This window comes from Erythrolamprus reginae, chromosome 3, assembly GCF_031021105.1.
Source record: "Erythrolamprus reginae isolate rEryReg1 chromosome 3, rEryReg1.hap1, whole genome shotgun sequence".
NCBI lineage: Eukaryota > Metazoa > Chordata > Lepidosauria > Squamata > Dipsadidae > Erythrolamprus > Erythrolamprus reginae.
This window is the reverse complement of record NC_091952.1, coordinates 62,701,601-62,960,085: the sequence shown is the minus strand read 5'-3', so window position 1 is coordinate 62,960,085 and position 258,485 is coordinate 62,701,601. Positions and strand designations below refer to the sequence as shown.

The 258,485-nt window shown below is 40.8% G+C and overlaps 2 protein-coding genes across 3 annotated transcripts; one reads left to right on the top strand and one right to left on the bottom strand.

Annotated features, from left to right (window-relative positions):
* Positions 1-32,110: 32,110 nt before the first annotated feature.
* LAMB3 (laminin subunit beta 3) lies at positions 32,111-107,722 on the top strand. The gene is made up of 23 exons (XM_070745597.1): positions 32,111-32,244; positions 34,947-34,999; positions 37,717-37,871; positions 57,863-57,977; positions 58,558-58,631; positions 58,839-59,030; positions 61,847-61,910; positions 64,644-64,831; positions 68,103-68,223; positions 69,342-69,530; positions 73,265-73,420; positions 76,390-76,586; positions 78,371-78,482; positions 82,097-82,469; positions 84,652-84,812; positions 88,980-89,185; positions 90,562-90,765; positions 93,750-93,894; positions 99,899-100,106; positions 101,422-101,563; positions 102,552-102,728; positions 103,853-104,006; positions 105,841-107,722. Exons 2-23 carry the CDS (start codon positions 34,978-34,980, stop codon positions 105,978-105,980), a joined length of 3,495 nt encoding a protein of 1,164 aa, XP_070601698.1. The 5' UTR covers positions 32,111-32,244; positions 34,947-34,977; the 3' UTR covers positions 105,981-107,722.
* Positions 106,887-163,115, bottom strand: CAMK1G (calcium/calmodulin dependent protein kinase IG). 2 transcript variants are annotated; one of them, XM_070745598.1, is made up of 13 exons: positions 163,029-163,115; positions 149,454-149,571; positions 128,585-128,713; positions 126,901-126,975; positions 123,751-123,889; positions 122,768-122,891; positions 120,969-121,044; positions 118,038-118,150; positions 116,980-117,058; positions 114,256-114,343; positions 111,120-111,532; positions 110,227-110,358; positions 106,887-107,506 (listed from the first exon to the last, which is right to left on the bottom strand). In XM_070745598.1, exons 2-12 carry the CDS (start codon positions 149,543-149,545, stop codon positions 110,268-110,270), a joined length of 1,419 nt encoding a protein of 472 aa, XP_070601699.1. In that variant the 5' UTR covers positions 149,546-149,571; positions 163,029-163,115; the 3' UTR covers positions 106,887-107,506; positions 110,227-110,267. The 2 variants fall into 2 exon arrangements, with proteins under 2 accessions (XP_070601699.1, XP_070601700.1); XM_070745599.1 differs by lacking the exons at positions 126,901-126,975; positions 128,585-128,713 and having other exon boundaries at positions 107,419-107,506.
* Between the last annotated feature and the right edge of the window lie 95,370 nt (positions 163,116-258,485).

The following is a 258,485-nucleotide window of genomic DNA, read 5'->3' as shown; positions in this document are numbered from 1 at the left end:
CCTATCACACTTGGCCAATAAAGAATTCTATTCTATTCTATTCTATTCTATTCTATTCCATTCCATTCCATTCCATTCCAATCCATTCCATTCCAATCCAGTCGTCAAATGTAAGCAGGGCAACAAACCATAAGTCATTTTATCTATTTATATGCGTGATAATTTATCAGTCAACCAATGTATATATTGCAGCAAACATAATTTAGTGTTTTATGTGTACAATATTAACAAGCCACTAGATAAGTGTCCTATTGGATCATCATTTCATAAATATTTCCTTTACCTAAAGAGAAACAGAGTGACCAAAGGCAGGCAAGAAGGCAATGGAAGCAGGAGTGATTTTCAATTTCTTGCCAGTTTTCCCATCGAGTTTCCTTGAGCATTGCATGTTTCCCTTCCCTTACCAGCATGAAGGTAAGTGACTTCTGATGGGTGGCAGAGGAAGCAAGGGATTGCAAAACTGACTGAGAAACTATATGTGTTGTAAAAATATGTTGACAGCAGTAGTGGATCTTTATGGTCATTGTATAATAGTAAAATGTGATGTTATTTCTGTTTTTAAAATGTGCATGCCATTTCCTACATGTTTTTTCAAGGAATGCTGCAATATATTTTCCATCATTCCACCATACACATTATTTAGGCCAGTTCTAAAAATTAAAAACAAGCATAATATTTGGCTAGAGATGCAAAACAACTCTAAAATTAGAACCACGTGCATACAAATAATGTCTTTAAGAAATAATATCCCTGACAAATTAATCCAGTTGGTGAAATCCTATGCCAGATGTCCATTATTATTCTTAACCAAAATATATGTATTCTGAACCAAAATATATTCTTTCAAACAAGCTTCTTACAGATCTCCAATCCATACATAATAATTTAAAGTTAGAGGTCTAACTTTTGCAGGCACATTTGGAATATTGAGAAAACACAATATAATTTTGGTGCCATGTATTGTGTCATAGCAATGGCAGTCAGTCATAAAAGTCCATTATTACACAAACATGAATGTAGAAATGGTAAACTGAAAGAAGTAACTTTCCTGAAAATTTAAAGGTCTGAATTTAATAATAATAATAATAATAATAATAATAATAATAATTATTATTATTATTATTATTATTATTATTATTATTATTATTATTATTATTATTCCTTTGAACCATCAATCTTTTGCTCCAACAGAAATCTAGCACAGAAAAGGAATGCTCTGTACTGAAAGAAGTATTACATACCAAGAGCTGTATAGACATCAAAAAAACAAACCTCTAGTTTTGTATCTTCAATTCTTTCTTATTCATATCAATCCTAAACAAACTGAATCTCATTTCCCATCTCCAGCAAAACCTATTGTTAACCTATTGACATGGGCATGCACTCATTTCCCCAATTTACCTCTTGCAAACTTCCCTGTTCCTCTTTCTGCTATCAGGCTTGCCTGCAGGCCGTCTTAATCCATCTCCTTGTATTACCTTTTTTCTTCTACAGACCTTACCAGTCTTATCTCTGCTCCCTATATTTCATTACATTGTATTGCTATCTCCTTGTACTGTATCAAGGCTGTTACCACTAATTATTTTCAAGATCATCCCTGCCCCCACAGCTACTTCCCAGTTATCCCTTGTTCAAAGCAGGTGATTTGTATCTGTCCTCTTTTTTATGTTAAATTTAGGAATAGTTATAAGTGAAGTGATTCACTCATTCTTCTTAAAAACATATGTTGCCCTCAAACCATCAGATACATTCTTTATATTTGGCCAGATCTTTATTTTGAATGGTTACTGGGTACCTGGGGAAAAAAAGGGAAGATACAGAGTCTTGGTGGATAACCAGCTAAATATGGGCCAGCAATGTTCAGCAGCGGCTAAAAAAGCCAACACAATCCTAAGCTGCATGAACAGGGGGATACACTCCAAGACCAGAGAGGTAATAATACCACTCTATAAGGCCCTGGTCAGACCGTGCCTGGAGTATTGCATCCAGTTCTGGTCACCACACTTCAAAAGAGATATAGAGACTCAGGAAAGGGTGCAGAAAAGAGCAACTAAAATGATTAAGGGACTAGAGACCAGGCCATACAAGGAAAGGTTGCTGGAACTGTGCAAGGCTAGAGGGGACATGATAGCTGTATCCAGGTACTTAAGGGGTTGCCATGGAAGGGAGGGCGTCACACTATTTTCCAGGGCACCAGAGGGCTGGACGAGGAACAATGGTTGGAAGCTGACCAAGGAAAGATTCAACCTGGAGATAAGGAAGAACTTCCTGACGGTGAGAGCGATCAACCAGTGGAACGGCCTGCCAGCAGAGGTTGTCAACTCCCAAACTTTGGACATTTTGAAGAGGAGATTGGACTGCCATTTGGCTGGGGTGCTGTAGGATTTCCTGCTTAAGCAGGGGGTTGGACTCGATGACCTGTAAGGTCCCTTTCAACTTTAATAATAAATAAATAAAAGATGTTTGAAATTTATGTACCTTATTTATATATTTTTTCAGATAAATTGTAGGCAAGCTCTCTTTAAGAAAGTTCTGTTTTTACTAAAACACACTGGAAAACTCAAAACATTTGCTAAGCAGATTACTGGAAGTGATTCCCTTATACTTTGTAATGCTGAGTAATGCTCAGTTCTAGAATTTGTTCATTACAGAGAAAGCACATGCTTTTGTGGAAGTGAGAGCTTTTGCTATGTGTTCTTTTTATTAGCTTGGGGTTTGGTGACTCATTCAGAATTTAGCAAGAACGGCAAGAACTGCTTGAAATGGTTTTCAGTGGAAGAATGGTCTTATCAAATTCCCAGTGTATAACCATAATACTAATTTGTGAAGAGAAACACTATTCTTTCTTCCCTATTTAAAGAAATGTTTGTGTAATCCATAGAGAGATGTACAACTGCATGTGAGCGCTAATATAACTCCTTGCCATCTTCTGACAAAGGACATTCCATTTTGATAATATATTATGATTCAGAATTCAATATCAGTATCCGATCTTCACAGTTAATTTAGTTTGTTACCCTTCCTCATTTATTCTTTTAATGTATTTATTACTGAGAAATAATTATATGCGAAGAATGAAAAGCCATGGAAAGAGATTCGAAGAAAGAAAAATTATTGAAAAGATAAACAAAAAAGTTACAAAGTCAAGGAAAAAGAATTTTTAAAAAATCTAAAAAAAATGATTTTTGATCTTTGTTACATCAGCTACAAACATGATCATTACTGTTTCCACACTCCCAAATTAGATATTATGGTTCCTTTATTCCCATAATCAGTAAATCCCCAAAGCATCTATTCATTCTTGTATGTTTTCAGTAAGAAGTCCACAAAATGTTTTGTCTTTTATAAAATTAATTATTTTCCTTCCCTAAGGAGGTAGATGCTGTTTAATTAAAGCAAAGGAACTCAGAACAAAATCCCCTCTTTGCTTCACTTATCTGTTTAAAAACATTTATACATAAGCTTCTAATATGATTTAAAACTTACACATTTTTTAATCTTATAATTATTTCTTTTCCTTACCTGTTAATCATGCCACAGGCCATGTGAACATTTTCTCGGTGGTCCAGTTTAAGTGTTGCTCTGAATACCTATTTTGGATTTTAAATAATTACAATCTAAAGTGTATATATGTATATACATTAAAAAAGACACACAAACAAAACACTAGGCAAAACACAACAAAACAATTGCACATATGCACTTATACCTCTAGGGTTGTTTTGTGGTATTCGTATAAACGAATAATTCTTACTTCTTTACTAATTTAATATGATTCTGTATTCTTTTCACCATTAAATGTATTATTATATTAGATTCTACATTATATATGTATGCCGCCCCTCTCCGCCCCTCTCCGCAGACATCATATAACATAATGTACAAATACTTATCTTTATTGTGATATTAGTATTTCCTTAAATTTATACAAAATTAATCATTAATATGTTTATTTTGTTTTCTTTTTCAAGCCAATCCTACAGTAGATTCCTGGTTTCATAATATTCTGAATCTTCCTTTTCTTTCCATTCTAATGGCATCTTGTCTTAATTCTGCACATTCAAAAATCATTTTAATTAATATACTTTTGGTTGATACACCTCTGTTTCCAATATTGTGCTCACCTAATCCTTACTGCTGTGAGAATGTGTAATATGGCATAGTGATATTGCTTTTCCAGGTCTCAATCTAGTATCCTCAGTAGAAATGCTTCTGGTTTCTTTTTTATTTTTTGCTTGGTAATTTTCTCCAGCCATGTTTGTACTTTGTATTTTGTATTTCTGGACAGGTCCACCACATGTGATAATAGGTTCCAAATCTTCCTTCCTTCCTTGGTTGCCAGTGCTCTACTCATGTAGTGTCTGTCAAGTCCACCCAGGTCCCAGACGCTTCACTAGAAGCTACCAGGAGGCAACAGGAGACCGCTTGGTTGGCCACATGTAACTCATTTATTATGTGTTTTACAGGTATGTATTGCAGCTACTTTTGCAGCGGAAGCGGAGTAACAACGCGGACACAGAGCTGGATTTAAACTGGGTCATTTTTATTAATTAAATAAACTTATTTTAATTCAAATTAAAATGGGACCCGCAGAGGTCAACTAATAAACATTTGGGGCGGAAATGATGTAACAAAAACTTCCTGGGCAACTCGGGGCGTAGCTCCATGCTGTTTTCTTTTTCAAGCCAATCCTACAGTAGATTCCTGGTTTCATAATATTCTGAATCTTCCTTTTCTTTCCATTCTAATGGCATCTTGTCTTAATTCTGCACATTCAAAAATCATTTTAATTAATATACTTTTGGTTGATACACCTCTGTTTCCAATATTGTGCTCACCTAATCCTTACTGCTGTGAGAATGTGTAATATGGCATAGTGATATTGCTTTTCCAGGTCTCAATCTAGTATCCTCAGTAGAAATGCTTCTGGTTTCTTTTTTATTTTTTGCTTGGTAATTTTCTCCAGCCATGTTTGTACTTTGTATTTTGTATTTCTGGACAGGTCCACCACATGTGATAATAGGTTCCAAATCTTCCTTCCTTCCTTGGTTGCCAGTGCTCTACTCATGTAGTGTCTGTCAAGTCCACCCAGGTCCCAGACGCTTCACTAGAAGCTACCAGGAGGCAACAGGAGACCGCTTGGTTGGCCACATGTAACTCATTTATTATGTGTTTTACAGGTATGTATTGCAGCTACTTTTGCAGTGGAAGCGGAGTAACAACGCGGACACAGAGCTGGATTTAAACTGGGTCATTTTTATTAATTAAATAAACTTATTTTAATTCAAATTAAAATGGGACCCGCAGAGGTCAACTAATAAACATTTGGGGCGGAAATGATGTAACAAAAACTTCCTGGGCAACTCGGGGCGTAGCTCCATGCTGATCCAGGTGAAGGGGACCACGTCCTCACCTAGATCCCAGCCATGCAACGCATGTGGGAGGTCTCGCCGTCCAATCCCTGAAAGGCAATTGAAATGGGTGAGACCCAGAGGCAACTTCTCCCCAATTTCTCAGGCTGGTTTAAAAGCCACCATGAGCCCTTGGAGGGAGTCTGCCAATCATCCCCAAAGATGCCCAATGGAGAACAAACAGTTGCTAGCACCTCCCAATTTCCGCCCCCAACCTGCCAAGGAGGGGGGCCAGATCTCTATATTGGCCCCGTGACTCCCCCCTACCTGCGCCAGCTTACGCAGGGACCTCTGCAGGTCCTGTAAGAAGATGGCGTTCCCCTGTTCTGACAGGTGAATGCAGTCAGCACGATAAAGCCATGGCTGATCAATGGTAATATTGGGGTGGAAAACAACTACCCCACCCAACTCTCTAACCAACTTGCCCATGGCCTTATTGACCTTTCGCCTGACCTTGTGAATGGCCCTAGGGGAGATGGTGTGGCTGGCCAAGCTAGATGAAGAGCCCGCAGGTCCTCGTGGGCCTGACAAATCAATGCCAGGCCGCCTAACACACATAGGTCATTGCCCCCAAGGTGCAAGACCAACCACCTGGGTGCAACCATGTTGTCGCGCCCACCCAGGAGCAACGGGAGGAGCTCATCCCACCGCAGGCCTCTTCATCCAAGCCAAGCGATGTTGACCCAACGGCCCAAAGACAGCTGGGTCCACACGGTGGATCTTGCTGTGGTGTGGCCAGCCCAAAACATCATACTGTGGCCACACAGCAATGCCGTCAGTTTCTCCCCTAAAAGAGGGCAGAGAAAGGTTAAACGTGCGTGGAGTCCTGCATATCAGAACAAGCAGGCCAAACATAAGACAAATAGGCCGCGGACCTCCAGCGACTGATCTCCTGGATCCGAGAACCCGGGAAGCCAGAAGCTGCTACGCTAGTGGCAGCCCCTATACAGAATGAGTGCGTCTCATACCAGGCAGGGTCAAGGCCAATCGTAACCAATGCCCTGGTCATAATCGCCCAAAATTGCAATTAGTATTCACATCACATTTATGAAGTAAGAGCAGTTTCAGACAAGCTGGACTTCAGTCTGTAGAAACAAAAGACAGCAAATTGGGAAAGTTTCATAAAGATTATGATGACCCACTTTCAAAACATTTCATGGACTGTATTTGCACTTACCGTTGCAAATATACCAAATATACCAACATACCAAGCAAAGCTAAACTTTTTATAGTTTGGGATACTCACGTATAATGTAATATACAGAACTTGTTCATACATCCTCCAAGCTTCTATTCAGCAGAAGGCCCTGCCTGGTTATTTATTATGACCGTCTGAAATCTCTGTCAGCCATTGCTGAAAGCAAATTTCCAAAGAGCATTTACTTTTCCCCTACTCATGGATAAGGATAAATCGCACATGTTTTTTAATCAACCACCTTTGTAAAGAAAGACAGATTGTGGTGAAGAAAGTGTCCCCTATTTAATGTTTATAGCTGCAACAGGGCCTGCAGCAGGCATATCAGCTGGGAGCAACTACAATAGGAGGCTGCAGATTTGCTGTTTCATTAAGGATTTGATGCTATAAAGTTTTATGAGCCAGCGGAGTTTCTTATTGATCTTTACTGTTTGTAAATATTCTGTAGAACTGAAGCATAGTACTCGTGACTAATCCCGATTAACTTTCAGCAATCATAAAAAGACATCAGCAAGACAACAAGGCATAACCTTTTTGTATCTGCACCTGTCGTTGTCACATGTCATCCACAACATAGATTTCTTACAGTGAAATATTTATTTATTTACTTAGTCAAGTACATATTGGTAATATACATAGATACAGCATTGTTTATATCTATAAAATGAATACTGATAAGAGGGAACCTTAGGACAGGGATGGTAGGCACGTTGGAACACTTATGCATGTCCCTAACTGACCTCTTAGGAATTGAGTGGACAGTCTAAGGGTAAAGTTTTGGGGGTTTGGTGATGAAAACACAAAGTCAGGTAGTGAGTTCCAGCCAGTAAAGGGCTACCAAAATTTTTACTACCACAGTGTGGTCGTGGCTTATGCATTTTCTTTCAACACCTTTCAGTGCAAAGTGGGTGTTCTGGGGTGGAGCTCCATTTTTGCTACCCCACTGCGTCCCCCCCCCCAATCTGGGTAGTAGCCCACCCCTGGTTCCAGGCATTAACCATTCTGTTGCTTAAGTTGTATTTTCTACAGTCAAGTTTGGAGCGGTTCATTTTGTGTTTGTATCTGTTGTGTGCTTGTGTATTGTTATGGTTGAAGCTGAAGTAGTCATTGACAGGAAGGCTGTTGTAGCAGATAATTTTATGAGTTATGTTTGGGTCGTGCTGAATGCGACGTAGTTCTAAACTCAGACCAGGATTTCAAGTCTGGTTGCGTAAGGTATACTGTTGCAAGTAGAGGAGTTGAGGACTCTTCTCGTAAAGTATCTCTGGACACTTTCTAATGTATTTATGTCCGATATGTGGTGTGGGTTCCAGACAGATGAGCTATGTTCAAGGATTGGTCTGGCGAATGTTTTGTATGCTCTGCTTAGTAGAGAAGAAGCTACGTAAGATTAGGTTAACCACTCTTGAAGACTTTTTGGCAATGATGTTGCAATGGGCTTTGGCAGTTAGGTCATTTGACATGAGTATTCCAAGGTCTTTAACAGAGTGAGGGTCGGCTGCAAGGTCTCATTGCATGTGCATGGCAGCACACAGAAAGCACTTGTTTTCAAATGATTGAAACAGCAATATTTGCAAGCTTTGAGTGTCTGTTTATCAAATGCTTCTGGAATTTCTGGGGTGGCAGTGCCTGTGCAATTTACCTAGGACCAATTTCTGAAGCAACAACAAAGACCTGGGAAAAAGCAGTCACTATTTTATTGATTTAGAAAGATAAATTTTGCATAGCCACCACATACTGCAAAGCAACTCTTTGCAAGGACTTTCATAGTTCTACCTTATATTTTCATGATTGCTAAGATTTAAGGTGTGCAGAGAGGACACAGTGAAAGGTGTATGTGTGAAAACATTTGGTGATATGGCTAGGCAAACCTTAACTGACCTGGAATGTTAAACTAGGTTGCTTTGTTTAAATTGGAGACCATATGAAGAAAGCCAGGCCAGAAGGTTAGGCTGGGAATTCAAGAACACCCTGAGAGAAAGTAGTGGCAAACCAGTTTCACATCATACCAACATCCCCCCGCCCCCCAAAAAAACCCAACTCCAACCCCTGCATGGCTATACCAATGTCACTAGGAGTCAGGTGATTTAACAATTATCTGAGCAAGACCAAAATTAGTATGTTGGGGGTTGGACTTTCTTTGGGCCCTGAAGGCTAATAGCTTTACACTGATCCCAAGGTGATTTGTAAGAGAATGATGTTTCAATTATAATGATTCTATATGGTGAAAATCCAGTTCCTTGCTCTGTCCTCAGACTGTCGGTCTGTCAATCTCTTATCTTTTCTTAAGGCATCTCCTTGGTTAAATCATTCCTGTCTGAGATGTGTGGGAAGAGGAAAGTCTTTGTTTATTTCATATTTCTTTGGGCATTGTTAAGGACAACCATTTTTATAACAAAGACATAATTTATGTACTTAATTGATAGATGTAAAATGTCACCAATATCAAGAGGTGTCATTCCTAAGAAGTCTTTAAGGGGTGTGATTCCTAATATCATTCCTAAGAGGTCCTTAAAGGCCTTGCATAAGTGCACCAGTGTGCCTACCATTTCTGTCCTAATATTCTCGTTTTATTTGTATCCATTTAATGTATTCAACATAATGTTTATACGTATATTGGTTATGTAATACATGCTTGATGAAATAAAATAAATAAAAATTAAAAACAATAAAAATACTGTTATACTACTTATGGTACTTGCTGTTTTGAAGTTCAAAGCTCTGGTCAAGTACAGTTCAAACAATGTAAACGAACAGAAAATTGATTAAAGGAAATTTAAGGTATCATGAAAACTCTTCTCCTAATTCATCATCATTATCACCACCATGTTGGCTTTGCATCTTCCTATTTTTTCATTATTCATTTCATGGATTGCATGTTAATTAGACTACTTAAACAAGTCATTACTATAAAATCTCCCTTTTGGAAATTGGACTCCCTTACAAGTCTGAATTTATGTATAGGCTCAAGCGAAGAATGGTATCATCTCCTATATCGGATTCACATATATGTAGTTGTGCAGCTATTTTCTCTGAAACCAAATGAATAAAATCGCTTCTGTTTTAATTTAAATGGAAGTTGGCATACATTAAAGATTTTGGAAAAAAACCCCAACTGCAACATTTCCTGCTGCTAGGCTTCGAAACACTTCTATAATGGAGTTTCAAAAGTAATTGATACTATTCTTCCCAATATGACCAGAATTTGCATTATCTATGCAGAACAGTCTTGCTTTCTGCCAGACAGACTGCAATGCTTCCCAAATATTGCACAGTGTTATTTTTACCCTTGTACTGACAAGGCAGAAGAGACCATTGCCACATCGTCTGGTTCCACATGGTTTCAGTACGGGCAAAGGCCATCAGCATGCGGACTTTGGTTTTTAGAGGTAAATGGTCTGATGATTGTTGGCATAGATTTGAGATTACATAATAAAGGCGGCAGAATCCTGATCCAGGAAATGCTAGCTCTTAGTACAACAACAAATTATTATTATTATTATTATTATTATTATTATTATTATTATTATTATTATTATTATTATGTCAATACAACACAGCAAATGAGATCACTATGCTGGATTTCGTATTTCATCACCAGTCGGACGCTTCCCAAGCACCTAAGACTGAGTGATGTAGCGGCAAATTATGTTTGCCGATCCCAGGAAAGCGGCCTTTCGCAATTGACAGATGGAGATTTTGTCAATTCTGATGGTTTTCAAATGTCCGCTGAGGTCCTTTGGCACTGCACCCAGCGTGCCAAGTACCACTGGGACCACTTTCACTGGCTTATGCCAGAGTCGTTGCAGCTCGATTTTTAGATCTTCATATTTCACTAATTTCTCTAGCTGCTTCTCCTCAATTCTGCTGTCCCCTGAGATTGTGATGTCGATGATCCATACTTTCTTTTTCTCCACAATCAAGATGTCTGGTGTGTTATGCTTCAGAATTCGGTCAATCTGAAGTCGGAAGTCCCACAGTAGTTTTACTTGCTCATTTTCGATCACTTTTTCGGGCTTATGATCCCACCAGTTATTATATAATAATAATAATAATAATAATAATAATAATAATAATAATAATAATAATAATAATTGGGTCATTTGGATGATTGATGGATATTTACTTATCCTTACTCATTTTTTAAATTAGTTTAAGCAGCAAGTGTTGAATTTCTCTGAATCTGGTGGTGACAAGAAAAGTTTTAACGAGTGTAGTTGAGAAATTTAATGAAAGGTTTGACTGAGAGGGAAATTAAGCCATCCTCTTGACGTTACCACTGGATATGACCTTTTGAAGTTGGCTTGGATAGAAAAACAAAAGACTGGAAAAATACTGGGAAACATTGTCAAAGGAAAGATATTAATTCATTTTTTTAATTTATTAGATTTGTATGAGCCCCTCTCCGTAGACTAATTTCTTGTCCCCCATCTCCTCTGACCCAATTGCCACATTCATTCTTCAAAAACTCTTGGAAATCTGACACCTTTAAAAAGAACCTAAGGAATGGAGAGTGGGGAGAAATGTGGTTTCCCTTAATTTCCCCCCTTTTCTTCTAGGCTTCATATCTTTAGGTAAGAGGCAATGTGGATAAGAATGATAGGGACCACTTCCAAATGATATCAATAAATGGAGGTTGGTGCACATGAGTTATCAATTACCTGTACCCATTGACAATGAATCTAGAAGTAGCTACAGAGAAAGTATAAGAGAGTGGAATCAAAACATACTGTATTTGGGTAGTTTTAAACACACATAACCTTAACATAGGATAAAACTGTAAATTTCAAAGTATGTACTTTGATATAAATCAATATTTAAGTATTTGTTCCCCAAATTAGAAAAATCCCTTGATTCATTTCATGTCAGTGAGTTTCCCCATCACCACCACCACCACCCATCCTCTTACAGGTAACATTTTAGCAGAGAATCAGGCAAGACAGTGCTAGATAAAACTTCCTCAAGCTGATGCCATGCAGGTATCTTTGGATTACAGTTTCATCCCATCAACCATCTCTAAATATGAGTGATAGCAATTGTAGTCATCATATCTGGAAGGCACCAGATTCAAGAAGGTCCCATTAGATGTTGGCTGCTTTGGCATTTCCATTGTTCCCTTTATAATTCATAGCAGAAGTATAAGCAGGGGTTAATAAAGTTTAACTGTACAATCTATCTGCTGAAGTACAGCAGAGTTCAGTTCTCAAAATATGTGAAACAAGAAAGAAGAAATGAAGGAAACCATTGTGCTCCTCTCAGCAGATTTAGGAGAGGAGCTTCAAGGATTAGGAAGAACAGTTCCTTTATTGGCTTAAGCCCAGTACTGCTTTCTTGTCTTTCATTTTTGGAAGAGGGCATCAACATCTCATGCAATGCAGCAAAAAAGTGTGTAGTCAAAAGAGATACCAAAAAAAGGAGATATCAGACTTTTTCCAACTCACACAATGCTCCTTTTATATCAGTATTCCCTGCTTTTAGGAGTTGTAGGACTCATAAGAAGCCCTCTGCTGTTCTTTCTGGCAAGAAAGAAGTGATAAAACAAGGTAATGATGTCAGTCTCTGAACTGATATGCCAGATGTGGAATTCATGGATGTGGAACTTTTCCCACAGCCGACTTACCGGCCGGTGGGGTTTGCGGCGATCGGCGGGGATGGAGGCCGCCATGTTGGGGGGCGGAGTCACGGCACCCACGTTGGGGTGCCGTGACCACGTGGTGCGGTGCGCGGGCACCGATTGGCCGGGCGAGCGAGGCAGCCCTATAAGAGGGGGCTGCCTTGTGGCGCAGCAGTCTCGCCCGGAGCATCGTGAGGCGAGGCTGCTGCTGTCTTTCCTCCCAGCGAGCTGCGTCACAGGCCTGAAGGCCTGTTGCGCAGCCGATCGTCGCCGGAGCGTCAGGCCTTCGAGGCCAGAAGAGCCGCGAGCGGCGGCTGGAGCCTTAGTTCGCTTCGGCGACACCCCCCACAGGGTTTGGAGGCGCATTTGAGCACGGAGGCATGGCGGGGGGTGGACGTAGTCGCTCGGGGGCATGGCGGCGGGCCTCGGGGGGGCAGGCCGGAGGGCCGGGGGCCCCCCCCATTGAGCCACGCCGCACCGGGAGGAAGCGGGCCCCCAAGCGGAATTGGGGGGAAGCCCCGGGGGCTCGGCAGTCCGGGAGGCCGGTAGGGGAAGGCAGCCCCAGCGGGGAGGTGAGCCCCCGGGGGCGCTCAGCGGGCCATAGGGGGGCCTCTTCAGCGGTGAGGGGTCGACGCCAGGGCCGGGACCGGCCGGTGGCTGCGCCAGGGGGTGCGGGCAAGGCCACTGGGGCAGAGGAGGTCACTCCCAGTGGGTCTGAAACGGGTCCATCTGGGGCTGAGGCCCCCGCTGCAGGGCCTGCCAGGAGGGGGCAGAGGGATGGGGATTCCCTTTCGGTTTCCTCACATTTACTGTCTTCCTTACTTGAGAAACTTGATGAAAGGCCAAGTAAGCGGGGCAGGTCCCGACGAGGCCGTGCCACGGGCGTGGACACTGCAGAGGGGTCTCGGAGCTCGTCGGGGTCTGCGGACAGCCCGCGGAGGGCGCGCGGGACTCAGCGCGCGAAGCAGCGCAGCAGGCGGCGGAAGGCCAGGAGAACAGTGTCCGGCTCCGAGGATGCAGACGACGACTCTTCTCACTGGGGTGAGTGCCCTGTGCCTAGGCACCGGTGGTCCCTCCCAAGAGGGCCTCGTGGCAGGCTACGGGCTACGAAACGCACGACACAGGGGGGTCAGAGGACCTGGCGCTCCCGCACAGCTGCTCAAGTTTGGAGGAGGGGGCGTAGAAGGGCAGTGGCTAGGAGGCACAAACGGAAGAGGGATACCTCGAGGGACAGCTCAGGGTCAACCACCTCGGGTTCCACCAGTACCTCTTTTGATAGCGATAATCCTTTCGCGCCGGGCCTACCAGACACTCCGCTTAGTATGCACATGTCCCAGTCCCTCAAGCGTAAGATTTGGCGGGGCGCTTATGTGGACATGTTTCAGATTTTGCTACCTGCAAAGTCTAAGAAGGAGAAGGATAAAGAGGGCAAGAAGGGGTCGGATGACCCAAAAGGCACCAAAATGGACAAGGGGATTCTGTCGTGGGCGTATGCATTTTTGGCCTACCACTCTGTGGTGGTAGAAGATGATGTCCATAAGACACATGAGCTCATCTTGTACATGAACATGATTCTGAGAGCGTATCAGGAGTTTGGGGGGGAGGCTTGGAAGCGCTATGACGAGGACTTTCGTAGGTTCGCCGCCCACAATAGACACTGGCCGTGGGATATGCGGCATAACGATTTGTGGCTTCAGGCCACGCAGCAAGCGTCAACTCCGGCCAGCGGGCGAACACCCACAGGTCATCTGCTCTTAACAACGGGCAAGGAGGCTACTCTTCCCCGCCCGGCGGTGGGGACGGGGACCCCGGCCTCCGGCCAGCGCAGCACGGCTGGGTCGTCCTTTCGAGGCCAGCCGTACTGTTACGAGTACGGCGCCAGGGGGGCCTGTTCCAGGGCATATTGTCGTTTTCGCCACGCCACGCCTGCGCCTTGTGTAGTGGTAGACACCCGACCTCCGCTTGTTACAGGGGACGGGGAGGGGCCGGCTCCAAGGACGCCGGGACCCCCGCCAAACCCCAACCTGGGGGAGCTCAAGGTAAGGGGCCCAACCCCCGTTAGATTGGACAGGTTGCAGCATTGGCTCACCGGCTACCGCCCCAAGAAGGGTGCTGATTTCCTGCTCGCGGGGTTCACCGCGGGCTTCAGGATCCCGTACGGGGGGCCGCGCAGGGCCTGCATGGCGGACAATTTGAGGTCGGTGGCAGGTATGGGCCACGTAGTGCGGGACAAAATTATGAAGGAGGTGCGCGAGGGCCGGGTTTTGGGCCCCTTTGCGGAGCCCCCCTGCCCTTCCTGCAGGTGTCCCCACTCGGGGTGGTGCCCAAGAGGGCCGCGGGAGAGTTCAGGCTCATACATCACCTGTCTTTTCCTCCGGGTGAATCGGTGAACGATCACATTCCCGAGGAGCTCTGCTCGGTGCGCTACACACCATTCGAGACGGCTGTCGCGATGGTCCGGGCGTGCGGAGTGGGGGCACTGATGGGGAAGTGTGATATCAAATCGGCCTTTCGGCTTTTGCCCATTCACCCGGGGGATTTCGACTTGTTGGGTTTTCAGTTCGAGGGCGGGTTCTTTGTTGATAGGGCCTTGCCAATGGGTTGTTCTATATCCTGCTCGCTGTTTGAGAAGTTCAGTTCATTTTTGGAGTGGGCACATGTTAAAGGTACGGGCTTTGCGTCTGTCGTACATTATTTGGATGATTTTCTCTTCACGGGGCCGGCGGGCGCCGTCGATTGTCAGCAGGGAATGATGGGTTTCCAGGCTTTATGCGCGGATTTAGGCGTACCTTTGGCTCACGAAAAGACCGAGGGGCCTTCGACCAGACTGACATTTTTAGGCATCGAGGTGGACTCCGTTGCACAAACGTGTAGGCTACCCGATGACAAACTGACTAGACTCAAGGAAGCGGTGAGGGTTGCCCGAGCCGCAAAGAAGGTGACTCTGAGACAGGTTCAGGAGCTGGCTGGCCTGTTGAATTTTGCTTGTCGTGTGATTGCGCCAGGAAGGGCCTTTATGTTTAGACTGTACAGGGCAACGGTTGGTGTGACAAAACCGCACCACAGGATCAGGTTATCGAAGAGTGTTAGGGAGGACCTCGTGGTGTGGCAAGGGTTTCTGGACGGGTACAACGGTGTGTCATTGTGGAGACAGGATATGCTGCTGAAAGCGGACTTTCAAGTGAAGTCCGATGCGGCGGGCACGACCGGTTTTGGTGTGGTGTGGCAGAACAAATGGTTTCGGGCTGACTGGCCGCAGGAGTGGCACGGAGAGGCCATCTGTAGGGATTTGACATTTTTGGAGCTATTCCCAATTGTCGTGGCCATTGAGCTGTGGGCATCCAGTTTTGCCGGTAGGACGGTCCACTTTTGGTGTGACAATATGGCGGTAGTACACGTAGTGAATACACTCTCCTCTAGGAACGAACGGGTTATGGGTTTGGTCCGGCATATGGTAACGAGATGCCTTGCCAATAATATGCTTTTCCGGGCACATCATGTTCCAGGGGTAAGAAACGGGGTGGCTGACGCTCTGTCAAGGGGGCAGTTGGCTAGGTTCCGGCTGCTTGCCCCACAGGCCGAGGAGTACCCGGAAGCAGCCCCACAGCATCTGTGGCTGATTGGAGGGCCGACGTAAGCAAGGCCATGGATTTGTCCATAGCTCCCAGCACCAGGAGAGCATACCAGCGGGCAGGTAGGGAATTTTGGGCTTTTCGTCATGATAGGAGATACGATCAGCTTTGGCCGGCCCCGGTCGAACACCTGCTCGAATTTTGCGCGCTTAACCGCCGCCGTGGGTTGTCTGCCCGGACGATTAGGGGCAAGTTGGCAGGCCTGGCCTTCGTAGCCAAGTCTCGGGGTTTTTCGGACACCACAGGGGATTTCAGGATTAGGAAGACATTGGAGGGGTGGATCAGGGAGAAAGGTCCGGCCCAGGGTGACAGCAGGCGTCCCCTAAAGCTCACCCACTTGATGGGGCTTTACGAGCTGTGGGGTCGGCTCTGCCGCTCTGAGTATGAGGCATCACTGTACCACGCGGTGGCGGTGACCTTGTTTTTCGGGGCTTTTCGGGTTAGCGAGGTTCTAGCAGCTTCCCGAGCCGATAGCTCCGGCCAGGCGTTCACCACAAGGGATATCAAGTTAGGTCGTAGCTCGGTGTCCTTGAGGCTTCGACGGTCCAAGACCGACCAGAGGGGTAGAGGTGTGACGGTCCAACTTTCCCGGGCTAACAACCGGCGGGTGTGCCCGGTGGCAGCTCTGGTGGCGTTTTGGGCCCACAGGGGTGAAGAGCCGGGTTTTTTTGTTTTGTCATGTGTCCGGTGAACCCCTGACCAGGTACCAGTTCTGGGCTGTCACGTCCAAGGCGCTGGCGAGACTGGGCTTGGACCCCAGACGTTACGGGACTCACTCATTCAGAATAGGTGCAGCGTCGTTGGCAGCAGTCGAAGGTTTCAGCAGGCTGGATATAAAGACAGTGGGCCGCTGGAGATCTGGGGCCTTCCGGACGTACATCCGCCCCTAGGTGAGTGGGGCGGGGCGGGGGGGTTGTGCTGGGCCGCCAGTCTGATGCTGCTCTGCTTCCTCCCTTTCTCTAGCCCGACGACTTGACTGGCGCCGCAGAATCTTGATATGTGGCCACAGCATGGTGTACTGGGCCGAGCGGAGGGCCCGTGAGACGACGCCCGGCATGAATTTGGAGATTGATCGAGCGGTGGTTCAGTGGCTGGGCCGTCGAGGCCTACGTTGGCGTGAAGTTCTTCCCCTGTTGTTCAACAGCGGGAAGGTGCGAGGGGTGCCGGGCTGTTTGGTCTTGCACGTTGGTGGGAACGATCTGGGAGCGATGACAGGTGTAGAGCTGCTGTGGCACATTTGGGAGAGTTTGCAAGTGATCTGGGAGCGGTGGCCAGATACGTGTGTGTGGTGGTCCAACATCCTGCCCAGGAGGAGTTGGCGGCAGGCTAGAAGCCCTAGCGCAGTGGATAAGGCTAGGAAAAGGGTAAACAGAGCGGTTAAGAAGTGGGTGATTCAGGCGGGGGGTGGAGTGATAGACCATCCAGACATCAGGGCATCCCTCATAGACTTGTACAGACAGGACGGTGTACACTTGACCGACAGTGGGAACGATAAATTTATAGCCGACCTGCAGAGGTGCCTGCACATATATGTGCAGGGGGGGGAGCAGGGGGAATAAATTAAAATTTCACCCCCTGCTGTGGCCGATAGGGGGCGGAAAATAAAATAAATAGCAACTGGTGAGCTCCTTTTGGGGCACTTCTACTGAGGTGAGGGGCGAGCTCCTTCTCGGATTACAGGGCTCGACCGGCCTGGGTTCGGGGAGTGAGTCGCTCCTGTGGCTCGCTTGCTGGAGTTTAACATAGACCAGTAGCGAGCCATCCCACACGCCAGGTGTGGCGTAGTAAGGGTGCAGGGGGTAGGTGTAGTTTACCATGACCCGCACCCAGTTTCAAGGCGTTTTCGCCCCAGGGTTGCTCTGTCTGAATTGGCTACGTTATTCCGCCCCCATTTGATTTTGCACCCTGCAGGTCATGTGGGGTTATTGGTTTAAATAAGTTAATAAGTTAAGAAGTTAAGTTGTTTGAATAAAAAGTGACCCCGTTATACCCACACCTTGTGTCCGACTATTACTCCGCCTGCGCCGCAATTCCCACAGCCGACTTACCGGCCGGTGGGGTTTGCGGCGATCGGCGGGGATGGAGGCCGCCATGTTGGGGGGCGGAGTCACGGCACCCACGTTGGGGTGCCGTGACCACGTGGTGCGGTGCGCGGGCACCGATTGGCCGGGCGAGCGAGGCAGCCCTATAAGAGGGGGCTGCCTTGTGGCGCAGCAGTCTCGCCCGGAGCATCGTGAGGCACCCACCCACCCTCCCTCTGTTACAGGGTGCATATGATGGGTCGCCCTCCAGGGGGCCGAGTAGGAATTTTTTGCAGTCGCAGCAGAATTGGACGAGCTGCGATTGTTTTTTCGCCTACTCCACTCTGTGCGTGGGAGTGTGGTTAGGGGGTGGCCCCACCATCTAGTGCCCCCCCCCTTAGGGTCATTGGGGGGGGAGGGGTGGCCGATAGGGGGCGGAAAATAAAATAAATAGCAACTGGTGAGCTCCTTTTGGGGCACTTCTACTGAGGTGAGGGGCGTGCTCCTTCTCGGATTACAGGGCTCGACCGGCCTGGGTTCGGGGAGTGAGTCGCTCCTGTGGCTCGCTTGCTGGAGTTTAACATAGACCAGTAGCGAGCCATCCCACACGCCAGGTGTGGCGTAGTAAGGGTGCAGGGGGTAGGTGTAGTTTACCATGACCCGCACCCAGTTTCAAGGAGTTTTCGCCCCAGGGTTGCTCTGTCTGAATTGGCTACGTTATTCCGCCCCCATTTGATTTTGCACCCTGCAGGTCATGTGGGGTTATTGGTTTAAATAAGTTAATAAGTTAAGAAGTTAAGTTGTTTGAATAAAAAGTGACCCCGTTATACCCACACCTTGTGTCCGACTATTACTCCGCCTGCGCCGCAATACCAATGTCTGCTCTCATTACCAGCACCAAAAAACTAGAAGATAGGAGAATGAAGAAAATGTAGCTTGCCATCACTATGTAAGACAGTGCTTAATCCTGCTTCTTGTCTGAGCAGAGAACATATAAGCTTTGACTGTGTTTTGATCACTGGGTATTATCCAGAGGTGGGTTCCTGCTGGTTCTATAGAACCGGTAGTGGGAATTTCCTCCCACTCGCCAAATTGGCAGCAATGGCTGACTGAACATGCCCCTGACCCGGCTTTAAATCCCTCCACCGGAGCCAAATTTATGTGAAAATAACACTCAACACATGACAAAGTCTGCACATGCATCAACCAGTTTGACCTGGGTGTGATGGGGGCACGCATAATGAGCATGTACAAAACGCACACTTGCAGCGCAACCCCAAACCAGTAGGGAAAGTAAGTTGAGCCTACCTCTGGTGCTATCTACTGTATATCAATCAGTTATTTTAACTTTACCTGGATGTCAGTGTTTATCTTTTCTGAGCCCCACAGGGCAAATTGTATGGGAAAAGGAATTATCTAGAACAGTTACTTAAATTTTCTAAAGTTAAACAAATCCAAGTATACCTGAAATTTTTGGGGTGAGATGAGGGAGAGATGTCTTTATCTCCCCATTTATCTTTCCTGAGAAATCTAGGATCATACAGTATGTTACAATTGTAAATGAAGGAAGATATCTGCTAGTACAGGCAGAGCTAGTCAATGCTCACCCCTTGAAATTCAGTGAACCTAAATACATCACCTATCATGTAGACATTGTACTGTTTAAAGCCATTGTCTACATTTAAAAAAAAACCTTATAGAATGAAACGGAGTCAGCTTTAGTGACTAAGGTAAGACTGGGAATTTTAGTTCCACTTTAGCACAAACCCAGCTGGGTGATTTTGGGACAGTAACTTTCTCTCTCTCGCAACCGTAGGAAGTTGGCAGTGACAAACCATTTCTGTAAACCTTGCAAAGAAAATTGCAGGCAACTGTGCAGGGAATCTCCAGGAATCAGCACTTGCAGCGCAGGCGGAGTAATAGTCGGACACAAGGTGTGGGTATAATGGGGTCACTTTTATTCAAACAACTCAACTTAACTTCTTTAACCGATTAACTTATTTAAACACTTAACCCCACGTGACCTGCAGGGTGCATAAATCAAATGGGGGCGGAATTAACTTTTAAGCCAATTCAACAGAGCAACACTCGGGCGAAAGCTCCTTAAAACTGGGTGCGGGTCCTGGTAAACTACACCTGCCCCCTGCACCGTAACCACGCCCCCCATGGCGTGTGGGATGGCTCGCTACTGGTCTATGTTAATCACCAGCAAGCGAGCCACAGGAGCGACCCCCTCCCCGAACCCAAGCCGGTCGAGCCCTGTAATCCGAGAAGGAGCTCGCCCCTCACCTCAGTAGAGGTGCCCCTAAAGGAGATCACCAGTTGCTATTTACTTCATTTTCCGCCCCCTATCGGCCACAGAAGGGGGTGAAATTTTAATTTATTCCCCCTGCTCCCCCCCCTGCACATATATGTGCAGGCACCTCTGCAGGTCCGCTATAAACTTATCGTTCCCTTTGTCAGACAAGTGTACCCCGTCCTGTCTATACAAGTCTATTAGGGATGCCCTTATCTCAGGATGGTCTATCACTCCACCCCCGGCCTGAACTACCCACTTCTTAACCGCTCTGTTTACTCCTTAGGGATTCTAGCATGCCGCCAACACCTCCTTGGCAGGATGTTGGACCACCACACGCACGTGTCTGGCCACCGCTCCCAGATCACTTGCAAGCCCTCCCAGATGTGCCACAGCAGATCGACACCTGTCATCGATCCCAGATCGTTACCACCAACGTGCAATACCAAACAGCCCGGCACCCCTTGCACCTTCCCGCTGTTGAATAACAGGGGAAGAACCTCACGCCACCGTAGGCCTCGACGGCCCAGCCACTGAACAACCACTCGATGATCCATCTCCAACTGCGTGCCGGGCGTCGTCTCGCGGGCCCTCCTCTCGGCCCAGCACACCATGCTGTGGCCACATATCAGGATTCTGCGGCGCCTGCCCTGTATTCGGTCTAGAGGAAGGGAGGAAACAAAGCAGCATCAAAAGTGGCGGCACCGACAGGACCCCTCCCCGCCCCACTCACCTAAGGGCGGATGTACGTCCGGAAGGCCCCAGATCTCCAGCGGCCCACTGTCTTTATATCCAGCCTGCTGAAACCTTCGACTGCTGCCAACGACGCTGCACCTATCCTAAAGGAGTGAGTCCCGTAACGTCTGGGATCCAAGCCCAGCCTGGCCAGCGCCTTGGACGTGACAGCCCAAAATTGGTACCTGGTAAGAGGTTCGCCAGACACATGACAAAAAAGAAAGCCCGGCTCTTTGCCCCTATGGGCCCAATACGCCACCAGAGCCGCCACCGGGCACACCCTCCGGTTGTTAGCCCGGGAAAGTCTGACCGTCACACCTCGACCCCTTTGGTCGGTCTTGGACCGTCTAAGCCTCAGGGACACCGAGCCCCTCCGTAATTTGATATCCCTGGTGGTAAAAGCCTGGCCGGAGCTATCGGCTCGGGAAGCTGCAAGAACCTCACTGACCCGAAAAGCCCCGAAAAACAAAGTCACCGCAGCCGCGTGGTACAGTGTTGCCTCATACTCAGATCGGCAGAGCCGGCCCCACAGCTCATAAAGCCCCATCAGGTGGGCGAGCTTTATGGGACGCCTACTGTCACCCTGGACCTGGCCTTTCTCCCTGATCCAACCCTCCAGTGTCTTCCTAATCCTGAAATCCCCTGTGGTGTCAGAAAAGCCCCGCGACTTGGCTGCGAAGGCCAAGCCAGCAAGCTTGCCCCTAATCGTCCGGGCCGACAACCCACGGCGCCTGCTAAGTGCGCAGAATTCGAGCAGGTGTTCCACCGGGGCAGGCCAAAGCTGCTCGTATCTCCTATCATGACGAAAAGCCCAAAATTCCCTACCTGCCCGCTGGTATGATCTCCTGGTGCTGGGGCTATGGACAAATCCATGGCCTTGCTTACGTCGGCCCTCCAATCAGCCACAGATGCTGTGGGGCTGCTTCCGGGTGTTCCTCGGCCTGTGGGGCAAGCAGCCGGAACCTAGCCAACTGCCCCCTTGACAGTGCATCCGCCACCCCGTTTCTAACCCCGGGAACGTGGTGGGCCCGGAAAAGCATGTTATTGGCTAGGCATCTCGTTACCATATGCCGGACCAAACCCATCACCCGTTCATTCCTAGAGGAGAGTGTGTTCACTACGTGTACCACCGCCATGTTGTCACACCAAAAGTGGACCGTTCTCCCGGCAAAACTGGTGGACCACAGCTCGATGGCCACGACAATTGGGAATAGCTCCAAAAACGTCAAATCCCTACAGACAGCTTTGCCGCGCCACTCCTGCGGCCAGTCAGCCCGAAACCATTTGTCCTGCCATACCACACCAAAACCGGTTGTGCCCGCCGCGTCGGACTTCACCTGAAAGTCCGCTTTCAGCAGCATATCCTGTCTCCACAATGACACACCGTTGTACACGTCCAGAAACCTTTGCCACACCCCGAGGTCCTCCCTAACGCTCCTCGACAACCTTATCCTGTGGTGCGGTTTCGTCAAGCCAACCGTCGCCCGATACAATCTAAACATAAAAGCCCTACCTGGCGCTATCACTCGACAAGCAAAATTTAACAGGCCAGCCAGCTCCTGAACCTGCTTAAGAGTCACTTTCTTGGCGGCTCGGGCACCCCTCACCGCATCCTTGAGTCTCGTCAGTTTATCATCGGGTAGCCTACACGTTTGCGCAACGGAGTCCACCTCGATGCCTAAAAATGTCAGTCTGGTCGAAGGCCCCTCGGTTTTTTCGTGAGCCAACGGTACGCCTAAATCCAAGCATAAATCCTGAAAACCTGTCATTCCCCGCTGACAGTCGTCGGAACCCGCCGGTCCGGCGAAAAGAAAGTCATCCAAATAGTGCACCACAGACTCAATCCCCGTACCTTTAACATGTGCCCACTCCAAAAATGAACTAAACTTCTCGAACAGGGAGCAGGACACTGAACAACCCATCGGCAGGGCCCTATCAACAAAGAACCCGCCCTCAAACTGAAAACCTAACAGGTCAAAATCCCCCGGGTGAATAGGCAAAAGCCGAAAGGCCGATTTGATATCACATTTTCCCATCAACGCTCCTACTCCGCACGCCCGGACCATCGCGACGGCCGTCTCGAATGGTGTGTAGCGTACCGAGCACAGCTCCTCGGGAATGTGATCGTTTACCGATTCACCCGGAGGAAAAGACAGGTGATGTATGAGCCGGAACTCCCCCGCAGCTCTCTTGGGCACCACCCCGAGTGGGGACACCTGCAGTAAGGGAAGGGGGGGCTCCGAAAAGGGGCCCAACACCCGACCCTCGCGCACCTCCCTCATAATTTTGTCCCGCACTACGTGACCCATACCTGCCACAGACCTCAAATTATCCGCCAGGCAGGCCCTACGAGGCCCCCTGTATGGGATCCTGAAGCCCTCGGAAAAACCTGCGAGCAGAAAATCAGCGCTCTTCTTGGGGCGGTAGCCGGTGAGCCAGTCCTTCAATCTGTCCAACCTAACGGGGGTTGGGCCCCTTACTTTGAGCTCCTCCCGGCTGGGGTTTGGCTGGGGCCCCGGCGTCTTTGGAGCCGGCCCCTCCCCTTCCCTTGTAACAAGCGGAGGTCGGGTGCCGGCCATTGCACAAGGCGCAGGCGTGGCGAAAACGGCAATATGACCTTGAACAGGCCCCCCTGGCGCCGTACTCGTAACAGTACGGCGGGCCCCGAAAGGACGAACCCGCTGCGCTACACTGGCCGGAGGCCGGGGTCCCCGTACCCACCACCGGGCGGGGAAGAGTAGCCTCCTTGCCAGGCGTCAAAAGTAAATGACCAGTGGGAGTCCGCCCACTGGCCGGGGTCGATGCTTGTTGCGTGGCCTGAAGCCACAAATCATTATGCCTCATATCCCAAGGCCAATGTCTATTGTGGGCGGCGAACCTACGAAAGGTCTCGTCATATTGCTTCCAAGCCTCGCCCCCAAACTCCTGATAAGCCTTCAGAATCATGTTCATGTACAAGATGAGCTCATGGGTCTTATGGACGTCATCTTCCACAACCACAGAGTGGTAGGCCAAAAATGCATACGCCCACGCCAGTATGCCTTTGTCCATCTTGGTGTCCTTTGGGTCATCTGACCCCTTCTTGCCCTCCTTATCCCTATCCTTTTTAGACTTTTCCGGTAGTAAAATCTGAAAAATGTCAACATAAGCGCTACGCCAAATCTTACGCTTGAGGGCCTGGGACATGTGCATACTGAGCGGAGTGTCCGGGAGGCCAGGTGCGAAAGGGTTATCGCTGTCAAAAGAGGTGCTGGTGGACCCAGAGGTGGTCGACCCCGAGCTATCCTTTGAGGTATCCCTCTTCCGCTTGTGCCTCCTGGCCAACTCCCTTCTACGCCCCCTCCTCCAAACCTGAGCAGCCGTGCGCGAGCGCCAGGTCCTGTGAGCCACCCGTGTCGTGCGCTTGGTAGCCCGTAGCCTGCCACGTGGCCCCCTCGGGAGGGACCACCGGTGCCTAGGCACAGGGCACTCACCCCAGTGAGAAGAGTCATCGTCTGCGTCCTCGGAGCCGGACACCGTCCGTCTGGCCTTCCTCCGCTTGCTTTTCTTTTTTGCGCGCCGATCCCCACGCGCTCTCTGCGGGCCCTCTGCCGACTCCGATGAGCTCCGAGACCCCTCTGCGCTGGCAACGCGCGAGGCTCGGCCCCGCCGGGACCTGCCTCGCTTCCTTGGCCTCTCATCAAGTTTCTCAAGCAAGGAAGACAGAAGATGTGAGGAAACCGAAAGTGAATCCCCCACCTCCTGCTCCCTCCTGGCAGGCCTAGCAGCGGGGGCCTCTGCCTCAGACAGACCTGTTTCAGATCCGCTGAGGGCCCCCTCCTCCGCCCCAGTAGCCTCACCTGACCCCCCCAGTGCCTCCACAGGTAGGGCCCGGCCCTGGCGGCGGCCCCTCGCCCCTAATGAGGCTCCCCTTCGGCCCAATGCGCGCCCCCGGGGGCTCACCTCCCCCCTGGGGCTGCCCTCATCAACTGGCCTCCTGGCCAGCCTTGCCCCCGGAGCCTCACTCCACGCTCGCTTGGGGGCCCGCGTTCTACCGGTGCGGCGGGGCTCGATGGGGGGGTGCCTGGCCCTCCGGTCTGCCCCCCCGTAGCCCGCCGCCGGGCCCCCGAACGGCTTCTCCCTCCCCCCGCCATGTACCGCAGCTCAAATGCGCCTCCAAACCCTGGGCGGGGGTGTCGCCGAAGCGAACTGAGCCTCCAGCCGCCGCTCGCGGCTCTTCTGGCCTCAAAAGGCCGAGTGTCCCTCGTCGATCGGCTGCTTCGCCGGCCTCCGGGCCTATGACGCAGCAGCCCGAGCCGGCAGCAGCAGCAGCCTTGCCTCACGCTGATCCGGGCGAGACTGCTGCGCCACAAGGCAGCCCCCTTATATAGGGCTGCCTGGCTCGCCCGGCCAATCGGTGCACACGCACCTCACCACGTCATCACGGCACCCCTTACAGCGTGGGTGCCGTGGCTCCGCCCCCAACATGGCGGCCTCCTCTCCTGCCGATCGCCGCAAACCCCATCGGCCGGTAAGTCGGCCGTGAGAATAACGTGAAGGCACAACACAATTATAATGGAGTAGAACATATAACTCTGAAACATATAGTTGCTTTGCAGCCCCTTGAGTCTATTTACATTATGAAAGAAACTGAAAATATATTTTCACACATTCTTCTCAGAGCTATATTTCCTTTCTGTTCTCCAGCCTTGGATAAATTTTACATTTGAGCATTTTTTTTTTCATGAAAAGAAATGCTGTCTAGGCAGAGGATGCTTGAATTCAAATAGCTACATCTAGCTGTCAAATTGAATATTAGTCAATAATTCCAAACAGGTAATCTTTCTGTTGCTAAGTTAAAAAAAAGATAAGCCAGTATAGTGATGAGCTCAGAATGCTCCTCCCTTCTGGTCTGACTTAAGCAATGCAGTAATAACCCTCATGAGTAGACTCATATTTCTACACCTATCTGCAGTAGGCTAGACTGAGGTCAGCTGTCTGGGAAAGAGAATTATATTTTTCAACACAGATAAGATACAACAGCAAGAATGATATTAGGAAGCTAATAATGCACAGCAATATCAGATGCCTGAAGTCTAAGGGTCCTACAATTTATTTATTTATTGGATTTGTATGCCGCCCCTCTCCAGAGACATTACAATGGGTAATGTGACAATGCAAAATGAGTAGACCAGAATTTATTGTGTAATTTTTGTTCTGGAATTTGCAAGATTAGAGCTAGCTTAAGAGCAAAAATACTTTTAGATCATAATCACCCAATACAAATCTTTGGAGAGGGGCGGCATACAAATCTAAATAATAAATAAATAAAAATAAATAATTCACCAGTGATTAAATAGGCACTGTAAGGTGGCAATGGCTTTTTGTTTGTATTCTGACATCAGATGCAAGCACATTTATAAAGGGAATTTACCATAAAAAATAACTGATTACCATTACAGTTTTTTTCCAGTATGTTTCAAATCAACACCTTTCACATGTCAGGGAGGTTGTAGTTCAGGGATGGGTTCTAACTTACCTTGCTGCGAGTTGGCTTCTTCTCGTGCCACGTGGCTTTCCTGCATGAGAGTGTGTGCATTGTGTACCATGTGGCCACACCGCACAAGTGTGTGCATGTGCAGTGCCAAAAAGCAAGCTTCTGCCTGTGTGCAGAAGCTAAAAACAAAATGGCGGCACCTTTGGCACCACCATTAGAGCCATCTGGGGAAGTAGCCAAGTGGCGATTGGGGAATTCTATAGAACTCGTCCAAACTGGGAGCAACCCACCTCTGTTGTAGTTGTTCTATGATTAAATTCCAATTAAATCCTCTAGACTGGTACATGTACTTTTTTTCAACTTTGAAACTTTCATTCAGTTTCTAAATATCATTAAAGCTCTTCTGGTATTATGATAAAAGTACTTAAAAGAGAGAAAGAGTGAGAAAACCCCAAAACACATACTTTGGTTTAGATTTTAGCTGGAAGGTGGCAGGAGCCAGAAAACCTTCTTTAGTCTGTCTTGAATTTCAAATGTTGTAGGTATTTGAAGGCCAAAGGATACTGCCATTGGGCCCTCTCAGCTTTTCTTTAGTGTACCATTAAACTTCGCAAAAACAAACAAAACCCTTCTGTCTATCTGCCCAGTTCCCAATCAATTCAAGAACAGCAGAGTATGGAGATGGCTTGTGTATTCTTTTCAGGACAATCTTCATTAGTAACTTCCATTTTTGAAACATTTGGTGCAAACTCTTTCAAGCCCATGATTCCCATTCCAGGAGACTATAGAGTCTTAGTGTGGTTGGTCACAAGTTAGCCAGAGGTTTAGGGTTTGGCATTTTAATCTACTCATCCAATCCTTGTCTATACAAATTCCCTACATTTTTCCTGTTATCTTTCTTGTGTTTTTGGTGCCAAGGATTACTTGGTTCTTCTCTTACAATGACAAGTAAGGACTTTGCTTCCTTTCCCCCTTATTCATATAGAGCAAGGATATATTTTGGAATTGTTAGCAGATTAGGCCTTAAAATAGTCTGTAAGATTATCAGCAATAAACAACAACAACTTGATTGGAGCCAGAACAAATATTAAACTATATTTAATTTAAATCAAATTTAATTTATTAATTTGATATAATTTAAATTTAAACAAGGACCAGATGGATTACATCCCTGAGTTCTAAAGGTACTGACAGTTGTGATCTTGGAATCATTAAATTATATCTTTCAAAGATCCTGAAGTACTAGAGAACTACCAGAGGCCTGGAAAAGAGCTGATCTTCAAAAAAAGCAGGGGAAAGCATCATGGGAATTACAGACCAATCAGCCTGACATTAATTTCTGGGAAGATCCTGGAAAATATAAGCAAGCAACAGATCTGCAAATACCTAGAAGCAAGCAAAGTTATAACCAGCAGCAAACATGGGTTTGTCAAAAACAGATCATGCCAAACAAATATTATTTAATTCCTTGGCAAAATAACTAAATTAGTGGACTGGAAAAGTGCTGTGGACATAGTATACTTGGATTTCAATAAAGCATTTGACAGTAGATCATGATCTACTTTTTAGTAAATTGGAAAAACGTATGATAGACAGCATCACTATTGGCTGTATTCATAGTTGGATGAAAAACCACAATATGTAATCCTTAATGGAACTACATCTACATTTATTTATTTATTAATTAGATGCCGCTCCTCTCCTTAGACTCGGAGGGAAGTAATCTACATGGAGGGAAGTAAGCAATGGGGTACCCCAAGGGTCTGTTTAAAACCCAGTGCTATTCAATATTTTCATAAAAAATGTAGATGAGGATATAGAAGGGGAAATCATCACATTTACAGATGATGCCAAGATGGCAGAAATAACTAATACTCAGAAGATAGGCTCAAGATCTAGATGGATTTCAAAGGACTTGAACACTGGACCCTAGCAAAATGAAACAATAACAAAACAAAATTACACTTAGGCAAGAAAAATCAAATTCACAGATATAAAATTGGTGGAACCTGTCTCAATAGCAAGTAATTGCAAGATAGCTGCTGGAAGTCCTAAATTAATGTATAATCATTTAAATATGAACCAGCACTGTGCAGCCATCACACTGTGCAGCCATCACAAAAAAAATCTTAGGCTTCATTAACAGAGGAATAGAATCAAGATCATATGAACTATTAATAAGGCTTGTCAAAAACAGATCATGCCAAACAAATATTATTTAATTCTTTGGCAAAATAACTAAATTAGTGGACTGGAAAAGTGCTGTGGACATAGTATACTTGGATTTCAATAAAGCATTATAATGCCTTGGTAAGAACCCGCTAGGAAGGTTGCATCCAGTTTTTGCTGTCACAATTTTTTTTTTAAAAAAAGTTGAGACTTTGCAAAAAGTCCAAAAAAGAGCAACAAAGATGATTAAGGAGCTGAAGGCTAAAACATATGAAGAATGGTTGCAGGAATTGGGTATGTCTAGTCTAGTGAAAAGAAGGGTGTGTGTGCCAACCTATTTTCCTAAGCACCAAAAGGCAAGACAAGCAATGAATGGAAACTAAAGAAGGAAAGAAGCCACCTAAAACTAAGAAATTTATTGACGTCAGAACAATTAACTAGTGGAACAGCTTACCTTCAGAAGTTTTGGTATTAAACACTGGATGTTTTTAAGAAGAAATTGAACATCCATTTATCTGAAGCAGAGTTGGATTCCTAAAACCTCCAACGTCCCTTACAATGGTGTTATTGTGTTATATTCTGTTATAAATAAAAATAAGTAACTATGTACAGTTAATACTATAGGTATTCACACAATTACATACTTCCTCTTCTAGTACATTAAAAATAATCATTTGATGGCAACTTAAGAACCATCTTTCAGCTGTGGCAAGGGGGGCGTTTGCCCAGGTTCGCCTGGTGCATCAGTTGCGGCCCTATCTGGACCGGGACTCATTGCTCACAGTCACTCATGCCCTCATCACCTCGAGGTTCAACTACTGTAACGCTCTCTACATGGGGCTACCTTTGAAAAGTGTTCGGAAACTTCAGATCGTGCAGAATGCAGCTGCGAGAGCAGTCATGGGCTTACCTAGGTATGCCCATGTTTCGCCATCATTCCACAGTCTGCATTGGTTGCCGATCAATTTCCGGTCACAATTCAAAGTGTTGGTTATGACCTTTAAAGCCCTTCATGGCATTGGACCAGAATACCTCCGAGACCGCCTCCTGCCGCACGAATCCCAGCGACCGATTAGGTCCCACAGAGTGGGCCTTCTCCGGGTCCCGTCAACTAAACAATGTTGGTTGGCGGGCCCCAGGGAAAGAGCCTTCTCTGTGGCGGCCCCGACTCTCTGGAACCAACTCCCCCCGGAGATTAGAACTGCCCCTACTCTCCCTGCCTTCCGTAAAGTTCTTAAAACCCACCTCTGTCGTCAGGCATGGGGGAACTGAAACATCTCCCCCGGGCATATACAATTTATGTATGGTATGTTTGTGTGTGTGCTTGTTAGTATATTGGGGTTCTTTTTAAACTTTTTTAAATATTTTAATTTATTTGGATTTGTTACGATTTGTTTATGCCTTGTTGTGAGCCGCCCCGAGTCCGCGGAGAGGGGCGGCATACAAATCTAAATAATAAATAAATAAATAAATAAATAATTTTTGTCTTCTGCATGTAGCCCTGAACCTCAATGCTTTTCAGGTGGATTGTAATTACAACTCTCACCATTTCTTATTTGTTAGCTGGACATTATAGTACTTTAGCTCAAGTGGCTCAAAGTAGTGATAGACTGTATTTTAGCTGATTCATATAAATGCATGAGATGGTAGACTGCATGAGAGATTTTCAGTGATCAATCACAGATACACTATATTTAAATTGTCTGTCTAGTTGCTCTTTCCTTCCTATAGTTCTGTATCTTATACGGCAATTTAGAAAGAGGAAAAGAAAATGTCTTTGTTATTGATATTTGACTATACTATTTGCATTTATTCCTTCGTGGAATCATTTCTTAATGTAATGCTTTTTTTGGGGGGGGGGATGTTGTCCTCATTATTTTGTCTTTTGCTAGTTCTGCTAATCTTCTTTCGGCATGCTGAGAGCTGTTGTCTGTAAGGTGATTTGTTGAGTCAAAATTCCGCAGAGAAAAAGTTGGCATCAAAGCATGAGTAATTTGAGTAAGAAGTACAAAAGCAGGCACACCCAGGATCTCTACCCATTTATTAAGCATTCTTGACACACCCAAGAAAGGAGAAAATCCCCAGATAATCCTTCAGATTTTATACGCCTAAGGACACAAACTGATTTTGTGACACCACCTCCAAATAACGAAGGTTTATATCCTGTTTTTCATTTTAAGAATTAAAATCTTTATAAATGTGTAGCTGGTTCACCTGTAATAAACTAAGGGGTGGGCAGGAGGGCTCTTTTTCAAGCATCAGCAGAGGAAAAAACGTCCAAATGGTAAAAAATTTGGAAAAATTCCAAAAAAAAGAAAGAAGATGGTGCCCATGGACTGGCACTGACAAAATTGGATCCGTGATGCTATTGTGATGCCACTAGCAGGTCGCTATCAGTTCCTCTGATCTGAACCCAGAGGAACCCACCCTCCAAAAAGCTGAACAGTGCTTTACAGCCCTTTCTAAGAATTTTAGAGTCAGTAATTTCCCATAACAATCTGGGTCCCCATTATAGTTATAGTTCTATATCAGCAGCATAATGGGAGGCTCAAGGCAAGCAAACAGATGCTCATGGCATTGCCATCTATGCCTCACTCCTGAGAATCCAAACTACATTCCCATCCCTTTGGACTCAACATTTGGAAGCTAGCGCCCATTGCTGATGCTGTTCGTAGTAGACATTAGCTAATCAGTCTAGTTCTGCAATTTGATGTTCTTAAAACATATTGGACTTCTACTTTGATTACTGTTTGGACCAGTTCCCATAAAAGTCCATGGTGGTTAATGAATGTGGAAGTTAGTTCAAGTTCGACTGGAAGACATCAATTTGATTAAGGCTTGTTATTTTTATTTTCTGGACGTAGTGTGTTCATCTCTTCAGTAATTTCTCTTAGTAGTAGTAATATCTGTGAAAGCCATAGATGTGTAAACTTTAGTGTGGAAGGTATTGTTTATATCTATACTTATATCTATCAACGTATCTATAGCTATATCTAGTTCCTATCCTAAAGGATATATGTGATTAAGCTATATAATATGCATGAAATAGCAGTGTAATGGCTGAATTTTATTTTATTTGATAATATCTGTAATTCTTTTGTTTGAAAACTTGTCATATGAATTGGAATTCTACTAATATATAAATTTATTGTGTATATATGTTTTTATTCCTGGGTGAAAGGTGCCCAGGTTGTGATTTGCTTTCCTTGAGTAGATCCCTCTATTGAAAGATCACATCCTGTTTTTCCATTTCTTTCTGTTCCCTTTGTGTACCCGTTTCACTCAGAGAAAAGATTTATTTTGGCTAATGGCTTTCTCTGCTATATGCAATAAAACAATAAAAGTCAAATAAATAAATTAAATTAAATATCAAAACTGTTCTCATAGATTTTTCAAAGTGATTGAAATGTGTTTTCTTGAATGTATAATCACAAAGATCTCTCCTTCCACACTGCAGTGAGCTAACTCAAGCTCATTGTCTAGGCTCTATAATGAATTTTACAGTACAAGGGTGTGTCTGTCTGAAAAGGTCCTTGAATCACTCCTTATATCATTATTACTACACCCACAGGAATTTACATCCCCAGGTAAGATGTGTTTAAAACGGAGAGTGAGAGACTGCAGTTAAAGAAGTCAGGCAACGGATAACAGTTGACCCCTGCACAAAACAGAAGGAAAAAGACAAAATAGTGCAGGTATGTTTTATGTAGCATAATGTTGGTAACTGTAAATAGTCCCCTCTATCAAGCATTGAGGGTAAACTGGTAAAGCATTTCTGAATCTTAGCTGGGAGTTTATTGATAAATATCAAGAAGGCTACTGATTCATGGTTATAAGGATTTAGTAACAAATTTTCATTGGTTTCATTGGTTTGGAATCATTTATGTTAAAAGATTTGCGGCTTTTGGGAAAGATAAAGGAGAGGTTGTTACCCAGAGTGAAACAGATATTTTAAAAGAGAACCTAAAAGTAGGGATTAAACCACATGTTCCAGGTAAAGTTTTAAAAAGCTTCCTGCTTGCTTTAGAAAGTTACATTTTACTGTAATTTGTTTGATCTCGTTGTTCTTATACCAGGTGCTTCAAAGGTAAAAAAAAATCTCTGATTTTTTAGACGTTTAGTACTGTTTAGTACTTGGAAATAACAGATTGAATCTTGGTTAATGTTTGGTGCTTTGCAGTTGATTAATGCTTTGAAAATGGTGGATACTTCGAAGAAAGTGCTATGTTTGTAAGAATTCCACATACCCCAGATTGGAAATAAATGGGCAAAAGTTTAATGGAGAAAAAATGGTAAGAGATAGAGGACACATATGAGAATAATGTTCTAGAATTGTCCTCCCCCCCCCCCCCCTTGGCAAGAAAGACTGAAAGGCTATTATTATTTTTTATGCCTTTGTGTCAGCGCTGATTCTTGGCAACTGCCTGGACTAGACTGTGTGTATTTCTGGCCTGGGTTTGCATGGGTTAGACATAAAAATAACACCTGGTATAGCATGTGCTTTTTTTCTGGACCATGGATCAGTCAACCATCAGTTTATATCAATGGATTATAAGACATCTTGACGTCTGTGCTGTTAGTAAAAAACCATTCCAGAACTGATCAGAGTTTTCAGTGTCATCATTAAGCCAATGATGTTTAGATCTATTAGTCTTGATGAAAATTCATGGCCTATCATGACAGAATGCCTCAGTATAGCAGCGTTTCATCTTCTATATGAACAAGACAGAACATATTAATTATAATACTGTTTATTTATAATGCCCTTTTACCAAAGGTCATAACAACAGGCCATATACAATATATGAGACAGACAATAGTACTTATTAGGTTAACAAATATCCCCTCCCTCCCCCACACCCCGCAATTCCCCACATCCCGCATTATACAATTGATAGAGACAATTGATGAAGACAGAGAAAATTGATTGATTGATTTTATTTTATTTATTTATTAGATTTGTATGCCGCCCCTCTCCGTAGACTCGGGGCGGCTCACAACAATAACAAAGACAATGTAAGAACAAATCTAATAATTTAAAAAACACTAAAAAGCCCATTATTAAAAGCAAACATACACACATACATACCATGTATAAACTGTGTAGGCCTGGGGGAGATGTCTCAGTTCCCCCATGCCTGACGGCAGAGATGGGTCTTAAGAACTTTATGAAAGGCAAGGAGGGTGGGGGCAGTTCTAATCTCCGGGGGGAGCTGGTTCCAGAGGGTTGGGGCCACCACAGAGAAGTCTCTTGTCCTGGGTCCCGCCATATGACATTGTTTAGTCGACGGGACCCGGAGAAAGCCAATTCTGTGGGACCTAACCGGTCGCTGGGATTCGTGCGGCAGAAGGCAGTCCCGGAGATATTCTGGTCTGATACCATGAAGGGCTTTATAGGTCATAACCAACACTTTGAATTGTGACCGGAAATTGATCGGCAACCAATGCAGATTGCGGAGTGTTGGTGTAACATGGGCATACCTTGGGAAGCCCATGATTGCTCTCGCAGCTGCATTCTGCACGATCTGAAGTTTCTGAACACTTTTCAAAGGTAGCCCCATGATAAAGACAGACAGACTGTTTTAAATATTAAAACAGTTAACAATCACAAGCCCAGGATATAGAATGTTGACACCAGGGGTGGGCTACTGCCTGGACGGGGGGAATGCAGTGGGGTAGCAAAAATGGAGCTCCAACCCAGAGTACCCAATTTTCACTGAAAGATGTTAAAAGAAAATGCATAAGCCACGCCCACAGCGTGGTAGTAAAAATTTTGGTAGCTCTTCACTGGTTGACACAGACACCCGCCTCACGGCTAGGGAACAACCTCACTCCTATAGATAAATATCTAAGGAGGACAATGATGGTGCAAAATATCTCTTTGTTATAAATAGTCCCCCTTTATTTCTAGGAGGCTCCCGGATTGTTGTTCTGCTTGTACTTTTGGGGTCGTCATGTCACCAATGATCAGCTGCTTTTGTACCTGCTTATTGATCTTACAATAAATCATATCCCTGTTCATAGGATCTGGGGAGCAGGGTTGAAAGTGGTGACCCTGGCTTTATTGTGTATGCTTGGCTTCTTTCATGTTTAGATTTGGTACTATACAGTTCATCTCTGTTGCTCTGGTTGCCAAGTACTGAACATGCAAGTCACCTGATCCCAGAGTATGGTAGTGGGGAAACGCGACTGCTAGAATTTTGAATCCAGGGTCTGTTGTAACTTCAGCCAGTCATAAATTAAGAATTAAGGTCTATCTGTAATCCCTTTCGCCAATACTTTCTCTTCTTAGGACTGTTTATTATTTACAACAAGAATAATAAAATTACAAAACAATGCTAATTGCCATATCCATGTTATCACTTTTGTCATTGAATATGTTTTATATCCATTTAAGGTAACTCTTGAATGTTGTGAACCTCATCATTATGTGGATATTTCTTCTTCTGGGTAAGTGTTTTCTATGTATGCAAGCAAAAAATATTAGATGGACTTTATAAGGTAGATCCAGGCAATAGTTAATATCTTCTATTAATGCTGGTTGATCTCAAGAGACCAGCCTTGGATCTGTTTATATTGAATAATTATCCTATATTCAACTTTCCTTTGTTGAGACTTGAGAGCATAGCGGGATAATACAGAGAACACTGGGAGAAGCAGATTATTTCAAGATGTGATGGAATGTACATCTGGAGAAAGAGGGAGGGAGAGAGAGGTGGGGGCGTGACCATGAGCACCAGGGAAGAAATAGTGTATTCCAAAGAGGAGTTCAAATGGAGAGACTTTACAGTCCTAAGATGCATGGAGGGAAGGGAAGAAGAGATTCATGATAGCCACACCCAAGAATCTCTCAGGGTATATATAGTAGGTTAGAAGCATTAGTGGGTTCTAAAACCCTTTACTACCGGTTCACAAACACAGGCAATGCTCCTGTGCATGTGCAGAGGCATCCCGGGTGGGTGGGCGGAGCTTCCTGCTGCCAGAGCTGCCAGTTCTTAAAACTAGGCTGAACCAGGAGAACCCACCGCTGGTTAGAAAGTTATGGTTTAGTTTAGCAAGATCTATCCATTAGGAACAAGCAATTAAAAAAAAAAAATCAGTTGGATTTCATTGTGTTGTCTTTGGGCATGGGCCTGACACAAGCTTTGTAGATGTGCCCATAGTAAAAAGAATAACTGGCTAACAAAAATTGAACAAATATAATAATAATAATAATAATAATAATAATAATAATAATAATAATAATAATAATACTGAATTATTTAAACTGAATCTTCAAGACACTGAATAAGACTCAACAGACTGCCCAAATTTGAGTCTTCGGAGAAGCGCAGCATACAAATCTAATTTATTATTATTCGACATCGCAATCCCAGGAGACAGAAGAATTGAAGAGAAGCAGCTAGAGAAATTAGTGAAATATGAAAATCGAGCTGCAACGACGCTGGCATTAGCCAGTGAAAGTGGTCCCAGTGGTACTTGGCACGCTGGGCGCAGTGCCAAAGGATCTCAGCAGACATTTGAAAACCATCGGAATTGACAAAATCTCCATCTGTCAATTGCAAAAGGCCGCTTTGCTGGGATCTGCAAACATAATTCGCCGCTATATCATGCAGTCCTAGGTGCTTGGGAAGCGCCTGACTGGTGATGAAATACGAAATCCAGCATAGTGATCTCGTTTGCTGTGTTGTATTGACATAATAATAATAATAATAATAATAATAATAATAATAATAATAATTTTAAAAAAACCCCAACCTTTCACACCACCCAGAACAATCCTATCACAGGGCCGCCCTTTCCTCCTGGTGCAGCACCTGAGAGAAAAGCCAGGTCTTCAGGGCCTTGCAGATTGTAAGGAGTGTAGGGGTCCTCCCCATACCAGGAAGAACTATTTAAGATAGTTGATCCAGCTACAGAAATGATTGACATCCTAGGTCTCACTAGATGACAACATTTAAGAGTGGGGACCTAGAGTGAACCCACCTTATCCAATATAGTGGAACCAGTTTATTTCTTAAGGGAGCTGTAGTCACACAGGTAACCTGGCTGCATGCCATTTGTTTTTAGCAAATATATATATTGTCACAATAAAGACATTTTGTTAAGGAATAGTTCTAGTTCCAGATTCAAATGATTTTTTTAATGTTTTCTAGGTTTGTGTCTTTTGCACCACAGTGGTACCTCTACCTAAGAACGCCTCTACTTACAAACTTTTCTAGATAAGGACAGGGTGTTCAAGATTTTTTTTGCCTCTTCTCAAGAACCATTTTCCATACATACCCGAGTCTCCAAAACCTAACTAGAAAAGGCAGGGTGAAGCCTCTGTGGGACCTCTCTAGGAATCTCCTGGGAGGAAACAGGGCCGGAAAAGTCAGGGAGAAGCCTCTGTGGGGCCTCTCTAGGAATCTCCTCGGAGGAAGCAGGGCTGGAAAAGGTGGGGAGAAGCTTCCATGGGGACTCTCTAGTAATCCTCTGGGAGGAAGCAGGGCCTCCACCCTCCCTGTGGTTTCCCCAAACGCACACATTATTTGCTTTTGCATTGATTCCTATGAGAAAAATTGCTTTTTCTTACAAATGTTTCTACTTAAGAACCTGGTCACGGAACGAATTAAGTTCGTAAATAGAGGTACCACTATATTTTTTTTAAAGGGAATTTAGGATTAATGAAATAACATTGCATGTTGTTGATGTCTGTAATAGGAGAAAATTAAGTCACTTGTTGGATGAGTGAATAATATTTAGCAGGTCTTTACTGCTTTGACAACTATTGTGCTGTTTAGCATATATGGTTTATCTAATCTTTATGACAGTGCTGTAAGGTAAAGCCATAGAATTAGCCACACATTGCAACTTAGCAAGTTGGGGCTAACAATAGGAAGCTCCACAGGGTTCTTACTTCTAATCAGATACACACAGAGGATTAAGGTCTCAATGACTTTTGTATGGCCATTTAATAGCTGGTTTATTGTAGAAGTGAAATTCAAAGCAGAAGTTTCTTAATTCTGTATACAGTCACTTAACTTGAAAGCTATTTTTATTTTGTTTTACTTTTTTTGAAGCTGCTCAATATAGATGCTTCACTTACCACAAAAAGGGGGAGTGTTTCAATTCTCTTTTGTCTTAATGAATGCTATTGTTAAAGTCAATTCTGAATTTCTTTCTAGCTTTTCCACATCTCCTGGTTGCACAAAGAAGCTGTCTGCATGGGGCCTGCTACCCACCTGTGCAGGATCTTCTTATAGGAAGAATCCATTATTTGAAGGCCTCCTCCACCTGTGGACTTACCCAACCTGAAACTTCCTGTGTTCCATATGGAGAAGTATGTATGACCCAAGTATTATTCATTCAGGAAGGACATGACTTTTGTAAATTAATGGCATTGGTTTTGTGGTTGACGATTAACAGAAAAGGGATTAGACTTGCCTATGTTTGATTCCAAATAGTCACCTATTTGAATTTAAAGCCAGAATTTTAAAGTAGAGTTATTATATTCACTAAAGAAATAAATTTGAGAGACCACCTAACTTTAGTGAAATTTATTTCTATATTTTGGGTGTCCCAACAGACGTTATTTTCTCGACCTTCAACACAACCTGTATAAGAGTGACTTCTTTGAATAAACAGTGATGTTTTACATGTTTTCTTTCAAATCAGCTTTTGCAAGCCACAGTAACTAGAGAACAAATGGATTTAATGTCAACTCTTTTCATAACTTTTTCCTGTTGACCTTGTTTGTTGAATATCTAATTTCTTATTCATTAATTCTTATTTTCAAAATTTCCAAAAATCAAGATGTTTCTGGTAGCATGGCTAAGAAATAAGTTAAAGCTTATGTTTTAAATAAATTTTGCTATTCTGAAAATATGCTTCCAGACTTCTTGATTTTTGACCATCGTAAGCTAACATGGCCCTTACACAAGGACAATTTCCTTTTCTTACACATGTTTTAAGAAGCAGAAGGAGGTCAAGCTATTCTTCCTCCCCCACTATCCCATTTTATAATTCCAGGTTAAGGCATTTCCTGCCTTTAGCAAATTTCAGATTATGATGACTCTTGTAAAATATATCTTTTCTTTTATGTATACTGAGAGCATATGCATCAATGACAAATTCCTTGTGTGTCCAATCACACTTCTCCAATAAAGGATTCTATTCTATTCTATTCTACTCTATTCTATTCTATTCTTGGCAGTCAGGATTCAGACCCGGCTACAGCACGGAAACTGCTTTGGTCGCGCTGATGGATGATCTCTGGCGGGCCCGGGACAGGGGTCTATCCTCTGTCCTGGTGCTTCTTGACCTCTCAGCGGCTTTCAATACCATCAATCATGGTCTTCTTCTGTGCCGGCTGGAGGGGTTGGAAGTGGGAGGCAGCGTTTTACGGTGGTTCTCCTCCTACCTCTCTGGTCAGTCACAGTCAGTGTTAGTGGGGGGGCAGAGGTCGTCTCCAAGGTCCCTACCTTGCGGGGTTCCTCAGGGGTCGGTTCTCTCCCCTCTGCTGTTTAATATCAACATGAAACCGCTGGGTGAGATCATCCAAGGGCATGGGGTGAGTTACCATCAGTACGCTGGCAACCCCAACAGCCTCCAGACACCAGCACATCACATCCACTGCTTCGTTGACTGGACATGGGGTGGAGATGTACAACTGGGTATCATCCGCGTACTGATAATACCTCACCCCATGCCCTTGGATGATCTCACCCAGCGGTTTCATGTAGATATTAAATAGCAGGGGGGAGAGGACTGACCCCTGAGGCACTCCACAAGGGAGAAGCCTAGAGGTCAACTTCTGACCCCCCCACTAACACCGACTGCAACTGACCGAAGAGGTAGGAGGAGAACCACTGAAGAACAGTGCCTCCCACTCCCAACCCCTCCAGCCGGTGCAGAAGGATACCATGGTCAATAGTATCGAAAGCCACTGACAGATCGAGAAGCACCAGGACAGAGGATAAGCCCCTGTCCTGGGCCCACATGAGATCATCCATCAACGCGACCAAGGCAGTTTCCATGCTGTAGCTGGGCCTGAATCCTGACTGCTGAGGGCCTAGATAATCAGCTTCTTCCAAGGACCGCTGGAGCTGAAGTGCCACCACCTTCTCAACAACCTCGAGGAGGGGGCGTACAAGTGCCTCCTTGTAGGGATCTGGAAAGGACCTCCTCCCCAAAGAAGCATTGACAATCTCCTGGACCCAGCTCCGTGTCACCTCCCTGCTGGCCGAAACCAGCCAGGAGGGACACGGATCCAGTAAACAGGTGGCGGAAATCACAGCTCTAATGGTCTTGTCCACTTCATCAGGTGTCACCAGATTAAACTCTTCCCAGACAGATTGACAAATACGGGCCCCAGTCATCTCGACTGATTCATTGTCAGTAGACTCTGTTATCCAATCGGAGTCGAGGTCTGCTCGAATCCGAGCAATTTTATCAGCAAAAAACATGTAAAAGTCCTCGGCACTACTCTTCAAGGGCTCCCCAATTCCCCCCTGGTTAAGAAGGGAGCGGGTCACCCAAAACAGAGTGGCTGGGTGGGATTCTGCTGATGCAATCAAGGTGGCATGACACATGCATCTTGCCGCCTTGAGCGCCACTTTGTAAGTTTTAATATGAGCTCTTACGAGTGTTCAATCGGATTTGGACTTACCCTCCATTGCTTGTCTAGATGTCTCTTCTGGCGTTTTAACTTCCGGAGCTCCTCATTGAACCCTGGAGCTCTATGGGGTCTACTGCTGCGGAGAGGTCGCAATGGCGCAATCCGGTCTAGAGCCTCCGCTGCAGCCTTGTTCCAGGCCTCAGCAAGAGACTCTGCCGAACTGTGGACGAGTGTATATGGAATAACCCCAAGCGTCTTCTGAAAGCCCTCTGGGTCCATCAGGCATCTGGGGCGGAACCACCTAGTCAGTTTCACCTCCCTGTGGGGAAGGATTGGAGCCAGGAAATCAAGCCACAATAGAAAATGGTCCGACCAGGACAAAGGCAACACTTCCAAGCCTCTTAATCTCAGATCATTACTGTATACCATGTCGGGTATGTGCCCCTCCTCATGAGTCAGATCCTGTACTACTTGAGTCAGGTCCATGGCTCTCATGGTGGCCATGAACTCCTGTGCTAGTTCAGAGGTTTCGCCGAGTGACGGCAGGTTAAAGTCCCCCAAGACAATAAGTCTGGGGAACCCCACCGCCAGCCCCGCTACCTCCTCAAGCAGCACAGGCAGGGCTGTTGACACATATCTGGGAGGCAGGTATATGAGAAACAAGCCCACCTGAACCCCTAAGTCCAACTTCACCAAGAGGGACTCACAACCTGCAATCTCTGGAGCAATGAGTCCTTGCAGGCAAAGGCTCTCCCTGGTTATAATAGCCACTGCTCCCCTCTTCCCTGGGGTTGAGGCTGATACCATATCTGAAACCCAGCTGGGCAGATTTCAGAGAGAGGAAATCCTCCCTCCGGGCCCAGCCAGGTTTCAGTCACACATGCCAGGTCGGCTTCCTCATCCAGAATCAAATCCCGGATGAGGAGAGCTTTATTTACCACCGACCTGGCATTGAGTAGCAGCAGCCTGAGCCCAGGGCCAGAATTACACTAATCACCAATGACCTGGGTTGCAGCAATCTCTCATTCCCCTAGAATGGCTAGCTCCGTGGCTCCCACCATACCTGCCTCTCCCCAGCAACACCGGGATATTCCAATCCTCTGCCACCCCAGAGATTGGTTCCTCCTCCCCTCCTGCCTCTCCAGGTAAGCCAATTAAATCATTCATACCATTTCCATTCATTTCATCCATACCAAAATCCCCCCCACCCATAGCAATCACTCATTTCTTACATATTACCACATCCGCCCCAAATATCCATCACATTTTTAAAAACCCAATTTACTCTAAAAATTGATATTAATTAATAATCAATATTAAAATATTTAAATTAATTATTAAAAATTAAAATTAGAAATATTTAAAAATGTTAAGAATACAGGAGATAGTCCAGTTCATTAGACAATCAGTCAAGTAGCACCTAAGTTCTAAAAAAGGCCAGTTCTGGAGTTTTATGAAGGAAAAAAAAGTTTTATGAAGCAAAACCCAGTGAAAGTGACTTTCAAGAAACACTATTAAAGGAAATGGTTGATATGGTACTTAAAATTGTCCTTGAGAAAAGATTTTGAGAATAGCATATACAGTGGTACCTCTACCTAAGAACGCCTCTACTTATGAACTCTTCTAGATAAGAACCGGGTGTTCAAGATTTTTTTGCCTCTTCTCAAGAACAATTTTCTACTTACAAACATGAGCCTCCGGAACTGTAACCGGAAAAGGCAGGGAGAAGCCTCCGTGGGGCCTCTCTAGGAATCTCCTGGGAGGAAACAGGGCCTCCACCCTCCATGTGGTTTCCCTAATCGCACACATTATTTGTTTTTACGTTGATTCCCATGGGAATAATTGCTTCTTGTTACAAACTTTTCTATTTAAGAACCTGGTCACGGAACAAATTAAGTTTGTAAGTAGGGGTACCACTGTATGTCAATGCTCCATGTTAATTGTATCAACATACAACTCATTTACAAATATGACAAACTGGATTCTCTGATTGTCCATAAATGTAGTTCCAAAAGTTGGACAAGTAGCCCTTCCCTTCTTTAATTGTCTTAACCAAAATAAGTAGGTTAAAGGGGACTTAATTTCTGCTAAGGTTTCTGTAGTTCATCATTATCCTGGTATTTACTGCTAAGACTGACTCATATTTCATGGTATGAGTATTACTGATTAAAGGGTTTTTGATGGACATTGTAAAGTTTTTCCTGTCCTCCTTGAACCATATAAATTTTAAATGGATTAGAACCTATTATTTAATATACTGATATGCACTTCAGAGAATGTTATTTAAAAGGTGTTAATGCAGCTCCATTTTAAGATTGTTCATATGCTAAGGTTTCATGAAAATCTGTACTCATAAAACAATAGATTGCCATAATACTATAAAAGGAGATTAAGATAATTAGTTTAAATCAAATTATAGGAAATTATGGACAAACGCAAATATATTTTTTGCTCTTTGGCCTTGATTATCCTGTTACGATTGTCAAGTTGAAACATCACAGTGGGCCAGAAGCTACAGTCCTTGTGGCCCTCTTTTATGGAATCCAGATGCCCGAAAGTACAAATAAAAAGTTGATTCTAAAAAAGAAACTCATATGCATTACATTTCCAGTGGCGTTTGATTCAATGCAATCCCTTTGGGTTTGTGCATGCATGTTCAGCCACTATTTTAATTTTAAAAACAAAAGCAAACAGTGTCACCACTCAAGAGGAAGAACGCTGACCATGCATACTCTGCTTCCTGTGATCAATTGACTCTTAGAAAAAAGTGGATCCTAGTCAGCATTTTCATAGTTGATCTCTCCAGATGTTTTTACCCCTCTCTTTTCCTTCACAGTATAGATGGTCTTTTGGCTGTCATCTCTGCAAAGTTTCTAAATTATCCTTCCTTTCTGGTTTGTGAATTGGAATTTGGCTTCTTTTCTCTTCCATTCATTGCTTATCCTTATTTTAAACTCTATGTATTTTGTTCCAATTTATCTCTTTGTTTGGTTTGCCTTCAATCTCCTATGTTACAGGGCTTTAGGGTAAAATTGGGTATACAGTGTTCCCTCGATTTTCGTGGGGTATGCGTTCCGAGACCACCCGCGAAAGTTGAATTTCCGCGAAGTAGAGATGCGGAAGTAAATACACCATTTTTGGCTATGGACAGTATCACAAGCTATCCCTTAACACTTTAAACCCGTAAATTATCATTTCCCATTCCCTTAACAACCATTTACTCACCATTATTACTGGTGCTCACCATTGAATAAGACACTTAGTGATCCTGATATTTATAAACATAATTTATTTGCAAAAATTATTATTTTTATTTATTTGCAAAAATTATTATTTTTATTTATTTGCAAAAATTATTATTTTTATTTATTTGCAAAAATTATTATTTTTATTTATTTGCAAAAATTATTATTTTTATTTATTTGCAAAAATTATTATTTTTATTTATTTGCAAAAATTATTATTTTTATTTATTTGCAAAAATTATTATTTTTATTTATTTGCAAAAATTATTATTTTTATTTATTTGCAAAAATTATTATTTTTATTTATTTGCAAAAATTATTATTTTTATTTATTTGCAAAAATTATTATTTTTATTTATTTGCAAAAATTATTATTTTTATTTATTTGCAAAAATTATTATTTTTATTTATTTGCAAAAATTATTAGTTTGGCAATGACGTATGACATCATCAGCCGGGAAGAACTGTGGTATAGAAAAAAACCCATGAAGTATTTTTTAATTAATATTTTTTGAAAAACCGTGGTATAGGCTATCCGCAAAGTTCGAACCCGCAAAAATTGAGGGAACACTGTATTCCATTTTACAGTGCTTGACAGCCCTCTCTAAGCAGTTTACAGAGTCAGCATATGCCCCCAGTAATCTGGATCCTCATTTTACCCACCTCGGAAGGATGGAAGGCTGAATCAACCTTGGGCCTGGTGAGATTTGAACTGCCAAAATACAGGCAGCCATCAGGCAGCCGAAGTAGCATGTACTGCATTTTAACCACTGTACCACCATGGCTAACATCTGTGATTAAATGTCCAGGTTCTATATTTTGAAAAAAAGAAGAAAGTGAAGAGGGAACTCTGAAACCAAAATGCTGTTGGGTGACACTTTCCAGTATACCTTATATTAGATACACAAAATTTTATAGACCATCTAACCAAAATTTTATAGACCACCTAAAGAATTTCCTGGCTGTTAAAGAGTACTTTCTGATTTCACATTTTAAAATCTTAATATTGCTTTAGGATTTGTATTAAAAAAAGAAATATACAGTGGTCCCCCGATTATCGCGAGGGTTCCGTTCCAGGACCCCTCGCGACAATCGATTCTTCGCGAAGTAGCAGTGCGGAAGTAAAAACACCATCTGCGCATGCACAGATGGTGTTTTTACTTCCGCCGCAGCAGCGAGGAGCCGAAGATTGGGGTTTCCCCGCCGCCCACGCAAACTCCTCGCTGCTGCTGCGCCCGCCGCTTGTCTTGTCCGCCCGCCGCTTGTCCGCCGCCTGCCTGCCCGCGCGTCCGCCGCTCGCCCGCCCTTCGCCCGCCCACGCCGTTCGCTCGCGCCGCTTCCCAGCTGAGTCCTGAAGCCAGAAGGCAAAGGCGAACTTCCGCGTTTGGCTTCGGGACTCAGCTGGGAAGCGGCGCTGGGGTTTCCCCACCGCCCACGCAAACTCCTCGCTGCCGCTCGCCCGCCCTTCACCCGCCCACGCCGTTCGCTCGCGCCGCTTCCCAGCTGAGTCCTGAAGCCAGACGGCAAAGGCGAACTTCCGCGTTTGGCTTCGGGACTCAGCTGGGAAGCGGTGCTGGGGTCTTACTGGCCGCCCACGCAAAGGGGAAACCCCGGCTCCTCGCTGATGCCCGCCGCTCGCCCTCCCGCCAGCAAGAGGGGGAAGACCCAGGGAAGCCGCCCAGCAGCTGATCTGCCCGGGGAACGCAAACTCCACCATCTACGCATGCGTGGCCATAGAAAAAAGGGGCGCGCATGCACAGATGGTGTTTTTACTTCCGGGTGGAAAAATCGCGATATAGCGATTAGCAATGATCGAGAGCGCGAAACTGGGGGGATCACTGTAGTAGATGTAAAGCTGGGTATCATCGTCATACTGATGATACCTCACCCCATGCCCTTGGATGATCTCACCCAGCGGTTTCATGTAGATATTAAATAGCAGGGGGGAGAGGACCGACCCCTGAGGTACCCCACAAGGGAGTAACCTAGAAGTCGACCTCTGACCCCCCACTAACACCGAATGGGGGTAAGGTCGACTGTAGATAGTCTAAGGTTAAAGTTTTTGTGGTTTTAGGAAGAAACCAGAGTCAGGCAGTGCATTCTATGCACTGATCACTCTGTTACTGAAGTTGTATTTTCTACAGTTGAATTTTGGGCAGTTTACATTGAGTTTGAATATATCTTGTGCACGTGCGTTGTTGTGGTTGAAACTGAAGTATTCATTGACCAGTAGGTCATTGTGGTATATGATTTTATAAACTACATTTAGATCATATTGAATGTGATGTAGTTCTAGGTTTTCTAAGCCCAAAATTTCAAATCTGGTTGAATAAGGTGTTCTGTTGTGAGCAGGGAAATGGAAGACTCTTCTTGTGAAATATTTCTGGACTCTCTCAATTGTATTAATGTCTGATATGCAGTGCGTGTTCCAGACGCTTGAAGATCTTGACTCCTTGGAGATGTTTAAGTTAGATACTTTACTCCTTAAAATGGAAATTAAATCCCCAATTGGATCATGATCTTGCTATCAAAATACCTTGCAAAGCAAGGTGGTGATACATGCACTGATAGAATCTTAGAAAGTAAGAGAAACCTCAGTCCCCAATTCTTTTATTACGATATTTTCTCTCTCCCATCCTCCCTCCCTCCCTTCCCCTCCCTCCCTTCCCACCCTCTCTCTGTGTCACTCTGTATGTATGTTTGTGTAGGTGCATCTGTACCCATGCATTCTTACTGCCTAGAGAAGTCCCTACAGTTTTATTACTACCATTTTTGGGAGTGACTTCTTTTCCTGAAAGTGAGTGATCTAAAGTCATCCCAACTGTCTCATGCCTGAGAACTCACAGTCTCCTAGTTCCTAGCTTGGTACTCTTAAGCACTATATCAAACTGCCTCTCTTACCCTAAATATAACGAGTTATTGTCTTCATAATGAATTTCAAAGGAATTATTTCTGTAAAAGTTCAGTGAAGGAATGAATTTAACGACGGTCATTATTTTCTAAGTGGAGCGTGTACTCCTTATTTATTTTCTATGTATATGGATAATATTTCAATATTTAAGATGTAACCTGCACACTGCTTCTCTCTAAAATGTACATATACTTTAGGGAAAGTGTGGGAATCTCTGGCATGCCAGATGCTGATAAAATACAGGTGTCTAAAGCCATAATCTATGCAATATAAATGCTGGTAGCTGTAAGGCGCAAAAGACCACCGGTTACAAGCTTTTGTTTTACAGTATGAGTAGAAAGGCAGTCTAAAAACTGTGGGCAGTATGAGCCCAGTAATCTGGACAGTAAAAATTTATGAGCTGCATAATTAAGGTATCTTTCCATTGCTCCTCACTGACTTTTGTAATGGAAAACCAGAGCTAATACAGAGTGATTGCAAATAAATTGCATAATATTTTTGAGTATAATTCTGTTCTCAGCCCCTGGTGTTCATTTCCACTCTTTATCCTACTTTGCCTTTTCTCGTTTACTTCTGAGTAGCTGTTGAGCCAATACTATAATTTTAATATTTTTAAATTATTAAAATAATTTAAAAATATATATAATATAAGTTTTACATTCTTTCATCTCTCTGCTGCAAGGTAATATTGTATAGAAATTCCAATTTCTGCTATCAAAAGTAAACAAACAAACCAACCAACAAACAAACAAACAAACATATTTTGGGTTGCTGGCTGGGTTTTTTTTTGGCAACCTCTGCACAGGATTTGAGAGGAGGGGCCATGCTTGCTTGCTTTCCTTCTATTTTGCCCTGTTAGCCACATGTGCTGTCTAAGTCTAGTGCCAATCCAAGAAGTGTCCCAAAGTGTATGTTTGCACCCCAGAGTATTTGGCAATCCTGGTAAATTTCCTGCTGATGGAAATATTCCAAAATTCTGCCTTGTATTTGGCTGAAGTTCCTTTTAAACTTTATACTTTGTACCCCCACAGTGGAAGTTTGTTGGACTGGTCTGGTGCATCTTATCTATCCTATATAACGCAATATATTGAAACTGGACATTAGTTTGATGATTTATTGGGAAATACTTTATTAAATCCTTGTTTACTGGAAGATAAAGCCTGGTTTCGCTAAAGGATTATTACACGTACCTGTTTATATGTTCACATAAAATGGAGAATGTGGGTTTTTAGTAGATTTTTTAAGGGCAGAATACCTAAATTTAGATGCCTTAATATAGGCAGGAATTCAACAGAAGTCTTTAAAAGAAGACAACAATCTTTAAGCAACCAGAAACTGCACTCTTTTACTGAATAGGTTTATTAATATTTTCAGCTTTACACCTTTCTCTAAACTGCTAAGAGTGGTGATTAAATAACTCAATTACTCTATTGAAACAGAGACCTGGAGATTATGCAGAATGTAGTAAAAGAAAAAAAACAAATTAACTGTGTCCATAAGGAGAAAATCATTTGCATTTAGGCAAATATTCACAAAGAGAACACTACATGGTTCTGTACAGTTTCTGAGCAAGCAGAAGGGTCATCAAGTCCAACTTTCTGTTTCCTTGGTAGACAGTCAGTTGCCCATGAGACGCTCACAAGCCATGCTGAGTATAATTATACCTTCTCACTTATGTTTCTAGCAACTAGTATTTAGATCTTGTATATTCTACCCCCAGAATTGATAGTAATGTAGAGCTATCAAACTGTGTAGTTATTGGTAATAGTATCTTCTGTAAGTTTGTGTGTACCCTTTTTCAATTTTGTAAATTTGGTTTTATAAAATATTTAACTGGATTTATAGTTTACTGAAAATTCTAGGTTCTGAATTGGGGAAGTGAGTGGGACAGAAACATATTTACTTTCTCTATGTTTTGTATAATTTTATGTACCCTTATTTAATACTTCTTAAACTAAAAGGTCCCATTTTTTTATGGTTGAGTTCTAGCACTCGCGGACGATCTTTTTATCTGCTTTCTGTTTTATATGATTTATAATATAATATGATCTTGTGACCAAAAGTATATAGCACATAGAACTTTCTTGTACCATCATTAGTGTGAATCTTCTCACTTCCAATTTACAGTAATCTGCCTTTTCATGGGTGATGTATTGTGCTATTGTTTTCTGTCAGCCAAAATGAAAAAATAAGAATATAAATCTTTTCTGATTGATCAATACAAATTGAGATATCATCCATCAATAACCTGTCCAATTCTCTAGTTTATGTTCAACTATTGAACATAATTAGAAATAATTTGTTTTCATCTTGGTATGAAGTGTTTTTCAGCATTCTACTGATGAAGTAGATAATTTTGGAGACTGACTAATAAACATAGTACCGTAACTTTCTCAGTGCTTATGGAATGAAAGGCCTTGAATATTAAGACATTGTTTGCCTTAGGTCAAGGCTATTGGCTCTCCTGATTATCTTGCCTAAAGACTTGTTCACACATGATAATCATAAAAGGTGAGAAGCCGCTTTTATAATCTGAGATAAGATACATGGGCACACTAATGAAAAAGTTTCAGATGGTATCTTGATACACCTCAGCTATTACTCAAATGACCTTTCCCCCAACTGAGTTAAACTTCTGACTTCCCGTCCTCAGCTGGCAGAAAATTGTTTGCACAAAATTTGTTGTCCCCCTATCATGCTTCTCTTGCATCTGTCCTGAATGATCTTGTTCTGTGTCTTCCCTATAAGCAATGTGATTGGTTTATTCCTTTACTCCCCCAACATTGCTGCTGACTCCAGCCAGCCAGGGAAATAAGGCATTATAGTAGGAATGAGCTTATCCTCTTTCCATAACTGCTCAATTTAAAGTAATGGGATATGAAGAAGCCTACAGGAGGATCCTCAAGGAGACTAGCCCCCCAAAAAGGAGAAGGGGGGAGAGGAACAGGACCTGCCTTGATTGGGCAACTATCTAGATCCTGCAAAGTGATATAACTCAAACTGAGTAGCTGCTAGGCAATCTCTTGCTTACTTCGCAATGGGTGGAAAGTGACTGAAAGTAAGTGGTAAATACGAGCAAGGTGAAAAATAAGCACAATCAGTAGCGGGTTGCTACCGGTACGATTGAGGATGGCGTACCGGTAGTGAAGGTAGCTTCTCTTCTCCTGCATGCACGGATGTACATCTCAGCATGTTTTTTGCTTTTGCACAGGCGCAGGAAGCAAAATCTCATGATAGTACGTGCACATGCATAAGATTTCAGTTATTTTTTTTGCTTCTGCGCATGTGCAGAAGCAAAAAGTCACCAAATTCTCTCGTGTCTGCACATCCCCTTGCAGGATTTTGCTTCCTCTGCATGTGCAGAAGCAAAAACATGCTGGGATGCACACACACACACACACATACAGGAGAAGTAAAGTTGTGCGTGCAGTGCACTGGTAGTGGCGGTAATGGGAATCCGTCCCTGAGTACATCTGTAATTGAAAGTCAATTGAGGTTACCTGATCAGTATGAAAAAAACTCAGGAAATAAAGTGCTAATAGAGTGGACAAATGTTAGAAGATAAATGGTTCAAGTGGAGTCTAGCTAGTTAACAGAGAGGAAGAGCCTGTCCCTCTGTCTCCCTCTTAAGCCTGTGTCACTCATGGTTGTGGGACAAGGCAGACATTTGTGCAGTCAGGACATGATTTTGCTGTAGAATGTAGATGAGCATATATATTTAGAGGTATAAAACTGAGAAAGGTCATAATCAATCATTGAATATGGAAAATTTCAAGGCAGGTGGTACTATGTTTTAATTATGAAGCAATTTACATATATTTATACTTTCTTTGGCTTATTTTCTTAAAAAAGCAGTGAGATGCACTGGTAAATTATCAGTTGAGATCTAAAAAGATGAAATTTTCACTTGTAGTAATTTCATGAGTTGAACCACACATTTTTCTTGGCAATAATTCAAAAATGGCTTTCCATTGCCTTGAGCTGGGATTTTTACTTCCCATTTCAGTGTAAATTTTTGTAATTCCCTGCTGATTCCCTATCGTAATACTGACTAGTTCCAACCCTGCTTAATGCTTTTCAAGCCTAAATAAGGTCATTTTGGTGTAGCTTTTGAAATAGACCAGTGATGGCGAACCTTTTTTCCCTTGGGTGCCAAAAGAACTTACGTGTGTGCTATTGCACCTGTGTGAGTGCCCACACCCATAATTCAATCCCTGGGGAGGGTGAAAACAACTCCCCCCACCCTCCCAAAGGTCCTCTGGAGGCCAAAAGCGGCCTGTTTCCCAATTTCTGATGGGCCCAATAGGCTCATGTTTCGCCCTCCCCAGGCTCCAAAGGCTTCCCTGGAGCCAGGGGAGGGTAAAAATGCCCTCTCCCATCCTCCCAGAGCTCTCTGGAAGCCAAAAACACTCTCCCAGAGCCTCTGTGCAAACCAAAAATCAGCTGGCCGGCACACACATGCATGTTGTAGCTGAGCTACAATGTCGTTTGGCGGGTCCCAGGGGAAGAGCCTTCTCTGTGGCAGCCCCGGCCCTCTGGAATCAACTCCCCCCAGAGATTAGAACTGCCCCCACACTCCTTGTCTTTCGTAAATTACTCAAGACCCATCTATACCGCCAGGCATGGGGGAGTTGAGACACCTTTCCCCCAGGCTTTTTTATATTTATGTTTGGGTATGTATATGTTGTTTGCTTTTTAAAATATGATAGGGTTTTATGTGCTTTTTAATATTAGATTTGTTTACGCTGGAATATTGTTTTTATTATTGTTGTGAGCCGCCCCGAGTCTTCGGAGAGGGGCGGTATACAAATCTAATAAATTGAATTGAATTGAATTGAGCAAGGGCAACGGCTCGCGTGCCAGCAAATGTGGCTCCGAGTGCCACCTGTGCCACCCGTGACATAGGTTTGCTATCACTGAAATAGACTATAGCATGGCCTTCAATACCATTCTGCCAAGCACCCTTATCAAAAAGCTGACTGACTTGGATTTTCCCTCTTCCACCTGTGACTGAATCAAAGACTCAGAGGGACAGGCAACAAACAGTGAGGATTGGGTCTGTTATACTTATGCTTAGCACTGGCTCCCACAGGGCTGTGTGCTCAGTCCCTACCTACATTCACTGTACACACATGATTGTGTATTGTCTGACCCGTCCATTGTGATCATTAAGTTCCCAGATGATACCACCATACTGGTTGTAATACAGGTGGAGACAAAACCGCATACGGGGGGAGGTTCAAAGAGTATCCACATGGTGCTTAAAACACAATCTACACCTGAACATCAGCAAGGAGATGGTGTTGGACTTCTGGAGGAAGAGAGAGGAACCTGCTCCACTTTACATTGAGGGAGGCTGGGTAGAGAGAGTCTCCTCCTTTTAATTTCTGGGAGTCCATCTCAGCAAAGACCTCACCTGGAAAAACAACAGGATCCAGGTGGCTAGGAAGACCCAACATTTCATTAGGGTCTTGCATAAAAACAAGGTGGAGCAACTGATGACCTCATTTTACCAGTCCACAATAGAAAGTGTCCTCACTTATTGCATCATAGTATGGCATGTCATTTTGACAGCCGTGGATAGAAAACATTAGAGAAGGTGGTGAGCACAGCACAAAAGTTCATGGGCTGTCCCCTGATACCTCTAGATGAGATCTCTAGGGCTCACTGCCTTAGAAGAGTAAGAAAAATCCTCAGGGATGACTCACATCCTTGTCAGCACTTCTTTACCTTTCTAACATCATAAAGGAGATATAAAGGCATAGCCAGAAATATGTTCACAATCGTGCAATGGGACTGAGTGTTTGTTAAAATGTGTTATTGGGTTTCTGCCTTCACTGTGAGTTGTACTGTGTTGATGGGGAGTGGGGTGGGTGGGTTTGCACTGAGGGAACGAAACCAATCTCATTTTAGATTTGAATTCAAATGAAAAACTCATGTAACAGCACAGCTCCACTTTCTGGTTTCTTCATGTGTTGTGATTATTACCTCTACAGAAGTATATAATATTCAAGTATATGTCATTGGGTTGGAAAACGTTCATACTACCCCGTATTATGTTATGATATATAATTATTGTGTATTGTGGTTCCTATATCCTCTTGATAAACAGTTTTTTGGTCATACATTTTTTGAGGCAGCAAAAATGTTTAATGAATGGACCTTAAAGGCTAGCACTGACATGTTTATAAAGGATAGGTATCAAAAATGTTGCTTTACCAAATTCAAGTGGCATCATTGATATATTTGTGCATTGTACATTTTTAGTTCTTCAAATATTTGTTCTTAATGTAAAAGCAAACAGATAGACTTCCTTGAAGAACCAATGAGTAATAAGCACTATTATTATTATTATTATTAGTAGTAGTAGTAGTATTAGTATTAGTATTAGTATTAGTATCCGTATTAGTATTATTTAGATTTGTATGCCGCCCCTCTCCGCAGACTATGTTATTAATTATGTTGTAGAAAGAGGAATGAAACAAATCTTAAACAATCAGTATAACTGTACAAGGGAAATGATGGAGATGGAGATTTCCATTTGGAGGTGGGTTCCACTTGCCACCGGTTCGCATCATGATGTTTTGCATGCGCAAGCATGCTCCAATTGCGTGTGCACATGTCCCCTTGTGCAATTTGGCTTCTGCACATGCTTAATAGCCGGAATCAGCCCGAAACGCAGCTGAAGAGCTGATCAGCTGTGCTTTGGGTGAAGGAATAAAGGTCAGTTTAAACACTGGGGTGGGCATGAGGGCATTTTACAAGCCACAAAACAGGAAAAACATTGAAAACAGCAAAACATTCACCAAAAAACCCATAATAATGGTGGACCCATGGATTGGCACAAGCCGATCCAGTTCAGTGACATCATCAGTGGATCGTTACTGGTTCAGAAGAGCCAGTTAGAAATGGAAGAAACCCATCCCTGATTTGCATTCACACAGTACATACAATACTATGCAGACTGATAACAACTTGCTGTTGGGGTTTTTTTTGTGTGTGTGCAAATTAGGATGGTATATTTATTTGCAATTAAAAAGCATGCACCTAAAGGATAGTGCTAAAGCATTATTTTATTTCTATCTGCATATTTCTAGTCTTTCTTTTTTCTTTCAACTAGACATAGATTATTATTTCTGTTTGAGGTGGAACTATGGATGTAGGAAGAAAAAATAATTCACAGGGAGTCCAGGGTGACAGGAAATGTTACTCAATTAACGACACTGTGATATTTTAGAGCGTGTCATGAAAATGCTTACAAAACGGTTGCTATGAGGATAAGGCACAACATACAGTACATGTTAGGTTAACTAATTCCCGCCCACGTAGGGGGAAATTAGTGTGGCTCAAAGGAATTTTGGTTACTTTTTGTGAAATATAAATTGGTCATTTGTTTTGTGATTTGACAGCTTCCTAAAGAGACTCATGTTGCTTACTCTTGTTATAGTTCTGCCCTGGATGAAAATGTACAAATAATTTGAGGGGAAATTATTTTCTATTTCTTTCAATAGAAAGAAAATTTAACTACATATGTTGATATACTCCATGGGACCATTCTAGTTTTCTTGATTTCATTCTCAGTAGTGAGGATTAAATCTCTGATCACAAGAGAACCAAGTAACATATATATATTTCTCCCAATTAGGGATCTCTTTTGGCACCCATTTATTCTGGGTTAATTCAACTGCTACAAAGAGACCCCTGATGTCTAATTCCATATTTTGAATGTTGTTCCTGTGTTGTTGGCTGAATAACCTCCTTTCTTTAATGTAACATATAGTGTAGATTCTGTTTCAGCTATCTATAGTATCAGTGGGGATACATAACTCCATGTACCTGCCTTCTTGAAGTTGCGCTGTATCTTATTCCTAGAAAATAGAAAAAGATACAGAGAAGGATCCGCACATTTCTCCCTAAAGCCAATGTCTGGCTGGGAATGTATCTAGCATTCTTGCCAGGAAGAACATTGGAAAGAGCTCTTCCAAAGCAGCATGATCTTGTGGAGAGCCAAAATAAAAGCTGGACAGAAATTTTGTCTGACCCAGGGAACTTTGAGACACACATCTACTCTGGCAAACTTTAGTTTGGAGCAAGGGCATTTTTCTTCTTCTTAAGCAATAAAATGTTACACAATTTATTCAGTACAGCAGTCAACCCTTATATTTGCATCCAGTGTTAATTTTAGGTTTAGCAACTATTGAAAGAACAGCAGGATTTCAACACTGGAGTGCACTGTCTTGTGAAACATTTATTTCAGACTTCAAATGTCCATGTATATTGTATGTCAGGTCCAAAATGTCAGAAATCCAAGCCCAGCAGACAGATCATTTATCAAGGCATGTCTATATGAGCTGATGGTCCTTCTGGAAATACAGAAGATCTTTTACACAATGTGTTGTGCTAAAATAGATGGAAAAACTTCTTCCTTCTTTTCCTAAGCCATTTTTAAATTACCATGTGCTACTGTAATGTGTCTGAAGTTATAATCATTTTACTATCCAGTAAAATCTTTTAGGATCCAGTACATAGAAGAGATAAAGACAACCTTTTCAGAATTGAACCTTATGGACTTTCATCTGAATTTAACAATGTAATACATGAATGACATGTTTTTGCAAAATCTCTTTATCCCCCAATATTTCAGTTTCTTCCAAACTACCACCTCCCGATTTTGTCCAATCATATTCAGACTGGAAACATAACCCCCCCCAAGCTATTCTTAATCATGTGATTGCTAATAATAGTATGATTATGTTTGTCAATGTATATTAATGTTCTAAGTAGATTCTTGTTCTTAATAATAACAACAGAGTTGTAAGGGACCTTGGAGGTCTTTTAGTCCAACTCCTTGCTTGGGCAGGAGACCCTACACTATATCAGACAAATGCTTATCCAACATCTTCTTAAAAACTTCCAGTGTTGGAGCATTCACAACTTCTGGAGGCAAGTTGTTCCACTGATCAATTGTTCTAACTATCAGGAATTTTTTTCCTTAGTTCTAAGTTGTTCTCTCCTTGATTCTGGTGGCATTTGGTCTGTTTTACACCATTTGTTTCAACATGCCTTTGTCAGAATCAGTGGAATTAGTGTAAAAGCCAAGATTTAGCATAATCTGTCATCTTTTAGTATTTGTTTGTCAAGTTTGGGCTGAAGTCTCTTTAAGCCTTTTGTGCACAAACCTTTTGAGATAGCCCAGTCTGACTCGCTCCTTGAATTACTCATTCAGACTGAAGAGGATTGACTTTTCCCCCACTAACCTTTCACTCACTAAAGCCACTTGCCTTCTGATACTTTCTGAATTTAGGAAGTTGAGATGGATTTAGGCTCAATCTATTTTGAGATTGAAATACAGTGTTCTCTCGATTTTCGCAGGTTCGAACTTCGCGAAAAGTCTATACCACGGTTTTTCAAAAATATTAATTAAAAAATACTTGGCGGGTTTTTTCCCTATACCATGGTTTTTCCCGCCCGATGACATCATATGTCATCGCCAAACTTTCATCTGACTTTAATAAATATTTTTTTTATAAACTTTAATAAATAAACATGGTGAGTAATGATCTAAATTGTTGCTAAGGGAATGGGAAATTGAACTTTAGGGGTTTAAAGTGTTAAGGGAAGGCTTGTGATACTGTCCATAGCCAAAAATAGTGTATTTACTTCCGCATCTCTACTTCGCGGAAATTCAACTTTCGCGGGCAGTCTCGGAACGCATCCCCGCGAAAATCGAGGGAACACTGTAAATGCAATTTTGTTCGGCTAAAATCTCCTCTGGTGACATGGCAAAACTCTGCAAATATTGTTACCCTCAACATTTGGGTTTACTTGCATGTAATAAGTTGAAGATACAGAATTATTTAATGTTATAATAAACTAGAGGATACAACATGGCAAGCCTGCCAGAACATATTCATTCCCCCTGAATGTTTTAGTCAAATGTTAGCTGATGTGAATTTGAATAAATAAAAAATGTTCTTCAGTGAAATGGAAGACAGAATAATTTCCAGGCTTCTTGTTTTAGGCTTTGAAAAAGGAACTGCACCAACTCTATTCATTTTTGCTCTGTCATGAACTCATCACAAAGAAGAAGAAAAAACCACAGCATGTAACGCCAAAATGTAATATTTGCCCCTTTGAAGGGAAGATATAAAACCAAATTTGGAGAGCTTGGGTTCCAGGAAAAACTGACAACGTAATTTGTCACCAAAATTAATTTAACTTTCCAAGCTTTTAAATCATGTAATATTTTTGAAATGTCACTATCACCTTTGGGAGATAAGATTTAGAATAGCCTTAGCTTCGCTAATTTTAAGGTAGTGAGCAGTCCTTAGAAAGGAAACATTTGCCAAAGAAGAATTCAAAGAAGCTGCTTGGAAATATCAGGGGTGAGGCTCTTAAAGCATTAGCCTGGCCTTGTGTTCAGTGTTCCCTCTAATTTTTTTTTTGGGGGGGGGGGGGCGGAAAAGTATAGTGTCTGAGCGGCAGTCCCTTCGGGACTGGGCGGCACAGAAATAATAAACAAACAAACAAACAAACAAACAAACAAATAAAAAACCCACCCTGTTTTACCTCAGAGAATTTCAAAATAAAATACTGTACTGTGTGTCTATAACAGTGAGCTCATAATAGGGCAACTCTATCAATATCAAAATGCCACTTAAATAGTTGAGCTAGTTTCAAACTAGATTTTGATTTTCTTTCTCTCTTCCTTACTCCCATTCTTTTTCTTTCTCTTTTCCTTCCTCTCTTTTTTCTATCTGTTTCTCTCTCTTCCTCTCTTCCTCTCTCTCTCCTTCCCTCTCACTCTTTCCCTCTTGGCTTCTGGGCAGATTTGGAAAACTCTGAGTTGATGATGATTTTTAAGTGAGCGATTGCTCACTGCTCAGCTTACAGGGAACTATGCTTGTGTTCTGATAAAAATGATAGCTTTTGTTTGGGTCAAGGGGATGCATCTATGGAATAAAAGGAAAGGAGATTAATATATAAGTATTTTGAAATATATTAATATACATATTTAGAAAACCACCTTTTTCTGAAGGATGTCATTGTTGGGGCTAGAGAAATCCTGGGTGTGTGGGAGTCTTCGGAGAGGGGCGGCATACAAATCTAAATAATAAATAAATAAAATAAATAAAGTATTTAAAAATGAATAATTGAGAAAGAGAACATACAACTCTATGGTTCCATAAGTTTACATTGTTTAATTGATTGAAACCAAAGCATATGCATCTTTTTGGTCTTTGGGAACAGACAGAGCAATTGGAAAAATCTCCCAGGAAAGTGAGAAGTGGAAAAACACAAGAGCCCATTTACACACATGGAGGGTTATAAATTATAGAAGGCTAGTTTGAAAATGCACAGGCCTATTCATCCAATTGATTAAAATTCAAACTTTCAATCAAAAAATCCTTTTTCTAATGAAAAAGAATGTTAGTTTCTAAAAGATGGAAATAACATTTAATACTATTTTGAATTATTATATCATTAGTATTTTAATTTTGTAAAACACTACACTACCGTGATTCTGAATCTAATATCCATCTTTATTCCTGTTTCAGTGGCAAATGAAATGTTGCCGATGTGATTCAAGAACCCCTCATGCATTCAACAGTCACCGGGTAGAAAATGTTCTCTCTTCTACAGGACAAAACCGGTGGTGGCAATCTAAGAATGGTAAGTCCCCGATTCAGAATGGGGAAAAGAAAGGAAAGAAGCTGATGTGGACGTGCTGTGAAGTAGAACAATGATTTAAGAGGGAGAAGGGTTGTGTGGATTTAGTAAATAGGGCTTGAGTTTTAATAGATTAACTGCAAAGAGGAAATAGATGATCTAGCTTTTAGGAAAAACCCTTAGTTTCATAATCTTCATGGCCCACTGTTCTTGTTAAATCAGAGGCTGGAGGCTCAGGAAAAGGCTAATAGCTCTTTATTAGCAGTCAGGAACAGTTGAAGTGACCAGCTCGATGTATAAGTGAAATTGGGAAACAAGTAGCACAACCCACACCTTATATACATGGTTACTAGCACAGGGATTGGTGACAGTGTTTCAAGACTTGGCGCTGGAGCTTCCTATTGGCTGAGCCCGGAGGCTCCTCATTGGTCGCGCCCAGGCTTCCCATTGGTTGTGCTAGCAGGCTGCTTATTGGTCGCCCTGCTCCAATCAGCTATCACCTTTATTATACAGCTTGCGAACATAACGCATTTTAAAAGAACAAACATAACAGTTCTGATAATTGCTTTTTGTGTCTCCTCAGATGTGAAACATGTTTCTCTCAAACTAGATTTAAACAATAAATTTCAGCTTGCTAATCTCCTGCTGGACTTCAGGGTACGTGCATAACTCTCCGATTTCTTTTTTGGGGAAATACATTTTGATTAAAATAGCCTTAGCAAGCCAGTGAGAGTTTTGATCTCAACTGGGTCTGGGTTCTATATCAAGGACACCAATTAACTCCCCCTCTCTCCTTTTTCTTGCTAAGGGTAGAGAGCAAGACTACTGAAGTATAGTTATCTCTTCTTTCCTCTGTCTCTTAAGAGTCCTTTGCCAGGTGGCATGGTGATTGAGCGTTCTACTGATTTTGGCACAACCTGGAAGATCTATCAGTACTTGTCCACAGACTGTTCTACTACTTTTCCTGGGATCCCCAAGGGTTTGCCTCAGAAATGGCAGGATGTTCATTGCCAGGACATAAGGAGTCAACATAAACAACCTCAGAATGGGGGAAAGGTATTGTAAATTCAGTACTCTTTGGGCTAAGATTACATGGGATTTATTGACCTTCAAGTTACAATAGTCTTTGGAGAGGGGTGGCATACAAATCTAATAAATTATTATTATTATTATTATTATTATTATTATTATTATTATTATGTGTGTATGTGTGTAGGTCATCTTCAGGCTGGTGGTTTCGGCTTTGTGTTCGCTCGAGCACAAAGCAAGCACCAGCCTGAAGATGACGAGTGGGACCTCGTTGAAACATCTCCAGGATTCTATCAACCTTATACAGGGAAAAACCCGAATATGCCAAGACCTACATACATATACCCATGAAAATGTTTTTTTGCTGAATTTGAAAATTAAGGGAGACTAGGATAGATCTATATCGGCCTTATTTTGGCCTCATAAGCTAGCCATACCCACTGGGACTTGAACCTGCAAACCTTTGCCTTTTAAGGCAGAGAATTACCCTCTAGGCTACAGTATCCAATCCCTTCAGCTCTGCACCAGGGAAGGATTACATATTTTTGTGTCGAATCACCCTGTTGTATTGAAGGAACATCACAGCTCCTTATTTGCCTCTCTGCCCAACCCAGGGCCATTTCCAAGGCAGTTAATTTTATTGATAGCCAACAATTCTATCTGTATGTGTCACTTGTTTTTTTGCTGAATTTGAAAATTAAGGGAGACTAGGATAGATCTATTTCGGCCTTATTTTGGCCTCATCAGCTAGTCATACCCACTGGGACCTGAACCTGCAACCTTTGCCTTGTAAGGCAGAGAATTATCCTCTAGGCTACAGTATCCAATCCCTTCAGCTCTGCACCAGGGAAGAGTTACATATATTTGTGTCGAATCACACACACATATATATATATATATGTTTGAATTTATATATATATATGTGTGTGTGTGTGTGTGTGTGTGTTTGTTTATGTATACATACATGTTTGTGTGTGTATACATCTATGTAAATTATATCACATTACTTTACAATATTACATGTGCTTATACACTACTGCATCAAATTCCAGGCATTGACAAGATCCATGCAATATAAACAAAGTAATAAAAACATAACAAAACCAGAAGCAATAACTGGTTCGCAGTCTTGGGGCACCCATCCAGAGTACTGCCTCTAGTTTTTTAGTTGATTTATTCATTTTGAAAACAGCCATCAGGCAAGCCACATTCTTGCCCTATGAAAGAAATTGTTTTTCCTCATCCGGGATATAGTATTGTTATTCTAGCTAGAATGAGAAATAACCTAGAACTAAGAAGAATTTCCTAATGGTAAGAGTAATAAACCTATGGAATAGCTTGCCTCTGGAAGTTTTATTTTATTTTATTTACAGTATTTATTTTGTCCAATAAACAATGAGGGTTTTAGTGGGTATATATCAATATACACATAGTAAAATACATGATGAAGGTTATAGAGGAGATACTCATAGTAAAATATATCTAAGAAATAATAGAAAAGAAGATATAGGAATAGAATATATCAATGAAAGAATAGAAGAAGAGATATAGGAATAGAGGAAAGGTATAGGAGATATAGGAGAGCAATAGGACAGGGGACGGAAGGCACTCTAGTGCACTTGTACTCGCCCCTTACTGACCTCTTAGGAATCTGGATAGGTCAACCGTAGATAATATAAGGGTAAAGTGTTGGGGGTTTGGGGATGACACTATGGAGTCTGGTAATGAGTTCCACGCTTCGACAACTCGGTTACTGAAGTCATATTTTTTACAATCAAGTTTGGAGCGGTTAATATTAAGTTTAAATCAGTTGTGTGCTCTTGTGTTGTTGTGGTTGAAGCTGAAGTAGTCGCCGACAGGCAGGACATTGCAGCATATGATCTTGTGGGCAATACTTAGATCTTGTTTAAGGCGTCTTAGTTCTAAACTTTCTAGGCCCAGGATTGAAAGTCTAGTCTCATAGGGTATTCTATTTCGAGTGGAGGAGTGAAGGGCTCTTCTGGTGAAGTATCTTTGGACATTTTCAAGGGTTAAAAGTACTCCATCACTAGAAGTATTTTAAAATACCTCTAAAAAGTCACTTATCTGGAATGGTATAAAGTCTCTCCTGTTTGAGTGAAGTGTTGGACTAGAAGACTTCTAAGGTCCCTTTCAACTCTAGTATTCTATGTTCTATGAATCTTGTGACTGGAAGCTGCTTTCTGCAAATCACTTGTGCCATTCATTCAACAAGTCATGTGATTTGCAGAATGAGACTTCTTACGATTTTGAAAATCAGATGCTGGCCTGGAGACCAACAGGGGATGGCTTGGAGAATGGTGCTTGTTCTTCAGAGGTGGGAGAAAAATGGCTGAAAGTGAATGGGATTTGTACTGTACTGGTGGGCTGGGTAGACAACTAAGGTATCCCAGGCCATAGCATTTTCTGCCATATTATTGGGCTGGATGGGCAGTTGAGTCTTCCAGCAGTGGCATCTTTAATACTCCTTACCTGGGATTCCATTCATTTAACAATGTGCAATTCCTCCTCAATGGCCACATCTAGGAATATCAGGATTGTGGCATTCAGCAAAGTAGTTATATGACATTTCACTTAACGATTGTTCATTCAGCAACCAAGAGTCCAATCGCAATTGGGAACCTAAGTCAAGGACTGCCTGTGGGTCCAAATTGAGATCAGTTGCTTGCATAGCTGACACCAGCGTATGTGATGAATTGCAATAAGTTGCCATTGTTTAGAATTAGAGTTTAACATGAATTGGACCCATCTCGTTGATGACTTATAAAAGCAAGATAGAGGAATTCGTCCTGTGATAATAATTTTTTCTCTCTCTCTTTTGTAAGATTAAGTTCAACCCTGTAGAACTTACATCAGGGATGATGACATCTCAAAGCCAACGAATTAACAGTGAGTTTTGATTTTTTTAAAATGTTAGTTTAGTTTGATATCTTTGCAACAGGTGAGTTTGAGATTTATTGAAATATTACAAGAGGTAGAACTCTATGTCGCTGTGTTGAAATTGCTTATGCCTTGACTGTAGATCAAGGGTCCCCAAACTTGGCAACTTTAGAACTTGTGTGCTTTAACTCCCAGAATTCTCCAGCTGGCTGTGCACAAGGTGCCAAGTTTGAAGACCACTATTGTAGATTAATACAGTTTTCCCCCCAACCTTCTTAGGGTGGGATCACAATTAGGTGATAAGGTATCATTTAATATGTATTGAAATAAATATTTTATTTAACATTATCAGCCCCTGACTATGGATGCATGTATGTTGAATGGAAAGTATGTTGTTGGATTGGAATGACCGTTTTTAAATTAAATTGGGGTTTTAGACTGGTTGTTTTCAGTTATTATTGGATTTTAGAATTATATTGTTTTTTACATGTTGTAAGCCACCCGAGTCCTTGGAGAGGGGTGGGCTACAAATCCAATAAAATAATAAACAAACAAACAAATGCCTGTGCATTCCTCTGATACTGTTATGGATCTAATCAAGCATCCAAGAAAATGCTTTCTTTTAATTTTATTGGTAAATAGATTAAATCTGAACAGAGGAGTGTTAACTAGATTTCCTTTATAAAGATTTTCCCTGTAGGTAAACTGGGAAGAAGTATGGTGTCTGACAAGCTAAGATGGATCTAGATTATGTTATCTGGTGGACATTTTTGTTAGTTTTGGTAAAGAACAATATTAGTGGGTAAACCTGTGGGGACTGATCAATGTCCACATTTGTCTAAACAGAAAGAAAAGCTGCTGACAGCCTAAAAGAGGGAATGTTAGCTCTTCTCCTATTTCTAAAGAGAGGTAGTTAAGATTTGAGAGGTATACAGGGCATACAAATTAAGCTAATGTCACAACTTGTAAAGATTTTCAGTAGACAAAGAAAACCTTTAAAACATCTTGAAACACTGTGATTCAATGACATGGGTGGGGGGGTGTCAGAATCATGGCTCATGGGCTGGATGTGTCATGTACTGGCCACTCCCATACCCATTTTAGTGAAGAGAAAAAGTTATGATACATCATATGACACTCCTGTGATGACACATCCCTGCCCCAGAGTCATGAGATTACCAACTGGTATGGAGTTGAGTTGCTGTTGACTGTGAATCCATCTGCTGTTGGTGATTGGTGGTATTACAGCAATGATGGATGAAAAAAAAAAACCTTCAAATTACTTTTGATTTCTGTTTCTTATGGTTTTCTTGGCAGCATTTTTCAAAAGTGACTTGCCAACTCCTTCTTCCTAAGGCTGAGACTAGTGGCTGGCCTAATATCCCTCAGATGGCTTTGTGACTAAGGCAGGACTAGAAATCTTAAGCCCTACTTCAAAGATTTAGAAATGAATGAGGGTGGAATTAAAAATGATCCACGGCTAGATCCACAGCTGTTGCAATTAATTTCTAAACAGGGATTTGGTAATGGAACTCAATCTTCAAGTTGTAAATTATAATTGTAAAACTAGATTGTGAAAGCCCAAAAATGCTGCTTGGTGTCTTAATAGAAAAGGAAAATGCATCAATATATGGTGTTGCATTGTGTTTTGCATCACACTCTGTAAACACACAAAAATGTCTGTGATATGCACCACCAACTATTTCCTGCATAGCTGCATGCATGGATCGGGCCTATTTAAGATAAGGAATATTGGGCACATGCAGTTTTATGTACCAGGGGTAAAATCCAGCATACTACTGAATTTACAAAATGCATACCGTAATACTACTTTTGAGTAGTTCAGAAAACCGTTGAACAGCACTCTGTTCCAGCCTAGAAATGATGAATGTTTTTGCAATGGAGTTTTATTGTTGCATAAGGCTGTATTATGTACGCCTCCCAGAATCTGTCAGGAGTTGTGTGGCCTATAAATTCAATAAAAATAAACAAAATAAACCAGCAATACCACCTCTGGATGGACCAGAGTTGGGTGGGAATGGAGATTTTGCAATATTCTTCCCCTGGCACCCACCAAGCCACACGCACAGAACCAATAGGGAGAAAAAAATTGAAATTTCACCCCAGTTATTTACTATTATAAATATACCAACTGCTATATTAAACTCACCTTAATACCCTTGAAAAATCTTTTATCCAAAGCAATATTGCACTGGAGCTGTAGGCATTGCATCTATTTTCTTGGATATACCTGTGTGTGTGCAGTATTTATTTTTGTGCGTGAGATATATATATATATATTTATATCACACTTGCATGCATGTACACTGCTCAAAAAAAATATAAAGGGAACACTCAAAGAACACATCCTAGATCTGAATGAATGAAATATTCTCATTGAATACTTTGTTCTGTACAAAGTTGAGTGTGCTGACAGCGTGTGAAATTGATTGGCAATCAGTGTTGCTTCCTAAGCGAACAGTTTGATTTCACAGAAGTTTGATTTACTTAGAGTTATATTGTGTTGTTTAAGTGTTCCCTTTATTTTTTTGAGCAGTGTATATATGGCTGTTGAGATTCAATAATGATCCCATTCTTCCTCCCAAGGATTGTTTCACAAATAATATTAACCTCTCTGTTGCTGTCCATATGGTCATTGATGACATAATTGAAGGACGTGGGTTTTATTTTGCCTGCTTGTCCCAGCATTCTATTTATTTCTCCCTTTTTCATCCAAAATAGATATGGCTGAATTCACCAACCTGAGAATCAACTTTACACAGTTGACCCGTTTTCCACATCAAGGGTACCGCTTACCTAGTGCTTTCTATGCCTTAAATGAGATGCAGGTCCAAGGCAGCTGTTTCTGTCACGGACATGCAGACCGCTGTGCTGCCTCTGATGCCTCTTCTGGAGAGCCCAGGGCTATGGTGAGTGAGTGAGTGACAGAGGGAGAGTGAGAGAGAGGGTGAGTGAGAGAGAGAGTGAGTGAGAGAGAGAGTGAGAGAGAGGGTGAGTGAGTGAGTGACAGAGGATGAGTGAGAGAGAGAGTGAGTGAGAGAGAGAGAGTGAGTGAGAGAGAGGGTGAGTGAGAGAGAGAGTGAGTGACAGAGTGAGAGTGAGAGAGAGGGTGAGTGAGAGAGAGAGTGAGTGACAGAGGGAGAGTGAGAGAGAGGGTGAGTGAGAGACAGAGTGAGTGAGAGAGAGGGTGAGTGAGAGAGAGAGTGAGTGACAGAGTGAGAGTGAGAGAGAGGGTGAGAGAGAGAGTGAGTGAGTGAGTGAGTGACAGAGGGAGAGTGAGAGAGAGGGTGAGTGAGAGAGAGAGTGAGTGAGAGAGAGAGTGAGAGAGAGGGTGAGTGAGTGAGTGACAGAGGGTGAGTGAGAGAGAGAGTGAGTGAGAGAGAGAGAGTGAGTGAGAGAGAGGGTGAGTGAGAGAGAGAGTGAGTGACAGAGTGAGAGTGAGAGTGAGTGAGAGAGAGAGTGAGTGACAGAGGGAGAGTGAGAGAGAGGGTGAGTGAGAGACAGAGTGAGTGAGAGAGAGGGTGAGTGAGAGAGTGAGTGAGTGACAGAGTGAGAGTGAGAGAGAGGGTGAGTGAGAGAGAGAGTGAGTGACAGAGGGAGAGTGAGAGAGAGGGTGAGTGAGAGACAGAGTGAGTGAGAGAGAGGGTGAGTGAGAGAGTGAGTGAGTGACAGAGTGAGAGTGAGAGAGAGGGTGAGTGAGAGAGAGAGTGAGTGACAGAGGGAGAGTGAGAGAGAGGGTGAGTGAGAGACAGAGTGAGTGAGAGAGAGGGTGAGTGAGAGAGAGAGAGTGAGTGACAGAGTGAGAGTGAGAGAGAGGGTGAGAGAGAGAGTGAGTGAGTGAGTGAGTGAGTGAGTGACAGAGGGAGAGTGAGAGAGAGGGTGAGTGAGAGAGAGAGTGAGTGAGAGAGTGAGTGAGAGACAGAGTGAGTGAGAGAGAGAGTGAGAGAGTGAGTGAGAGAGAGAGTGAGAGAGAGAGAGAAAGAGAAAGAGAAAGAGAAAGAGAAAGAGGGAGAGAGAATGCTTTGGCTTTTTAAAAATAATATTATTAGACTTAATGAAGTATAAAATGTAAATGAATATGAAATAGTGGGAAAGGAACGAGAGAAACATATGGTGAAAGAGAAAAAAAAGAGAAAAGTATCGACTTCTAAGAACTGAATATGCTTCTTGGATGAGAAGCAAAATATCTTCAAAGAAAAACTAGTAAGTCCAGTTGCTTCTTGAAAAAAGCACCTTTGGGACATTGACTTCTAACTTTGTTTGGAACAGTAGTATAAAATAATAACATTGTCTCAACTTTTTACTTTTACATTCTTAATATATATTAGCCATTTCTACAATAACAAACATAAGAAATCAGAAAATCTCAAAGTCCAAATTTCATTTTTCCCCCATCATAAAATCTAGAAGTGGTTTCCAAGCAGAAACAAAACATATTCTTTTCTTTTATTAGAGCAGGCAATTTAGCCATCTCTGCTAATTCCTTTAGTTTCTTCCATCATTCATCCATTGTGGGAAGAAATGTTGCTTTGTATAACTTTGTAGGCTCTCATTTCATTTTAGTGAGTCTGCACTGCAATCTGATCTCTCAGTGACAGATATGGTTCTACAGATTTCTGCAGGTGTGAACTAATGTGCTAGAAATACTTAGTGGTTTTTTTTTTGAAAAGCAGAGAGAATTTCCTACATTATGCAGTGTCTAATTGTCAGAGGGGATAGTGTCTGCTGTCTTATCTGTTAAAACTGATTTCAAAAACAGTTTGGCCCAGTGCAGGAGTTAGTACATTTCTGATCACCTTTAAGCTTCGTACCCACCAGTTTAGCTGGACTTTAGCTGCCAGGGTTTAAACAAAAATGTAAGCGCTTGCTTAATATTTAATTTATTATATAGTTGAACATGGCCATCCAGAAAAGACAGGGAATCATAAACTGGTACCTGCAGGCTTATTTGCCTTCTTTGCCCTTCACTCAGTAGCACTTTCTTACACTCTGTGTTTATGGTTTGGGGCAGAAGAGATGAGGAGAATTTAATTTCCAGTCAAGTTGGAAATGCTCCAACTTGTTGGAAATGTTAAGCATGGGCAAATTTTAAGCTTACCAAAGTTTGTTAGTACTGTAAGGAAAAATTAAAGGGGGATTCTGAGACCACCACCCCTGACCTGCTCCCTCCCTCTTATTAGTTTTCAGCTGCTGCTGACATTCTGGCTTTTACAATGACAACAATTTTTATAGTTTAGCCCTGCATCAAATTGGTAATGAGAGAAAAGAAGCAGTAAAGGAAGTCAGAAGAGATCTGAGTAGTTGTAGATATCTTTGAAGGCTCACCCACTAAAAGATCTCTATATAATTAGTGGTTATCTTGTTCATATGTTCCATTTTCTTTCTTTCCACCATCTCACATTATTTATTTATTTATTTTATTTTTATTTATTTGTTTATTTAGTCCAATACATAATACACATTGAAGAGAATAGATATGTAGTAATATAACTAAAGAAACGAATAGAAGAAAAGATATAAAAGTATAGGTGAACAAATTTGAAAAGAAGAAAAGATAAATGAGATAAGGAGAGACAATTGGACAGGGGACGGAAGGCACACTGGTGCACTTATGCACGCCCCTTACTGACCTCTAAGGAACCTCAAGAGGTTAATCGTGGATAGTCTAAGGGGAAAATGTTGGGGGTTAGGGGTTGACACTACTGAGTCAGGTAATGAGTTCCATGCTTCGACCACTCGGTTGCTGAAGTCATATTTTTTACAGTGAGAAGGACAGAAGGAACATTAGCAAGACAAGATGATGGGCTTCTTACTGGAAGAACCTCAAAGTTCCCCTTCATTTAGTAACTTTTTGAATCTGCACTACCGAGGGGAGTGCATGTTTTTTGTTTTTCTGGTCAGGCATGGTAACAATGCCTTCCAGAGCTAAATAATTTGGCATTCAGTGTTAAATATGAACTGTGAGAAACAGCGTTTGACTTAGACAAAAAGCTCTTTGTATTAGCATAGTCAGAGCTGGAAAGTAATCTTGCAAACAAGCCAAAATGGAATTTATTCTTTGCCAAATTAGGCTGAAAGAGACACAATGTAAAGAGCAAATGACTGTGAGAAGAAACCTCAGGGCAACAGCAGCAGGAGAAGCTGTCATGCTATTAAATCCAGGTTTTTTTTACATTCCAGATTCAGGGGCGCTGTGTATGCCAACACAATACTGCTGGGCCAAACTGTAATCAATGTGCATCTTTTTACAATGATCAGCCATGGAGACCAGCTGAAGATGATAATCCTAATGAATGTCATAGTATGTATGCTTATCTGTTTAAATGTTTATTTAATAAAGTTTTCTAAATGTGTAGATAGTATTCCTAAATATATTAGCCAGTGTTGGGTTCCTATGAGTTCTAACCAGTTCTTTAGAACTGTTAGTAAACTGGTGATGACGTCACAGATCTGGTTCTGTCAGTGCCATCGTGGTTTTTATGCGAATATGTTATCATTACAGAAAAGTTTGCAAGTATTAACTGTATGACTTACAGAATCAGAAAAAGGGAAGATCTGGAAAAGATAGCTGAACATAGACTTAACCAACCTTTAAATGTTTCAGAACAAAGGGTTGGTAATGTGATATTTACAGTTGCCATGTCATCCTAATTCGCCATCAAAATGCTGTCCAGCATTTGGATTAAATACATTTAATTTAAGGGTTGTTTTTTTTTAAATGGTTGAGGTATGCTAGCTTTTAAATCTTATGAGAATAAGCAAAGATTTGGTGATCTTATGATAATGTATTTGTTTTAATTTCTATTTTTTTCTATTTTTATTTTATTATGTGTACCGTAATTCTTCTGTATTATCTACATCAAAGGTTCAGGGGACCAAAGGATAGAAAAATATGTTCAGAAAACATATTAGAGTAGTTACATTAATTACAATATGCTTTTCCTCAGCGATTATGGAAAAGGAATGATTAGGTAAAAGTTAGAAATCAGCAAAACACACATGCTAGTTAAGTATAAACCCAAATTCAAGTTATGTCCTTTTAAAAAAAAATCACCAAAAATTGGTACCATGGATTATGGCTGCATGTATGTAAACATGTTTAAATTTGTAGATATTTCTATTAAATTTATTTATTGTAGGGTTTTTATATTTGGGTTGCAACTTTCTGGGTGAACAAAAGATGGCAACAGAGATTTCTGTATATGGGCTTCAATATTGTTTGATCCAGATATTTGCAGCTCAGATAATAACCCTGATACATAGATTTTCCTGGGGTAGGGTTTGGGAGGGTTTTTTTGCACTTCTATTATTGATAAAGAAACCAAAGTGCCATCTAGTGGTAAAACTGAAAAATTAAAAAACACATTTTTTTAAAAAAAATGAGCATCACATGAGTTGTTACTTTCTTTTCCCTTTCAGGATGCAATTGTAACGGACATTCCCACAAATGCCATTTTGATCAAACTGTATACCAAGCAAATGGGGAGACGAATGGGGGTGTATGTGAAGATTGCCAGCACAACACAGCAGGGAGGAACTGTGAATTTTGCAAATTAAACTTCTTTCGTAACCGGCGGTTTGATCTTGGCCATCCAGAGGTCTGCCAGCGTAAGTAGTGTTCAAGCCTTCTCTCAGTTTCATAACATATTTTCCCAGAATACGTTTTATTGATAAAAACTTCAGAAAAACACACTTTCTCTTTGCTTTAAAAGTTCTTATTAAATTTATTCAAAGCAAACAAGTTAAAAAAAATGGCAAAAGAAATAGAAATGTAAAGTTCCAGGAAGCTCTTGGCAAACATAGAAACATAGAAGAGTGACGGCAGAAAAAGACCTCATGGTCCATCTAGTCTGCCCTTATACTATTTCCTGTATTTCATGTTACAATGGATATATGTTTATCCCAGGCATGTTTAAATTCAGTTACTGTGGATTTACCAACCACGTCTGCTGGAAGTTTGTTCCAAGGATCTACTTACTCTTTCAGTAAAATAATATTTTTTCATGTTGCCTTTGATCTTTCCCCCAACTAACTTCAGATTGTGTCCCCTTGTTCTTGTGTTCACTTTCCTATTAAAGTGATTTTTTTCCTCACTCAAGTAATTAGCTCGGTAGAAACCTGAACACCGAAGGTTGCTGATGCTAAATTTCTTATGAGAACCCTAACTGCTTTTTTCTGAAGGCAGTTCTCAGATTTTCCTGGGAAATAAGGATGATTTGAGCTCACTTAAGTCTGCAAATACATTCACGATTCTTTCTACATATTCCTGTTCCTCTTTCTTTCATCTCTCTTCTTTAGAATCAATTTTAATTATTGATCAGATTTTTTTTTTTTTGCTGTTTCATTTCACTTTTTACTGGTAGTATCCTGCTTTGGTGGCTGCGTAACAGAAAAGTATTCTTTTCATTTTGATCCAATTCAGGGTTTAGATCAGAGGTGTCAAACTCACATCATCACAGTGATGTCACATAATGCAGTGTTTCCCAACCTTGGCAACTTGGAAATATTAGGACTTCAACTCCCAGAATCCCCCAGCCAGTGAATGCTGGCTGGGGAATTCTGGGAGTTGAAGTCCAGATATCTTCAAGTTGCCAAGGTTGGGAAACACTGACATAATGTATCTGGACTTTTTCCTACTTTGCTAAACTGGGCCTGGGCATGGCCAGAGTGTTATGCATGTGGCTTGCAGGCCGGGAGTTTAACAGCCCTAGTCTAGATGAGCTCAGGATCATAATCCATTTTGCCATTGTCCACCTGCTTCTTTTGCTTCCTTTGTTAGTTCTTTATTAAGATTAAATGAAAGATACATAATGAGAAACACTGCAGCAGTCTGCAATGCATATCATAATATTAGTAAGTCTTTATCACTGATAAGTGAAGAGTCTTTTGCTCTATTCCAGCTCATTATTATTTTATAAATTTTGGCCTGCCAAGCTTGGACATTAGGCCTTGTTCCATATTAGAGGTTTTTTAAAAAAAAGAAAACAAGAATATGCAGTCATATTTACACCTTAGAAAAGCAAGTAAAAGAAATAAAGGGAGAATTTAAGAGAAATTAAGAATAATAAATTCCTGTGTAAAATTCCAAACTGTTCTTTAATTTGATGTTGTTTTAACGATAGGTCAGCAACTTTTAAAAAGAGTCTTTATTGATTAGCCCTTGGGACATATCAAAGTGCAAAGTTCCAGAAACAAATTAGTACTAAAATTTGATTAAAGCAATTTAAAACGGAATTTGATAAAATACAATTTAAAATGAAATTGGAATAAAATACAATTTAAAACAAAGTTGGAATAATAAAATAATTTAAGATATAAGTAAAATATGATAAAATTATATTTCGGTGTTACCCGAATCTACCCCAATCAGTCCCACCTATGCAGATCTCAACCAAACCATTTTATTTAAATACTTTGCTGTGTTAAATGTTATTTTCAGGTTCTGGCTGCACATAAAGTAAGTTGTTTTGATATGTGGATCCCAATGGGTAATTTGTTTGGTATACCTATCTCTCATCCCCTTATACACGCAACAATCAAATAGGATGTGAGGCAGGTCTTCTATCTCTACCGCTCTGCAAATGCAGAGATGCTCATTGTAGGGTATAGAATGAAATCTCCCATATCTGACCATTGCGTCAAGTTGTTTGAATCTTGCTCACGTAAATATCTCCCTTAGATGTTTTGGTAGTCATAACTTCAAATAGCTGTCTACTTGAAAAGCATATTTGTATTTACTCAGCTAGTTCAAGTTTGACACCTTACTAAGGATAGCTATATCATTTTGTGCTTCTATACCCTTAATTCTTTGGGCAGCTCCTTTTTTTGAGTTGTTTTCCTGTTATGCAAGAGACAGGAAAGCCACAGTTCCTTACAAAATTTGTTAGTTTTGTGATTGTAATTTTATTTGCTCCATTAGACATAACATGGGGAGTCTATCAGTCTCCATTTCATGGACTTTGCACTAGTAGTTATATGCTCTAATTTTGGATAGTGCATGAGTTGTATAAATTCCCAAATCATTTCTAACTGCTGCAGCAGTTCTTATGTCTACACCCACGTTACATCTCAAATGCAGGGACTGTGGTTGTTCTGGGACTGTGGTTGAGTATAGACCCCAAACATCTGCTCCATACAAGAGCATGGTCTCCATACAAGACCTTAGCTTTATAAACTTTAATTAATAGGGCTAGGGACCCTGGGCAACTATGGTTGTTTAATTTAAGCAGTGAATTCAATCAGGCTTTTGCTCTAAATGTACTCCGTTGATGGAGGCAAGCCCAAGATCCTGTCTTGGAAAAAGTTACATCTAAATATACAAAGGTGTTAACTTGTTCAATTGGTTCACCATCTAATTGCCACCTATGTCTCCGATGGTGTTTTCCAAACCATTATATTTTATTTAGATTTACTAATGATTAGGGAGTTATCCTGTCAATAAGTGCTGAATTTTTTTTAATAGCCTATGTTAGTGATCCTGACGGGTTAAATAAATAAGTGATGGCACGGGTTAAATAAATAAGGTTCAGGAGAGAAGTGTTTTTAATAGGAAAGTGAACAGAAGAACAAGGGGGCACAATCTGACGTTAGTTGGGAGAAAGATTAGAAGTAACATGAGAAAATATTATTTTACTGAAAGAGTAGTAGATGCTTGGAACAAACTTCCAGCAGACATGGTTGGTAAATCCACAGTAACTGAATTTAAACATTCCTGGGACAAACATATATTCATCCTAAGATAAAATACAAGAAATAGTATAATGGCAGACTAGATGGACCAGGAGGTCTTTTTCTGCCGTCAATCTTCTATGTTTCTGTATCTGTTGGCACGTGAGCCATTGCCCTAGCTCTGCTCCAACATGGATGTGTGCGCCAGCCAGCTACATTTTGGCTTGCACAGAGGCTCTGGGGGGGTGTTTTTGGCTTCCAAAGAGCCTCTGGGTGATAGGATAGGGTGTTTTTACCCTCCCCTGGCTCTAGGGAAGCCTTTGGAGCCTGGGGAGGGAGAAACATGAACCTACTGGACCCACCAGAAGTTGTGAAACAGACTGTTTCCAGTCTCCAGCGGGCAGGGGAAGCTGTTTTTGCCCTTCGCGGGCATTGAATTATGGGTGTGGGCATTCATGCATGTGTGATAGTGTGTGTGCATGCTCTTTTGGCACTCAAGGAAAAAAAGGTTCGCCATCACTGGCCTATGTAATCCTACTTGTGACTATGATAATAAAATCATATTATCAGCATAAAGGAAGCTGTTACAGTAAGTATTTAGGATCGTTGGCATGTGTACTATGGGATTCTTAATTAACCCTGGCAGGTCATAGTTTTAACTTCTTTCTTTTCAGCTTGTGAATGTGATCCAGATGGCACTGTTCTTGATTCTAGCTGTGATCGCATGAGTGGTCGCTGCGTCTGTAAGGAAAACGTGCAAGGAGACCGTTGTCATCTTTGCAAACCTGGCTTTACTCAGTTGACCAACTCCAACCCCCAAGGTTGCAGAGGTAGGTTGAAGTCTGAAATAGACCAAGAGGATCTATTGCAATGGAAATGATTCAAACGTTTCATGAAATGAGTGACATATGCATTAGAAGACCATGACAAACCAATATACCCTCGTTGTGACAAGACTCTGGCTTTATTCTCAACATGTGATATAAATGGTCTAATACTGATCTTTTGTGTACCACAAATCAGCCAAGATGATTTCTTTTAAATGTACAGTATTTGGAGAAAGCTTGAAGATGTACAGATCTTTTCATTAGGAACAGAAGGAAAAGAAGTTTGCATGCTTCAAATGTTAAGATGTAATACCCTAGGCCAGTGATTCTCAACCTTTGTAATGCCGCGACCCCTTAATGCAGTTCCTCATGTTGTGGTGACCCCCAACCATAAGTCTAGCAACAATTCTCCCAACAGAGCTTTAAGCTGATTGGCAGGAAGGTCAGAGGAACACTCCCACTGTAAACACCTGATTGGTTGGATTGTAAAAATATGTTCCAAGGCATCAGAATAGAAGCTTTAGTTCCTAACACACCATGGGAAATTTGTCTTTTCCCAGGGTCTTGGGCGACCCCTGTGAAATGGTCGTTCGACCCCCAAAGGGGTCCCGACCCCCAGGTTGAGAACCACTGCCCTAGGCTATATCAGGAGATATGCAGGATTTAGGTTATCCTATGAATTATGAGAAAAATAAGTGATTGAGTTTTCTATTTATTAATATTTAAATCTAATGTGACTTCTATTTGTTCCAGCATTAGATCTCTCTCTCTCTCTCTCTCTCTATCTCTCTCTCTCTCTCTCACACACACACACACACACACATTTTATAAAATGCACTCTGTGTGTGTGTGTGTGTGTGTGTATGTATGTGAGTGTTCTATCTATCTATCTATCTATCTATCTATCTATCTATCTATCTATCTATCTATGGTGCTTCATTGGGGAGAACGTGACTGTTTATATTTCCCTTTTCCATATTTTCAGCTATTTTTAGCTCAAAATTAAATTTTACTTATGAGATTGTGTGTACTCCCTTAATGAGTTTGAAATGTACGATAGATATAGATTGTCCTGTGGATATTGAAGCCCCACTTTAGTACCAGAAAAGGTGACCTATTTTTTTAAAAACATAGCCAGTCCCAGTGATTAAATTGAAACTTAATGAGGTTGTGAAAAGAAAAAAAAAACAGGCAAAAAGGCACAGGCAGTTCTTATTGGTAAATAACTACAGCTGCACCTTAGATTTCTTTTTCGTTTGAGAAAAGCAGACAAACAAAAAAAAGTCATCCAAAAAGGGGGGAAAGTGAAACCAATCTCCCCGTCACCTTTGCAAGTGACTGGGAGGAATGTAAATATCTGAAGGATGTCAGAGCAACATCTCCAGTAGAGCCTGCTGATGTATGTAGTTAGGATGAGAATATGGAAGGGGAGATGTCTTGCTCAGTTGTGTTGTGCATAGGTGGTTAATATAAATTCCTTGTTTGTAAATAATGTCCCAAAGGTGGTCTTGAAAAGGCAACTGGACTTTCTTGTTTTTTTTCCACTTCTAATCCAAGGAACTTCAGTCAGAACTGAAGAAACTTCTTGGATGAGAAGCGAAATATTTTTAAGGAAAAAAACCTGAAAAGGTCCAGGTGCCTTTTGAAAAGCACCATTACAACAGTCATGACCTGTATTATTGAGAATTTACACACACGTTTAGAAATAATGGTTTGTAGCTTTCTATGTTAGGTAAACTCAGACAATTACAACTCATTTAATAATCAGCTCATGAAAAAATGTGTGAATCAGGCCATAGCTTCACCACCTTAGATTTACGATAGACATTAAAACTGGGGCTCGAAGTGGTTTTCCCTTTTAACATTTCAAAATTGTCAATTCTGCTTGCATTCCTATTTGCAGGTCCAGATGTTTCTTTGCCAAGTCTCAATAGTGAGAACTTGGGTATGTGTTTTAAGATGAGCTTCAGTTTACTAAACTGATGTCACTTCTTACATTTAGAAATGATATTCATTCAAGCAGCATCAATCTCTTGTGCAAATGTTGTTTTGATTTGAACTTCAGTGACGTCACAAGCAGGAGCCATATATGAGTAATAATGCCATTCTTCTGTTACTCCCCAAGAGATGGCAGTAAGCAACTGTTACATTGGATCAGGCAAACAATAACATAAAATCCTAGCAATTTTTTTCCTCCTAAAAGCCTGGCTTCTTGTCTACCTTATTAATCTAAGAAAAAGAGGGGAAAAAAATAGAATTTATACCAAGTTTCTGTCTAATGCCAGTAACTGGTTAATAGAGCATGTTACTATTAACCAGTTACGAAATATAGTAACTGGTTAATAGAGCATGCACACAAACACCCTTCCTACTCTCAGTTTGAAATTATACTCCAGATACCAAAATAATGGTCATCTTCAATCTGCAGTGCACCTCGCCCCGGACTGAAGCTTCACAAGTATATGTATGACAAATTAAATAAATAAATAAATAAGTGAGTGAGTGAGTGAGTGAGTGAGTGAGTGAATGAATGAATGAATGAATGAATGAATGAATGAATGAATAAGTAGTTGTAATTATCCCGGTTGTTTCTTCTGCTCCACTCCATATTTTATAGGAAAGCTAAAGCAAGAAATAATGTAAGGTAGAGAAATTTGGAGTTCCAGATTTATTTCATGGAGAACTATACAATATTTATTTCCTCCATCAAACTTCTCTAATCCCTTTCCAAAAGGCATCTTGACTCATAGAAATAACAACAGTGTGGCCATGAATTTCACAAATTCAGTGTACGGAGCAATAGAATAGGGGAAGGCAGCCTGAAAACTGGCTCTTTTGCCACCTTTGACAGGTGTACTCTAGAATTGTGTCTTTTCAGTCCGATACTATTTTGTGTCAAAGAACATCGATACTTCCTCCTCTCCCTTCCAGGAGTTCTGACAAGGCAACTGGCCCTATTTTGTTTTTTTCAGAATGTGCCTGCAACCTCCTGGGCAGTCGCAGAAATATGCCCTGTGATGATGAAACTGGACACTGTTTCTGCCTTCCAAATGTGGTGGGAGAGAAGTGTGACAAGTGTGCTGTGAATCACTGGAAAATTGCAAGCGGGCAGGGCTGCTGGCCTTGCGACTGCCACCCTCAGAATTCACTCAGCCTTCAGTGCAACCAGGTATCCACTGCAAAGAAGAAAGAGGGCAACCTTGCTTTCAATTCGTGAGGGTGGGAAAGCAGAGGGGAATATGAAACTATCGCAATTTACAGTTCCATAAGCTGGGCACTCAATAGTCTGTTGCTGAGAGGAAGACACTATTTTGTTCTTCTGCTACAGAAGCTTATAGGTGGCACCGAATCCTCCAGTCTCATCTACATAAAATTTACAGGAAGAATTTTTTTGAAAAGAGCACTCCTTTTCAAAAACCCCACTCAGCGTGAGGTTTTCTCATGCTATCTTTCATTTTTTCCATTTAGCACAGATAATACATTGACAGGTGGGAGGTAGAACTAGAAGCCTGGCATCTTAGAAAATCTTTTCTTAGACTTTATTGTTTATGAGAGGGTGATGGAATGTCTAATGTCACAATTCAAAGTGTTGGTTATGACCTATAAAGCCCTTCATGGCACCGGACCAGAATATCTTCGGGACCGCCTCCTGCCGCACGAATCCCAGCGACCGGTTAGGTCCCACAGAGTTGGCCTTCTCCGGGTCCCGTCGACTAAACAATGTCGTCTGGCGGGACCCAGGGGAAGAGCCTTCTCTGTGGGGGGCCCGACCCTCTGGAACCAGCTCCCCCCTGAGATTAGGATTGCCCCCACCCTCCCTGCCTTTCGTAAACTCCTTAAGACCCACCTTTGCCGTCAGGCATGGGGGAACTAAAACACCTCCCCCTTGCCCATGTTGTTTTGTTGATTGATTGACTGTGTGCCTGTTTTTTATATATACTGTTTTTTATGAGATTATTAATTTAAATTGGAACTGGATGGGTGGGCATTGGATTTGGTATTGTGTACTGTACTGTTTTTTATTATTGTTGTGAGCCGCCCCGAGTTTGCGGAGAGGGGCGGCATATAAATCCAATAAACCTAAACCTAAACCTAATGACCTTGGGAACATAAAGAAAGGAGGAAGATATTACAAAGATAAGTTCTTTCTCGTTCTGGGGAGTGAAACATGTGAAAAAGAACCTAAGAATGCTAGATATAAGTAGATCTGGAGAACTGTTTTGACAGACTTTCAAGATTCTGTGTCTCCTCAATCTGATACTATTACTAGAATAAAGACCATTCAGAAATCCAAGTGTTTCTTATTTCCTGAATCTGCTTGAGAGGCTTGAGAGCTTCCTAGAAGCATTCAAATGAGATTGCTTCTGCTTTTTTTCCCCATTGAGAAAAAAAATAGAGGATCCGCTGGTGCCATCTGCAGCTCTGAACTTCAGATTGTAGCTTTTATTTAGACTGTGTTACTGAAGTTCCTAGCTGGAAGAAATGTGCCTAAATAGGCATTGTATAAAGCACATGGAACTCAGGATTCATTTAAAACTTAGGAATCATTTAACATTTAAACTCTTCTACTGCCTTTCCAGTGCAGTGGAATTGTAACTCTTAAGAAGACTGGATTCTGAAGATTGGGCTGGCTAATTCTTAAAGCAGCAATCCTACTTCCATATCCAGTTGACAAAATTTAGGTTAATCTGAAAGATATAGATTGTTGTGATCATTGAACTTCAAAACCAAGCAAGGATCAGCTGCAGATGACTCTTGTTCCAAAACCAACACTAGGCTTGGAACAAGACTTTAGTCACCAGAAGAGTCTACTTTCTTCTATGTCACAGCTTGATCTTTACCCTTCAAGCTCCCTGTGGCCTGTTCTGTTCTCCAGATTATTGGACAGTTCTACATTATTGTTGTTGTGTGTTGATGTCCTTTACTCTATGACATTTCTTGTTTTCTTTGTAGTTTACAGGGCAATGTCCATGCAGGGAAGGCTATGGTGGACTGACATGCTCTACTGTTGGAGTACAGGAATGTCCACACCATACATTTGGAAATGTTAGGACTGGATGTAGAGGTATGGAAAGTTGGACATATCTGTTTGGAGACTTCTGTGTATTTCATTGCTAACCATCTGTCCTCAACATCAGCCTTTTTCTGTTGACATCTGTTTCTGCTCTAATTCTTACCAGAGATTTGTAACCATTATCTTTTCTTTTGACTTCTTCCTATTTGTTTAGCTTATTTCAATTCTTAGTATTCCATAGGATGGAAATTTAGCAAACATCTAATAGCAAACTTATCTATTCTAGCTTGGGTATGAAATAAGAAGCACACTTAAAAATTTCACGAATAAAGGAGAGTTATTATGTATTTTTATCAATTCAGTCCTAATATTTAAAATTGTGTAAAATTTTTAAAGTGCTGTTAGCTGCCCAGAGAGGATTTATTTGAAGTTGACCAACTTGAAAACCTACCTACCTCCTTACACACATAAACACACACACGCGCACACACACACACACACACACACACACACATCTCCATGTAGTATTTTTGTCTTCTGCTTCTTTTCTTCCTGTTTAGAAGGATTTCCTTCTCTGTAATGTGAATTTAACTCTTAGAAAGATAGATACATTACATATGTTATATATAATAAATTTTATCATTTAGTCTCCTTTTCTGCGTAATCCCTATTTTTTGGAATAGACAATATAATACTTACAGGTATGAAGTATGCGTGTAGTTACTTCCTTTATTAGATTCTAGTTCTCTATCCCACCTGACTTAATTTCTTACATCTTTAAGGGTATCATATCATATCACATGGGGGAGGGGACCTTTGCATCAGAGAGACCTTTGCACAGGTTTGCCTGATGCGCCAATTGCAACCCTACCTGGACCAGGAGGCTCTTTGCATAGTCACTCATGCCCTTATCACTCATGATTAGACCATTGCAATGTGCTCCACATGGGGCTACCCCTGAAAAGCATTCGGAGACTACAACCAGCGTTCCCCGTAAGCTGCACGCGTGAGCATGCACGCGCCCCAAAATACCCCCCGTGCACCCTTTTCCATGGGCGCGCACTCCCCATCCCCCTGCCAGTCCGTGGGGGGAGGGGAGGCACCGGCAGTTGAAGGAAAGGGAACCGCGGTCGCCCCTGCCTCTCCACCATGCCTCCGGCCCCCTCATGCCCCTGGCCTCTTGGCGCTGCCCCCCGCCTGCCCGATCCACCCCCTCTCCTCCTCTTCCGCCGAAAGAAAAGTGTGGAGGCTGCCTGCTTGAGCCTCCTGTTGCTCCACGCCGCTTCGCCCTGCCTGTCATCCCGGACCTCCGTTGTGTTTTCGGGGGGGAGCGGCGGAAAAGCCCTGTGCCGGCCAGGAAAGCCGCCTTTCCTGGAAAGCAGTGTGCCTTTTAAACACGCTGCTTTCCTGCACCTCTTTCCTGGGGGGGGGAGTGGCCTCCCCCCCACCCAGGAAAGAGTTGCAGGAAAGCAGCGCATTTGAAAAGCGCGCTGCTTTCCTGGAAAGCCAGCTTTCCTGGCCGGCACAGGGCTTTCCCGGGCAGCTGGCTTGAGCCTTGTGCCGGTCAGCAAAGCCGGCTGCCTGCCAGAGATGTGGAAAAAAAGAAGGGAAAGAGAGGGAGGGAAAGAGAAGTGGAGAGGAAAGAAGGAGGGAGGGAAGGGAGGGAGAGAAAAGTGAACGAGAGGGAGAAAGAAAGGGAGGAAGAGAGGAAGGAAGGAAAAGATAAATATAAAGGGAGAGAGGGAGAAAAATAGGGAGAGGGAGGGGAAGAGGGGAAGGAAGGAAAAGAGAGAGAGAAAGAGAAAAAAGTGGAAGAGAGAAGGAAAAAAAGGAAGGGAGAGAGAGAGAGAAAGAGAGAGAGGATAGGAAGGAAGAGAGAGAGGAAGAGAGAGGAAGAAAGCAAGAGAGAGAGAGGGGAGTGGAAGGAAGAGAGAGAGAGAGAGAAATGATAGAATAAAGGGGAGAAAAAAAGAGAAATGAGAAAATGATTGAGGCAGAGAATGACAGGAAAGAGAGAGAAACAGAGAGAGAAGTGACTCTTGATTTAAAGCATATGGTAAAAGCACTTAAATAATAACAGAGAAAAAAACCCCAGCCCTCACCTGTTTTTATTAATAGTTATGTTTTTGGATTTGCTGGTTGTTTTAGTTTTAATAGTAATAGAGTTTGGTTTTGTTTTATTATTAATTTCTTTTAATAAAAAGGGATTTATTTTATTTATTTATTTATTTATTTATTTATTTATTTATTTATTCATTCATTCATTCATTCATTCATTCATTCATTTATTTATTTATTTATTTATTTATTTATTTATTTATTTATTTATTTATACTTCTATGCCGCCCAGTCCCAAGGGTACTGCCGTTCAGACACTATACTTTTCCGCCCACCCCGAAAAAAAATTAGAGGGAACATTGACTACAACTGGTCCAGAATACAGCCACATGAGCTGTACTGGATCCCAATCAGTCTCCAGACGCCATTCAAGATGTTGGTTATCACCTATAAAGCCGTACATGGCTTAGGACCAGACTATCTTTGGGACTGCCTTCTACCGCACAGCTCCCAGCGACTAATAAGGGCCCACACAGAGTTTGCCTTCTCCGGGTCCCATCAGCTAAACAGTGTTGGCTGGTGGGGCCGTAGGAGTGGGCCTTATCTGTGGTGGCTCCAGCTCTCTTGAACCAGCTGCCCCCAGAGATCCATACTTCCCCCACCCTACTGGCCTTCCAGAAAGCTGTAAAGACATGGCTTTTCTGGAGGCCTGGGGCCATTGATCAAACGAAATATCATCTAGATCTGGCCACAAGAAATATGCATAATTTCAAGGGATTATAAATCATCTTTTTAAATTATTCCTTTTAGATGTTGTTCTCTCTGCTATGAGCTGCCCAGAGAGCCTCAGGGAGTTGGGCAGCATATAAATTAAACAAACAAGCAAACAAATAAGTACCATACCATACCACACCATACCATACCATATCATATAAATAATACACTTATTATACATTAATTATAATACAATAAATAATACACTTATTATATAGTACCACCATCCAGTATCGTTTTAATTTCTAGTAATAGGCCCCTAGCCATTCCGAGGAGAAAACTTAAGATTTATTTTAAACATTTCACAAAGTGTTCAAAAAGTATCCCTGTAAAGAAAAGAGGGAAAAAAGCCTCAATTTGATAGGGAGCAAACTGGAAGCTAAATGGATGGGTAGAAATACCTGAGTAAAGTAGACTAAAAACTGACTAGAACTGTTTTATTAAGATAGACCATGGCAACAAAATCTTTCTCTTCCTGACGTATGCCAGGAATAAAGGAAAAACTTGAGTCTTTTCTCAATAATATTTATCTTTCCAGAGCTTCAAGAATGCTTTTGTCCCCCTTTGTTTATGTTTCTGAATATTTGCTTGGCTGAATATTTCCATGGCTCTCTGTAGATAGATGATAACGTCATCCCTTTTGTCTCCTGGTAAAAAGATGTTTTTGTGCTCTCAGTTTGCTCCCACAAAATGATCTAAGACGTTAAATGATCTGGCTGGCTTAGATGGTGATGATAATAATGGTAATGATGAATCTACTGAAGGTTGAAGGCAGAATATGAGTACAAACTTCTAAGTAATTGTTGGGGGGGTTTTTTTGGCTGTCTTTATAGATTGTGACTGCAATTTCCTAGGCACAGAGGTAATGGGATGTAACAAACTGACTGGTAGCTGCCTTTGCCGCTCTGGGTTTACAGGACCCCAGTGTAACCAGTGCCAACGGGGCTACTGTGGCAACTATCACCAGTGTGAAGCATGCCACCCTTGTTTCCAAGCCTATGATGATGACATTCAAAGGTTTGGCTTACGTCAGGCCACCTTGAAAAATTCAACACAGAATTGGCAAGGAGGCACAATGCCCTCCGGCTACAGTACCCGCCTTTTAGAAGTGGAAAGAAAAATACAGCACATTCAACAGATGTTGGACAATCCCCTCATCACTGGGCAGGGACTGGACCAGGTGGTCAATACCATTGCTACAATAAGGTAAGGTTGCTTTTTCATTAGATTTACCAGCACCAAAGAAGGGTGAGATCATCCAAGGGCATGGGGTGAGGTATCATCAATATGCCGATGATATCCAGTTATACATTTCCACCCCATGTCCAGTCAACGAAGCAGTGGAAGTGATGTGCCGGTGCCTGGAGGCTGTTGGGGCCTGAATGGGTGTTAACAAACTCAAACTCAACCCAGACAAGATGGAATGGCTGTGGGTCCTGCCTCCCAAGGACAATTCCATCTGTCCGTCCATTACCCTGGGGGGAGAATCATTGACCCCCTCAGAGAGGGTTCGCAACTTGGGCGTCCTCCTCGATCCACAGCTCACATTAGAAAACCATCTCTCAGCTGTGGCGAGGGGGGCGTTTGCCCAGGTTCGCCTGGTGCACCAGTTGCGGCCCTATTTGGACCGTGAGTCACTGCTCACAGTCACTCATGCCCTCATCACCTCGAGGCTCGACTACTGTAATGCTCTCTACATGGGGCTACCTCTGAAGAGTGTTCGGAAACTTCAGATCGTGCAAAATGCAGCTGCGAGAACAATCATGGGCTTCCCTAGGTATGCCCATGTCACACCAACACTCCACAGTCTGCATTGGTTGCCAATCAGTTTGCGGTCACAATTCAAAGTGTTGGTTATCACCTATAAAGCGCTTCATAGCATTGGAGCAGAATACCTCCGAGACCGCCTTCTGCCGCACAAATCCCAGCAACCGGTTAGGTCCCACAGACTTGGCCTTCTCCGGGTCCTGTCAACTAAACGATGTTGTCTGGAGGGACCCAGGGGAAGAGCCTTCTCTGTGGTGGCCCCAACCCTCTGGAACCAACTCCCCCCAGAGATTAGAATTTCCCCCACACTCCTTGCCTTTCGTAAGCTGCTTAAAACCCACCTCTGCCGCCAGGCATGGGGGGACTAAGATACACTTTCCCCCTAGGCCTTCACAATTTTATGTATGGTATGTTTGTATGTGTGATTGGTTTTTATAAAATGGGTTTTTTACTGGGTTTTGTTTGTTTTTTAGTATTGAATTTAGTTGTACTGTTTTACTGCTGTTGTTAGCTGCCCCAAGTCTGCGGAGTGGGGCGGCATACAAATCCAATAAATTTTTTAAAAAAAAGATAATGCCCCCCGCTCCAAATACACTGTATAGAAAATAATGTTTCAACATTTGGTTGATGAAAGGAGTTTTCTTGACCCCATTCAAATCCAAATTCACAAGCACTATCTATGTTATGGTTAGGGAAATTTTGTTGTGGTCCTCAGATGAAAAATTTCAGAGTTTATGAAGTGTAAAACACTTTGCTTATACATGAGCTCTCTAAATGAACGTAAGTCTGAACAAAATGCTTCTTTATTTTCTGCCAAATTCAGCCTTTGTGTTTGTTTGTTTGTTTGTTTGTTTGTTTGTTTGTTTATTTATTTATTTATTTATTTATTTATTTATTTATTTATTTATTTATTTATTCAATTTTTTATGCCGCACTTCTCCTTAGACTCAGGGCGGCTTACAACATGTTAGCAATAGCACTTTTTAAACAGAGCTAGGCTATTGCCCCCACAATCCGGGTCCTTATTGGATTTTTATGCATATAATTGGATTTTATTTATATAGAAAATCTTTTGAATAGCAGTTTTGTTACTTCCTATATTTACATATTTCCCCAGCTTTAATGCAAAAAAGATATCATCTATCTGATCTGACAGACCAATCAAGAATTCCAAGACCGTGCAGTAGGTCCCTCCTCATGTTGCTTAGCAACTGCCTTTGGTTTTGGAGATAATATATAGCTATTATGACTGATAAACAACGATAATCATATCCTTTCTGGATTTATCTATTCCTGCTACTGAATTGATGACTGTTACTATAGCTTGTGGGAATGAGTTCCAGCTACAGATTATATGACAAAATGATTTGTTTTATCTGTCCATGTTATTTTAGGCTATCAGAGTGGTATATTCACTCCACCTTTCCTTAAGCCCATAGAGCAGAGAGATAAAGAGATTACATGATGTCCTGCCCTTATGAATGTGACTATCTTTCAGAAAGATAGTGTTGTCTTTGCTGTGACCAGATTGTCTTAATATTTGAGGAAAACAATCAGAGGGAAGAAGTAATAATACAGAAAAATGTGTACATAAATATTATATTTCTTGTATTAATTCTAGGCAGACCGTTGAAGGTTTAAGCTCTGAAATACCTCTTGTGGATGAAGACTCTTCCCTCTCCATAGATATGGATGCTCTTGATAAAAGCCTGAATCTAATCACTGAACAATACCAAAATAAGAAGGCCCAGTTTGAAGCCAGCCGCAGCATAGATCTCTCAGGTATAACCCTCAGGTTTCCCCTGCCAATGACTTAGGTATCTTGTTATCTACCTTTCCTACTGAAAATGCAGAGGACATCTAGTTAAGAATGTTTCCTTTCAGAGTGTTGTTGGCTTTCCAGAAAGAATGTGAAGAATCTTAGGAATTCATCTATAGGTATTAAATTAAAATATCAAGTTTCCTGGTGTTTTTTTCCCTGCCATGAAATCTCAACAATTGAAGACATAAGAATTAATAACCTAAATATACAATTATCATATTTTCTTGGGGAAAAAAAAAAGACAAACCAGAAAAAAGGTTCATAAGGTGAAATGGCTTTTAATACATTGTTTTACAAAATAAAGTTTTAATAACTTTGTTTTACAAGGAAGGAAGGAAGGAAGGAAGGAAGGAAGGAAGGAAGGAAGGAAGGAAGGAAGGAAGGATTATAATGGAAAAATGATTGAACTCTTGTCAATTTCATCTGGTTAAAAAGACTGTTTACCCTCTAGTCTGTAAAGTTCTTTTAAAAAATAAAGTGTTTTTTTAAAAACAAAACCTTTCATCGTCTACTCGTGAATAGTGTTGGGCGAACCCGCTGAAATTCAGGTTCGGCGGGTTCGGCCAAACTTGACGTTGGAGTTTGGGTTCGGGCCCCCGAACCTGAACCCCAACCCGAACCCCAACCCCAGCACCTCTGTCCCAGTGAGAGGTGAAGTGCTGGGGGGGGAGATCAGGCTCCGGGTCTGGAGTCGCCTCTCCTGCCCCCCCCAAGCTGAGTCAGTGGCTTGAGCCTCAAAGCCCTCCCCGCCTCCCCCTCCTGCCCACTGTCCGCTTGAAGCTGCCGGCCAGGATCCTGAATAGCTGGCCGGCAGAACCTGCCTCCCTACCTGGCCCAGCGTGAGGCAAAGCACCTGGGGGGAGGTCAGGCTCCGATCCCCAGGAGCTCAGCAGGGAGAAAGTCCTGTCTTTGCAGCTGGCAGGAGAAACATTGTGGAACAAGTAAGAGGCTCCTAAGGGGGCTCCAGGGTCAGGTGCAGATTTTACTCCCCACCCCTCTGGCAGGGGGCCAAGCAAATGAGAAACAGGATTCTCCACCTCCTTTTGCTTGCACCCCCCAGTCTGTGGGAAATCCATGCCTCCCCTCCTTCTTTGTGCTCCAAAGGTCCGGATTCCCTCCGCCCTTTTAAAACCCTTCAGGGGCGGAGCCCTCTCCGTCTCTCCCTCCCACCCACCACCCGCTTGAAGCTGCTGGCCGGGATCTTGAATAGCTGGCATGTGCAGAGCACCTCACCCCCTCACTGCTGCAATAGTATCGCGGTGTTCGATCAAACGCAGAACCTGAACATGGATCTGGTTCGGTATACCAAACCTGGCCAAATTCGGCAGGGACCCAAACTATGCAAGTTCGGTTTGCCCAACACTACTCGTGAACTGATTAAAGAAGGAAGATGCAGAATTCCCCTAATCTGGAAATCCAATGGCAATAGAAGGCAGCAACTAGTAATGGTAGATAGTAAGTTATAGTCACAATCAACAGTTGTCAGTCGGGGACATTTATCTATCATAAAATAAAGCACAACAGATGAACTTCACAGCATCACTTAAGCCAGCATAAGTTATATAAGCTACTTTTGATGCATTGAAATAAATGATGTATGTATTTTTGCTTTCCCAGTAAACTGGTGGTGGGTAGACAACAATATTGTGTTCCCCTGTTCTCAAGAAACATTTAATAGTGCATACTCCTAGTAAGTTACTCTGCTTATGTACTATTAAAACCTGGTCACCAGATTGTCTAATTCATGTGGAATATCATCTCACCACAGCAATAAGTTGAACAGTTGCTTATATACTCCAAGAAAAAGTTGTTAATTGGTTGTTAAAAAACCACTACCTTATACCCTAGAATAATTTAAAGAAAACGAATGTATAAAACAGCGTAGTTTGCTCATCCCTTCCCTACTCCCTGTGATCCAGTGGTTCTCAACCTTTCTAATGTTGCAACCCTTAATACAGTTCCTCATGGTGATCCCCAACCATAAGTCTAGTGCCAATTCTCCCAACAGAGCATTAAGCTGATTGGCAGGAATGTCAGAAGGACACTCCCACTGTAAATGCTTGATTGGTCAGATTGTAAAAATATGTTCCAAGGCACCAGAATAGAAGCTTTAGTTCCTAACACCACGGGAAATTTGTCTTTTCCCATGGTGTTAGGTGATCCGTGTGAAACGGTCGCTCAACCCCCAAAGAAGTCCCGAACACCCCAGATTGAGAACCACTTCAGATTACAGTGTAATCTGAATGTCAAGAGTTCTGCTGGCTTGAATTCACATGTGAATTTACTTACCACACAGTAGAAGCTCACAGGCGCCTTTAGGAACGCATATGAACATGCTGTATGATACTAGGGAAGTAAAAGTAATTCATTTGAATTCTATATGCCTTGTTGCTATAGTTTTCCCTGAAGTGTTTGTGGAATGAAACTGAAAAAAACAGTGCTGCCACATCATGATACATGCCTTTTTATGGATATTGTGACTCAATAGCCCTAGAAAAACTTTATGATACAGAAATTTTATTTTGAGTTTTTGTTTCTATTTAAGGTTTTTTCTGCAAAGCAATCTTAAGATGTTTGACTCATATTCCTTTTCTGGATATCATCTCTTTCCTCTTTGGACTGAATTTATCACAACTTAATACTTACCCCGTAGTTGGTAGGGAGATGCAGAATTGATGTCCTAGTAGTTATAGAGCACTGTTCCTTTTCAAGCTTTCACATACTTGGGTTTGCTGAAGAAACATTTTATTACAAATTTAATAAGAACTTTGTTGTTGTAAAGCATTTCTGTTTTCTGGAGATTTTGCCCTTCAGAAGTGGTTGAATGAATAGTTTTACAATTATATTTTACAACCCTCGAAAACGTCCAAAGATACTTCACCAGAAGAGCCCTTCACTCCTCCTCTCGAAACAGAATACCCTACGAAAATAGACTAACAATCCTGGATCTAGAAAGCTTAGAACAACGACGCCTAAAACACGATTTAACTATTGCCCACAAGATCATATGCTGCAACATTCTGCCTGTCAATGACTACTTCAGCTTCAACCGCAATGAGACAAGAGCACGCAACAAATTCAAACTTCATATTAACCGTTTCAAACTTGACTGTAAAAAATATGACTTTAGCAATCGAGTTGTCGAAGCGTGGAACTCATTACCGGACTCAGTATGTCAACCCCTAACCCCCAACATTTCTCCCTTAGACTATCCACGATTGACCTCTCCAGGCTCCTAAGAGGTCAGTAAGGGGCGTACATAAGTGCACTAGTGTGCCTTTCGTCCCCTGTCCAATTGTTTCTCCTTATCTCATATATCATATATCTTTTCTTCCTTTCATATATCTTCTCCTCTATTTTTATATCTTTTCTTCTATTTTTTTCTTTATATATAATACTACATGTCTATTTTCTTCAATATGTATTATGTATTAGACAAAATAAAAAAATAAAATAAATAAAATAAATATTGTATTACATTTTAGAGGAGAAAAATAATCCAAAATTCAGAAGGCTAATTCCTGTTAAGTCTTTTTCTTCTAGTTTAGGGGAGATTTGCTTGGCTATCATGACAATGCTTGTGAGAACATTTCATCTAGTTCAGGAATAGTTCAGGAGTCTCCAACCTTGGCAACTTTAAGAATTGTGGACTTCAACTGGTTGAGGAACTCTGGGAGTTGAAGTCTACAAGTCTTAAAGGTGCCAAAGTTGGAGACCCCCGATCTAGTTAATCAGTATTTCAAGGTTTATACAATTCTGTTCTATAAAGGACTTGGGGCCATTCGTCTGTTTCTGGGGGGTTTTTTTTGGTGATGACTGATACGATTCCCAAGAAAATGGCTAACATTTTCATTGGCTTGGAGAAGATACTATGAAGAAAACATCCTCCTGGTTTTTCATAGCTCTGCTATTGTTAAAGTCCTCTTGAAAATATGAGTGGTAATTCGTCTTTAGAATACTTGTCAAGAGCAAGATTAGGTAACTGGTCAATTCAGGTTTATGAAGTTGTTTGCTTCCTTTCTTCTGTAATATGACTTTTAAAAGTAAAATTCAGTACTCAATGTTTGAAGAAAAAAAGTATTTTGAATTACTCTCAATTCCCACTACATCTCCCTTTATTCCAAAAGGTGCATTCAAGACTATCAGGTTTGCGCATCTCACATCCTCCAATGCCAGTGAACGCATAGCTGGTTCTTCTGGACTGCTTGCTGAGTCTCTGGAAAAAAGGAAAAATGCTGAAGAACTTGAAAGTCATCTTATAGACTCTGATTCATTTGAAGTACTGAAGAATAAAATGGCTATCACACCCAACTTGACTCCAGTAATTAATAAGGTAATACTAATGCTCCAAAGCAGATCTATTTGTACAAATGGCAAAAACTTGAGGCTGAATCATAAATTCCATTTAAACATATTTGCCTGCATTGATATGTATATATACATGCAGGGGTGGGCTGCTACCCGGACAGCGGGGAATGCGGTGGGGTAGCGAAAATGGAACTCCACCCCAGAACACCCAATTTGCACTGAAAGATGTTGAAAGAAAATGCAGGGTGTCCTGCATAAGCAATGCCAAAAGTGTGGTAGTCAACATTTTGGTAGCCCTTTACTGTATACATGTTATAAGATTGGTTGGAATTGGTTAGAAGAAATGCTAATGTAGAAAAAGAAAGATTTGTGAATTGCTAGATTATTTTTTTTTCTCAGATACAGTGAATATTGATCTATTTATTTATTTATTGATTGATTGATTGATTTTTTGACTTTTTGACTTTTTGATTTTTTGATTTTTTGATTTTTTGATTTTTTGATTTTTTTATTTTTTTTTATTGATTGATTGGTCTTTTAGGTCATTTCTCTCCAAGGACTTGGGGCAGCTTATAACATATAATAAACAATATACAGTATCTTAGATCTAATTAATTAATTTAAAGTCTGAAAACCCAAAAACCCCCATTAAAAACAGTCATTCCATTCATTCAGCATTCTCTCAGCCCATTCATTGGTCAGGGGGCAAGAATCTAATAGCCCTAAGCCTGGTGGCATAAGTGAGTCTTAAGACTCTTACGGAAGGTGAGGAGGGTGGGGGCAGTATGAATCTATGGGGGGAGCTGATTCCAGAGGCCCGGATATATTTGTACAGTTAAACCAAGGCTTGTATTTTAAAAACAAAGAGGCTTTTGTTCTTCAAGGACACTTGTTCTTCCAGAAGTATGTCTAATCTGTAATTACTTTATACATAGGGGGAAATAAGTAGAAAGTCCAAAGTATCATAATAAATAAGGGATATTAACCTTGTAAATCAGTTTTAGATTTACAGATTCCATCTCTCCCTCTCTCCCTTCTCTGTCTCTCTCTCTCTCACACACATACAAACCCCAGTATAGATGAGTTGTAATCACAGGAATATGAATGTATATAGAAAAAAGATCATGCTGCAATATTGCTTTGTCCTTTAAGACAGAGGTCTCCAACCTTGGCAACTTTAAGATTTGTGGACTTCAACTCCCAGAGTTCCTCAGCCAATTTTGCTGAAGTATATCTTCACTGATTCTAGCCATATTTATTTTGGATTATTGAACTGCCCTTTTTAGGTGTATGTTAAAATGTATGAAATTTCCAGGTAAAATCACACGTATTTCCACATACATCCAATAAATAGGAATTATTTCAGTTAAAGAGCTTCTTCATGTGATTTTTTTCTGTTAGGTTTGCAGTACTGTGAGATCAGAAGTTTGCACTCCTAGTGAATGTATCGGATATCTATGTCCTCATCAAAATGCAAATGAATGTGGTCCAGGTGTGAGCTGCAGAGGGATCCTTACACTTTCTAGCAGTTCCATCCAAACTGCCAGGAAAACCGCCCAGGAATTCCACAATTTTAACAGTCACCTTCAGGAGACTGAAGAAATGGTACGTATTTAGAATGGAGAAAGCAAAAGAGGAAGAGATGGAATCTTTATTTCAAAAGGTGATCTTCTTTAAAAGGCCGGATTAAAATAATGTTTGGGTATTTTCACTTTGTGGTGTGTGTTTATTGTTGCTGCTTTCCCTCCGGAGCTTTTCAATGATTATCAGGACATAGAATAGAATAGAATATAATAGAATAGAAGATAATAGGATAGGATAGGGTAGGGTAGGGTAGGGTAGGGTAGGATAGAACAGAACAGAACAGAACAGAACAGAACAGAATAGAACAGAACAGAACATAATTTTATTGGTCAAGTGTAATTGGACACAGAAGGAATTTGTCTTGATGCATATGCTCTCAGTGTACATAAAAGAAAAGTTCATCAAGAATCATAAGATACAGCACTTAACGATATTCCGGGTACAAATAAGCAATCAAATCCTATTAGGAACCAGTCAATATAAATTGTCAGGATACAAGCAACAAAGTTACAATCATATCATCATTAGTGGAAGGAGATGGGTGGTGGGAACGATGAGAAGATTAACAGTAATGCAGATTAGTAAATAGTTTGACAGTGCATTGAGAGAATTATTTATTTAGCCGAGTGATGGTGTTCAGGGGAAAAACCTGTTCTTGTGTCTAGTTGTTCTGGTATGCATTGTTCTGTAGCAGAGATGGCGAACCTATGACACGGGTGCCACAGGTGGCATGCAGAGCCATATCTGCAGGCACATGAGCGATTGTCCTCGCTCAGCTCCAACGTGAATGTATATGCTGGCCAGCTGATATTTGGCTCATGCAGGGGCCCTGGGAGGGCGTTTTTGGCTTCCAGAGAGCCTCCGGAGGCTTCCGGAGAGCCTCCAGGGAAGTCTTTGGAGCCTAGGAAGGCCAAAACACGAGCCTACTGAGCCCATCATAAGTTGGGAAACAGGCAAATTCTGGCCCCCAGAAGGCCTCCAGGGGATGGGGAAGCTGTTTTTGCTCTCCCCAGTCATTGAATTATGGGTGTGAGCACTCGCACATGTGTGATAGTGCATATATATGCTGTTTCGGCACCCAAGAGAAAAAAGGTTTTCCAACACTGTTCTATAGTGTTGTTTTGAGGGTAGGAATTGAAGCAGTTTGTTTCCAAAATGTGAGGTATAAATATTGTGATGTTTTTGTAAATATGGCAAAAAGCTATTTTAAACTCTAGTCCTGTTTATGTGACTTTTCAATTGAAATAATCCACCTAGAAAATGTTTTGTATTTCCTGTGAAAAGGAGACAGGTAGTCCTCAAGGTATAACTGTTTATTTAACAATTATTCAAAGCTACAACAATATTGATAAAAGTAATTTACAAGGTCAGTAAGGGGCGAGAATAAGTGCACTAGTGTGCCTTCCGTCCCCTGACCAATTGTCTCTCCTATATTTTATATATATTTTCTCCCATCCATATATCCTTTCCTCTACTCTTCAGTGATGTATTCTATTCTCATATCTCTTCTATCCCTTCCCTGATATTTACTACTACATGTTTTTATTCTCTTTAACTTTCAATTTGTATTGGAATAAACAAACAAACAAACAAACAAACAAACAAACGGATAGATAGATAGATAGATAGATAGATAGATAGATAGATAGATAGATAGATAGATAGATCTGCGCATTTGACAACCATTGCAGCATTTCCCCAGTCACATAATCAAAGTTTGGGCACCTGGCAACCAGCATATCTTTACAATGGTTGCAGTATCCTGGGTGATATGATTGTCATTTGTGACCTTCACCAGCTCTCTTCCAACAACCACATGTTTCACTTAATAGCTGCAATAATTCTCTTAACAATTGTGGTAAAAAAGAAAAGATAATAAAATCATGTGTAACTCACATAAAAAAATCTTGCTCAGCAATGGAGATTGATGCCCTTGGTGTTCATAAGAATAGAATAGAATAGAATAGAACAGAACAGAACAGAACAGAGAATAATTCTTTATTGGCCAAGTGTGACTGGACACAGAAGGAATTTGCCTTGGTACATATGCTCTCAGTGTACATAAAAGAAAATATAGATTTGTCAAAAATCATGTGGTACAATAATTAATGATTTTCATGGGGGTAAAATAAAACAAATCAATAAATAATAAAAATCTTAAGCATACAAGCAACAAGTTACAGTCATACAGTCATAAATGGGAGGAAATGGGTGATAGGAATGATGAGAAAGAACTAGTAGTAATAGTAGTGCAGACTTAGTATATAGTTTAACAGTGTTAAGGGAATTATTTGTTTAGCAGAGTGATGGTGTTTAGGAAAAAACTGTTCTTGTGTCTAGTTGTCTTGGTGTGCAGTGCTCTGTAGCAGCATTTTGAGGGTAGGAGTTTTAAGGGTAGGAGTTGAAACAGTTTATGTCCAGGATGCAAGGGGTCAGTAAATAGTTTCACAACCCTCTTTTTGACTTGTGCAGTATACAGATCTTCAATGGAAGTCAAAGACTACCTGTAATCTTAAAGTGTTTTAAAGTTTTAAAGCTATTTTTATACATTATTTTATTGTTTTTAAAACCAGAACAAAAAAAATAGAAGAAGAAAAATACATGCATTTTAAAAACATAACAAGTACTTAAACAATGCCATTCATTTTCTATTTGAATATTCAAATTTTACATGCATTATTTTTGACATAGAAACATAGAAACATAGAAGATTGACGGCAGAAAAAGTCCTCATGGTCCATCTAGTCTGCCCTTATACTATTTCCTGTATTTTATCTTAGGATGGATATATGTTTATCCCAGGCATGTTTAAATTCAATTACTGTGGATTTACCAACTCCGTCTGCTGGAAGTTTAGATTAAACATGCCAGAAATGAATGAGGAAATTAATAATTGGGGGGGGGGATGAATACTACTGCTTGTGAAACGCCTGGAACAATGTTAAAATATTTAGGATCTATATTAAATACCATATGGAAATGGAATCTGTCTTACCTATTAATAGATCAGAGCTGCTGAAATATCTTCCAGCAAGATTCAGACAAATGCCCAAAACCTGAGAAATCAAATGAGCACCATCAGGACACAAATAGAAGCAGATATCCAGAGAACTCAGCAATTCATCCGCCAAGTTCGCAACTTCCTATCAGGTAAAGATCAGAAATTCCAACATTTTAACAATCCATACCTTGTCATTAGTCAATCTCTTTGCTTTATGTAATGTAACTTTCTTGTTGTACCTGCTGTTACTCAGCAGCCAAATTCAATAGTGGCTTTCCCACAGGGACTTTTCATGCAGAATCTCTTCCAGTTAATAGATAATTTATTCTCATCTGTCTGCTACCCAACTCTTGACTAGCAGTTTTACAATCCGTGACATGAGAGGTCGATGGATTGGAACCATCCTCTGCTACCATGTCACGGATTGTAAAAGTCCGTTTGAACTTCAAACCGTGGAGGCAATGGAATTTAGAGCTCCAAGCATGTTATTCAAAACAAGATTTCTTTTATTATGAAAGTAAAAATAAACATTGTCTGGGTAGACAAAAGAACAAACCTTATGGAGTCTTAAAGCAGAGAATAAAGACAAAGGACATCGGAGCAAAGAGACGGAAATGACAAGGCAGGATATTACATAATGTATAGGAGGAGATTAATGACAAGGCATACATGTTAACTCTTTAATTACTAAATGTCTCTGAGGCTGGCAATATTCAGTGTGACAGTTATAACTCTTCAGGGGGACTTCTCTCCTTCCTGGAGTATCCAAGAATGCATATATACATATACATATATCTCCTGTCTCTCTCACACAGAGAGACTTCCTGCATCTAATTATGAATGTTTTTGGAGTATTTACTTAAATCTTTAGAGCCAACTTACAGAAGAATGAACTGAATATTGACTAATACAATTCTAAGCTATTGTCTCTGAGTACCTCAGAAAACTAACAATTCTCCTATTCCATTGCCAAAATGTGCTCTGTTTGTGTTTTCTGTAGACAGTTGCTTGGGTCAGGACTTCAACCCATTTAACTCCTCTCTCTCTCTTCTACCATCTTTTAGCTCATGGACTAGATCTCCCAATTGCTTCTCAGCTACTCATAGTGAATTTTCCAGCTCCTTTCCCCATATTGATTTAGCTACCAATGGTAGCTTTTTCCTTTTCTTCTTTACTGCTTGCTCATGGATAGCTTTTCTGACAGAAGACTCTTCCTTCCTTTCTTTGTCTTTCCTGCTATTCTTGGACTTTTAAATATATTTCTGAGCCAGTCATCTTTCTTCTTCCTTTCAAATTAGCGCTCTTTCCACCATTTGGACACCTATCCCTTTTCCATGACCTTTTGGATTTGGATCTGGAGTCTACCACCTTCATATCTTTTGACTGACTGCATCTGCCAAGACCTTTATGAGACAGATGGGGACAGGGAGATAATTGATACAGAACATTTTTGTCCCCAGCTATCTAAAACTAAAAGGATTGTCAGTGTTTCTAACATAGATGTGTGTCCAGTTAAGAATATTAAGGTTGCATCTAGGATAAATCAAGCTTTTGATAGTGTGTGCCATACCATGTCCATTTATTAAACAGGTGTATACTAAAAGGTCACCCAATCAGAGAAAATAGATGAATTTTTCGCTAATCAATCAAGTAAAATCTCCTTTATCTCCTTTATCTTTTCTTCCTTTCTTATATCTTCTCTATTTTTATATCTTTTCTTCTATTCTTTTCTTTATATATATTACTACTTGTCTATCCTTTTCAATGTGTATTGTGTATTGGAAAAAATAAAATAAAATAAAATAAAATAAAATAATAAAATAAAATAAAATAAAATAAAATAAATAAAAAATATAAATAAATAAATAAATAAATACAGGATGTGCACCACAATAGTAATAACTACCCGGATATAAAGTGGGATGCAAATTCTGCATCCTAGTTCTACATCCTACCCGGATATAAAGTGGGATGCAAATTCTGCATTAGCAGACAATTTTGTCGCCCAAAAAGTAGAAAAGGGAACTAGAAGGTCAGCCATATTGAACTTAATTCTCACTAACAGAAATGAAATGATAGAAAGTGTTAAAGTTACAAAAACCTTGAAGGGTGAGGGGAATGGCCATGCAGTTTTGGAATTAAATATTGTGCAACAACAAGTAATAGAACAAAGTCAAACTATGGCCTTGCACTTCAAGAGAGCTGATTTCAATAAACTAGAGATAGCTTGAGAAGGATTACATGGATAAGAAACTTCAAGGGGAAAACAACCAAGAAGCTTGGGAAACTTTGTAAAGTGAGATTATAAAATCCCAGCCTAGCAATGAAGAATAATAAAAGGATATCTCAAAAGAAACCAGCGTGGCTGCACAAAGAATGCTTGGATAAACTAAAAGATAAAAAAGGACCAGGCTAAAAAGTGAAAAGAGGGGCACATACATAAAGCAGAATACAGTGATACCTCGTCATACAAGCTTTTCGAGATACAAACCCGGGGTTTAAGATTTTTTTGCCTTTTCTTCCAAACTGTTTTCACCTTACAAACCCAAGCCGCTGCCACTGGGATGCCCCGCCTCCGGACTTCTGTTGCCAGCGAAGTGCCCATTTTTGGGCTGCTGGGATTCCCCTGAGGCTCCCCTCCATGGGAAACACCACCTCCAGACTTCCATGTTTTTGCGATGCTGCAGGGAAATCCCAGCAGCGCAAAAACAGGCGCTTTGCTGGCAATGGAAGTCCGGAGGTGGGGTTTCCCAGTGAGGGGAGCCTCAACGAAATCACAGCATCACAAAAACACGGAAGTCCGGAGGTGGTTGTTTCGAGGACTTCCGTGTTTTTGTGATGCTGCAAATTCGTTGAGGCTCCCCTCCCTGGGAAACCCCACTTCCGGACTTCCATTGCCAGCGAAGCACCCGTTTTTGCGCTGCTGGGATTCTCCTGCTGGGATTCCCTTGCAGCATCACAAAAACACGTAAGTCCGAAGGTGGGGTTTCCAATGGAGGGGAGCCTCAGGGGAATCCCAGCAGCGCAAAAACGGGCGCTTCGGCTGGCAAAAGAGGTGAGTTTTGGGGGTTGCACGCATTAATCACTTTTCCATTGATTCCTATGGGAAACATTGTTTCGTCTTACAAACTTTTCACCTTACAAACCTCATCCCGGAACCAATTAAGTTCGTAAGACGAGGTATCACTGTATTAGGAAATAGCCTGAACCTGCAAATATGAAATCAAGAAAACTAAGGCTCAAAATGAACTAAGGCTTACAACAGAAGTCAAAAATAAGCTTCTTCCAATCTGTAAAAAACAAGAAAAAATTCAAGGTAATGATTGGTCCATTAATGGGAGAAAATGATAAAAAAAGAGATCAGTACTCCAATATTTGAGGGGCTGCTACAAAGAAGAGAAGGTCAACCTATTGTCCAAAGCACCTGAAGACAGACAAGATGCAATGGATGGAAACTTATCTAGGACATAACCATCCTAGAACTAAGGAGACATTTCCTCACAATGAGAACAATTAATCAGTGAAACGTCTTGCCCCCAGAAGTTGCAGGTACTCCAACAGTGGAGGTTTTTATGAAGAGATTTTCAAACCATTTGTCTGAATTGGTATAGGCTTTCCTGCTTAAGTGGTGGGTTAAACTAGAACAGAATTCCCCAATCTTTCTGGCTTTGCAGAGCGGTGGGGAGAGGGGAGAGATTTGCATGAATGATGGGCATATGTGCCTGCCACTTGCACAAATGGAATGTGTGCACATATGCTCGCCTCCTGGTCATTCCGGTGGGGATATGCATGCATACACTCGCCATCACTTCTGCAGACCGATTCCGAATGACTCAAGGCCTGGCAGTGGGCCATGTCCCAGGGATGGAGACGCTTGGATTAGAAGACTTTTAAGGACCTTTCCAACTTTGTTATTCTGAGAGTATCCATAACGTTTGTTTGTTTGTTTGTTTGTTTGTTCATTTATTTATTTATTGGATTTGTATGCCGCCCCTCTCTGTGGACTCAGTCTCAACATTTCAACATGGTCTCAACATTTCAATATATTTTTAATCCAATATGAATTGGGACCCATCACCCTACCCTACCAAAGTTATTGTGTTTTATTTAGGTTATTTTAAGTTAAGGATATGCAAAAATCACTGCTTGGGAACGAAATGTTCCACTTAATTGATTAATTAATTAACATTTATTAAAATTAATTTAAATAAAATGATTAATCAATCAATCAATCAATCAATTAAATCTTCTATAGAAGATTCCATGCCTCAAACAGTGAATTGTGTACGTGCTTTGGGATCATATGAAACTTCCATGTTATCCTAAGAGCACTTTAAAAATTTTCAGGAACCAGTTTTAAAAACAATTTCCGTGAATTAATGAACACATGCTTATTTCTAGTCCTTTGGAACTGAGCAAATGAAAAACATGTTTTTCATCTATTCAAAGGCATTTTATAAAATACTTTCTACTCTATGAAACAGCAGTGAATCACAATGCCCCTGACCCCAATTTTTAAGCACTAATATATGCAATCAATTTTCTCTTTTCTATATTTGACAGAATTAAAATAGAACTTGTTTTGCAGAATAGCGGAAATGTACAGAATATTATCCAAAAGGTTATGAGGTGGATTTCATTCCATACTATACTTAAAATATGTGGGAGTTCTCTTTAGAGTCAAGGCAAATCATATTGTGAGTAAAGATTGAATAGAAAGGCCTATGTGTCATGCTGGAATTATTTATAAAACTTTAGTCTTATTAGATTTTTTTTCACCATACCAGGTTGGTGTTGGTTGTATTCTGATATTCTGGTTTCATCTGGCAGGCTTGTTGAATAATGCAAATCTTGTCACTTTAACTTGAAATATTTTCTCCAGCGTCCTGTGTAGTATTGTTCAACTTGTTTATGTGAGGAAAAACATGTCTGCTAAGTAGCCTAGTTTCTGCAGCCACTCCTCATCTTGGAAGCATTAACCAAAATGGTTGGGGCTACCCATGAAGAGTGTTCGGAGATTGCAGTTAGTCCAGAATGCAGCCGCGCGAGCTGTCATGTGTGGACCTAGGTACATCCATATAACACCAACGCTTCTTGCACTGCACTGGCTGCCAATTAGTTTTCAGTCACAATTCAAGGTGTTGGTTATTACCTATAAAGCCCTACATGGCGTAGGACCAGACTATCTACGGGGCTGTCTCCTGCCGCATACCTCCTAGAGACCAATTAGATCACACAAGGCTGGCCTTCTCCGGGTCCCGTCGACTAAGCAATGCAGGTTGGCAGGCCCATGGGGGAGGGCCTTCTTTGTGGCTGCCCCAGCCCTCTGGAACCAACTGCCCCTGATGTCTGTACTGCTCCCCCCCACTAGCCTTCCAAAAGGCCGTGAAGACCTGGTGTTGCTGGCAGGCCTGGGGGCTGTGACTGTTAACATCTAGTCATGGCCAAATTGTGATTGACTTGGAATGCATGTCTGATTGTACAGTTTGCTAAAGGTTTTATCCTTAGTATAATGGGGCTTTTACAGCTTTTACTATTTAATTTATTTTTTGTTACACTTTATTGCATTATTTATTGTTTATAGTATCGCTAACATTGAGAGTATATATAAATTGTAATTTCTCATTGTCCAGGACAGATAATCACTTGCTATGTACAGAACTGTGGTGACTTAGCACAGGAAGTGTTTCAATAGATGGTTTGAGCTGAAAGACAAATTACAAATATACTTTCAAGAAAATAGTGGACCAGATTTTAATTTAATTTAATTTAATTGACTTCTATGCTGCCCAATCCCATGGATACACATTTTCTTTCCAGCTGATGCTAATAGATATTTCACACTGATTGGATTTTGGAAGTCCTTTGCTACTTGGATTTGGACATGCTTTTTTAATATTTGTATCTAGCAAAGTTTGTTTTGTTTAATTGGAACAGCTGTTCACCTCACGATATAATATTTGTTTTATATGGCATATGTTAAAACCCTAACCTTCTTCATAACCTAAAAGCTTGTTTATGGCATTGCAAAGGCCGGTCAATCTATCATGTATTTAAATATCCATGCTGTGAGACATGTCACACATATTTTATTGATTAAATTAGAGATGTAGTCTATCTTGGTCAGATTATTTACTGTATTTCCCCCCCCAGATCCAGATGCTGATGCTACAACAATTCAGCAAGTGAGCAATTACATCCTGTCCCTTAATCTTCCAATTGACACTGGCACAATTCTCAGGAAAATCACTGAGGTTCAGAATTTGATTGCTAAGCTGCAATGTCCTAACAGCAGCATTGCCCAAGCTGCTGAAGACATAGCTAAGGCCAAACAACTTCAGCGGGAGGCTGAAGAAATGAGGTAATATTCATATAAATTTATAACCTGCTTTCCATTCAGGAGATTAAATTAGTTTACATGGTATTTCATTGTCCAATTTGGGACCAGGAGTTCGATAACTTTGGAGTAGAGAAAAATAGATCCATTGTTAAAGTAATAGTTGACATAAATGCAGTGAAGGGCTACCAAAATTTTTACTATCACACTGTGGGCGTGGCTTATGCAAGATGTCTTGCATTTTCTTTCAACATCTTTCACTGTAAATTGGGTGCTCTGGGGTGGAACTCCATATTTGTTACCCCACTGTGCCCCCCCCCGTCCAGGCAGCAGCCCACCCCTGCATAAATGTATTTATAGTATCATCTGGAACAGTGTTTCCCAACCTTGGCAACTTGAAGATATTTGGACTTCAACTCCCAGAATTCCCCAGCCAGCGTTTGCTGGCTGGGGAATTCTGGGAGTTGAAGTCCAAATATCTTCAAGTTGCCAAGATTGGGAAACACTGATCTAGAAGTTCTTTCTGAATATGTATACAATTTTAAACTTTTGAGAATTCCGATGTCTTCTGGAACTTTTATTAAGAAATTGTTCCTGTGTCTTTCGAAACATAATTTAATATAAAAACCATAATTCCTTTAACTGGATCATTTATCCTTCTTGATTATGTATTATACTAATTGAATTGAAACATATAGTATGTATGGAAGCATATAATAGCATGAGGAGTGCTATGGCAAATGATCTAATAATCTTAGTGTCAAATGTTACTTTTACATTACAACGTTTCCTGACTGCTCCCTAGGTATTGTAGGTTGCAAAAATTTATCTATTAATACTATTTCAATGGTGGGAGAACATTTTTCTCTGCTTTTTTGGAACCTATAATGTTATGCTGCTTTTTTATTGTATGTATTCATATTCTGTTCAACAGGTTATTTAATTAATTTATTTATTTGTTCAATTTCTTGGCCGCCCTTCTCCTGAGACTCAGGGCGGCTTACAACATATTAATACATAACAATGGAAGAAATTGAAATAAACAACACTATAAACACATCACTATAAAAAAACCCTTAACTTAAAACATCTCACAGACATCTCGCCTCATACAACTCTTACAATAGTCATACAATAATGGGGGCTGGCACAAGACAACCAAGTTCAACAGCCCCACACCTGCTGGCATAGATATGTTTTTAAGCTCTTCTGGAAGGCTGGGAGAGTGGGAATAGTACAGATCTCCAGGGGGAGTTATCATTATATAGTACCTATAGAATGACATATTTTGAAATGAAAGCAACATTTCTTTCTTTATTTACCACAATATATTTTTTAGGAACCAGGCCAGTACTATTGAGGGCAATGTGGATGATGTGCTGCAGAAATTGAGACAAGGAGAAATAGCCCTTCAAGAAGCTGAACTTACCATTCATGACTCTGCTTTTCCCCTCCAGCGTATCCAAAATCGCCTTGATGAAGTAAGTGATTTGATGAAGTAACTTAGATTCTGACATTGAGCATCTGCGTTCTTCACTCTAAACCAGCCTGCTCTGCTTTGATATTGATAAAACTCCTTTGTTTCCTAGAATAGTGGTTCCCATAGTGAATGATGGCGAACCATTTTTGGTGTGCGAAAAGGGAGCGAGTGCATGTGCCCACACCCATAATTCCATGCCCCTCCGGTACATGCGCGTGCAACTCCCCCAACACCAGGCAAATGATGGCACGAACATTTTTTGCTCTGCCTAGGATTCAGAGCCTTTCTATGACCCTGGGGAGTGTGAAAACAGCCTTTCCCCATCCCCCCAGAGGCCCTCCAGAGACCAAAAATGGCCCATTTACCAACTTCCATTTGGACTGGAAGGCCAAGGTTTTTTGCTCTCCTCAAGCTCCAGAGTCTTTCTTGAGCCCAGGGAGGGTGAAAATGTCCTTCCCCAGCCCTCCAGAGGTCCTCCAGAAGCTGGAAACAGACCATTTGCCAACTTATGGTTGGACCAAAAGTCCCACTTTTTTGCTCTCTCCAAGCTTCAGAGCCCTTCTAAGAGCCTGGGGGAAATGAAAACGGCCTTCTCCACCCCGGTGGAGGCCTTCTGGATGCCAGAAATGGCCTATTTCCCAACCAAAAGTTGGTAAATGGGCTGTCTCCAGCCTGCGGAGGACCTGGGAGGAGGCCGTTTTCCAGAAAGGCTCTGGAGCTTAGGGAGAGCAAAACAATGAGCCTTCCCCATCCCCTCCGGAAGTTGGAAATACATTGTTTCTCAACTCTCAGTGGGCCCAGAAGGTCCTAAAATCAGCTGGCCGGTCCGTGCATGCATGCTGGACCTGAGCTCGTGTGCCATAGGTTCCCCATCACTGCCATAGCTGATTACTTTATTACCTGAATAGAATATTCCTTGTTTATGTAATCAGTATTTTTTCAGAGATGTTTATAAAATTTCTTTAAAAAATCATCTTTGGAATGTTCAGATCCAGACTGTCCTCACTCCAGCTCAGGAGAATGTGCGGGACATCACCAATCAATTGCATAGCTTCACTGAGACGCTTGTCCAGTTACAGCACAAGGCAAGCCAGAATCAGTTATTGGCTGCAGAAGCTCAGCAACAAGCAACAGAAGCCCATGCACAAGCAAAAACCACTCAGCAGGTATGTAAATAGGAAATTATTTTAGTGGGTTGCATGAAGCTACAGTATTGTGAAGCCAGCCTTTGGGAAAAGCTGATCTCCTGTCTCTGTTTAGCCATGAGACTTGTCAATGACATTGGCTATTCACTCTAATGCAAGAGCTCCAACCTTCTTAGGCTAATAGTTCCTTTTTCATTGTTTAGATTTAGAACATATCCATTTGCATTTTTTAGAACATACCCTGTACACTCTCCAAAAATGGCCGCCACAGTGTCACATGACCAATCATGTTGTACTTATTCAGCCAAGGACAAACTCTGAAATTACTTCTTACTATCTCTTTCACCCTTCATTTTATTTGTTCTTCATTTCAGTGACAATCTGCCTTGCCAAGATTTGTTTAATTATAGGCTTAAACAATTCATATTGAAGAACAAACAGAATTTGTTCATTGCAATTATAATTTAACCTGATTCTCTAACATGACACCCTTGGATAATGTGCCACCAAGTCGTTGTCTTCTTCTTCTTTTTGCTTGCTAGATTCCATGTCCTACCTGAGATTATTTTAATTACAAAAGAAGGAAAGATAGCATGTGGCAAGGGAAATTAAGAGTCTTTGGCATCTCATTATTTCCAGTCCTACCCAGAGGAATGTCATAGGTTCCAGAGAAATTCTTTGCAAATAAAAATGGTTACTGACAAGGATATTTGCCTTATCAAACTTTGTTTGATTATGCTCAATTAAAGAATTGATCACTGAGGAACAAACTAAACTTGTTAAATGTACTTGTCATCTTTATTAAAAAAAGCATGAATTTGGCTTGGGGATAGGAGGGAAAAGAAAACTCTTCAAAAGTGGACAAACTGGAATATATTACAGTGAAAAGAAGGCATGTTCTGTGTAGCCAGGAGAAAACTGTTGTGAAAAAGAATTACCACTTTTTGAAGAAGAAAAGGAATAGACAAGAGGGAAAAGCAATGTGGCACACTTCTAAATGGAACATTGATTAAGTAGAACGCTATTTAACATCACGTGATCTCAGGTTTAGAGATTTGGAGTTGGGAATTATAATGTTATCTACTCACTATAGTCATTGGCAACTAGTTCTCATTTCCCTCTCTCTATCCCCCCCCCCCCCCAAGGTATTTGAACAATTGAATGTGAAATACATGGACCTGAAGAGGCGAATGGGACAAGGGTCAAATTTAGGCATCCAAGGTGACCGAATTAAAAGTGCCCACACAGAGGCCAACACATTGTTGAATGAAGCACTGAATATGATGGCCAAAATGGCTGGTAAGGATTATCTGCTACATGACAACTCTCCAAATCAGAAATGACCTCACAACTCTTATCTTTATTGCCTTGGCATTCCATACAGGATTGCAGATTTTAAAAATAATATCAAGGAGTTTCTTAACCATTGAACCACAGCAATTTCATGTATATAATATTGCAGAATCTCATGCATAATAATTTCATTTAATCAATTTCATATCAAGTATATGTGGATGCAGATGTACTTTTCACATTTAAATCTGCAAACATAATTTCTGGCCTATTGTAAGCAAGCCACAGGATTTTATAGAGAGACAGAGATGAAAAGTTATTATAGTGATCCTGTGAGACATTTCAGCTTGCCCTTTTAATGGAATGGACATTCAGGAACATTATAAATACTGTATTATACAGCCAATCACAGATTTGTTCCATAATAATGGCTTGCCAGGTCAATTTTGGGATGCTTTATTTGGACACTTCTGTTTAAAGCTTTCAGTTCTAATAAATTGGCTCAATATGTTTTGGGAATCAGCCAGTGTATACACAAAATGCTCTGACTCCTGAGGCAGGTGTAGTATGAATAACTAAGTGGCTCAAAGCCAGAGATACTGTATTATTCTTTTAAAGGAATGTTACTGTGTTCATTGATAAAGCTGTACCTCTAATGAATGTCTTTCATTGAAGGTGCCTCTCAGAGCCAGAGATTTAGCAGCTGGCTGATGAGAAGCAGTTACTATTGCTCAGAGTTGGCTGAATGCAGTGAGGAATGTTGATATTATTAAATAGGCCACCAGACAATTTCTCATGCAAAACATGATGAGAATACATTTACCAGTTCTGGCTGACGTCAATTTCCAATTCATTTGGTCCTATCAGAAGGAGATGAGACTATTTTTCAGACAGAAAGGCAAAAGTGATTTTGGATGCTATGTGAAAGACAGCAGTTCCTTAATGTTGAGTCAAGTTCTGCCAATCATTTTGGTAATGAAATGTCTACAAGAAAACAACCAAGGGAAGCTGAATGAATTTCTTTATAGTTATTGTTATGGGCAAAAAAAATATGATCTCTGGATGGAAATAGAGCTAGGGATAATTACTTTGCTTCATAAAACAACAGATAATGTTCTTTAGAAGATTTACTATATACATACGTATAATAAATTGGTTGAGTAATCTGAGTTCATCTAGATGTTACAGCAAGATTAATACTAGATCAGAAATCAAGAAGTAAACAGTACCCCAATCAAGGAATTATCAACTCAGACAAATAAGCTAACCATAAACAATAGGAACCACCAAGAACATTCCCACGAACACTGACCAGGCAAGCCACTAGCATATAAAAAGAGAGCAAATCCTATTCCATTATTGCACTGATGACATTATCTAGTTTGGTAATTAAATGTCTACAAGAAAACAACCAAGCTCAGTGAACCACAAGGATCCCACAGTTAAATCCTGAGTTGCAAATATTCTGTTCTGTGACCACCTTCTTTTGCTCATTTGAATTTGAGCGATTCTACTGATAATTTTTAAGCAAAATTCAGCAAAATCAGAAAACTAACCAGGGTACTCTATTCATAGAATTCTACCATTTTCCCAAACAAATATCAGTAGAACCATTCTCTTTTAAGAATCATACTCTTTAAAGAATAAAGGGTAGGGGCAAATGTGTGCAACCTGTAGTTTTTGCTTATGGGGTGCCTTATTGGATTGAACAGGCATTGCATGAAAATGATACATGTTAAGAGATGTTATAGAAAAACAGAACAGGATGAATGGTCACCTATATAACATTGAAGGGAGAATAGTTTCTTTGCATCTAACCTATTTCTCTTTCATTTCTCAGCTTTAGAAACAGAACTACAGGAGAGCAACAGTGCCTTCATCCTCAAGTCAGCCAAGCTGGAAGGCTTGGGGGAAAAAGTGGAAACAATTCGTGATCATATCAGTCAACGAGTAGCATATTATGCCAGTTGCACAGATTAGAACAGTTTCTTCTCCTTTCCCGATGAATCCTTTCCTCTGCCTAATTTATCAATATCACTTCCTTCATATCTGCAAAGAAAATATTTCCATTTTTATTTTAAAAAGCTAGCGTTGAAATATTGCTATAGGTTAAGCTTTAGGGGAAAAAATAGAAATGGATGTACTAAATTATTTGTTGTAGCACTCCAAGACACCCTTATATTTAAAAATAATCTCCTGAATGCAAATGTTGTTGATAGCATTTTTTTAAAAAAATTGGAAGATGTACTTTTGCATTAAGTTCTATCCAAGCAGAGTCTGGATTCAAGCAAGATTAAGAAAGCAATATAAATAAACAATGGTGTCTATTTCTTAGATTCCATCGCCCAGTATAAGACTTTTTATCTTTTTATCCAGCACTAATTCTTTTTACTAATCCAAAATAGTTGTTTGAAGGTAAACAACAGGTAGTCCTCGATTTACAACAGTCCATTTAGTGACTGTTCAAACTTACAATGGCACTGCAACAATGTCTCATGATCATTTTTCACAGTTACAACCTCTGCAGAATACCCATGGTCACCTAATCAAAATTTAGATACTTGGCAATTGGTTCATATTTATGACAGTTGCAATGTTCCAGGATCATGTGATCTTTTTTGGGGACCTTCTGAAATGTAAAGTGAATGGGGAAGCCAGATTTACTTAACAACCGGGTTACTAAACGTACTCACCACAGTGCTTCACTTAACATGTGGGGCAAGAAAGGTCATAAAATGGGGCAAAACCTGCTTAATAAATGACTCGCTTAACAACAGAAATTTTGGACTCCGTTGTGTAAATTGGGGAATTATCTGTACCACCAGAAACAAATCTCTAATAGATTGGATACCTGTATTAGTCGATCAATAAATAACTATCAGGCACTTAAGAACTGACAAACTTTATTGAACAATTGTTTATTACATGTACAATTCCAGAACTGACAAGCAGAAATTAATAAGAATGAAGTAGACACGGTGCCCCCTTCCTTCCTGTGGAATCAACTCATGCAAACTGTGCTGGAACAGATGGCAGTGTCAACAAGCATTCTTAGCAAATTGCTTCTGTATCATGAATTAAAGGGGCACAAGCAAGCCAGTGTGGGATATTTTCTGCTTCAACCAACTGCTCTAATGGACTCAACACAAAAACAACATGGCACCCCTTGCAATTGCTCTTTATTCTACTGAACAAGCACAGTTGCACGAACATGTATCTTTGCCCTCCCGATAAAGGAAAAAAGAAAGAGTTTGAACATGTTTGTCCACTGATTAAACAACCTTTCTTTTAAGAGTTGTTTTCCAGTTTGTATGAAACAACCTTTATAATATTTCAAGATAGTTGAACCATATGAACTCTCAGTTCTATGGATGTGCTTTATAGAAAATATCGTCTGTGGGCATCTAGGAACACAGTCCTCCATGGCATTGTTCAAGACAGGCTTTCCCTTTCTGCATGGTTGATATTTGCTGGTCGGTTTTCAATAGCAGTATCAAGCAGCCCTTCTGAAAAGAGAGGAGAAATATAAAACTTGTATGTTGTGCATTTTATTGGAATTTTCCCCCCCAGGAAATCTTGGTTTCTTTTGAAAAAAAAAAAAATTGTAGAGATTTGCCATTCTTACCTAACAGATACTGAACATGTTGTGAAGAAAGTAACTTGGCAATAACTACAGTACTATATAGTTTTACTATGTACAATATAATAATTTTCAACCGAAAGTTTTTTCTCTGTTTTCATTTTCTTTCATTCAAATCAATTAAATTAATTAACAGAGTTGCTATACATATTTATAATGTTATTAAAATGATAACTATAAAGTCTCATAAAAAGCGATTAATTGTTTTAACCTGCAGTTATTTTATTGAGTCATAAAAGTGCGGACCAGATTATCTCATGGACCGCCTTCTGCTGCACGAATCCCAGCGACCAGTTAGGTCCCACAGAGTGGGCCTTCTCCGGGTCCCCTCAACTAAACAATGTCGTTTGGCGGGACCCAGGGAAAGAGCCTTCTCTGTGGCGGCCCCAGCCCTTTGGAACCAACTCCCCCCAGAGATTAGAATTGCCCCCACCCTCCTTGCCTTTCATAAGCTTCTTAAAACCCACCTCTGCCATCAAGGATGGCAGAACCGAGATATTCTTTCCCCCTAGGCCTTACAATTTACACATGGTATGTTTGTATGTATGTTTGGCTTTATAACAAGGTTTTTTTTAGTTGTTTAGTATTGAATTGTTACATGCTGTTTTTTATCACTGTTGTTAGCCACCCCGAGTCTGCGGAGAGGGGCGGCATACAAATCCAATAAATGCAATAACATCAATAAAATTACAATTGTTTAGATATCTATAAAAATATCTAAAAGCTAGTGTTGCTAACACAATAAATCCGGACCCTGGGCTCAGGCTGTTGTTACTCAATGCCAGGTCAGTCATAAATAAAGCTCTCCTCATCCAGGATTTACTCCTGGAGGAGGAAGCCGACCTGGTATATGTGATTGAGATCTGGCTGGGCCCAGTGGGAGTAATTCCTCTCTCTGAAATGTGTCCAGCTGGGTTTCAGGTATGGCGCCAGCTGCATGAATCCCAGCAACTGTTTGTTTGTTTATTTGTTTTGTCCAATACACAATAATACACAATGAGGGTTATAGAGGATATAATCAGGTAGAATGTATTAAAGGGGAATAGAGGAGAAAATAAAGGAGTGAAATTTAACTATGAGAGGATAGCAGCAAAAGATACAGATATAGAAGAGAAAATATATGAGATATAAGAGAGACAATAGGACAGGGGACGGTAGGCACTCTGGTGCACTTATGTACGCTCCTTACTGACCTCTTAGGAACTTGGTGAGGTCAACCGTGGATGGTCTAAGGGTAAAGTGTTGGGGGTTAGGGGATGATACTACAGAGTCCGGTAGTGAATTCCACGCTTCGACAACTCGATTACTAAAGTTGTATTTTTTACAATCAAGTTTGGAGCGGTTAATATTAAGCTTGCATCTGTTGTGGGCTCTTGTGTTTTTGTGGTTGAAGCTGAAGTAGTCTTTGACTGGTTAGATCCCATAGAGTTGGCCTAGGGGAAAAGCCTTTTCTGTGGCGGCCCTGGCCCTCTGGAATCAGCTCCCTCCAGAGATTTGCACTGACCCCACCCTCCTCACCTTTTGCAAGAGTCTTATGTCATCAGGCATGTGGCAATTAGCTCAAGCCCCACCCCCATGTTTACTAAATGTGAATAAATTGGCTGACTGATTTTAATATATTGGGATTTCAGCTGTAATTTTTAATTCATTAGATTTGTTGTTGCATTGTTTATATTGTATCTTGTGAACCACCCCAAGTCTCCATAGAAGGGCAGCATAGAAATCTAAATAATAATAATGATAATTAATAATGATAATAATAATGATAATTAATAATGATAATAATGATAAATAATGATAATAATGATAATGATAATAATAATGATAATAACAACAACAACAACAAACAACAACAAACAACAACAACAACAACAACAATAATAATAATAATAATAATAATAATAATAATAATAATAATAATAATAGTAATATCCATATATAAACAATATTATTGAGACTATAAACTAAGTGGTGAAGCAATATAACCATATAATGGGAAAATAACAATTTGTTAGTTCATGGTAGCAATCTGGAACAAGGTATATCCTAGATAATTTTATGGCCGATGATGGAATGTAGCAAGCTGGATTTCAAGAAGGGAAGGTGTATTCCAGAGAAATAAAAGACAATCCAATCCTAATATTTTTGTGAGAGAAAGAGGTTGAAGACAGATCCTTCTTAACAGTTCCCAGAGTATACAACAGTAATGCAGACACTTTAGTCTGCTAATATTCTATCTATAGTTATGGAAACAATAAAGGACTCAGCTTGGAAGAATCACCATGTGTCATTCTTGGATTTTGAATCTGACACGGCTTCTTTTATTATGAAGACTGATTATAAGTATGACTATTGTGCTGTTTACTACCATTCTCTGTTAACGTATTTAGAATTGTTTATATATGTCCTGACATATTGAAGGCTGGGGTGCCCACTTTTCAATGAACAAAACTGCTGATATGACAGTAAAGACATTTCTTTGCTGTCCACACAGCATAACTGAGAGATCATGAAATGGTAGCAATATTTAAATGCTTCACTGTTCTTCCCTAGAAAAGTGAACGTGGATTGCACGCATATACTTACCCGTAAAGGTGTATGGTTTATACTCGTGGGTTTTTTTTAAATCACATTACCAAGCAAACACCAGTTTGCCCACTGCCAAAATAGGTGTGATTAGTTGCTTTGACTGGAACAAGGACTTCTGAGTTGAAGTGACTGAGTTTGAAAGAGAAGATTGAAAGGAAAACAAAGAAAAAGAAAAACCACTGTTGGCCTTTTGCAATTAGCATATAATGCATTATTACACACAGACACACACACTATACTGCAACCTATATATTGTACATGATCTAATCAATGGCTTGGAAAAGTGATGCAAACTACTATCCACTTCATAAGATGCATATCTATGGTATTCTGTTCAGTGGAATTCAACAGGATTTTGTGTCTGTGACCAGAGAGATAGGAGGAGAATCACTGTATAACGGTACTCCCACTCCCAACTCCCTTAGTCATCGGTGAAGGATACCATGGTCAGTGGTATTGAAAGCAGCTGAAAGATCAAGTAGCACCAAGATAGAGGAGTGATCTCTATCTCAGGCTAGCCAAAGATCATCCACTATGGATTCCCTTGGTAGAACAAGTATAATAAAGGAAATGTATGCATTTCAAAATAAATGAAATAGAAATTGCTATGTTCTTTAATACATATTTACTTATGTATGTATTTTTCATATTTCTGAACTGCCCATCTTCCTCAAAGAGGGATTTTTGCTTTTTATCTTGTCCTTTCCTGATGCAACATTGCTTACACTAGCTTTCTCAAATATTCACCAAATGTTCAAATATGCTGACACCTCAATTATTAGAGTATCTAGATAGTGTAGCTAACAATTAGAAATACCAGATTGGGAAAGCTGTTGAAATTTCTACTTGGCCATTAGAAACATAGTTTAATTGTTCCAAAGGACACTTACTGTGTTTTGGCATCTCTTTTTAAGAGTAGTGGTTCTGAGCAAAAAGTCGCCTTCACTTTGTCACACGTCCCATCTTCTGGAGTGCAGCTAACTGAAGGTCTGCTTGGATGGCTCTGGCTGTCTATTTTAGTTACAGAAGTCATATGGACTGATGTGCTCCCTGGATTATCTAAATGTTTGTTTTCTGTCTTCTTGGCATGTAGCTCATGAAGATCTGAAGTATTCTGATAGGATATTACAGGAATCACATTCTTGATGTCTTGACTTGATTGTTCCTTGTAAGTAATGGGTGATATAGTAGGCCTCGATGTAATTTGTACTTGTACTTTGCTTTTGACATTGTCCTCTGCATGATGACAATTCATGTGTAGTTTCTTCATATGATGGACCACAGCTGCAGCATTGAAGGCTTGCTAGTAAAGGAGAAGATGACCATTCATGATTTATGATAATCATATCTGCAGTTCTCTACAAAACCAGACTAAATAATTCTATGTTCATAAGCTGCTGCTGAAAATTTACCTAGGGAGGTTTACCTGGAAATAGACCTCACGTTCTTGTGATATCACTAGTACTCCATTCACTATAGATAAAAGTAACAAGGAAACTTAGCTGATACTATATTTATATGAGTATGGCATGGATGCTTGAGAATGATGTACAACAAAACAAGGTAGACAAACCACAGAACACAAACTATAAACAGCTCTAAACTTATTTTTGTCTGATCCTTTAGAGACTTTTTTGAAATTCAACCAATGTAATTCAGGTCTATATTTTATTGTTGTTACACTTCTTGTGGAAGAGTGTCTTAATAGGAATTTGGGATCTACACTGACAACTAAAAAAACAGATTAAAAAAAAGAATTTTAAGATTATTCTCAAGATTTAAAAAATGGGCTTAAAAGTACTCTGTGATCTGTTGATGTCATCATGACATTGGAATGCTCCTGATAGCCTGGCAGTTAAAATAAATGTTTACAAACTTGCAACTCAGTTACAAAACATTGTGTCTTCCCTTGCAACAAAAATGTACAAAAGCACTTGGAATACATGCTGTGGAATTTTATGGAACCTTGTCTGAGATCAAATGATCCCATGTTTGATGGAGCATGCTTCCTAGTTGCATCTAAAACTTACTTATATTTCTTATCTCTATCAGTCATCAAGTCGAAATGACTCTGGATAACTCACAACACATTAAAGAAATAATATGTAGTAAAAATCCTCCCCCCCCCTCTGTTCTGTCTGGGTCCCCCCAGACGCCAACACCAACCAAAAAGAGTAGCCAGACACATTGGTAAAAAGCAAAGGCAAATTATATAATTCAAAGCAAACACAGGTAACACTATGAACACTATGAAGGTTTCACGAGGTTTCACGAAGGCCAGGCAATAAAACAGGATTCTTGCTGGCAAAAACAATGCTGGAGATAATAAAACCCACGCCTCCCCCAAGTCTTCCAGACTTCTAGGCCACAAGCCAAGATCAGAGACGCCGAGAATCGAAGCAAGGTCACAGGACTCCCAATTGATAACTCTCCACAAGACTGTAAGGGCGGGCCTGCCTTTTCAACCCTACTGAGGAGAACCACACCCAAACCCAGCTGTTGCCAATTCAGGGATGGAAATACCTTTCTAATTGGCCCTGTCTTTGAGCTGCTCGTCGCTGCCTCATGTCTATTATAGCCTGTGCGTCTTCATCCAATGAATCCAGGCTACTAGCTGGGGAGAGCCCCCCCCCCGGGGGTCTCAGGCTGCTCTCCCTTCTCCTCTTCCTGACGTTCCTCTCCCTAATCTGCCTGGTCCTCCCCCTCCTGTTTACTGTCCTCCTCCTCTGGGCATGGATCCGGCAGAGATCCAGCCGGTCCCTGAAGAGCCTCAGGCTGAATCACAACACCCCCCCAAAAAAATAACCTACAAAAGGAGCAAGGGAGCAAGCATCCAATGGTCGCCCAGCCAACCATTTCTGCAGTCTAAATTATGCAGTTAAGATGTCATAATTATTTTCAAGAGAGGCAGTCCTTTCTATTTGCTATCTTTCATAAAAAAGGTAAAGGATTTCCTTGTCTGGTCATGTCCAATTCTAGGGGAAGTGCTCATCTTTATTTCTTGGCAGAAAAAGCCAACATTGTCTGAAGCCAGTTTCTGTGGTCATGTAGCTAGCATGACTATATGCCAAAGGTTCATGGAATGCTATTACCTTCCCAGCACAGTGATACCTATTAATCTACTCACATTTGCATCCTTTCAAGCTGGTAGATGGGTAGGAGCTGGAGCAAGGAACAGGAGCTCACCCTGTTGCGCAGTGCTCGGGTCTTGAACTTGGGCTTCCAGCTTTCCAGCTGAGCATCTTTAACCACTGAGCCATTGTGCCCCCATCCTTTATATAACCCTTTTCACTGTGACACTTAATATAACCCTTTTTATAGCAATTTGCCAAATATTTCTGTACTCACTGAGTACAGAAGTATTTTATATTCTGAACCATATGACCAGTAACGGGCAGCCAAATTTTTTACTGCCACACTGTGGGTGTGGCTTGATTGTCATGTGACCAGGCTGGAGTGGCTTGAACGATCCTCATCGTTCAAGTGAACTGTTAAGTCCTTAACTTACAACCTCACCAGTGTTGCTCTCTGGTGTGACAATTTGCTTTGTGTTTCCTGTGCTCTCCTTCCTAGGTCACCCCCTGTCTCAGGCTAGGTAGCTAGGCGAACAGGTGCCAATCAGCTGTTGAGAAAAGAGGTTGGGGGAGGAAATGGGCCCCCTACAACTCCTGCCGATGCTGGTCTCCCTGCCACTTTCCGAGGAGGATGGGAGGGCGGGATGGTCAGCTGGAGCTGGGCACACAGCTTCATTTATGTTGTGAGCCACCCCGAGTCCTCAGAGAAGGGAAGCATACAAATCCAATAAATAAATAAATAAATTTCTGCTAGTGGAACGGCGTTCCACTCCATCCTGCCTGCTGCCCACCCCTGCATATGACACACCCAAAATTGTATTTAATGCGTAGCTACTTTGGTAGTATTATTAAAGGGGCTTTTGGAGTGAGATCTCTAATTAAATCTCCATGCTCCTAATAGAAGAGCACAAGAGCAAAAAAAATCCCAGGACAGCAACATCAGATTACTTACCTTCCACTTGCTTTTTGCAAAATTCTTTTGGATCTGTACACTGACAGATGGATAGATGTCACAGTAGAGGGCTGTGTTTCCATCAATCCTGCAAATTAAGTAAGAAGAGAAGAGGCAGGTAGACAGATGGTGTTTGTGAGGGATACATTTTGCATTCCTGTAACTTCTAGCTAACATCTTTCTATGTATGAGTGATTTGGGTTTGTCTCAAAAAGGTACTTTTGCATAGGCAACATAATTTTGATTGTACTGCAGAGACAACTGGATTGTACTTGGTAAGGTGACTTGTATCACCTTGAAGCCTTCACTTACGTTTCCAGAAATAAGCAGAGATTTGTGCATGCACTATTGGAAGGTAGGGAAAGCTCAAGAGTAGTGATGGGCGAACTGAACCCGCACAATTCAAGTCCATACCGAATTTTGCGGTGTTCGGTATGCCGAACACGAAATTTTTCCAAACTTCGGGCAAAGTTCGGGGTCGTGTTCAGTGTTCGGAGCTTTGACGTCACCGGCAGGTTGCTAAGGATGCCAAGGTAATCACTTCCTGGATTCCATGGAATCCAGGAAGTGATCACCTTGGCGTCCTTAGCAACCTGCTGATGATGTCAAAGCTCCGCCCCTGGAATCTCTTCATGGGAGGGATTCCCCATTCGGGTTCGAGTTCGGGTTCGGTTCAGGTTCAGCTGAATTTTGCGTAAAATTCAGCCGAACTTGCCGAACCTGAACACCATTGGGTTCGCCCATCACTACTCAAGAGTAAGGCAAAGTAAAATAAGTGGGTATTTTGCTGTTATAGCAGACTGTTCTACTTTGTAAAACTTTATCATTCAAAGCATTGCTAAAGTGACCACTCCTTTGAAGCTTTGCTTAGTTACAAGGACAATTACTATACCAGATGCAAAGTTTTTCCCCCACCCCCAGGTTTTTGATTTTGTGTAAGCTGACTCTTCCAGAACTGTTAATAGAATAGAATAGAGCTAGCTGGAAGGTACCTCCTGCTCAAACAAGAGAACTTATACCATTTCAGACAAGTCTCTGTCTAGACTTTCTTAAAAACCTCCTGTGATGGAGCACCCACGATTTCTGAAGGCAAGTGTTCCATTGGTTAATGATCCTCACCATTAGCAAGTTTCTTCTTAATTATAGATTGCTTCTCTCTTTGATTATTTTAAGCAAGATCCTGAAGAAAATTATACTTACAAGATCACGTCTGGGATATAATCCATCTAGTCCTGGTGATTTGAACTTGTCTAGGATGAACGGGCATTTTCTTACCATTTTCTTACCTAATTTAATTTGAATTCCTAGTCTGTATTTTATGGTTCTGCTTTTGGTAAGTTGAGATATTTTTTCCCTTTGGTGAAGACAGTTGAAAAGAATCAATTAAGTAACTCTTCTTTCTCCCTGCTGCCCATCATTCCTTTTCTATCTTCGCCCATTAGTGGACTGTTTCCTTGATTGTTTCTTATTTCGTACATGTTGAAAAAACTTTATTTATTTTTTCCAAGTCTTAGTTCATTATGAAATCATGCTGGTTTCTGCTTGGATTTCTTACATGGCATAGGACAAGATTATCTCTGAGACCGCCTTCTGCCGTACAGATCCCAGCAACCGGTGAGGTCCCACAGAGTTCGTCTCCTTAGGGTCCTGTCGACCAAACAATGTCGGCTGGTGGGACCCAGAGGAAGAGCCTTCTCTGTGGGGGCCCCAGCCCTCTGGAATCAGCTCCCTCCGGAGATTCTCACTGTGCCCATCCTCCTCGCCTTCCGGAAGAGTTTAAAAACTCATCTTTGCCACGAGGCCTGGGGTTCCTTAGACCTTCCCCCCTGACCAATGAATACTTCAGTTTGATTGTTGAATGAATGATATTAATGCTTTTTTCTTTTTAATTAAAATTTTAAAGACTGTTTTTTGATGTATTAATTGGATTGCTATTATTCTTGTTTTTCTGTATATGCTGTGAGCCGCCCCGAGTCCTCGGAGAGGGGCAGCATACAAATCCAAACAAACAAACAAACATAAAATTTTGCTATTTCTGTGGTATTGTATTGGACTGGGATTTTATAATCCATTTTTCAATAGTGAGTTGTAAATCACTATTGAACCAGTTTCCTTGTGCATGCATGTGCTTTTGTGCAGAAGCATCTGGTTGGGTGGGCAGAGCCTCCTGCCACTACCAGTTCATTGAGCTGAGCTGAACCAGGAGCAACCCAGTGCTGACATTTTTCAGAGTTGTCCAAGGTTTTTTTTTAACTTATTTTACCCTTTAAGATTTTCATCCATAGAATCCTTCCCAAGCTCTCATTAAGTTTTTTGAAATCAGTTCTTTTAAAATCAAAGCAGTATGAAATCCAGTAGATTCTGGCTCCAGAGAGGGGTGGGAATGGAGATTTTGCAAAATCCTTCCCCTGGAGTTGGGTGGGGAATGGAGATTTTGCCCCTTCCTCTGCCAACCAAGCCACACTATGCCCACCAAGCCATGCCCACAGAACCAGTAGTAACAAAATTTGGATTTCACTACTGAGTCTAAGACAGCTAAAGTCTAAGGCACATAATAGCTTCATGTACACATTGTCCTCCATACTAATTAATTCAAAGAAAAATATCAGAGAAGTCAATTATATTTTATGATCCACTGCTAATTCCATGTGAATACAATTACTAATTTCTCATTGTATCACCGAATTGCACATTTAAAAAATGCAATAACATAATTCATCTCACCAGGGATGCCTGAGGGCTTTCTCACAGGTAAACCTCTTATTTGGATCCTTCTCGAGTAAATGAGAAATGAAATCTTTGGCTGTTTAAAAGGAATAAAAAGAGAATGAAACAGAGAAAGAGGCTTTAGAACAAAAGCCAGAAGCCAATACCAATCTGGCGGAGCATTAGGTTTGAGTAATAGGGATCAAATTAATGACATACACCTCTAGGATCAGTTGTTACCGGTGCGGAAGGTGATTACTGTGCACTGGTAGCAGTCGCCAGATTGCGCAATTTGTGTGAGACAGCTCTGGTGCCACTCCTTCGAGTGTTGCCCTCTTTTTTCTTTAATTTTTTGTACTTTTGGCTTCATACACATGCACAGAAGCAAAATCTTGCAAGAGGATGCTTGTGCGAGATTTTGGAGATTTTTTGCTTCCACGCATGCACAGAAACAAAAAATCACCAAAATCTCTCCCACCCATGTGTCTTGTCACAAGATTTTGGTGTGCCTTTGCTTCCTGCGCATGCACGGAAGCAAAATCATACTGGGGATGTGCGAGCACACACACGAGACAACCCGAGCTGCATGCGCAGTGCACCAGTAGCTGCTGGTAATAGCAATTTGCCCCTGACCTCTAGCCAATATAAAAAGTTCCAAAACATGTGTATATTATTAGAATCTTCTTTACCAAACTCTTTCTTCTAAAGAGGGCATACTTAAGATTCATTGTATCAATGTATTTTCAATTATTCAAGCAAAATCTATTAGAAAGAAGGAGACATCTAATAATAATCAATATGATTAATTGTGCTGTAGGTTCTGAAAAAACATCTGCACCTTCAAATGCTTCAATGGGATACAGCATCACAGAACATCTTCCACATGCTTGCAATAGCTTTTGTCCTCTGCTCAGCCTCGCACACACACATCTATCAAAATCATGGCAGGGCAGTTCCAGGAATCTGAGCAGTTTCCCGAAATCATTAAACACATACTTTTAAAAAAAAGCCTAATTACAATATGTACTCATCTATAGAGCCAATTGTAGCAGAGGTTTTCCCAGGCTTAAAAATACCTGATTCAGAGATATCATCCCAAAATGGAGAGTCAAATTCGAAGTATCCTTCTCTGATCTTCTCAAACAATTTGGATTCTGTTTCTTCATAGAAAGGAGGGTATCCACACAGCCTAAATTAAATTGGAAAAGAAAGAGAAAAAGACGAAAGACATGTATATTCATTTTCTGTGGAAATTCAAATAGATTGATCAGTAGATAGATATATAATATAAGGCAATTATGAACTATACATAGCTCATTGTAGCTAGCTATAGTCCAAAATTATAAAAGGGGATGAGAGGTTCCAGGAGCTCATACTAGATATCAGTTGCCTACAGAACATGCAAGTTTCTACTCAAACATAATTATGCCCCAGAGAAGAAAGAACATTGGGTTTTGCATAACAAGCATAAAGCCTGCATAGATGGCATCTTAGTATTAAGCCAAATTCATGTTCTTCATAAATTAGAGTACATCCTTGGAACAGATTTCTTCAAACTAATGCCTTCATGTTTTATTGGGTTATTCTCATCTAGACAGAAATGATGGGAGTTGTAGTCAATAATAATAATGGCAATAGTACTTAGACTTATATACTGCTTCACAGTGCTTTACAGCGCTCTCTAAGCTGTTGACAGAGTCAGCATATTGCCCCCAACAATTCAGATCCTCATTTTACCCACCTCAGAAGGATGGAAGGCTGAGTCAACCTTGAGCCTGGTGAGATTTGAAATGCAAATTGCAATCCGCCAGCAATCAGCAGAAGTAGCTGGCAGTACTGCACACTAACCACTGCACCATTGTGACTCATGTGCATGAAAACTCTCAACCAGGAAAAGTTGATATTCTTGTGGAAGGAAGGAAGGAAGGAAGGAAGGAAGGAAGGAAGGAAGGAAGGAAGGAAGGAAGGAAGCCCAGCCAGTGTTCTTGAACCTTCCTTCCTAGCCCTTTCTCTTCACATTTCATCTTGGCGTAGGTGCTGCGATCAGTTAATTTGAGTAGTTCATCAAATTAACAAGATTATGTATCAGTGTGTATTCCTTATGCATTGTCTGCTGACAGTTTCTTAGATTGCATAATTCTCTGCCAAGGTTATTTGAGTGCTGTCACTAGGCAGACATAAACAAAACAAAGACATAAATAAATAGGCCAAGGAGAGATTAGTTTGTCTGTTAGTCTGTCTCTCTCCCTCCCCATTCATCTATAAATACAACTGCTCAAAAAAATAAAGGGAACCCTTAGACAACACAATATAACTCCAAGTAAATCAAACTTCTGTGAAATCAAACTGTCCATTTAGGAAGCAACACTGATTGACAATCAATTTCACATCCTCTTGTGCACATTCAACTTTGTACAGAACAAAGTATTCAATGAGAATATTTCATTCATTCAGGTCTAGGATGTGTTATTTGAGTGTTCCCTTTATTTATTTTTTGAGCAGTATATTTGTAATATATTGGATTATAAATGGAAGAACAAGTTTTATCCAGTGGTTAAGGTATAAGGCTAGAAACCAGGAGATCCTGAGTTCTAATCCAGCCTGAGGCATGAAAGCCAGATTGGGGGAGTTTAGGCCAGCCACCTCTCCCAACTCATAATGTCAGGCTCAGGGACCAAGCTAGTTATTCAGTTCCTGTTACTATGGATGAACACTTGTTTGAGCCAGAAAAAAAGCAGACCTTGCACTTATGGAAAAATACTAGGAAATAAAAAAATGAATTGTATCTAATTTATACAACAACAACAAGTATTAACTGAAATCTGAACATGTATATACTGTACGTATGACAGACCTGTTATACCTATAAAAGTATAGTGGTATCTCTACTTACAAACTTAATTCATTCCGTGATCAGGTTCTTAAATAGAAAAGTTTGTAAGAAGCATTTTTCCCATAGGAATCAATGTAAAAGCAAATAATGTGTGCAATTGGGGAAACCACAGGGAGGGTGGAGGCCCTGTTTTCCCCCAGGTGATTCCTAGAGAGGCCTCATGGAGGCTTCTCCTCACCTTTTCCAGCCTTCTTTCCTCCCAGGAGATCCCTAGAGAGGCCCCCACAGAGAATTCTCCCTGCCTCTTCTGGCCCTGTTTCCTCCCAGGAGATCCCTAGAGAGGCCCCACGGAGGCTTCTCCCTGCCTTTTCTGGATACAGTTTCGGAGACTCGGGTTTGTAAGTGGAAAATGGTTCTTGAGAAGAGGCAAAAAAGATCTTGAACATCCAGTTCTTATCTAGAAAAGTTCTTAATTAAGTAGAGGTGTTTTAGGCAGAGGTATCACTGTAGATGTCATCAGTTCATATTGAAAATTTACAGGGCTAAACACTGAATTTGGGTGAGTGAAGGTTGGATGAGGAATTCCATTATTGCAATACATATGCCAAGAATACTTTCTCTCAAGTTATAGTAGCAACACTAAACTGGTTCCAAGACATCGCATAAGGCAGAAGATGCCCTATTAGAACTCCAGCTTCTAAACATTATTTTAAAAATCTGGTAGATTCTGTCTTGATAGGGAAACAACTACTGTTGGTAACAACATTACTGAAGTTTGCAGTATTTTGCAGCAGGCACCAATTTAAAAATAGATCTATTAAGTTTAGGTTATAATAATTCAGCCTTGAGGTTACCAGCACATGGATTGCTCTGCCTGGACAATTCTCAATCTAACTGGTGAGTCAATGGCAGTGGAAAAAATGTTTCTCTCCCCTCCTATAACCCCCCAAGAGATCATAAACTTTATAAAACTTGTTACAAAAGTATGCAATCAAGTAGAAGATACTAAAAACAGTAAAGAATAATTATTGTTTTCTTTTTACTCTTAATAGGCCACTATGGGTATTTTTTAACATTTTATCTGGGTTTAGCATGCCGATAATATAGCTTTTCTAGGGACCACATAAGACTTTTGAAGGAAATTAAATTTGACGTAATTCAAAGATTATCTTACAGGATGTAGGTAATAACTCCAATTGACCAGCAATCCACAGCATTACTGTATGGCTTTTGTTCTAACACTTCTGGAGCTGCAATGAACAAACAACAAAACTCAAATTACCAGTGATATGACAATTGAAAAATTTATCAACTCTATATTATCTTAATAATTCTTTCAGTATAGCAGGAACTCAAACAAAGAAAAGTAGCAAGCTTGACACAAGCAACAAGTAATTTATTCTGGAAGGTCTCTAAACAGCTCATCTATGGTAAGCAATTGCATTGGGGGGGGGGCAAAGGAAGTGATACAAAGACACGTTGAAAGCCTCCCTCAAGTCCCTTGATATCAACACCATCTCCTGGGAAACCCTGGCACAAGATAGACCAACATGGTGCATGCTGATCCATCAAAGCTGCCAGACATCTGAGGCCAGAAGAACATTCATAGCAGAAGAGAAGCAAGCACTCCATAAAGCCAGAGCTGCAAATGCTATGACAATGGTGGCCATACATGTCTGCTCAACATGTGGCAGAACATTTCGTGCCTTTATAGCTTTACCAGCCACCTGCGGACACATCACGTATAGCCCACAACCCATTAGATGCCAAGTTGCTCTTCAAACATGATGGATGAACATCATATATTAGTCATATCTCTTTTAGATCCTGATCAAGTTTTATTATAATCAGTACTTCATAGAATAGCTTCAATTCTATGGATAAAGACTTCAATTTATGCATATTTATATAAAGCAGAATTTAATTAATGGGTTTCAATAGATCTTTCAAATATTGCCTAAACATATGAAATGGGTGGTTTTCAGATCACTTATGTTTAGGTTCTAAGCATTAGTTATACTTGCAACAGAACTTACACCTACAATTGTATATTAAGCGTTTATTTCATAATCTGTCTCAATCACATAAAGAATTCCATCTGCATGTACAGTTGCATATAATGGGGTTCTGACAAAGTGTGTGGGGGGGGACTTGAAATAGCCACAAGTGTTGCAGAGAGCTACTCCTGACAAGGTCTAGGAGATGAGTAAATTGTTGTCTTGCTCAAAGCACATTCAGTATTTTATTTTTTCTGTGGAATACACAACAAAGCTTTGATTTTAGAAAGTTAGAAACAAACCAAGGATTCAGATAAATGTGAAGTAAGATTTTGGAATTAATTATAAAGAAACTGTCCCATGGGAAAAAAAGCTTTTGTCCTGAATGTTTAAAAATATATATAATATAGATGCACTATACTTAAAATATGCTACAGAATAAGAACAAACATTACCTGACATGATTGAGGCTGATTTAAAAGTGGATTTTAAAATGACACAGGAAAATATTTTTCCATTAAAAAAACCTGACTCATATACAAATGAATTCTAGAGCATTATTTAAAGGGATTAAAGATCATGGTTGTTCAAAATAAAAGAAAGGAATTTGATTTATTTGATCAAAGTTAAAATAGATCTTGTTATTTCTTATAAACCTTAATGAGCTTTTGCTGACACCAGGAATGAAATGATAGTACTTTATGTATTTATTCATAGATAAGAGATGAGATATGAAAATATCATTTTTGTATTATTAGAAAGGTGATATGTTAATAAAATTATTCATACTTTTGATGAAGGTATAGTATATTTTTCTTTTTATTTACTATATCATTTTTCTTTTGTACTTTTCTTTCTACTTTTCTTTTTTCTGCACTTTCTATTTTTCTTTCCTTTTTAAAGTTTGTTTTAGTTTTATTGTGAATTGTAATTTTTAATAAAACTATTTTAAAAATTATTTCCATTTTCAATTTACCAACATATCCTGGAGTTCCACATGCTGTAGACATGATGCCATTCTGTTCCATTTTAGACAAACCAAAATCTGTTATCATAATTTTGGAGTCTTCTTCTGGGGTTAAGTAGAGTAAATTTTCAGGCTATGGATAAGAACATGAAAATGAATTACCTGACATTCAATATATGAATACAGCTGGCCCTCAATTTACAATCATTAATTTAGTGACTGTTCAAAGTTATAACAGCAGTGGGGAAAAAAGTGATTTGTGGCCATTTTCCACACGCATGACAGCTGCAGCATTCCCATGGTCATGTGATTAAAATTTAAATGCTTGGTACTTGACATGTATTTATGATGGTTGCAGTGCACCAGGATCATGTGATTACATTTTGCGATCGTCTGACAAGCAAAATCAATGCGGAATCCAGATTCACTTAACAACTGTGTTACTAACTCTGATTCCCTTAATTGCGACAAGAAAGATAGTAAAATGTGGCAATGGAAATGTTGGACTCAGTTGTGGTCTGGTCATAAATTGAGGACCACTTGTAATCTTTTTTTGTATGATAAGATTGTTATAATGAATCTAGATCAGGGATGTCAAACTCATATCGTCACATTGTCATCATGTGATGTATTATGACTCCCTCCCCTTCGTTAAAAGGAGGGTGGGTATGGCCATTGTGTGATGCATCCGGCCCATGGGCCATGAGTTTGACACCCCTGATATAGATGTACCCCAAGCAGATTATGCAATATTAATCTAGTGAACATATAGTTGGTCTGAAGATGGGGGGATATAAAGTGCAATAAATGTACTGTTTAGAAAAGAATAATAAAAGACATAATATTCCCATGCCCATATTCTTACGAACACTGCATATTAGGAGGCATCTGGGATTAAAAAAAACCCACTGCAAATTCATGGATATTTGCATGACTTGTATGGTAGATAAAATACACCAATATCTGAATATACATCATTAAAGAAAAAATACCTTTAGATCTCGATGTACTATTCCATTTTCATGAAGATAATGCACTGCTTTCAGGATTTGCTGAATTACAACACTAGCATCCTTTTCAGTGTAAACACCTCGTTCTAAAATACGGTCAAATAATTCTCCTCCAGACACACTGTGCAAAAAAATTCAGTTTGGATTACATGCTGATGTAGAGAGAATCTTCGTTCAGCTTCTGATCTATTTGCTGAGTTAATTTATATACAGTGCCAAAAAGGTTTATTTACTGGTAGTACTGGGAAATTTTGTACCTCTTACAGGCTTTGTTTTTAATATGAATTGTATTATAAACCCAGATACTAATCTGTAGAAGTAGGACCTGTTGGTGAGTTACTTTGAATTCTCAGGATGGGAAATATATGCCAGCAAAGCTTCGGTGCAAGCAATAATGCCCAATTTACATATAAAGTCACACATATATAAACATTTAATTTTAATTCTCAGCTTCACCACTAAACAATTGGAGGCCTCAGTTAGAAATGAACTGCAAATGCCTTTGGGTCTATATCACACTGCAAGGAAAAATGGATTGCTTATAATACAGGAGAAGGCATGTTAAACACAGTTAAGCTTTAGACCAAGCAATGCTTGTCCTGTCTCCAAATGACTGGAATCTGTTTTCATTAAATCTGGCATATAAAGAAATTCCTTCTTGCCTGATGTAATTTACTAGTATATAATTAGCAGGAAATATCTTCATTAGATTAATTTACTTCCAATTCAGCATTGAATGCTGAGTCTGGTTTATTGCTGACAAGGAAACCTATTTTCCCTTTTAAAAGCTCAGCATACAAAAGTTAGATATTTTCTCATTAATTCCTTCTCTTCTGAATGTGAATGAAATTGTACTTTTGTTTAGGATCCTACACTGTCATGCTACTTTTGTTTAGGATCCTACACTGTCATGCTGCTTTTGTTTAGGATCCTACACTGTCATGCTACTTTTGTTTAGGATCCTACACTTTCATTTTTCCTTTTGTTTAGTATCAATCTTTCTGCTGTGTAGAAATCCTCCCACTCAATAAAAGAAATATTGCATAATTTTTAATATTCACTATTGGCCATCCCTTTTAAAAATTCAACACCATGTTCTTCTCAATTCTCTTCTATATCTTGCTAGGACTTGTAGAAGGTTAGGTGGAGCTGGGAATGACACTGAAGTAAGGTTCAGCTGCAATGGGAGGAAAGAGGCAGAGTGGGATATACACATTCTCATCAACTCCCTGGGCCCAAACACCCAAAAAAGGAGGTACTTGCTCATTATTTCCCATTCAAGCAGCTGTCTGGTTCAAAGCTCAAAACACCCTTTACCAGCAGTGCCAAGTGGACAGAATCTGAGAGCAGCAACCCCAGACAAAAAAGTCTGGTGCCACCTGTGTTAGGAGGAGGTTACCGGGCTGACAGGAATAGAGGCAAGATGAAAATCTGAACAGGAATGCTTTATTTCTAACTTCAGCACCACAAGTGAACAGAACAGCAACTCAGTGTTTGACAGCTCCTTTTAGAGTCCAGCTGTCAAATTAGCAACTAATCAGGACACCCAATTTCCCACTAGCTGACTGCTCATAGCTTATCCAATCAAGCTTCGACCTGCAACTGTTTTGGGTATTTTGCATTGTCATAAATCTGAGGATTTAACAATCTGGGGGAAGTCTTAACCAGATCAGTTCAATTGGCCAGATTAGTCTCAAATTCCTGGCTGGGTTGCCAAATCGTTATAAGTATTTGAGGTCCCAATCTAAGCGTGGGTTGTGCAAGAACAAATCAGAATAAAATGCAGACATACTACTTGAAAAGAAAAAAATTCATTTGAAACATAAACCCTTGAAAGTAGACTACAAGATTGAAGTACAAAGACTGGGAATATTTATGAATCATCTCTCTCTCTCTCTCTCTCTCTCTCTCTCTCTCTCTCTCTCTCTCTCTCTCTCTCTCTCTCTCTCTCTCTGTGTGTGTTTGTGAATGTGCCCTCTGTAATATTTATACTTTGCTGAATGTGTAGATCTGTTCCCCTTCGGTAATGACTTCGGTAATACCTCGGTATACCTAGGGAAAATTTGTACTGTCTAAGATTTTTTTCCTTACACTATTATCAGATTAATTAGTTTAGCCTGGCCATTAATTATCATATAAAGTAATAGATTAGTGATCTTTGCAACATGATTTTCTAATTTTGGTTGCCTGTGGATTATGAAAGGGATCAAAAAGAGGGTCAGAGACAGGATAGGAATAATTCAATTTTGATATAGAATACTTTTCATGCTGTTATTAACAGTATTTTTTTCAATCTTTACAACACCTAAACAAATGATTGTAAAAGGAAAAGCTACTTGCATGGCTTTATTCACATATTTGGGGCAATACATTTTTGGAACTATCCCAACCAGGAAAATATTGTTTCTTTACTGCAAGGCAGGATTTGTTAGACTGTAACTAGACTGCAAAAAGCTTGAATATATTATGAAATTCCAAGATTTCTCTTGAGTAATTGATTTTGGAGGAAAAATTGGAATGACTAGGGTGGAAGAGATAGAGGGGGAGATAATCTTCAACTGCTGGAGTTTTTCTAGTGCTTTAAAATCAAGTGCAAGAATAACAAGTAGTAAGAATACAATAATAAATTGAATTAATAAACAATAAATAAAATAAAGCCATTTTAAAAAATCCCAACAAAGAAACAGAAATTATAATCCCTCTTAGATCTTTAATCTGTTAGATTATAATAGAGCCTAAGAAATCAAGGGCAAAATAATCAGATAAATAATATAGTCTAATTCATTACAAACCTTTTATTGTTATAATAGTGTTTCATATTTTTTGCAGCTTTATCTTACACAATTGATGTTATACTTAAGTATTTATACTTGCAACACAGAAGGACTGTATTGATGCCACAATAAAGATTGTTGTATCACTATGGTTGCCATTTTTCATTTAAGCATAAAAACAGATGTTTACAATATTCCCATAAAAACCAAAAACTTTTCCACAGTGTTACTGGACTGTTTAATGCCACTTTCTACAGCCTTTCTATGCCTTAGATATGTTCAAGCTATAATTCTCAAAAGCTACTGACTCTTGACTGGGAGAATTTGTTTCTTACATAATGTATATATTGATACTTACAGCTGCATTACCAGATAATAGTGAGTCGTGCTTTCATAAATGTCCTCAAGTGTTACTATGTTGTCATGTTTTATTCTGCAACCAAAAAAAAAAGAATATTGATCTGATGGAATAGAAGATTATTAAAAAGCAAGCTAACATTCACCCCTATTTTGTGTGCCAGATGTTTTTCATTCAGATTGAATTCCAGTACTTTCATTTAAGGAACAAATACATATTTCAGCTTCTAATAACAACAGATCCATTTTCCCACTACCGTTTATCATGGAAAGAAAAAAAGAACATTACAAAACATGTTTTCTTTTGTTTAGAAATTGTACCCTTTCTATGAGAATGTGGCTGGACGTTTTCTTATGCTCCATACACTTCTCTGAAGGAGACAAGATTTAAGATTTTTTTTATTAATATAGCTTTCTTAAAATATTTGTTTTTAAAAACAAATTCTCCCATTTTCTTTCTGCTGCATTCATAATAATGTAAATATACTTGAAGGATCAAACTGAAGATCTACCTAAATCACAATTTTCAATTATAAAACTTAAATTCACAAAATGAATCGTATCCTTGATTATTTTGTCTGTCCCATTATATTTAGCAGAGTGGACATACTCTGGGTATCATCAGTGAAGCCAAATGGGTTCTAGAACTTATACAGGTACTTTCTCTGTCATGGGTCTGTTTGGGGAATAGTGTCCTCACTAAAATACTGATAGCCTTAACCTTAGTCTTTCAGAAGGTTGTAAAGATCTATTTGTTCCCCAGATATTGGAATTGGGATGTTGATTGGGTTCTGATGCGGATGTGCTTTGCTTGGTAAGCTAATAATGTGATTTTAGACCAAAATCCAGTGTCTTTTTAATGGATCTATATTGTTGATGTCTATAGGCCACAAAACAGGCTCTCCAGACTATACTCATAGTATCTTGAAAATCTGAATGAGTCCTCAATTAAAACCCACTGAGAGATGCAGTCATTAACTAAGGACCCGCATGACCATGACAACTTATGATGACATTTTTATGGCAGTTGTTAAATGAAGACATTGGTCATTAACAAGAACCTCCTGTGACTATAAAACCATCTTGCAACTTCCTGCTAGCTTCCAGATTGATCTTTACTTATTGGAAGCTGGCAGGGGAAGTCACAAATGGTGATCCTGTAACTATGAGATTCTACATTGGTCAGAAATGCAAGCTTGTCAACCAACACCTGAATTTTGGCCACATGGCCAAAAAGGGATGCTGCAATGATAAGGCAAGAAATGATTGCAAATTCCACTTATTTAACATGATTGTAACTTCAAAAGATTATTGAATGAGTGGTTGTTAAGTGAGGACTATCTATAGTAAAAAAAGAGGAGTATTTTATGGGGTTTTTTAAAGCTAAATTTGAAAACAGCTTCTGGTGCAATAATCCTCTGATTGCACAATTTATTTGGCATTCATATTGACCTCATTTGTTAGCTGGGCCAAACATCTTAAACTTGGTAAGGTTAAGAAGCAATATTTTAGTGGATTTTAGGCAGAAAAAGAATATTGGTGTTTTATTTATGAAGCCTTCCGACAGATGAGATAGTCTTCAGTTTAATGCCCTCCCAATTGCTCTAAAATAAGTAACTTGTAGACTTTTTGAAGAAGTTTGAAAGAAACATTGAACTCTGCCATGCATTCTCAACTCTACTTACTTCTTCAGCACAGCTATTTCATTCTCCAAGTTGCTGTCCTGGGTGACTGGTGACTTTTTAATGCACTTCAAAGCAAAAAGTTTGCCCGTGATTCTGTGCTTCACCAGGAAAACCTCTGAAAAGGCCCCTCTGTAAGGAAAATAAAGATGAAAGGCTGGGCATTCTATTGCAGTAGTTGATTTCATTGTTAAGATATAAAACACTGCCACATTAAATAGCCTGCAAGGAAGATAGTAATACATTAACACTTCTTTCAGAAACAGATGGCACTACTAATTAGATCCAGGGATTTGGCTGAAAATTCAAGGGTATTAATTGGATAAATCCCCTGTGAGATTTGAGCTCTATTTATTATGCAATAGCCGTATAGAGTGGAAACCATTGCATAGAAATAAGATAGGTACATGAGCTAAAATTTAACAATTGTATAACAGAGCATAAAACATACAATAACTGATCATTATGTTAATTGTCAAATTATAATGCATGAAGAATAAGTAGGATTCTATATATCTTTGCACAATAGTGGTAATATTCATTGTCAAGTAATTTTTCCATTCTGGCGTGAGAATTAGCAGAACTCAAGGGAACCAGCAATAAAGCAGAAGATTCTAGGAAATAGTTAGATTTCTTACAGGGGAAAATTCTTTTGATTTTGTAGAACCAAAATTAAAACTATCACAAATTCCTGAAATGATTCTGTTACCTTGTTCAGACTGCCAAATAAGAGACTTCAACAGTCGCAAGTTAGGAAAATAAAATAATAAAATAAAATAAAAATAAAATAATAAAACAAAATGACATGAAAACTGTATCTACATGAAGGGAAGTGTTCTATGGTATTCCAAGGCTCTGTTTTAGGCCCAGTACTGTTCAACATCTTCATCAATGACTTGGATGAGGGAATAGATGAGGAACTCATCAAATTTGAACCAAACTGGCAGGAATAGCCAACTCTCCAGAGGATGGGCTCAAAATACAGAAGGATCTTGAGAAACTTGAACATTGGGTGCTATCTAACAAAATAAAATTCAATGATGAAAAAAGTAAGGTTCTACATTTAGGCAAGAAAAACAAAATGCACAGGTACAGTGTATGTGGTACCTTGCTCAACAGTAGTAACTGTGAGAGGGATCTTGGAGTCCCAGTGGACAACACTTAAATGTGAGTCAGTAGTTTGCAGAAGTTGCCAAAAAAGCTATGGAGACATCAATGTTCCACATTTTTTTTTTCTTTCCCATAATATTGAGCTCCAGTGTATTGTGTTCCAAAACCTTGTCAGTTTGAATTCGAAAGTCCCGAAGTATTTTGGCTTGTTTGTTTTCAACTACATTCTCGGGTTTAGATCCCACCAGTTTTTATGATGATGATGATGATGATGATGATGATGATGATGATGATGATGATGATGATGATTATAAGACCTCACCTACAAAAAGATATTGACAAAATTGAATGGGTCCAAAGATGGGCTATAAGAATGGTGGAAGGTCTGAAGCATAAAACGTATCAGGAAAGACTTAATGAACTCAATCTGTATAGTCTGGAGGACAGAAGGAAAAGGGGGGACATGAGGTCCAGGAGGGAAGCGTTTTTAATAGGAAAGTGAACACAAGAACAAGGGGACACAATCTGAAATTAGTTGGGGGAAAGATCAAAAGCAACATGAGAAAATATTATTTTACTGAAAGAGTAGTAGATCCTTGGAACAAACTTCCAGCAGACATGGTAGATAAATCCACAGTAACTGAATTTAAACATGCCTGGGATAAACATATATCCATCCTAAGATAAAATACAGGAAATAGTATAAGGGCAGACTAGATGGATCATGAGGTCTTTTTCTGCCATCAGTCTTCTATGTTTCTATGTTTCGATTATGATTATGATTATGATTATGATTACGATTACGATTACCATCACCATCACCATCACCATCACCATCACCATCACCATCACCATGAAAACAATTCAAATAAAATGAAATAATCAAAACAAAATAAAACAAAACAACTACATGACCACGGAAACATTTTTGGACAATGCCCCTAGAGTCAGACACAACTGGACAAGGGAAATGTCTGTGGAGATTCTCAGTCCAAAAGTTGAAGAAGCTTCTTGGATGTGAAGCGAAACATCTTCAAAGAAAAACCAGAAACTCCAGTTGTCTCTTGAAAAAGCTTGTTTGAACAAGGGAATCCTTTAGCGTTATGCAGTATGATGATCAAGAGCCTTATGCTTTCATCATAGGAGTTGGCAACTGTTAGCTCCTGTTTATTATGACATGACAACATCCTAAAAATTCCTGTCTAGCCTTTCTAACTAGTCTTTTGTCAATATAGGATCTAAAGGAATGTTTCTTTATTTAGAAATCAAATGTATGAAGCTATCCAATTTAGAATTATAAATATTTATGAGTGTGACAGTTTAATAGTGAGATAGCTTCCCAGTTTATGCAGTAAACAAAATTGTCACCTGGTATTTTCAAAAGCAGGGAAAATAAAGAAAACATTGTACAATATTTATTATTTTATTCATTAAAATATTTTATCAATGCCAAGTTTATATTATAGTTGTAAATTGCTTTTAGATCTTTTGGCTATAGATGCAATTGATGGAAGAAAACATTTATGTGCCATTGATGCCTATCTGAGAATTGCGTCTATACTTTCTGCATTTGCTTTGCAAAATAATATTTATTTATTTAATTTTAATTGTTTGTTTGTTTGTTTGCTTGCTTGACTTTCATGCTGCCCCTCTCTGAGGACTCAGGGCAGCATAAAATATGCAAAAGAGAAGCAAAATGAAGAATATAATATCAAGTATGAAAAATGGATTTACAAAAGACATGATGTGATCATGTCATCTTGAATGGTAGGTGACAGTTTCCCAGCCATTCTTGCATTCCCTTTTTCACCCAGTAGCAGCTACTTACTTGGGAGAATGGAAGAGGAAAAAAAGGTGTGGGAGGAAGGGAGAGATGGAGAGAAAAGAAGGAAGGTAGGGAGGGAAGGAACAGGGAGGAATGAACTACCAAACACCCTCCTTTCCTGGCCTCTACTGCCCACTTCCCATTCTTACAATTCATAATTTCTCCAAGCCACAAGAAAATTTATTATGCACCCCCCATGCACTTTCCTGAACTGTGGAGGGAGGAAGGGAGAAAGAAAACAAGATAAGGTCAGAATGAAGGGGACGAAGAGAAAGGGTGGGATATTCAAAGGAAAGGAAGGAGGAAAGGACAGAAGGAGGGAGCGAGGAAGAGCAGGAAGGAAGGAAGGAAGGAAGGAAGGAAGATTTCTGATGCTTTGTGCCAGCTTTTTAAGGAAATATCTCTGAAACAATGACTCAGTGGAGCATGGACTGTCTAGCATCAATTATAGATTTAAATGTAAATGCAATTTACAGGGCTAAGACTATTATTTATAAGCTGCAAATTGTTTTATATTGTATGGTTAGGAGATGTTGTGGTTAGCTCTGGCCCAGCTCCTGCCCCAAGGAATGTGCAGGTGGATGTGGGGGAGACATCCACATGCCGCAGGTCTGTTTTGCTCCCGATGAAGCCTCCTCTGTCCAAGGAAGCATGAGTGACAGGGAAGAGGGGAGTTTGGCAGACAGCCCAGGAGGAGATCAATCATCTGTATCATCCTTGGATTCTGAACAAGAATTATTGACACATCCCCGTATGTGTAGAGTGATGCATGGGAGACAACAACTGAAGGATTATTACAAGAGAAAATGAGGCCACCTGTGGTTGGGTGGGGCTCCAGTAATTAGGGCTGCTGCTATAAATAGCAGTGTGCGGGTTTGGCCATTGTGAAAGAGTATCTGATCGCAGTTGTTCAGGAATCGTGTGTTGCTGTTTTCTGGACTTTGTTTGTTGATTTTTCACGCCTTTGAAAACACAGCAGAGCAGAGCAGTGTGTGTGTGTGTGTGTGTCTCACTTTGTTGAAGGAAGAAGGGGTGTGAAGTTTCTTCACAGCTGCTAGCTAAGTACCTAATGACTGCATAAGGGAAATTGTACAAACTACCCGGTTCTTTTGGGACGAGTGCTCTATACAATACAAAAAGTATGCTTAGTTTATTTGAATTTTGTGATAAAGAACATTGTTTTGAATTTTCAAACATGTGTGTGTCTGCACAATATGTACCCTTGAATTTTCAGGAGGCTCCTACCAGAGAGCCTGGCAGAACAGTAGACTCAGACACAGCTGGATGGGGAAACCTTTCCTTAGCTATGTCTTTTGCAAGATTATAAATAGAAAATGGCCACTTAATCTAGCCAGAATAGAATTTTTGTTTTAGATTTCCTACATTATGTAACTAGTGCCAGGTCAATACATATAATTAGCATATTAATATCAGGAGAACAGAAACAGATTGAAAATCAGAGAGGAAGACTAAAAATGTAGTTGGAGGAAAAAACAAAATGAGGAACAATCATCAGTCTACTGTTTAGCTTGGGTGCTACCTGGAACCTTGACACCCACATAATGGCCAGCAAATATATGAAGAACAAAGAAAGCAAATGTATGAAGAACAAAGAAACAATTAAGATCGGATACTTGAATACTTGAAGATCAATTGTCCTTCATTCGAGGCAGAATGACATTTGTAAATGTTTTAAGTTGTGAATCAATGCTTTACATAGACTGCACTGTGCATAGAGCTCATTGAAATTATTTGTCTACTTTATCAGGTCACTGGAAAATTATTCTCAGCATTTAAGAAATTGAACTGCAGAGGTAGTACAATGTGGATTGATGACGAAGTTTAGCAATCCTGAGCAAGTTCTATCACAGGTTTATTCAACTGGGGGCAATAAACATTATAGAATGTTACAAATATATTCTTGCCATTCTCTAGGGGAGGGAGAAGCAACAGTTTCTCTAAGGCATATTTATTTTATGTTAATAGCAAGCTACAGTATGTTCCATTTATAGACCTTATTCAAAGACCTTAGAGACACTGCATATAAACTGTAAACACATTTATCAAGATGTTATTCCATTTGTTATCCTTTCTTCCATCTCATTTCATATTTGTTTCATCTGATTCTTGTTCATATACACTTGAAGCATAAATATCTAGAGGTAAAATATCTAGTTTAAATAAATAAAAACTTTTAAAAATTGAGGCCATTGCTTCTGTTTTTTTTAATTGTAAATACATATTTTTTTATTGTAAATACATATTCTCATACATTCTTTATTCATCTCATTGACCTACAAAAGCCATACTTGTATGCATGCTTGGAGTAGACTTAAATGTCAAGCCAAAAATCAGCTGCCCAGCACAAACACGCATGTTGGAGCTGAGCTAGGGCAATGGTTTATGTGCCAGCAGATATAGCTCTGTGTGCCACTTAAATGTGACTAAAATTCATGAAGTTCTAAATTAAGTTTGGTTGATTATACGGGAGTATTTTGTAAATTAATTTATGAATGTTACTGGCAATATGTAAAAAGGTGACATTGTATAGAATGCTTAGAAAATCTATAGAATGTGAGACATTTCTAAGCAAATGAATGTCTGTATTATTTTAATACCGTGTTTCCCCGATAGTAAGGCAGTGTCTTACTATCTTTTTACCCCCAAAAGCCCCACTGTGTCTTACTTTGGGGGTATGTGTTATATTGTCCCGGGCACCGGGGCCGGCTCGTCTTCGGGCTTCGGCCCGGGCGAGGCCTCTTCTCCTCCGGGCGGGCAGCGTTAGGCGGCGTTGCGCGGCAGGCGCGGCTGCCCGTCGGGCCCGGCCTCCATCCCTCCTGCGCCGCGGCGGGGGCGGTCCGCGATGCGCGTCCTGGGGGCGCCCGGCTGGCCGGTTCCGGAGGCTGCGGCTCCTCCCGCTGCTGCCCAACGCCGAGGATGCCCCGCACCCAGCCCGGCTATGGCAGCAGGCAGGCAGGCAGCCCCAGGCGCGGCGGGGAGAGCAAAGGTGGCTTCGGTCCGGGCGAGGCCTCTTCTCCTCCGGGCGGGCGGCGTTAGGCGGTGTTGCGCAGCAGGCGCGGCTGCCCGGAGGAGAAGAGGCCTCACCCGGGCCGAAGCCGCCTTTGCTCTCCCCGCCGCGCCTGGGGCTGCCTGCTCTCCCCGCCGGGCCGGGCCGAAGCCGCCTTTGCTCTCCCCGCCGTGCCTGGGGCTGCCTGCCTGCCTGCTGCCCAACACCGAGGATGCCCCGTGCCCAGCTCGGCTATGGCAGCAGCAGGCAGGCAGCCCCAGGCGCGGCGGGGAGACCAAAGGCGGCTTCGGCCCGGGCGAGGCCTCTTCTCCTCCAGGCGGGCGGCGTTAGGCGGCGTTGTGCGGCAGGCATGGCTGCCCATTGGGCCCGGCCTCCATCCCTCCTGTGCCGCGGCGGGGGCGGTCCGCGATGCGCGTCCTGGGGGCGCCCGGCTGGCCGGTTCCGGAGGCTGCGGCTCCTCCCGCTGCTGCCCAACGCCGAGGATGCCCCGCACCCAGCCCGGCTATGGCAGCAGGCAGGCAGGCAGCCCCAGGCGCGGCGGGGAGAGCAAAGGTGGCTTCGGTCCGGGCGAGGCCTCTTCTCCTCCGGGCGGGCGGCGTTAGGCGGTGTTGCGCAGCAGGCGCGGCTGCCCGGAGGAGAAGAGGCCTCACCCGGGCCGAAGCCGCCTTTGCTCTCCCCGCCGCGCCTGGGGCTGCCTGCTGCCCAACACCGAGGATGCCCCGTGCCCAGCTCGGCTATGGCAGCAGCAGGCAGGCAGCCCCAGGCGCGGCGGGGAGACCAAAGGCGGCTTCGGCCCGGGCGAGGCCTCTTCTCCTCCAGGCGGGCGGCGTTAGGCGGCGTTGTGCGGCAGGCATGGCTGCCCATTGGGCCCGGCCTCCATCCCTCCTGCGCCGCGGCGGGGGCGGTCCGCGATGCGCGTCCTGGGGGCGCCCGGCTGGCCGGTTCCGGAGGCTGCGGCTCCTCCCGCTGCTGCCCAACGCCGAGGATGCCCCGCACCCAGCCCGGCTATGGCAGCAGGCAGGCAGGCAGCCCCAGGCGCGGCGGGGAGAGCAAAGGTGGCTTCGGTCCGGGCGAGGCCTCTTCTCCTCCGGGCGGGCGGCGTTAGGCGGTGTTGCGCAGCAGGCGCGGCTGCCCGGAGGAGAAGAGGCCTCACCCGGGCCGAAGCCGCCTTTGCTCTCCCCGCCGCGCCTGGGGCTGCCTGCTCTCCCCGCCGGGCCGGGCCGAAGCCGCCTTTGCTCTCCCCGCCGTGCCTGGGGCTGCCTGCCTGCCTGCTGCCCAACACCGAGGATGCCCCGTGCCCAGCTCGGCTATGGCAGCAGCAGGCAGGCAGCCCCAGGCGCGGCGGGGAGACCAAAGGCGGCTTCGGCCCGGGCGAGGCCTCTTCTCCTCCAGGCGGGCGGCGTTAGGCGGCGTTGTGCGGCAGGCATGCCTGCCCATTGGGCCCGGCCTCCATCCCTTCTGCGCCGCGGCGGGGCCGGTTTGCGATGCGCGTCCTGGGGGCGCCCGGCTGGCCGGCTCCGGAGGCTGCAGCTCCTCCCGCTGCTGCCCAACACCGAGGATGCCCCGCGCCCAGCCCGGCTACGGCAGCAGGCAGGCAGCCCCAGGCGCAGTGGGGAGAGCAAAGGCGGCGGCGGGAGTAGCGGACGCCTCCCTCGCTTTTAGTACCGTGTTTCCCCGAAAGTAAGACATATGTCTTACTTTCGGGGTATGGCTTATATTAGCTGACCCCCCTGAAACCCCCCGTATGTCTTACAATCGGGGGGGGTCTTACTATCGGGGAAACACGGTATGCTATATACTTTCTCTAGGCATTGTATATAATACCTATGCCAGTGATGGTGAATGTTTTTTTTCCTCGGGTGCTGAAAGAGCATGCACGTGTGCTATCACCCATGTGTGAGTGCCCACACCCATAACACAATGCCTGGGGAGGGTGAAAACAGCTTCCCACATCCCCTGGAGGCCCTCTGAAATGGGCTGTTTCCCAACTTCTGGTGGCCCAGGAGGCTTGTGTTTTGCCCTGCCCTGGCTCCAAAGGTATCCCTGGAGCCAGGAGAGGGTAAAAACACCCTCCCCCATCCCCCCAGAGGCTCTCTGGAATAAAAAACCGCCCTCCCAGAGCCTCTGTGCAAGCCAAAAATCAGCTGCCCAGCACACACATGCATGCTGGAGCTGAGCTAGGGCAATGGCTCATGTGCCAGCAGATATAGCTCTGCGTGCCACCTGTGGCACCCATGCCATAGGTTCGCCATCATTGACCTAGGCATTATGCAGAATAACAAGAACTGTTTAGGCAAAGTATGAAAGCATGAAAAGAGAGCCATGAAAAGGGTTAGGGTTACCTAACCCTAACCCATGGTGATATCTAAATTTTTTCTCTACTGGATTCTGTGGGCGTGGCTTGGTGGCCATGTGATTGAGTGGGCATGGCCAACTCAATGTCATTCACATCATGGGATGCCTCACCTGGCCCCAACCCTCCCAATCATTTTTGTCACAATCAGCCTATATAACTAAATATATAACTATATCTATAGTTCTGTAAAAACATTGTTCACCTTTTTTTTCAACTTTGTTATCTACATACTATAGATGTATTTTCATGGACCATTGAAAGGAGGAAATGCTTTGCCCAAGAGTGTAAAAGGTAACAGGCTTTTGGGGGGCTACCACAAAGGGAGGGGTGGGGATGCCGGCAATGAATTTTCCAAAGAAGCAAAAGGCAAAACAAGAAGCAATGGTTGTAAACTGAACAAAGAGAGAAGCAATGACAGTGAGAACAATTAACCAGTGAATCTCCTTGTCTCCAGAAGTTCTGGGGGCTTGATTACTGGAGGTCTTAAAGAAAAGACTGGAAAGCCATTTATCTGAAATGATATAGGGTCCCCTCCAAAGCCTCTTCTAAGTGCTATTCTGTTATTCTGATATCTTTCCCAGGCCTTCCACTCAGATCCAAAATATGGTTGTGATAGTTGATCAGAGCACCTCTGTTTTTAATATGCAACAGTTTAGGATCAGAGCTAACTTAGTTGCTTTGCTATTAATACATAATCCTTAAAAGGACTCTCCTGTAGGGACCTTGCATGATCTACCAGGAACTGGTTTCATGGTAGACCATGGGCCTGTGTGTATTTGTGTGTGTGCGTGCGCGTGCGTGCGTGTGACAGAGAGAGAGAGAGAGACAGAGAGACAGACAGACAGACAGACAGACAGATAGACAGACAGACAGACAGAGACAGCGAGGGAGGGATGTGGAGGAAGAGACAAGTACAGTATACAGTTTGGGAAAGAGGCACAGACAGAAGTGGCAAATTAAATAGTGGGTGGGCCATGCATGGAATAAAATAAGTGTGGAATTGTTACTTAACACCTGCCACCAGATGGTTTTGCTGCAGTACAGAAGAAAATTGGAATAAACAGACAGGAAAGACTTCACTAGAATGGGCTTTCTTTTGCTCCAGGAGAAAATCAGAATAAGGAACTGGAAAAGCCTTCACAGGAAGATCCTGTAGCTTGCAACATTTTAACAAAGTGATAATTGCTCTTGGCTGAACACCCAGATATCTCATTAAAGCTAGTATTCCTTTCCCTGCTTGGTGGGGAGTTTGGGGGGAGGGGGAGAGAAAAAAGCAGCAACAAGTGTCAGTTTATTATAACATTTACTATTTCTAAGCTTAGTTGAAGTGTCAATCTACTCTGCCACACGAATCAACTTAGGTAATAAGCCACAAAACCACAAAATATAGGAGATGTGAGACAAGTGGGGAGGGCAGGTGGGCTGGGACAATCAAAATTTTCTCTACCTGGACACTAGAACTGGTCTGAACTGGTAGCATTTCACCCCTGACCTTGACCCTAACCCTAACTCTAAGCCTAACGCTAATACTAACCCTAACCCTAATACTTTATTGAAATTATATATATGGAAATGAAAGAAGAAATGCAAAATAAAATACAGGCCTTCCTTACTGAAAAACAAGAGATAGAAAAAGACCAGTATTGGCTTATTTGTTGCAACTAGGAAGGTTAGAATGGCATTTTATACTTTGCTGCTTTACCTTTTGGCATTGCATAGAAAATCTAGGAAATGCATGTAACATTAAGTGTTTTAAATTTGGACAGCCCATTTTTAGCATTCTATAGATTTATGGGCATTCTATAATATGCCTAATTTCACACATATACCAAAAACATATAAAAAATTATGGGAATATTTGTTCAATGATCCATAAAATATACCATATACCAACAACATATAAATAATTATAGTAATATATGTTCAATGATCCATAAAAACTTGATTCAGCTAAAATAATGAATATTTAGAATAATACTGCCAGCATGTTAATGTTTCATTTTTTAAATTCTCTGCTTTTTACTTTTTTAGTTCTTTATTTTTCTGTACTTTTCAGTTATACTTCTTTCTATAAAATTCCTATTGAATTGGGGAGTCAATAACAATTTGTAGTAATCTCTATATTCACAATTGAAGATAGTAGGAAATTATCATCCCACATATCAGATGCATTGGCATCTGTTTCATGTTTCGTTCCTAAACAGTTTATGATAATTACAGCCCACATTTAAGACCACTTGAATCAACAAGCTGGTGCAAAGGAAACAAAAGCTTCTGTAGGTTTTTTCCCTACATGAAATAAAAGGATACTGGCTCTGGATAACCATTCTAATCCAAAAAGCTGACTAACCATGAATATATCACAGATTAAAAACATTTGCACTTGGAGGCATGAGTAAAGCATAATGACAGTAGAAAAAATATGTTTTCTTAAGTGGCTGAAAGAACAAATGTTCCAATGTCCCTGACAACTCCAGATTCATTTATATTAATAGCAAAAGTCTGCCAAATAATATATCAGATTTAAATTGTGGAATTTTTCTGGCTTTACCATATACAAACTTGGAGGTTATTTTATTCAGAGCATTTTCTGCACAATTTATTTATTTATGTATTAGTTTATTTATCCTCCTGTTTTTTTTATCCACTTTGACATACACTCTCCCTTTCAGGCTGCAAAGGTGTTGTTTTGATGGACTAATGCAAGGATTAAAGCAATGTTTGCCACCATAGCAGTAAAGGCTAAAAATAAAGCAAGCAAGTAAAACATTAATCTATCCACATGACACTTGGCCTGAATTCACACAGTAAGCCAGGCTAAAATGTTATTGGCTAATATATGATGTGAACACAGCCATGGGGATATCCTGTATAAATTTAAATTGTACATTTATGAACAGCTACCCCAAAATCTTTTCTGAAATTTGCTAGTCTAACATGCAATAAAAAACCAGGTATTTAGCAATAGCAATAGCATTTAGACTTATATACTGCTTTACAGTGCTTTATAGCCATCTCTAAGCAGTTTACAGAGAGAAAGCATATTGCCCCGAACAATCTGGGTCCTCATATTACAGTTGTGCATCCATCCATTGTGCATCCATCTTTCAGCTGTGGCGAGGGGGGCGTTTGCCCAGGTTCGCCTGGTGCACCAGTTGCAGCCCTATTTGGACCAGGAGTCACTCCTCACAGTCACTCATGCCCTCATCACCTTGAGGCTCGACTACTGTAATGCTCTCTACATGGGGCTACCTTTGAAAAGTGTTCGGAAACTTCAGATCGTGCAGAATGCAGCTGCGAGAGCTATCATGGGCTTTCCCCAAAATGCCCATGTAACACCAACACTCCACAGTCTGCATTGGTTGCCAATCAGTTTCCGGTCACAATTCAAAGTGTTGGTCATGACCTATAAAGCCCTTCATGGCACCTGACCAGGGTATCTACGAGACCGCCTTCTGCCGCACAAATCCCAAAGTGGGCCTTCTCCGGGTCCCGTCAACAAAACAATGTCGCTTGGCGGGGCCCTGATGACCTCTGTCATCAGGCATGGTGGAATTGAGACATTCTTTCCCCCTAGGCCTTTATAATTTATGCATGGTATGTTTGTTTGTATGGATGCTTAGTTTTATAATAAGGGTTTTTTAGCTGTTTTTCGTATTGGATTTACATGATGTTTTTTATTACCGTTGTTAGCCGCCGCGAATCTACGGAGAGGGGCGACATACAAAATCCAACAAATAAATAAAATAAATAAATAAAATCCAGTTTGTGATAAATATAGCAAAATTACAGTTGTTTCTCACTCTAATTAGAAATATAAAGGTATAATTTAGTCAAATATAGCTCAGGAGTAGATGCTACTTCTTTTGATCCCTCTTACGCTAGATTAATTTTGGCCAGGATTTATATACATTCCACTAGACCTTTAAGCATCTTTATTCACAATGTTGTAGATTTAAAAAGGTCTGTTCTTGAATAACAAAACAATGAAAGCCCATTTTGCTCAGGTTCCAGTTAAGGTTTTGGAAGTAGGGCCAATACATTTTCTATTTCATTAGATGGCTTCTCTCATCCTGTGTTTTGTATCTAGGCTTAGAGAAATAACAATTCTCCATTTGGTTCTCTTGAGGGGAAAATTGCAAATGCATCTCAAGTAGATATTTTTATTATTGCAGTTCTCCATGCCGAATGGTCAATAATCTGTTGATAACTCACACCTGGCTTGAGTTTAGCTCATGGGAAGTGACTTAATAAACTGAAAAAAATAGCTATACAACTGAAGGCTGGATCAGTCATTCTGCCATCAAAGCTGGTACCTCTTTGAATGCCAATAGTTCAATTCTCATCACTGTCAAAATAGGAATTGAATGGAAAGGCAAGGCACCATGATGTGGTAAAAATGAAAGATGCACTGGGAATACATGAGACAATGGGATTCCTCCATACTACCTTGTAATACTAACAGTCAGTTCTTGAGATTGGCTATAGTGCCTAGTGTTCCTTCGCTAGTTATAGTGGAGCATCTGGACACCACAAAATAGTTGGAGAGAACTCTCAGCTGCCACAACTCATCCTTAGACCTTCTCTCTCATTGTCCATTTTAGAGAAAGAAATGAGTTCAGATTGCATCATCTGAAAATACGAATCAGACTACATTTTGATTTCATTCCAACAATTTTAGAAGAAATATAAAATATCAGAGAGATCAAAGAGTTGACATCTTTTCAAATTACAATCCCAATTGTTCCTGATATTTATTTTATTTTATATATTTTTGGGATCCATTCCAAACATCCTGGAACTGAAGGTGTTATACCTACCACTCCTTTCTCCTGCTCCCCCCCATAAGAATAATTGTGAGGTAAGTTGCCTGAGTGAAAATGACTCTTGTCCTGCTAGTCAGGAAATTCCTAATAGCTGAGGATGGACTAAGACCTGGGTTTTCCTAGGGCTCTTCTAGTACCCAAATGATTATATCACACTGCGTTCTTCCAAGGCAACTACCAACATTTCAGAAATGTATTCTGATTAGGTCTGTGAATAACTGCAGAGCTGCAGTAGTGTTGCAGCATTTTAAAAAGCATTTTGAGTCATTCTTTAGCTATTTGGAGTGTTTATAAAAAGAAACTTTGGGGAAGATGTTAAGTCATACAGTGAACGGAAGGCTTTTAAAAGTCCATTATGATCAAATAAGAGTTGATGAGGAAAAAGCTAATTGATAGGATGCTCAGACACCTTGTTGGCTTCAGGGAGGAGGATAATGACATTTATGATACAATACCGAAGTCACTTCAATGTCAAGAGAGAAATAAAGTGGATGCAAAGTGTGAAGGAGAATCTTTTGACCGTTCAGCTATGTAATCATAATCAAGAGACCAACTGCAGAGACAATGGAGTATTTTTTTTTTTTAAAGAAAGCATACAAGATGATTGTTTTGATGAGCAAGAAGAATTTCTGAAATAAAACAGTTCTGGGGGAGAAAAATTAATCTCTCAGCTACACATGCTTAAGAGCTGACATTGATATTCTTAAAGGAAGCATAAGAGTAAGCAACCTAATAACCATGGATACTAATGTGCTGGAAAACTATTAACAAAGAAAGATATTATGACATTTTAAAGGTTAATGCATTTACTCTTGCATAACCTGCTATGGATCACCACCTATTTGATCAGATGCCTCAGAAGTATACCATGTTTATGCAATGATAAATATGTTCATTTTAAAGTAGGATAAACCTCTACTTCATTTTCTGATGGAGACTAATGTAATTAGAAGAGAGGGAAATGGTGCATGGGTGCTGTTTATTGTAGCATGAAGCATTGCAGACCTCCATCCTCCACGTTTCTGCCTTCTTACATTTCTGGACTGGATGCAATTTTAATTGATATCAGGACAGGTTGATAGGTTCTAAGCAGAGGTGGACTTCAATTTGAAAGGATAAAGGAACCAATTTGAGGAATGTGAGTTAAAGTTGGTTTCGTGTAAAAAGGTAGATGAAGCAGGAAATACTATAAAAGAAAAATAAAGCTTTTCATATCTTGCCTGTTTACAGTTAGGGTTAAACCAGTGATGGGCTCTTATGGGAACAGTCAGGAACACAGTTCTGGTAGCAAAATTTGGAGTTCCACCCCAGAGCACCCAATTCGCACTGAAAGATGTTGGAACAAAATGCATAAGCCATGCCCACAGTGTGGTAGTAAAAATTTTGGTAACCCATCACTGGGTTAGACCCAGAGGTGGGCTGCTAGCCGGAACACTAAACTGGGCTCACTGCTGCAGCTCATGACTGCTAGCAGGGTTAGCACGATTTTGCTTCTACACTTAAGGTAAGGAGGTAGCAAAATCGCACATGGAACCACAGGTGCACCCATGTTTTTTGCTTCTATGCATGCCAAAACATGGGTGCATCTGCGGCTCCATGCATGATTTTGCTACCTCCACAGGCGCAGAAACAAAATCGCGCTGGCCCTGCTAGCACTCACGTGCCGCAGCGGTGAGCCCAATTTAGCGTTCTGGCTATCAGCCCACGCCTGGGTCTAACCCTAACTGGAAACAGGCAAGATATGAAAAGCTTTATTCTTCTTTTATAGTATTTCCTGCTACACCTACCTTTTTACATGAAACCAACTTTAACTCACATTCTTCGAATTGGTTCCCTTGCCCTGTATTAACATCATGTGAGATAAAGTATCTGAGTTGAAGAAATGCCCGACCGGCGGCTTAAAAACCGCCGGTCGAAATTACCTCAGGAGCCAGGGGAGACGCTGCCGGCAGCTCTTCTGAGTTCCATACTTCCGGGTTCCTTTGAACCCGGAAGTTTGGCTTTTGGCAGCACGCCAAGCTGGCGCGCTGCCTACTGGGTCCTGGGGGAGGTCCTGGGTCGCCCTATTTAAGGGCGATTCAGACAGGACACCCCCCTTGCTTTGGCTCCCTCTTCAGGCGAACAGACATCGGTCTGTTCGCCTTTTGGATGACGCACGTGGCGGGGCCTCCCCGGGCCTCGCACAGGTGGCTGGATCCGAGGCTACAAGCTTCGGATCCGTTCTTTTGTTTAAGGGCGAAGTCAGAGGCTTGCCTCTGGCTTGGCTTGGAGGGAAGGGAGTTGGTAGGGGTTGGGGTCTATTTTAACAGGGAGGGGTAGGTGGTCAAACACCCCCCCATGCGACCCCCCCACGTGACCCCCCCACGCACACGCGACCCCCCTCACGTACTCCCTCCTTCCCCCTCGGCTGGGGTTTTTTGGTTATTTTTTGGGAATAGGATAGCCTACTCCCATTATAAGGGGGGGGTGATTTGACCACGTGGTGAGGCCTACCAGGCCTCGCCCGACCGGGGTAATTTCTGTTGGATCGGAGGCCTTGGCCTCTGATTCTTCATTTAGCTAGTAAAAGGGATTGTGGGGGTTTAGTTTTTCCCTTCCTGAGGGGTGGGAGTTTTCTTTTTCCCCCCCCAATTTTTAGTGGGATCGGTAGGCAGGGCAGGCAGGGCAGGGGCAAGGGGCCTTGCCCCCCCCTCGCCCATCGGGTAGGAGGTTTTCTTTTAATTGTTTGCTTTTATGGTTTTTTCCCCCTTTAGTGGCTCCCACACCCTCCCAACCGGGTGGCTGGGAGTGTTTCGGGCCCGGTTTTGGGGCCTCTTTAATTTTACATTATTATATTTTAGTTTTGGTTTGGAAGGCAACAAAGCCTTTGTTGCTTTAAAGCCATCCCCTTAAAGGGAGCAGGCTTTTCTTAGGACTTAAGCAGGGACCCAAGGTCCTCCCAAAAGTTTTTGGTTTTAATTACTGGGGCTTACTCAGGTTGATTGGGTTTCCCCCCCTTTTTTGGGCCCCCATGCCCTCCCGTCCGGGTGGCTGGGGTGTTCGGGGCCCGTTCTTCAGGCCTCTCTTTTTTATTTGTTTGCCTTTAGGGTTTTTTCCCCCTTTAGGGGCTCCCACGCCCTCCCATCCGGGTGGCTGGGAGTGTTTTTGGGCCCGGTTTTTGGGCCTACTTTAATTTTCCATTATTATATTTTAGTTTTGGTTTGAAGGTAACTAAGCTTAGTTGCCTTAAAGCCATCTCCTTAAGGGAGCAGGTTCTTCTTAGGATTTAGGCAGGGCCCCCAGGGTTCTCCCGAAGGTTTTGGTTTCGATTACTGGAGTTTACCCAGGTTGCTTAGGTTTTTTCCCCTTAGGGCCCCATGCCCTCCTGTTCGGGGGCTGGGGGGTTCGGGGCCCATTCTTTGGGCCTCTTTTTAGTTATATCCTTGGAATTTTGTTTTCAGGGCCTGCACAGGCATGGCCCCCAAGAAGCGAGCCTCTTTACAGGGTTTCCAGGGTCCGTGCCCTCGGAGGGCAGGGTTCCTTTAAGGAGGGCCAGGGAGACTACAGTGGCACCCCCGGCCCCTGTGTGCAGCCCCATCCGGACAACAGGCCGCCATGGGGCCCAAGCCAAGTGTATCGGCTCAATCCTTTTCTCCCCTTTTAGATCGCCTGAACTGCATGGATGCCCGCTGGGAAGCCGCCTTCGGGACACACGGAGGATCCAGGCCCTCAGCAGCGTTGGGGGCCCCTCCAGGCAACGAAGAAGTCTGGACCCGTCTTCGGACCATAGCGGCCGTACGTCAGGGGCTCCAGGGTGACGGCCGGGGCCCCATTGGATGGCAGGGGTGAGTCAATTGCCAATGCACCCACACCGGTTTTACAGGGGTTACCCACCGTAACCCCCCCGGCAGGGCCATCCGGTCTGGACCCCCCTTTGGGGTCCAGTACTCCGACGGTGTGCTCCCATGTTGGGGTACTACCGTCCAACCGGCTTTGGTCCCGATTGGGGCGACATTGGTGAGCACAGTGACTTGGCAAGGGGGGAGCCGGGGCGGTAGTGCCCTACGCTTTGGCTCCCAACACTGCCCAGGTCCGTAGGGCAAGAGCTGCCATCGCATAGCACGGCAAGCAGTGCAGGGACACAGGCGGCTCATGCAATGGAGGGGGGGTTGGTGGCGGCACTGGGATTTCCCCCCCTCAGGCTGCCTTTTCCGCAGTGGAGATGGCCAGTAACAGCGTGGCCACCTCATCCGACCCCATGGCGGCGGCCATGGGGGCAGTCCCTGTGGGCCTTCCTTCCACTCCCTTAGGGTATCATCGTCACCCCTCGATCAGGGATAGGACATGGCGAGGTAATACATAGACCTCTATACCCTGTTGAATGGGGAAGTCCCCAAGAAGGGGAGGGACAAGGGGGCCCGAACTAACCGGGCCAAAAGGGAGGTGCCGAGGTTTTTTCCAGGTCTTGGCTTTATGCCTTCCTGACCTTTGCCACCATAATACGAAAGACCCGGCCAGGGCCACGGCTTTTCTTAAATTAGCGACCTCATTGCCATGGCTTATTTTGCGGTCAAAGGGGGATGCCTGGCAAAAATACGTGCCACATTCCGGATGCTGGTGGCCTACGATTCTTCCCTGCCCTGGGACCAGGAGGTGCCCGACCCTGGTTCCAAACGACGCGGCAGAGGAGGACAGGACAACGGACCGATAGCGGTCATCTGATGGAGGAGGGGGAGCCAGCTGCACCCCGCATGGTGTGGGGCAGGGTGTTTGAGTCACCCAAATCTGTTTTGAGTTCAGTGCCAAGGGCTCTTGCGGATGCTCCTCCTGTAAATTCCGGCACATTTGTGCCAAGTGTGGGTGCTCCCATGCCACACACACGTGTACACGCCCCAACAGGAATGAGAACAACAGGGGTAGGACCGAACAGGCCATTTCCACGGTAGAAGGGTCCCCGCCCGGTCAAACTTGACCGTTTGGGCGAAATCCTGCGGGGATATCGCCCGCCTGAGCGTGCGGATGCTATCCTTCAGGGTTTGGGAATGTTTTCAGTTCTTATCAGGGTCCGCGGAAGGTTTTTTTTCTCGGGAAAAACCTTCCCCAGTTAGGGGACATGGAGAACTAGTTAGGGTTAAGGCTCTTAAGTAGATTGCTGGAGGAAGGGTTCTTGGCCCCTTTCCCCCCCCGCACCTATCTTGAGGGTATTCCCCCCCCTCCCCTGAGAGTAGTGCCCAAGAACGCACAAGGTGAATATCCCTATTCACCTCCGTTCTTTTCCCTCGGGTCGGTGAACGACTTTATCCCGGGAGATCTTAGTTATGTACGGCTCAAACTGGAGGAGGTGTCTGGCCTTGAGAAGGTAACCCTCAAATGGATCCAGGAGCTCGCAAGGCTGTTTAATTTCACATGCCGGGTAACTGCTCCTGGTAGGGTGTTTTTATGCAGACTCTATTCTTCCATGCAGGGATTGAGCTCACCCCATTATGGGTGCAGCTCAATGCTGGGGCCAAGGTAGACTTGCAAGTTTGGCAGACATTCCTGGCCCGCTTTCACGGGGTTTTCCTTCTCCAGCGAGATTTGCTTTTCCAAGCAGACTCGCACATGCACCCTGTCACTTTGGGTTCCCTTGGCTTCAGGGTGATGCTAGGAGAGGGGTGGTGTGGTGGAGCCTGGCAGGGCTGCAAAACTCTAGGGACAGGAGGCAGATTGGACCATTGGGCTGTTGGTAGCTCTGAGCACCAGGGCTGATCATCACAGGGCAGGTAAGGAGTTTTTTTGGACTTGGGGGCTAGCAAGGTCTACGGGCCGGCTGGCCCATACCACTTGACCAGTTGTTAGAGCACTGTGTGCTGTTATACCAACGTGGCCTGAATATTAACTGACCGAAGGTAAGTTGGTGGGCCTAGCGTTTAAGCCAAAGTGCCTTTGTCCACGGCGTAGCTGTCAGCCTTATGCCAAACATGGGTCAGGCTGTGTACTTCGAAACGAAGCCGGCCTTTTCCATGCAACAGCTACAACGCTTTTCCTTAGGGCATTTAGAATAAGTGAAGTTTTGGCCACCTCATTGAGGACACTAGCTTGCCCACACTCCAATGGAGCGATGTGCTTTCCGGAATAGGGATATCTATCCGCCGACGCCAGTCCGGAACGGACCGGCATGGTCGCAGCAAAGTAATTAGGCTAGCCCCAATGAAGGTCAGGGCAATATGCCCAGTGTCAGCTTTGGCTGCCTTCCGCATATACTGCGGTGAAGGCTCTGGATATTTCTTTGTCATGGTAATGGGGCCCCTGGGCTAGGTATCGGTTTTGAGCTGTCACGTCTGGGACCCTAGAGCGAATTTGTGCAGATTCTTCCAGGTTCTGCACACACTCTTTTTGTATTGGCGCCGCTACTGCGGCTGCAACTATCGTTTTTTGCAGACCGCCACACCATAGCCATCGGCCGCTGGTGTCTGTGGCCTTCCGCTCTATGTAAGCCCCCCCTACCCCAAATGGGGTCCCCGTTATCGGCCGGTTTAATTGTTTGTTTTGTCTTTTAGCCATTTCTGTTTCCCGGACCGTGGTTTAAACTCTGTGGTCACAGTTTTGGTTCTGGGCTGGATGTTTTGCTGCAAGGCTTCCATTGGATCACAGCCGCCCTGGGCTGGAAGATGGAAGTCGTCCGGACGGGTTGCAGGGGCCTGCGCTGGGTTGGGCTCCTCCCCCCTGTTTTCTAGCCGATGCCAATCCGAGAGAGCCCCCGGGTTTTTGGTATCCACCTCGGGGGCAACGACCTCATTTTTCTGGCGTCAAGCATCCAAGCCCGCGATAGTCAGGGGGCCATCGCTGCTGTGTACCCGGACACAAGTGCGTGTGGTCTGGGATTTTCCCCAGATTGGTCTGGCGGAACCTTGTACTCCTAAAGTGTAACGCCAGGTTGAGGGCAACCAGGCCATTGGGAGGTTGTTAAGGAGTTGGGGGTGGGGTGTAGCAAAACATCCCCGGTTAAAATTTGGAAAGCCCTGGCTCTACCGGGCCGACGGCGTTCACCTCTCAGGGAGGGGAACACCATTTTCCTGTCGTACCTGCAGAGGTGCCTCCAGGATTAGTTTAGGAGGCTGGGTGGGGGTCGGGGGGACAAGATTGAGATCTGACCCCCCTCCGTGGCAGGTTAGGGGCGGAAATGGGTAATTAGAAGTGACTGCGCATGCTCCTTTCGGGCATCCTTCAAAGGGTGATGGACCGCCTCTCTCCAGGAACTAGAGGTTGGAACAACGTCGGGGATTGGAGAGAGGATGTCCATGGGAATCACCGGATCCAATTTCCCACGGGGATTGGAGGGTGAACTCCTCCCACACGACGAAGGGGCGTGGCTTCGATCCAGGTGAAGGTGGTACCTTCACCTGGTTCAGCAAGGAGTTTTTGCCCAAAGTTGCCAAAGAATTTTCTGGTAGGAATTTCCGCCCCGTTAGTTTTTGCCTCTGCAGGTCCTTAGTTTTGTTCTGAATTTAAATATTTAAATTGACGTATTCTAATTTATTTAAATTTATGTTAATTCAATAAAATGACCCATATTTAATCCACAATATGTCTCAGCGTCGTTAATCGGCTTCCGGGGGTAATAACCTTCTATGAAGAAGAAACTTCCCTAAAGGGTACAAAGCTCCTTTATTCTTTTTAGCTGCTTCTGAAAGGAGCCTGGAGCTTTGGAATAGCTGGAAATTAAAAAGTGTGAATAATTAAAATAAAAAGGAACAATAAACACTTACGATCCAAGCACTTCCATGAAAACGAATGTTTTTCTGATGTTGGCAGTCGGTTTCTTCCAGGAAGTCCCATCATCCTCTTGTTTGCAACCCATCTTCTCCAGAGTTAAAGGTGAAATTTCTGAAAGGATATAATCATGGTTGAAGAACCATTATTCTGGACAGTTATTCATGTCAAAACATCAGTAAATTTTCACGTTTTTCTGTCTAAGATTTCTGGCAACTTTAGCAGATTTAACACAACCTGCAGTCCAGCACAAAAGAATCTGCCTCTATAATTGTTTACAATGGCCATTGCAACAATTAGTGATAATTGTTTACCACTTGCTATCTTTCAATTTCTACAATTTGCTCTTCTGGTTACTATTCATGCTCTGGAATTCTTCTGTAAATTACAAACCTGAGCAGAGATAAAACAATGCTGATACTATCCTCATCTATTCTATTTTTCTTTGAGGGCCTGAACTTGTGTTAATGGGCAGCATTTCCTAACACTTGTAAGAAAAACCCAGCTGTAAGCCCCAGGAGGGCTTTCAACACCAGGAAGCTTTAAATTGTCAAAAGACTTATCATCTGAGCTCCTAACTCTTACTGAGAGTCTGAAATGTTCCTCTGAGTATTCTATATTTTCGAGGCATTAGAAAATACAATGTTGATTTGAAAATTTGAAAGTAGGATTATTTTAGGATAATGATAAAATAATTGCTACTATTATTCTAGATGACTGGTTCTTGTTATTCATTGTGTCAAAGCGTATAGGATTATCATCATAAAATACATTAGACTAATGTACTTAGCACCAGCATTAATGTACTTAGTAAAGCTGGTTTGGAAATCGCATAGAAAATCTAAATTCCATTCCTTTTAATCACAATAAAATGTGCCATAATAATTAGGCTGCTATTTTTATTAGGATTGACCCACATTTTATACCAAATGTAAAATTCAGGGATATTAGATGCTAACACACTCATTAGGTAGTAATGATTGTGGTTTATAGTTGCTTCTAAAGATTGTGTAATCTTATTGCTCATCAAAGTTAATAGTTTACCATTAGAATTCAGAGCTAACACATACTGAAACAGATTATATAATTGCAAATTGAATAAGAATGTACAGACCAGATTCATTGTGAGAAAAGAATGGGTGAAGTCAGACAGTAACAACACAGATTAAACCTTTCTTCAAACTGTAATTAAATTAAAGCATTTAACACATACACACTCAAATAGGAGGCTTAGGGCAAAACTACATGATAATTAAAACATATTTTGTGCTACCTATTTTTTTTCTGGTTGTAATGAATGATGGCGATGGGAGGGGAATAAAGCTCTTATTTCAAACAGGACTATTGGTATGAGAATAAAGGTTGATCTTTTCTCCAAAGTAACATTATTTATAATAAAGCTCTTTTAAAAAATATAAAAATACATAAGCATGTGTCTTTTTCTAAACAAAAATCCTAAATGGATAAGATGGTGGAATAGCCTTTTGTTCTTTTGTATATTGTGCTTCCAGTCCAAAATGTGCCACCCTATATTTCCACTAGATCAAAATGAAAATGCAGATAAAGCTATACAGATTCTGATTTTCATAACTGCTTAACTGATCAGTTTATAAATCTTAATGCTGGAGTAATCTGAAAGAAAGATAACATGTTACTTTGATACAAACTAAGTGGTGGTTATATCCATAGCATTAAACATTTATCTTTTGGGCAGTGTTGCATCCTTGAGGCTACCCCACTGATCCACAAGTATGGCCATGTAGAAGCGCCTCTCATTGGCTGAACTGTTGACAGCCTTTCAGTGGGAGTAAACAAGCCCTATGATTGGACAATCTATTTGACACCTACCATATAAAGAGCTGCCAGACAGAAAGTTGTTGCTGGCTCCAGAATTGACCTGTTGTGATGTTAGCTGGTTAGCCAAATAAAGACTTTCTCTTATGGTAACTTGTCTTGCCTCAGTTCCTTGCCTGCCTTGTTCCCCAAACAGAATACTGGTGATGGGGATGGGATAATAAGGCTGAGATTAGGCAGAGTCACTGACAGAGCTGAGGTGCACTGAGCTGAACACTGCTGCCTTTAATCACAGGTGCCTATCCTTTTAAGGATGCTGCACTGACCACATTTGCACCATTTAATCTGGCAACCGAGACATGGGACTAATATGTGGAATGATTTGAGTGCTTGCTTGAGGCAATGGTTACATAGAGCTATCCAGTTGCAGAAAGAGAGTGGTTTTCCTAAATTCCTGCAGGCATGAAACATTTGCAGTTACCAAAGCTCTAGTTGCCTCTCAGCCAGTCCACACCATACCCTATAATGCCCTATTCGATAAGCTGAAGAACCACTATGTGCTAGCTCCTTCCTGCATAGCCCAGTGACATGCATTCAATCAAAGGAACTAAAAGGAGGGAGAGTCAATTAATCAATATATAGCCTCCCTCATCATTCCTTATTTTAATGATGTTTTCATTTGTTTCAATAGCTAGACAGAACTCATCAAAAGATTACAAACTATACAAACCAATTTTTAAACAAGTTGGCCTCAAACATTAAAAAAAAAACAGGATCAGGGTCCCTGAGATAGAATTTCTAGGATACCTCATATCCACTCGCATTCACCATACCCTACTTTTCAAGGTAGAAGCTATAAAAAGTATGCCAACCCCTATTTAAGAAAATGAAGTGCAAGCCTTCTTGGGGCTATTAATTTTTTATAGTATCTTTTAACCTCATAAAGCCTTCATGGTAGAACCCTTCCAAAGGCTCTTGGATAGCACGACATCATAAACAAGATGCCAATGCTTTTGCAGCTGTAAGGAAACAATTAACCTCTAACAGAATGCTGATACAATACAGTGACAGCCTAACCAATAATAATAATAATAATAATAATAATAATAATAATAATAATAATTTATTAGATTTGTATGCTGCCCCTCTCCGAGGACTTGAGGACTTACTTTAGCATACAATGCTTCACCTTAGATATTAGAAACATGCTAACTCACAAGCTGCCCAGTAGGACAAAAGCCCCAATTGCCTATTTTTTAAAGAATCTTATCTTCTACTGAAATGAACTACAGTCAAATAGATAAAGAGGCCCTGGCAGCCATAGCAGGCATAAAGCATTTTTATGTCTATGGACATTTTTTTGAACTAATAATTGATGACAAGCTTCTCTTAGGTCTGTTGGCATATGGCCATCAAACCCCTCAATTTCTGTCCCCCACATGTTGAGATAGATAATATTCCTGGTGGCATATGATTACCAACAAATCCACCACCCTGGGGAAAAATTAAGCAATGCTGATGTTGTCAGCCATTGTCCACTTCTGGTCACTGTGCAAGACCCAGACCCAACATCCTCGATTCTGCTGATTGAGGACCTCAAGGTCCCCATAATGGCATTCAACATTGTAACATACTCTGCAAAAGACTGTGTGCCTACACAACTGCTGGACTGGTTGTGGAGGGGATGGCCACAGGGACAAGTGCCTATTGAGTTCTATCTGTACAGGGCTAGGCAGCATGAGCTGTCTGTGCAGAGAAATTGTCTATTGTGGGGAAGGTGGTCCCACCTGAACTACAGACACACATTTTGAAAAACCTGCATGACAGTCAATCTGGCATAGTCAGGATGAAGGCTTTAGGGCATAGTTACATAAGTGGGCAAACTTGGATCATGCAATTTCTGAATGGGTTGCTGGATGGCAGCGATGCCGCCAGTCCTGATCAGCACCACCACCAGCCCCAATCAGGGAATAGTTCCAAGGCCATAATTACGGGTGGATTGCCAGATGTCTTATTTTCAGATAATTACCCATAGTAAACCTCATCACTATTCCAAGTGTTCCTCACTGAGCACGGAATTGGCCATACACAGGCTTCCCCGTTACCCCTGGCCTGCAATGGCATGGTGAAACGAACTGTCAGATCAAAGAGGCTTTGGCCAACTTTGGGCCAGGGAACTGGTAAAAAAAAATCACTAAATGCCTCCTATCCAGGGGTGGGCTGCAACCCGGATGGGGTGAACGCAGTGGGGTAGCGAAAATGGAACTCCACCCCAGAGCACCCAATTTGCACTAAGATGTTGAAAGAAAATTCAGGAGGTCCTGCATAAGCCATGCCCACAGTGTGGTATTAAAGCTTTTGATAGCCCTTCACTGCTCCTATCCCAACATATAACTCCATGTCCATCCGCCAACTGAAGCCCTGCTGAATTACTGATGGGCCAATGATTTTAGAGCAAACCTAGATTGGCTACACCCAACCTACTATACTGATAAACCTCTAGATCTGACCAATCATGTCAGGGCTTTTAACACAGGAGACTGGGTATATATTGAAAACTATGGGGATGAAACCTAGTGGTTACCAGGGCAAATAACCAAAGTTACCGGGCCCCATTCTTATAGGGTTAAAATTGATGATTGAAGAACCTGGTGACGTCACATCAACCAGTTATGAGGGTGGCCATTCAGCACATCCATCTGACAACCAGAATGGGCCCAACCTGAATTGACTGATGTAGAGACATCCACCAACAGTCCTGCCCAACACAATGAGTTCAACACTCCTCCCATTAAAAACAGTCCAATTGCTAGATTAATCTGCAGAAAAAGGCCTTTGTCCTATGATGGATCCTCCTATCCAAGTTCCCATGCAGTCACAGGGAGTTCCAGGGTCTGAGCTGCAGCATCCACTTTCCACAGAGGCTGCTCCTGAACTACGCATTCTGGGTGGAGCAACTGGTGCCCCACTTACTTACAAGACTACACACGCACCATCCAGGAGGGAATGAATGTTGCATCCTCGAGGCTATGCACTGATCCACAAGTATGCTGATGGGGAAGCACCTCCCATTGGCTGAACTGTTGACAGGCTTTTTGCTGAAGAAAAGAAGCCCCGTGATTGGACGACCCATCTGACAGCTATTAAGAGCTTTCAGATAGAAAGTTCCAGAGTTGCCCTGTTGTAATGTTAGCTGGTTAGCTGAATAAAGGCTTTCTCTTATGTTAACATGCCTTGCCTCAGTTCCTTGCCTGCCTTGTTCCATCTTCTGATCGAATATCCCAAGAAGAAATGCTTCTCGTTTCATATTTATCTTCTGTTTTGTTACTTCTTTTTGCCAAATTTGAATTTTGTGTCAAAATTGGATTTGGCTGTTACTTTGCACCTTAAACAGCAATGAAACATTAAATATTTTGATTGATAAAAATGTTATTTTTTCTATCCATGTTTTTTTTTAAATGGGTGTTTTTTAAGAATGGATGGAGAATGTATCTCATAGGTTGTTAGCAGGTACTTGTTTTTGCATCATACTTTCAGTATAAAATCAGTGCTGGCTTCATTAAATATCAGTATAAAAATATTTAAATGTGAACGGTCAAAGGTGAAACTGCTTGATGCATCCATTTACAGGAAAAGTCCAAAGAAGACTGGCACCAACCAGCAGGTAAAGTTTATGCTGCTTCAGTGATCAGCAGATTGGCAGGTAAGTTGTGGGGATAAGCATCTGATTTTCTGCATTTATTACGAATGCAGTTACCGGTATTCCAAACTGTAAAGGAAATTGCAATGTTAAGACCCTTCAAGAAATTGACACATTATCTGTAGAAGGAAAGGCTAGACAATGGTGTACTAGTTGTGTATGCTTGGATCCTGGTGTTTTGTGGAAATCAATATTAAATAAAATAATGGATCAAGGTGGTGCCGTGGATATTGTCTATCTGGACTTCAGCAAAGCCTTTGATATGTTTCCACATAAAGAACTGATAGATAAATTAGTGAAGATTGGACTTAATTCCTGGATAGTTCAGTGGATTTCAAGCTGGCTGAAGCGTAGACATCAGAGAGTTATTGTTAATGGCGAGTATTCTGAGCAGAGACAGGTTACCAGCGGTGTGCCACAAGGGTCTGTTCTGGGTCCTATTCTTTTTAATATGTTTGTGAGTGACATAGGGGAAGGTTTGGTAGGGAAGGTTTGCCTATTTGCCGATGACTCTAAAGTGTGCAATAGGGTTGATATTCCTGGAGGGGTCTGTAATATGGTAAATGATTTAGCTTTACTAGATAAATGGTCAAAGCAATGGAAACTGCAGTTTAATGTTTCCAAATGTAAAATAATGCACTTGGGGAAAGGGAATCCTCAATCTGAGTATTGCATTGGCAGTTCTGTGTTAGCAAAAACTTCAGAAGAGAAGGATTTAGGGGTAGTGATTTCTGACAGTCTCAAAATGGGTGAGCAGTGTGGTCGGGCGGTAGGAAAAGCAAGTAGGATGCTTGGCTGCATAACTAGAGGTATAACAAGCAGGAAGAGGGAGATTGTGATTCCCTTATATAGAGCCCTGGTGAGACCACATTTGGAATACTGTGTTCAGTTCTGGAGACCTCACCTACAAAAAGATATTGACAAAATTGAACGGGTCCAAAGACTGGCTACAAGAATGGTGGAAGGTCTTAAGCATAAAACGTATCATGAAAGACTTAATGAACTCAATCTGTATAGTCTGAAGGACAGAAGGAAAAGGGGGGACATGATCGAAACATTTAAATATATAAAAGGGTTAAATAAGATCCAGGAGGGAAGTGTTTTTAATATGAAAGTGAACACAAGAACAAGGGGACACAATCTGAAGTTAGTTGGGGGAAAGATCAAGAGCAACATGAGAAAATATTACTGTATTTTACTGAAAGAGTAGTAGATCCTTGGAACAAACTTCCAGCAGACGTGGTTGGTAAATCCACAGTAACTGAATTTAAACATGCCTAGGATAAACATATATCCATTGTAAGATAAAATACAGGAAATAGTATAAGGGCAGACTAGATGGACCTTGAGGTCTTTTTCTGCCGTCAGTCTTCTATGTTTCTATGTTTCTATAATGAATAATTAGCAGAAATCTGGAAAGGAAGGAACCAGGCTGCACTCTATTAGTTGCTACCCTTGCCTTATTAGCAGAACATAAAGGTGTTGAGGAAGTTTACAAACTTGCTCTTCTTGATCTGAGGATTAAATAGAAATTAAAGGAAAACAACAGATGCTGCATGTTTTCTCAAGCCTAGGCATATCGAGATATTGACTAATTTTAACCCTCTTCTTCTGCAAGACAGTACAGAGAATATTGTCCCATTAGCTATAGATTTTCCAGGTAGCTCTTACTTTTAGACTGAATTCAGATCTTCACAGTGACTCCATTTATCACCATGGCTACATTTGGCTTACACAGGTAGAAGCCCTTTATAAGACAAAATGCAAAGGTTTTTTCCCCAGGTATAATTAACAATAATTTCTGCAATTAAAGAGGAGTTCTAAAAGCACTTCTAAATAGAAGCCCTGGAAATGTCCTGTTGTGAGCAAACACACTGAACTGAAAGATGGAGATGGGTGCAAAGCCCAACAAAGGCTGAAACACCAACACTCTCCCTACACCAGTGATTTTCAATCTTTTTTGAGCTGCGGCGCATTTTTACATATACAAAATCATGGGGCACATTGAGTGGGGGGGGGGAGGAGTGGGGGGGAGCTAAAAAAGTTTGGACAAAAAATTTCTCTCTCTCTCTCTCTCTTTTCCTCCCTTTCAATCTATTTCTCTCCCTCTTTCTCTCTCTTCCTTCCTTTCCCTCTCTCCATCCCTCTTTCTTTCTCTCTTCCTTCCTCCCTCTCTTTTTTGCTCTCTTTCTATCTCTCCCTCCTTCCCTGCCTTTCTTTCTCCTTCTCTCTTTTGCTTTCTTTCTCTCTCTCTTGCTTTCTTTCTCTCTCTTTCTCTCTCTCTCTTGCTTTCTTTCTCTCTCTTTCTCTCTCTCTCTTGCTTTCTCTCTCTCTTGCTTTCTTTATCTATTTCTCTTTCTCTCTCTTGCTGAGCTTCGCGGCATACCTGACCATGTCTCACGGCACACTGGTTGAAAAACACTGCCCTACACCTTCTCCTTTTTCAGGAATAGCAAAAGTCTTTATACACATGACTGCATTTGCTATTGGCCAAATGGAGTCTTTTGTTAAAAAGAGGAACATTTTGAACAGAGGGAATCACTACTGCACAGGGGGGGAAAAAGAGGAAGAAAAAAATATGTTTTTGCGACAAATAGTTAAGGATTTCATTTTCCACTGAAATAGTATTTGCCACCTATAAAGACCAGGGTTACACATTTTTCGAGTGCCCCAGAATCAGACATCAAAAATTAATTCAAGCATGGTAAAAGAAAAATGGACTCAACTGCCAAATAATGATATTTTCAGTCTATAAATCCTTTCAAAGCCAAGAGAAAAAGTTTAAGATAGATACATTAGATAAAGCAAGATAATTTCTTCAACAACATTCTGAAATAGAAGCAGAGCGAGAGAGTAAGGAAGAAGTCAAAAGAATAAGGAGAATATGAGTCAAGAGGAAGATCAAATAGAGAAGAAAGAGGAAGAATGAGAAGAGAGGAGAGAACAGGAAAAATAAATTATATTAAGAGAAGGAACAGGAGAAAACTGAAAAAGTATCAGCTCTTTAGTAAACCAGGGAGATTTCTTAGATGCATTGCCATGGAGAGGTCACAATCTGGTCCAGTGCCCCCGATGCCGCCCTATTCCAGCAGCCACCAGGGGCTTGGATCACCCAAAGCTCCTTCTGGAAGCCTTCAGGGTCCATTAGGCATCTGGGGTGGAACTACTTAATTGGCTCCACCTCCCAGCGGTGGGGGAGTAGCATCCTAAAGTCTAACCTCAGTAGGAAATGATCTGACCATGACAAGGGAAAATAATCCATACATACCCCTTAATTCCAGATCATCTCTCCACTGCCCCAAGAGAAACACCAGGTCAAGTGTGTGTGTGTGCCCCTCCCCCCATGGACTACTTGGGTCAGGTCCATGGTTGTCATGGAAGCCATGAACTCCTGAGCCACATTAGGAGGGATTGCCAAGTGATGGCAAATTGAAGTCCCCCGGCTTCATAAGCCTGGGGAACTCCACTGCCAACCTGGCTACCACCTCTAGCAGTGCAGGCAGGGCTGTTGTAATGCAGCTGAGAAGCAGGTACCCATAAAGAGTCTTGTAGAAAAATTAACGAAGAAGAAACACAAATTGTCCATCAATTAAATTTGACCCTGAACTACTTGGATCAGGTCCATGTTGTCATGGTAGTCATGAAATCCTTCACTGCATCTGAGGATTCACCAAGCGATGGTAGATTGAAGTCCCCCAGAACCATGAGTCTGAGGAACTCCACTGCCAGCCTGGCTACCACTTCTAGCAGCGCAGGCAGGGCTGTTGCAATGCAGCTGGGAAGCAGGTACCTTAGTAATAAACCCAATTGAACCCCCGATTCCAACCTCACAAGAACAGATTCACACCCGCCAATCTCAGAAGTAGGGATCCTGCAAGGGCTAAGAATATTTTGAACAATAATTGCCACTCTACCACCCCTTCCCTGGTGTCGTGGCTGATGGCACATCTCTGAGAGGGGAACAACCCCCTCCTGCCCCTGCCAGGTTTCAGTTATTCATGCCAGTTATTCAATTATTCATACCATAATTGCCATCTCCCACACTACTCCCAGTACTTGGCTATGCAGGGAACCAAGTTGCTTTCCATGTGTCTTGGCTTCATGCTCGGCCGCCATCTTCTACTGTCTCTGCATTCCGTGCTGTCCAGAGCTCACCTCTTTTTGCCTTTGGTTCGTCACCAGGTTGTCTTTGGGTCTCCAAAAAATAAGCAAACAACCCCTGGGACAATACTGTATTAGTAGCAAGCCTCAAAGTGGTTTCCTTCTGTTTATTGTTGATTAATCTGGTGGTCACCATTGTTGTCAGTGATGGAGCCTCCCTCTCCTGTTCTTCTCTGCTCTGCCCCCGGAAACCGTAAGGTACAATATAAAATTGTACCTGAAGTATTTGCCTCTTATCTTATTTTTAAGAGGAGATTATTTGTCTGAAGTGAAGTAGGACTCCTGCTTGAGTGCGAGGGTTGGACTAGATCAGAGATTTTCAACCTTTTTTGAGCTGTGGCACATTTTTTACATATACAAAATAATGGGGCACCTTGAGCGGGGGTGGGGGGCAGTGGGGGGGGGCTAAAAAAGTTTGGACAAAAAAAATTCTCTCTCTCTCTCTTCCTCCCTTTCGCTCTATTTCTCTCCCTCTTTCTCTCTCTTCCTTCCTTCCTCTCTCTCTCCATCCCTCTTTCTCCCTTCCTTCCTCTCTTTTTTGCTCTCTTTCTCTCTCTCCTTCCTTGCCTCTCTCTCTCTTGCTTTCTTTCTCTTTCTTTCTCTCTCTCTCTCTTGCTTTCTTTCTCTTTCTTTCTCTTTCTCTTGCTTTCTTTCCCTCTCTCTCTTGCTTTCTTTCTCTTTCTTTCTCTTGCTTTCTTTCTCTCTCTCTCTTTCTCTCTCTTGCTGAGCTTCGCGGCACACCTGAACATGTCTCGTGGCACACTAGTGTGCCGCGGCACACTGGTTGAAAAACACTGGACTAGATGACCTACAAGGCCCCTTCCAACTCTAGCAATCCAATCCAATCCAATCCAATCCAATCTAATCTAATCTAATCTAATCTATAATTCGGGTTTCAGAAACCTTTCCTTTCATGACTTATTTGGAGCCATTAATCTTAAAGACACTGGATGCAATGGGAAGTTGTGCGAAACTGTGGCTTCTTGGTCTGTTTACTTAGTCCCATTTACAAAAAAGAGTTATGAGAGTCAGGAGACAAGTCTGCTGTAATACAGGCGCCAACCTGTATTTTTGAAAAACAAATGTCTCAGTCTTTTTTGCTGATGGCAGGAGAAAGAAATGTGGTATTTGTAGATTTTTCAGTAGTCTGTTTAATAATGTCTGTTCATTAAAGGTAGTAGTATCAACAATAGAAGCATTTTCTGAGAGCAGTGTACTTAAACTAGTACAGCTATGAGTAAAGCCTGACATCCTAATCTAAATACAAAATTATGCCATAAGATGATTTATTTCATTGTGTTCATCTTAGAAAATCTAGGATAATTTGGTGTGGTGGCTTAATTCTAATGATAATTGTAACATTATATTCATGAATAACTCATTTTAGGAAAAAAGATGCCAACCCAGTTAAAGTTGGCAGCTTCTAGAAGATAGCTGCTTCACAACTATTTATTTCATTAGTTTATTTTAGAAATACATTTATAATGATAAATTCTGTCGACAACATGCAGAATAACCAAAGGTTAAAAACAAATTGTCACCATCTAGGTACTATAACTGGAATGCAGAAATCCAGATGTCCATTAGGTGGCAGCAAAGGGAAACAGAACAAGCTTAGATCTTAGTGGGCTTTTTACCATCCAGTTATAGTAGCCTTAGACTAGTCAGCATGTGGCCTGTTAATCACCAGGGTGTTAAATAAGGCTAAGCTCCAACAGTTACTTTGATTAAGCTTCTGAAATGAACAGCAAGAAAAGATGAGCAACCAAGAAACCAATGTAATCATCAGGCATGAAATAAAGGAGCTGTGAATGAAGCAGATTGTGCGGAAATATAATTACTGGTCTAGTTAGCAGTATGCCATCTGACATTGATATCTTAATGATTCCTAAACATGTGGAATTAACATGTGAGAGAATATACACGAAGGCATTTGGGAGAAAGCAGAGTTTCCATTTTGTCTTTTTTTCTGTCACCCATTTTGAACATGATGTTAATTTACATTGTTGAATGCGTTACGTTTTTGAGTAAACTCAGAAGATATTTTAAAACATGGAATATAATATATTGAACCCATCCATATTTTTTCTATTTCCTGTTTCTTGGTTGGCATTAAAATAAATTATATATAATGATATCTCATAAGGAGATGACCCAACCAGGAAAGAAACTGAGGGAGAATATAGAACCAGGAAATACATTATGCTATTTATTTCATAGTCTGCATCAGAGGTACTATAGGCTCCTACCAGTTCTAGCCGGTTCTTTAGGACCGTTAGTAAACCGGTGATAATGTCACGAGCAGGTTCTGTCTGAGCTGGTCCATGGGTACTGTTATCTTCTTTTTGGCTTCTGCACATGGCACTGTGCATATGAGCGCATATGCAAATCATGTATTTACCCATCTGGCACAGCCATGTAACACACAATACCATGCAGCCACATGGCGCAGGAGTAAGCAAACGGGTGACGAGGTAAGTCAGAATCCTGCCTGGCCTGCATGTAATATAGCTTCATTAAGTTATAAAGAGAAAAGATTTAAGAGACACACAGAAAGAGAAATGACTTGCAAAATATTCCTGCCAAGTCCTATGTGTCAGTCAAAGAATAGACAATTAATTGTGCATCTTCATAGCCCTAATAAATCAAGTGCCCATGAAATGGTACAAAGAATCTAACAAACTGTATTCTAAAATAAATGATCCTTAGAGACTTATATCTCACAATACAGTAAAAATCTCACAATACATTAGTGCATTTATGGATATTCTCAGTCGTCCATGCCATGGTTGTCCCAAAGATGCTTTTCGAAAGGCAACTGGACTTACTTTGTTTTTTCCTTGAAGAAGTTTCACTTTGCATCCAAGAAGTTTTTTGGATGCAAAGTAAAACTTCTTCATTTCTGAAGAACTGAAGAAGCTTCTTGGATGTGAAGCAAAACATTTTCAAGTAAAAAAATAAGTCCAACTACCTTTTGAAAAGTACCTTTGGGACAATCCATTAATGTATTTTACTACAGGAATTCAGACTTTTCCCTCTGGGTCTCAATTTGGATACACATATTTTGTATAAAGAGATGACAGCAGCTTAACTTCCTACTTCTACCTGTCCCAGCCAAAGTAGTATAATAGGACTTGCTTTAATCAGTTTGATGCAGAGACTAATGTGTCATGCAGTACAATATAATAACATGGATAAATATTTCATTGATAAAAATTGTTCAGCATTCATATCTTATAGCGCAAGCATTGAAGTATATGCTACTGAAAGGATTTACTGTATTAATAAAACCACAGAAACATAGGAATTATCTCAAAGTTGAAACGGCAAGAAAAAGCTAAATAAAGCTTTTGTGATTTCTCTTACCCCTTTTGTGACTCTTCATATATTACCCAAAAGAGATAGTAGAGGTAAAGCAAATCATTTATATTTTAAAACATACGGTAATAATTCATCTAAAATCCAATGCATCATTAAAGCAGCCCTTTTTTCCAACTTCCTAATTACTAAGAAACCTGCAGTCTCCAATATATATTTCCAACTGATTACATGCTAAAAAGAAAACTTAATCCATATAGTAAACAAGAGACCACGTTATTGATGCCAAAGGAATGCATTTTGCTAGAGGTCGTTGAAAAAAACCTCCTCAAAATTAATTCTGATATTAATGTTCAAACTGTTGCAGGCATTTGCAAAGATTTATTAGCCCTGTGATTCACCTCGTTCCACAGATTTTTCAACCATAAGCAAAAGGACAGAGTAAAGTCTTATGCTGGGATACAGAATCAGTAAAGCAGTCTGCTAATGATGAAAACAGCAAACACACTCTGAAGCAGACTGAACAGAATGCACATCATAGTTTTGACAAAACAGACACAGAACATAAATGGTTGTCAAGGAAATAGGATCGACTTACCCCCCAGACCAAAACGGAGGAACTTCTGTTGTCTGACTTGCTTCTTCAGCTCCTACAGGTCTATAGGGATTAATGCTAACAATAAACCAAGATTAAAGGGGAGGGAAGCAGGAGGCTCCTTTCATGAGATCACATCTAAGCAAGCTCTTACAGGATGATGCACTTCTTGGTGGGTGTTTCTGCAACACTAATAAAAGTGGCATTCTACACTTGTCCTTAACACATCCCAAGCCCAGTGGGTCTCCTTATATGTGGGTCTACTTTTGAAGGGTGTTTTGGAATAGTCAAAACAGCATTTGATATGTATTTCTTTTCCTTGCTTGCTAGGACTCCAGAAAAGCCTCAACCCCCCATGACACAGATTTCTGCCAATGCAAATTTCTGGAGGCTGAAAGGCAACCCATGGTGCTGAAATAAAATTCCAGTCTAAAAACAAAAATATCTAGAAATCAAACACAGAAGCTGTTTTCATTGCATAATTTGCAAATAAAACTAGGTAGCCAAACATACACATATGAACAAATACACAATATTCTATCCTGTCAAATCTATGTCATTCAAGCTCAAAGTTACTACCAATCATGAGAAAAGATAGAAAAATTGGCAATATTGTACAATAGGTATATTATCTTAGATCCACTGTAGAGATTATATTCATTTTTAAACGTGCAGCTTTAATTTCAGAAGAAAGGAATATTTATCATTGACAAATGGTTACATGGTAATGAATGAAATGTACATTAAACAGATTCAGAGACAATATTATTTCACACAACCAAATTCTAATAGAAATTTGGGATTATAACCAGATCTAGTCTAATTTCATAAATCACACCAAACCATAATCCAAATTATGACCTGTAATGTCTGGATCGGCGGTGGCATGCTTCTGATTTGGACCAGTTCTGTGAACTATGTTTTATTCTTTGGTTGTGAGCCACCCAGAGCCCCTTGGGAGTTGGGTGGCATCCAAAATCCAAATCCAAATCCATCCATCAATCAATAAATACAAGTCCTCAGAGGGGGCAGCATATAAATCCAATAAATAATGCAGCTGCAAGAACTATCATGGGCTTTCCTAAATATGCCCATGTTACACCAACACTCCGCAGTTTGCATTGGTTGCCGATCAGTTTCCGGTCACAATTCAAACTGTTAGTTATGACCTATAAAACCCTTCATGGCACCGGACCAGAATATCTCTGGGACCGCCTTCTACCAGTTAGGTCCCACAGAGTTGGCCTTCTCCGGGTCCCATCAACTAAACAATGTCGTTTGGCGGGACCCAGGGAAAGAGCCTTCTCTGTGGTGGCCCTGACCCTTTGGAACCAACTCCCCCCAGATATCAGAGTTGCCCCCACCCTCCTTGCCTTACGTAAGCTCCTTAAAACCCACCTCTGTCACCAGGCATGGGGGAATTGAGACTTTCCCTTCCACCTAGGCTTATAAAATTTATGCATGGTATGTCAGTATGTATGATTGGTTTCTTAAATTGGGGTTTTTTAAATTAACTTAAATATTAGATTTGTTTACATTGTATTATATTACATTGTATAATAGTTGTATTATTATTGTTGTTAGCCGCCCCGAGTCTACGGAGAGGAGCGGCATACAAATCTGATAAATAAATAAATAAATAAATAGATAGATAGATAGATAGATAGATAGATAGATAGATAGATAAATAAATAAATAAACTGATAACACCAACAACAGGAGACTCCGCCTACCCACCCTGGATGCTTCCCCACATTCGAGCCTGTGTGCAAACCGGTAGCAAAATCATTTACAACCCAACATTGGTCTGGATACCTACATCATGTTATGACAGAACCAAACAAGCTAGATTATAGTTTAATATAATACATGAATCATAGATACATTTAAGTAGTCATGTTTTCAAATTTTTAATCTGGCAAAAAGGATTGGATTCTTCCCACATGCAATTCACCCATTGATTTACTGGATTATGATAAATGATAAATCTTTACAAGTGCTATTTACCTCCATTCATTTGGAAACCTAGAGCAATGAACAGAAGTATAGAAGAAGAGGCAGGAAGAAATTTGGTTAGAGAAAGAATCAATATATTAGCCTATGTACCAAAGAATCCTCAGATCACTTCAGTTCCATCGAAATCAGTCAGACTTCAATTAATCATAACTCAAGTTGCACTAACTTCAATGAGTCATTTGTAAACATGACTAAATTCGGATTCATCAATGCACTTAGCTTTACATCATACTTTGCATTATTATTCTTTGGTCAACTGTGTTAACCTTTTTAAAACAACTTAAATGGCTGTCATTTAAATGCATTTGAGGGCAAAGGGATAACATTAATCACTCTTCTTACTGTAAAATTCCTATATCTGAGAGATAACATTAAGAAATATGATATTTATTATTTAAATTATTGTTATTTCCCCCCCTAATGTGTGATCAAACATTGCCCTCTAGGGGTGAATGCAGATTTCAAAGCTTAATATTTCACAATTTTAGCCACATTGTTCATTAAAATATGTAATTTAATTTTCCTAGCTTTCTTCTAACTTGTGTCTTATATAAAGAGTATTAAGAAAATACATTTCTCAAACTGAATTAATATTAGCTCTGACTTTGTGTACATATCATGGATGTTAATCCAAAATAGTGTATGAGAAAGACATTATGCCTTTATTCCTCACAATTACTTCTCAGTAAAACCAGTAGCCCTTCTGACTATCAGAAGACTAATAATATCAGAAGACTCTCTAATTTAAATTCTAATTTAAATCTATATATAAAAGGGGGATATTGTCATTAAAACATCTGCCATTGATATGTGATGCACATGTACTTTAATAGGACAGTCTTGATTGTTACAGAAGCCATAAATAAGGTTAAAGTGGTACTAACTTAGGAGAAAATGATTGCAGACTGCTGAATTCAAATATCTACTAAATTAAAAAAAAATATTCTGGGAAATCTTGTTGTTCAAGACTTGGTTTAAAAAACTTTCCTCACTTTTAACTTGTCCCCAAAGCCACTATTGTAAGGTTACCACTAGGAAGTTCCTTAAAATAAAATTCAATTGTGTTTTGATTTATTCTCTAAGTTCTTTTAAAGCAGTTTATTGAAGAAATGTCAAACCAAGCCAAGAGTGTCATATTTCATTAATATTGTTGGGTTGTTCCTTTAATTCCAAATTCAAACAAATCTGGAACCTCCTTTTCAAGAAGAAGATCAGTGAAATAAAAAGGAAAAGGAAGGAATAAGTGTGGTATATTAATTATATTAGTGAAAGGGTCTATATTTCCTCACAATTATTCAGCACAACGTGTAGGAATTGGGGGGGGGCAGATTGGGACCTGGAAATAAAAATAAACAAGTGTGGCTATCATTGTCACCTACTCTGCAATTTTCATTGGAAGGAGGAAAAAAAATTCCCTGCTTCACAGAAGACCTATTTTTACAATGCAATTTCTAAGACTACATGGCTGATCCCTAAACTGGATCACAGCACGGGGTAATAGATTAAATCCACACTAGCCCCAGGAGAGTCTTTATAGCTCCTTTCTGTTGTCAGTTGTTTTTGAATAGAAAAATAAAAGCCTTTAGCATTCAAGGACTAATGATATGGTTAATGCCACCTCACATTAGGATGGCCTTGAAAATGTTGCAATTTAATAGTGATAGTTCTCCAGGGACTTGCCATCGTAGGGACTCATTTCAATCAGTCAGCTGAAGTTACTCACCAGTTCAGATTTCAGAAAACCCACTATTAATTAGAATAAGTGTTTTGCTTTCTTTTTAATTTATTTATTCATGTACTTTATGGAGAGTGTTGGAATAAAGAGATTTATGGAGCAAAAGCTTCAGATTCTTTGGACTGTGATATACTTGGATTTGAAATTTAAAAGAATTTAAGCTAGATAAAAGGTGTAAAGTTAATTTAGAGCTAGTCATATTTCCATCTATTCTCGCCAAGTAGATGTTCTGCCAGGCTCTCTGGTAGGTACCTCCCAAAAATTCAAGGATACAAATTTCAGACACACACGTTTGAAAATTCAAAACAATGTTCTTTATCACAAAATTCAAAATAAACTGAGCACTCTTTTTGTATTGCAAAGAGCACTCATCCCAAAACAATCAGGTAGTCTGTACAATTTTCCTTAATCAGTCTTTAAGTACTTAGCTAGCAACTGTGAAGAAACTTCACACCCCTTCTTCTTCCACGAAATGAAACACCCACACACTTTGCTCTGCGTTGGTTTCAAAGACGTGAAAAATCAACAAACAAAGTCAAGGCATGATTCCTGAAGAACTGCGATCGGATACTCTTCCACAACAGCCAAATCCACACGCTGCTATTTATAGCAGCAGCCCTAATTACTGGAGCCCCACCCAAACACAGGTGGCCTCTCTTATCTCCTGTAAGATGTCCTTACTTGGTCTCTTCTACGCATAATTCTGTGCTTGCGTGGGTCCAAGATGTCTTCATCCGAATCAATGGAAGATAATGGAGATTGACTGCCTGGGCTGTGTGCCAAGCCCCCCTCTTCCAAGTCACTCCCACCTTCTTTTTGTCTGAGGAAACTAAACTCTGAACTGACTCTGTCGGCAATAACACAGGCCTATGACATGTTAAAGTTTCCCCTGCATCCACCTCCACATTCCCCGGGGCAGGAGCTGGGCCAAAGCCAACCACAACAAGTAGATTTGGTATATTTTTCCCCTATTAAAAAGGCTCATCTTCTTCAATTCAGTTGCCTGTGCATTTAAACTAAAATGTGTTTAGTGTAAAAAGAACCTTAGACTCTAGATCAGTAATGGCAAACCTTTCTTTCCTCGGGTGCCGAAAGGGCATGCACGCATTTTGTGATACATGCACGAGTGTCCACACCCATAATTCAATGCCCGGACAGGGCAAAAACAGCTTCCCCCAACCCCCCCCCCCCCCCGGACGTCCTCTGGAAGCTGGAAATGGCCTGTTTTCCAACTTCTGGTAGGCTCATGTTTCCCCCCCAGGCCCCAAAGGCTTCCCTGCAGCTGCGGGATGGTAAAAATGCTCTCTCTCATCCCCCCGGAGGCTCTCTGGAAGCCAAAAACGCTCTCCCAGAGCCTCTGTATGAGCCAAAAATCATCTGGCTGGCATAGACATGCACACTGGAGGTGAGCTAAGGCAATGGCTTGTGTGCCAGCAGATATAGCTCTGTGTGCCACCTGTGGCACCTGTGCCATAGGTTCACCATCACTACTCTAAACCAATGATGATGGAGTACAGAGAGAAAGTATATGGAAATTCTCAGTCATCCAAGTCATGGTTGCCCCATAGGTACTTTTTCTAAAAGTCAATTGGGCTTTCTTTGTTTTTTCCCTTTGGAAAAATTTCGTTTTTCATCCAAGAAAATCCTTCAGTTCTTAAGTGGGCAACAGAAGAATTTATATTCTCTGCAGTCATCTGATTGTTTGTACTCTGAGGGCTAGTTGTTAACTCTCTGAGAGTTATTGAGGCCACTCAGGGAGTTATCTGCAGCCTTGGAGATAGAATCAGAGAACAAATGTGTTTGAAATCTTCTTAGTACAACTAAAAATTGTAAAGAGAGTTAGGTGGTGTTTTTATGATAGATAGATTACTAGAGTTGGAAGTGATCTTGTTGGTCATCTAGTCCAACACTCCCACTCAAGCAGGAGTCCCTATCCCATTTCAGACAAATAGCCATCCTGCAGTCTGCATTGGTTGCCGATCAGTTTCGGGGCACAATTCAAAGTGTTGGTTATGACCTATAAAGCCCTTCATGGCACCGGACCAGAATACCTTCGAGACCGCCTTCTGCCACACGAATCCCAGCGACAGGTTAGGTCCCACAGAGTTGGCCTTCTTCAGGTCCCATCGACTAAACAATGTCGTCTGGCGGGATCCAGGGGAAGAGCCTTCTCTGTGGTGGCTCCGACCCTCTGGAACCAGCTCCCCCCTGAGATTAGGATTGCCCCCACCCTCCTTGCCTTTCGTAAACTCCTTAAAACCCACCTCTGCCGTCAGGCATGGGGGAACTGAAACATCCCCCCCTTGCCCATGTTGTTCTGGTGTTTGATTGATTGTGTGCTTGTTTTTTATATATATTGGGGTTGTTTTTATGAACTTTTTAGCCTAAAATTGTAACTGGATTGGTGGGTATTGGATTTGTCACTATGTACTGTTTTGCCATTGTTGTGAGCCGCCCCGAGTCTGCGGAGAGGGGCGGCATATAAATCCAATAAATCTAATCTAATCTAATCATCCTATCTCCTCTTGAAAGTCTCAAGTATTTGTGTTCTTACAACTTCTGCAGGCAAGTTGTTCCACTAGTTGATCACTCTCATTGTTAGAAAGTTTCTCTTTATTTCCAGGATGTTATGTTATACACCACCCCACCCCCATTGAAAAAGGGCTGTTTAATTTTAAGATCGATAGCCCCTTTACTCCTCATTCAAACGTGAACTTTGCTGTTTTCAAAAGAGTGGCCCTTGCAACAAGATGAATTGCTGAATCCTGTCCTGATGAGTTTGCACAAACTATTTTTGATATAAAGTTATAAACTGTAAGGTAGATGCTATCTCTGATTGTAATAATAGACGTCCTCATACATTTATGTGAATAAAATACTGAACTAGATAAGTCACTAATATGAACTTGCAGAGTACTTCGTTTATTACTGTCCTACATGTCAGGAGAATTTTAGATTGGGGTAAGCAATATTTGCAGATGAAAGATGCAAGCTAGCCTCTTGTCCTTCTGCAAAGCTACAGGAGGCCACTGTGTAAGATTCCCCCCATTTTAAAAAAAATGTTTTAAGGAACAAAGGCAAAACGCCTAAATGTTTCCAATTCCATCTCCAAATCCCATCTCCAAACACTAGAAAACGATCCAAAATGTAAATGCTGATTTATACTAAATGAATGTTTCTGGAACAGATAATTGAATATCAGCACTGAGAACATGGCACATTCAGCTGTCCTAATTAATTGTTTTGAAAGTTATACTTATTTCTTTAATGATATAGAGGCACTCTTGTTCCCCAAAGCAGAGGAAAATGGAGGTGGGCCCAAGGTGAACTGGATTACCCATCCAGTGATTAGGCTTATTTATGTTGCTTCTGCTAAAGAAAAGAGAAAAACAGATATGAGAAAAGTCATAATGACATTCATCCACTCACTCAACCCACATAATGCCAGTTCTCTTTCAGCTGCCAGAGCTGCATTATGAAAGAGCAGGAAACCAGAAGCTGTGCCAAGCATAAACAAGATGGCATGCCAGGAAATGAAATGCAGGAAGGAGCAGAAGCCAAAATAATAGTATAGTTGGAGTTAGAGCTTAGGACCAAAGCAAGTCAAGATCAGAAAGCTTGTGCAATAAAGTAAGTTTCTACATTGTACTGGACTAGACTCAACACCATGAAGGCCTCCAGACGATCTGTAGGACGTGAAGCTCATAGATGCATATTCAGAAAAGCAATGGTTGAAAGTAAGGCAGCAACTGGCTAAATTTTGTCAGATCCTATGCATCACCCTTTAGACTATGAGAAAGGCATGACTACAACACAGGGCTGGGCAGGCCACATTTCTAGCCCTACCTTGAAATTTTGTCACGTCAGCCTGGGATCTGGGTAAATTTGGAGGTATAGTGGTGGGAGCAGACAATCTCATTTGTTTGCTATGTTGGCTTCCTTTGTACTCCTCTTTAGTTAATGCCCTCCACTTTCCCAGATAGAGAGAAGGGGACAATAAGGAGGGTAAGGTGAAGATGGCATTGCTCATATCTCCTAGGCCCTGTGCTAGTGCATTGTACTTAACTACTTTAGGGTTGCCATATAGTAAACTATCAATGGTAGTCTGTGACTGTAAAGATGTAAGGTGTCTTTAAGAGCTTTGACTGGTTTGGCCACAAGAGGGCACCAGTACTGTTCCCTGTAGGGGGAATTATCTTTGTATTATTCTAGCTGTGTGCGGTTTGTAAGCTATTGTAAGCTATTTGTAAACTTTTGCCAGACCCCTCCTCGAATACAGCTCATCTGTTTGGAAGCCATATCGCATCTCAAACATTAACACCCTTGAAAATGTCCAAAGATACTTCACCAGAAGAGCCCTTCACTCCTCCACTCAAAATAGAATACCCTATGAGACTAGACTTTCAATCCTGAGCCTAGAAAGTTTAGAACTAAGACGCCTTAAACAAGATCTAAGTATTGCCCACAAGATCATATGCTACAATGTCCTGCCTGTCGGCAACTACTTCAGCTTCAACCACAACAACACAAGAGCACACAACAGATTTAAATTTAATATTAACCACTCCAAACTTGACTGTAAAAAATATGACTTCAGTAACCGAGTTGTCGAAGCGTGGAACTCATTACCGGACTCCATAGTGTCATCCCCAAACCCCCAACACTTTACCCTTACATTATCTACGGTTGACCTATCCAGATTCCTAAGAGGTCAGTAAGGGGCGAGTACAAGTGCACTAGAGTGCCTTCCGTCCCCTGTCCTATTGCTCTCCTATATCTCCTATACTTTTCTTCTATTCCTATATCTTTTCTTCTATTCTTTCATTGATATGTTCTATTACTATATCTTCTTTTCTATTATTTCTTAGATATATTTTACTATAAGTATCTCCTCCATAACCTTCACCATGTATTTTACTATGTGTATATAAGATATATACCCACTAAAACCCTCATTGTGTATTGGACAAAATAAATAAATAAAATAAAAATAAATATTGCTAATATTTGTATATATTTGAAAATAATAATATTGTAAATCATAAGCCTGTGTCTTTGACTAGCTAGCCCACATATCTACACCACTACAATAACTCTGCTAAGTGTATGTCGAAGGTTTTTCACAGGGCTGCAAACACCCTGCAACTATTAGGGCATTGGAAAAGGGCAGGAGAGAAGGACAGAGGCAAAAAGCAGCACTGGTTCAGCCTCTCTCTGCAGATCCTGATAAACTTGGCCAAGAAGGGGAGAGCAAGTCTCCCCATCTGGAGTGGAACTAGCAGCAAGAAGGAGGTACTCCAGCTTCTCTCTGTTCCTTGGAGCTGAAGAGAGGATGCTATTGCTCCAGGACAAAGTAATATAATATAATTTAATTTATTCAATTTCTTGCCCATCATCAGGGGTGTGCCTGATGGGATACCCTAACACAGAGGAACCTATCTCCCCTCTTCTTGGGACTAACTTATCACTTTATGCATCCCTAAGGCGCCAGGTTTGGTTTTCATTTCTGATTCCATTTCTGATTTCTGGTTTCCAGGTCAGGTTTCCATTCCTGCCCATCTCAGACAGGATCAAATCTTAAATCTCAAACCATATCTTTTGCCCTGAGTTACCAAGATATCAGCATTTCACTAGCTCCAAGCCTGCTGGCAGAGATGGGTCTTAAGAGCTTTACAGAAAGGCAGGGAGAGTGGGGAAGGAAGTATTCTTCCCCTGGAGTGGGGTGGGAATGGAGATTTTACAGTTCCTTCCCCTGCTACGCCTACCAAGTCATGTCCACCAAGCCAGGAAGACCTCATACACCTGAATAGATCATGGGGAGGTGCAGCATGACTTCCCACAGTCCATATTTGGTCCCAGGAGGCTGCAGGGAGGCCTACTAGGCCCAAAACAGGGGACAGGGAGTTGCTCATACATGCACAAGTAGGCATGGGGAGTGTGGGAGGTTTGTGCATGCACAGGGCCCCCCATATTGCATTATGGGTGCCAGCACATGTGTGCACTGTCATGCACGTGCTCATGTGCGCACATACACACTTTTGGCATACTGAAAAAGACCTGGACACGATAGTTAACTTCAACTCTTTATTTCTACAGGTTTCTAACTAGACGTGGATACACTTTCACTCAGACGCGGGCTAGTGAAGAGAGCGCGTAACACCGGTGGCAGTCTTCCTTATATACTTTCTACCCCGGCAACAAGCTACGCTTGACAGCGATACAATCTTGGCGCCAAACCGCGGCAGCCAATTAGAACCAGGTAAACATCTTTGACTGCATACATCTTTTTCTGCTTAACAACTCTAAGTTTCTTTAGCTTTCCCCAGTAACAGAATATTGTAGAATTTTCTGGACATAACACATACGACAACAAAAAGGTTATCCATCACTGAGCTATCATCTTCTAGAATGACATTAGTGAATATCTTCCTGACACATGAGCCAGAATCTGCTTACTCTGCGTTATTTTTAATAAGTGGCTGTACTCAAATAACATGGAAATGGTATTTGCTAAAACCAATATTTTCTGAACTAATAGACAAGAGTTGGTTAATAAAGTTTCTATCTGGAATGTAGACTTCCTTCTTACCATTAGAGGGCACTTTAGCTTAGGGGAAAAAACACCATGGGGATTGGACTATATAAAATGGGAAGTCAGTAAAATAAAATCTTTTTTCTTCTTTTACATTATTGAGAAGATAAAAAATAACCGATCCCTATCTTCTGTGAAGGGTTAAACCCACTTCTATAGGTGACCTAAGTGGGTAATTCTTTTGTGAAACCGTTTACCCAGCATCACCTTGTAAAAAAAAGGCATGTCATTTTAATCCATGCATTTTTCTACCTGAATTTCCATTTGTTGATCCCTGCTGCAATTTGTTGTTTTATCAAGGACGTTGGCTCCATGAATATCCTTGGTGATGCAGATTACACAGAGAGAAGAGCTTTCAAGAGTTCCTAAAAAGGCTGTTTGGACATCTGGAAGACGACATAGAAACATAGAAACATAGAAGTCTGACGGCAGAAAAAGACCTCATGGCCCATCGAGTCTGCCCTTATACTATTTTCTGTATTTTATCTTAGGATGGATATATGTTTATCCCAGGCATGTTTAAATTCAGTTACTGTGGATTTATCTACCACGTCTGCTGGAAGTTTGTTCCAAGGATCTACTACTCTTTCAGTAAAATAATATTTTCTCATGTTGCTCTTGATCTTTCCCCCATGCTCCCCATCCAAATCAATCTCAGTCAAAATAGATATTACTGTCTTGCAGATCTAGCACATGGTAAAATGAATCAGAAAATCCTACCAGGCTTTATTGTAATGCATCCCAAGGCTGCTTGAGGATAATTTAAGCTTACCAATAGAATGCACAGCTATCTAATATGGATGGATGCATTTAAAACAGGGAGTAATATGTGTGTTTTTGCTTCCTTAAACATTGTAGTAGTCAAAAATCAGGAGGAGTCTGTAGCTCATTATTTTTAATAACAAATGTCCCTCCTAATATTTTATTTATTATTTATTTATTTATTAGATTTGTATGCTGCCCCTCTCCGTAGACTCGGGGCGGCTCACAGCAACAATAAAACAAATCTAATAATTTAAAAAACACTTAAAAACCCATTATTAAAAGCAAACATACACACAACCATACCATGTATAAACTGTATAGGCCCGGGGGAGATGTCTCAATTCCCCCATGCCTGACGGCAGAGGTGGGTTTTAAGGAGTTTGCGAAAGGCAAGGAGGGTGGGGACAGTTCTAATCTCTGGGGGGAGGTGGTTCCAGAGAGGGACGGCATACAAATCTAATAAATTATTATTATTATTATTATTATTATTATTATTATTATTATTATTATTATTATTCATGTGTATTTGAAAGTAAGTACCAATTAGTGCAATGGTGCTTAATAACCCAGGTAATGGTTTTATTACCGCTGAAGTTTTAAAAAGCAATCTGGAATGATATATCTCTAATTTAGATTTCTTTTTAGTTATATTGATCAGCAGTGGGTTCTAAAACCCTTTGCTACTGGTTCAGGTGTGCACTAGTGCGTGCACGCAATCCGTCCTGGGTGGGTGGGTGGAGCCTCCCACTGCTGGCACTACTTGCTCACAAAACCAGACCAAACTGGGAGCAACCCATCGCTAAACTGATCACATGTTTTCAATACCAAATGACTGGACTTTAGCTATAGTATTATAGTACCTATGTAGAAAAAGAGATATTTCTGTTAAATGCTGACCAAACTCATCAATCTTTTTAGTTGTAATATGAAAAGTTAACACTAAACATTTTTATAATAAATTGTTTTTTCGGATAAACATGTTCTAATAATTTAGCTAGTAAGTTTCAGAGCTGGACACTCAGTTTTTGCCCCTTGTTTTATTTTATAACATGTAGCTGAAAAATATTTATCCACGACAGGTTTTATATTATATATTCTAATTCAGGCCTCGAGTTGAGCTCCATATTCAATCTTACCTTGGGAACAAAACTTAAAAACCATATGATAGATGGCTACCTTTTTAATGTATGAATTTCACAAAAATTCTACAATGGCTATTCTCTGTAGTATGTAAATCTACTATACTAAGGAAATTCCAATGTGATGAAGAATAAGACAGGAATACATCTTGGCTCCTTTGTTCTATAATCTCTTGTGATTAAATTAAATAATCCAGACTTCTAATTGGTCAATAAACATATCAAAATCTTACTGTTTGAAAATGATACAGTGTCCTATTGCACTGCATTTAAGTAAGCCGTGAGGCATTTTTTATTTATTTGAATGTACTGTATTATTAGTTGTTGAACTACAAAAGACTGTAGTCACATATCTTCTGAGGTAACACATGAGGCCAATTATACTATAACAAAATTTCTTAACTTTTACAAAAAAAAAATAGGGCAAGCTTAGCTGTTAAATAATTTGACAATAGAGAAAATTAAACCTTTATACATTTGGGTGTGATTTTTTGTAGTTCTATCAAGTCTGGGACACATCCAAATTATGCAATTCAAATCAGACATTCATATAGTCATTCCGTTTTATTAATTGGATTTCTATTAATTGTTTTTCCAATATAGATTTAAAGTTCTTCCACTGTGTAAAAACAATACAAATTTTAAGTTAAAGATAAGCAAAACAGAGAAAAGTCATAGCAATAAAGCGAAGGAAATATAAAAGAAGGATAATAATAAAAGAAAGAATGATAAAGAAATGGCTTACTAGTCTTTAACAGCAATTAAAAGTACATTTATTTTACTATAAACTACTCTTTCTAATCATCAAAATTACAAACCTTAAATTCAGCAAAGAGTTATATAAATATGATAAATAAATAAAACATCCAGAAAATCACCAATAAATGTAGTAACTGATCTTTCTCTAAGCAAATAAATTAATTTTGCTATGTTACTTCCAGCTTCCTCACCAGTCAATCTCCATTGTGGGTATTAAAGAGTCTTTCCATTTATTTTATTTTATTTTATTTTATTTATTTATTTAGCATTTTGCTATGTCACTGCAATGATTGTATATAGAAATAAACTCCCATGGCTTTTTCTAGTTGTCCATTAATCCCAATTTAAAAATATGTTTTAGAAGATTCTTAGTTTTTAAATTTTTTTGTAAATTCTTCCACAGCATATTCCAGCAGAGTTAAACTTATAATTGGTGAAGACTGGCATATAACTTTTGTTTGGAGTTCATTTGAGACTATACAGCTTTTTTTTGCCCCAGATTAGATAGTGTACCTAATGCACTAAAAAGAAGGGAGATGGTCTGGCTCAGGAGTGGGTTCTAATTTACATTGCTGTCGGTTTGCTTCCTCCCTTGCCATGAGGCCACGCCTCATGCACAGTGCCATAAAATAAAATAAAATAAAATAAAAAAGTCAAAAACAAGATGGTGATGCATGCACATTGCCAGAAACTTGGCTTCTACGCATTTGCAGAAGAAAAAAAACCTGAGAAAAATTTATATATATATATTGGGCCGAGAGGCAAAAAGGAAGCTGTGATGCTCCTTTAATATACCAAGGTTATTTGACACAAAAAAACATGTAATCCTTCCCTGGTACAGAGTTGAAGGGATTGGATACTGTAGCCTAGAGGTTAATTCTCTGCTTTACAAGGCAAAGGCTGCAAGTTCAAGTCCCAGTGAGGGTATGGCTAGCTGATGAGGCCAGAATAAAGCCGAAATAGATCTATCCTAGTCTGCTTTAATTTTAAATATTCAGCAAAAATGTGTGATACATACAGAACATAGTTTGTTGGCTATTTTTAAACTTAGGGGAGACTAGGATGGCACCATTTTGGCCTTGTTCTGGCCTCATCAGCTAGCCATACCCTTACTGGGATTTGATCCAGCAGCTTCTGCCTTGTAAGGCAGATAATTAACCTCTAGGCCACCAGATCTGATCCCTTTCAGCTCTGTACCAGGGAGGGTCTATATGTTTTTTATGTCGGATCACCCTGGTATATATATATATATGTTATATATGGCAATATCCACAGTCCAGCACCAATAGAACTAGTTCTATGATGTCATTGTGATGTCACCAGCAGCTCTTTACTCCTACACTTGCAACAGAATACCCTACGCAATTAGACTTACAAACCTAGATTTAGAAAGCTTAGAATTAAGTTGCCTTAAACACGACCAAAGCATAGCCCATAAAATCATCTGCTACAATGTCCTTCCTGCCAATGACTACTTCAGCTTCAACCACAGCTACATATGAGCACAAAACAAATACAAACTTAAAGTAAACCACTCTAAACTTGACTGCAGGAAATACGACTTTAGTAGTTGATGCATGAAATTCACTACCAGACTTTGTAGTATCATCACCCAACCTCCAAAACTTTACCCTTAGACTATCCACTGTTGACCTTTCCCGATTCTTAAGAGGTCAGTAAGGAGCGTGCATAAGTTTACCAGAATGCCTTCCATCCTATGTCCTAATGTTTCTCTCTTACTAGTATCATGTTTATAAACATTATTATATCTTTGTATACCAATATGTACTTGACAAAACAAATAAATAAAAATAAAAATAGCTTGCTGGGTGAACTGGTTCTAACCAGGAGGAACTCACCTCTAGTCTGACTAAATTGGACATTATTGTATAGAATTACATGAGTGCTCACTGGATAAAGTTACTGTTTCTTTGGGAAGATGTGAGTTCTTTGATTATGGCAGATAATTATGAGGAAACATGGGGAAAAAGTCATCCTTGCAAAAATTGCAACAAGTAAGTACTCAAACAATGAAGAACACACTTTAATGCTTTTCCAACAGCTGTTCTGGGGAGCAAATATAAACAGACTCTATGAAATCTAACAATGTGCGGGAGTTATTGAATCTATAGCCCATGCTCTGAAATACTGGAGCTTTTATAATGACTCAAGTGCCTGTTTTAAATGGTTGCTTTTGTTTGTTGTATTTCTTTCACTTAATTTGTTTACTGTTTGTTTGGATCCCATTTCCCCCCAAATTGTTTATCTTGAGTCTTTTGAATATGCTCAGTCTTACAGCTGTATTTGTTGAGAAAGTTGCCTTATTGCAAGCTATTCTTTCTCTCTCTCTCAAGATTATGTAGTTAGTCTAGCATTTTTGTATATCTTAAAATAATGAGTATCTTGTAGATAGACCCCAAATCTTAAAAATATAAAACATAAAACTAATACCAAACCATACCCCTTCAGTGTATTTATTATCTTATGAGTCAGCTGTATCACAAGAGTGTTCTCTTTTTCTTTTTGGCATTCATATGATGACAATTTCTATTTAACTGGCCCCCTTCCAAAGGGAGTCTTGGAGCCAATCTTTTGAATTCAGCTTTTTTGGATTTTTAGTTTATAATTACAATCCATTATCTAGATTAAAAAAAAAGAAGAAGTAGAAGAAGAAGAAGCATTTGCAATTTGCATTGGCATAATTTTTTAAAACCTCTACAGTTGACTGATTTTTCTAATCATGAGAATACAGAATTGTTTTTAATTAGGCTGATAATTATATGCAAACCTCCCTCTCATAACTTGGTATTTATGATTACTATAATAATTTGTTCATTATACTGCAGAGGTCTTAAAGTTTGTTGATCATCACACTGATTTTTCTCCTGAGAAAAGCAAGGAAAAGTATGTTAAGAATATGGCAATTTCTTAGCTGCTTTGCTTTTGTTTTGTTTTGTTTTTTAATGTGTTGTTCAAGGCACAGAATTTGATTTTTGTTCTGATCAGAGATTCTGTTTCATAGCTGGTGAAATGTGTAGTTGAATAGTCTCTTCTGCCTTAGTTACCACTAGGTCTTTTCCTCTATGGACTATTTAACAAAGTTTCTTATGCCTTGAACCAACATTATGTTGTTCATGTACATGTGTTGAGAACGTAAATGAACAATATCACAATCAAATTGAATTGGTTTGATCTATTGGTCTGATATTATGAACTGAACAAAACCCAGATGAATCACTGCAGAATGACTAAGTGAGAAAAATACAAATAAATGTTAAATTTAAATCCCAGTGACATTTATTTATTTATTTTATTTATTTATTTGTCAAACAATTATAGGGTGATAATTTGTACATATAAAAAATTAAATAAGTGTTGTGGTTAACTCTGGCCCAGCTCCTGCCCCAAGGACTGTGGATGTGGGGGAGACATCCACATGCTGCAGGCCTGTTTTGGCCCCTAGTGGAATCTGCTGATGAAGGCTCCTCTGACCAAGAAGACATGAGTGACAGGGAGGAGGAGACAGACAGCTCAGAAGGAGGACAATTATCTAGCTCCTCCTTGGATTCAGAACAAGAGTTAATGATATAGCCATGCATGCGGAGAGCGATGCATAGGCAACAACAACTGAGAGATTATTATTAAAGAAAATGAGGCCACCTGTAGTTGGGTGGGGCTGTGGTAATTAGTGAGGCTGCTATAAATAGCAGCCTGTGGGTTTGGCCATTGTATTTCGTGCCTACTTTGCTGACTTTGACCTTTTTTGTGCTGATTTTTCCCTGCTTTGAAACTAAACCAGAGCAAAGTGTGTTTCACTTTGTGAAAGAAGAAGGACTGTGAATTGCCTCACAGCTGCAAGCTAAATATCACAGAACTGATAAGGGACTTGTACAAATTACCAGTTTGTTTGGAGACGAGTGCTCTTTGCTATACAAAAAGAGGGCTTAGTTTAAGTGACTTTTCATTATAAAGAACATTGTTTTGAATTTTCAAACGTGTGTGTGTCTGAAATTTGTACCTGTGAATTTTTGGGAAGAGTCTACCAGAGAGCCCGACAGAACAATTAGTAATGATAAAAAGTAGACAATAGGACAGGGACGGTAGGCACAATGGTGCGCTTATGCACACCCCTTACAGACCTCTTAGAAAGGAGGAGAGATCAATTGTAGATAGTCTAAGGTTAAAGGTTTTGGGGTTAGGAGTAGAAACCACAGAATCAGGTAGTCCATTCTAGGCGTTGATTACTCTGTTGCTGAAGTCGTAATTTTTTGGCAGTCAAGTTTGGAGCAGTTGACATTTAGTTTAAATCGATTTCATGCTGGTGTGTTGTTGCGGTTGAAGGTGAAGTAGTCGTTAACAGGTAGGACATTTTGGTGTATGATTTTATGAACTATAATTAAGTCGGAACGGAGACGACGGAGTTGTGAGTTGTCTAAACCAAGAATTTCAAGTCTGGTGGAGTAAGGTATTTTGTTGTGAGAAGAGGAATGAAGGACTCTTCTTGTGAAATATTTCTGGACTCTCTCAATTGTGTTGATGTCAGATATGCAATGTGGGTTCCATACAGGCGAGCTGTATTCTAGGATTGGTCTGACAAATGTTTTGTAAACTCTTGTTAGCAGTTCAAAATTACCAGAGAAGAAGCTGCGAAGGATTAGGACATTTGTATTTGTATTTTATTTGTATTTATTAGATTTGTATGCCGCCCCTCTCTGTAGATTCGGGCGGCTAACAACAGTAAAAAGACAATGTAAACAAATCTAATATTAAAAAATCTAAAAACCCCAATTTAAGAGATCAGTCATACATACAGTCATACCATACATAAATTTTATAAGCCTAGGGGAAATTTCAATTCCCCCATGCCTGACGATAGGGGTGGGTTTTTAAGAGCTTATGAAAGGCAAGGAGGGTGGGGGCAACTCTGATATCTGGGGGGAGTTGGTTTCATAGGATCGGGGCCACCACAGAGAAGGCTCTTCCCCTGGGTCCCGCCAAACGACATTGTTTAGTCGACGGGACCCGGAGAAGGCCAACTCTGTGGGACCTAACTGGTCGCTGGGATTCGTGCATAATGGAGAAAGGACACAAAAAGCATAATTCTGTGATAATATCTCTATTTGTCACTGTTCCTCATGAAATCTGATAATTTCAGGCAGTAATCTCGTACCCTGCCTTTTTCCAGACATCTTTTCCAAAGTTAGACAGACATAATATATGTGTGTAATGGATAAGAACAACTGATGTTTTATAAGTTTTGTTGTAATGAACTCCTGTACTTCAGAATTTATTACAGTAGCATTGCTCTGTCTGCCATGGGTTTATTAGGTAAGCTAACTCAGCAAAAGCCCAATTTGAAATATCAGGACAATACTGCAAAATGATGATTCTTAAGAAGTGAAGGATTGAGTGCTGTAAACTTTGCCACAAATCCTCACAGAATCTCTAGCGCCTTTCCCCTTTGATTCTTTGTAATATCCTAGCGTTTATAATGCTGACATGCTCTTTTAAGACAAATGCAAGAAAGAGCACAGTCTATTTGAAAAATCTGTTCTATTCTCATGTGATACATTAACCATCCATCATTTGGCTGATTGTGCCTGCTTGTCCCATGACATCCAACAGAATAGTTACATTGCGGGTTGTCTCTATGAAACAATGTCACCTAAAGGGATGTAAGGAAGCATATCTTCTTTGTTGTAGCACCTATCCTTTGGAATAGTGTCCCACTACAGACAAGAAAGCTGGCTGGGTAACTTTGGGCCAGTCACTCTTTCTACAACCTTCCTTACCGAGTTTTTGTGGGGAAAATTGGAGGAGAAAGAAGTACTAGTATGTTTGCTGTTTTGAGTTATTTATAAAAATAATAAAGGTGGTATAGAAATAAATAAATAAACCATTGGAAACTAGACTTGTCCATCCATAAGCTTATAAAATGTTTCTCTCCAGGGCATTGGACCAGGTTGTTGGGCAAATGGTTTGGGTTGCTGAATATATTATGTTTGTTTTGCTGTAGTTTTGCTTTTCCAGTTTTTAGATTCATTCCTTATATTTTTAAGATTTCCTTAGAGCTGCTATTTGCAAGTTGGGTGGCCATCTAAATTGCATAAAACTATCAATCGATCAATCAATTTTCCCCAGTTTGTCACCCAAGTTTTTTTAATTTAGCAGAGAAAAAACAGGAACATGCCATCAACTTTGCCATATACATATTTGCATATTCTCATATTAGCTGAACTGGATCTGGGTTTGCAATGAACAAGACTAGAAAAGAGGCAACAGACAAAGGATACATTGGTCTCCAATATACCAGATGGTAAAACTTTATTTTACTTTCATCCCAGAGCAGTCTCAGATGTTTGAATTTGAAAAGCAAGCTGAATAGGTAGTACTAGAAACTAGGAAATTACTGTCCTTTCATAAAAGAGGATTCAGGTAGTCTTGTTACTAGAAGTGGGCAATTTTCTTCAAATTAGCATTCCAAAATTGGCAGCAGATGCTGATTAGTCATTTTTCTAGTTTGTGAAAGATGGTCAATTTATTTCTCTTCCTTCTTCTTGTCTCCTACGCATACTGTATAATTCTTAAGTATTGCAGTGAGTAGTTAAGTCAGCAGTCTGCTTTCTGAAAATGTTCATATACGTAGCTGATATATGATCTTAATTAAAATGGGAGGGTAGCTTTTTCTAAATTTTGAAGTTGCTACAAGAATGGGGCTTGCATACAGAATGACTAATAATCAGTAGCAGAAAAATATAGGTTCTTTCGAAGTTCAACAGTGATTTCCCTCTGAGTTGTATCTAGAGACCACTTTTATAGTGTGATAGTCATTTAAAACTTTCTGTGTTGGAAAATTTGAGCATGCTAATAGTTAGTGTTTATTATTCGGAATGATTGCTATCTTTAATTTTCTTCATTTATCGAACTTTGAGAAAGTGAGAATTCTATGGGAATTAACAAAATGGATGAAAATTTGGAATTTCCCAGAGGTGTGCTGGAGAAGAGAAGAAAAGGTAGGATGTTACCTTTGGGATTTTTTTCTTGCCTTCTCTTTCTTATTTTCAAATGCTACTAAAATACCCAGACTACATCAGTTCAGCTCCAGACTAATATTCAGTACTGAGATACCTTTGGTTAGGCTTATGGACGATCTATGGTGTAATCAGAATGGAAGTGGTGTTTCTTGAGTTCTTGATGACTTTTGATGCCATTAACCATAATATCCTTCTGAGATGGGTCTAGGGGATGGAGATAGGGAGCACCATTTCTTTTCTTTCTCCAGGGCTGATTTCAAATGGTGCTGGTGGGCAGAATGTTTCTTCAGTATCTCCTCATATGATTCTAGTCTCTCCCTCTTCTTATTCAACATTAATATTATTATTTATTATTATTTATTAGATTTGTATGCCGCCCCTCTCCGTAGACTCGGGACGGCTCACAACAATAACAAAGACATTGTAAGAACAAATCTAATAATTTAAAAAACACTAAAAACCCCATTATTAAAAGCAAGCATACACACAAACATACCATGTATAAACTGTATAGGCCCGGGGGAGATGTCTCAGTTCCCCCATGCCTGACAGCAGAGATGGTTCTTAAGAACTTTACGAAAGGCAAGGAGGGTGGGGACAGTTCTGATCTCTGGGGGGAGCTGGTTCCAGAGGGTCGGGGCCGCCACAGAGAAGGCTCTTCTCCTGGGTCCCACCAAACGACATTGTTTAGTCAACGGGTCCTGGAGAAGGCCAACTCTGTGGGACCTAACCGGTCGCTGGGATATGAAACCACTAGGAGAGGGTGAATTCAGTTCTGGATTCAGTATCATTAGCATGCTGATCAAAAAATCCTGGGCTGGCCAAAGTTGAAAAGCTGTGCAGATTTGGGTGGGGAGGAACTGTCTCTGACACAATCCTATCAAGACAAAGTGGCTGTGGGTATTTGGGCCACTCAGATCTGGAAATGTTCTATTTTTAAACTAACTGATATGTTTAACCTTGGATAGTACTTCCTCATTCAAATGTGGTTCACAATCTAAGGGGCTTCCTGGATTCATAGTATCTGGTCACTGATCTAAGGTCGGTTGTGACTTAAAAGAACATTGTGGAAAAAGGACTTTGACCTGGTGCAGTAGTTGTGCCTTCATTAGATCAGGAGATCATATCAGAGTTTGTGGGAGAAAAATCAATTTCAAGAAGCACACACAGATGACTAGTTCATCTGGATTCAGAAACTTCTTTATAAACACACACACACACACACACACACACACACCAGATTATTTCTTCAAGTAAACAGAAGCAGGAGTTACTTTCATTTCAGCAGAGCAGACAAGCATAGAGTGGACTGAGCCATGCCCAGCCTTAAGTTTCAATTTCAATTATTTGCACAGACCCAGAAATATTTAACTCTAATTGGCTGACTAAGTTGCTATGCCTATTCATTGGCTGACCTTGTTAACATGGCTCTCCCAGTTCATGAATATCTTAACAGATCACCTACACCCTCATCACCTCACAATTTGACCACTGCAATATGCTGCACATGGGACTGTCCTTAATGACTGCCTGAAAACATGAAATGGTTCAGAATCCCATGGTGTGGGCAGTGATGAACATGCCTAGACATGCCCATGTAACACACAAGTTGCAATGATTGTCACACAGGTGTGATGGTTACATTCAAAGTCCTATTTGACATACAGCTTGGTTGCTTGAGGAACCACCTTTCTCCCATAGCATTTGCCCAGCATCTGTAATCAAGCAGAGATGGCATGATCCAGTGTCCCTTGATTAAACAAAGCCATTTATCAGGATCCTGGAAGCTTATCTTCTCTGTGTCAATGCTTACTCCCTTAAATGACCCTAAGATATAGGTGGCTACCACCCTGCATGGTGTTTGGAGGGCCTTGAAAACCTGGCTTTTCTTCTAAGCCAGTGATGGTGAACCTTTTGAAAGAGTGTGGGTGCATTATATTGAGCATGCACGAGTGCCCACACCCATAATTCAATGTCCAGGGAGGTGAAAACAACATCTCCCCACCTGGAGGCCAGAAATGGCCTGTTTCCCAACTTCTGGTGGCCCCATTAGGCTCATATTTCACCCTCCCTGGGTTCCAAAGGCTTCCCTGGAGGTGGGGGAGGGTAAAATGTCCTCTTCCATCCCCTGGAGGCTCTCTGGAAGTCAAAAATGCCCTCCCAGAGCCTCTGTGTAAGCCAAAAATCAGCTGGCCAGTAGACACAAGCACATTGGAGCTGAGCTAGGGCAACAGCATATGCGCCAGCAGATATGGCTCCGCATGCTACCTGTGGTTCCCGTGCCATAGGTTCGCCATCACTGTCCTAAGCCCTTGCCTAAGATGGATGTACCATTCTTTGAAGAGTTAGTGCATACATGGTGATGCCTGCTTTTGTCACTGTTGTGTCTTCTTTTATTGCTGTAGTGTTTTTGTTTTGTTGTTTTTGTGGACTTCCAAAAGTTATTGGCAGGTTGGCAATGTACAAATCAAATAAATAAAAACATGAAGAGTTTGTATCACCCATTTGAAAACCTTACCATGCCATAGACCAGTGGTGGCTAACCTTTTCCAGATTAAGTGCCCAAAGTGCATAGGTGTGCCCGAACTCCCAAAATGCAATGCAAACGTGGCTCTCGTGCATGTGCCCTGAGTAGGTCTGCCCCCTGTATGTGCCCCTGCCCTGCACATGCATGTGAGGCCCTCCCCACATGTACCCCATCCCCATGCATGCATGGCCTCCTGCAATGCCATGCTTCCTGTGTATGAGCATGTCGGCCCCACATGCACCTGCATATGCATGTCAGAGATCCGATGACCAGCTGGGTGGCGGGAGGCATGCGTGCATACATGGCAGAGCTGAACTGGAACAATGGCTCACGTGCCCACAGAAAGGGTACTGCATGCCACCTGTGGCACTTGTGCCATAGGTTCCACCGTCAAAACCATAGACTATTGCTTCACTTTATAGATTCAGAAAAATTTGCCCCCCAAGCCGTGTGCATCAATGTCATCTTGTGATCACATTTCCAGGGAGCACATCTAAAAATGCACAAAAACTCTTTTATGGAACAAGGAACAAAAGCAAGTCTAGATTATAGAATATTTGCTAAAGAGTTCATCCTTGAAAGATCTGGCATTTCATCATTTTATTTTATCTGATTTATTAAATGGGACACCATCAACGTTTCCCCCCCTAAAAATGCATAGGGAGGGGGCGTTGCCTTGGTCCATTCCCCAAAGGTCTGGTGCTACTATGAAGGACTATACCATATCAACTTTCTTTGCAATGACTATTTCATTATTCTGACTTTTCCTATTTTTTTAAAAAATGTAAGCAATTAATAAATTAAATATTCAAACGTACCTTGAGTATTCACTGTGGATCACTTAAAGATCAGTTGTCATATTAAGGACTGTTATTATTATTATTTATTGGATTTGTATGCCGCCCCGCTCCGCAGACTCGGGGCGGCTAACAACAACGATAAAAACAGCAAGTACAATCCAATTAATAAGACAACTAAAAACCCTTATTATAAAAACCAAACATACACACAAACATACCATGCATAACTTGTAATGGCCTAGGAGGAAGGAATATCTTAACTCCCCCATGCCTGGCGATAAAGGTGGGTCTTGAGTAATTTGCAAAAGACAAGGAGGGTGGGGGCCGTTTTAATCTCTGGAGGGAGTTGATTCCAGAGGGCTGGGGCCGCCACAGAGAAGGCTCTTCCCCTGGGGCCCGCCAAATGACGTTGTTTGGTCGATGGGACCCGGAGAAGGCCAACTCTGTGGGACCTTATCGGCCGCTGGGATTCGTGCGGTAGAAGGCGGTTCCAGATGTATTCTGCCCAATGCCATGTAGGGCTTTAAAGGTCATTACCAACACTTTGAATTGTGACCGGAAACCGATCGGCAGCCAGTGCAGGCCATATTATAGAAAGAGGGTTTAGTTTACCGTACTCTAAATAAGGAGTCTGGTAGCATCTTTTCATTATAACACATTTTATTAAAAGCATAGGCTTTTTAAGGTTTGCAATGAACCTGAGCTTCAAGAAAGCTTATGGTTTTAATAAAATGTGTTAGTCTGAAAAAAAATATCAGCCAGGCTCTTTCTGACCATTAGAAGGCAGTAGACTATAAGCAATGAAAACTTAGATTGCACAGAGTTTTAATGATTAAATAGAGGACATTTATAAACAATGTTTACGACAATTTTAAGAAGCTGGCAGCTCCTCTTTGATGCTTTGGCTAGACCTCATCTTGGAGAGAACTGCATTTAATCATAGTGAATATCTACACACATCCCTCCTCTAAATGGTATTGATTTGTATTTTTATATTACAGGCCATTCCACAGAATAGCTTACAAGGGAAAAAGAAAGTTTTATTATCAAAAATGATAAAACTTGGACGGCAATCATTAAGGATGCAATGCTAAGCATGAAGTGGAAAAATTTATCAAATCCAGCTTAGAAAAAGAAGGAAGGAAGAAAGGAAGGAAGAAAGGAAGGAAGGAAGGAAGGAAGGAAGGAAGAAAGAAAAGAAAGGGAACAAAGAAAATGTAAGAGTCAAAGGTATTTCAAATGGTTGATAGTACTTAGAATGAAAAGGGTGTGGAGACTCTAGAAAGAGTGCAGAGAAGAGCAACAAAGATGATTAGGCTAAAACATATGAAGAACGGTTGCAGGAGCTGGGTATGTACAGTTTAATGAAAAGAAGTACTAGGGGAGATAAGATAGCAGTGTTCCAATATCTCAGGGGCTGCCTCAAGCAAGAGGGAGTGAAACTATTCTCCAAAGCACCTGAGGGCAGGAAGAGAAGCAATGAGTGGAAACTAATCAAGGAAAGAAGAACTTAGAACTAAGGAGAAATTTCCTGACAGAACAATTAATCAATGGAACAACTTGCCTCCAGAAGTTGTGAATGCTCCAACACTGGAGGTTTTTAAGATGTTGGATAACCATTTGTCTGAAGTGGTGTAGAGTTTCCTACCTGAGTAGGGGGTTAGACTAGAAGACCTCCAAGATCTCTTCAAACTCTGTTATTATATTGTTATATAAGAGTACCAAGATATTTTAAATGTGGAATTTAATTTTCTTCATTTATGGAACTTTGAGAGAGTGAGAATTCCATGGGAATTCCATGGGCGAAGGCTGCTTAGATAACTCTATAATCTGGATTTATGTTTAATAAATATAAAAGAATTTGAAGACAGATAATAGAAGGCTTATCCACATGGCCCATGAATTACACTACTGGGATTCCCCTGCAAGCTCTATTAAAGGACAGATCTCCATGATGTTACTAATGTTTCATCTCAGGCCACCCAAATGTACTCTGTCTTGTTCTAGCATAATTTTGAAAAGGTGTTAGATCCTGAATGGAGTCTAAGTCAGAGAATGAGAATTCCACAATCTGCAAGGAAAAAAAGGGGGCACCTATAAAGGTTAGAGGGAGAAGATACAGATACAGAAGATCCAATTACCATTATAGCCAAAAGGGGATTGAACCAGGGATGAGTTTTTCCTGGTTTGGATTGGTTCACCTGAACTAGTAGTGATCTGCTGGTGACATAACTGACCCAGTTCAGTTGGTGCTGGTCCATCTTTTTAAAACAAATGTTATTTTTTTAAAATTTATTTTTATTTCCTTCTGAGATTGCGTAGAAACTGAGTCTTGGTACCGTGCATGTAGTTGCCATATTTTTATGGCCTTGGTTTTTGTTTTTTTAAAAAAATAATTTCAGATTTTCTGTTACTGTGCATGCACACATGGAAGAAACACACACTGGCAATTTGGCGTGGGAGAAAGTGAACTGGCAATGAGGTAGGTTGGAACCCACCCCTGGGTTGAACAATGGAATGAGCACTTCCAAAAGAAATCAGGAAAACCAGTAGAACTACAATATTGCTGCCATGAGGGGTGGATTCTGCCAGTTTGCTCCTTGACATGCCCTGCGGACGCAGGTGCCTGCATGTGCAGTGCTAAACCCCCCCAGCTTCGTTGCCTGCTCAGAAGTAAAAAACAAGATGGTGCTGCCTATGATGTCCCAGAAAGAGGCAGATTGGGGGCATGGCAGGCCTGGGTCGCTGCCAGTTATAGCAGGCCACCAAGTTACTACTGGTTACATAGAACCGGTCTGAACCGGAAGGAACCCACCTCTGCAGCCATGACATCAAGGTTGTTTTCCAGGGATATTAGGGAAAACATAATTTCCTCAGCCTGCTGGAGAAGTACCATTATGACTTAATCCTTTCATATAGTGGGAACCATTATTTCTGTCATGAAATGGCCAATGTCTGAGAGAGAGGCATATCAAAAAGATAATTTTTGTGGATGAAAAACATTTCATTCTAAGGTTATGAATTGTAGTAGCCTTTTACTGCAAAAAGTTCAGCAACGCATTTTGAATAGTTATGTCCTTAGAAATTGTGATAATCAAATGACTGATTAATGTTTATGGCCCACACATACACACCAACCAGACATTTTGCAAGATTGATTGCTAAACTTTTTAGCATATAGGGGGCCTGTAGAATATTGGCTGGGAATTTTAATTTAGTCTGTCAATTGACTGAAATAACATTTGTAATTGACCACAGTTAAATGTTATTTCCTAGATTGAAATGTACTTCTGCTTTAGTGATTATAAATGAGTTTATAACTTCCACTTAGGATGTATTTCGAACTAATCAAGTTTCAAAGACGGAGTTTCTAAGAGCACTATGTGTGTTTTCAGTCTCATAACAAATTTAGATGGAGAAATCCTAATAAAAACCATACAGTTATTCCCATGCTTTTAAATAGTGTCAGCATTATAATTTTGCATATCATATAATATACAACTTTTATTTTCACAATTTGTTCAAATCCAACAAGCTGTATGAGAAATACTCTTAAAACCAATTGAAGATGCAACCTTGACCATTACAAATATCTTCAATCTGAGAAGGCTATATCAGTAGGTTCTTTTCCTGTCTCTCTCTCTATAGTATGACTATATTTAGTATTTGATCTTTAACCATAATGGGTATGATTCAATTATCAGTGACACTTCTGATAAAATATATAGTCTTTCTTTGACACAATTCAACAATAATATATGAGCAAGTGAGGTTAATTTATTTATTTATTAGATTTGTATGCCGCCCCTCTCCGTAGACTCGGGGCGGCTCACAGCATACAATGAAACAATTCATAACAAATCTAATAAATTTTTAAAAAAACCATTATTAAAACAGACATACACACAAACATACCATACATAAATTATATAGGCCCGTGTGTGTGTGTGTGTGTGTGTGTGTGTGTGTGTGTGTGTGTGTGCCTCAATTCCCCCATGCCTGATGGCAGGGGTGGGTTTTAAGGAGTTTACGAAAGGCAAGGAGGGTGGGGGCAGTTCTAATCTCTGGAGGGAGCTGGTTCCAGAGAGTCAGAGCCGCTACAGAGAAGGCTCTTCCCCTGGGACCCGCCAGATGACATTGTTTAGTCGACGGGACCCGGAGAAGGCCAACTCTGTGGGACCTAACCAGTGTTCCCTCTAATTTTTTTGGGGGGTGGGCGGAAAAGTATAGTGTCTGAGCGGGACTGGGCAGCACAGAAATAATAAATAAATAAACAAACAAACAAACAAACAAATAAAAAACCCACCCTGTTTTGCCTCAGAGAATTTCAAAATAAAATACTGTACTGTGTGTCTATAACAGTGAGCTCATAATAGGGCAACTCTATCAATATCAAAATGCCACTTAAATAGTTGAGCTAGTTTCAAACTAGATTTTGATTTTCTTTCTCTCTTCTTTACTCCCATTCTTTTTCTTTCTCTTTTCCTTCCTCTCTTTTTTCTATCTGTTTCTCTCTCTTCCTCTCTTCCTCTCTCTCTTCTTCCCTCTCACTCTTTCCCTCTCGGCTTCTGGGCAGGTTTGGAAAACTCTGAGTTGATGATGATTTTTAAGTGAGCGATTGCTCACTGCTCAGCTTAGAGGGAACTATGGACCTAACTGGTCACTGGGATTTGTGTGGCAGAAGGTGGTCCCAGACATATTCTGGTCCGATGCCATGAAGGGCTTTATAGGTCAAAACCAACACTTTGAATTGTGACCGGAAATAGATTGGCAACCAATGCAGGCATTCTTATGCTTACATTCTCTTTTGGCTGGGGGTTGTTGTAATGGTCTCCCTCAGCTATAATAATCCCACAATATTCCAATTGTTCAAAAATATATTATTTCCTTTACAAGGTCCTTGGGGAAAGAATGTAGTCAATAAAAGTCCAGAAAAAACACCATTTGCAACATTCAAACATGGCATGACAAAGATCAGTTGAAAGCTTGAAGTCAAATGTATTTATCATTCTGTTGTTTCTTGGCCCCTTTTTTGCTGTCTTGTGGTGCCAATGGACAACACTTCAAGGACAGTATAAATCAAATTTAGAACAGTTCTCATTTTATTAAAAATAAAGAATGATTGCTGTAGGAGAGAAAGTCTCAAAAGTTTAGATTGCTTTCAACCCTAGGTATGGATGAACCGAATTATTGCTGTAGGAGAGAAAGTCTCAAAAGTTTAGATTGCTTTCAACCCTAGGTATGGATGAACCGAATTATTATCGTCTGAAGGCAGGAGACTGCATGGAAGTTCTAAACTTCCATTTTCACATGGGTGATGAAATTTTGGTAAGTGGAGATCATAGCTTTTAAGACAATGAGATCTATAATGGGCAGGACAAAATGGGCAGGCCATATACTTCTTGACAGAGGTACTTTGGGAAATTAAACAAACCACCCACCATCATTATTGCTTTGTAGCCACTCATACAAAACAAGTTAGAACAGCTAACTTCCATTTGAGAAACATTTAAAATGTTAACCAAGGGTTCCAGCATACCTATGTGATTGACTCTATACCCAGGAGTGCAATGTGCACTTTAAGTATTTAACCTTTAGCTTCCCAGATTAATGTGATCTCTTGTCCCAGCTAGCCAACATTTTCTGCTCAAAATGTCAAAATCATATAATTTACAAACTGAGGTGATTATGTCCCTGTCTGCCTCACATAGTGCAGCTCTTTGTGCATAAGTGCACATCTAATTATACTCTTGGATAAATGGCTCATAGATATCAGCTCTCAGATGTTCAGGTGTTTCCATTACTATCTTGCTGACTTGTGACCTCCAGAAAAACTGCCTCCAAAAGGCCCTCCCGGAAGGCATATGCTGAGTATGAAATATTGCCACCAGAAAGGTAAACTGTTAGATGATTTATGACTGGTTGAATCATCTTAGACATACTCCTTGGATACAGATTATAAATGATATTACCCTTCTCCATTTCTTTTCCATCTTAAATGTGGGCATTAATGTAGGTAACAAAGATTTTTGTGGTTCCTCAAACACCAGCAAGTTTAAATTCATCAGGCATAGTTAGCATATTTTGCATTTCATTTCATGAAAACATATGTCATAATCTTTTAACTAAAGCAACTCCATCTCATATACAGTATTTGTATACATCACAACACAAATAAGAAATGGGAGAGCTTGTGTCAGGGCATCACAGTGCAAATATAAACAGATGGACATAACAATGTATGATCTGCATTTTAGAAGCATGTGTGTGTGCACATTTAATAAGAAATGAGGGATGAGTGAATTTTGTTACATTTCCAGACATCGTTTGCACAACTGTATTGGTCAAATATGGGAAACAAGAAAACTCAGTGAGTAGCTCATAATGTTTCCTGAATTTCAAGGATGGTATAAGTGAAGTTATTATGGGATGAGATAATAATTTACTCCCACACTATGAGAGCCTGGGGAGAGGAATGAGGAAGAGACCCTAGTGGTATGGAAGTGCTTTAATACTACAGTCATAAAATCACTTCCTGGAACATTTTACAAGCATTTTAAAACTACCTGTCAAATGCTACACTTTGTAGCTGCTCAGATTTGTAAATTAGTTTTGAGAATACTCATATAGTTCAGTGTTTAACCGTGGTATTTTGCTCGGGTCTGTGAGACCCGTTTTTGAACTTTGAGACCCTGTAAAAAGTTTCCCTGCATATCTGAAACTTGAAATTTCATGACTTTGGGTCATTTCAGGGGTTCTCTCTGAGATCTTTTTTGGTGGGGTGGGGGACTTCTTTGTTGCTGAAAAAAAGTCCCTAAAGTTCAGTTCCCCGGTCACCCTGACCCGGACTGAAAATTCTTCATTTGAGGTGCTTATGTTTGAAAACTTTTTTCACTTGGAAAGTAGTCTGAACATTTCTGCACACAATGATATGAAAATTGAATTGAAAAAAAATAATGCTTATTTGTTTATTTTTCTCATAAAAGGCGCCCCCTTTTTTTGTGAACTTTTTTTCAATTTATAGACAGTTTAGCCTGCAAAATGCGTTCAATTTTACTAAAGTTGGTGTGGGATTGGTAGCTTCAACATTTCTGAACATAAGATAAATATAAATGAACTGAAAAAAATGATGCTTATTGGGGTTTTTAAATCAGAAATAAGGCCTCGCCCCCCCCCCCCCCCCAAAAAAAAAATGCTTGCAACCATTTTTACTTTAAATGTTTTTTAGGCTCCAAATCAGAATTTTAAAAAATATCTTAGGCATTGATTTACTAAATTTAACATTGCTGATCATCATAAAAATATATTTTTGGGGTGGGGGCTAACCTTTTTCTGGGCAAAACTTTACCTACACTTGTACTGTTCCCGGGTCTATTTGACCCGAAACAAAAAAAAATTGTTCTGTTTGAAATCTTTTTTCACTGGGAAAGTAGTTTGAACATTTCTGAACAAAATGATATTAAAATTGAACTTAAAGAATTGATGCTTATTGGTTTATTTTGATCAAAAAGCCTCCCCCCCACTTTTGATCATTTCATGTCAGTTTATATATATTTTTAGACTACAAATCTCCAAGGGATTTCCCCCCAAAAGGTTTGATATACAAAATTGAACATTCCTGATCATAATAAAAATATAAATGAACTGAAAACAATGATGCTTATCAGTTTATTTTCGAATATAAGACCATAGGTTCTTATACTCGAGTATAAGCCTACTTGAGTATAAGCCTACTTGAGTATAAGCATGGGGGGCCTTTTATGAGAAAAATAAACCAATAAGCATCAATTTTTTCAGTTCAGTTTTCATATCATTATGTTCAGAAATGTTCAAGCTACCTTAAAAATTCCATTGAAAGACTGAGTTCTACTAGTTTCCGCTGAAAGATTGAATCATTGACCAACTTGATTCTGATGCTATTTCCTAGCCTACCTTTCAAATTTGTTCGATGGGAGGGGCAGGGGAATGAGCTGATACAACTATATAGCAATAGTACTTGGCAGCAAGCATTATAAAGAATTGACATCAAATTAAAAAAGAAAAAGAAGGAAATTATTGTCTCTCTTTTGTGTAAAATTAAAGTAATAATATCTTCCTGACATATTGCCTGACAGAATAACAGCAGTTAAAATTACTTTTCCACTCAAAGTTCTGATTTTGCTTCAATGCTTCCAATTCAATTGCCTATTATTTGGTTCCATATATAACAAAGACTTATTCCTTTGTTTGTTGTATAATCAGAATTTGTCAGATCCTAAGTTTTAATAAGTATAAACAAAGCATTAGAAGTCTAAGCAATCTAAATTTGAAATATTACAGTATCTTAATGGAAAAACATAAAAGTATTGATATCCTTAGAAACTCAAAATGAGTTAGCATTAGACTCCCCGGCAGATACCATTTCTTTCTGAAAGTAATATGTGAATAGCTGCAATTTCAAATTCATATTTAAAATTTGCATGGGTAGTTAAGAAGAGGGAGCAAAATAATTTGTGTTTTGGTTTAGCATTTTCCTCCCATTTCTGATTTGAATAATGTTAAGGGATGGAAAATAGCAGGCTTTGTAGAATTAGCACTATAATTGCAGAAAACAAATACCTGATTTCTCCATATATTATGGTAGCAAACAATCAATCACATGGTTTGCTATAAATCCATTTATTCATTTATAGAATAGATAGATCATATCCATTAAATAATTAACAATATTTTAAAAATGCATATCTTAATATTATATAAAAGCATGTGTACTAAACATGATGGCTTTCTGGGTGTTTTTTTCTAAAGTTTGGGAGGATGATTTAGGAACTGAATCTGATTGAATAAGTGGCATAGAATTGCTTTAAAATTTGCTATTCTAGAATGTTTTCAGTGGGGTATAACCCAATTGGTATATTCGCATATGCCCATTGGTCCTATGAGCTCATTTTAATAAAGTGCAAGTGAAGAAATTGGGAAAATCAATCAGCAATATTTTGTAATGAAATTTAAGATTGTCTTACTTGTCTATATTTCTTAAGAACTATAGATTGATCCAGGATTTTTCTTAAAAAAATCCTCCTGATTTTATTTGTATTGTTAGCAAAGAATAAATTCAGTAAAAATCACTATTTATTAGCTATACCAACTATATTGTCCCCAACAAATATGTTTTGTCCAATACAAATTTCACTTTGGATGAAAATAGTGAATATGATTGTTTACAATGGGGTAGGGGGGGGGGGTGTTTCCTCAAAACTGTGCACCAAAAGTCTAAAAAAAAAAGCTTTTGGAAATAGAAATACCATTTATCAATTGGTTGTTTTAACAAATCAAACCAAATAATTATTTTGATGTTTATTAGTTGTAGAAGCCAGAAATAAGTCAGGCCTGCAGATGAACTAGTAATCATGGTTCTTTTTTTAAAAAAATGTCTTTGATTTTCATCATCAAATTCATTACAGATTGAGAAGAACTTTCATTAATCAATATGATTTAGCAGTTTTCAATTATTTCTACAAGTTTGAAATAAATCTTCCAACTTTGAAACAATACAAATGCCATTTCACTTTTTGAAACTGAGTTGAATAGCCACAGAAACATTAAGCAGCTTAGGACAATGAATTTATTTACTGCAGAATTCTGATTTAGAACTGCTTTTAAAAAATCTTCTTTTTTCTTTCTTTCCCTCCTGGATCATTCTTCTTCTTCTTTTAAATTATCAGGCAAGCTATCTCCATCCACTTTGATCCAAACTGGATTTCGGACATAATAATTAAAGTTTTCAGTTCTTATAAGATCTAATTACCCACCTACTTTCATACATTTTTAGCATCTGCTGCAGCCCTATCACCAAACTGTCTTTGAAAAGCTGCCAAGTGAATGTCAAGATGGAAATGGTTATCAGCCAGAATGAAATGAAAGCAATCTCCTGTGCATATATTCGTGTCAGAATTTGGCAGGCTAACTGGAGGAACACATCTAGGGACATGAGTGGAAAGCTTATGTCATTGACGCAGGAGAAAAGACTACAAAGTGATTCCATCACACTAAGTGAGCCCATATCATTCCAAAAAGACAGAAACATTTTCATCTAACATATTAGGCTCATAATGAACTCCAACGAGTGGAAAAAAATCTGACAGAAAGTGAAAATAAATAAAAAAGCCCAGCCTAACAATGTTTTTTTAAAGTCATCAGTCAGATCAAGTGGCTTTAGGAATATGATTCTTTTTCATCCAAAATTAATTTGCCAGATTAATTTTAAATAGAATAGAATAGATTTTTTTATTTCTCAAATGTGATTGGACACATGAGGAATTTGTCTTTGGTGCATATGCTCTCATTGTACATAAAAGACAAGATACATTTGCCAAGAATCATAAGGTACAACACTTAATGATGATCATAGGACAGTGATGGCAAATCTTTTCTCCCTCGGGTGCCAAAAGAGCATGCATGAGTGAGTTCCCACATTTATAACCCAATACCTGGGGAGGGTGAAAACAGCTTCCCCACCCTCCAGAGGCCCTCTGGAGGCCGGAAACAGCCTGCCCCCCAACTTCTGGTGGGCCCAGTAGGCTCGTATTTCACCCTTCCCAGGTTCCAAAGCTTCCCTGGAGCTGGGGGAGGGTAAAAACACCCTCCCCCATTCTCCCAGAGGCTCTCTGGAAGCCTAAAATACCCTCCCAGAACCTCTGTGTGAGCCAAAAATCAGCTGGCCAGAACACACATGCATATCAGAGCTGAGCTAGGGCAACAGCTCCCATGCCAGCAGATATGGCTCCGCGTGCCACCTGTGGCACTTGTGCCATAGGTTCGCCATCACTGTCATAGAATATAAATAAGCAATCAGGAAACTATATCAATATAAATCTTAAGGATACAAGCAACAAAGTTACAGGCATGCAGTCATAAGTGGTAGGAGATGGGTGGTAGGAATGATGAAAAGACTAATATTAATAGTAATGCAGCCTTAGTTAATAATTTGACAGTATTGAGGGAATTATTTGTTTAGCAAAAGGATGGTGTTAGGGAAAAATCTGTTCTTCTGTTTATTTTAGTTTTCCCTTTAAAGATACTTAGTTTAATGTTTATGCCTCATGTTCTTCTCTCAAAAGTTCTGTGAAGTAAGCAAGTCTGAAAGGCCATGCCTGGTTATCATCCAGCTATCTTCATGGCTGAATGAAGATTTAAATTCTGGTAAGTTTGGTCCTGATCCAACAAGCAATTACATTATTTAGCTTTCTACAAAATTTGCACTTTGTAAATTACCCATAGGTTTGTTTAGTTCTGGCTAAATGTATGTAGAAATGGATTCTTCTGGGATTATAAAACAGGGTTAGGGATTGTGTTGCCTAAACTGAATTATTTTAGATTTATTATCAATTAATAGTTAAATTATAATTTATGGTCATTTAATTAGTATTGAGTACTACATGCCTTGGGAATTTTCAAAATTTTCCTAAAGATCATTCTCCATCCAAAAAGTAATACTGGTACCTAAGATGAGGGAGACTTTGATTGTTACCTAATAATTAATAAGTTTATCTAAAAATTATTTTCCACAAGCTTTAGTTAGACTATTAGATTATTTTAAAAAACAAGGATAATATAAAAGAAAATAGTTGAATTCATATCTTTTCTTCCCTTAAGCAACTGTACCTTTCCAAAAAAATTTAGCGAATAGATTGACATGAATTATAATAATCTTAATATTAATTAAGATTAATATTAATTAATATTAATTAAGAAACCATAACAAGAAAACAATATGCAATATGACGTGGGGATTTAAAACACACTTTTCCATTTCAATGAAATATATATATTAACCACAAAGAGTAATATATTTTTATTTTAAAAAAATGGGGCTACAGAGAACTTCTCTATAAATTAGAATAGGGAAGGAGTCAAGGAAAAGTCTCAAACTGAAGTTTAGGATAAACATCTGTTTTGTAATATATCTGCTCCTGGACTCTTTGATAGGCAATAAATGTGAAAACGCTGACCTTTTTAAAAAGACAAAATACAGAATAGTGCAGAGAAATTACTAGATCACAGAGAGATATTATTAGAATGTACAAGACCTGCTGGTTTAAAATCATTACTCATTTTTCTCATTATAGTCCAGACCTTTATGCATCTCCTATGATAATATAGTCTTTGGCAGTTACACTTTTTAGCAATTTACAATAACTGTATAAAAAGGACATCCGATATAGTTTAAAAGCTACTATTCATTCATTCATTCATTCAGTTAGTTAGTTAGTTATTGAATTTATAGGGTGCCTTTCTCCTAGTGGACTCAGAGTGGCTTACAACAATAAAAACAATTACAAAGTTAAAATACCCCAATAAATAAAATAAAAGCAAGTAAAAAACTAAAACTCATTCATACTACTGGACAGAGCAGAGAACTATTGCTCAATGGCCCCAGGCCTGCTGGCATAAGTGTGTTTTTTTATGCATTTCTGTAGGCGAGGAGGGTGGGGGCGGTACAAATCTCCAGGGAGAAGGCCAGAGCCACAACAGAGAAGGCTCTTTCACATGGTCTCACCAGAAAGCATTGCTTGGTCAACAGGACCTGGAGAAGGCCAACTCTCTGTGACCTAATTGGTCGCTGGGACATAAGAGGCAGAAGACAGTCCTTAAATAATCTGTTTCTAAGCCATGTGGGGCTTTATAGGTAAAAACCAATGCCTTAAATTGCATTTGGAGACTGACTGGAAGCCAGTGCAGCTTGCGGAGTGCTGGACTAATATGGGTGTATCTAGGTACAGCCATCACAGTTCACGCGGCTGCATGCTGGACTAGTTGAAGTCTCCAAACGTTATTCAAGTAGATCGCATTGCAGTAATTGAGTCTCAAAGTGATGAGGGCGTGAGTGACTGTAAGAGACTCCCTATCCAAATAGAGCCACAACTGGCACACCAGACGAATATATTTCTCTATATATGATCCTCTTAGACTTTGAGAAAAATAATAGACTTCTTCTATTTCAGAATACTGCCATTCATCCATGTGAAGTTATCTTAGTTTCATATAGAACTTTATGCATTCACTTTGATTATAGTTTAGTGCTAACGCCAAGTAGGAAGGTGAGAAAGAAATATTGCCTTTAGCATACCTGATATTTTACAGTAAAAGAGATACAGGTCTATACAGATGTTCTGCATAATCCAATAGTGGTTGCTTCATGTCTTTGTGTACTTGAGTGATGCAAGAAATAAGATTAACAATTCTAAGCATGAGATCGGAGTTCTAATTATTTTGGGGTACTATGTCAAATTTCACTTGTTTCCTAGCCACGTTTTTTCTTAGTAGATGCAGAATGTCATTTTCTTTTTTAATTGGAAAATAACAAAAATTATACATGGTTGTAGCAACATTGCATACTAAAATAGACTTTTAAAAAATTAAGAAATATCATCACTGGTCCTATCAGAAAATGCCAGTATACCGTATTTACTTGCCAGTAGATCTGTAGTCCATCTGCAATGTATAGAATCTAGTAGCTGAGTCTCCAAAACAGACCACTGAACAATGATTAACTAGTGAAGAAATAAGAAAAGAACTAATACTGTGTTGACTATTTGTAAGATAATTTTCTTCAGTTGTAGTGATCTGACTGTTAAGCAATTTTCAGTTGGTCAATCTGCAGCTTTACATAAGACAAGGGTAACTTGAATATATTACCAAAGAAATGTAGATATTTCTTTAAAAAAAAATCCAACTACTTTAATTCATGTGCTTTAATATATCTCCCATTTCTTCAACACTTTTGTCTTGTACATTCAAGAGCCAACGGTCTTCTTTCAAAGAAAACTTCTGTTTTGAAAACCTGGTTCATCTTAAATATGCTTGGCATTTCCCTTGACATTATAGGAATCCCGGGAACTCTAGTTATTCTTTATGCTTTCATCAGAGCCATCTGTCAGCAAAACTTCATACCCACTGAATACATTTTTGGCAAACCTGCACTTGTTAACCTTCTGGTGATAGAAACAAGGGGGAAGGGTCCTACTCAATAGTGATTTGCAACCTGTATGATTTTGATTCTACACATGCACAGAAGCATCGTGTGTGAGCAGGAGTGCAAATCAGTAGCGATGGGATTTAGAACCCATCATTGGTACTTCAGATAGCTGGACCCCATACCATAGAGCAGGGGTCCCCAAACCTGGCCACTTGAAGACTTGTCGACTTCAACTCCCAGAATTCTGGGAATTGAAGTCCACAAGTCTTCAAGATGCCAAGTTTGAAGACCTCTGCCATAGAGTATATAATGATTTGAACTATGCCATGATGCTGTAATATCTATTATGTGAGCAGAGCCATGAATATCTTCTAACTTCCATATTAGGTTGTTTCCAGCATTTCTTATTTGGCCCATGTCCACTTCAATGTTTATGGGTAAGGCACAGCATCTTTATAAGGTTTCTTTCAACATGATTTCCCTTTTATTTATTTATTTCAACCTACTGCATTGTTACAGCCAATGGTTTTATTCTGCGCCTCACTGGTACTAATTGCATCAAAGAAAACATCATTGTCATATATGACTTTAGCTGTATGGTATTTCCTAGAAGTCTTTTATACTTTGGAAATGGAGTGGTGGTTTTGTCCATACCATAATTTGTTCTTGGGATGGACACCTTGTCTAGTGGCTGCTTTCTCTTTAGTCTTTATTAGCATGGAGAATGGATGAAACATTTGCCCATAATACAAAGGAAACATGCAGAAATTCAAGCAGCAAAACCAGCAATGAGTTTGTTGATTCTGTATCTTTCAGCTTTGGGCAAGACATCATCTTCTGGATGGTCAATCTTTGCATATCAACAGTCTCACTGAGGTTTTCTTAATCACATATGGACTATTACAAATTTTTTTGAGTCAATATCTAACAAAAGTCTATGTATTTTAGCATAGAATTCAGCCTGTTTTATACTTGGAGCGTATATTGAAATTATTACTGTGGGGGTGTTCCCTTTATTTATTTGTATGGGTGGTTTTTAAGAAATATATTCCTGCTACTGTTCTGTTGGTTACAAAGAAAAACATAAAGATTAAATCGAGCATAAAATGTGCCATTTTGGAAATTAGGCATCAGCAAACCTAATTCTAATATAAGAACATAAGAAGAGCCGTGCTGAATCAGGCCAAAGCCCACCGAGTCCAACATTCTGTGTCACACAGTGGTGCACCAATTGTAAATGGGGATCTTGAGCAGAAAGAGAAGGCAAAACCCTCCCTTTCCCTTGACCCCCAACAAATGGTACGCAAGGAAATCCTGCCTGCCTGCCTCAACCAACATAGAGGAGGAATATGGACATCAGTTTCAATAACCACCGATACACTTGGCATCCATGAATCTAATCCTGCCTTGAAGCTATCAAGGCTGACAGCTGTCACAACCTCTTCTGGAAGTAAATTCCAGGGTATCTACCAGACCGCCTGCTGCCGCACGAATCTGCCGCACAGAGTGGGCTTCTCCGGGTCCCGTCAATAAAACAATGTCGCTTGGCGGGGCCCAGGGGAAAAGCCTTCTCTGTGGCGGCCCTGACCCTCTGGAATCAACTCCCCCCAGAGATTAGAATTGCCCCCACCCTTCTTGCCTTTCGTAAGCTCCTTAAGACCCACCTCTGTCATCAGGCATGGGGGAATTGAGACATTCTTTCCCCCTAGGCCTTTATAATTTATGCATGGTATGTTTGTTTGTTTGTATGGATGTTTAATGGATAATAAGGGTTTTTTAGTTGTTTTTAGTATTGGATTTGCATGATGTTTTTTATTACTGTTGTTAGCCGCCCCGAGTCTGTAGAGAGGGGCGGCATACAAATCCAATAAGTAAGTAAGTAAGTAAGTAAGTAAGTAAGTAAGTAAGTAAGTAAGTAAGTAAGTGAGTGAGTGAGTGAGTGAGTGAGTGAGTGAGTAAGTATGTAAGTAAGTAAGTAAGTAAGTAAGTAAGTAAGTACATACATACATACATACATACATACATACATACATACATACATAAACCAACCAACCAACCAACCAACCAACCAACCAACCAACCAACCAACCAACCAACCAACCAACCAACCAACCAGCCAACAACCCTCTGGGTGAAGAAATATTTCCCTTTGTTTGTCCTTACTTTCTTACCTATGAGCTTTAGGCAGTGCCCCCTCATCCTAGTATTGTGCAGTACAGAAAAGAATTTTTCTCTATCCACCTTTTCTATCCCATGCATGATTTTATACACTTCTGTTTATTATTTTGTAGTTTTACAATTTTTACTTTTATTTTTACGCATTAAGGGGGCTTTGGTGATTTATAAAGCCCGAGATATTTCTCCTGCTCTTCTGCATTTGAAATAAAGACTGAAGTACAATTAACTGTTAAAGGAGAAATCATAGTCAACTATGAAAATGTACTACTTTTAATTTTCTAAAAATTATCAAAAATTGTATAAGAGATCAAACTCTACAGGTCTCTTAATTAGGCAGGATAGTGTAGATACCAAGTTGTGTTGTACAAAGATGGGGAAAAGTTTGGTTTTTTTTAAAAAAAACATGAAGTTGTTTAATTGAAATTAGGTTCTATCAAATGTAACAGTTTCGAAATACACTCAGAAGTTGGCCTGGCATAGCCATCAGGGTACAATGGAGAACCAAATAAGGATCAATGTAGCAGGAATTGTTGCCCTATTCAAATCACTTTCCATTATCAGAACTTAATTACTCCTGTTTCAATCCTCATTTTAAATTTTTGTACTGCTTAGTGCTTGTATATATGTTGTTTTAAATTATAAGTTGTACCAAATGTTCATTCTGAACAGAAAAAAAATATGGAGATGAAGTTAATTAATTAAAGCTATTCTGCAGCAGGAAGCAAGGAGTTCATCCTCACATTTCCTTATTAGGTATCTAGTTCAATGGCTGTAGGCCCCAAAGGCAAAAGTAAACATAAATACAATGGCAGAGATTAAGCAGAAATAGAAGTGATAATTATACAAATTGCTATGGTGAAGGGGAAAATGTGACATTGCAAAATGTGAGAACATTTCCTCCCAATCCAGTTAGGGGAACAGTTCTGTTTATAGCAAGGTCATATATATTTTAAAAATGGGCAGTCAGCAATGGGAATTCAAAAGCTTTGGTTCATATATACCATTTATTTATACACCAGGAGCAAAGAGTAAAAAGAAATTGTTTTGTGGTGAAAGCACTCAGCACTGGACTAGTTTTATAAGAGAAGCTTGGCTTCTATATGACTTAGTAAGTCATCCTCAGCTGTGCCTGGGAAATAATTTTCCTTGTTCTCAGCTGAACATCATGAGCCATGAAAGGGAGAAGAGAGCTTTGAGGCTCAAAGAACATAATGCTTGAACTGTACATCTTCTGAAATTACCATATAGTTATTGCATCCATGCAGAAATAATCTAATGTCAGATTGATTTCTACTGGAAGTAGCAGACAATTAGCATAGTTGTCTGAATGTTAACCAGGGGTTATTTTGGGGTAGTGACGCAGTGCTCAGTGGAATATCAGTCTCATGTCAGAGCAAAATGTACTGGTTAAATCCAGTAATATAACTGAACTTGGTTTTATTTCTTTAATACTTCCATGCATTATAAAAATGGTTAATTCAAATGCTCTTCAGTCTTGTTTTTTTAAAAAAATATCTTCCCTTTGCACTAAATATTATAGAAGCTTATGCAGGGTGGACGACACTGCAGTCTGTGTAATTCTGCATTCAACAATAATTAACACAAGAGTTATCTGAGGCTAAATAATGGAATAGTGTATCAACCCATAATGTACAGATCGGCAAGTGTTTGGCTTTTAGCCATCTGAAATAAATAGAAGCAAAACAGCTTAGATACAAATTTAAATTATCTTAATTAGTTTTTGGTTCAAGCTGCTTCTGATCATTATTGATTTCTGGCAACAGGAATTTAAAAATAACAAGGATTTTATACAAAGCTTTAAAATAATTATCCAAGGAAATGAAAATTTAGCTTTTCTAATGTAAGCCATATATATTTACAGAGAACTAAATCCCATTAAGTTCAGTTGAGCTTCTTTTCAGGTAGTAGGTAACAATTCACAATGGGATGTGCAAATAAACACTTTTTCTAAAACAATTTAATACTTCATTATACTTCACTGATGGTAAGCTCTTAACATTGTCGGTTCTAAAGTGTGTGTGTGTGGGTTTTTTTTTAAACCTATCTCATGATGAATCCAAATTCTATTTTAATAAGGCATGGCATAAAGATCACTTTTTAACAAACACACTGCACATTAGTCAAGATTTTGGCGTAAGATGGTAGTCCATCTTGTGACCAGGTGGGAGTGGCTTGAACGATCATCATTCTTCAAGTGAACTATTAAGTCCTCGATTTACAACTTCACCGGTGTCGCTTACTACGCTGACAATTTGCTTTGCGTTTCCCGTGCTCTCCTTCCTGGGTTGTCCCCTGCTTCAGGCTGGGTAGCTAGGCGAATAGGTGCCAATCAGCTGTTGAGAAAAGAGGGGAGAGGAAAAGGGCCCCCTGCAACTCTTGGCGGTGCTATTCTCCCTGCCATTTTTCGAGGCGGAGGAGGAGGATGGGAGAGGGGATTTAAAAATATTGGCAAGCCGAGGAAGAGTTACAAGGTTATTATTGCCACACTAAGCCTTTTCATCTCAGCTGCAGGCAGAGTGAGGGCTTCACAAGGGTGAAAAAGACCGCAGCCCAGACCACTTTGGCCCAGCTCGGCTTGGCTTGGCTCAGCTCTCCTTTTCCCCCCTGCTGCTGCTGCTGCATGCTCCTTGCTTTTTTCCTCTTTCCTGGCCTCAGGAGGTAGCTGCCTGAGACTGGAGGGGAGCTGGGCAGGAGAGAGGGAAGCTCATCCGAGGCCAGGAAGGAGGAAAGGGGGAAAAAGCGAGAAGCACAGACACAGATCCAGCAGTAGGGGAAAAAAGGAGAGCCCAGCTGAGACCAGTAATCCTGGAAGTGACTGCCACTGGTCAGCTGGAGCTGGGCATGCAGCTTCATTTCCGCTGGTGGAACTGCTGCCTGCTGCCCACCCCTGATTATAAGGTATAAGAAATATACTGGCAACATTAAGAAAACAATAATCTATATATCAGAAATAACATAATGACAAAAATGCTTCTATATCAGACACTTTATATGATAGAACAAAACTAAGCATATTTTTGAAATCAGGACATCAAACTCCATAAAACAGACATATTGCTTTTGCTGATGCTTTTTTTGTGTGTTGACCAGTGTAATGGAACTGAAAATAATAATAAAAAAGAAATGCAGGATAGTGTTCATGAGCAAAAAACAAACATGTTTTGAAAACATGAAGAGTGGACAAAGGGTGTCATTTTTCTTTCCAAATGTACTCATAAGGTGAAGAATGCTTGGAGTTGCAGTTCATGGAGTTCAGGTATCATCTTTATTGAGTTTGAATAATTGTCATCAACAGAAAACAGTTTCTAGTATTCTCTGCTCTAATTATGCGTATGTGGAATGCATTATTCATCCACTAACCGGGCCAGTTTAAGTGGCTTGGCGACACATTTTGCATCATTTAGATAAATATTTCCCACTAAGCTGTGCACTTCATCCTAGAGACCAAAATATAGCTCATTCTATCAGCTGTGGCCTTATCCCTTCTTAGTGAACTAGCCTGTTTTCCAAGTGTTTTACTTTAAGTGCTCAAAGTGAGGTCTAATAGAGGGTGGCAGTCAATTAGGAGCTAAAAGAGATTTCCATCGGCTATTGGAAAATTAAGTACCATAATTATTTAGATTTAGCTGAATATATACTCAAGGGGTTAATTATGTGCATGTAAAATAATAAATTTGATTTTCCCAGCTCTGAGATTTTAAAGAATCTCACAAGGGGGATATTGCATGCCCTGGAGTCATGTTTATTTCTTTCCTTTTTAAAAAGACAAAATCTTTCAGGAAATAACAGATATTTACCTTTCTCCTAGCACTGAACTATCTGTGTGACAGCCAATTCAGGAGCTTGACTCTCTCTTTTGATATGAGGCAACAATTGCTATATGAGCAAGCATCCTTAATTTCCTGTATTATGTGTGCTATGTGCCTGGGATAGAGATTGAGTGATAGGACCAATATTTCCTAATTAGTCTAACGAATGGTTTTCTTTTTGCCAACTATCTATATAACTCTGAAGACTTCTATTTCCCCAATGGAATTAGACATGTGCTTCCGGTTCCAGTTGAGTAGCAGGAGGGAGGGAAGAGACTGCTGCTCTGCTGGACTACGGTATTAAGATCAAATATAGGGAAATTTTTCAGTTAATTTTGAAAAACAACAGATAGTTCAGAAGGATTAGACTCCCCCATTTCGGAGGATCGTGTTACCTTGTGTCTCGGCAGTGCTTTTCTCTTTATTTCCTGCTGTGAGAAAGCTGGGAGCCCCGATCAGCTGGGGCTCGGAAAATGGTGACCATGACTGAGCTGGCTTGATTCTGCCCTGAATCCACGCTTTTTAAGAGCATTCTGCAGTGGGGTGAGCTGTATTGTTGCAATCACATTGAGGCTCAACCCGGGGGCTGGCAGAGATAAGAAGAGTGGGGGTTGCCGCCCAGCATTGACCCATACCGACACGGACAGAGGTGGAAAAGGAGAGGTGGAGAGGGACTGAGAAGGAGCGAGCGAGCGTGCGAATGTTCAGGGCGAGCATGCTGGGCGGACTGTGCATGGGCCGAGGAGGAAAGTAGATGGAGGAAAACATCCCCCACAACAGCAGGACGTTCCAAAAAACAACGGGATCTACCGGATAGACGCTGGACGCTGAGTGGTTACATGGTGGGCACGCTCGACGTCGGAGGGCTTTGCGGTGGACATACTCGGTGCTGGAGTGCCTGGAAGAAGGAGGGCCTGCCATTATAGTGAACAAGGAGATTGTGAGAAAGAGACTGCCAGATTGAAATTGACAGTATGAAAACCTTGTGGCTGCTGGATGCTATAACTGAAGACCAGGAGATACAGAGATACCTCTCAAATAACAGCAGAGGTACTGGTAGACATTTGGGGCGACCCATGAGAGACCGGGGGTGTCGTGGAGGTGAGAAAGCTGATAACAATGACAGTGGCAAAGAGAAAACCTGGGAGGACAGAGGACAGAGTTTATACTCAGGACTGTTTGTCCTACTAATAACATCATACATCCCTTGGACTCACCTTTTTAGACTGGATAATATCTATATGAACTTGGCTTAATTGATTAATTAACTGACCAGTTGAAATATCTACCTATATTTTTATTTTTATTACTTATATTTATCTATATTTTTAATAATTAATATTTTTAATAATATGAACTGTTAGTTTTATATTAACTCTTTTTAATTAAATTATTGTGGGGATTTTTAAGTGGATGGGAGGATGGTAGTGGTGGCATGAATGAATGGGACTATTTTAGTAATTATTGGAATGAATGGAATACTGTGAATGAAAATGAATGGGAGGGGGTGATAGATGGAATGGAGTGGGTGGGGGGGATTATAATATGTATGGAATGAATGAATATGACATGAATGGAATTTTTGGCACACTTGACGCTGGAAGGGCAGGAGGGGAGGGGACACTTATCTCTGGGGTGGCAGAGGGTCAAAATATCCCGGTCTTGCTGGGGAGAGGCAGGTATGGCGGAAGCCATGGAGCTAGCCGTTCCAGGGGAAGGAGGGATTGCTGCTTAGTAGTGATCCCTTCTTCAGGCTCCATGAGCTTAACTCAAGGCACTGGTGATGAGTGTAATTCTGGCCCTGGGCTCAAGTTGTTGCTACTCAATGCCAGGTCAGTGGTAAATAAAGCTCTCCTCATCCGGGATCTGATCCTGGATGAGGAGGCCGACCTGGCTTGTGTGACCGAAACCTGGCTGGGCCCGGAGGGAGGAGTTCCTCTCTATGAAATTTGCCCAGCTGGGTTTCGGGTATGGCACCAACCCCGACCCCAGGGAAGGGGGGGGAGGAGTGGCTATTATAGCCAGGGAGAGTCTTGGCCTGCGTAGGCTCATTGCTCCAGAGGTTGCGGGTTGCGAGTCCCTCCTGGTGAAGTTGGACTTAGGGGTTCAGGTGACTTGTTACTCACGTACTTGCCTCCCAGCTGCGTGTCAACAGCCCTGCCTGTGCTACTCGAGGAGGTGGCCGGGCTGGCGGTGGAGTTCCCCGGATTTATCGTCCTGGGGGACTTCAATCTGCCGTCGCTCGGCGGTTCCTTTGGACTGGCACATGAGTTCATGGCCACCATGACAGCCATGGACCTGACTCAAGTAGTTCAGGGTCCGACTCACGAGGGTGGGCACGCACACGATATGATATTCCTCTCTGAGCAACTGAGTAATGATCTGAGATTAAGGGGCTTAGAAGTGTTGCCTTTGTCGTGGTCAGATCATTTCCTACTGCGGCTTAACTTCCTGGCTCCAATCCTTCCCCACAGGGAGGCGGAACCAATTAGGAGGTTCCGCCACAGACGCCTGATGGATCCAGAAGGCTTCCAGATGGCTCTTGGGGTTATTCCAGATACACTTGTCCACAGTTCGGCAGAGTCTCTTGCTGAGGCCTGGAACAAGGCTGCAGGGGAGGCTCTTGACCGGATTGCGCCGTTGCGACCTCTCCGCGGCACTAGACCCCGTAGAGCTCCATGGTTCAACGAGGAGCTCCGGGTGTTGAAGCGCCAGAAGAGACGTCTGGAGAAGCGATGGAGGAAGAGTAAGTCCAAATCCGATCGAACACTTGTAAGAGCTCATATTAAGACTTACAAAGTGGCGCTCAAGGCGGCAAGATGCACGTATCGTGCCGCCTTGATTGCATCAGCGGAATCCCGCCCGGCTGCTCTGTTTAGGGTAACCCGCTCTCTTCTTAATCAGAGGGGAGTTGGGGAGCCCTTGCAGAGTAGTGCCGAGGATTTTAACACGTTTTTCACTGATACAATCACCCGGATCCGAGCGGACCTCGACTCCAATTGTGAAACAGAGTCGACTGACAATGAGTCAGTCGAGGTGACTGGGGCTAAACGTCTTTGTCCATCTGTCTGGGAGGAGTTTAACTTGGTGACACCTGATGAAGTGGACAAGGCCATTGGAGCTGTGAGTTCCGCCACCTGTTTACTGGATCCGTGTCCCTCTTGGCTGGTTTCGGCCAGTCGAGGGGTGACACGGAGCTGGGTCCAGGAGATTGTCAATGCCTCCTTGGGGAGGGGGTCCTTTCCGCCCCTTTATAAGGAGGCGGTTGTGCGCCCCCTCCTCAAGAAGCCTTCCCTGGACCCAGCCATGCTTAATAACTACCGTCCAGTCTCCAACCTTCCCTTCATGGGGAAGGTTGTCGAGAAGGTGGTGGCACTTCAACTCCAGCGGTCCTTGGATGAAGCCGATTATCTAGGTCCTCAGCAGTCTGGATTCAGGCCTGGCTACAGCACGGAAACTGCTTTGGTCGCATTGATGGTGCTCCTTGACCTCTCAGTGGCTTTCGATACCATCGACCATGGTATCCTTCTGCGCCGCCTGGAGGGGTTGGGAGTGGGAGGCACTGTTCTTCAGTGGTTCTCCTCCTACCTCTCCGGTCGGTCGCAGTCGGTGTTAGTGGGGGGTCAGAGGTCGACCCCGAGGTTTCTCCCTTGTGGGGTGCCTCAGGGGTCGGTCCTCTCCCCCCTGCTATTTAATATCTACATGAAACCTCTGGGTGAGATCATCCAAGGGCATGGGGTGAGGTATCATCAATATGCCGATGATACCCAGTTGTACATCTCCACCCCATGTCCAGTCAACGAAGCAATGGAAGTGATGTGCCGGTGCCTGGAGGCTGTTGGGGCCTGGATGGGTGTCAACAAACTCAAACTCAACCCAGACAAGACGGAGTGGCTGTGGGTTTTGCCTCCCAAGGACAATTCTATCTGTCCGTCCATTACTCTGGGGGGGGGAATTATTGACCCCCTCAGAGAGGGTCTGCAACTTGGGCGTCCTCCTCGATCCACAGCTCACATTAGAAAAACACCTTTCAGCTGTGACGAGGGGGGCGTTTGCCCAGGCTCGCCTGGTGCGCCAGTTGCGGCCCTATTTGGACCGGGAGTCATTGCTCACAGTCACTCATGCCCTCATCACCTCGAGGCTCGACTACTGTAACGCTCTCTACATGGGGCTACCTTTGAAAAGTGTTCGGAAACTTCAGATCGTGCAGAATGCAGCTGCGAGAGCAATTATGGGCTTCTCCAAGTATGCCCATATCACTCCAACACTCCGCAGTCTGGATTGGCTGCCGATCAGTTTCTGGTCACAATTCAAAGTGTTGGTTATGACCTATAAAGCCCTTCATGGCACCGGACCAGAATATCTTCGGGACCGCCTCCTGCTGCACGAATCCCAGCGACCGGTTAGGTCCCACAGAGTTGGCCTTCTCCGGGTCCCGTCGACTAAACAATGTCGTCTGGCGGGACCCAGGGGAAGAGCCTTCTCTGTGGGGGCCCCGACTCTCTGGAACCAGCTCCCCCCTGAGATTAGGATTGCCCCCACCCTCCCTGCCACCTTTGCCGTCAGGCATGGGGGAACTAAAACACCTCCCCCTTGCCCATGTTGTTTTGTTGATTGACTGTGTGCTTGTTTTTTTTATATATATACTGTTTTTATGAGATTATTAATTTTAAATTGTAACTAGATGGGTGGGCATTGGATTTGGTATTATGTACTGTACTGTTTTTTATTATTGTTGTGAGCCGCCCCCAGTTTGCGGAGAGGGGCGGCATATAAATCCAATAAACCTAAACCTAAACCATTGAGCCACAGGGTTCTTCTTGTTGTTCTTTGCATTATTTTTGTCATATTACAGGATCCACAGATTAAGCCACAAGATTAAATTAAATAATCTCTATCTATCTGGTCTAGCCAGATATAAAATATAATTCTATGATTGTATATTTGTATACCATTTACATCACATAGCTATTATACAATCTTCTGATACATATGTGATTGGTATCAACATCAGCAAGAGATACAGTCCCCAGTCCTTTCTATGCCATACATTCACTGCAAAAATGAAAATGGTTAGTGGAAGGAAATTCCATAGACATTCCATTTATTATGTATGGATTATTATTGGCTGCCAATCAGTTTCCGGTCACAATTCAAAGTGTTGGTCATGACCTTTAAAGCCCTACATGGCATTGGACAGAGTACTTCCAGAACCGCCTGCTACCGCACAAATCCCAGTGATCGATAAGGTCCCACAGAGTTGGCCTTCTCCAGGTCCCGTCGACTAAACAATGCCATTTGGTGGGCCCCAGGGGAAGAGCCTTCTCTGTGGCGGCCCTGTCCCTCTGGAACCAACTCCCCCCAGAGATTAGAACTTCCCCCACCCTCCCTGTCTTTCATAAACTACTCAAGACTCACTTATACCGCCAGGCATGGGGGAGTTGAGACACCTTTCCCCCAGGCTTTTTTTAATACTTTGTTTTATGTTTGGTATGAATGTGCTGTTTGGTTTTTTTTTTAAATAATGATAGGTTTTTATATGTTTTTTAATATTAGATTTGTTCCACTGCTATATTGTTTTTATTACTGTTGTGAGCCGCCCCGAGTCTTTGGAGAGGGGTGGCATACAAATCTAATAGATAGATAGATAGATAGATAGATAGATAGATAGATAGATAGATAGATAGATAGATAGATAAATAGATAGATAGTCACTTTTTTCAAGCTTTCCAAAGTAACAAAGAGAAAGAGAAAGAATGTAATGTATATGCATATCTGTATATATCTCTAAACCAGTAGTGTCAAACGCACAGCCCATGAAGCAGATGCATCACAGGCTGGCCAGGCCCACCTCTGATGGGAAAAAAAAATCAGTCCTGGTTTCAGGTCCCCAGGCAGCTGGGATGTTGGGTTTCCATCAGAGCAGGGAAACATCCTTTGCACTGTGATGTTTGGCCATGCCCCTATCTGGGGACAGACGTTTCAAAGGCTATGGCAATGGCAGAAAAGGCTCTTCTCCTCAACTCCACCCCACCCCCGAAATTACCTGACCAATAGGGTCTGCAGTATATCTCTTCTTCCAGCATTGGTGGGGTAGGCCAGTCCCATTGAAGTGAGGTGATTCCTCAAGTAGCCTGGACACATGTCATGGAGGGCTTAAAAGATAACCAACACCTTGAATTGCACCTGGAAGCAAACTGGCCATCAGTGCTGCCAAAGCTGTAGCTTCTGAATTATGTTCAAAGAATCATATTCAATTCATAATATGGAAAGTAATAATGTCAACCATACTGAATTTAGTTTTGACTGCCTGCATCATGTTTTTAATTGTGATCCTAACTATCTTTGGAGCATGTCAGAAGTCCTCGGAGAGGGGCAGCATACAAATCTAAATAATAAATAAATAAAATAAATGACCTGAAAATAAATAAAGAAATAAAGCAACCAAAAGAGAAGGAAAATGTGTAAGAAAGTAGATCTATTTGAATTTCATTCAGGCATATCAATATGTTGATAATGTTATCCTGTATCAGCAATATAAATATCACTGGTTCCAGGTCTTGGAGTCAATCTTTCTTTTTGTATGCCTTTTACATTATAATAAGTTGAAAGAAAAAGAATAGAGTTGCTTGGTTGAACTATGACTGTATAACTCACAGCTGGGACTGATGAGAAAATGAACAAAGGGTTACATGGGAGACCTTTCATGGAACATTCAATTGTTCCAGAAAAACTTTGGCAGCAGATTTGCTCAAGGGAAGATATTTTGCAAAACAATTTAAACCAAGTTATTATGATGAACAGAACACAAACTATACCAGCATGTAAAATTCACAGAGTAGCTAAAGAAGCTACAGGAGAGGTATCTTTTCATTTTAGGCTGGCTGTAGGGTAGATACAGCAGCTGAAATGAATATAGAGAAATAAGCTGGAATTGGAAAATTCCACACAATGTCTAAAAACAAGCCAAGAATATATATTTGCTTGTTTATGATGTTTATAAATAATGTACTCTATGCAGAGCTATTTGAAATGATGAATAAACTCTAAAACAAGAACACAACCAAATTAAAATTTTACATTAGAGTTCATGGAGATAGCCCTTTTCCCCCAGATACTGATGGTTGCAGTAGGCAGCAAACCTAGTTCATGTTTACATAACAAATGTTTATAGATGTTTAATATTTATTGAATGGAGTAGTGAACAGTCTTTCTGGCGAAATAATGAAGTGAATTTCTATTAGCAATTGCAATAGCTATAGCACTTAGACTTATATACTACTTCACAGTGTGTTTGTAGTCCTTTCTAAGCAGTTCAAAGAATCAGCATATTGTTCCCCAACAATCTGGATGCTCATTTTACCAACCTTGGAAAGATGGAAGTCTGAGTCAAACTTGATCCTGATGAGCCTTCAGTACTGCATTCTAACCACTGTGCTACCATGGGTTTTAATGCAGATTCCTCAATATTTGAGGGTTACTGAACGTACCTGACATTTTGAAAGCAAGTCATAGGTGTTCAAAGTAAATAATAATTTAATAATAATAGTTTATGAGACTTGTATGCCGACCCTCTCTGAAGATGATAACTGTCATGGGAGTGATGGGCTATTCATTCAAAATGACTGTCCATGAAGTGTAGCTACAAAAAACATAAGCACGCTGGAAGGTAAACTGCTGAGCTTGCTCTCTGCCACTTGTGTTTTTCAAATTTGGCGACATTAAGATGTGTGGGCTTCACCTCCCAGAATTATCCAGTCAGCAAGCTTAAATCTTAACACGTCTTTTAAAACACGTTTTAAAGTTGCCACGTTTGGGAGAAAAAAATGCTCTAACCTCCCCCTCTACCATCATCAAGTTCAACTTCCAGTCTTGCCATTTCTAATGTATTTTTTCCTGGGCAAATGGGTATATTTATAAGAAAAGTACTACCATCATCCATTACTGTTCATCCCCCCCCCAAAAAAATGTTACTGATCAACGTGAAACCGAAGAGCTCTCTTGGAAATAAAGGTGATTCTAGAGCAGTGATTTTCAACCTTTTTTGAGCCGCGGCATATTTTTTACATTTACGAAACCCTGGGGCACATTGAGCCGGGGGGGGGCACTAAAAAAGTTTGGACAAAAAAATTCTCTCTCTCTCTTCCTCCCCTGCACTTTATTTCTTTCTCCCTCCCTCTTTCTCTCCCTCCCTTCCTCTTTCTCTCTCTCTCTCTCTCCATCCCTCTTTCTTTCTCTTCCTTCCTTCCTCTCTTTTTTGCTCGCTCTCTCTCTCTCTCCCTATCTCCCTCTATGTCTTTCTCTCTCTCCTTCCCTCCCTTTCTTTCTCTCTCTCTCTTGCTTTCTTTCTCTCTCTTGCTCTCTCTCTCTTTCTTTCTCTCTTTCTTTCTCTTGTTTTCTCTCTCTCTTGCTTTCTTTCTCTCTCTCTCTTGCTTTCTCTCTCTCTTGCTTGCTTTCTCTCTTGCTTTCTCTCTCTCTTGCTTTCTTTCTCTCTGAGCTTCGCGGCACACCTGACCATGTCTTGCGGCACACTAGTGTGCCACGGCACACTGGTTGAAAAACACTGTTCTAGAGGCCAGTTTCTTTTTTTTGTTGCAATGCGGTTCTTCAAGCAAATACTCTAATTTAACCAACAGACGTCTATTTAAAATAATACTCTCAAATCAGTGCTTGATTAATTGGGCATTTTCTTACCAGAACAAAGTTTTAGGCACTATTAAAATAAAAAGGAGAATGAAAAAATAATTACAGGACTAAGCACCAAGAAAGAATACTAATGAAAGGTTTAAAAATGTGATTTAGGATTTAATCAAATCTTTTTAAAAAACTAGCAGATAATTAATTAAACCTTAAAACAGATGTCCCAAATGCATGAACTAAATTTCAGCCCCCATTTATTCATCACATGCACTTAGCAGCGTGATAGTTTTTTGGCGTTACCAGATTCCAGTGACCTTCTTACTTAGTGAGATTTCTTTTCCCGTTGCTCCCTCTGTTGATCTCATATGAAACTACAATACCCTTTGGAACTTAAGGTTTTCACTTTTTAGGACTGTCATTGCAAAAATATTTAGAGTTTGGGCGAGGTCAAGTGGCTCATCCATCTCTATAAGGACTCTTAGCTATGGAAGAGCAGGACTTAATTTATCTGCTCACTTATTGACCTCTGGACTCTACTCTAGCCTCTCAAAGCCAGTATTTGAAATCTCCACTATGTTTTATTGTAATTATCATACCAACATATTCATGCGTTCTAATGTCATGCAGCACTGCCACAATTGTAAAAATCAGAAAAAGAAACATCACATCTATATATCAGAAAAGAAACCAAAATGTATAAATTCTGTATACACAAGCATATACCTGACTTTAGTACCTATATATTTGAATCTGAAATGTCAACATTTAGCATTATTAAGACTTGAAAAATAACAGCTGACACCCCATGAAAAGAGAAGCTTGATTTCAATATCCAGATTTAGTGCCAAAGATGAATAATATAATTCAGCTTCTCTGAAAACTTAGTACAGTACTCATTGCATATATGAAGTTGTGTTCTATTGAGTCAATTAAGTCAATACTATGTACAGTGATTAGCAATACTAAGTGAATACAAGAACAAGGGGGCACAATCTGAGGTTAGTTGGGGAAAAGATTAGAAGTAACGTTAGAAAATATTATTTTACTGAAAGAGTAGTAGACCCTTGGAACAAACTTCCAGCCGACGTGGTTGGTAAATGCACAGTAACTGAATTTAAACATGCCTAGGACAAACATACAGTATATCCATCCTAAGATTAAATACAGGAAATACAGGGCAGACTAGATGGACCATGAGGTCTTTTTCTGCCATCAATCTTCTATGTTTCTATGTTTCTACATAGAGTGACTTCCCCAAATTGGAAACTGGAATCTATCTTCATCACTGTCTCTGAAAATAATGATCAAGCTTATAATCTTTTGAATATCAAGCATTGCTTACTTTGGTTTTAAAACATTACTTTAAAAACACTTTTGATTCTTATTTTGGCTAACTATATATTTTTGGGGAAAAGATAATTACATTATTGTAAGTTATTTGTGACTTAACAAAATAGAAGCCCAAAAGGTAATGCATCATTGGGCTAAGTTTTAAGGTTAGTGCTAAAACTGCCAATAATTAATTATTCATCTTTGATCTCCCTATCCATATTTGACCTTGGTATTTGCTGCAATAGGGAGGACATTCAGAAAAATATCTGATATTTTGCCAAAATTGAGTTCTCAATAGCTCTCTTCACGTAGCTTTATAAGGCAAAATGTAACATCTGTCTTGGAGCCTCTTGGAGGTTGATGCCAGTGGTAGGTTGCATCTGATTTGTACTGGTTCTCAATCATGTACTGGTGGCAGAAATTTCAAACTGGCAGCAATGTCCCCAAAACAGTTCTCTAATCACTATGACCAGCAAAGAATATTCTGCACATGTACAGAAGCTTCTGCACATGGGCAGAGGGTAATTTGCATGACGTGGCAAAATGCACAATTCCGTTGTGATTCGAACTGGTAGGGAAGGTAAATGGAACCCACCCATGGTAGATGCTACACCTGCTTGATCTATGTCTTCCTGTATTCATTCCCCCTTCTTTTATTGCTGGAGAGACGGAGTAACGACACGGACACAAGAGCTGGATTTAAACTGGGTCATTTTTATTAACATAAATTTGCATAATTTATTCATTACTTTGCATAAATTAGCATAATTAACTATGACCCGGAAATGGACCTGCAGGGTCAAACAAATACTTCCGGGGCGGAAATGACGTTATGCCAAAACATTCCTGGGCAACTCATGGGCGTATCTCGATGCAAGTCCAGGTGAGGGGCCAGACCATCACCTGCGACCCTGCCATGCTGTGCATGAGGGGGGTCCCACCGGCTAACCCGAATCCGGGAATTAAAGGTGCAGGACCCAAAGACAGGTTCCCCCCAGCTGCTCAGGCAGACACACCCTCCATGAGCTTGCGGAGAACCTGTCAATCATCCCCAAAGATGCCCAAGGGAGAACGCGCGGTTGCTAAACCACCCCAGTTTTCCGCCCCTAACCTGCCACGGAGCGGGGGTCAGATCTCTATCTTGGCCCCCCGACTCCCCCCTCTAGCTGCGCCAGCTCACGCAGAGACCGCTGCAGGTCCTGTAAGAAAATGGCGTTTCCCTGTTCTGACAGGTGAACGCCGTCGGCCCGGTAAAGCCATGGCCGGTCTATTGTGATAAGGGGATGGGCCACTACAACCCCACCTAGCTCCCTCACTGTTTTACCCAGAGCCCTATTCACCCTACGTCTCGCCCGGTGAATGGCCCTAAGGGAAGAGGCGTCCCTCCACACGATCCTAGGTAGGATCTCTGACCACACCACTTGCGTGGTGGGCCATACCTCGCGAAGCCTTCGCAGGTCTTCGCGTGCCTGGATGATCAGCTCCAGGCCTCCCAGCATGCACAGGTCATTGCCTCCTAAGTGCAATACCAGCCACCTGGGTGCGGCCACAGGACGCTGCCCACCCAAACCCACCTGGGGACGACCCCGAGGAGCCACCACACTGCCGGGCGCAGCCACAGAATGCTGACCGCCCAGCAACGCCGGTAGGAGACCCTCCCACCGCATACCTCTCCGGCCCATCCAGGCAACCTTGACCCACTGCCCCAGGGACAGATGGGTCCCGATGGCGCTCCTGGCTGCTGAGCGGCCGGCCCAAAAAATCATGCTGTGGCCACACAGCAGCGCCGTCGGTTTCGCGTTAGCCTGGGGACCTGCAAGAGGACACACACAGAGAGGTTACCTAGCCTAAGCCCTGCCTAGGATCCTCAGCGGGCCTAACATAACCCAAATATGCCGCTGACCGCCAGCGGCCGATCTTCCGAATCCGATGGGCCGGGAAACCAGAAAGTGCCGCGCTAGTGGCGGCGCCGATGCGGAACGAATGCATTCCATAACCGGCGGGATCCATGCCTACCCGGGCCATTGCCCTGGACACTAACACCCAAAATTGGTAACGGGTCAGAGGGGTGCCGTCCCAATGCCTAAACAGGTACCCTTGCCCTGACCCACGCAGACCACAGTAAAGCTGTAGGGCGACCACCGGACACACCAACTGGTCGGCAGCCGCACTAAGCTGGATGGTAACCCCTCTGTGTAGCTGATCTGTCTTAGACTGCCTTACTACAAGGGACACCCCCCTTTGTCTAAAGGCCAGATCAGCAAACTGGAAGGCTCGGAGCGAAGTGTCAGCCTGAGACGAAGCCATGGCCTCGCTGACCCTGAGGGCCCCAAAAAACATGACACAAGTCGCGGCCCTAAAAAGATGGGCCTCATACACTGAGGCACACAGACTGTCAAAAACCCCGTTAATTAAAGACAGCTGCTCCACCGTCAGAGCCCGACGAGTGTCACCAGGGGCCCCCGCTTGCTCCCTCAGCCAGCCTTCCAACATCTTCCGGATGCGAAAGTCACCCGAAAAATCTGCAAACCCCCCCGCCTTGGACAAAAAGGCGAGGCCAGCTAACCTGGACCGGATCGTCCTAACTGACAGGCCACGCTGCCTAAGCTGGACGCAGAACTCGGCCAGATGCTCTACAGGGACAGGCCAACAAAGCTGGTAACCCCTGCCCTGCCTGAAATCTCCAAACTCCTTACCTGCACGCTGGTATGCCCTAAGGGTGCCGGGCGCTACAGACAAGGAGATTGCCCGGGATGCCTCGTCTCTCCACCACTCTGGATCCCTCCCAGACTCCAGAGGTGGCCGGGAAACTCTTCTGGCAACTCTCGGGCCCATGGGGCCAGGGTCCGAAACCTGGACAACTGACCACGGGACAAGGCATCAGCGACCCCGTTATCCAACCCGGGGACGTGCCTAGCCAAAAATAATGCGTTTAGGGACAAGGACCTGTGCACAAAATGGCGGACAAGCCGCATGACCCTGTCGCTCTTAGAGGACAGGGCATTCACCACATGGACAACCGCTAGGTTGTCACACCAAAAGTGCACGGTCTTGTCCCTAAACTGCTCCCCCCAAAGCTCCAAGGCCATTATTAAGGGGAAGAGCTCCAAGAACGTCAGGTCCTTAACCAACGAAGAGGCACTCCATTCCGGAGGCCATGCCGACCAGCACCACTGGTCACCTAACACTACCCCGAAACCACAAGTCCCCGCGGCGTCAAAGCAGAGCTGCAACTCAGCTTCCAAAAGAAGCTCGTGCCTCCAGAAAGACAGACCATTAAACCTGACCAAGAAATCCCGCCACACGCCGAGGTCAGCCCTGACCCCAGCGCAGAGGCGGGTACGATGATGGGGCAAACGGAGCCCCTTCATCGCGTCATGCAACCTCCTGGAAAAAGCCCTACCAGGAACAACTACCCGACAGGCAAAATTAAGAATGCCTGCCAATTCCTGAAGCTGCCGTAGGGTAACCTTCCGGCAGCCCAGCACCTCATCAAGCTTCCTTTTAATCTTGACCAACTTCTCTAGGGGCAATGTAGAAGATTGCTCCTCTGAGTCCAATTCAATACCCAGAAAGGTAATCCTGGTGGCGGGGCCTTCGGTCTTCTCAGAGGCTAAAGGCACCCCTAATTGAGCACAAAGGGCTTCGAAGTCCCGCATTAGAGCAAAACATTGCTCCGAATGCGCAGGCCCCGCCAACAAGAAATCATCAAGGTAGTGAACGACAGTACCCAGACCACTTTGCCTCCTGAGCGCCCATTCCAAAAAGGTGCTAAAACTCTCGAAAAGAGAGCACGAGACAGAGCAACCCATGGGCAAGGCTCTGTCCACGTAATAACCCCCCTCGAAATGGAAGCCCAACAGCTCAAAGTCGTCTGGGTGTATGGGGAGGAGCCGGAATGCCGACTTAATGTCACATTTACCCATAAGGGCTCCCACCCCACACTTCCTAACCATAGTCACGGCTGCATCAAAGGATGCATACCGGACTGAACACAGCTCGTCAGGAATGAAATCATTCACTGACTCCCCTTTTGGAAAAGACAAATGGTGAATCAACCTAAATTCACCACTCGCCTTTTTGGGGACCACACCCAAGGGAGACACACGAAGATTCGGGAAGGGCGGCTCCGGGAAGGGCCCGAGGACCCTGCCCTCGGCCACCTCCTTCCGAATCTTCTCCCTAACAATGTCTTCATGACCCACAACCGACCTAAGGTTGTCAGACATGAAGGCCCTCCTAACACCCATGTAAGGGATCCGAAATCCCTCTGAGAATCCTAGCCAGAGAGCGGCCGCTCTCGGGCGAGGGTGGTAGTCTCCCAACCAACCCTCAAGCACTCGCAAATTGATTGGGCTGGGCCCCTTTACCCCCAACAGGTGGGGGAGGCTTTGGGGGACCCCCGCCGTTCTTTTCCGCCCCCTTCTTGGGGCGGGGACAAACGGCTGCGGAATGGTCCCCCCCGCAACTCCCGCATGCGTGACGAAACCTGCAAAAGGGACGAAAACACGCCCCCTTTGCGGCGAACTCGTGACACACCAAAGAGGCCCCTTTCCCAACTCCACCCGCCGCGGCCTTGGCCGGCGCGGGCGTCACGGGCTCCTCTTCCATAAAGTGACCGCTGTCGGTCCTATCACAGCCCTCCTTCCCTGACATATGCGTGGCCTGGAACCACAGGTCCGGAACCACCATATCCCAGGGCAAGTAGGGGTCATGGGCAATACGCATCCTGAACCCCTTATCGTAATGCCTCCATATTGTACCCCCATATTCAAAGTGGGCTCTTGATATGAGGTCGATGTATTTCAGCAAGGCAGCGGCCCTACCCGGCTGCCTCTGAATTACCACCGACGCAAAGGTCAAAAAAGCGTACAGCCAAGAGCTGAAACACTTTGTGACCTTTGTTTTTTTAACCTTCTCCCCAGGCACCACCTCCTTGTCCTGCTTGGGGACCTCCCTGTTTAAAATGGAGAAAAGGTCGACATACTCCCCCCGCCAGATTGCCTCCTTCACTGACGGGTGGAGATGATAACCTAAAGGTGTTGTGGGCAACCCACAAGGGATGGCCCCAGGCTTGATGCTGGCGAACGGGTCCCACACCGTGGTGGCCCCCGACCCCAGCACACCAAGCCCCGGTGGATACACAAAAGGGGGCGGTGGCATAATGGCCGGCTGAGGAGGGATCCAACCCCCCACTCCCGCCCCAGGTGGGAAAGATACCCCTGGTGCCCCTACTGGCGAGGCCGGCGGGGACCAGACCTGCCCACATGTGCCCGCAGCAGCCCCCATGAAGCTGTTGCCACTCCCCAATGCGGGCGGGATAAACCCGGGACCCTGCACGGGAAGGAGCGGTGAGGTGCCTGCGTGTGGTGCGACCTCACCTGCCCCGTAAGGGGTAGAAGCCATCCACGGGGGGCCCATCCTTGTTGGGCCCTGGAACGATGACCACTGCCCCGACTGGGCCATCTGCCCGGTCTGGGCCGTCTGCCCGGTGTGGGCCGTCTGCGTGGTGTGGGCCACTTGCCCCTCTTGGGTTGGCTCCTCTTCGGGGTCGGTGCCCCATGCTGCGGCGGCAGTCATGGGAAGCCCCTCCGGGCCTGCACCCGACCGCCACCGCTCCAATTCATCGAGCCGCTCCAGGACCCTAGCCCAGGAGAGAGAAGGGGAAACCTCGGTTTGAGGGACTGTGGGCATAAATCCCACCCCCTCTGCCGCCGGGACCCCCCCCCAGGGGCCCCTCTGCCGCAGCCCGAGCCCGGGCAGACAGCCTGGCAGCCCTCCTATGCCGCACCGCTGGTTGGGCCGGGAGGGCCTGCGCCTGTCATTTTTTAGGGGCCATTAAACTGGACTTATAATCTATTCTTTAACCAAGAAGGGGAGAGGGCATGAACAACCCCCCCAAAGGACCTTGCACTCACAAGGTAAGGCCTGCCCTAAGAAGCAGGCCTCAGAGGTGCAAACCCCCCAGGAGCCCAAACCACCACCCCTCCCTACGGTGGCAGCAAGGCCCACCACCAGGCCTTTTATGTACAAGGCCTCAATCCACCCAGGAAAACCCCCGCGGGCCCGTGAGGCACCAACAGGCAGCACCCCACACAACCCCCCAATGAGGCAATGGGGCTCCAAACCGGAGCGGAGCCCAGCCGATGCTGGCTCCGCTAAAGCAAACAAGGCCTTTCGCTCGAAGACAGGCCACAAAATGGCGCCCCGCACGAGGCTGAGCACAAAATGGCTGCCGCGAGCAGACTATCAAATGTCTGCTCGAGGCTCTGCAGTCCGGGCGAAAAGGGAGAGCCCCGGGCCTGCTCGCCCTTATATAGGGCAAGCAGGCCCCGCCCGGACCAATCAGCAGCTGGGCCAATCAGGCCCGAACTCCCGAGCGAAGTCTCGCATCGTGAGACTTCGCCCGGGATCCAAAATGGCGGCCGCCATGAGGGTCCGTGTCTCCCGGTCCCTCCAGCAAAGCCTGCCGCCGGGTAAGTCCGGCGCTGCTATTCTCATATTTTATGATTGTACACAGAGATCTGGAGGAAAGAAGCTTTTGGCATTGAAGTTACTGAGAGCAAAGAATCCCCACTGTACTGTACAATGCAAGTTAATATAAGAAAACTGATAGAAATCAAAGCATTAATAGAAATTACAGCACTTCCATTTTATACAACACAATTTTTTAAGTATTTAACTATGACATCTAATATAGTAGATAAATAATGATGAGCAATTTTAACATTTATGCTAATGATTCCATTTCAGAGATATCCAATTGCACATATACATATGTACACATACATTCCTACAGAAACAAAGGATTTATGGCATATGGATTAATTCAGGTTGTTTTCTAGCAACTAACCTTTTCTAGGTTCAGGAAACTATCATCTATCTTCTTATTTGCCTGCTTTACAAAATTTGAATTCCATCTGTTCAGTCTTTCTTCTCTCAAGGCAGATAATCAGAGCAGTGAGAATATTTTTTAATTTAAACTACAGAAAAATAAATCATATCTTAGGGCTAGTGATAACTTTTTAAAATACAAAATAGAATTTGAGGCTAATTTGGTTGGGAGCCATTAAAATGGCATGGCAAGTTATTGGTAGATACTTTAGAATCTTTTATCCATAATTTGAGAAAAAAATAGAGTTTCCATATTTTAGTAAGTTTTTAGTAACAGAAGGAGTTCAGATATTTTGTTAATGATGCTTCTTGGTTGATATTGAGGAAGTAAGGGGCATGCATTCCTAGTTTTGGTTTATGGGTGTGTGTGTGTGTTTGATTGAAGGTGGATTGTAAGTTTGGATGGTTTGGGTGATGGTTGAAGTAGTGGGTGGTTTGATTGTGGATTGTGGGTCTTAGTTTTGATGCAGCCAGTGTGGTAGTCAATCTACAGGTCAGTTTGTCCCTGATCGTGATGGTTTTTGAGATCTGCTTGGAGTTCACGAGAGTGGATATGTTGTAGTATGGGTAGGTCAGTCCTTGAGCAAAGTTTTTTGGGGTTGGAGTCATTTCTGTTAACAGAGTTTATAGTACAAATGAAATTTTTTTGCTGAGTTCATTTTTGCAAACAATTCTACAGAATTATGGGGCCACCGAACCATCTCTATACTTAAATTCAAGCTATCTCTGGAAAATTCAATGATTTTTTTGGTGGGGAATTTTGATGCAATAATTTTGCAAACCAGATCTACATCAAGTTGAAATGTGACTTCAAACCCAAATAGAACAGTGTTGTTACATTTTTGTTCCCATTCAAGGTGTTTTTGATGAGTAAGGATATATTGTTTGGATGGTTGGTAGATGGTTGAAGTAATGTTTGTTGTGGTAGTGCATGTGATGGAGGTAGTGGTTGTTGTATTGGAATATGATTTTGAGCATTTGAATTTCCATTTGTCTGTGCTGCAATATTTTTATCCAAAGATGTGAAACATGCTTCTATGCTTGTTTCTATGTGTGCTTCTGGAGACCTCACCTACAAAAAGATATTGAAAAAATTGAACGGGTCCAAAGACGGGCTACAAGAATGGTGGAAGATCTTAAGCATAAAACGTATCAGGAAAGACTTAATGAACTCAATCTGTATAGTCTGGAGGACAGAAGGAAAAGGGGGGACATGATCGAAACATTTAAATATATAAAAGGGTTAAATAAGGTTCAGGAGGGAAGTGTTTTTAATAGGAAAGTGAACACAAGAACAAGGGGACACAATCTGAAGTTAGTTGGGGGAAAGATCAAAAGCAACATAAGAAAATATTATTTTACTGAAAGAGTAGTAGATCCTTGGAACAAACTTCCAGCAGATGTGGTAGATAAATCCATAGTAACTGAATTTAAACATGCCTGGGATAAACACATATCCATCCTAAGATAAAATACAGAAAATAGTATAAGGGCAGACTAGATGGACCAGGAGGTCTTTTTCTGCCATCAGACTTCTATGTTTCTATGTTTCTATGTTTCCATAGAATCTATGTATGTGTTTTTGTGATTTTATGGTTGTTTCTAAAGTTTGGAATTATAATTCTGGTGGCTTATTTAAAACACTTTTTAAAAATATGATAGATTGCTGTGAGATAATTGAGATCAGTACACATAGATGTACATATAGATAGTTCTCATTTAACAACTATTCATTTAACAACTATTCAAAATTACAACAGTCTAGAAACAAGCCCATGTGACTGCACTTCATACACTTGATAACCATCTCAAATCTATGACCAGTTGTAGCATCCTGTGGTTAAGTGCCTGCAATTTGTGATGTTTTCATGGGTTTATAGTAAGAAAAAACAACAACAACACCATTTGGGAGAGATATAGTTGGATATTTATTTATTTAACACTAGCAAGCATCAAAAACATCAACTGGCAAAAATGGGATGAGATGCAAACAAAAACAAAGATAATGATTTAGAACAGTTGAGAATATTGGCTATATGGATAATATAAATATCTATAATGATATATTGTTGTGGTTAGCTCTGGCCCAGCTCCTGCCCCAAGCAATGTGGAGGTGGAGGTGGGGGAGACATCCACATGCCACAGGCCTGTTTTGCTTCCAGTAGAATCTGTCTCCTCTGACAAAGGAAGCGTGAGTGATGGGAGTTTGGCAGGCAGCCCAGGAGGAGGTCAATCATTTGTATCATCCCTGGATTCTGAACAAGAATTAATGACACATCCACGCATGTATAGAGTGATGCATAGGAGACAACAACTGAAGGATTATTACAAGAGAAAATGAGGCCACCTGTGGTTGGATGGGGCTGCTGTAATTAGGGCTATAACTAAAAGTACAGCCTGGTGTGTTAGCCTCATGGCAGTTTATCTGATTCATTGTTTTGTCAAGATCATGTTTTTTTGCTGTTCAGGATTGTGTGTGTGGACTCTCTGGACTTTAGAATTGGACTCAATTTCCCAGTTATTGGGTGAGCAATTGGATTGCATTTCACCTGTGCCTTGTGTGGACCAGAAAATCCCTTTGACATTTAAAAAGGGAGCTGTTTCTGTTTTTCTGTTTATAAAAACTTTTGGGTTTTCCTTTTATCGTGTGGTGTGTGTCTTCCTGGACTAATTACCCTGTAATTACGGGCGGTTGAAACACGCAGGCAGAACAATATATATTATCTTTGTTTCCATTGAAAGGCAGTCAAGAGAAATAGTACTGTATGTAATTCACACAGACAGTCCCAAAGTGGCTTTTGGTTTTCCCATCTTAAATCCTTTTAGGTAATCCAAAGCAGCAGACTAAAGGTAGAAAGTGGGATGCCAGGAGATTATTCTTCTATTCTGTATCATTAAAGGAACAATTTGGTTGATAGGAATGTGGCATCAAACACTCTCCTATTCTCACCAGCTCAATGCACCCATCTGTGCAATCTAATGCACTGTTTCATTCTCCAAATCCCAATGTTTGAAAATGTGGTCCCCGAGCAGCAGCTTAGGAAGTGCATCTGTGTTGACTGAGCCTCAACATACTTCAATTTTATTTGCTGCTGGTAGTGATAGTAATGCATATTTCCTTCATATCACATAGTAAAGTTTAATGTTTATGTGTTGCATATTGAATCTGAACTTCTTTGTTTTTGCATTGTCCTCCAATAATGACATTGAGATTGGTTCTTTTATTTTAAAGTCTTGTGGTAATTTGTGCAGCCATGCAAATTCCTTCCACTTTTCCCATTTTTTATTTCACTTCCAAGATAGTGCTTAATATCTCCAAGACGTTTTACTCCACTTCTTTATTTAAATTGCTTATTATCTCCAAGCTGTCTCTTTTGTCCTCTGCACATACAATTAAATCATTAACCTAATAAAAAAATGTACAGGGGTCTTTTTTTTTACTGTTGCTAGTAAAAAACCTTTGCTAAGTCTGGGTCAGCATTTACTTGTTCAAAATCTATGTTTTGCAACATTTAATTTAATTTAATCAGACTGCTTTGGCTGCTTGCTTAAACACACATATGGATTTTTGCAATTTGCACATTTATTTTTCTTTTTCTTTCTTCAAAACCCGGTGTAAATCTTTCTTTCATATCACCATGTGGAAATGATATCCTGATATCTAAGTATTTTACATGCAATTTTCCAATATGTAGTGAAATTCTGATGCTTGCCTGTTGACTATACAAAAAAGTCATAAGCCTAGTCTTATTTTGTGGATTGCTTTGTTTCTAACCTAGTTTATTGCTATTGCACATTACCATGAACATTGTGATACATTTTGAAAATCCAGTTATAGCCTATAGCTTTTTTACTCCTTCTTTATTATATTAGAACCCATGCTTTGTTTTGGGGCAAGGATTCCCTTTCCTCCTGTGCAGCTTACTTCAATTTCTGTGCTTTAGATTCAAGCAACCTAAATCATGGGTGGGGTGGGGGGGATTTGGAATCAGATACATTCCTTATTGTATTGATTAGATCTTTGATATTATCTTAAGTCTAACTCAGGTTCTAGTTTTGACTATGTGTCAGAAGCCATAATTGAATCTGACCCTATTTCAAATGCCTCAGACTGATTTTTTTCTGATAGCGCCATATCATTTTCATTATTGTTGTTATAATTTGTTGCTTTCTTTTGGAGCATCTTAGGTAGATCCAGGGGGCCAAAGTAAAGTTAGGCTGGTTTGCACCAGAACAGTGATGGCGAACCTATGGAACGGGGGCCAGGGGTGCCACATAGAGCCATATCTGCTGGCATGCCATCTGTTGTCCTAGCTCAGCTCCAATGTGCATGTGTGTGCTGGCCAGCTGAGTTTTGGCTTGCACAGAGGCTCATGGAGGGCATTTTGGGCTTCCAGATAGCCTCCAGGGCGATGGGGTGTTTTTACCTTTGTGAGCTGCTCCGAGTCTCCGGAGAGGGGTAGCATACAAATCTAATAAATTATTATTATTATTATTATTATTATTATTATTATTATTATTATTATTATTATTATTCCCTGACTCCAGAGAAGTCTTTGGAGCCTGGGGAGGGCGAAACACGAGGCTACGGGGCCCACCAGAAGTTGGGAAACAGGTCATTTCTGGCCTCCAGGGAGTGGAGGAAGCTGTTTTCACCCTTCCCAAGCATTGAATTATGGGTGTGGGCACTTGCGCAGGCACGGTAGCATGAACACATGCTCTTTCGGCACCTGAGCGAAAAACGGTTCGCCATCACTGCACTAGAATCTAGATATTGCAGATATCAGAATCATCTAGATTCTCCTTCTCTTTTCCTTGTCCTTCCTTTCCCATACTCCCCCCTCCTCTCCTTCCTTTTATTTTAGTTCTTAAGTCCAAAACCTTTCAGCCCTTTGTTCCTATCTGATAACTCAGCTTTATACCTAATTAGGTTTTACAATTTAATTTATTTATTTCATGCATAAGCCTTTAGATATGGGAAAGTGGGGTGGTTCCCTTTCCATAATACAGACATGATTTTTATCTTCATCTTTTGTTGGTGGGTTTTTGGTTTTTTTTGGCAGATGATGAGTTGTGCTAAATGCCAAAATACGGTGTAATCTTGCATCAACCAGAAGATCTCTTATCATTGCTTAACAGGCTTTGATTCTTTCTTTCTACAACCCCTATAACATATCCGTCCCTACTCACCCCATGTTTTTCTTCAAATTCCCAGTTACAAACACTCTTTCCTATTATTCTACTAGATGGCAAAATTATGTCTCCCTTCCCTCTCCCCTCTCACACATCCCAAGCTATGTTCACTATCCTAGACGTTATGAATCAGCCAATGATAGTCTAATATTATCATCATTCAGATTTGAGAATAAATTGGTTAATTACTTACTTGAATACTTCTGCTATTTCCTTTCCTTCCTGCTACAGTAATTTTCTTTAACTATCAACTCAATGATGTGGCATTACAGCATATTACAATATGTATATTAACATAAGAAACTAAGCTATGCTTTATTAAGTGTGGTCCATAGGGCCAGGCACCAAGCAAAGCCAGTATCCTAAATCTTAAGGCTTTCCGTGTCAAATACAAGAACTAAAAGTACATACAGGCATTTAAGGATAGAAATAACTTATAAGTAGGGTTTTTAAAAAAAATATTAATAAGCAAAACTAATGTTTGGAAAGATTTCCAGTGCTTACTATGTACAAAGTGCAAGCTGTATCATAAAGAAGGCTCAAATTCTAACCCTTTTTTCTGCATAGTGCAGTGGGCTTGAGGATTTCTCTATAGGCCAGAAGAAATTGTTTCCACCTGTATTGCTTAAGGACTAGAGCAGTGATGGCGAACCTTTTTGTCCTCGAGTGCTGAAAACTCACACATATGTGCTATCGTGCCTGTGCCTGTAACCACATCCATAATTCAATGCCCCCCACATGTTGCCCCATTTTTCAACTTCTGGTGGGCCTGGTAGGCCTGTTTTTCTCTCTCCTCAGGCTCCAGAGGCTTTCTTGGAGTCTGGGGATGGCATTTTCGCCCTCCCAGAGGCCCAAAATGCCCTGCCAGAACCAACACATGCCAAAAATCAGCTGGCAAGTGTGCACTGGAGCTGAGCTAGGGCAATAGCTCACAAGGCCGCAATGGCTTCGTGTGCCACCTGTGGCACATGTGCCATAGATTCGCCATCACTGGGCTAGAGTCACTGTTAGCTAGGGTGAATCAAAGAGGCAGACAGAAGTGGCTTCAAAACAACAGCTCTTTATTTGGCAACTATTTACAACCCAGCTAAGGCTCTGTCTGACAGCCAGCCCTTTTATAGGGAGCTGTCAGACAGTCCAGCCAATCAGCAGACAGTATTTTCCCTTCAGAATGAAGGGCCTGACTCAGTCCGAGAATGTAAGAGTCACTAGACTATGTTCAGGCTGTTTTCTCCTGACCTTGCCCAAGTTGGCATCACGTTATTTATTATATACACCCAAAGAGTTTCACTTGGACCTAAAGTTGCAGAAAAGTGTCTCCTTCTGAGCCAATTTTCCAATTTCCTGTGTTTATTAGCACTTCCCATCAGAGAGACATTTAGTGTATTCTACAAAATTGGTGAACAACATAATGCTTAATGTAATTTATTATTACAGAAATATAAACAAGTGTTAAGGTGGCTTATATCAGTCTGTAAATCCATCTACTGGCACTAGGTTTTCCATATAGAGGGCCTGAGTTATTACAGGGTCTTTGCTTGGCATTGCCAAGTACTATAACTTCAAATCCACTAAGATTTATACTGATTTATCCTTCCGAGAGCTCTAAACCCTTTCTCATAAAGCTGCACATCAGTTTTGTGGTGCTAACTAGCAGGCCACTTGTCATTCTTTGATTTATCGCTCAACGGATCCAATGCTCTCTCCTAATCTGAATAGAATAGAATTCATTTGTTATTTAGATAGTAACACTATAAACCCACTTTCACGTGCCTAACTTCAAACAATTCATTCTTTAGTTTTTGGGTTCTGCATATTAAGCCTTTTACTCAGAAGTGAATGATGAAAACAAATACACAACTTTGAATAGTTCTAATACATAATCATTTTGTATTATAAAGGGAGTATGATTAATCTTTTACATTACTTTTCTGAAACATTTCATAAAAATATAAAAAGTAATAAATCAATGCATAGAATGTGTGGATATAATAATTAATATATGCCAGCCTTTTCTGACAAAGGCTCTTTGTTGTTTAACACATAACATTGTTTAACACATAATAAATTGTAACTACATATTTTAAAAAAGATTGCATGGACGTATGAAACTCAGAAAGCAAACACTCATGAGATGACATGTAGAAAAACTAAAAATAAATAAAAATTATTGAAAAAAGAAATAACAAATTCTTAATTAGTGATTAGTGGCTAGAAACTTAGAAGAGAAAGGAAAACAGAGTTATTGAAAATGCCTCCTGATGTTTTCTATGTTTTATTTTTTCACTTTTGGTGTCTTATTTTTCTATTGGAAGTACTTTATTGTATCAGCTTCAGAATGTAAAAAGAATTATAAGTGCAATGCAAATCCTTGACAAATTTGAATTACTAACTCCTATGTAAATGGAATGTGGAATTTGTGGCTTTCTATTTTCTATTTATACCTTATGTTATGCCGGGCTTCACGTTACAAGTCCCCAATTAAGTCCAAAGTGGAAATTCAAACACACACGTTTGTAAAGTAAACAAAGTTGGTTTTATCAAAGGAAAATACAGTCCAAAACGCACTTTTAATCAGCCAAAGTGCTCTCCCCTGCACCACAAGCCTTGAATGCTGTGAAAAACATAAAACAAAATCAAAGCAGATAAAAGGCAGCTGTGAAGACGTCACAGCCACCCCCCTTGAAGAGTTCTCACGCTGAAACTTAACTGTGAATTGTTCCACAAGGTCCTTGAAAATCCTGAAGCAGTTCACAAAAGTCTTAGTAAATTCTGAAGCAAAAACCACAAGTCTGTCTTTCTCATAAAACAGATAAACTCCCATGCCAAGAGGCAACAACACTGGCAATTTTTCAGCAGCCCCATTAGCCTAATTGCCCCAGCCACAGGTGTTCTCCCTTATTTCTTATAATACTTGCCCAGTTGTTCTTTCCTTTTCACAAACCTGTGCCTGCGAGCATCTAGGAATCCTTCTCCTTCTGATTCTAATGACGACGATGATGATTCCCTAGTGGGGTAATTAGCTAATGGGCTGCCTGTAATTACCTCCTCATCTGATGCTGCTTCACTCCCAGGCGCTTCACTATCGGAACCCATTGGCAGTAAAACCGGCCTCTGAGAATGTGAGGATTCTCCCACATCAACCCCCACAGTCCTTGGAGCAGGAGCTGGCCCAGAGCCAACCACAACACCTTATAGCAACCTTGCTATCTGCATCGTGAATATGGTAACTAGAAGCTTTATTTCAGTAACAACTGATAATCTACACATTCCCTATCCAATGGGTTAAATAGTACGGCTATCTATTGTGTTCTAATGTTCAAAAATAAAATGCTGCACCAGTTAAAATAGATTAAAATACTATTTGAGGCAAATACTAACATGGCAGATAAAAGTTGAAAGGAAGAAGTAAGTTAGCTAATATGAATGCGAGTTTGCAAGGTCAAATATTGGAAGTAATTAGTAGAAACCATTCCACAACCACAATCTTTCAAAACTCATGGGGTGGCATCCAAATCTAATAAATAGATAGATAGATAGATAGATAGATAGATAGATAGATAGATAGATAGATAGATAGATAGATAGATAGATAAACGAACAAACAAACAAACAAACAAACAAACAAACAAACAAACAAATAAATGAAATCATAAAAGACTGCAGCATCCAGATGCATGCATTTTCTAAACAATTCACAAGATTCTGGAGGGACTCTTCTTTTTTATTTGCAATTAACAAATACACAATCCAGATATTTGCTATTTCTCTGTGTTTGACTAGAGTAAGCTTATGTCTTCAAATGTTATATGAGCAAATAATTGGTATCCGACTTGTTTCTTTTGATAGAAAGAAGCAGCAGGAGAAGCTCCCAATGTAGCATAAGAATATGATTTAGAAATGTCATCAGCTAAGGCCTTTGATAAATTTCATCTGCAGATTCAGTTTGCAAGCTTGGCTTCCCTTGTATTCTTGTCACACGTTTATGTCTGCATTTTGTATTCTGACAGTGGAACAGAGTTTATCAGCAACAGTTCATTCGTAAATGTAACCTTTCAAGATCCAATATTTGTTCATTTCGCTACTGACTCATTTCCACCCTCCCTTCTTTTCCATTCTCTGATACTTTCTGGGTTACATAGAATAAAAATGAAAGCCAAGAAAATCAGGCCTTATTACACAGTCAGGAAAACTGACAAGTTATTGCTTTTAAAGTGATCATAATCTTTTCAAGAACTACAGAGGGATCCGAGTTCCTTGCTTTGTAGTGGGAAAAATGTCAATGGATTAGTGTGACATTTCTTTAGAAAATATGTCTAAAGGTTTTTGTTCTAGCTGAGGTTAAGAATGCTATTTTTTAATGTTGATATCAATCTTGTGGATGTCAAAGTGAATGCGACCTAGTGCTCTCCCGAAAATTGCATTGTTATAAGTACTAAATACTTTCATGGTGGAGCACTGGGATGAAGACAAATATTTACCCCAGGAAACTTCATAAATCTGAATGCAACCTAGATTTAACAATGTATTTGGTACCCATTTAAAGTAAAAACAAAATGCTGAACACTTACTAGAATATTTATGTTTAGATTTTTATTTTATTTTTGGGTGCTGCTTTATATTAACTTCTAATGTTACATTGGACCACCCAAAGCATCTCAATTATTGCTGGAAGATTTCTCTTTTTCTTCTGCTGTGTTCTTGGAGAAGAGAGGATAGATAAGGAGGAAAAACCAGAAGAACAGAGGTTAATGTGTTTTCATTGAGAGGCACTTAAATCTAGCAGAATTTTGCTTCTGTTACTCATAGGGAACTCTTCACTCTTTCCTCATCATTGCACCATAAAATTGTTTTGTGGAACATTTTTTAAAAATATCAATATACTGTACAAATTGCTAGAATAGGGTTAGAGATATTATAATCATTAAAAGTGTAGGAAAGAACTGTCCCATGGAGGGCAGCTTCCCCTATTCTATTATTTCATTGATTCCAACCATCCTTGCCTATCAAGCATACAGCAGAAGCAGTAGTAAGTTCGAAAATGATTTTACTACCAGTTTGCATGCACAGAACTGTTCTGGGTGGGTGGGCAGAGCTTCCCGCTGCTGGTGCTACCAGTTCTTAGAACTCGGCAGAACCGGGAGCAACCCACCACTGAGCAGTAGTTCTAGAAATGATTGTCAGGGTGACCTATGCCACTCTACAAAATAATAAATTGGCCTTGAACAATTCACACTAAGTGTTGGGTTCCAGTATTTTGATATAATAGTTAAAATGGCCTGCCCTATTGCAGTTGTCTATCAGAATGGATGGAGTGGGAACTTCTGGTTGTAAAACCTAATATGACTAATATGCTAAATAATTTGGTCCCTACTATCTAACTGCTTGCTAAAAATATAAAAAAGAAAAAAACCCCAGAATATTCCAGGAAAAGAAAAGAGGAAAACTTGCTGAAAACCTAAAATTGAAATAAAGGAATGAAATGTAAAACGGTGAAGACATGGTTTATATGCAATGCAGAACCCTTACTATTTCTAATAATAGAAGTAAGGTTGCATCAGTAATCTCCACCTCCTCTATCATATACACTTAATAAAGGTCAGTTCTAACTTACCTCACTGCCAGTCAACTTCCTCTTGTGCTGTGTGGCTGTGCCTCATGGCCACATGTGCTTTGCATGTGCATGCATGAGCAGTGGCAAAAAGTTAATCCTCCCAAAAAAGGCCAAAAACAAGATGGTGATGCATGCGCAGTACTTGAAACCCGGCTTCTGCACATGCACAGAAGGGAAAAAAAGCTCAGAAAAAATTCCCCCCCAAAAAAATCTTCCCAAAAAAAATCTACATTTAAAAAAAAATGTTGCTGCAATTTTGCTGAGGATTCCCTCGCTGGGAAACCCCACCTCCGGACTTCCGTTGCCCCTGAAGCACCCGTTTTTGTGCTGGTGGGAATCCCCTGCTGGGATTCCCCTGCAGCATTGCAAAAATGCAGAAGTCTGGAGATGTGGTTTCCCATGGAGGGGAGCCTCAGGGAAATCCCACCAGCATGAAAACGGGTGCTTCGGCTGGCAAAAGGGGTGAATTTTGGCCTTGCACACATTAATCGCTTTTCCATTGATTCCTATGGGAAACATTGTTTCATCTTATGAACTTTTCACCTTACGAACCTCATCCTGGAACCAATTAAGTTCGTAAGACAAGGTATCACTGTATTCAACATTAGCCGTGCTGCTACTGAAAGAGTTGGAGTCCAGGGAAATGCTGATTGAGGACCTTTGGAAATCAGGGTTTTACAGAGCAGTTCCAGAAGCAGAAAAACATCCTCTGGCAGACAGTCAACCTCCACACCTGAACATTAAAAGGTAGTAACAGAAGGTGCCGAAGATATACACATGTTCCTTCTCCATTTGATTGCTTGTATACTGTACATCATTCTGCAGTGCCTGAAGAAAGCTATCATCTGAAATGAGGCAGAATCTCAGGGGCATTTTTTTTTAAACTGAATGATAACGTGCTGCCAGGAAATCACTACAGCTTCTTTTCTTCTCACAAATTTCTACCACAGTAGCAAAAATATCAGAGAGATGACTAAAAATAAATAAAAGGGAAGGAAATAAAATAAAATAAAATAAAAGGGAAGGAAAGAAAGAAAAGAAAGCTACCATTTCCAAATGTTTCCTGCAATGTCCATAGCAGTGGTGGGTTGCTACTGGTCCGGTCCAGTTCTGAAAACCAGTAGCAATGGTGGCAGGCTCTGCACAGAATGCTTCTATGCATGCGCAGAGCATCACGTGGGGAAACTCATGCACGAACTAGTAACAATGGGATTTAGAAGCCATCACAGGCCCATAGACAATTGGCACCATAATCTCTATGACATATGTCATTTTAAGATAATACAATATAATTTTCTGCCATAAGTATGGCTACTTTCTCCTCGCTTGGGGCAAATAAATTGTCTGATCTATTTGCTATGAGTAAAAGCTGAAGTTTTGCCTTCCATATGTATTAAGTAAATTAATTAAAACCAATGAATCATTTTATTTTTGTCTGGGCTGTAAAAAAAAAGCTTGCATATGTTGGTTACTACCTATAAAGTCCTACATGGCATTGGACCAGATTATCTTTGGGACTATCTTCTGCCTCACATGTCCCAGTGACCCATTCAGTCACACAGAGTCAGCCTCCTCTGGGTCCGGTTGACTAAACAATGTCAGCTGGTGGGTCCACGGGGGATGGCCTTCTCTGCTGAGGCCCTGGCCCTCTGGAGTCCTCCTGGAGATTCGCACTGACCCCACTCTCCTTGCCTTTCGAAATGCTTTAAAAACACATCTGTGCCTGCAGACCTGGGGACCCTGAGTGACAGTTTCACTCCGGCCATTAGTAGGAAAGAAGGATGATTGATTGCTCATTGAGTCTGTCATCTGCACCTCTATAACTGTCTGGTTTGGTGCTGCAACCCAACAGGATCGACACAGACTTCAGAGGATAATCAGAACTGCAGAAAAAACAATTGCTGCCAACCTGCCTTCCATTGAGTACCTGTATACTGCACGAGTCAAAAAGAGGGCAGGGAAAATATTTATTGATCCCTCGCATCCTGGACATAAACTGTTTCAACTCCTATCCTCAAAGTGTCGCTACAGAGCACTGCACACCAAGACAACTAGACACAAAAACAGTTTTTTCCCGAACACCATCACTCTACTAAACAAATAATTCCCTCAATACTGTCAGACTTTTTACTAAATCTGCACTTCTATTCTACTAGTTTTTCACATAATTCCTATCATCATTTTCCTCCCACTTAGGACTGTATGACTGTAACTTGTTGCTTGTATCCTAAGATTTTTATTGATATTGATTGATTCTTCATTGCTTATTTGACCCCTATGACAATCATTAAGTGTTCTACCACATGATTCTTGACAAATGTATCTTTTTTCTTTTATGTACGCTGAGAGCATATGCACCAAGACAAATTCCTTGTGTGTCCAATCACACTTGGCCAATAAAAATTCTATTCTTTTTATAGTAGGTTTTATTTTATTCCTAATGTTTGGATTTTATTTATTGTTACCATGTTTATTTTACCCTTATAAATCAATCAATCAATCAATCAATCAATCCCCAAACAGGCTTATACTGTAACAGTAGGTATTTAAGGGTATCCCCCGGTTGTTTCTCGGAAAGCTGTTGAAATAAAATTAAAAGACTAAGTTAATTTGTAATGCAACATTTCGTGTCAATCCGGCCTGACATGATTTTTCTTTTGACAAACAGAAAATATGAAACCTTCATTGGAAAAAAAAGCTGTTGGGAGATTTGGTGCCTTGGTTTTCTGCATGCCCTGTTCCAATAAGTGTATATGTATGTATATATGGGTAGGTATGTGTGTGTGTTCTTAAAATTAGCTCCCTGTAGGAACAGAGCTATGTATCTTTCCACAGCCTATGCTTATGATTAAGGTGGACTGTGCAGGCTTAGCAAAACAGAACAGCTCTAACTCTGACATATTGAATAGGAAGCATTCATTTGCATGAAAATGAGAATACCCTGCTGGCTGCTGTGCATGGATCAACTAATAAATATCTGGGGCATTTTGTTCTCATTAAATGTGAGCAGACACAAGGTGTGCAAACAATGTTTTCTTCTGCTGAATGGTTTGGCACCTGAGAAAGGCATAGAGATGGACATTTGAGTGGCCAAGGATAAGTTTTTGGAGGGGGAGGGGTTGTGAATAATTTAGAAGAAAATAAATACAAAACCAGAACAACTAAGTGGTCTTCTCATATTTGGCACAAACAGCAACAACAAACTTCACTCTGATTGGTTCCCAGTTTGGCCAGTCTGTGACAAAACTGCTCATATTCATTGCTTGCCCATGGCATTTGGCTTTGCCAATATTCTATAATATTGGCAGTGGGTTGTGACATTAAAAACTTACATGATGTTGTGGAAAGACTGGACCTCATTTGGAAAGGTGTGCACCTCTCCATTCATGCACTTGTAACTATCTCTACTTTACCTTCTGGGTATGGTCTCTTGTGGCCTTGGCTTCTGAGCCATTACTATAACTCATTGTTCTGTTGAAAAGTCTGTCACTTATACTTCATTCATTCACTAATACCTTCAGGCACCTGTCTGACATATGCCTTTCATTTCTCTTTTTCATCTAAACCAGACACTGGACATGTGCAATGGAAGATTTGTGCTGCACAGCTTGGTCAGTAGATTTGATGGATATACTTGGGTGCTTTAAATGGAGAGCCTATTATTCTGTTTTATGAGATGCAGGAATTTAAGGTTAAGGAGGTAATGATATTCTTAGATGGTAATGAACACACAGTACACAAAGCATCTTCCTTTACTTATAAATTTTTTATTGGATATGGTTTGTTTAAGTGTTACATATACTCACTATGTCTTAAACATCTGACCACTGGAAAATGGTCAGTTTTCAAAGCATCTGGGAGAAATGTCTATGGAGATTCTCCATAATTCAGATCATGGTTGTCCCAAAATGCAACTGTATTTTCTTGAGATTTTTTCTTTGAAAACATTTTACTTCTCATCCCAAAAGCTTCTTCAGTTCTTATTGTCATTAAAACTGAGAAGCTTTTGGGATGAGAAGCAAAATGGGGCTATGAGGTTAATCTTTTTTATACATTCCTGTGATGCTGGATTCTGTTTTAAAAATGTTGCCTTTCCTCTCACTGGTTTAATGGTAGACTGATTCACTAAATTTATAGATGGGAGTCTTTCTTAAGTGATGAAGGCATTTTCTTCAAGGGTTTGAATTAAGATAAGCAATATAAATTATAACAGTGAATGTTTAATTAGCTTTGGATTTTTTTTCTTTATGGAATTACTAAATTGTTTTACATATTCCACATCTTAAAAATATGGTAATGGTTTTGCACATATTCAATATTATATTTCAAGGATCATATATTTAAAAATTAAAAGTATTATAGAGCAAAATATTTCAGTCATCTGATAGTCTTAGAAAGCACTAGAAGGCAAGTTAAATGTATTATCACTGTTCAGAATTTCAAAAAGGAGGTATTTCTATCTCTGGCTGTCATTTAAAGCATGGGATACATCTCTAAAATGGCCAAACAGTTTGATATTAGAAAGTTGCAGACAGGTACAAGATCAGCATAGGTGGCTTATAATAAACAGTGTTCCTTGTTGATGGTAACTGTAAATTTTACCCAATGTTATTCTGACAGCTGCCATCTTGGCTGATACATTTCTAAGTGATGGATAGCCAAGCCTTTATGGATTGATGACATAAGAAAATTCATTTCATATGTATTCTCTAGAATACCGTGCATAGCTCATTCCTCATGTAGGCTTTACCTGCAAAGTGTTACAGGCATCATTTTTCTTTCAGAAGTAGACTTGCCTTTGGGGATATTGGGCACACACAGTTTTTCCAGGCACATCAGCTAGCACACATGCTTTCTTTAATAGCTTTTAATAATTAAGTCTAAGAGAGAAGCTTTGATTGCATTATACACTCAGTGGGTTAATTAGAAGCCTCTAAATAAGTTACAAACAGGTTCCTCTGGATTTGGTTCCTTGCTGACTCCCCCAGTGAAAATGTTTCATTCTCAAGAGAGTTCGTGTTTGAGAATTGAGTGGAGGTAATTATTCCTGATAATTAAGACCACTAAGTTAAGTAATTTAATTTTCTCCCTTCCCTTTTCTCAAACTCCCAGGAAGCAAGAATGACTGTGTTATACTATCAATAAAGGCCCTTTTAAAAGGTTAAGTCGGCGTAATATTGAAAGTGCTTAGAATCAAGTGAAATCCACTAAAGATGTTTAGTAAAGTAATGAGGTTTCTTGGTGAATGAATACTCCCTTTTTTTCAAAAGTTCTCCTCCCCCCACTTTCTGTATAGTATCCAGGCAATATTAGTCAATGCATCTAATTTTCTCCTTCTCTAAGAGTTAAACTGATTCCAAGGGTGGTTGGAGATAATTCATTGACAAGACAAAACTTCCTGAATCCAATTAATAACTGAAATCAACTCTTGGAGGCTTTAGAAAAGCTTTTGGTTTGTTAGATTAGATTAGAGATTAGATTAGATTAGATTAGATTTATTGGATTTATATGCTGCCCCTCTCCGCAGACTCGGGGCGGCTCACAAGAACTAAATATGAGGAAGATAAGAATCCTAAAACCACTCATAGTTTTCCTGGGCTGCAGATGCTCCAAGATGAGCTTCTATTGACCAGCTAAGACGTGACTGCGGTAGGATTATAAAGAAAAGTCAAGTTTGTAGACATGATTACCTGATTAAATGTTTGCACCTTTTTACATGGAAATATATAAAAAGGAATGGGCATAGAGATGTTTTACTTCCCTTTCTCTTGGTAACTCTTACATGGGCTCCTTGCTAGGGCTTGTTTTAGGTCCTACTAAGATACAGGAAGGGAGTACAGTGTTACCTCTACTTAAGAACTTAATTCGTTCCATAACCAGATTCTTAAGTAGAAACGTTATTAAGTAGAAGCAATTTTTCCAATAGGAATCAATGTAAAAGCAAATAATGGGTGTAAACCCATTAGGAAAGAAATAAAATCTCAGAATTTGGGTGGGAGGAGGGGGAGGAAGAGGAGGAGGAGGGACAGTCGCTGCCGAAGGAAGAAGGTGAGGTGAGGGGAATCAAAAAATACAAAACTTTAAGGCTTAAAAAAAAGAGGGACTCTGAGGTGGCGAGGAGGAGCATGTGCCTCCCATACACACGGTGCAAGGCTGCCTCCTATACACTGCCTCCCATACACTTGCTGCTACTGCCTCTTCCTTCCCATGCTGAAGGATTGCCCTCTCCTCTTGCTCGCTCGCTTTGTACCCGGCGCCTTTCCTTCGCTGTGGTGACTCCTTGGCTGTCCAGAGCAAAGGCAGCATTTCTTTTCTCTGGGCGCCGGCAGAGGTTTATTCCCTGTCCAAGCGCCCAGAGAAAGGAAAATGCTTAGTTTGCTCTGAACTGCCAAAGCTTCCTTAAGTGCCACCAAAAGGCTCCTCTGGCAGCCCAGATTGCCATGATTAAAGGGGGAATGGCAGGAAACTGGCCGGGCCTTCATGCCGCTCTCAAATTTCCTGGGAAAATTTTCCAGGCTTGGGTTCTTAAGTAGAAAATGGTTCTTAAGTAGAGGCAAAAAAAATCTTAAACACCTGGTTCTTATCTAGAAAAGTTCTTAAGTAGAGGCATTCTTAAGTAGAGATACCACTGTACTTTGAAGTACCTTATTCTATCAAGAATAGCAGCTTGCATACTAGCAACTATTTGTCAAGTTCTCCTTTCCAACACGAAACCTGTGAGTTTTAGCCAGTTTATTGGGAAATTTGAACTGCAAGGCCATACTTTTCAAAAACTAAGGATGAATATTTTGTATCAGCAACCCTTCCACATCCCCATGGAGTTATGTCTGGTGATTTAACTTCTTATTAAGATAGGTAGGCTATGGGGCAGTGATGTGGCCCATTAAATGCTAAAATGTAATGGTAATGTGAACTCGAGGTGCTAAGTTTTGCCAATTGTGTGGGTGCTCTTTATTTGACCTATGAAACTATCTGCCACTTTGCTGGGGGAAGAAAGGAACAAAAGGAGCCACGGACTACAGAAGAGTGTTCATTTGTTAATTGTCAATATCATCCACATCACTCTACTTTTCTAGTAGACATCTGAGTCAGACCTTTATTCTTTCTCACTGGTCACTGCCATTAACAGAATAGCAGAGTTGGAAGGTCTTGGAAGTCTTCCAGTTCAACCCCCTGCACAAGCAGAAAACCCTATACAGGGGCGTCTAATTCACACTGTCACAGTGGTATCACATGACAAATCGGGACTTTCCCCCTCTTCGCTAAATCAGGCATGGGTATATCCAGCCCGTGGGCTGGGAGTTTGACAACCTGCCAAATACCATTTCAGGCAGGTGGCTGTCCAATCTTTTCTTAAAAACCCTCCAGTGTTTTTATCTACATCTGAATGCAAGGCATTTTACTGGTTAATTGTTCTCACTGTTAGAATATTTTTCCTTAATTCTAGGATATTTAAGATATTTAAAATTTCAACTTTATTATAAAGTAGCCAATAGTGCTTGCCCAGTCAGTATTTGCTACCAATCAATTGGATGGAGGGGCCAGAAGCAAGTGGGAAAAAGAGTTGAGACACAACCCATTTCATCTTCTCTTGTACCTAACAATCTATAAGTTTTTGGGAGGTGTAGTCAAAAGGTGTGGTGGCCAAATTTCAATCTTACAGGAGTTATGAGTCCTGGATTTTGGATACATTCCGTAAATTAACCGGCCATTATGCATTGTTTCTCACAATTGAAGATTCCAAATACTGTATCAATCAGGTAGAAGAGTTTTAGTATTATATAAATTACTATCATATATGAACACTCAATTTTGTTCCTAAAGGTGGGAAGTTTAAATCCTTAAACCAAATTAAATCTTTAAACAAATTACTTAAATATTATCTGGGAAACTATTTCTCTTCCATCTCACCCAAATTTGCTTTTTTTTTTTGTACCAACTATTTTAAACATAATGTTTTGGGGTGGGATACGGATATGGCATTTTAATAAATAAAAAGTTGAAATTGTAAAAGAATATCATAACTGTTAATCTGTTCAGGATGTTTTAGAGTTATATGAAATGTTTGGAAGGAAAGTGAGTAATTTTTTTTTAATGAAATGCATTAAAGTTGGGCAGATTTGCATGTCTTTTCCTGTTAAAGAAATGCTGCTTCCAGCTCATGTAACTGAATTTCTAGTTGAGGAAGAGATTGCTTGGAGTGAGAATTATATCATTTTCTGCACAAATGAAGCTTGGATATTGCTGTGTCCTTGGGCATGCCTTGTACAGGCAGATTTTCACATGACTTATTTAAGTTTATAATAGTATAGTTCATGTTCCAGTAAATAACAATTAGCCAACTGGGGATCTATAGCCTGTTTTGGGATAAAGGAGAAGGAGGAGGAGAAGGAGGAGGGAGAAGGAGAAGGAAGAAGGAGAAGGAAGAAGGAGGAGATGGAAACATGCCGTGCCTGTATCTAAATTTTAAATCTATTTATAGATGGGTAACCTGTAACTCATGAACCAAATATTCATGCAAAAAGATGGAAAGAATGGTCTCTCCTTTTGTTTATCTTTTTCCCCACCCACCTAACCCCAGTCTTTGGACAGATAGGAAGGATGTTCTTTTTCTGTTGAGATGAAGACTGGGTATAATAATTCTCAGCCTGTGAGCGTAAAAATGACTGGAGGAAAGGGCGAGATTTATGAAATACCACCATTTTAATAAGATACAGATTATGCATATGATTGGCATTTTGTTGAATAAAAGGAGACTAATATTTCTGTGAGAATCCAATTAGTGTCTCTGTGAATCAGCAGTCACTTAAATGTGTCTTCTTACAAGGACTGTTAGCATAGCGTTTTTAATGCCACAGTGGAGAATCTGAATTTGCTTTAGTTTGTGAAATATTAACGTTAGAGAAAATATATATTTGGCCAAAATCATTATTTTCCTGGCTTGGTAAAGATCACCATGAAATCTCTGCTCACATTTGATTAAAACTTCTTGAGTCATTTTTACTTAGAGTGATAATATCACAGTTCATCCTTTGTTTCATAATGGATCAGATTAAGATGAGCTATTGCCTTATAACTTCACATATCTGGATCAAAAACATAAGATTCCAAAACTGGATGGCCAACTATTGAAATACAGCACAGTAAAATCTAATCAGACAATTTAGAGAGTTTGATTAAATATCACTGGATAGTGAAAATATAATACCTGACATAGAATTATTATTATTATTATGGCTAAGATAATGCAAATGTGTGTGTGGGCATGATTAGAATGGTGATGAGTTAATATATAGCAAGTGTGCCTCAGCAGGGCAAGTGGGGACTGTGGGCGAGAGAGACTAGGGGGAAGAGAGGGCAAGTATTATCTTTGATACTGTGATTGGCAGGGAAAATGTTGGAATCTGATGGTCTGCTGTATTTGAGGATGCTGGGTCATCATTTGAGAACATTCTTGATGCCTGATCCTAAGCATTTATTTCCTCCACTGGTTAATCAGATCCTCAGTGGCTATGTGGCCTACAAAGTGAGTCAACCTATTCTCCGAAGCACCTGAGGGTAGAACAAGAAATAATGGGTAGAAGCTGAACAAGGAGAGAAGCAACTTAGGACTAAGGAGAAATTTCCTAACAGTTATAACAATTAATCAGTGGAACAGCTTGCCTCTAGAAGTTCTGAATGCTCCAATACTGGAAGTTTTTAAGAAGATGTTGGATAACCATCTGTCTGAAGTATTGTAGGGTTTCCTGCCTAAGTAGGAGTTTGGACTAGAAGATCTCCAAGGTCCCTTTCAACTCTGTTTTTGTTGTTGTTGTTATGTATCCTGTCTTCTGCTTTTGAATTCAAGTTGGTTTTCAATAACATGTCTCCATTCATGATCCTATTGTGGTTGAGGATGCTGATTTGGCATACATAACATATCAGACCTTGCATTTGCAGAAACTAGCCTGTTTGTGCCCAAGCAGCAAACCAGACCAGCCAGCCCACCAACCCAACCAGCCAGCCAGCCAGCCACAGACCAGTAGAAATGGAGTTGAAGTTTTCAATAAAACACAGCAGCAGAAGGAATTTGTGGAAAAATATACTTACTTCTTTATACTACTACTATTACTACTACTACTACTACTACTACTACTACTACTACTACTACAACTACTACTGTGTATACTATACATACAATAAACTAGTATCTTACTTAGTACCTTGCTACAACTATCTTAGTTCAATTACAGGAACCAACTTTTACAGCGTTACAGCTTCTTCAAAGCATACTTCCACGAATAGCAACAGCACACAGCTAACAGCGAACAGACAGAGAGAAAGAGCAGGGAGCTCTTGCCTAGTTAAATACTTTTCACATAATTGCTAGGTTGCTACACGCTCAACTGCCTCAGAATGACTCAGCATTCTTAACTGAAGCCTACTTTCTGCATTATGATATTACCTAGGGATTTTTAATTCCTGACATAACCAAGACTGGAGAAGGGACTGTTTCCTTCTCAGAAGTTACCCAACCAGGTTACTGGTTTAGCATTAGCCAAGAACCCATAAGGAAAGGGGAAGGTAGCTCTGCAAATCTACTTATTGAGCCCAATCTCACCCTTCATATGCTGGTGTCATCTCTATTTAAATTTGATGGTGTTGTCAACATTGTGCCCATTCAAAACTTATATCTATGTAAAGTCTTTGAATAAACATATTTATCCAAAGCCTGCCATAGGAAAATATGTAGTGACTCCATTTCTGTTAAAAACAATGTGGAATTTGTGGTAAGGAGCTGAAGATAAATATGTGGAACTAATAGCAAACCAGAAAAAAATAGCTGCTTCTAGCTTTTCCTTTTCTCAGAAAAGAAAACAGTAAGACTCCCAAGGAACTGAATCACACAGGCCCAGTAGGCATCCAGCAGAGCTATCAAGCATCTTTTTTACTTATGAGACCACGTGACTTACCTAAGTTCCTGATTGGACATTTCAGAAACTAAGAGGGGAGGGGTGTTACGTACTGATGTACAGAGTATAAATTTGCATAGCTGCTGCTGATTAGGTAATCTAGCGGTGGAAGAAATAAACTGCTATCAATGACTAGCAGGCTTCAGAGAAGCCCTTAAAAGTTTCCATCCAGTCTTCTGGCAATCTGTATTAATTCTAGCCAATAGAAGGTGCTGAACTGTTCCTAGGCCTTGACTCTTCATTCCCACATGAATCTATGTCACAAAATCATTTTTTCCATTTCCAAAAAAAGCCCGTAAGAAGTTTCCAATCATTGATGTGTCAAAAAATGATCTTATCTAAATTAAAGAAGTCCATTTCAGCAAGTTATCAATTTCAGCAATCGTTCCTCAATAGTGTGTTACTGTAGTGCTGAGTTTTTCCCTCTTTGTGTACATAGTAATCTCACTCTAGTAATCATATATTGAAATCATCTTCCACTGTTCTTTTGTAACTTTTGTAACTATCTGTAAACCATAAAATGAAAAATTCTGGCTTTAACTGAATATTTTAAGAGAAAAAATATTTAGTTGTTAGTATGATGGAGGCCTAGTAAGATCTACTTTAACTCTACTCTGACCTGGAACAACAACAACAACAATGAAAGAATTTATCATTCTGCAATGAATATATTATGCATAACATGACATCGGTACATTCAATTGTTGATAAATATTGCTTTTCTCACACTTACATGGGCACTACCTTAAAACAATATACTGTATCTGGTGCTTTCAGCCATCATGTTTATATGGTGAAGAAACAGGTTCTCGGATTATCCTGGAAATTTGCTGTCATTACTGGGTGAAGTAAATATTCTGAAATCACCCACACCATTAGCTTGGATTGATTAGAAGTTTAGAACATTGTTATTGGAATAACACAAAAGAAAGTAAATATGAAAGGAAGACATCTCCTCTATCAACTTCAGGAAGCAAAGTGATGCATTTTCCAATAGCTCCCACTGGAGGTCAGTGGAGCATTGTTTACTATTGTTAACTAGAACAAAGGAATTGCAAAACAGTGTCATTTCTAAGATGAATGTTTATCTTTTTCAATGTCTTTGTTACTGCATGTCTATAGATAAGTATCTATTGCCAGAATGCTTTGTTTTAATTGTCACCATTCAGTGCTTCTTGTGATACTAAATCAATATTGTTTTATTTTCCTAAATATTAGATGTACAAAAGTGATGCAAAAGGTGCCTTATTGTAGCTTTTAGATGCCTAAGACATAACTTAACAAAGTGCATGATGATTATATATCATGACTGGGCTGTCTTCTCTCATGGGTAATACTTTCCTGGCTTTTAAGACTAGCACTCTAGAAAATATACTGTACTCTATATTTCACCAAAAGTAGCAAAAGAGTTGGAAATGTCAATAATAATAATAATAATAATAATAATAATAATAATAATAATAATAACAACAACAACAACAACAACAACAACAACAACAATCATGCAGACTGATTGCAAATTATGGCACAACTCTGTTGCACAAATGATCCACTGGAATTTATGGGAAAACTGTAACATCCATACTGCTACAAACTGGTGGGAACACAAGCCTGAAACAGTTGCTGAAAATCAGATGGACAAGATCTTGTGGGATTTTTGTATACAAACAGACAAGATACTGGCACATAATACTCCAGACATCGAGCTTGTTGAGAAAAACAAAGTGGCTATCATCGACATTGCAATACCAAGCGATAGCAAGGTTGATAAAAAGGAATACGGAAAAATCACAAAATACCAGGATTTAAAAATCAAAATTGAACTATTATGGCACAGACCAGAAGTAGCAATTCTAGTGGTGACTGGAAAACTTTAAAACAGCTCAAAATTGACAAAATCATTATCAGTCAAATGCAGGAAGCTGTATTACTTGGTTCCGCATTTATACTTTGAAAATACATTACGACGTCCTAGGCCCCTGGGTTGGGTAATCAATGCTAAATCCGGTGAAACAACTGACCACTGTGATACAACAACAACAGAGTTGGAAGGAAACTTGGAGGTCATCTGGAACAATCCCCTGCTTAGGCAGGAAGCTCTACACCACTTCGGACAAATGATTATCCAACATCTTCTTAAAAACTTCCAGTGTTGGATCATTCTCTCGTGAGCATCAAACTAACATTCAACCAAAAATGACTAACAAATTGATCGAATTACCATTGTTGTCTTTTGCTGACTTGGAATTTTTGTGCAGGGATTGGGTGTATTAAAGTCCATTATACTTAGTCATAATAGATACTGCATGCGGAGTTAACTATTTCTGTTAGAATGCCAGCTATTGTGATTATAATGAAGCTATATCCCATGGTTTTATATTCTACAGTGAGCAAGAAAGGGTTAGTATTCAATACTGAAGAAAGGATTAATATTCAATACTGAAGGACAATCACCATAATTTCTTGGTGGTCACTGGATTTTGCATGATTAGACTCTGGTTCATAACCAAACAAATCATATTAACGGGATATTGAATTTTGTGAGGAAAAGATCATAAAATAGCAACTAAAGGAGAGTTTCTAAGCCTATAATTCTTAGTTTGTCACAGCTGTTATTAGATGGACTGGCTGATAGATATTCATTCCTAACTGTAAGATAATGCCAAGATAATAAATGGTAACATCGCCCCAAAGTATTGAGAAGTGAAGTTTGTATTAGGGATAAAATCCAGCAGGTTCTGACAGATTCTGGAGAACCGGTAATGGAAATTCTGAGTAGTTTGGAGAACCGGTAGCAGAAATTTTTAGTAGTTCGGAGAACTGACAAATACCATCTCTGGCTGGCCCCAGAGTGGGGTGGGAATGGGAATTTTGCTACATCCTTCCCCTGGAGTGAGGTGGGAATGGAGATTTTGCAGTATCCTTCTCCTGTCATGCCCACCACACCACCCCCACAGAACCAGTATTTTTTTAAAAGGATTTTAATGCTGCTTTGCATCATGGTGTACTGGTATTATGACACATGTTTTATCACTGGCTTCATCACAGAGTGATGTCCAGCTGGACTCCTCCTTCTCACAAAGGCTACCAAGATCAAATGACTCCACGAGAAATACTGTAATAATGGGGAGCTGCCATTTCTGCTTGTTGTTATGATAACAAATCAAACCTCTTTGTTATAGATACTACCATATGAAAAATCACAAGAAGCTCATCAATTCAAACAATAATGATATTATCTGAGACTCCCCGAGTAGTCTATTTTATTACTAGTAGTTATTACAGGAATGCTAAAATGCCCATAGCCTTTAATTATGTCTAGTATGAATAATTTGGGATTCTAAATCTAGTGAAATATATACAGTATAACTAAAATATACTTATCTTGATACACCAAGTACATTTTCATTGATGAAAGACTTATGTAAGATATGTTGGGCCATCTTCTGTAACAGTTTCTTCCAGAAATATTGAATAACAAATCTCATAATTCTCAGTCAGTAGGCCATATAATTTCTTTAAAAGTAAGTCACAGTCTTACCATCTGTCTCAACAAGTGAAACATAAAAGTTCCTTGTTAGATAAAAATACAATTTGTTTTAATGTGGCTTTCCTTTGTCATGGGAACCATAGGTGTACATAAAATAGGTTTAAAAAAAAAAGAAAATCAAGAATGCAATATAATTTTTAACTGTGACTGTAAGAATATTCATTAAACTCTTCTGGCATTTGACCAATGGATGTCCATGAGAGAACACACAATTACAGTTATCTGATCATTTCTGTACAGAATAAATTTAATTCATCTCTTTCTTTAGCTGCTTTTAATGTGGGTCATTCTTTCTTTTCTGGCTAGACATCTTTTATTTCCCTAGTTCTGTTTAAACTAGTTTCTATCCCATAACTACTTCCATTTGAAAATATGTAGAAAAAATGGGAAAATAATATAAAATGGATTTTAATTTGATATGCATTTTTCTTTTCAGTATTATGAAGCCATTTGTAATTTGATGTTAAACTGGCATGGAGGTCATTTTGTAACATCTCTGATTTTCTAATGAAATGGACAGAATGTCATTAAAATCTACTTCAAATAACTATTGGATATGCGACTATTCTAATATGAATTTTCAGGAATGAACTTTTTATTAACTTGGAAGTTTTAATGGATTAAGTTATTGTTACATATGCTAAGCTCTAAAGATTTACATTTCTAAATATAAACATTTATTTTTTACAGACCCCTCACATTCTGGACATAAATTGTTTCAATTTCTACCCTCAAAACGAAGCTATAGAGCACTGCACACCAAAACAACTAGACACATTCCATTCTAACATCTTTCAGCTGTGGCGAGGGGGGCGTTTGCCCAGGTTCGCCTGGTGCACCAGTTGCGGCCCTATTTGGACCGGGAGTCACTGCTCACAGTCACTCATGCCCTCATCACCTCGAGGCTCGACTACTGTAATGCTCTCTACATGGGGCTACCTTTGAAAAGTGTTCAGAAACTTCAGATCGTGCAGAATGCAGCTGCGAGAGCTATCATGGGCTTTTCTAAATATGCCCATGTCACACCAACACTCCGCAGTCTGCATTTGCTGCCGATCAGTTTCCGGTCATAATTCAAAGTGTTGGTTATGACCTATAAAGCCCTTCATGGCACTGGACCAGAATATCTCCGGGACCGCTTTCTGCCGCACGAATCCCAGCGACCAGTTAGGTCGCACAGAGTTGGCCTTCTCTGGGTCCTGTCAACTAAACAATGTTGTTTGGCGGGACCCAGGGGAAGAGCCTTCACTGTGGCGGCCCCGACCCTTGGAACCAACTCCCCCAGATATCAGAGTTGCCCCCACCCTCCTATCCTTTCGTAAGCTCCTTAAAACCCACCTCTGTTGTCAGGCATGGGGGAATTGACATGTTCCCTCCCCCTAGGTTTATAAAATTTATGCATGGTACGCTAGTATGTATGATTGGGTTTAATTTGTGGTGTTTTTTAAATTAACTTAAATATTAGATTTGTTTTACATTGTATTGTTATTATTGTGAGCCGCCCCGAGTCTGCGGAGAGGGGCGGCATACAAATCTGATTAAACTAAACTAAACTATATTAAAGCCATGACATGGACATGAGTTGATGCTATAATTGATGAATGCCAGGAGAATCAGAAGTGGGCTCTGGAACCCAACCCATGCTTTCTCACTCATAATAAGAAACTTCCCTGGAACCAGGGAAAAAATGCCTTCACCATCTCCCCAGAGGCTCTCTGGAAGCTAAAAATGCCCTCCCAGAACCTCTGTGTGAGCCAAAAGTCAGCTGGCCAGCACACACATGCATGTTGGAGCTGAGCCTGGGCAACAGCTTGTGTGCCAGCAGATATGGCTCCATGTGCCAGCTGTGACACCCGTGCCATAGCTCTAGATGATCCACAACTTCCAGACCATGCAGAATTGAGCTGCATGAATGGCTGGCCAGAGTGTGCATGTGCACACAGCTCAACCTGCATGAACAGTGGGTTGGCGACTACTCTCGCATGTGTACGCTGGCCTGCCACTTGCACAAGCAAACTGCATGCATGGACCCGAGCCCAGCACTTGTGCAAGGGCTGTAGGTGCACACACATATATTCCATCCCACCAGTCAGGCATCCCAGTTCCCCTCTCCCTTCCTCCTCCCAGATCACCAAGCCGCAAAGATTGGGGACTGCTGATCTAATACAGGGATTCAGAGTGGAGGAGCTATATAGAATTTTATAGACTGAAAGTAACATATTAAATTGAATCTGAAGGCTAACTGGTAGCTAGTTAATTCAATAATTGTGATATGAAAGTGGTAGATAGAAATACCTTCAGAAGCAGGAATTGATATGTATTCCTAAATTAGGGTTTCAAACCCTATATTTAAACCTATTCCATGTAGTGGAGAAACACAAGGAATTATTGCTACAGTGCAGTAGTTACAAATGGTAGCATCAACATTTTCTCTCTTCTTAGCTTGCTTATTTATTTATTCATATTTATTTATTTATTTTTGTTTGTTTTGTCAAGCACGTATGCACACCCCTTACTGACCTCTTATGAATTGGGAAACGTCAACAGTGGATAGTCTAAGGGTAAAATTTTGAGGGTTAGGTGATGATACTACAGAGTCTAGTAGTGAGTTCCATGCATCAACTGCTCAGTTACTAAAGTCATATTTCCTGCAGTGAAATTTAAAGCGGTTTACTTTAAGTTTATATCTGTTGCGTGCTTGTGTGTTGTTGTGCTTGTGTGTTGTTGTGGTTGAAGCTGAAATAGTCGTTGTAGCAGATGATTTTATGGGCTATGCTTACATCGTATTTAAGGCAATGTACTATTGTTCTAAGTTTTCTAAACCTTGGATTGTAAATCTAGTTGCATAGGGTATTTTGTTGTGAGTGGAGGAGTGGAGGGCCCTCCACTCTTCTAGTAAAGTATCTCTGAACATTTTCTAAAGTGTTTATGTCCAAAATGCGGTGTGGATTCCAGACAGATGAGCTGTATTCAAGGATTGGTCTGGCGAAAATTTTATATGCTTTGATTAGTAGTGTGAGATTACCAGAGCAGAAGCTATGTAGGATTAGATTAACAACTCCTGAAGCCTTTTTGGCGATGTTGTTAGAGGGCTTTGGCACTTAGGTCATTTGATATGAGTATTCCAAGGTCAGTGTTGTCTGTAAGGTCTTGTTTATTCAGCTTGCATTTGGTGTTATGATTCTTTTTGCCAATGTGTAGGGCAGAGCATTTTTTTGGTTGAGATTTGGAGTTGCCAGATGTTTGACCATTCAGACACAAAGTCAAGATCTTTCTGGAGAGTAGCTGTGTTATCGGTGGTGTTGAAAAGTTTTACATTGTCAGCGAAGAGAATGCAGTTCCTTGTAATCGCAAAGGTCATTTATATAGAGTATGAAGAGTGTTGGTCCAAATACGCTGCCTCTTATCCAGAACTGGATTAGATATCGCACTCCCTATTTTGACAACTTGTTGTCTGTTTGATAGGAACAGTTATCCAACTATGGAGGGATCCTAAGATGGTGTAGGATTTGAGTTTTAGAAGTAGTTTGTCATGAACCACTGAGTTGAAGGCTTTATAGAAATCAATGTAAATTCCATCTATTGATTTGTAGTCTATATGTTTTTGCAGTGAAGGAGTTGTAGGTTGCAAGATAATTTTTTTCTGAAACCAAATTGTTTGTTACAGAGTAGGTTGTTAGTTTCTAGGTGGAGGGTAATTGATTGGTTTATGATTGCTTCCATGACGCAGCATAGTGAGATTGGTCTGTAGTTTTCAACTAGACTGGGATCTCCTTTTTTGAAGATGGGGATGAGTGTTGCTTGCGACCATAGCTTTGAGATTATGCTTAGTGGTTCAGCTATGGCTGTGGAGAGCTTTTTTAGGAAGTATGCACATAGACCATCAGGCTCAATTGATAGAGAAGGTTTAAGGTCACATAATGCTTTTCCAACATTGTCTTCTGTGAAGTCTATTTGGGTTAAGTCATTGTGAGGGTTTGAAGTGTGATTAGTGAATTTTGGGGATGAACCATTGCTGATTACAAAGACTGAGCCAAAGAATGTGTTGAAGAGGTTAGCTTGGGTTGATTCATCATAGCATTCTTTGTTATTGGGTCCCTTTAGTGGTGGGATGGTTCTTGAGTCTTGAGCCCTATATATACAACACTACTTTGTCTTTGCCTACTTTCTGCCTCTCACCATCTTCTGCCATATCTAGGCATTCCATGTACATTCCATTTCATATTGAAAGTATTTCATATGTATGCCACAATAGGCATTTCTATGTGTAAGTTATAATTAAGTTAGTAATACTTTAACCACTGTTGTCAAGAGGAAATAAGTAGGAACTGGTTAATTAGCTGAAGGTTAAGTAGCTGAAGGAACAATTTTATACTACTTACTCATTTGATAAAGAAAAATGTTGCAGCAAAGGAACTAGGGAGTAGCTACAAGACTGCTGATTCAAAAGGGGATAGGAAGATAATATGATAATTGGAAGTCTTAATGCGCATTAGTGTAACATTCCATTCTATTCAGGTTTCTCAATTATATTACTTTATGAGCGTTGTTTTTCTTTGTTCCGCTGCAAGAAAGAGCTTGGTGATGAGTTAACATTCATTGCACCCAACATATACTTAATTTCTCATTCTTATCAATACATTTTCCTATAAGTATTAAGTAATCTTTTAAAGGATCATTTGAAATATGATACTGAGGAAAGATGGAAAGACATCCCTGATGCCAAGGATGAATTAACCAGAAGCATTTGCATTTGCTCAGGTGATTGTCAAAAAAGTAAAGATAATCACCATAACTAGAGGGTGGCTCTCAATAGACAGCCTTTATGGGATGATGTTTTATGTACCACCTTGAGTTTTTCACTCCTTTCTTCTCCCTCTCAGCATCTTTACAAAAGTTCTAGGATAACCTCATGTTGGGTTTGTAGATCTGAAATAATGATTTATCCCCACATATAGATGGAACAATTAAAAAAATATATTTTTCAACACTTTCAGATGTCCCCAATGTATATGGCTTCCAGCTGGTCTCCTCCCAATTCTCTCTCTCACCCTCCTCTTTAATTGCTCATATTAATGCCCTGAAGTTGTGGGAAAGAGGATATAGAAACTTTGATTATATTTTCCCAAGGAAGCAATTACAAAACTGGGTTAATATGAAATCAAATTGTTTGTAAATGCAACTGTTTAAAGTTTGCCTCTGGGGAAATCATGTTTAAATAGGGCATTCTCTACTAGTTGGCTCTTTGCCTGCCAGCCAACCAGCTCTTCCTAGGTTATATATCAACTCATCTATTACAAGCTATCTAGAGAACATGGCACATGTATTTAATTGAACACATTTAGACAGAAAGTTTTTAATAATAGAATATTTATTGCTTTCAGGGAAGACAATACTGTAGTTTATTTCTCCTGTAAAAAGGAAGATGCAGCAGAGTGTATCTTTTTGTCACAGCTGAAGTAGTAACATATATCAAGCAGAACTAAATAAAATCTGAAGGAACTGGATGGATGGATGGATGCCTGGTACAAAAAGACTGAGTAGGCTATTCCGTTTTATGGACAGAATACATTTCTCAATAGTCTCTACAAGGAACCAGCCCATTGGAAGCCTCTGACATATTGGAAGAATATCAGAGACTCCTTTTCCATAAATCTTCAAGAAATGACTTGGAAATAACTCAGATTTAGTATTGTATCCTTTTTAAACTACATAGTTGTCACTAAAATTTTTCTAGCTCTTTTGAAGGAATTGTAATATTATACTATTACTTTTAATGACATCTATTTAGTTATTTCTCTTAATCAAAATCTTTGAGGAAATTAGAAAAATTAAACAACATGATTTAGTAATTACTTGTACTATAGATTAGAATTATAGAATGCATGAGTTGAAAGAGAATTTATGGATCATCTGGCCTAAATTTCTGCTTGGTGCAGGAATTAATCCAGCTGGCCATTAATCCCCATCACAGGAGACAAACCTTTTATATACTTTATATGAAAATTTATCAAGGAATTCTTCCTTAAATTTTCTATCTATTATAACCTGTTGTTTCTTGTCCTGTCCTTAGCATTATCTGGTAATAAGTTTAATTCCCCTTTCATGTAGATAATAGCTTTCCTATCATAATTTAATAATAGGACATAATTGTGCATTGTTCCATGAGAATAAAAATTTAAAACTGAAAAAAAAGTAGCTTAATCAGAATGTTTTTAATTTTGTCTGAATATGGATGGTATTCTTCATTTATTAAGAGTGGTGATTTTGTGATATCTGCATGATTGTGATATTCACGGGTGTGGTGGTGGCACAATGGCTAGAATGAAGTATTGCAGGCTAATTTCTGCTAATTACCAGCAATTCAATTTTCACCGCTTCAAAGTTGACTCCGAGATTGACAAAATGAGGATCCAGATTGTTGGGGATAATATGCTGACTCTGTAAACTGCTTAGTCAGGGTTGCAAAGCACTGTGAAGTGGTACATAAGTCTAAGTGCTATTGCTATTGCTACACACTGGATAATATAAATGAATTGGCTTGATTATGAGAGATTGCAATATTGCAATCTTTCCCTCTTTTCCAGCGCCTTTGTGTACCCTTAATGGTTTCTTTCATTAAATTATGCAACTACATTTTTGCAATACTAGTAAGCTAAACACATCACAAAAACTCTGAAAATACCAGGACTGTCATTATTCTTTAACTTATTTACAAAATCCCTTTCATAATGTTTAACAAAAACAAGGACAAAAGTGCATGTAAGTATTAGTATATTAATATATTTAATATAGTTATATAAACCTGCTGGATGATAAAAAATATGCAAACAGAGCAAATAAAATTGATTTAGAATAAGATTTTCTGCACCGCATTTCCCTCAGTTTGAATTAACATTACTTGTCTTCAGTGAACTTATCACATTATCAAATGTGATTATCTAACACAGCATTCTGTATTCTGATAGACTGCTTATTTATTCAGTCTATTTTTATACACCTTCCTCTGTCCAAGGCATCTAAAAGTAGTACATATGTTCTTCAATAAAAATATAAATCATTCATATTTTTGTGAATTAAATGTATGTAAAAATGCAATAATTAAATATTTATTATGATACATTTAAGTATTTTTTCTTTGATCCATCCTCTCTGCTACTATTTTAGAAAACAATTTTATTTGTTATTTCTAAAAAAAAAGCCCTTTCAATTTCCATAGAAAAGATTAAAGCAAAATTAGGGATGCAAATTAGGAAACTCAATCAACATTTGTATTTATGTTAGTGGCACAAAATTATAGACTGCAAAATGACATGATTTTCATATTCATTACATTGCACAAATTTGTTAAGTTCACTGAAATCAATGTGTATATTTAATTCATGAAATACAAAGACTAGAAATGACCAGTCAATTCAAGGACGTTCCTTATAACATTTTAAAACTAAAAGCCTATAATCAAAAGTTGCTTAAATTCAAGTAAATATTTTTAGTAGCAATCAGTTCAATTTCACTGAAGTTTTAAGCTGTATTCTCAGTGGATAACAATATATTTTGCAGCTAAGTAGTATGTCAGATCTAGTTAGACTTTTCCCCCAAAATATATTGAAGAAAATTTCAGAGATGAATATAAAGAAATATTGATTGATAGTTAGTATTACTGGAGTAAATAAGGAGAATTGTCAATCTGAGCAATATGTAAACAGAATACAGTGGTACCTCTACTTACGAACTTAATTCGTTCTGTGACCGGGTTCTTAAGTAGAAAAGTTTGTAAGAAGAAGAAATTTTTCCCATAGGAATCAATGTAAAAGCAAATAATGTGCACGGCTGGGGAAACCACAGGGAGGGTGGAAGCCCTGTTTCCTCCCAGGAGATTCCTAGAGAGGCCCCAAAGAGACTTCTCCCCACCTTTTCCTGGCTTATTTTTCCCCAGGAGATTCCTAGAGAGGCCCCAGAGAGACTTCGCCCCACCTTTTCCAGGCCTGTTTGCCTCCCAGGAGATTCCTAGAGAGGCCCCACGGAGTCTTCTCCCTGCCTTTTCAGGTTACAGTTTCGGCGTTTCAGTGGAAAGTGGAAAATGGTTCTTGAGAAGAGGCAAAAAAAATCTTAAACACCCAGCTCTTATCTAGAAAGTTACCAATTCAATACTTAGTGAATTCTCTACAAGGCAAAAATATTTTTTGTACAGTGGTAAATATAACAGGATGAGTTTTTCAAGGAAAAACATTCTAGTCAGTTTAGGTTAGGTATTCAATCTGTTTAAGCAAAAACTGGCTCCAAGCATAAATAAAAATCATATTAGAAATATCGAATTGAAGAAGTTGGCTTACAAGAACCCAGCCACTAGTCTGTTTCATGGGTGTGTCAGTACTTAGGAGCTGATGAGTGAGTGAACTTCGATATTGTATAGATGTCTTGCAGAATACAAGATTCATAATAGTTAAATTGGAAGGCAAAGAGTAAATCAATATACTCAGAATTGTCAATCTGCAAAATTCCATTATTTTCTTTCTTTTAAATAACAAATAGATTGCTTAGTCTGAAAAGAATATTTGTAATAGTTGCTTTGAAATATTTCCATCTTTTTGAATAAAATATGAAAAATATTTTATATTTTTTTCCAGAACACTTCTCTCTCTCTCCTTCCTTTATATATAAAATATTTTTTATGCTGAATTGCTTTTGTTATCATGCATACACCTGATGTATAACAATGAGTATTGTGTCAATCTAGAACCATAATAACTCATAAATTTTAAAGAAAATTGGTCAACTAAGCACAACACATGATCAGTTTTGTTCTATTGAAAACTTACTGATTGTGGATAGCTAGATACTATTCTGTAGGGCTGAGAGCTTCTATCAGGAATTGAACTCTCTTTATACTTTAGATGACTATACGGAGTGGTGGGTTCTAAATTAGATTGCCACTGATTCACATATATAATTTTGCATGCACAGAAGCATCCCAGGCTGGTGGGCAGAGCCTCCTGCCAATGTTGCTACTGGTTCTAAGAATCGGTCGGAACTGATACCAACCCACCGCTGACTGTAACCAGTGCAATAGCTTTAGTAGCTAATACTTAGTGGTTTGTAATCTTATTCCAGGTACAGGATGGGAACATCATGTTGATTTTTCACATGTCATGGAAGTAAATATATTGTCTTTCTTGTGCTCACTATAACTGTAATGTATATCCTGTAAAAACACCAAAGAGGATATACACTAAATAAAAATAATTTTTGTCCTCCTTTGAGGTGATGGAAATCATGTAAAACCTTATACATGGAAACATAATGCAACCTCTATACCTCTTTTCTATGAGTGCTTGGGAGAAGGTGGACTTTTACAATAGCTCTTAGAGAAATTGATGTAAACAATATGATATTTATTCTGGATCTTGTACTTTTGAAGCCACCCTCAGCAGAGAAAATTGTTTTTTTCACTAATGCACTGAACCTGCTACTGTTTTTCCATTTTCTTGCTCGAGATGAGTCTTTGGGGATGAGTCTTTGGGAAAGGGAGGATAAGAGAAGTAAGTAGAGGCAAGGGTTTTAATTTTCTTTTATAAGAATTTCTATTTCAGTTGCTCTCAACATCCCTACACTCTGTTCTACTGACAGTAACCAATTCTATTGATCTGTAGTAAAGTTTTCAGGTTGCCTACAATGCAAGGAATATTATTCATTCTTAATACTACAATTACTTCATAGTTTTCTCACACACCAAAGTTTAAAAGCCTCACTATTTTTCTTAAACTCTTGAAAGACTAACTTTCACTTTCATAGAGTGCAACAGAAAAAAACATTGCCTGCATAATTTTGATCTTTATGGCAGGGGTGAAATCCAGCAGGTTCTGACAGGTTCTGGAGAACCGGTAGTGGAAATTTTGAATAGTTTGGAGAATTGGCAAATACCACCTCTGGCTGGCCCCAGAGTGGGGTGGGAA

Excerpts from the sequence above, each read along its gene's own strand:
- LAMB3 (XM_070745597.1), top strand. The coding sequence starts at position 34,978 with ATGTGGATATTTCTTCTTCTGG. Across the intron at positions 57,978-58,557 it reads GTGGTGGCAATCTAAGAATG|ATGTGAAACATGTTTCTCTC; the intron begins GTAAGTCCCCGA and ends GTGTCTCCTCAG. Across the intron at positions 73,421-76,389 it reads CAACCCCCAAGGTTGCAGAG|AATGTGCCTGCAACCTCCTG; the intron begins GTAGGTTGAAGT and ends TGTTTTTTTCAG.
- CAMK1G (XM_070745598.1), bottom strand. The coding sequence starts at position 149,545 with ATGGGTTGCAAACAAGAGGATGATGGGACTTCCTGGAAGAAACCGACT. Across the intron at positions 122,892-123,750 it reads TAGTACATCGAGATCTAAAG|CCTGAAAATTTACTCTACTT; the intron begins GTATTTTTTCTT and ends TCTTATCCATAG. Across the intron at positions 114,344-116,979 it reads AAAGCCCTCAGGCATCCCTG|GATTGATGGAAACACAGCCC; the intron begins GTGAGATGAATT and ends CTTAATTTGCAG.